The sequence below is a fragment of the Cygnus olor genome, chromosome 24 (assembly GCF_009769625.2).
Source record: "Cygnus olor isolate bCygOlo1 chromosome 24, bCygOlo1.pri.v2, whole genome shotgun sequence".
NCBI classification, from domain to species: Eukaryota; Metazoa; Chordata; class Aves; order Anseriformes; family Anatidae; genus Cygnus; species Cygnus olor.
The window spans coordinates 3,925,874-4,202,120 of NC_049192.1; the positions used below are offsets into that span (position 1 = coordinate 3,925,874).

General features: G+C 52.6%; 11 protein-coding genes across 26 annotated transcripts in view; 5 read left to right on the top strand and 6 right to left on the bottom strand.

Annotated features, from left to right (window-relative positions):
* ADORA1 (adenosine A1 receptor) overlaps positions 1–1,860 on the bottom strand; it is a 22,651-nt gene extending 20,791 nt beyond the window's left edge. Inside the window, exons 1-2 of one of the 2 annotated variants that reach the window (XM_040536132.1) lie at positions 1,578–1,860; positions 698–1,083 (exon numbers count right to left, since the gene is read on the bottom strand). In XM_040536132.1, coding sequence (XP_040392066.1) covers positions 698–1,038 — 341 coding nt within the window. In that variant the 5' untranslated portion in view covers positions 1,039–1,083; positions 1,578–1,860. Of the gene's footprint in view, positions 1–697; positions 1,169–1,577 lie in introns of those variants that run through there. The other variant, XM_040536131.1, reaches the window with a different exon arrangement.
* An 11,094-nt stretch (positions 1,861–12,954) lies between these two features.
* Positions 12,955–17,087, top strand: MYOG (myogenin). The gene is made up of 3 exons (XM_040536074.1): positions 12,955–13,610; positions 15,737–15,818; positions 16,555–17,087. The coding sequence occupies exons 1-3, from the start codon at positions 13,131–13,133 to the stop codon at positions 16,674–16,676; spliced, it is 684 nt and encodes a 227-aa protein (XP_040392008.1). The 5' UTR covers positions 12,955–13,130; the 3' UTR covers positions 16,677–17,087.
* A 404-nt stretch (positions 17,088–17,491) lies between these two features.
* Positions 17,492–72,508, bottom strand: PPFIA4 (PTPRF interacting protein alpha 4). 5 transcript variants are annotated; one of them, XM_040535706.1, is made up of 31 exons: positions 72,452–72,508; positions 49,328–50,156; positions 41,343–41,444; positions 41,054–41,218; positions 40,344–40,418; positions 39,117–39,212; positions 38,493–38,714; positions 37,917–38,063; positions 37,671–37,805; positions 36,978–37,061; positions 35,982–36,113; positions 34,505–34,567; positions 33,081–33,172; positions 30,619–30,760; positions 30,151–30,356; positions 29,448–29,688; positions 29,240–29,275; positions 28,528–28,661; positions 28,210–28,373; positions 27,564–27,657; positions 27,240–27,321; positions 26,408–26,608; positions 25,407–25,469; positions 24,231–24,257; positions 23,124–23,299; positions 22,430–22,527; positions 21,587–21,762; positions 21,299–21,367; positions 20,338–20,515; positions 19,111–19,202; positions 17,492–18,661 (listed from the first exon to the last, which is right to left on the bottom strand). In XM_040535706.1, exons 2-30 carry the CDS (start codon positions 49,562–49,564, stop codon positions 19,144–19,146), a joined length of 3,696 nt encoding a protein of 1,231 aa, XP_040391640.1. In that variant the 5' UTR covers positions 49,565–50,156; positions 72,452–72,508; the 3' UTR covers positions 17,492–18,661; positions 19,111–19,143. The 5 variants fall into 5 exon arrangements, with proteins under 5 accessions (XP_040391640.1, XP_040391643.1, XP_040391641.1 ...); XM_040535709.1 differs by lacking the exon at positions 29,240–29,275; XM_040535707.1 differs by lacking the exon at positions 24,231–24,257.
* Positions 72,509–73,269: 761 nt separating this feature from the next.
* Positions 73,270–87,701, top strand: TMEM183A (transmembrane protein 183A). Of its 3 annotated transcripts, XM_040535613.1 has the most exons (9): positions 74,739–74,808; positions 74,844–74,953; positions 75,327–75,416; positions 78,478–78,633; positions 80,749–80,908; positions 82,037–82,217; positions 85,532–85,612; positions 86,198–86,353; positions 87,402–87,701. In XM_040535613.1, exons 2-9 carry the CDS (start codon positions 74,857–74,859, stop codon positions 87,585–87,587), a joined length of 1,107 nt encoding a protein of 368 aa, XP_040391547.1. In that variant the 5' UTR covers positions 74,739–74,808; positions 74,844–74,856; the 3' UTR covers positions 87,588–87,701. The 3 variants fall into 3 exon arrangements, with proteins under 3 accessions (XP_040391550.1, XP_040391547.1, XP_040391548.1); XM_040535616.1 differs by lacking the exons at positions 74,739–74,808; positions 74,844–74,953 and adding an exon at positions 73,270–73,457; XM_040535614.1 differs by lacking the exon at positions 74,739–74,808 and having other exon boundaries at positions 74,821–74,953; positions 80,752–80,908.
* Positions 87,702–88,002: 301 nt separating this feature from the next.
* Positions 88,003–97,129, top strand: LOC121059159 (alpha-1,6-mannosyl-glycoprotein 4-beta-N-acetylglucosaminyltransferase-like). Of its 4 annotated transcripts, XM_040535612.1 has the most exons (5): positions 88,003–88,927; positions 89,077–89,338; positions 94,403–94,537; positions 94,840–94,987; positions 95,889–97,129. In XM_040535612.1, the coding sequence occupies exons 3-5, from the start codon at positions 94,427–94,429 to the stop codon at positions 97,031–97,033; spliced, it is 1,404 nt and encodes a 467-aa protein (XP_040391546.1). In that variant the 5' UTR covers positions 88,003–88,927; positions 89,077–89,338; positions 94,403–94,426; the 3' UTR covers positions 97,034–97,129. The 4 variants fall into 4 exon arrangements, with proteins under 4 accessions (XP_040391546.1, XP_040391545.1, XP_040391543.1 ...); XM_040535611.1 differs by lacking the exon at positions 89,077–89,338; XM_040535609.1 differs by lacking the exons at positions 88,003–88,927; positions 89,077–89,338 and adding an exon at positions 90,254–90,958.
* Positions 97,130–98,490: 1,361 nt separating this feature from the next.
* TMEM9 (transmembrane protein 9) lies at positions 98,491–105,632 on the bottom strand. The gene is made up of 6 exons (XM_040535617.1): positions 105,506–105,632; positions 102,388–102,489; positions 101,877–101,968; positions 101,346–101,454; positions 100,750–100,881; positions 98,491–99,723 (listed from the first exon to the last, which is right to left on the bottom strand). The coding sequence occupies exons 2-6, from the start codon at positions 102,478–102,480 to the stop codon at positions 99,574–99,576; spliced, it is 576 nt and encodes a 191-aa protein (XP_040391551.1). The 5' UTR covers positions 102,481–102,489; positions 105,506–105,632; the 3' UTR covers positions 98,491–99,573.
* A 53-nt stretch (positions 105,633–105,685) lies between these two features.
* On the top strand, positions 105,686–164,679 carry IGFN1 (immunoglobulin like and fibronectin type III domain containing 1). Its single transcript, XM_040535618.1, has 28 exons — positions 105,686–105,815; positions 106,586–106,748; positions 131,670–131,810; positions 136,096–136,164; positions 136,685–136,807; positions 139,140–139,279; positions 139,770–139,869; positions 140,762–140,809; positions 141,708–141,753; positions 142,523–142,697; positions 143,304–143,417; positions 144,403–144,574; positions 145,215–145,487; positions 147,174–148,241; positions 148,623–149,156; positions 149,220–150,938; positions 151,182–152,309; positions 154,234–154,358; positions 155,171–155,312; positions 155,844–156,140; positions 156,757–157,056; positions 158,041–158,214; positions 159,087–159,215; positions 159,734–160,036; positions 161,666–161,754; positions 162,715–162,910; positions 163,549–163,848; positions 164,339–164,679. Exons 4-28 carry the CDS (start codon positions 136,146–136,148, stop codon positions 164,677–164,679), a joined length of 8,055 nt encoding a protein of 2,684 aa, XP_040391552.1. The 5' UTR covers positions 105,686–105,815; positions 106,586–106,748; positions 131,670–131,810; positions 136,096–136,145.
* Positions 164,680–181,112: 16,433 nt separating this feature from the next.
* PKP1 (plakophilin 1) lies at positions 181,113–226,124 on the top strand. Of its 2 annotated transcripts, XM_040536028.1 has the most exons (14): positions 181,113–181,502; positions 188,052–188,152; positions 197,597–198,021; positions 206,548–206,692; positions 208,420–208,627; positions 209,386–209,563; positions 211,669–211,783; positions 212,958–213,113; positions 213,217–213,393; positions 215,480–215,633; positions 216,144–216,330; positions 220,841–220,925; positions 222,038–222,138; positions 222,874–226,124. In XM_040536028.1, the coding sequence occupies exons 1-13, from the start codon at positions 181,301–181,303 to the stop codon at positions 222,107–222,109; spliced, it is 2,205 nt and encodes a 734-aa protein (XP_040391962.1). In that variant the 5' UTR covers positions 181,113–181,300; the 3' UTR covers positions 222,110–222,138; positions 222,874–226,124. The 2 variants fall into 2 exon arrangements, with proteins under 2 accessions (XP_040391962.1, XP_040391963.1); XM_040536029.1 differs by lacking the exons at positions 181,113–181,502; positions 188,052–188,152 and adding an exon at positions 197,414–197,500.
* Positions 226,125–244,876: 18,752 nt separating this feature from the next.
* Positions 244,877–255,615, bottom strand: TNNT2 (troponin T2, cardiac type). 4 transcript variants are annotated; one of them, XM_040535673.1, is made up of 18 exons: positions 255,507–255,615; positions 253,501–253,548; positions 252,532–252,542; positions 252,390–252,407; positions 251,750–251,776; positions 250,961–251,017; positions 250,377–250,409; positions 249,942–249,977; positions 249,650–249,671; positions 248,780–248,840; positions 248,563–248,679; positions 248,223–248,300; positions 247,933–248,043; positions 247,429–247,538; positions 246,963–247,053; positions 246,442–246,482; positions 245,717–245,722; positions 244,877–245,134 (listed from the first exon to the last, which is right to left on the bottom strand). In XM_040535673.1, the coding sequence occupies exons 2-18, from the start codon at positions 253,536–253,538 to the stop codon at positions 245,086–245,088; spliced, it is 906 nt and encodes a 301-aa protein (XP_040391607.1). In that variant the 5' UTR covers positions 253,539–253,548; positions 255,507–255,615; the 3' UTR covers positions 244,877–245,085. The 4 variants fall into 4 exon arrangements, with proteins under 4 accessions (XP_040391607.1, XP_040391606.1, XP_040391609.1 ...); XM_040535672.1 differs by having other exon boundaries at positions 251,750–251,779; XM_040535675.1 differs by lacking the exon at positions 251,750–251,776.
* Positions 255,616–256,044: 429 nt separating this feature from the next.
* On the bottom strand, positions 256,045–266,893 carry LAD1 (ladinin 1). Of its 2 annotated transcripts, XM_040536076.1 has the most exons (10): positions 266,461–266,893; positions 263,398–263,538; positions 261,644–262,151; positions 260,961–261,104; positions 260,172–260,221; positions 259,295–259,367; positions 258,825–258,956; positions 258,382–258,471; positions 257,265–257,342; positions 256,045–257,147 (listed from the first exon to the last, which is right to left on the bottom strand). In XM_040536076.1, the coding sequence occupies exons 1-10, from the start codon at positions 266,496–266,498 to the stop codon at positions 257,139–257,141; spliced, it is 1,263 nt and encodes a 420-aa protein (XP_040392010.1). In that variant the 5' UTR covers positions 266,499–266,893; the 3' UTR covers positions 256,045–257,138. The 2 variants fall into 2 exon arrangements, with proteins under 2 accessions (XP_040392010.1, XP_040392009.1); XM_040536075.1 differs by having other exon boundaries at positions 256,045–257,342.
* Positions 266,894–272,106: 5,213 nt separating this feature from the next.
* TNNI1 (troponin I1, slow skeletal type) overlaps positions 272,107–276,247 on the bottom strand; it is a 7,420-nt gene continuing 3,279 nt past the window's right edge. The window contains exons 3-8 of the mRNA XM_040535436.1: positions 276,064–276,105; positions 275,324–275,455; positions 275,148–275,237; positions 274,527–274,703; positions 272,809–272,919; positions 272,107–272,480 (exon numbers count right to left, since the gene is read on the bottom strand). Of these exons, the coding sequence (XP_040391370.1) occupies positions 272,812–272,919; positions 274,527–274,703; positions 275,148–275,237; positions 275,324–275,455; positions 276,064–276,105 (549 nt within the window). The 3' untranslated portion in view covers positions 272,107–272,480; positions 272,809–272,811. The remainder of the gene's footprint in view (positions 272,481–272,808; positions 272,920–274,526; positions 274,704–275,147; positions 275,238–275,323; positions 275,456–276,063; positions 276,106–276,247) is intronic.

The window sequence follows — 276,247 nt, forward strand, 5'->3', positions numbered from 1 at the left end:
TCGGGGGGGTCTTTGTGTTTACACGGGGCTGTGCTCCACCGAGTGGCCCCGACGTGGCTGTCACATCCCGCCCAGCCCCCAGACACCACTGGGCCCACCACGGCTCCCCAGCCGTGCACCGGAGGGCAGGGAGCTGGCCACAAAGCAGTTAAATATTCACTCCTGGAGCAACGGAGTTAAAACAAAGTGCGTCCCCCAGGTATTTGCTGTGGGCTTGCCTTTCCCAGCAGATACAGGTGATGGGAAGGGGAAAGACACGCAGAGAGGAGTCATCTGTGGGGCAGCCCCACAGCCAGGGCTCACTGCTGAGAGGTGAGCCTGCCTGAAGTGACGTGCCGGGCTGTCACCACTGACCCTGCAAGCCCCAGAGCCGTGTCCCACAGGTCCCTGAGGCTGTCAGTGCCAGGGTCCTGGTCCCCACCTTGCCAGGAGAAACCTGGCCAGAGGACAGAGCTATTGTCCCCCTGCTGCTCTCCTGGGCACCCCACAGGATGGGACGTGGGGATCCCACGACCACCCCCAGAATCCCCCAAGCAGAACAACCGAAGGCTGTGGGACCCCCCTGGCTCAGCCCACCCCGATCACTGCTGCAGCCAAACTGGCACTTCTGCTGCTTCTCAGAGAGCCTGGGGCATCCTCCCTGCTTCTGAACCTCGACAGGAGCCACCCTGGACCCGTTCCCAACGTGCTGTCCTACCTGACAGGGATCTTCACCCGCAGGTACCGATCCACGGCGATGGCCAGGAGCGCCAGGATGGAGCTCTCAGTGAGGATGAGGACGGGACAGGCCACCATGAGGCAGCTGTAAAACTCCGTCTGCGGTCCGATGTTGATGATGATGGCCAGGGGGATGACCAGAGCCCCCACAGCCACGTCAGCCACCGCCAGCGAGACGATGAAGCAGAAAGTGGCGTCCCGCAGCGCCTGGTTCATCTTCACAGCCCAGATGACCAGGATATTCCCCGGCACGGACACCAAGGCGATGAGGACTTCGATGGAGATGTAGGCAGCCTGGAAAGCCGAGACGGGGTGTGCCATGATGCTCCCGTCCCCTCCCAGCTCCTTCTGGGGTCCCTCGGTCACCTGCAAACGCAGAGGGAGGCGATCAGCGACTGGCATCCTCGGCGGCGCTGCGAGCCGGGACGGAGCCTGTGCGGCTGGGGGGGGGGGGGGGTGGGGGGGGGGAGGTGGGAAATGAAAGGGAAAAAAAAAAAACAACCAGCAAACAAAAAAACAAACAAACAAACCACAACCTCCACTTGTGCCGGCCCCCAGGGCTCCGGCCCCCCCCTCCCCAACCCGGCCCCCGGGGCTCGTCCTTCCCCGGCCCTCCACCCCCCCCCACCCCGCCCGCAGCCCGGGGCCGAGCCGAGCCGAGCGGCCAGGGGGGAGCAGCGGGGGCTCGGCCGCCCCCTCGGGGCCGCCCCGGGGCCGTTTGCCAGAAGCGTGCGGCCGAAGCGACCCCCCCCGGAGCCTCCGCTCGGCCCCGGCCCCGCCGCCCCCCGCTGCTCCCCGCAGCCGCCCCCCCCCCCCCTCCCCCGGGAGCTCCGCAGCCAGCCCCGCGGGCGGCTCCTCACCGCGTCCGGCGGCCTGGGGGGCTTCTTTTGGGGCTTCTCCCCGACCCCAGAGAGAGCGCAGAGAGGTGCTCAGCCGCCGGGCAGGGCGGGGGCCATGCTGGGGGCGGCGGGAGGGATGCTCGGAGCCGCCCGCCCCGCTCCGCCTCGGCTCCGGTGCCCGGCCCCGCTCGGCTCCCGGCCGGGACCGAGCATCACAGGGGGGCTCCCGCGGAGCTTTAAGGAGGGACCGAGCCGGTCTGGGGCCGCGGGGGCCGGGGGGGAGCGGCGGGGGGGGGGGGGGGGAACGGGCTGGGAAGCGGAGCCCGGCTCCAAGCCGCCTCGGTCCCGCTCGCAGCTTCCAGAGCCGGGGGAGGCGCCGGAGCCGGAGCCGGAGGCGGGGAGGAGAAGCCGGAGCCGGCCCGGAGAGAGCCGGGAGCCGCCGGGCACCGGGCACGGAGCGGCCGCTGCCCCCCGAGCTCGGCCCCAGGACGGGACCGGGAGCCGCAGGGGGTGCCCGAGATGCCCCCGGGCTCGCCCCAAAGCAGCGCTGGGGGGGCTCGGGGCTGAGCCCCAGAGCACCCTCGGAGGGGCACCTATGGGTGCTGGGGGCTGCGCACCCTCCCGACAGGGGGAAGGGCAGCGGGCAAGCGAGCTGGGCTGGTTTATCAGAGTGCTGCAGGGACTGGGACCGGCTGTGACCTCAGGTTCGGGGCAATGGGACTCTCCGAAAACCTGTCCGAGGCTCTCCCCATCCTTTCTCCCTCCTCTGGTGGGATATGGGGCTGGATGTGTCCCCTTCTGCTCTGCTCTACCTTGGTGAGAGGTGTCCCAATGCCTGGAGCCGTCCCACGGGGCCGACCTCCATCCGAGCCTGCAGACCCCAGGTGGGGATGGGGACAGCTGTGGGGACATCACAAACCCAGTGCTGGACCCCTCCGTCGGCTGGTGGCCCAGGGGCTTCTCCCTCACCACCAACAGCGGGGCAGCTGGCCCAGGTTTGGGGTCAAGCATTCAGGGGCCATCCAGGGACCATAGTGATGTGCCACCTTGGACACTTTAGCTGTGCCAGCGCCAGGGCAAGGAGAGCTTTTATGGATTTAAAAGATCTGTTTGCTCTGCAGGGAGAAAAATAAACCGGGGATGGTGAGTTCACATAAACACTGTGCTATTTATGGGAGGCTGCGTCTCGCTGCGCATCTCTCCTCGCACATCCTCTGCCGCCGGGAGGAAGCCGTTATCCCACTGCGGGGCTCAGCCTGCAGCCAGAGGCGACGAGGGGCAGACCCGCCTGGTGCACGGCCCCATCCAGCCCCAAAGGGTCCCCCTGCACGTGGCATCATGGAGCAGGGCAGCACCCAGGGGATCCCCTGGTTGTCACAGCCAGCCCTGGGCTCTGTGAGGTGCTGGGAGCAGCCGGGGCATCCCCGGGGAGCCCCGAGCCCCCAAGCCCACCGGTGTCCCAGGGTGAACGTCCTTGCAATCAGTTTCTGGCTGGGAGCAGAGCAGGAAAACCGGCAGGTTCATCACGGGAGTGAAATGCGGAAGCAAATGCGGGCAAGTCCCGGCCTAATTGTATGCAAATCCCCCAAACACTGCGATTAAAAACCACTCCTTTTCCTAAGTGCATTGGCAGTTTGCTCTCCCTCCCCGGATTTGCGCCCCAGCATACCTAATCTTAGCAGCGCCCCTAAAAAAGCCCAGATTGTGCCAAAAATGAGCCGCATGGCTGGGAGCGTGCCAAAGGGAGGTGGGTAAGAGCTCTCCTGCCAGCCCGAGGAAAATTTCTCAGGGCTTTGGCAAAGGCTGAAAATATTGAATGAGCAAATGTGGTCGCTGGCTGTTGCAGGTGGTTGTGCAGAGCCCGCTCGCGGCGGACGTGGCGTCAGCTGCTCTCCCTTTCCAGGTCGCCCTCCGGAAACCGGGCTGGGGCTTGTATTGGAGGCTCCTTAAAAAAACCATGGAATGTAATTTTGTGGTGAACATCAGGTTCCCAGCAGGTTGTTCAAGGTCTTCCAGGTTCTTGCTGGGGTTTGGAAGGAGAAACCCGAGCAGTGCGATGGGTCATGATAAGCCTGAGGAAGCTTTGGATGGGGCCACTATGGGCAAATGCCCGCAGAGATAGCGAGGTGGGACAACGGAGGGCAAAGAGGTGACACAGGCACGGCACGGCTTGCGGGGACAGGTCCAAACCTGGGCTGCCATGGGAGGGGATGCACAGCGGGCTTGGCGTGCCGGAGCAGCACCCAGCCCCGCTGCACCCCCAGGGCTCGGCAGCAGCCAGGAATTGCTGCTCCCAGGAGGCGAGTCGGGGCGTGGGGAGCTCCTCTCCTCACACCGCTTCTCTGCAGAACCCCTCCTGCCTCGCTTTCCCTGCAGGAGGAGCAGCACCAAGCTGCCATCGTGGGTGCTCAGTGCAGGAGATGTTGAGGTTTTCTTTGCCTCTTCAGTTCTGGGAGCCAGCCCAGAGGCCTTCTGGTCATGGAAAGGGGCCTCTTAATTAGGGAAGTTAATTAGGAGCGTGGCCGGTGCCAGCAGCACAGGGCTGTGTGCTCGGTGGGCTGACGTCTCCGTGCGATATTAATTAGGATGACCCTAAATGCCACAGGCTGGTGGGTCTGGAAAGGCTGGCACAGGGAGAAAAAGATGGAGCAAACAAAGGGAACGACCGAAGCTTTTCCAAGGGTGCCTCCGTCGTGCCACAGTGCCGCAGATCAATGCTTGCCCATAGCGCCTGCCCCAGGGCCACCCGTCCCCGTGTGACACAGGGCCCCGGTGGGACTTTGCTGGGGACACGGGGCTGCTCCTGGGCTCGTCCCCTGCTTTAATGCTGTCTGATGGGGTGCACGGCCCTGGGAAGCCATTTGGGTGCCTTGCAGGGCGCTGATCCCCAGCAGCACTTGGGACTTGCAGCAGATGCTCAGCAGCTGTGACACAGCTTAGAGAGAATTCCTGGGAGACAATTCCAAATATGAAGTCCCTTCATTTTTGTTTGGGATCTGGAGTGGGAAGGTCATGCGCCGGCCACATTTTCAAGCTCTTTTTTACACTGCAAAGGCTCTTTTTTGCCTACAGAAGCTGAGCTTGCCACCGATTCATGGGACTCCCAGATTTTGCTGGGAAGCACCCTGCCCCACAGGACGGACGGAGGGACGGCTGCTTCCCTGGGGACTGACGCTTCCCACCAGGCACATCTCAGCCCTGCAGCCTGTTTTACAGCGGGTTGGCAGCAGGGCTGGGCAGCTGGGGCACACAGGTCCCTGTTGCTGGGTGCCGGGAGGATGCTCACGGGGTTTTTTGTGCTTTCCCGGCACAAGCCTGAACCTGGCAGGAGAAACTGCTGAGACATCACCCGATGGAAGGGAAAACAAGTCCCGAAGTGCCGAAACCCGTCAAGCTGTCCGCCAGTGGTGCCCTTGGCATGACAGCGGGGTAGAGCAAAGGTCTGCCGGCTCGCTGGCCCTGCCTGCACCCCATCCCAGGCCCTTTGCCTCCTTGCCGCCGTATCTCCCCCACCACGTGCGGGACCTATTTTAATCCCCAGGGAGCCCCTTGAGCGTTATCGAGCCGGGCCGCCGGCCAAGAGCTATTCCTGCGCACCCTTTCCAGCAGGCTCAGCATCACGAGCAGAGCAGAAGGGGGTTAAATATTTCCACTGCCGTAAGTCAGAGGACTGCAAAACCCCTTTGGCCTCCGTGGCCAGCCCCTGAGCGAGCCGGGCGCTGTAGGAAGAGCTCCTCTTTTCACTTGAAGCAGCCCGTGTCGAGGCAGGATGGTGCTTGCCAAGCCGTGCCCGGGGGAGGAGGAGCAGGGGCTGTGAGCGCTGTGGTGCAGGCGGCAGCGATGACAGCTCGCTCCGGGGCAAAGACTTGGCAGAACCACAACTTCCCAGAAGAGAAGAGAAAGAAAAAAATTAAATAAATAAAAAGGAGGAAAGCATAAAAAGAAAAATGTGGCCCCTGCAAGTCTTGCTTTGCTACAAAAGATGAATGAGGGGCTGAAATCTCATCTCTTAATGGGCCCCCAAGATGGTGTAATCACTTTCTGATCAGTCCTGGGGGAAGTACTAGGGAGGGGATAAAGATCCAAGCAGGGTGCTGTACGCGGAACACCCCAGGGTCAGCCCCAGGCTTGGGGCTGTGGTGGGCTGGGGATACCAGCCATTGTCCCCCTGCTCTCCATAGGGGTGGCGGAAGATGAGGATTTGGGTTGAAGGGAAAAGAGGAGGTGAAGGAATGGCAGCAATGAAGGAAAGCGGCTGGGGAGAGTGGGCTGGGCCAGCTCAGTGCCGCCTGGAGCTGTCCCCTCGCGTGGGCAGCCCCATTGGGAAGGTCCCATCCCCATGGCTGCTGTTCCTGAGTTTTGTGTTTCTCACTTTAGAAATCTGTCCTGTATTTCTATTTTGAAATCCTCCGGCTTTAGCTTCCAGCAGCCTCTCACATCTTCCTCAGGTGGCTGGGCAGCTCTTGATTTCGGTAGCAGGGCTTTTACCCCACTCAGACACTTCCAGACCCCAAGCCCATTGCCTCCCTCCAGCACAGGAGCTCCTCTTCCACCCAGCTCAAGCTCAGGAGGCGACGCCGGCCGTGAGCCCTGCTGCCGCCAGCGCTGTTTCCTTTGAACCTCCCCAAGCTGAAAGGTTTCTTGGAGTTGTGCTATTTCCAGAACTGAAATCAGGACAGAAATTCATTGGCTAGCTCCCCTATATTGCAGGAAAGGCTGCTCGGATCCTTCCCATGTGCCTAAACCTACAGATTCCTTTCAAAGATGTGGAAAATTCCTTATCAGCGCAGGGGATGCATCTTCAGCCCGGTTCCCCCTCCTCTTCCAGCTGGGACCTGTTCCCCATGGTCCCAGAGCAACGCAAACATTACCCAAAATGTCTGAACGCCAGAGAAAACAGCATCCAAGCCCCCGTCCCCGGGGGACAGCTCCTGAGGAGCGAGCAGCACTGCCGCTGCCGTGGGACATGTGATTTTTGCATTGCGCGGAACAACACCGGCAAGTTTGGGAGGGACGTTCCCACAGCTGGCTGCCTTCCTCGGGAACGCGCGGCCAGAAGTCCCCGGTGGCTTCTCCTGCCTTTCCTCCTCTGGGCTGGGAGGGTTTGGGGTGCAGGGCCCAGCCTGGGGCTCACCCCACTGCTTTGGTGCCCCAGGACATGGTAAATGCCCAGGACCCGCTGCCACCACCAGATGCTGCATGGCCCCGGTGCTCAGTGCCTGCCGTGAAGGAGGTGGTGCAGATTTGGGGTGCCAATGGTGGCCTTTCAGTGCCACAGGGGACAAAGGGTCTCAGCCATCTGGCTCCTATTGAAGCTCTTGGGGTGCTGAGAGACCCCAACTGCACTTGTAGGTCTTGGGGAGCAGAGAAGGGGTGAGGGGGGATGCAGGCGTTGCCTTTGGAAAGGTTGAGGAGGGATTGGATGGGATGGGACGGGACGGGATGGGACAGGACGGGACGGGACGGGACAGGACGGGACGGGATGGGATGAGATGGGATGGGATGGGGGAAGACCAGATTGCAGGGCAGAAACCTCAGACTTGTTCTGAAGGCGTCAGGCTGCACAATTCACTATTTCCTCTACATCTGAGGGTGCAAAAGCTGCGTGCACTCTGTGCAAGGGTGCCCTGAGCACCCACAGGACCATGCATGAAGCCACCCCAAGCAATTACCTCCCCCCCAAGATGGGCTTGCTGGAGAACACCTGGGAGCAGGGCTCAGCCCCAGCCCCAGGAGCAGCCATTTCCCACCAGGAGCTGAAGCCGCGTTCGCTGACCGTGTCTGTTTCTTCTGTCCAGGGTGGAGACACGGGGACAGAGCAGGGGAAGGAAGCTCCCCCTGTGTCCCCATCCCTTGTGCTTTCCTGTGGGGATGAAAGAAGTGAAACCTGGCCTCACGTCTGCTCTGCCTTCCCCAAATGTCACGGAGGGATGGGGAGGTGGAATGAGCGCACTCTGCATGTCCCCCGGCCTTAGAGAGGACCTGGCACGGGCACCAGAGAAGCACTGGGAAAGGAAAATGCAGATACTGGGGTGCGCCCCAGGGTCCCCTCCGAGGGCCAAGGGACAAAGCAGAGGTCCCAGTTTTGGCTCCCTAAATAAATGCTGCTGATGTAGCAGCAGAGACCAGCCCGAACACCGGTGGCTGAGCATTTCAGCACCCCCCCCCCCCCCCCCCAAGCCATTTCACCCCTTCAAAGCAACAAGGTCGATGGGGCCAAAGGGAGCAGATGTGACACAGACCCTGGCCATGAGCACTTGGTGGGGGGGCAGAGGACACAGCTCCTGCAGGAGGAATATAAAGGATAAGCCCCCTCAAGGCACATTCCTGTCCCTCCTGATGGGGCGGACGCTGAGATGACCCCAGGAGAGACCTGAGGGCAAGCGGAGCTGGTAGAGCCCAGGGCAAAAATTCCTCCCCCAGGACAGTTTCACGTCCAGCCAAGCACGAAAACCGTAAAGGAAAGGGTTTCCGGGAAGTCCCCCCGCTTCCCCCGAGCCTCCCCTCCCTGGATTGGGATGTTTTGACCCAAAAGAGGAGCGGGGGCCTGGGAGGGGTGCAGGAACTGGAGGAAGCCAAACCCCGGGCGCTATTTTCAGCTCTTGGGCAGGAAAAGCACCTGCTGGGGTCATTACGCCGCGGGAAAAAACAAACGTCGAGATTTTTCTCCCTGGGGGGTGGGAAATGAATAGCTGGGCTCATCCATGGCGGGTGCCGGTGCCGGACCCCAGGGCTTCGCCCCAGGGACTTCCAGGTCCCGGTTCCCCCTCTCAGCACGGGTACAAGGGGTTTGCACCCCGGGTCCTGGGGAGGGAGGTGGGGGGGGTCTTCCGTTTAAAAGAAGGGGATTCAGAGGGGTCCAACTGCTCTCGGTCTCTGCTGCGGTGCGCGGATAACCCGGCTTCTGGTGCCCTCTCCCGTCGGTCTACAGCAGTCCGGGCTCATCAAATCTGCACAAAATAAGGCATTTTTGCCCACAGGGAGCCGGGAGTTGGCTTTGCTTTGTGTTTTAGACGTACTGGAAGGAGCTCGCCCCCCCCCTGCAGGGATGCGGGGACCCCCCCGGTTAAATTTACCCCATTTCTAAAGCAAAACCCACAGCCCCCCCACCTCCCAGCAGCAGCTTGACCGGGCCTGACACCGACAGCTGAGCACGCAAGAGAGGGACCGGGGGTGTCAGAGGCACGGCCCCCCCCCGGGAAGGGGGAAAACCAGCCCCGTGGGGGCCAGCCTGGGATTACACAGGAGGGAGCCTCCCCAGGACGGGACTTTGCAGGGTGAGGGCATCGCTGCTGCCATGTCACAGTGGGGGCACGAACCCCTCTCCCTTTCCACCATATCCCAAAATGAGGAAATTCCCGCTGCCCTCCCTCCCCCCTGGCTCTCTGAGTTGTCCCCGTGGTGGGGGGGTCACCCCTTTTTGTGCTGAGATCTGGTGTCCCGTGGAGCTGGGGCAGGAAAATGCGGCAGTGAGACATGGCCCTAAATCCCTGCGGTGCCGATCCCTTTCTGCCCCGCTCACCAGACCCCAACCCCACAGCATGAGCCCCCAGGGCCATTGGGGCCACTCGTGCCACTCTGGGAACGTGCCCAGGATGGGGACAACTCGATGGTCACCCCGCCACGGGACCACCCCCCACGCTCCCCACCACGGGCTGTCCCCTGCCAAGGGACACTGCTGTCCCCAGTGCCCGTCCCCGGGCCGTGCGCCATCCCCTGTCCCAGACAGCTGTCCCTGCCGGGGGGTCGGGTAGCCACCATATGTCACTGCTGAATCCCTCGCATTCATGGGGCTTCCTCCAAACCCCCACCTGTCCTCCTGCTTGCCGAGCCAGAGCCCCCGCCCCACAAAACCAGCCCCATTGTTGACAACCCGAGCGCCCCGGACCCTGGAGGAGCTGCCTCTCACGTGCTGGAGATGCTCCTTGGATGGGGGGGGGTCCTGCAAGAACCTGCAGTGGGGTTCCCTGGTCGGGGATCTACTGGGGGGGCCCCATCCTGCTGCAGTTTGGGGCTGGGGGCTGGGAATGGAAAGGGCCATGTCCAGGCTGTGGGGCCACGGAGCAAGGGAGGGGCATGGGGGTGGCAGAAATGCAGGAGGTTTGGTGCTGGCAGTGGGGCAGAGCATCGCCCAGTGAGTGGACTGGTGGGTGAGGGCACCCAGCATGGTCCCTGGACTGGGATCCTACAGGCAGGGGGGTGGAGGGCTGGGCCTTATACTTCCAGAGATATCAATATCTGATTTCCTGATGGGGAAACTGAGGCACAGAGCCTGCAAGGCTGGCAGGGGAGGGGAGGCAAGGATGCTGAGCACCATGGGGGCACGAGCAGCCCCATCCCATCACCTCCCAGCACATCGGTGAGCCCAAGCTGGGTGAGCTGACACCTCGGGGTGAGGGAGGTCCTGCCACCGCTGCTCCCATCCCAGCTGGGGACAGGCAGCAGGACGCCGTCCCCATGGGCCGAATAGGACCAGTCCCAAATCCCCAGCAGGCCGAGACACGGCTCTGCAAAGCCACCAGCTCTCGGGGATGGGGCCAACGGGGCAGGCAGTGCCGCAGCCCCATCCCGGCCAAGCAGCTGTCGCCATCCCAAATCTCCGGCGAGCAGGCACGTCGGAAATCCCGGGTGTCGGAGGAGAGGTCTGCTCCGCATTCCTCGGCCGGGAGCGGGGAGCGAGCCAAGCATCTCCCCACCGACTGCAGCTGCTCCCAAATATGTTACGACTTGTCACGGCCGCAGGAAGGGATGTCGGCAAGCCTGGAAAGCAAGAGGGGATGCGGGGCAGCGGGGTGCCGGGGGGCGGTGGGGAGGTCGGTCCCGCTGGAGGTGGCCTTTCAGTGAGAGCCCTTTGCGGGGCAGGTCTCCTCCCAGCACAGCGGGGTGGTCTCTGCTGTGCTGTCCTCTGCCTCTTTTCCCCATCAGTGCCTTCACCCAGTGGGGTAGATTCTGCCTTCAACTTGGACATCCCCTAAAACAAGCGAACTTTCCTCCCTTTTCCTATGGAAGGAGCCCACCGGTGCCAACCCCACCACCAGTGTGGGGACCGTGCACCAAGCCGTGCCGTGCTTACGGGCTTCAACAAAAACACAGCACACCGGGACCTTTGGCCATGGTGGGAGAGCAAAACTGCCCCCGGGCACCTCTCCCCGGGTTGGGAAGCGGCGAAGACGAGCCCTGCTCACGGAGATTTTCTCAATGGGGCGGTATTTTTAGCCCGAGCCTCGTGGCTGCGGTGACGGGGTGAGCCGTCCCCGCGAGGCCGGGGGCCCCCTCCTCTGCCAGCCGGGGAAGGTCACCCCGTGACGGATCGCAGCACGTTCTGCCCGGCGCGCACACAGCCTCGCCTTTGTGTGCGTCCCAGCCGCCGCCATCCATCACGGGCTAACCTGACAGCCGGCAGCAGAGCCCTAAGCCCCCGACGGCTCCGAATTACCTGGGGCGCAGCCTGCAGCCGCCATTGGGCACCTATGGGGAAAAACTGCCCGGCTTCGGGGCCATACGCAGGGTGCTGGGGGCTGTGATGGGAGCCCCCGGGGCCCTTTGTGGGGCTGGGGAGAGGATGGTGGCCGTGTGCCCAGCCGTGGGGGTGCGTGAGCCTGCTTTGAGACCACGCTGTGTCCCCACACTGCACCCAGGACTAGGGGGACCCTGGGCAAAGAGCATCCAAAGAGCACCTGGGATGGAGGAGCAGCACCGTGGGCAGGTCCCCGTATTGGTGACAGCCTGGATGGGGGCCCTTAAAGAGCTGGAGTGAATGTGAGTGCTCAGGCTGGCACCCCAGCCCAATGCCTCTTTCCCCGTGCCCATCGCAGCTGACACCATCGTTTGTCCCCCTCTCCAGGGTTGGGTGCCCACAGGCTGCCTCCTGGCTCTCCTGCTGCGGGGTTTTGGTGACCCTGGCGGCCCGTGGGGGCTGCCTCGTCCCCCGTCTCTCCCTGCTTCCCTCCTGGCTGGGAAAGCCCCTGCGCCGGCTGCAGCGCTGCCGCCCCTGTTTTATGAAGTGCTAAATGCTTGGCCGGTCTGCTGCACGGCCCTGCCACGTGCCCAGCAGGGCTGGCTGTGTCACCGCTGCCGTCCTCATCCTCCAAACACACTTTGGCAATTAAAAAAACCCATCCACGTGGTAGAGTGGGGCTGGTTCCTGTCGTGTCCCTCACCCAGGAGCTCACCAGGGTTGTGTCCACCAGCAAGTGCCCCCAGCACAGGTCCCCATGAGCGAGCCACTCTGCTCCTCAGCCTGGCTTGGGTTCTCCCCTCCTAACAGCTTTGTGCCAGACACTCTCCAGGCTCTCAGGGATGAATCCTGCCCCTTTATAACCATTTAAATAATTTTGCCTAATACAGGGACCAACCCTGCGACCTGATTTCTTTCCTTCTCGAGTATTTAAGGGTTTTGGCTGAGCCCAGGATGCTCAGGGTCTGTGCTGGACCCATGGCTGCAGTCCCTGCTGTTATAACTGCAGATATTTTCTAGGTTGTAAAAGTGTGGCGACAGCCATTTCCCAGTGTTGAGAGCCCAAGAGAGCTGGCAGCAGGGCTAGGGGATGTTTCAGGGCTCCTGGCCATGAAGAAATCACTGCCCCTGCTGGTAAACGGATGTCCCTTGGGAGGAGAGCACCATGGTGGGCCCCAAAATGGCTAGAAATGAACCCAAAGTCAGCCAGGGCGCCAGTGGGTGGGCGCAGGGAATGCGCCTCCCCAGGGAGGGGGATTTGGGGAAGGAAAATCCCAGCAGGGTCGGCCCTGCTCTTGGCTGACATTCTTTCCACTGACCGATCCCTCGGCTGGAATCTGGCCCGGAGCAGGAATAGGAGGAGTGGGAGATGGTTTCTGACGTTCCCAGTGGAAAAAAAAAAAACCCTCTGGATTAAAGACAAAGCTGGGGAGATGCTGCTGGTGTCCTGGGAGGGCTGGGGAAGGGTTAAAATCCCAGCACCCCGCTGTTGCTCACAAAAAGCCCATCACTGTGCCTCAGTTTCCCCACTGGGAAGGTGAGAACCACCCCTCTCTGGGCTGGATTCCTCCGCTTCCCCACGGCTTCAGCAGAAGCGGGACCAGGCCTTTACACCCCGGCAGGATGCGGCCGTGGGAAGTGCGGGGGGCACGGGGCAGCGACGGGGAGAAGCTGAGTGGAGCTGGGCTCTGCCCGCGGCGATGGCGCAGACCCGGGGTGCCACAAAGGTGTGGGTGCCGGCCACGTGGCTGCCCCCACCCCGACCACCCCGTAACTGAAGGGACCAGATGACACCGGAATGCGGGACGGAGCTGGCAGCCACCCACCGGCCCCGGTGCCACCCGCGGGCGCAAACAAAGCCCCTGTTTGCCGAGCCGCCCTCCTGCCGTGCCAGCTCCCCCCCCGGGGAAGCGCAATCCCTGTGGGGAGGGCGAGCGCACGACCGCAGACGGACAAGTTTTGATGCGAGGAAGCAGCTTAGGGTGGGCTCAGGTTTCCTTTTTAGGTTCGCTATATTTATCTCCGTGATTTAATGCCAGCGCCGGGGTTTAAATGGCACCAAGCAGTTGGCGTGGAGAGACGGAGCAGCCGTCCCCGAGCCGCACGCACGTCCCCCCATGGAGCTCTTCGAGACCAACCCTTACTTTTTCCCGGACCAGAGGTTTTACGACGGGGAAAACTTCTTGGGCTCCCGCCTGCAGGGCTATGAGCCGGCGGCTTTCCCCGAGCGGCCCGAGGTGGCCCTGTGCCCCGAAAGCAGGGTGGCTTTGGAGGAGAAGGACTCGGCCCTGGCCGAGCACTGCCCCGGGCAATGCCTGCCCTGGGCTTGCAAGATCTGCAAGCGCAAGACGGTCTCCATCGACCGGCGGCGGGCGGCCACGCTGCGGGAGAAGCGCCGCCTGAAGAAGGTGAACGAAGCCTTCGAGGCGCTGAAGCGCAGCACCCTGCTCAACCCCAACCAGCGGCTGCCCAAGGTGGAGATCCTGCGCAGCGCCATCCAGTACATCGAGCGCCTGCAGAGCCTGCTCAGCACCCTCAACCAGCAGGAGCGGGAGCAGAGGGACCTGCGCTACCGCCCCGCCGGCCCCCAGCCCGCCGTGAGTGCCGCGACCCCCCCCTGGGATGGGGCTGGTGGTGGGGGGGTGCTCAGTGACAGAGGGGGGGCTGTGGGGTGCTGGGAGGGCAGGATCAGGACCCTGTGCGAGGCAGGTGCTGCTGCTGCGGGTTAGTGAGCGCAGGGTGGCTCAGGTCGCTGGGCGAAGGGGCTGAGAGCTCCCTTTGGGGGGGGGGGGGGGTTGTGGCTGTAGGAACGGGCGCAGCGTGGGCTGGAGCTGGGCATTGCACTGAGCGTGGTGTGGGTGCTTGGGAGGGAGCCTAAAGGCATAAATAACAAAGAAATGTAAAATAAAGTAACATAAAATTAAAATAAAACAAAATAAAGTAACATTAAATTAAATTAAAATGAAGTAACATAAAATAAAATATAAAATAAAATAAAATAAATAAAATAAAATAAAATAAATAAAATAAAATAATAAAATAAAATAAAGTAAAATAAAATAAAATAAAATAAAAATAAAAATAAAAATAAAAATAAAAATAAAAATAAAAATAAAATAAAACAAAACAAAATAAAATAAAATAAAATAAAATAAAATAAAATAATAAAAGTATGACCCCCCCCCCCCCCACACACACACACATACTTCCCCGCTGCTGAGGCTTTGTGCATGGAAGTGCCAAGCTACAGACATCGGTGTAGGTATGGCTGGTACAGAGAGAGGTGGTGTGGTTAGAAGTGATAGGCAGAGACATAGATGAGGCAGCTACAGCTGACGCATGTAGATATAGATTATATACATTATATAGATATCTAGATTACACAGGTATTACAATTACATAGCTATCTAAATCTACGGATGGATATAGGCAGACATAGATACAGACAGAGAGGGACTTTGCAAGAGGCACAGAGAAGTGGGCTTTGCAGATCCACCCGCTTCCAGACCAAGGGGTGCCGGGGCAGCCCCGCGTGGTACCCCAAGAGCTGCACAAAGGGCTAACGGCAGCCCGAGGCTCTGTGCCAAAACATCCTTGGGACTTCCCAGCACAAAGCCACCGTGCCCACTTGGGTTTAATTCAGCTGGATTTGTCGGCTGCCCCCGCGCCCCTACTGATGGAAGTGCCCAAAGCAGGACCCGTGCCTGCATCGGCGCTGCTCCCTGCGGGCTGCTCTCCCAGGCAGGGGCAGGGAGGAACATATCGAGCACAAAATGCAGGATTCTGGGCAAAAAGAAAAGTCATATCCTTAAGAATTTCCATTTTTTAGTGGGAAATGAATCAAACTGTTAACGAACTAGCTGTGTCGGCAGCCAAGACCAAGCTGGGACCCAAGGTTTGGGGGTTCACCAGCGAGGTTTGGAGGTTCAGCTCCGTGGTGCTGGGTGCCCATGGGCTGGCCCTGGCAAGGTGAAGCCCCCTGCTGTGTCCCCCACCCACAGCCCGAGCATGACCACCTCCCAGAGCCAAATTCAATTTCTGAGCTGCTACAAACAGCGGATGGGTCCTGCGGGTTGCTCCCACAAACCCCATTTCAAGTTTAACCCAGGCCAGCATCTGCTTCTAGACCGAAAGATGAAGACACACACGCACACACACACACACACACAAGATTAATTCTGAGCTTTGCTGAGTAACGCTCTCATTTTTCAGGCTGTCAGTTATTTTCTGTGAAATCTTTTCAGCCCCAAGTCCACAAATCAAACTGCAAAAAAAAGATTGTCTCCAGAAAGCCCCTTGGGACAGCCTGAGGGTGCCCAGCCCATGTGACATTTTTTATTTAACTTGATTAGATGATTTTCAGCAAAAAGCTGTTTTGCCCAAGGATGTTCATCTGCTTCCAGCACCTTTCTCATAGTTATTGGGTAAAGAGACACTTTTTTAACCTGTACTGAGAGGATGGCCACTGGTCCAGAGCCCCATTTTTTTTTTTTTTTTTTTCAGCCCTTACAGTGGTTAATGGTGCATCTGGCACTGACGGGTCCCCGGGGACCCCGAATGTCACTGGCTGCTTTGCAGGCAGGGTGAGGAGGGCCGTGCCCATCATCCTACATGGGCATTGTGCTGCTGTGATGGGGGCACCCTGGGGTGTTTCGGGGGGCAGCCGGTGGGGTTTGGCTGGGCTGGAGGCGAGACCCACGGCCGGCATCTTGGCTCCTTGCAGGCGGCCAGCGAGTGCGGGTCCGGCAGCTCGTCCTGCAGCCCCGAGTGGAGCACCCAGCTGGAGTTCGGCACCAACCCTGCGGGTAAGGTCCTCCCTGCCCCGTCCCTGCATCCCGCAGCCTTGCTGGGGGGGACACCACAGCCCTGGGACGTCACCGAGCCAAAGCTTCCCCTGGGGGATGCTCGGGGTGGAGGACAAAAGGAGCCTTGTCTTTTCCCCACCCCGCAGACTTCTGCTGTCCGGGAGGGATGAGCCCCGTCGAGGCTCATAAATCCTCCAGCGCCGCCTTGGCTCAGTGCTGAGCACACTCAGGCTTCTCCCATTGCCTGATTCCCCAGGGACGTTGGCTCCCCATGAGCCGAGGAACTGGACGGCAGCAGTTCGGCGCCCCAGACCCCATGAGGGATTTTTTTTCTGTTGCCGTCCCGTGGCTTGGCTGCCCATCGCCGCCCTGCACTACCTCGCCCTCCCCATGTCCCAGTGCAGCTGCTGGTTTATTTTCAGTTTTGCAGTTAACCCCTTCCAAATCCACGTTTTCTTTTTCTTTTTCTTTTCTTATATTATTTATTTATTTTTTTCCCCAGAAGATGAAAACTTAAATCTCATTTTCCAACTGGGAATAAAACCAAAAAATTTCCAAAAGTTTCACTCTCCGTTGCCATCTCCAGGAGAAGGTCTCAGCCCTCAGGGTGGGAGCTGGGTGCAGGTCCCTGAATCACTGCGGCCAGGTGGGGAGGCACGGGGTCCCCTGCACACGAAGCAGGAGCCGTCCCCGTCCCGCTGCCATCCCCAGCAGACATCACCCCTGCTTTTCACAGATCACCTCCTGCCTGACGACGCGGCGGAGGATCGCAACCTTCACTCGCTCTCCTCCATCGTGGAGAGCATCGCCGTAGAGGATGTGGCCGTGACGTTCCAGGAGGAGCGGGTTCAAAACTGAGCCAGCACAAACCCCGGCGGCTCTCCGAGCTGGTAACGGGGCGGGAATGAGATGCTGGAAGGGTCCAGCCACTGGAAATTGTATTTATCCCTCCGGCGCCGTGGACTACACCGCTGAAACCACTCGATTCCTTTCCCAGCTCTTCGCCAAAAGCTCCCGCCAGCTGGAAAAAGAAAAGGGGGAGAGGTGGGGTTGCGGCAGCGCCGCAGCTCCCTGCTGGCAGCAGCCCCCGGTCCCCATCACCAGCATCGGGCACGGCTTTGTCCCCCCGGCCGGGGGCATTCGTTCCTCGGGGGCCACTGCGTGTGCTGGGGTCGCTTGCTCATTTTTTTCCAAGATGCTCTTTGACCAACGTCTCTCTCCGGCTGGCACCTCGCGGGCTGCCCTCGCCGTCTTTTCTACTGAACGCTGTGTGGATTTGCCATTTGTTTGTTGTTTTTTTTTTTAATTATTATTTTTGCTAACTTATTTGGATTCTTTTTTTTTTTTTTTTTTTAATAAAGGCATTCTTGTTTGAACTGCTCAGGGCCTCCTTTACTGCTGTTTCATGTTGTGCAAAACTCTCCAAACCCCCCAGGTTAGGGGGTTCTCCATATGAGAAAATCCTAGGGCACCGTTTGGACCTCAGTGATGGGAATTGGGTGTCCCACACTTCAAATCAGCCCTGTAGAGACCAGTGAGTCCGCTGGCTTACATCTGGGACTCAGTCCTGTACCTCAAAAGCACTCAGGGGAGCAAGCGATGCTAACTCTGGGCTCCAAAGATTAATTATATTTTAATTTGGGCTCTAGAAAGAAGGCTCGAGCCAGCACTGCTTTAAAATCCTGTTTATTGGAACACACATACATCCTTTCCTGACCCACTTCAGGGTTTGGAGTCCATGCAGTACCAATAATATGACGAAAGAAAGAGGGCATCGATATAAAGGGCTCACCGACTCTTCAAATTAAAAAAATATTTAATACTGTATTAGGCAAATAATACACCGAAAAGACATCGTGACTGTATAGCCTCTCAGATATTGCACTTCCAGACAGCACATGATAAGTATAGGTCATTCCAGCCATCAATAAATATCACATCAGAAATAGGGGCCACACAAGGCAAACGTGGCATGAGGAGACGAAGAGATCCTACCCTACGGGGGAGAAATGGGAAGAGCTGAGAGCCTCCTGGATCGATCCCTGCCCGTAGCCTGGGGGCAGGAGGGGAGAGCATCTCCTCTGCACCTAGAAGGGAAGGGATGGGCACGTCCTGGGGTGCCGGGTGCCCCCGTCGCGTCTCCCCGGTCCCCAAGGACGGTCCTGGCAGCGAGCCGGATGGGGCGGTCCAGCCCTTCCCCACGCAGCCCTAGGCAGAGCTGCCGTGTGAGCACCCCAAAATGCCCCGACTGCCCGCTCCTCGCCCCCACGGCAGCCGGTCCCTGCCCCATCCTGCGCAGCGCCCACCCTGGCACTGGCCTCAGCCCCCGTGTCCTGTCCTGGGGGCAGCTCCTTGCCCATTCACCCCAGTGTCAGGATTTTCACACGAAGACGAGCCTGAATCCTCCCTGGCTTCGAGTCCTGCGGGCAGCGGTGTCCTTGATGCCTGGAGGAGCTCTGGTGTGCCGGTGCAGCAGCCTGTGGCATATTGGCAATGTGAACCAGGCAGGAGAAACGTTTCCAAATGTCGCAGCCCGCTTTCGGGGCGTCTCCGCATCTCTGATGGGTTGCACCACACTTCCACCAGCGACGGAGCTGGCACCCGGTGAGTGCACCTCTAGCCTGGCTGGTGCAGCGTGGGGTGGGCAGAAAAGCCATGGGTGGGAGGCACGGGGAGCCGGGGGAAGCAGTGGGGTGCACAAGCAGAAGGGAGAGCATCCTTTTCAGGCCGTGGCAGGAGCACTGCGGCATCTGTTGGTCTGGGCCGAGGAACAGGCACAGGCTGGGCTCTGGCCTTGTCCTGAAAGGCAGCCAGCACGTGGCTGAACGGATAGTGGGGATGTGCTGAGAAACAAAGTGGGAAAGGCGCCATGAGGACAGTGGTGCACCTCTGTCTGGGGACCCACAAGCAGACAAACCCAGCCAGTCAGTGGTGCAAGCTTCTGGCATGGAGCTCTGTGCCCTGGGGCACAGCAGGGTCCCTGGAGACTCTCCTTCCCTCACCCCACTGGGACCCCCCATCTAGGGTGGCGTCCTGGGGACCCCAGGGACTGGACAACTGGTATGTGCTGAGGATGCTGAGCGTCTCTTCTGCATCATCTCAGGGTCCTGTGAGCCTCAGGTAGCAGCAGGCTGTTCCCCCACCGCTGAGGTCTCCATACACCCCCACAGCGAGGCAGACCTTGGTGACAGCAGACACCCGGCCCGGGTGACACCAGTGGGGGACACCGGGTCCTCCTGCTCCCCTCTTGGCCCCCACCCAGGTCAGAGGCCTCAGTCCTCCTCGCACGTACCCAGGGCCGGGCTGGTTCCCGTCACGCTGACCCTCAGCAGGAGTACGTCCGGACCGTGGAGGTCTCCAGCCGTGGCGACCCAGAGGCACCAACTGGAAGCAAATCAAAGAGCGCAGCATGAAATTAGTGACTGCCCCAATTAGCCCTCGGCTTCCCAGCAACACGTTTATTAGGCAGCATCTGTGCACTAAAGCTACATGAGTCAAAGGAAGAGGTATGTTTGGCCTTCACCCAAGGCTCTAGGGTATTTGGAAAGTTACCACTTGCCATCCTTCCTTACTCTTGGGCAGCGAGCACCCTGCTGTCTGTATCTGGGGGCTGTCAGTCGTTGGGATTTCGCCCCAGGTTTTATTGTCCTTGGCCAGCTGAGAATTGCATCTTTTAGGGATGGCATGGAAAATATAGAAAAGACCTAAACCACTAGTAGAAAGCTGTGAAATTTGAGCAAATCTGGAAACAGGAGGAGAACTGAGCCTTGGACTTGGAGCTGGAATGTGAAGCACAATGTATAATTCTCATTCACACATTCATTGCTGAGCCTGCTGAAGCTGCCTCTGCATCTCAGGCGGTTTGGGACAGTGGCACAGGGGTACCTTGTCCAGGGGACAAACTGGGGTGACTTAGTCAGAGCTTGTGCCTCCCTACAGCTTCTGAAGGGACCGAGACAACTTGTAGAAGGGAGTTGTATGGTGCTGGGGCAGAGCCTGGGACATGTGCTCAGTTAAAACCCACATGACAGCCGGCAGCAGGGGCAGCAAGGGTGTCAAAGCAAGTCCCTGCCAGCCCGTCACTGCTCAGCAGCGCTTGGACTGAGTTGGTCTGGTTATTTCAGTCCCTTTGGGGATGGCTTCCAAAAGGCAGGATGGACAAGACTGGCTCAGGTCAGGCTGCTGCTTCCCTCCAGAGCCCCCCAACAGGCTCTGAGCCAGGTGCCACAGCCATGGTGGGTGACACATCCCCATTTCATGCCATAGCCACCACGGCCCCCATCCAGCCCTCGCCCTAGTTCTCGCAGTTCAAAACAAAGAAACCATACAGCAGAGAAGGGTCTGAAATAACTCTCCAGGAGTACCATTTACAGCAGACAACAGCTCTGCTGGCTGAATTCAGCATCGCAGGCAACCAGCAGACCTCTCTCCCTCTCCTCTCCCAACGGCACGCCATCCCCACACGTGCTGTGAGGTTCCCTGTGGTGGAAGAGGACCCGAGGGGAAGGGGGTGACCGACCTTCTGGGGGCATTTTCTTGGCAGGGGCGGATGGGGGTGGCAGGGGCACCAGGCTGGTGACACGGAAGCCGGCGGGCAACGTCTCGGCCGAGCCACTGAGCATGTTGATGCTGTGAACATCTCGTGGGCGGAAGCGCTTTCGCCAGGACGGGGTTCGCCGGAAGGTTTTGTCATCACCCTAGGAAGGAAGAGCGAGTTTGAGCCCAGCAGCCTGGACCTTCAGCCCTCGTGAGATCCTGGCACTGCTTTCACCTAACTGAGTGCGTGCCAGTATGCCAAGGCCATCCCAAACCGTGCAGAAGTGTGTGATCAAATTGGGCTAAGGACATAGGAGCCAGCTTGCCTCTCTCTTCTCTTCACCCTGCCTGCAAAGATGCCCTGGATACATCAACACGGGAGCCCCAGCAAGGACCCAAAGAGAAGCATCTAACCTTGTACAGATGATGGCATCTGGAAGTGCCTGCTTGTTTTCATGCTCTAAAGAGAGTCCTGACCAGGTCTGCTATCGTACTTCATGCAAGGAAGCTGGATGTAGGACAGATCTAGATGAATTCCCACCTTCAGAGACTCAATGCGAACAGCTTTCTGTCTGCATCATGGGGCATCTCCAACCCACCAGCTTTACGAGCCACAGATGTGTCATGCACAGGATATCTGTGCCTCTATAAGGCAATATTAAAGCAGCTGGCAAGGAAAGCCAGTTGGGTCCTCTTCAAATTCAGCCCACCGAGCACTAGAAAAGATGCACAAGACCCTACCTCATCTGCCTCCACAACCAGTTTTAAGTTTTAAATAATTTAGTTCTAAATTATTCCACTGCTCCTGCAATTGCTCTAGAGTCTATGATGCACTGCTTGACTCCCCAGGACAATGCAGGAGAGAGCAGAGGTCCTGTCAATCCTGTTTCTTGAACAAGAACAGGCACCCAGCATGATTCAGGCCTGGGCGGTTTGGTACTCACATCATCCAGCCTTCGATCTGTGCCCAATGCAAGCAGATTGTTGAACTCCCTCTCCAGCACTTGTCGAGCCTGAAAATAACATCAAATGAACACTCCCCATCGATGGGAGCAGTTCCCAGAACAACTCCCCAACCCAAGAAACCCTAGGAATGACAGAGAAGAAGCCCGTGCACCACCTGAGTGCTCTGCTCAGAGCACAGCAGGGTTGGTGGCACTGCTGGAGTCACACCACAGCCATGTCCCGTGCCCACCACCCACCTCCAAAACACCCCAGGGATGCTGCCCCACCTGTGTGTTCTGTGTGGGGATTTGCAAGACGAGCGCCAGGCTGTTGTGGTCGAAGTTTTCGTCGAGGGCCAGGAGCGCCCCGTGCACCCCGCTCTCAACGAGGTTGTTCGCGTACTCGCGAAGCCCGATGGACTGGATCCAGTGGATGACCTGGTCGTTGGTCCACACCAGCACGTCTGCAAAAGAGCAAGGACATGTCTCAGGGCAGCTCAGACCATGCTCATGGTTGTGTGGGGACCTGACAATGTCCTGGAACCCCGCCTCACAGCCCCAGGCTGATCCCGGGATGATTCTTCCTGGGCCAGCAGCAACACCACGTACCCAAGTGCCAGCAACAGCTCGCTTTGATTTATCAAACTGAACGTTGAAATAACAAGCAGAAAGCAACTGTGAAAATTAATCCTAAGAACCCAGGGTTGCTGGTTTAATTAGGGGCATTATCAATAATGAGTTGTAATCTAAGCAGCAGCCAGATGCACGGGAAATCTCAGGACAGCCAAAGGAGAAGGGGAGGTTGAGCAAGCTGGGGAGTGTCCTGAGCATCTGAAAGGGGCAGAAGTTGATCCGAAGCTCGGGCTAGATCTTTCCTGTCTTGACAACCTTCCTTTTTCCTCATGCCTGACCAGGGTGAGCTGCTCAAAGGTACTTGGAGCAATCTGTTGGGGAATACTGCAAGGAAGTTCCCCACAGAGAACAGCCCTACAGGCATGGGTGTTGCTCAGAAATACCGATTTTCCCTTGGCAAGTGCTGTGATAAGAATACAGGAGAGGGACCATTTCTGGGCATCTCTGGAGGTTTCCCATCAACCTTCCCAGAGCTGGGTGGTGTACGTGGCTGCTGACCTTTGATTTCATGCTGGGTCTCTTCTCGCCTCCTCTCGAGCTCTTTGCGGTCATAGTTGAGCCTCTTCAGGCACATGATGCCGTACTGCAGGCTGGTGCTGCAAGGACACGAGACACCACTCAACCTTCAGGAGGGCTCAGCATCACTGGGGCAGGCACCTTGGAGGGACCCTGCAGAGGGACCCCCCTCCCCACTTGTTTTCCATGTGCCCAAAGAATGCTTCAGTGCAGCACTGGGTCATCACAGACACAGCTCAAAGGGAAAATCTTAGCCAGAACCTGGGGAACGTCCCTCCCTTTCATCGTAATTCCTCATTCCATCAGTTTTACCCTGTTCTACCTGTCTGAGAGTACCTCAATACAAGCAATGATACCTGGGGCTTGGGGAGGGAAGGGACAACCTGCCCACGGGAGCTGCTCCAGCCTGAAGGGTTCTGGCAGCCTCCACGGACACAGGGTGGGGATCAGATGGGATGAGCCCTTTTTTTTTGTCTGTGGTTTGTTCCACAGCCAGAAGAAGGCTTGCTCCTCTCCAGTTTTGCTGAAGGAGCTATTTTGCCCACACCAGCTGTCCCAGGTGCCATCCTTCAGTACTGAGCCTGCCCAAGACAGGGGAAAATCCCTCCAATTCCCCCATCCTCTGCTCCACGTGCAGGCGCTGCACCCCAAGGACCTCCCAAAGGAGGGCACTCACCGGTGGAAGCTGTCCACCATCTTCAGGTGCACTCTGAGATCTTTCTTGGTGAGGTGGTCCAGCATCCGTGCATCGACGAGACACTCCATGAAGTAGCTGCGATACTGCGGGAGGCCCAGGCTGGGCAGCCACTCATTCCCAATCCACTCATGGTTCATGTCCCCATAGGCCAGTGTCTGTGAAAGCGAATGGACAAACTAGGGAGAAACCAGGGCTTGGCAGAGCTGCAGATAATCCCAGAAGACCGGTGACAGGTCAGTGCTGCAGCCTGGGGGTCACTGTCCTGAGGACTAAACATGGGCTAGAGGAGATGAACCCTAGTTTGGACTGAAGGAGCTAGGGGGAACAGTCCTGTTGGCCATGGTCCTTGTCCTGCTGATGTGCCCCAAAGAGCCAGGACAGCAGCCACGAGGCAAGCACAAGGGACTTTCTGACCGACTTCTTCTGGAAAAAGCACATTCATGAAAGCTGAAACAACTAGGTAGGAAATATATTTTATTGCTTTCCCAACCAATTTTTAGAAATCACCAAACTTTCTATTTTGTGATTTCAAAATGATAAAAGGTCTGTTTGGGGCAGCAAAACATCCAGTCACTTTCACTGCAAGCTGATTCTGGGTCCAAAAAGGAAATAAAATCCACCAGAAGAAAAGTAAGACAACTGAGAATCATCGAAACCAGAAGAGATGGAAGCAAGCAGGACTTTTTCCTCCCACCTTTTCAGTCCATGAAAATGTTCTGTATCCTGAACTCAGGGCCAACAAAGGTGAAACCTAAACATCTGTGCAGCTTGAAACCTGCCCCCCACCCAGGGTGGCTGGTCAGTCTTAGGTAGGGATTTTTAACACCAGAACTGTGTCTTACAGAGGATGGCCCAGGAAAAAAGTCACAGCTTGAAGCAGAGAAGGGCACTGCTTGGTGGGAGGTCCCAGGAGGACCATCCTATGCTCAAGAGATGGCTCAGAGGAGTAATCACCGGGTGCAGGCTCAGCTCCAAGCAGGACTTGCTGAATACTGATGCCCCAAGCTCATTCCCTGGGTGTCCCGTGTTGTCCATCTCTCCCTCCCATGCCCACCCCACCGAAAAAAAGTGCAATGGGGACCTCACCTGTGCCCAGCTGCCTTCCTCTGTGTCCTAAGCATGACACACGCAGCATGTCAACAGAAAGGACAGGTAAAGTCAGTACCCAGCGGCGCTGTGCTGTGACAGTACAGGGGACCCTCGGCACAGCGTGACCCAGATGGGCCTGGGGGGCTCAGCCTTGCCAGCAGGGTGCTGGGGACAACCCGGCCCCATGGGGCCCAAACTTCACCCCATCTCTCAAGCAAGCAAGGAGGATGTAGGATGGGGCTTTATTTACAGGTCTTGGGCTGGAGTTGGCACAGACCCGGGGCTCATATGTCTGTCCTGGGTAACATGGGTACCTCTTGGGTCACCCAAAGACAGATGCAGAGAAATCTAAGCTTCAGCTCATGGATCACAACCTCCCAGAGGAGCTGCCTAACCCAATCTGCCCATTTTGCAGCTGTTTTTCCTTGTCACCTTGAATTAGTTTCTCTCAAACTTGCAAAACCTGCGAGGGAAAGGGCTGTAACCCCTGCTGTAACCCTGAGCTCGCTGTCCCCAAAAGGCACCTGCAAGTTACAAGCTCTGTGTTTCCCAGGCAGCAGGCATGAGCTTCAATAAAATGCCTCATTCACACAACAGAGCCAAAATGCTGCCCCTGCTCCGAGACGTGAATATGGGGTCATTAAGTTGCAGATAGGGGAGCATGGATACCTCTCTCCAAAGGGCCCAGAGGTTTTGGGAGCATGGCCACATCCCCCTGAGGGACCCCAAGCTATCAGCCAGTGGTAGGGACAGACAAAGGGGACAATATTTGGGTGCACTAAAGTCGATGGAGGTTAGACGGTGACTTCTCTGGGTACAGGCTGACCAGTGTGGGACTCAGAGTCATGCATCTGTCTGAGATCACCCTCGTTTTTGTCTTTCCTTTCTGTCTAATTCACAACCGACAGACAAGCTATGCTAGAAACCCAGCACAACCCATGGGGGCTTGACAAAGGAAAATGCATCTGACGGTTTTTAAGCCAGCTTTAGAAATTGTTGGGATATTAAAGGCTGAAAGATGGTTTCTAGACAGGTGCAATGTGCTGGCCACGAGTTGACACATGAGACACAGCAAAGATCCCCTTCCCTCCTGGGGTTTGGCACGTTAATGCACGCCCAGAGCTCAGCGTGGTAACCGATACGCCGCGGCGGCAGCGGGGCGCCCAGCCTCACCGTCTTGGTGGACGTCGCCATGTTCTCCATCTCCTCGTGGGTGACCCAGACGTTTCCAGAGGACTGGAGGAGAAAAAGGGCAGAGCGGTCAGGGTGACCCACCATGGCCTCAGCTCACGATGGAAATGAGCCTGGCTCAAGATGAAGGAGGACCAGACCACCCTCACACCTGGGATGGCACTGGGAGGCACGTTGCAGCATCCCTGTATTCTCCTGGGCTGGTGGCACCCCACTGCCCCTGTGCACCCTGGGCTGTCCATGCAGCCACGGAGAGCCCAGCAAGGACCACTGGCCCTCTGGCTGCCTTTATACTTTGGTTTTATGTTCACGGAGCCTGCAGGCTTGTCTCTGACAGCTGTGACGCCAGACAGGGCCATCTGAGGGCATGCCTGGGGCTTTGCTTTCTGCTGTCCGTATTTCTACAGACATGTCTTGACTGACTGGAGCACCATTAACCCCTCGGGGGCTTTAGGGACCAGCACAAGACATGATCCTTCCATCCGCTCCTTGTTCTACCCAGAGCAAGGCTGGGATCTGCAGCTACTCTGACTTGCCCCAGGAATTTTCAGATGGTCTTGGGAAAAGTTTTGTATTGAAATGACTGAAAAAATGACTGTGCATAACCATGCTGGCCCTGCAGATCAAACTGGGTGGGATTTTATCCCCTCCAGAGCATACAGTCCCTGAACTTTGCTCTTCGCTGGCTGCTCTGCAGTCAGCCTCTTGCTGACAACCCCTGTGGGTGAGGGTGAGGGCCCTCAAGGCAGGAAAGTGCTTCACACTTGATGGCAGTAAACTATCTTTGTGCCTGAGGACACGTGTCTGGTGGGTTTACTGGTCCGTGAGGGGATGTCACCCCATCCACAGCCTGCACTGAATGCTAGAGAACCCCTTCTTGCTGCACTTGCCTGCAATACTGGGGCTCCCTGGGGAACAACGAGCCACAGTGGTTCCAAGGAGCCAGGGAAAGGGGAAAACCAGCCATGGGATGGGGCACTTACTGTCCGTGAGGTGGGTGGTGCCGAGGGGCTCGTGAGCGAAACCATCTCCTGGATGGCCAGGCGCAGCTTCAGGCGATGCAGCGCGTTGCTGATGCCGATCTCCCTCTGGATCTCAGTGTCGGACAAGGCTGACATGATGGCTCCACTCTTCACATTGGCTCGGCAAGCAGCGACATACCAGGCAGGCATTCCCACCCAGAGCTGCCGAAACAGGGCAAAGCTGGTGACTGCCCAGGGCACAGACCCTCATTTCCTCTGGCAGGGGTCTAGGACGCCCAGTTTAAACGCAGTATCAAAGCTGGATATCCACGGGGGGCTCCTTTTTTGTTTGGACCTTGCACAGATGGCTTGCAGGCAGAGCAGCATCCCTATATCTCATGGAGACAGCACAGCGAAAGAACACCCACGGAGCCTTTCAACTCAGAGCTTGAGGACACCCCAAAGTGCAAGCCTGCAGACCACGAGAGATCTGGGGATCTGCTCTGCTCCCCCAGCTCCACTCACTTGGACCCACAAATGGCTCCACAACCGCTCCTTTGCCACCTCCCTACTCAACCAGGGAGGAGAGAAAACATCTCTGTGCCTCGGGAAGTGGTCCCTACTGCCACTGGCACCGAACACCTATTCTACAGGGCACGTTGAGGGGCTCAAGGCTTTGCCAGGTGAAGAAGCTGCTGAGCATGAGCTGTTTTGCAATGGCCATGCTGTGCATGGACCAAGCACGGCGGGACTGTGGGGTGCTGTACCCCTGCCAGGGGAGCACACTGCAAACCAGCAGCAACTGCAAAGCCATCGGCTTGTGGGGACAATGCGCGGGTATGCTCTGCCTCACCTCCAGCCAGGAGACAACGGTGGGGCCATCCCAGTGGGCAAAAGGCAATCCTTTCCTCCGGGCCTCTTCCAGAAGTTCATGCCTAGAGGGAACAGAAGCAAAAGAGTGGTTTATTGGGAGCTTGAGGAGAAGGGAACAGCTCTAAAAAGCGAAGAGAGTGCAGGCAGCAAGAATCAGCTGGCAGCAAAGCAATAAAGGAGCTAATAGGGCTCATGAGAGTGTGAAGGCAAGAAGTCTTTTCAGCGATTCCCAGCCCTGTGTCATGGCTTAGCAGCCACCAGGCGGGACATTTTCTTGCTGGGGCACAGAAGGAGGTTCACTCACTTTTTCCGCAGGCGACGATCCTTCTCAGCCTGAGCACCCAGCTTGCCGAGTCCCAGAGGGTCCTGGATGCCCACCTCTGTGTCGGTCAGCAGCACTGTTGGGCAAAACACCTGTGGGTCAGCGTGATGTCCCCAGCGTCAGCGTGATGTCTCCAGGGTCAGTCTGACAACCCCCAGGGCACTGCACTAGGGTGTCGGGGATGCACCATCGCAGCACAGAGTTTCAACCCACCCTCATAGCCCCCCGCATCCTCAGGGAGCCCACAGGGATCCCCAGCTGCCAGCCCTCCTGTTTCAAGATGCTCGGCATTGACGCAGTAAAGGGTTTAGACGTGGAAAAGCAGCTCCCACCAAAGGGCTGTGCAAAATCAGGGAGGTGCCACGGGGAGGGAAAGAGATTTGGGCCATGCTCAGGCCTGAAAGGTCCATGGGGCTGAAAGCACCAGGATCTGACTGCCCTGAACCTGCAGGCAGCCCAAAGCCAGTGGCTCCAACGTCCCCAGGGGTGCCCCGCAGGGGTGTCCCTGCTCCTCTGGGGTTACAATCCCAACAGCACCCCAAAGCCAGACAGTGCCAGGAGGCATGCAGAGAGCCCGGCCCAAGAAAATGCCCGCCCGGCCCGCCTGGGAGCGGAGCTGCTCACAGACCCTGCCCTGTGGCCCCTTCTCTGCTCAGCTGAATCAAGCGGCCCTTCTCTTTTTTCCCAAACAAGCGCCCGATGGAAGATTTGATCCCCTTCCTCTTGGAGCCCTTGTGCAAGGAGTCCTGGCTGCTGTTGCTGCTGAGGTTGCTGGCCTGCTCTTCCAGGGAGCTGGGGATGGAGGGGGGAGAGGAACAGCAAAGCCTGAGGTTACTCCTGAGCAGCGCACAAGCCACAGCAAACCCCAGCCCATCCCACAGCCCCACACTTCCCCCCCACAAATCCTCAAACAAGTGGTTTGAGAGCCAACGGGTGTTCCACTTACCTCTTCCCGTCCTCCTGACTCAGCGCGGGGTGACCCAGCTTCTCCAGCCGCAACGTCCTGGGTGAGGACGGGGGGGAAGTCTCGCATTTGATGGTGGTTTTATCCTCTCGGCTTTCATCCCGAGCTGCGGGTGACTGAACAAGCACAGGTGCCATGAGGTTGGGTGGCTCCAGCTCCACCCTTGTCCTGCTGCCTGCCCCAGAACCTACCCCTCTTGCTCCATGGAGGCATGGCCAAAAGAGCCACCGGGGCCCCGAGGCCACACTCCAGGATTCACCTGAAGCAGAGCCCTGGTGGTGGCTCAAGGTGCCCAGGCAGATGGGAAGGATACAGCCGTAGGGCCAAGATCCTGGGAATGAGGGAACTGGGGAGGAGAGAGGAGGTAGCCCCATGGTCCAGGTCAGGGTGTGGGGACTGAAGCTGCTGTTTCAGCAGAGGGCTCTGAGGAGGACAGATGGGAATGTCCCAAATAAGCCCTGTCCCCAGAAGGGACACTCAATGTTTGAGGACCCTCCCCACGTCCTGCCAGAGCCCCAGGCTGCCAGCCGGCATGTCTCCAAGCACCTTATGGGATCCCCCTGATCCTCCTGCTGAATCCCTGGGGTCCCCAGCTCCATCCCACGCCTAGTGCACCCTGACCTGGTGTGGACAAAGCCAGGAGCAGGCTGGAAAAGGGGCTTGGACAAAACCCAGCAGGGTGGGAGCCACTCACTAGCAGTTTCCTCCGGTGCTTCCTCAAGTCACTGGGCTGATTGCAAGGGAGAATGCGAGAGAGACACAGAAAGGGAGGCAGTTAATGGAGAAACCCCTCAGCAAACACGGGCATCCCGTTCCACATCACGCAGCCGTACCGGACACTTGGGGGGCAGCCACATGCACCCCCCTCCCCAGGCTCCCACCTGCCCCAGGCGCCTCCTCACCAGCGTCATGATCCCCATGCGGTCGAGGTCCTGAGCGGCGCTGCGGGAGGTCAGCTTGGGGGTGGAGCGGCCACTGAGCGGCGGGGACGAGCTGGCCAGGGACAGGGCCGTCAGCGAGGTGGGGATGGAGGCCCTCTTGCACAGCTGGGTGAGGTTGAGGCCCTCCATGCTGCCGCTTGTCACGCGCGTCTCCAGCTCCTCCGCACGGAGCTCGGTGGACTCCTTCTCCTCTTGGATCATCCTGGTGGAGGAGTCGGGTCAGGGCTCCGGGCTCCCCACCTTTTGGGGGGGGGTCCCTGGCCATCTGGTACCTCCCAGCCATGGGATTGACCTGCTCTAGGGAACCGCAGCCCCGGTGCTGACTCTAGGAATGGCAGCAAGAGCCATCAGAATCCACACAAACCGTGGCTGAGAGGTGTCCCAATTCCTTTCAGAATTTATGGGGATTTTTATATATTTTTTGCTTTTTTAAACAAAGATCCTTTCTGTAAGCCCACAGTGGTGCGTCCAGAGGACAGAGATCCCCATGTAGGAAGGACCAAGCCCTGTGGCTAAATGTCCTCGAGCCATTTCCCTGGCTGAATCTGGACCAAGACATCAATTTTAGGGCATCAAAGCTTCCTCCCACTGCCCGGTGGTTTGTGCCACCCCCCCAGAGCCATTTCAGAGCTAGGCAGTGCTGGGTTTTGGCCATGGCCGCTACCTGATCTCCTCATTGATGGCGTCCAGCTGCTCCTGGAGCATCATGGCCAAGGTCTGAGCGTCCGAGTGCCCGCCAGGGGAGAGCACGTCCATGGAGCTGAAGAGCGTCTCGCGGTCATCCTCATCCACGTCGGAGATCTCAGGGTCGCTGTCAAAGGCGTGAGGCCCCGTGGCCAGGACGCTACCTGCCTGGGCCTGCTCCCAGTCCTGGAGGAACAAGGTCCACTGGTCCCACCTGGCACCCCCACATCTCCAAAAGCCAAACTGGAGGCCTCAAGTTTGGCCTTGCGTGCTTCAACGCAACCCCAACGGGAAACCCTTCTTGTCACGTTACCCCCATGCCGGGTGAATGAAACTGCCCCACGTCCCCAAATCTAGGACATGTGAGACCAGCATGTGGGGCAGGTGGAGACCCTAACCCTGACCCCGAGCCCGGCCCTGGCCCCGTGCTGGCAGGACGCTGGGTTACCTTGGCCGGCTCCTCTCGCCGGGCGGCGAATCGCCCTTTCTGTGCCCGAGGCAGGCCCGGGGCTGTCCCAAAGGGCTCAGCGGGGGCATGGACCACGGCGCTCAGCGGGAAGCGCAGGTCCGTGGCACTGCCCATGTGGGACCTGGGGAGAGAGAGCTCTGCTGTGGACATTGCCTCTGCAAGGACGCTCCCCTGCGGCTCCCCTCACGGCCCAGGCTCGCTCAGGACAGAGGGAGAGGACGGGGCCATGCTGGGATGTCCAACACAGTGACGCCTCCCTGCTCTGCGTGAAGTGATGCAAAAGCAGGGTCTGGAGGAGAAGGGTGCCTTGTTCCCCCTATCCTGGCCCTGGAGGTGCGTTCACAGGCAGCTGGAAGCCCAGCCCAGGGCCCTACCCAAGTGCTACCTCCCGCTTTGCCCCGGTACCCACTGAACACCCAGCCAGTTTTGGCCCAAACCAGCAGGTCTGGGGGCTGCAGTCCCCTCCTGGCCTCCCCTCTCCAGCACAGCTTCCACTCCTCTACACACATGGCACCAGAGTCCTCTTGTGCCTGTTCTCCCCATCCCCATGATGGGGGCTAGACACAGAGCTTTTCTTCTGTTTACGTTTTCTTTAGTATTTCCGTGAAAAAATCCCTGACGAATAAAATCCCATTTGAAACAGATCTTCCAGGTGCAGGGACATGAGCGTTGGGATCTCCCATCAGAAACCAGACAGGACTTCTTTCTCCTCCTCCTCCAGGCTTGTGCCGGTGCTCAGGAACACAGAAATGCGTCAGCTCCAGTTGGACACGAGGCCACTTTTTGTTATTTGTGATGCTCACTGCACGTCTCCATGTCACCCGGTCACACCTCCTCACCCCGAAGACCCATCCGTGTGGCAGAGTGAAGTGTCGTCCCAGAGAACGGGGTCGTTCCTCACTATACGCATTGCAATAGGAGGCATGAGGGCTTGATTTAGGATGACAAAAAGCATTTGTCCAGAGAAATCAGCAGATTTTCCACCACGGTGGGGTCTGGTTTCCAGCGGAGGCATAGATCTGGGCTCCCCACCCCCAGCATCCTGCCAAGCCCAGACAAAATCACTAACATGAGCAGCTCGGCTTGGTGTCAGCTCAGTGCTTGCAGACGAAGGCACAGCCCAAGTTTCAAGAGGATTTAAGCTGTGGAGCTGCTGACAAGCTGCTCCTGAGCTAAAAACAGATAAAGGTGCCTTAGACAAAAGCTGACATTTCAACTGGGGGATTATTCTGGCCTCTGTAACTCAAGCTTTCTGCTGAATTGTCCTTCAAGAAATTAAAGAGAAAATAAAGATTGCCTGTCTTGTTCTTGCAGACCCATACAGACAGGTCCCACATATGCTCCAGACCCTCCTCCAGCACGCAGCTGTCCTTCAGCCTCACTTTGTCGTCGCTCTCCCCGTTTCTGCCTTCCAATGTGGGCACGGGGCCTCCAGGCCCTTTCCTCTCTGCTGTCAACAGACTTGAAGCTTAGTCACTAGCTCCTTCCCTACTTTTCTGCCCTCCCAGAGAGGTGAGGTTTTGCAGCTGGTGGTCACTCCCAGCAATCCCTTGTCGCACCTAGCCCAGGTGGTGAGGGCTCAGGTGAGGACGTGGGCTCCCAGGTGGCCACAGCAGTGCGGAGGGGTGCACGCTGCCTCAGCACCCTCCTTTCCTTACCTCCTGGGACCACTCTTGGTTTCCCGCGGCTGTGCTGGCTCCCCTGGCTGGTGCCAGAGGCTGAGACCCGATGGACTCACCTCACCTCCTGGAGCACTGGGCTGGGAACCCCCCACCTCCCAGCCGACTTTAAATGGAAGGCTGTGGGAAGGCCAAGGGAGAAAGGAAGGAAAAAATGGAGGGGGGGCTTCTGCTTTGTCTGTCTGACCTCCAAAGCACCATAGCAGAGCAGAGTGCTACGTGGGAGTCTCTGCACTGATGGCCATCACGGCAAACAGCTTCCTCCTTCCTCATCAGCCCATCCCAGCACATTGGGGGAGGAAAGGTGGGTGGTGAACATCTAGATTTCACAGGGACTGAAAATGAGCCAAAATGAAGAAAATGCTGCATGGTCTGCAGCACCTTGAGCTGGGCAGCAAGGATGGAACTAGATAAAGCCACCCCTGGGTGAAAGAGCTGAGAGAGAGGTTGCGCAAGCCCTGAGCCCTTTGTGCAGAAAAAGAAACAACGCCCAGTGTTTTTTTTTTATGTCATTGGAGAGTAAATCTGGGGCTGTTTGGTTGGGCTGGGCTGTTCTCAACAGTCCGTGTCTCACCCCAGGACAGATCTGCTGCGGGGACAGTGCAGCCAGAGCCGACCCTGCTGTGACGAACTGAGTGAGACTGAAATGCCCAGCACCAACAGCATTTTGGGGCCCTAAAAAACAAAACGCCCTGAAGACATGGGTGTGGGATGAGAGTGGGGTGTGCACTGGCTGGCATGATTTTGGCAGGAGGCTCTTACCTCGTGTGCACGCTCTCCACGAATGTCCCACTCCTGGTCTTGAGCTGATCGACCTCCAGCCGCAGTTTGTCGATCTCGTCTGACAGCCGTCGCTGTTCAGGGCAAGAGAAGAGATGGGCAGGGGTTGGCTTTGTACCGAAGACTACAAAGAGCCAGGTTTGGGGCAAACCAAGCAATTTCCAGGTTTATATTCCCTTTAAAAGCCCCCATCCCAGCTTCAAAGCACCAGTGAAGAAACAGCTCATGCAGGTGATAGTGAATGACAACGCTGGGGTGATGCCAGGGTGATGCGAGAGGGGGGAGCAATCACAGGGCAGGCAGACACACACATACGTGCTCGAACCAAGGCTGCTTTGTGAGATGAAGGAGAGCCAGTCCCACCAGGATGCTCTGGCTTTGCTCCAGGCTGCACATGCACATTCACCGTGGCAAAGGGCTGGCAGCGTGGGACCCGCCAGCCAGATTTGATGCTGGGCCTGGCCCCCCCCAGGCCAGGACCCTGCACCTGCACTATGTGGCCGTGCTGCCCTGTGGCAGAGGCTGTGGGTGGGGAGGGAGGCAGAGGGATGGGATCCTCCAGGCACAGCAGGATCCGATCCCGTGGGCAACTGGGGGTTGAAGTGGGCTGAACTGGGGTGGGCAGCATGCAGGCGGCGTCACGCAGGTCTCCGGGCTCTGCCTCTGCCTGGAGCTGAGCAGCTGTGGCTGGGGAGCACAAGCAGTGCCTGCTAACCCTTGCAGCAGGCAGGGAGCATCTGGGAGAGCAGAGGCTGCAAGCAAGGAGGAAAACAGCCCCCCAGACCCTCCCGTCATGCACAAGACATGGGGCACGTCCCCAAAGCTCCCGTTGCCTCAAAAAGCTGCAACCCTCTAGCTTTCTGGCACAGGCTTGCGTGGGCTCATCTTGCAGATCCTACTCAGGTGCTTTATCTGAGAGCAGGGGAGGTGTGGAGACCTACGGGGATTTCTGCAAGCTGGGCATGGAGCAGACCTCCCCGCCGATCGAGCAAGGAGGTCAGGGAAGCCTTGAAGGTGAAGGGGATGTGGCTGCCTCAGCAGCACGGTCCCTTGCAGCTGGGCTGCACCAGGGAGCACTGGGGCAAACCCTCCTCTAGAAACGAGGACAAAGTCATTGCAGCCTCGCTGCTGTCCTCACTCGGCAGGGGGATGGATGAGTGTGATAGAAATACAGAGATGGGAGTGAACATGCCTGTTCAGGAACCGAACCGGGGGTCTCCAGTGAGGTGGGTGGCAGCTTCCATCCAGCCACTGCATGGGTTAGTTTGTGGCCTCCTGCTGCTGGGTGCTTTGGGGTCCCAGCTCCTCCAAAACTAGGGTATTTTAGGTGGCGTGACTGCCACTAGTCAGGGGTTAGGAGTGAGGAGGTGCAGTCCCTAGGGCAGGCTCCCTGTCGCGGCATTTACCTTGTCGTGCTGGTGTTCCTCTATCTGCTTTTGGGTATTTTCCAGCTCTTGTAACAATGTGTTCTTTGAAAAAAAATGAAACAAAAGAAAAGGGAACAAAAACAGGAAAGAAAGAGAGAGACCATTGAGAAGACGGCTGCGTGGCCTCGCGGGGACAGCCAGCGTGGACAGCGGGACTGACATGGGCAGGACAGATGGTGATGGCTCCCAGCCTGTCCCTCACCTACCTGCCCGCGAACCAGCCTTGTCTGCAACCCCCTGCTCCTCAAAAGCAGGGCTGCAGCCCACCTCCAGGCCTACACTGGGGCTGGGGCACGGCCACGGTGGGCAAGCAGCAATCAGAGCTCTGGCAGGGCTTGCAGGCTGGGAAGGTGGCTGAGATGAGATCAGCTCCTCCGGCAGCTGGACCAAGGGCAAAAATGTCCCCGTCTCTGTGCTACTGAAGAGGCGGGGAGAAAGAAGAGCTTGCAACTGCCTGACATTTTGCTCTGTGTCTGGAAGTCAAATTGCAGGGTTTTTGCCCAAGGATGACCTGGTTGTGGCGTGTGCCAGCGTCAGCAGCAGGCTGGGGAAGGCAGCGCTCCTCCACGAGGCGCCACCACTCTGCTCCCTGATTGTTGCTGTCTGGGATGGGAATTTGGAACCAGTCCCAAGCGTGAGTTCCTGTTCTGTACCCTGAGCCACTCAGACACCGGCTGAACACATGCTGGCACTGCCAGGTCTGCCTGGGGACAGGAGGTTCAGAGCAGCAGGGACACAGACCCGGTCCTGGAGGCATTAACCAGGGGTGCACCTCCCTCTGCGCCCTGATTTGTTGCGGGGAGCCCGGTCCCTGCAGGAACCCAGACAGAGGTGAACTATCACAGGCTGGTCTCCTGTTGCCACTGCGAGGTTTAGTCCTGCTCTGGGCCACCTGCTCTGCCAGCTAATTGCATTCACACGGCTCAAAGTAAAGCCTGGCTCCCTGGGAGGAGCAGGGAGGGAGCTGGCGGCTGCTCACGGGCTCTGCCCCGGCTCAGAGAAGGCAGATGGGGCTGGTGGCAGGGCCTGGGGGACGGGAGGGTTTCACGGCGTCACACGGAGGGTTTGGGGATGAACGCTGCATTTTCTCCGCAAAATGCAGTGGGGTTTTCGCTCCGACAGCTGGGTGCAGGCTGCAGGTGAGGCTGTGCTGGGGCAGACGCAGGGAAGGAAGGGAATGGAGCAGGACAAATCCTGCCGCTGTCGGAGGCGGCTCGGTGGGGAGCGGGTCCTGCTGGGTGGGGGCTGGCAGGAGGCGAGGGCGCGATGCTGAGCACGCTTCCCCGCTCCCACCAGCCCTGGCACCTGGCTGGCACCCTGTACGGGGTCATTTCTCCATCCCTGCATGGGCACTTTCAAACACCCGCGCTTCAGCTGGTGGAGGGTCCGTGGCAGGGCCGCTGCAGGCCCCTCACCCCCCGACACCTCCCTCCCGAAGCCTGCCCCTAGCTGATACCTTCTCCTCCAAGGCTGCCATCCTCTCCTTGAGGTGCAGCTGCAGCCGCTCGTTAGACTCGCTCAGCAGCCGGTCCACGGTGTCCGAGAGCCGCTTGTTGTGCTCCTCATTCATCTTCTCCCGCTGGCGGGCCTGCAATGGCAAACAGCAACCGGCCACGTCAGATCCAGTGGGTCTGCTCCTCCTGCCGTGAGGAGCTCCTTGTCCTCCTGCCACCCTTTTCTTGCTGTTCCTGTTCCAGCTGATTCACCAGGAACAGCTTCTGTTGACAAATCCACCCCTTACAGCACGGATCTGAGCCTCTGCTGGGTCCCTGCTGGTCTCTGCTGTTTCCCAGGCAGGGACGAAGGGGACAGTGACAGGACCCAAAGTCATAGACTTGCTCGGCCTGTGCACCCCCAGGGACAGTTACAATCTGGGGACACTTTCTAGACCCCAGCAGATCCTTTGCAAAGGTCTCTCCAAATCTCTCTTCTGGGAGAAAACAGCCAGGGGCTTCCCCAGCGTGACCCAGACCTGGAGGCACGTGCTGTAATGCCATCTGGGTGACCCAAGAAGTGGCCATGGCAGCCTCCCGTGGGGACAGCTCGGCTGCCAGCTGAGGAACGCAGCAAGACTTTGCACCCCACGACACGTTGGCTCCGTGTTTAGGCTTGCCCTGCATTTGGGGTCCTGGCTTGGTGCTTTGGGCAGTGCCTGGAGCTGCAGGCACCACGCAGGGAGGAAGGCGTGCTGGATGTGGCAGGCTAGCAGCAGGATATGGATGCCCAGGAGAGGGGGAAATCACAGAGGACCAGCATGTGGTCCTGGGTGACTCTAGATGGAGACATCCTGACCAGGAAAGGATTAACCAGGCCCTTCTCCCACCCTCTTTTGGAGACAGCAGCAAGCCCACCCTCTGTGCTGTGTCCAGGCACCCAGCTGTCACAGCAAGGCGGAGCTGAGGCCAGATTAGGACCCTTGAGGACTCCCCCATCCGGGCTGAGCACCACTTACCCTGGCCAGCTCCTGGTTCTTCTCTTCCAGCTGGCTCTCCAGCTGCCGGAGGTGCTCCTCGATGCTCCCATGCCTCTCTTCTGCCTGGGAAAAGCAGAGCAGCCCTCTCGGATGGCGCTCCCCAAAACCACACGGGCCCTCCTGCATCCCTCCCTCCATCCCTGCATCCGCATCCTTCCCAGGACGAGGCTCTCCCTCCTGCTGCCTGCATCCCTGTGCAAGCCTTGAAACGACTGCTAGCGAGGGGATCGGAGATGGAGGTGCTCCAGAAGCAACTGGGCACCCACCCCAACACCTGGAAAAGGCAGGGCTGGCCACATCCACACTTCCACCCACGCCTGCACCCTCCCAGATCCAGCCTGGGTCCTTCCTCCTCCTCCTCCTTGTTCCAAAACTATCCCAACACCAGGCGATGGCCACCCTGACCAGCAAGGCCACCTCTGCCTTGGAGAGAGCAGCTGAGGAAAGGAGCAAGCCCTGCACGTGCAGGACACGTGAGGAGTTTTAAAAGCTGTGAACTGTCCCTGCTACCACAGAGGAAGCAGAGGGCAGCACAGTTCAGAGGCTGGGACCGAGAGCAGGGTGCCCTGGGCCTGCCAGGCTCCATCTCTTCAGGTGAGTGCCCAGACCTGCCTCTGCCCCTGGTTCCTGCAGCCCCCTGGCCCGTCCACCCCACGCACCCCGCACACTTGCCTTGGTGAGCGCTGCGATGCGCTGGGCCAGCTCCGCTTCCACCTCGGGCAGCGTCTCTGCTTTCCGCATCGTCTGCTGCAGCTTCTGCTCCGCCAGCTCCAGCAGCTCCTGCAGGTGCCGGGCTTTCTCCTCACACTGCGGGACAGGGCAGGATGTGACGCCTGGCACCCGCCTCCTCTCCCCAGCACCCGCTTTTCCCTCCCAGGTCCCTGGGGTGGTGGGAGACTTTGGGTCCTGCTCCGGTACCTGGCGATGCAGGGACTCCTTGTTGGCTAATTCGCTTTCCAGCTTGTCATTGAGGTCGTGGATGGAGGTAGCTTCTCGCTGGGCTGCTAGGTAGCGTTTCTCCAGCGTGGTGATCCTCTCTTCCATGTCCTCCTTCTGAGCCAGAGCCTGAGGAAGCGATGGGGCTGTCACACCCTGAGCCGTGGCCAGAAATTTGGGAATAACTGGGCCAGGAAGATTCTCCGAGCCTGGAACATCCCTGAGCCTAAGCATGCAACAAAAGCCCTGCTTTGCACAAAAATATGTTGGAGACAATAAAGGGAGAGTCAGGTAATCCCAGAAAACATCCTGGCATGGACACAGCTCACTGCCTGGGGGTATCTCAGTGTCTGCTTACAACCTCGGGGTAGTCCTGGTGACGGATGTGGGGACAACCCCCAAAGGCAGGGCTTTTTGGAGGGAACACTGGCCTTCACCCTCCTTTTCTGTGCTTACAAAAGGGGTTACAAACTCTTCCCAACACAGAGCATGCGGAAGCAGCAGTGAACGTCTCTGCAACTGCAATGGGCGTTGCAGGGCTAGGGGGCAGTGCCTAACCTCTCGGAGGTCCCGCTGGTACTTGCTGCTCATCTCTTCTGATTTGATCAGATCCTTCCTGGCGGTGCCCAGGTCCTCCTCCAGCTCCGCGACGCTGGCAGCCAGTGCAGAGATGCGCTCCTTGGCTTGGACCACCTCGAAATTCTGCTTCTCCAGGAGCTCCTGCAGCTCCACCACCCGCCCTGCCTCATCGTCGGGGTGAACAGAGCCGTTGGAGAGCCGCTGCAAGGCACCAGAGAGGGAGGTGGGTGCCCGGCTGCCCCAGGGCTGGCACAAGGTGCGGCTATGGGGTGCGTGAATGGGGCAGGGGGCTCTGGGCCCCCAGGAACAGTCCCCACTACCAGGGATGTGGCTTCTCGCAGGCACAGTGGGACGGGGTTAGCTAAGGGCTGAGTCCCTGGATGTGCAGAACACCTTTGGGAAGCTGAGCCCCTAGAAAGCATCCAGGTGGGAGCATGAATTCCCTTGTGCAGGTAAACGGCTTGTATCCAAAGGGCATTTCCCAGGGGTATAGAGCCAGGGGAGGGCAAAAAGCATTCAGTACCCCAGAGCCTGCAACAAGGGGGTTAGAGAAACCATGGCCTTGGTGAGCATGGGCAGAGCAGGCGTTTCTGGGGCTCTCACCTTCCAGGGAAGCTTCTGCGCTGGCTCCTTGGGCTCCCTCTCATCCCGCTCGCCTGCTGGGGCCTCCCGTGTGGCGCCTTGCTGCAGAGCTGCCACCTGCACACCAACAGGGATTCATTAATAATAGAGAGGCAATGAAACCAGCTGGCCTGGCTATGAGTGAGGCCAGCCCCAGCACACCCAGGTTTGCAACTGGCTTCCCACTGGCTTCTTCCAGCATCGTATTCAGCCACTGCTTAGGGCTGAGGGGGTACAGGAGAGAGAGGGTGGAGGAAGAGGGGAAGGCAGAGATACTGTGCAGGGAACAGGGGGGTGAAACAAAGGCTTAGGACTGATGGAAGATGAAGCCACATCTTGTTTGGAGAGAGGAGTGCTTGCTGCAGGCACAGAATGAGCCCAAATCCCAGCAGTGAGCTTTTGCTTGTGAGCTTTCAGGGTCCTGAGCCCCGTGTCCCAGGAGTGCCCCCTTGCATTTCACTGCTTTCTGCAGCCAGCCGGACTCCGAGCCCAGCGCAGGTGTAGCCAGCAGGAGCAGGGGATAAACCCCACCACTGCACCGTGCTCCAGCGAGGGAGAATGGAGAAAGCTCCCTGCAACGTATCACAAGATACATCCCGGGATCTGGAAATAGGAGCAAAATTTGGCCAGGCACAGGCTATACGGATGGCTCTTCCTTTACAGCAGTTGTGGCAGGGAAAAGATTTCAGGAAGGAAAGCAGGATGAGCATCTCCTCCAAAATGAACAGGGATAAACACTAGGGACAGAGAAGTCCCCGCGCAGGGGCTGAGCAAAGAAGGGGATTGAGAGTGCCGGATGGGTGCTGGGTGCAGCAAGGTTTGGGTCTCTGCTGAGGCCGGGAAAACCCCAGCAAGCAAAGTCACTCTCAGCCACCAGAGATGATTCAAGTTTGGGTTGTTTTCATCAGTGAAATGAATACCAGTCAGCAAAACAACAGAGGAAACCTTGCCTGCAAGACAAAGCTTTCACAGTATTTACAAGGCTTCCTCTTAAACATTAAGTATAGGCACGCCTGCACGTAAATAGGAACTTTGGAATAGCCTTACATTAAAAATGCCCAAATGCCATTTTTCTGATCCGCGTGAACATTTGGGGGCCATAGTTCACCAAACTCAACCTGAATTCACAAACCTGGCCTAACTCCAAGCAGTCCCAGCACAGCAGTCGCCCCGGCAGGGGCCCAGGGTAGGCTGCCAAGCACCTCTTACCTGCCGATGGGCATCCACGAGCTGCTCCTCTAAGGTCGCCACTCGCTCTAAGGATGCTCGCAAGCGCTCCCTGACCTGCAGGTGCGTAAGATAATGGGACAGGTGGTTATTTATTTATTATGATGAGTGTCCTGGAGCCAGGGGAAGCCCTAGCCCCGTTTATCTGTCTGAGGCCAGGATCGGATGGATTTATCTCCAGGGCACAGACTCAGGGAGGCTCCAGCCCATCAGCTGGGAGAGCAAAAGCATGTTGGGGAGGAATAGCCGGGGTCTGTCTGACTCCTGGAGGATGCCAGGAGTAGCTTGGAGTAGCTTGACCAGGCCAGGGTAGCTTGGAGATGTTTTTTAGCACAGCAAGGAGATGCTCGAGGCAAATGACTCAGGAGAAACTATATGTGCTGTAATGCGAGGACTGAACCGGGCTGCCAAACACCAGCACTCACCACCATCAGGGGAACAACCTGGAGAAGCAAGGTCCCCATCCCCAACGGCCTTAAGCCCACAGAATCTGCTCCAGCCCCAGCGGTTCTTAAAATCTGAGTGCTGAGTTCCCCAAACCTTCGTGCTGAGGCATCCCACGTCACCACGTCATGTAACGAAATAAAATGCCATCCAGGCAGAGGGAGGAGGCCAGGCTGTCCCGGCGAGGAGCGCTGGGAGAAGGTCTGCTCTGAGCAGGTGACGGGAGAGGCCCCAGCCGCCCAGCTCACCTTTTCATCTAGCGCCTTGTGATGCTCAAAGAGTGACTTGAGTGCCTTGAGCACCTCGACCTCGCTGGAAACCCCAGACGGCGACTGGGCCTGACGCTTGACCACGGTCATCCTCAGGGACCGCTCATGCCTCGACACCAGGCACTCCAGGTGCTCCAGCAAGAGCTGCAAGAGGGCAGACGTGAGCTTCTTGTCACCCCAGGGGCTGGCGATGCCAGTGTCAGCCCAGCAGCATCTGGGTCTCCCACGTTTCCGGGGGCTGGAAGCTGGGGAGGTTTTTCCTGCTTACCCGGGTGTTGTTGCGCTCAGCTTTCAGCTCTGAGATCTCCTCTTCCCTCTCCAGGAGCTGCTCTCGGCACGCGCTGAGCTCCCGCGTCAGCGTGGCAAACTCCTGCGGAGAGCGGGGCACGGCCATTAGCTGGGAGCATGGGATGGGGACGGAGCCAGCGCCCTGAGCCCACTGCCAGCTCGGAGCACTTCCCACCCCAACCCCGCCGGGGGGTGACGGGGACAGCACGGGAACAGAGAGCAGCCAGCTGAGAGCGCGGGCAGGCTGGGAGGTGATTTATTCCTTTAAACAAGCGAGGAACGCGGCAGCATCCCGCTGTTTATCCACTTGGTTTCATGTCCGGTGACACAGGAAACTGCTCTCTGGCTCCAGAGGTGCTCGATGGCATTTAAAGCATTCCAGCCAAGGCCACCAGCACGTTCCCATCCCCTCCCGTCTCCTCGAAGAGCACCCACCTGGGAAATGTCCCATCGGGCTGAAAACTCAGCCAGCCACCCCCAAGCCCCACGTCCCAGCCAAGACAGATGGGGCACGGGGGGAGAAGTATCCCAGTTGCTACCAGTCTGGCAGGTGCCTCCTCTCCTTGCTCCGGTCCCTCCCGGGAGGTGACATCCAGCAAGGACGAGCCGTGCCCCGAGGGATGGCATGGCAGAGGGACATGAGGGACCCCTCCGAAACACAGCGACTGCATTTGTGACTGTGGTGGAGCAGAAAGGAAACCCGCTGTGAAGTTCCTAGGGTGCAGGAGGGTTCGTTTTTTCTTTAAAAAAAAAAAAAGAAAGGAAACACGAGCACCTGGGTTAGCCCAGGAGCACGCTCCCACTGCTCCCAGTTGCTGTTCCAGTCACTGGTTTGTGCCAGGGCTTGGTGACATGTTGCAGCTGGGACTTTGTAGGGTGAAAAATGCAAATGAGGAAACGCTTCATGAATTTACACCCGCTTCACAGGGCTGTTGAGAAGAACTTAAAAAGGAAAGGGGTTGCAGAAGAAACTGAGAAAGATTTGCTTGAGCATTAACAAAACAAATTTTGACTGGGAGCTGAGAGCGGTTTCACAGCGTGAAATCCTTCCACTCTAATTTCCCACTTAAACAAATAAAAAAGCCTTCAAAGTGAGGCAAGATGTTTGAGTTTGAATTAAATGCTCTGCTCAGCTCAAAGGGAGGCCTCTTGCACCAGCTGACGTCCCACCGCGAAACTCGGAGTGTTTGAATCTCTCTGTCCCAGCTACATTTTCCTCCTCCTTTCCCACCCCGTGCCCCGGGTTGCTCGCAGCGGCTTTTACCCCGGGGCGATGGGGACACCGGTGTCACCGGGGATGCTGAGACCCCACAGAGGGATGGGACCTATGTGTGGCGGTGGGGAAGGAGGGAAAGAGCAATTGCAGCAGCTGAAGTCAGGCTTGAACGGCCGCTCTCCTGCCCATCGCCACCCCTCAGGGCTGCTCCTGCCCAGCGCCCTCGCCCCGGCACCGCTGCAGCACCCCAGCCCCGTTCCTGCCCCGTCGCTTCCCCAGGGGCTGCTCCAGCCCTGGCCTCATCCCCGTCCCACAGAATGCACACATCGCACCGACACCTCCCTCGCCAGCCCCTGCCGTGCCCAGGCATCCTCTGATGCTTGCTCTTGGCCCACCCCAAGCCCCCCGGATCGCAGAGACCCCCAGGAGATAGCGGTGCCCAGCCGAGGCTTCCCCGGAGCCGTGCTCTCCCAGCCCCTGGGGATTACGGCTCGGCTCGGCGCAGCGGCACACACACACGTGTGTGCGTGGCCGGGTTATGCAAGCGCTTGCATGCAGGAGAGAGCAGCTTGTGAGCATCCCCGGGGATTATGTAGGGCTGGGAAAGCCGCCGAGTGGGAAGGGGAGCAGCGAGAGGCACCCAGACGAGGTACCTGTGCACCGACGGCTGCTTTGGGTTTGGGGACAGGCAACCGGGCTCGTGGCGAGCAGCAAAAGCCTTCTTGCAGATGTCAAGATCCCAGGGATGTTTTCCTGCAGCCTGAGCTTTGGCAGGCGATGCTGCAGACTCTCCCCTAGCACTGGGGTAGGGACCCAGCACATCCAAAGCCTCCAAATCCGGAGAGGTTGGAAACCTCTCGCTCTGCCCCGTGGCCAGAGGGGGAAGCAGGGCTGCGGAGGCAGACGCTCTCCCCACGGCAGCCCTTTGGAAACCCACAGGCACGTGGGGTAGGAAGCCCAGCAGCATTAGAGACGCTCAGCAAATTGCAAACGCAGGGCAGGAGGCAGCGAGCGGTGCTTCCTGCGGCGTGGGGCGGGCGGGACGAGGCAGCAGGGGCAGCCAGGGAAGACGGGTGCCAGGATGGGGACAGAGTCAGCAGCGCTCAGCCCTCCTCACCCCGCTCTGCCTCCCGGGATGGCGAAGCTGTGCAGATTGCGGCTGCAATCAGGCTTTCATCCCGGAAGGCAAGGAGATTAAAAGAGAGAGAAAATCTGCAGGAGGGAGCCGCGCAGCCCCTGCCCCGACCACCCTGGTGCCACCCACGGGGCCGGGGCTCAAAGCGCGGCGGTGGCTCCGTCCCGGGCTGGTCAGGGCTCAGCACAGAACTCCTGTCCCCCTCCGAGTCGTCCCCTTGTCAGGGAGGGGTGGCCAAATCCTGCACCCCACACACCAGCAAGGCTGCCAGGGCATCCCGAGAGACCGCAGTGACTGTCCTTCCTTGGGGAAAAGCTGCAAAAAAAGAGCATTTACCACCAGAAATAGCAGCACCCCTGCGGCGAGACAGGACAGCAGGACACAGTAGGGCTCAGCTGAGCTAGGGGGCACCTACAAGCCTGATTCGGATGCCTTGGGAATAAAAACTGGGATAATTCACTCCATCATCCACACAGAGCTACCTCCGTCAGCCCCGGCAGTGCCACTGTGGGTGCTTCTGGGCCACCAGCAGGCACCGGGCAAGGTTGGGGATGGTGAGAACAAAATTCCCCAAGCCCCAGCTGCAGACAGAGGCACAGCCCAGGACACAGCTTCTACCCCGACCCGCAGGGGCGAAGCAGCGGCGAGGAGGACGCGGTAATTCTCCCATCCCCTGGCCACGGGCAGGCAGAGCCGCGCGCTGCATGCCCCTGGCTCCAGCAAGCGCTCAGGCTAAGCAGGGACACCTATAAACGGATTAGAAAGCGAAGCAGAGGTGCCTGATCTTCAATCAAATGGAGGATAATTAGAGACGGCGCTGAGAGCCCCCAGGAGCCCTGCGGGAAGCCCAGCAGCCTGGGAAATGGCTAATTGGGATTAAAACCAAACCACCCAAAGGCGGGTGAGCGCGACCGGCTGGGCTTGGCACCAAGCCCCACGCAGGAGGGACGTGGGGGGACGGATGCTGGTTTCACAGGATGAGCCAGGAGGGAGACATGGAGCACTGCGAGGTGTATTGACACGGGGTGCTGGGGCTTGGGGCTGGGCTCTTTGGTCAGCAGGTGCCAGGTTCAGGGTCCCCAGGCTGGAAAAAAGCTGCAGGGAGACTGAAAGGAGAGTCTCGAGGAGAGGTTCACGAAGCTCAGTCCTATATCGGGGGAGATGGCTCAAAGCATGGCAAAGCTGAAATGTGAAAGCCCCGAGCCACCTTCTGCCTCTCGCCACACCGTCGAGATCTCACCAAAGTGAGCAAAAGCCCCTTTGTGGCAGGAGCACGGCCACCGCTCCGGCGCGCCCGAGCCTCAGGAAGGAGCTGGCTCCAGCTGTGAGATTAACGGCATTTCAGAGCCCCTAATTGGAGTGATTGCTCCTGACAGGCGAGGCTTGCAGCGGAGGGCGATGCGCGAAGGCTGCCCGCCTGCACCTGGAAATCTGCTGCTAGCTCAGCGTGCGAGCGACAGAGCCCGTCCGTCTGTCCGTCTGTCCGTGCCGGGAGGAGACGGACCCCCCCAGGAGCAGCGCAGATCTCCAGGAAAGCCCTAGGTCACCACCGAGGGGCTGAACGCAGCCCCCAGCAGCGTGCAGCACGGCGTTAGGAGGGTTAAATCCTGCCTGGCACACCCGGGGCTTCAGCCATCACCCCCTGACGGTGCTGGGCACCGCGGTGGCACGTCCCGGCCCTCGCAGCCCAGCACCGTGGCTCTGCGGGGACCACCCGCGGGTATCGGTGTCCTCCCCTCTCAACGTGCAGTCAGGACGTGTTTCCAGCCATGGAGAGCAGCGTTGTGCAGCTGAGCAAGGAGTAACCCACACCCCAGTGTCCTGAGCTCGTAGGAGGGTGGCAGGCTCCGAGGGTTCGAAGCTCAGCTCCCTCCATCCTTTCCCAAAATCTTAAGGTACTTTAAAGCCCTCACCCCGTGGGTGTTTTTCCCCTGCTTGGAGCCTCTGGGGTTTGTGTTTTCGTGCTTGTTCTTTGCAGAATGAATTCTAGATCCGCCTGTAAGTGAAAGGGGAGGAATTGGGGTGATGGCTGATGCCAGGATCCTGCCCACCTCCAGAGAGCTCAGGGGTCCTGGAGGCTCTGCCCGCCCAACAGGCCTGGCTCTCAGCTCCCTGGGCAGCCCCAAGAAGCAGCGAGAGTGCGGCAGAGCGGGGCCTGGAAGGAAGAATTGCAGGAGGTTTCCCAGGACATCAGCAGCCCTCTGCACAGCAGCCTCTGTGAAATCCGGGAGCCCGTTCTCCCCCTGACATAAACGGGGACAGGGATTTTTGCCAGCCCCCCAAGCCCTGGGCAGGACAGGGAGAATTGCAGTCTCACACAGGAGCCGGAATCAGTAGCACATCTGGACACATCTGGAGCCCTGCACACAGCATCCCTGGCTCGCACCTACACCCAGTGGCCAAGCAGCCGTGCCAAGGCCCCAGGGTGCTGCTGAGGGCACCCATGCCCTGACCAGGGCTTGGTCCCCGGTGCCAGGGCTCAGCCGCACGCCCCCCGCGCAGCCGGGAGGGGAGAGGGATTGGAGCCGGGAGCTTTCAGCCCGATTAAGTCGCGTTCAGCGCTCCCACATGAATAAATAAATCAAGTAAAGAAGCATTAAGGCAGCTTAGTCTCCCTGGGAAATCGCCCTGGAGTTCTGCCTTTTTGGGGGCTGAGGGATGCCCCCACAGATTAGGAGGGGGCGGCTCAGCTGTGTGGCAGCGGGGGGGGGGGACAGGAGCCACAGGCAGGAGCATCCCTGAAGCATCCCTGCCTGCCCCATCCGTGGGTCTGCCCCACTGGGGGTCCCAGCGGCATCCAGCTGCCCCAGTGCCCCTAAGGGGTGCGGAGTGCCACCTCCCCTGGTCCCCGGCCAGCCCAAGCCACGCACTTCCTCCGTTACAGCCAGGGCCTGGCTCCTTGGAGGTGCTGGGAAAGGGCTGTCGGCCTCGGGGGGGCACTGAGCTGCGCCAAAAAAAAAAGGGTTTCTTCAAGAAGGCTGCTTCCCAATAGTTTGTCAGACCCTTCCCAGTAGGGCCGGACAAACTGTAGAAAGCTCCTAGGCAAGGCAGGCCTCAGGAAGGACCACAGGAGAGGAGGGATAGGATAGGACAGGCACACGGGAAGCCCCCCTTCCCCGCTGCAGCACCCCGGGGAAGCGCCCCCGCCGCGTCCCGCTTACCTGGTACATGCACATGCTGGGGTTAGTCCCATTGGGCAGGCGGGCAGCGCCGGTGGCTTTGCTCCCCGTGTTCATGCCGAGCCCTCATCTCCCGCGAGGGCGGCCGTGCCCGGAGCCCCCCTGCCCATGCGGGGAAAGGCCTGGCAGCGGCGGGCAGCGGGCGCCCGGGGCCGTTCCCCATGTGCCGCCCGCGCTCATCGCATCCCTGGCCGCGGGGCAGGGCGCCGGAGCGGGGCACCCGGGGGGCTTGGGGGTGCAGCGCTGCCACCGGGAGCCTTCGCGCTGACCCAGTTTGCTCCGTCCGCACGCTGCCGTGCGCGGCGCCGAGGACCCTTTATTGGAGCAGGAGCGGAGAGTAAATCCGCACGGTCCCTTAATCCGGGGCGGCGGGGCGGGCGGCGCGCTCAGGGTGACCCGGCTTGCTCTCTGCAGCGAGCGCTGGAGGGAGCAGAGGGGACACGAGCCACCAGCACAGGGTGCCCGACACCTGGGGGTGTCTTAGGGAATCTCTGGGGATGTGGAGTAACCCATCCGTGGGGCCTCCCAGGGAAGAGCTGTCGGGTTTTTTTGCTTTGGGCAGCCTGTGGAGAGCGCGGAGAGCCCAGCTCCGTGCACAGGACGCTGGCTGCCTCCCCGCCGAGCTGCCTTCCCCTGTCTGGAGCGGAGGAGGGATGCTGAGAGCCGGCCGGCCACCGTCCCGAGCTCTGCCCTGGCTCGTGCCACCCGTTTCAGCCCATCCATCACCTCCTGCCTCCCTGGGGTGCCCCAAAGCCCAGCACCCTGGTGTTTGAAGCCTCCTGCTTCCCCCACATCACACTGACAACAGAGAGGTGGAACCCCCCCCCCCCAAATCCTGCTTCCCCCCAGGTGTGGGGTGCTGCGTGCTGTCCCGCAGGACCCCGCAGGGAAGGTGGGCAGCCGAGGCACCCCGTGCAGCCCTGCGATGCTGTTCCCCCCGCTCCTCTCCTGACCTGAGCATCTTTCCTCGCGGAGGCTGAGCTCGAGTCCAGGTCTCTGGAGCGCCTGGAGCGGGTCCTGCTGGTGGAGGAGCCGGGAGCACGGCAACAGCCGGCTCTGGGCAGAGCCAGGAACCCCAGCGGAGCCGCGGCCAGCCCCGATTCCCCCGTGCCCTTGGCTGCTCGCTCAGCACAGACCTCTGGCGGCCTCCCCGCGTGCTGCCCGTCTGCTCCAGCTCAGGGAACAGATGGGCCCGCCGTGATGCCTCGATCCCTGCTCTGCACCCAGCTCTGCCACCAGCCTTCCCACTCAGGACCAAGCTTGGAGCAAAGCAAGTCCTGACACCTGAGCCTGCACCCCCAGGGCGATGGGGCTGTGGAAAGGAGCCCCGCCGGGGAGGGAAGGGGCCTCCAGCCGTGGGGAAGAACTGTGGATAGCGGCCCCATTGGGGACTGTCCTGGTTTCAGGTAGGACAGAGTTAATTTTCCTCCTAGTAGCTGGCAGGGTGCTATGTTTTGGATTAGGATGAGAAGAGCGCTGATAACATGCTGATGTTTTAATTGTTGTAGAGCAGTGCTTACACCAAGCCAAGGACTTTTCAGCTTCTCGCTCTGTCCTGCTAGCGAGCAGGCTAGGGATGCAGCAGGAGCTGGGAGGGGACAGACCCAGGACAGCTGACCCAAACTGCCCAAAGGGGTATTCCATACCATCTGACGTCATGCTGAACAATATATAGGGGTGGCTAGCCGGGGCGGAGGGGGGGCCGGCTGCTCGGGGATAGGCTGGGCATCGGTCAACGGGTGGTGAGCAATTGCATTGTGCATCACTTATTTCGTACACATTATTAATACTATTATTATTATTATTATTATTATTGTTATTATTTTCCCTGTCTTAATAAACTGTCTTTATCTCAACTCACAGACTTCACTTTCCCGTTTCTCTCCCCCATCCCGGAGAGGGAGGGGGGAGGGTGAGCGAACGGCTGTGTGGTGTTTGGCTGCCAGCCGGGCTAAACCACAACAGGGACTCTGTAAATGTCAGTGGGGACCCCTGAAAGCGAGGACTGCCCTGAGTCCCACGGGGATGGCTGGAGGCAGCCAGCCAGACTTGCTGCCTGAAACGTGCTGCCCCTTCCCTGCACGCTGCTTGGTGCCAATGGGCGAGCGGGGGCTCTGCATCTGCCTCCATCACCTCAGGGTGTCCTCGGGGAGGTTTTGCCCCTTCTCTGTGCCCATTCCCCTGGGCGAGAGCAGAGATTACAGTTCCATGTTCCCTGTAAGGAGTCACAGAGCAACGGGGGTACAGGGGAGAAGGTGAAGCGAGAGAGCCCACGGGTTTTACTGCTGGCACGAGATGTAAGACACCCGGCACCATCACCGCTACCCACCAAGTCGGTCTTCCTAAAATCCCAGGCTAAACCCAAGATCTGAGCAGCCGATTGCCCTCACACACCTCGGTACAGGCTCCTGCTCATCCTGGGGCCGTGTCCTTACCTGCGGGAGGGCAGAGTTGAGCTGCCTCTGGAGCTGGTCACGCTCCCGGAGGGCCTCCTGCAAGCGGCTCTGGGTGACGGAGAGCGTCTCGCGGGTCTCCCGCAGGGTGTCCAGCAGCTTGTCCCTCTCGTCCAGCATGTTCACCATCAGCTGCTCGAAGTCGGCATCCGCCTCGGAGCCCTGCGGGGGGCCCAGGGGGTCCCCCTCGCTGATGGTGGGCATCACCTCGCACATCATGGCGGGACGGGGCGGGCAGGAGAGGGTGCTGGAGGCGCCCGGCGGGGCGGGTGCTGGGTGCTGTCGAGCTGCAGGGCCCCGCTCACATCGCTACGGGCTCCCCGTGCACCGGAGAAGCCAGGACCGGAGAGGGCAACGGGGTGGTGAAGGTAGAGGGGTGCCCCATCCCTTCCTGGGTGTCCACCGAGGGCTAAGTAGAAGCCGGCATTGCTGTCGCGGGGACAAGGCGATGTCCTTGGCACCCACAAGGTCCTCGCAGTCTTAAATCCCCCTCCTCAGCTGCTTGGCACCGCTGGTGCCGTCGTGGCCCCTCGTGCTGCTGCTCGGACGCCTTTCGGAGGGGCTGGAGCATCAACGAGCCACGGGGGCGCTCAGAGGGGGACGAAGCGACCCTTGGGGACACGTCGCAGCGGTGAGCTTGAGCTTGCAGCAGCGCAGGGAGGGTCCGGGGGATGTTTGGGCTGCCTGGGCATGCTGAGGAGGAGTCAGATGAAGAGCGGTTTTTCTCCCTGAGGCGAAGCGAGATGGTCCCAGCTGGTGCAGGAGAGCGTCTCCGTTCGGTGCCGTGGCTCTTTAAACACAAAGCTGTGACCTGAAGGAGAGGGGACAGCGATCAGCTCCCTCCTGCTGCCCCCCAGACCCACAGGGCACCCGCCCAGCACCCTGTGCTTTACGAGTTTTGTAACTTTACAACAGATGAAACGCTTGAGACTCGGTCTGGATATCCTTATCTCACCCCCTTTCAAACCAAAAGGCGCGCACGGACAAAAAGGAGGACCTGCACGCAGTCTGGGGCCAGAGCAGCCTGTTCTGGACTTGGGAAGTGGAATAAAAAGCACGAACCGAGCAGCCCAGCCGCACAGCGGGGCCGTTCGCCCCCGCTCCAAGGCAGCGTGCACAAAGAGATGCTCTCGTGCACGCCCAGACGTGCAGACACCCGCTGCCGAGGCCGGGGAGCCGTAGCTCCGTTCTTGGGATGACATTGGCTCATCAGCTGATGGGAAGTTCGACACAAAAACCCTCTAAAAATAGAGAAGCTCTGGCAAAAGCAGCAGCCCCTCAGCGTGCATCCAGCGCACTGCGGGTGACGCTGAAAGCCAGCTCCCGCGTGCTGGGACAGGGGCTGGGGCGTCCCGCGGGTGGCTGTCCCACCTCCTCGGCCTTTGCAGATGTAAGGCACGTTCCTCAGGTGGGATAAAACCTCTTACAGGGACGTGACGCTGCCCTGAATCCTCGAATGGGTGACCGGGATGACTGCGCACAGGACACCCCGTCCCCGCAGCATCCCAGCAAAAAGGAGGCCGGGGGGGGGGGAAAAAGGCAGGGAGCGAGGCCCCCCTGCAGCCCCTGCTCACCTTGGGTTGAGCTGGACGCGAGCCCCATTCCCGTAACTCCCAGAGTTAAGCATGTAAAATGTTTTTCAGTCCTCCTTCCCCCAGCTGGTGTCCCAGTGGCCCCCAGCAGGGCCATGCCACCAGGTCCTTCTGCAGATGCTCCTGGGCTTTGGGCCAAGAAGAGCAGAGATCAGCCTTACTCCCCAGCTAAACCCTATGACCTTGGGTGCAAAACCCGAACTAAGCGGCTTTCACACCCCGTCTCACCGCTGTGCTTCTGCTTGCGGGGAGAAAGTGTGTCCATGCTGCGGAAAGCCAGGTGGCCCCCGAGCACAACGTGACCCCGATGGCAAAACCGGCCCCAAGGCTCGTCCCCGCGCTGCCCTGGAGGAAGTGAATTAAGATTCGGGTGAATGAAGAGACGTCAATCAAGGCACGGAGGGGAGAGCCCCGTGGGCGAAGCTTTGCAGGTGCCTGGGGAGGGGAAATGCTGCAGGGAACGACCGAGACATAAATCTGATGGGAGGGATGCCGGGACGGAAATTTATCGCAGCCGCAAAGGAGAGACTCGCCGACCACGAGGAGACTGAGACGCCGCTCACGGGAGGCTGCGGGGTCCCCCTGCACCCCCAAGAGGAAATCCAAGGGGCTGGACCCGCACGATGCAGGAGGAGGCACAGATTTACCCCGTGCGTCACGCAAAGGCTCCTTTTCCTCTTGCTTCCCCCGAGGTCGAGCACGTGTCCGGGTGTTTTTGGGGTACGGGTGAGCCCATGCGCTATTTCGCTTCCCTGCAAGCTGCTCCTGTGTTCAGCTGCATCCCGTGACACCCACCACGCTAAGGAAGGGAGGCTGGGGGTGATGAGGACAGCCTGGACCCCTCCGCCTGGGGAGGGTGATAACGGGATGGGGGGACGTGGCACGGCCCCAGCACTGCTCCAAGACAGACCCATCCCAGCTCACCCATCCCCAAACACATCAGCACAGTCGGCAGAGGTGTGATGCACGTAAAACCGTTCTCCCAGGACAGGTAACGCTCGTCTCCTGCTGATCCAAAGCTCCTCCACACCCAGGGCTTGGTGGAAGCCTTCACCAGAGGGTGGCCACATTCTTCCCCTTGCACCCTGGGCCACCAGGCATGGGTGTTAAGGTGGACGCGCACCGTGCCGTGAGTTCTGCTACAAACCCCTGCAGCTGGAGAAGCCCTGCGAGCAGGGATGAGACATCCTACCGCCACAAAGCTCTGCCCAAGCCCCTTTAAAGCACCCAGGCAGGTGGCTGGCAACCAGCCCAGAGCTTTCAGGGCTCTCCACCTGCCCCAAGACAGCACCACACCGCCAGCACCCCTCTGCCAGGGGGTGCCCAGCAGGTAAACCCGTGCTGACGCTCCGCCGCCTCCAAGCAGGGCTCCGGAAACACTTCGGCCGCGTGCGCCCATCTCCTGGCTGAAACCAAGGCAGACCCCAAGGGTGGAAATCCCTCCCTGCACTGCGGAGGTACCAGCCACATCCATACCCGCTACGGATGCACGGGGACACTTAGCCCAGCACCATTTGGCATGGGATCCGTGGTTTCCCTCCCCACCGCAGGGCTGTCCGTCGGGCCACTCTCCCACCCACGGCCTCAGGAGCGATTATTTCTGGATGCAGCCCTCCTGGCTCTCCCTCAAAACCAGAGCGACGGCAAAACCACAGCCCCCAGAGCTGGACAGCGAAGGGGAGGGACCACCATCTGGGGTCGGGGCAGCTGCAAAGGTTTTGTTGGTGGTGCTGGGGAAGCCGGGGCCAGGCTGGGTTTGGTGCCTGCTATCTTCAGGCCCCGTGGAGCTGGAAGCGATGCGCCTGCACGCGGGGACAGGCACGTCTGCAGCAAGCTCACACCGAGCATCAGCTCACAGCCCTCTAGAGATGGCTTTGCTGAGGACAGACACGAGCACCCCCTCATTCCCACACCACCCCAAACCACTGGGTTTTCTCCATCCTCCAAAAGGGACGGGAAATCCTCCACTGCCACGCGCCCTCTCCTCTGGGAGCGCAGCTGGCGGAGGCACGCAGAGCACGGTCCCTTCGGGGTGAAGCTCAGCATTTCTTTGGCACCTGCGCGCCCAGCCGGGCACTTTCCAGCCCCTTGGGGCTGTCGGCGTGCACGACCACCCCAATGCACCGCACACCCTGCCCGTGATTTCAGCAGCAGCAGGGTAGGCCAAAAGCAGCCCTTGGATGCTGGGTGTCAGAGGGGTCCGAGCCTGCTCGGAAGTAGCAGCAAAACGCCGCCAGCGAAGCTCAACCTTTCGACTGTATCTGCTAAAACTACATAAATGCTGCTGCCTGGGTTTAGAGGGCCTTATCTGATGGGATAATCATTGGGTAGAGGAGCGAGGCTGCGAGGAGACAGCTGGTGAGCCGAGAAAACAGACACTGCGCAGCTCGAGCCTTTGGCTGGGTATTTTTAGTCCCAAGGGGCTGCCAGGCGCAGACTTGCTGGAAACAGGTTTGTTGCCAGTGCAAACGTACTTTCTTTACTATCCCTCCCCCCCAGAACGATGCTTTCCCCACTCTTTGGGATGGCAAAACAGCGCAGCCACGTCCCACCTACCACCCGCTCGGAGAGGCTGGTTTGCAGCGGCAGTGCCTGGGTGTGGAGCAGCTGATGGAGAGCACGGATTTTTTTCTTGCCCCTGGGTGGATTATTTGCTCAGCACGACCCCGTAGCGAGCCGTGCTGCCGGTGGGATGCTTGGCACCCACCCGGTGCCCCCCAGGGAACCCAGGGAGCGCCCCGGCTTTCCCTCTTACACCAGGATGAGAAGCACTCCCAGCACCTAGCCAGGCACAAATCCGCCTGCGCACCGAGGCAGGCGAGCTTGTGGTTTTTCTCTGAACAGCTTCACTCTCATCTCAAAGGAAAGGAAAAAAAAAAAAAAAAAACCTTCATGGCTCTGTCAGCAAGATCATCACCCCAGCAGGCAGCTGGCAAAGAGGGTTTAACGTGCACCTTGGAGGCAACAAGCTTGCGGAGACTGATCATCGCATAAAAACGTCAGTTTGATCTTTTCCGCTCCTAGAAAATCCTCGTCAGCCGCCCAGCCCGGCCTCGAAAGAGCAGCGCGGCGCAGCCCACACCAGCACCCGCAGCTCCCAGCACCCTGGGGCTTCCCCTCCACACCGCCCGGCCGAGGAGGGGGCTCCGCCGCCCCGACCCCTTCCCAGCCAGGCCTGGGAGGAGGAAGGAGGGTGAAGCCCTTTTGCTGCAGGCTTTTCCTTGCAGCAGGTTTTTATTTATTTATTTATTTATTTTTAACCTTTTCCTTGTGATGCTGCGTTAAACGTGGTTACGGGGACGGGCTGTGAAAGGGTCGTATCCTGAGATTTCCGGCAAGCCCGTCCCCCCATCGCTGCTCCTGCCGCTGGAGCCGTGTCCTGGCTCGAGTGCCGCCCACCCTCCTTGAAGCGCTTGGAGCAGCCAGGGCAGCTCGAGCCACCGATCCCCCCCACCCGGCCCTGACCCACGGGACAGGCTGCGGACAGCGAGTGGGGACATCTCCATCAACATATCTGCCACAGAGCGGCTTTCCGTTTCACCTTCGGTGGGAGATGTAGTTAGGGGCTGAGAAAACGGAGATTATTCCTGGGCCTGAGACAAAGGGGATGCTGAAATGCCCTGGCTCAACAGTGGAAACTGCCATGTTAAGCACGGCAGGTACAGCCTCATCCCAGCACGGCTCCTGGGTCCTAACATTTACTCCCTTGCCTCAGGGGAACCACTGGGGCACACTGTGGCCTCTGGGGACCTCCAGTCCCCAGAGAAGGACAAGGAAGATCCAATATACGACGGGGCCCATGTGGCGGTGGCCCCCCCACGTGCCCCAACGCAGCCCTGCTGATGGCAGGGTACTGCGCAGATGGTCCCCGGCTGATGCCGAGGACAGCCTGTGGCCAGGACAGCCAGGGGTGAGCAGGGAAATGGGGGATTCTGGCTAGAAACCAGGTGCCAGTTTTTTAGCGGTGATGGATTAGATTCGCATCCTGAAGGGTGAGATGGGAGAGTCACCGCTGCCGAGCTCTGCGCTACGGATGTGACTGAGCCCTGAGAGATGTAGCGGTGCCTCCTCTCCTGCCTGGCCCCAGTCCCACGTCTGGCAGGCACTGGGATCAGGGGTGAGTAAAGGCTTTTTGCTGCATACGTGTGAAGTCACCCGATGTCCCCATGCCTGCAGCAACGTGTCCTTCGTTCCCCTGGGGTCACAGCCCAACTCAGCCCTTGCTGGGGATGCAGCAGGACAGGGTACTTGGGCAGCGTCTTCAGGGTTTGGAGCCTGTCTCAGAGATGGCAGGGAAGCATCGGGTGCCCCCGAAGCATCAAAGGATCCCGCAGACAATCAGAGGACTGCTGCTCCCAGCATCTCACCTTAATGCTTGCACTTTTGCCCTGAAGGCTTGCTCCAAGCCCAAAAAGCGATTCCCATCCTCAGCCTTTGCTTGCTCCAAGCTGCTAAATCACAGGAGAAACAGGGAGGCAAAATGTCCAGATCTGGCTGTTTCTTTGCAGGGAGAAGTAAAGTGTTGGTATTCAACCGATATTTATAGTTCCCTGTGGGAGGGGAGGCATTACACACAACTTCCAGCGGGTATTTTCAGAAAGCCACCTGCTCCTCGCCATTGTGCAGAAACACAATTGTTCCGCAACAAAAAGCTCATCGGAGGATGAGCCGAAATCTCCGCAGCGTCCTGCGGGGCAGGCACGGGGCGCGCGGTGCAGAGGACGAGCACCCCAAGAGGGGCTGGCACCACACCGTGCCCAGCCACAGGCACCGATGCGCAGGGCACGGCACCTCTCGGAGAGCATCATATCGGTCACGTTACGGTTCCTGACTCGGCCTCTCTGTTTCTGGATGCAGAACGGTCTCTGTGTCCTCGCCTGACCCCAGAGAAAGGCGAAATCTCCCTTTGTTGGTAGGAGGAACGTGGCACGGGAAGGGACTGCTGGGGCAAAGACACCAACACCCAAACCTTTGTGCTTTGGGGTAAGATGACAGACGGGAAAGAGAACTGGAGGGGCTCCAAGCCGGATGATTCCTCCAACAAGTGGGATCCCGACGCCTGGCCAAGAGACTCAGCGAGCCCAGGCTCACTTCAAACTTCATCCTTGGCCCTGCACCAGCCAAAAACCCAAACAAGGGGAGAGAGAACAACACGTCTGACGTTACTGCTAAACCTGTGAGGATGCCAGCGTGGCCAGGAGCTCACAGGGGAACCCAGCAAGCGATGAAGCAAGGAATATTGTCATCGCAGTAAGGCCACGAGCTGGATTTCACCCTGCTGCAGACCTGCTGCTGAGGGGTTACCCAGAGCTATTACAAACGCCAGCCAAATCCCCCAGATCCTACTCCCACAAAAAAAAGCCACGACGCTGGTTACGATCAGTTCCTCTTTCTGTTCTTCTGGTATCTGGTCTCGCCATCCCCACCGCCCCGCGTGCACGTGGCTGGGTCACTGGTTTTGAGTTTGCAGCCAACACCTGCAGCCCCTGGGAGGACAAAGCTGGCTCCTCTCTGACTTCTGCTTCCCTTCTGTCTGACTTCTGCTTCCCTCGGGGTTAGTTTAAACAAGCAGTGGGGGGAAATGCAATCCTTCGTCTCCTCCAGCACCAGTATGCTGAGGTGAAGCAGCCCCTGGAAGCAGTGGGATCCCAGCAATCGCACTGCTTTCCAGCCCAAGGTGGGCTCAGACTTCTCTGAGAGGGAACGCGCCACGGGGAAGCACTCCGCAACCCCACGGGGAAAATCCTGTGCTTGTCACAGAGGCAGCACCGCTGCCAAGTCCCCTCGCCTTTGGGAGGGGGAGGCTTCGTGCCTCAGTTTCCCCATTAGCAGGGGGAAATCCTGAGCTGCTGTCGGCAGCAGGGACCGAAGGGCAGAGCCATGGGAGTAACACCGAGACTCAGAGGGGTGGCTGGAGACTTTCTGTGATTTCACGCGGGGTTTTGCCACGGGCACATCCCTCCCGCCGCCGTGACGTTTTCGATGAGGAGTCATTTCATCCGCCAGCCGGACGCCCTGGAGCTGGGGGCCGTCCTCCTCGCTGCCAAACCAGCACCCACGCATGCTAATTTATTCAGCGCCAGGGGAAGAGCCACCAGCACGAAGGGAGCTGCTGAAATCTGTGCCATGGGTGCGCTCGAGCCCTGAGAAAAGATAGAGGAGCCCCCCCACCCAGCCCGATGCCAGTACCCGTGTTAATGCTGGCAACTGGGGCTCGTGTCCTGGCCCTGGGGACGTGGGAGGCTGCAGGCTGGAAGAAAACCCCGCTGCAAATGCCACGTGCATCCCGGATCAGTGGCCTCTCACTGGCATCTCCTCCACACCCAGGTGCATCGTCCTCCTGCTGAGCACAGGCTGCAGATTTTCGGTTGAGGAAGAGCCCAGGGATGTAATTTGGACAGCAAAGTGGCAACCCGGGCTTTTAATGTGAAATTTGGGAAGGATCAGCACGTATTCAGAGCTAGCAGTGGACAGACTGGGGAAGTGCCCAGTGCTGCTGGCTCCGGTTCGGACTGCGGCAGATTTGGGAACACATCCTTGAATCTCACCCGGGGGGGTTCCGCAGCCAACGCGGCCTGAACGGGAAAAGCAACGGCCCGGGAGCACGACCACGGCGAGGCCTCCAGAGCTCAGCAGTTCACCACCAACCGCTTCAGCATCCAAGCAGAGATAATGGCAGGGAGACCCCAAGCCCTCCCCGAGCCCCCCATCCCACATGCAGGCAATCCAGGGGCTTCCCCAGATGCACCAAAACACCACTTCCCTCCACCCTCCCAAAGCACGGGAGGTTTGAATTCTTCCTGTCCAAGAAGAACACCAACGTCTTGGCTCGGGCATCGGACGACCCCAGCCAGAGGCACCTCGGACGGTTTCGGTAACCCAGGAGATGTGGGGACCCCCCCTGGCATTCACCCCCTCTGCTTTCCCTTCCTTAGGCTAAGCGCAGGCTGACGCCATTCCCCCCCTGGGTTTCGCTTCAGCAAGTTATTTAACCCGTTTGCCGGTGGCAGAGCTAACATGGAGCACTTTTTGCCCAGCTGCAGACACTCCTCGGTGGGGAGCGGGACCCCAGCGTGATGCTCAGCTCAGTGCAACCGGGCGCCAAGGCTGGTGGGGCCAGATCCAGTGCCAGGACAGCTCCACGGAAAGGAAGAAAACCCGTTCCATCTCCCCACACGGTTTGGAGGGAGCGGATGAAGCGGGCAGAGGAGCAGACAGGGCAGGCCCGGGCCCGGGAAGCAGCAGGCAGAGATGCAGCTGGACTGCACCATGGCCCCCGTCTGCCCCAGCCCAGGCCAAAAACCCCCCGATCCCGCTCCTGCACGCCCGAGGGCGCCCCGACAGGCACAGAGGGCGCAGGCAGCCGGGTGTCAGCTCCTGGTGTCGCATCCCTGAGGTTTATGGCGAGTGACACAGGCAGAAGCAGCCACACGGGGACATGCGAGGACGGTGACATTTAAAAGGCGGCCGGGGGCAAGGCGCAGACACTCGAGCTCCGTCTGCTTCTGTGTAACCCACATCAAGCAAGTCCACGTCTCCAGCCCGCACTCCTCATTATATAAAATTAACCCACAGACGAAGCTCCCAGGCACGCAGCCTCCAGCCCCAGGGGCCAGGAAAGCGCCGAGTGCCAGCCCCAGCCGGGCAGCGCCGCGTGAGGGTTTCATCTGCAGCCGCCTCGCTTTTCAAGCCCCATTTCTCGCGAGGAGGTTTTGGTGGTGGCTCTGCCCCTGCGTGTCCCCAAACATCCCGAGGCACTGGCTCACCGTGCCAGCAAAGTGGGCTTCCCAAAGGCTTTGGGAACCGAGCTGAGAAGGGAAATCCAGGTCGGTGCCCTCTGGGAGAACAGAGGAGGCAGCTCGATCCTTATTAGCCACCAGGGAAACCACAAAGAGCACCTCAAAAATACCCAAGCGTGGAAAAGCTCCAGCTGGAGCTCGCTCCTCCTGGACTGAGTCCAGGAGGAAGCGATAACAGATAAGTCCAGCTCCCTCCGGAGATCCCAAGTTCTAGAGAAGATGGGGAAGAATAAACCAGCCGTTGTGAATGTCACCAGCTGCTGTCAGAGCCAGCTTTCAGCAGAGCCCCAAGGAGCCCAGCTCCTCCGGCCCCCTTCTTCCCGTCTCTCTTCATAAACCTGCACCCCCAGCCCAGCTAACGGCCCCCAGATACCCCGTTAGGGGTAGGAAGGTTTTCCCGGTGATCCCAGCACCCACCTGCTCGGCACGGTCCCAAGGGTGCCTTGTCCTTGATCCTGCGCTCCGCACCCATCAAGGGGTGCCCAGCGTGGGGCTGTGTGAGCAGAGGGACCAGCCAGAGGAAAGGCTGCAACCCAGCACCGTTCTCCCAGTTTGGGGATTTGAAAAAGCAGCACAAGCTTCAAACTGAGGGAACTAACACAAAAATTGCTCCAGAAAGCACGGGGAGTGCCGTGGTTTGCGTGTCATGCTTTGCACCGGGGTAGCAGCTCTTCTCTGTGCCGGCAGAGCTCTCAACAGAGCTTTTATCGTCACAGAAAGCAGCAGCGGGCATTAGTTCAGCTCAATTTCCAACTCGCTCCCTCTTAAAATGTCAGCTCTGCAGAGCCGAGCGAGCACAGCCCCGCACCCCGGGGGCAGCCCGGGCGCGGACCCGCCGCAGCAGACCCCTGCACGTCCCACGGCGAGGTCCCACGGCCGTGCCCCGCTCACCCCGAAAGGCTGCAGTGGTGCCGGCCCCAACCGTGCCGTCGTCACGCCTCCATCCGCCACCCCAAAGGGCACCCAAGAAGCATCCGCCCCCGTTACGCAGAGCGCCTCCACTTTGCGATCTCCCCCGCGAGCACCCGGAGGGGCTCCTGCACACACGATGTCGTGTCCATCCCCGAGCACTCGTGGCAGAGGTGATCCCAGCGAGGAGGCGAGAGCAGGATTTGGCCAATCCATGCGAGACATCACCAGGAGAGGAGGGAACTGCGTTTGCAGCTCAGTGGGGCGTTTAAAGAAATTAAATGCGGGTTATTAAAGGCGGGCACGACTGTCTGGAAAAGGCACGTGTGCGGTGGTTCCCGTGCTGGTCCCACCACCTGGGCAGGGCTCCTGGGGGCACCTGGAAATGCGGGGGCCAGGAAACCTTAAAATCCCTAGAGGGGGGACGAGGGGAAGGGGCTGAACCCAACGCCACGCACCGTCTGTGCTCAAGCCAGGCAGAATGTTAAAGCTCACGAGCTGAAAGGATGCGCGGGGGGCTGGTGCACCAACAGGGTGGGTCTGGGGGACGCTGCAAACTCCCTAGTGTAAGACTGCTGTAACGCAGAGGGAGTCACGAGAACAAGGGGAAGAACGGTGTAAGGGGGATGAATGGACAAAATAAGGGGCCAGGCGACAAACACGGAGTTCCCAGCCCTGCCAGGACAGAGCAACGACCATCAAGCACAGCAGCTGAGACACATTTAGTAAGTTTGGTGACAATGTTTGCAGGCAGCTTTACGTTTCCGACTTCTCTACAGCACAGTTTTGGATTCTGGGCATCCTACAGTGCCCAGCTCCACCAGTGCTGGCCTAGGGACGGTTCACCCCAAAGCAGCCTGTCCCCAGGACCCACCGTGTCACCACCGCAATGCCAGGGCTGCGCCTCTGCAGTGCTGCGGTCCCTCCAGGCAACGCAGGGGGAAAAAATAACACATGCCAGGGGCTGGTGGGATGCTCAGCCGGGCAGAAGTAGCTGCAGCACCATGCCCTGCCCCGACCTTCCCAGGCTCGGATGTTCCCTGCAGCCTCCAGCCCACCTGAGAGGACCTCTGCCTGCTGTGAGACACGGGCACGTCGGCCGAGCGATGCTCAGGACGCGCACAGCTGGCAGACAGAGCTCCCCGACCGTGTCTGCACGAGGAAATGCCCCGATTCCTCTCAGCCAGCTTTGGAAGGGGCCCGTTCGGACAGCTGCAAGCTCTGCCCTGCTGTAATGCAGTGATTCAAGGCCAGCTCATCCGAAGCGAGGCTCGCTGCCCTCTTTCACCGTGTTAACACCCACATCAGGACCTGGCAGACACCAACACCTCCCCGACGCAGAAATCCACCCAGCGCAGGGGGCTCAGAGGGACGGAGCTCGTCCCGCACTCGGGACCCTGAAAATGTCCCGTGGGGTTTTTAAGGGCTGTCCTCCGCAAGGGGCTCGGCCCTGCTGCCGGACCTGGAGGATTTCAGGCTTGGCGAGCCTCAGGCGCAGCATTCAGGGCACCTCTGGGTCTGCACACCACGTCCCTGAGGCATCTTCATAGGTCCGAGGAGGAAATCCATCCACGCATGGAGCAGACATGGAGCTGAGCCTTTGCCAAGCCCGAGGGCTGGAAGAAGATCAGGACTAAATCTTCCAGAGGTGTGGGGGAGTCCAGTTCCTGAGGCCCAAGAGTGGAATACCTGCCCAAATCGGGCATCACCATCTCCTCTGCCCCCTGTGAAGCACATGGCCATCCTCCCGCTGTGTCTGGCCTGGGGAACATGAGGCAGGAGAGGGCTTCTGGGTCAATCTTGGTCTCATGGAGGGGAACAGATGGGTTTTCTGGTGGGACTGACATTCTGAAAAGCAATTACACATGAAGACGTCCCCAACAGACTACGCTGTGCTCTGGCCCAGGGCCCGAGTCATCTTGGGTTTGGATTTTAATTAGGCCCGTTTTGGGTATCTGTTCTCTACTTCCCTCCAGATAATGATTTAATTATTACAGACATGTCTTCAAATTAGCAGCTTCCTCAGTGGATTATTCAGCTGGGATCTCCTCAATTACAGAGCCCATCTCACTGCCATCAAAAAAAGAGGCTGAAGAGAGCACAAAGGAAAACCGAAACCCTTCCTGGAAAGAGAACCCACGCGAGCACCCACCTCCCGATCAGGGGCCACTGCCGAGCCCTTCTCCTCCCTTCATCCGTCTCACAGTTGGTGAAGAAGCCTGGCTTCAAAACGCACCCCGAGCACTTGCATGATGCAGGGGAAAGGGAGAAAGGGAGAAGGAGAAAGGGACGCCCCAGCAGGTGGGACGCAGAGCTGCTGCTGGGCGTCCCCTCTGATGGGACCGCGTGTTTGGGGAGCCCCCCAAGGAGAAGGGAGCCCAGGGGGACCTGGCGAGGACCTCGCTCGCTGCAAGGCTGCCGGTGCCGCGGTGGTGCCTGCCAGCACCACAGGGGCGAGGGGAAGGCAGGTGCCTGGTGGGACCAGGCAGAGGATAGGGCACGGCCCCGACAGCAAGCCAGGTCTCCTCCTCGGGCAGTGGAACCGGGCAGGGGCCATGCCGAGGCCCAGCAAGGCTCCAGCCTCGCAGACGAAGGCTGAGGGAATAGCAGAACCGCTCGCCCAAACGAAATGCCAGACACACGTGGCACAGCAAGGGCAAAACCTTCAGAGCGTGGCTCTGCAACACGACCTGGTGCCGACAAGCAGTAACTGACCCATGGAAAAGCCAAGTCTCCGACTATATTGCCGAGAGAAGAGCTGCTTCTGCACTCCAGGACCTGGGCAGGGCATCCCCACGCTGCGGGGCTGCCCAGCGTGATCCCTCTCCCCTTGGCAGGCCAGGAAAGGAGAGGACGCACCCACAAGGGTGCAAAGCTCCAACCCCACACCGAGACTCCCTTGGGTTCTTTTCCACCAACGCACTTGAATTTTCGACTGCAGGACCCCCAGGATTTCCCTTGCCGGTCGTGCTACAATCCCCACGCTACAGCCAGGGAAGCAGATTTTGCAGCAGCCGCTGGAACAGCGCTGCCGCCGCTCCCTGCTGCGATGGTAGCAGGGGCCGCAGCGGGAAACCTCCGCTGGCTCCTCTGTCACTGCAGCTCCCACTCCAACACACGAGCTCAAACCAGCCGCAGCTCCTGCCGCTGCAGGAAGAGCCCTCGAGCGCAGCCACGCAAGTCTGCGGCTGGAAAGGCAGCCCAGGGCTCTCGGAAAAAAAAACAACAGGCGAGTGCCCCACTTGCGAGGCTGGAGCAGCCCTCCTCCGCCGGCTCCCTGCCTGAACGCAAGGAAAGCAGGCGGGCAGCAAAAATAGCCCAGCGAAGCAGCCTGCGTCCCAGCTAACGGGGCTCCCCGCCAGCGGTCACAAGCCACGGGGCGTTTTGAGCTCTCCACCCCATCAAATTTGCTAGGAGAGACCGCCACATCTGAGGGCGAGCTGGGTGAGAGAAAAGGCCGTAACGACGCAAACCCGTCAGCTTCATTTCCTTAAGAAACTGGGCTAAAGAAGATGGGAGTGGAAGCGACACAAAAGAGAAAGAGAGAAGGATATTCATTAACCCGATCAAGCCTCCCGGAATATGATAAGAGCGGCAACAGCAGACACCTCCCCTCTGGCTGAGGACAAAGAAAGGCTTCCTAGTTATGAAGAACAGGAAGAAAATTGGAGTGGAAGAAAGGAAATGATGTCTGAAATGTCAGATGTTATTAAAAAGCCTTTATCTACAGCGAAACGATGGGTGATGAGAACAGGGATACGATGGGAAGCCCAGCAGCTGGAGAAGCAGCGAGACGGGGAGGGAGCATCCGAGAAGGGCTCTGCTGCCCCCCAAAAGCTGCCCTGGTGACTCCGGCAGGGGGCTGACTGCTGGAGGTGCACGTGGGGAGAAATGTGAGGACCACGGGGTGCCCAGGGGCCCCGCCAGCCAGGAGGGCAGCGGGCAGCAGCTCCGAGGAGCCCCACGGCGGCGTTGACCCACGGCGGATCAGGGACTCCCCACGGAGCCTCTGTGTGAAATGCCCCTGTGTTTTGAAGCGCCCTTTGCCGAGGCCCTAGCCCTTCTCCCTGCCGCCGCCCCCTCCCCGGCCACGCCGCCTCCGCAACACGTCGCGAGGTCCCTGCTCTGTGCACGGACGCAACCTCCCCTTCCCAGGGCACCTGCGGCACCGCCAGCGCAGCAAGAACCCGCCTCTGCCAGCAGCACGAGCTGAAAAGCAAATCGAGCTGAAAAGCAACTCGAGCGGCCCCTCCGGCTTCCCTGCGAGCAGCAGCCAGCGTGGGGACACCCACACCTGCGAGCCCCTGGGGGCTGTCCCCCCTCCCAAGGAGCCCCTGGGGCTGTCCCCCCTCTCCCAAGGAGCCCCTGGGGCTGTCCCCCCCCTCCCAAGGAGCCCCTGGGGCTGTCCCCCCTCTCCCAAGGAGCCCCTGGGGCTGTCCCCCCCCTCCCAAGGAGCCGAGCCGCAGCATCCACGGCCGAGCAGAGCCGCAGCCGGTGCCCAGGCCAGGCGGCCTCGCGTGGCCCCGGCTTTTTCAGGCCGGCGAGAGGAGCGTCTGGGCTGGATGGGTGGCACGCAGCATTGCGGGCTCTCCGGCTCCCACACCGGAGCAAAGGCAGCTCCGGCCCAGCCCAGGAGGCTCAGCCGGAGTCGCTCCGCTCTGGTTCTCCCAGCGCCGACACAAAGCCCCTCTCCTGCTCGCGGCCGCTGAGATGAGCTCGGCCCTCCCCAGCCTCCCTGGCGCAGCGACGCGAGGAGGTTTGCAGGCAGGAGCAGCTCAGCCCCCCCGCCGCAGCCTCCCCGCCTGGCACCGCTTCCCCCGGCAGCCGCGAGCTGCGTCTGCGGATAACGCCCCCCGAGCGGAGACCCCGAGGCGCAACACAGCAACCTCCCACCCGGCGAGCGCTGGAGGCAGGCGCGCACGCTCCGAGCCTTGCCTCGGCTCCGCTTTGATATATTCACACTATGGCCAGAGGTGCTCTGAATCCGACAATATTCGCTGCTCGGAAAACAGCAAGAAGCCGGGGCCAAACCGCGAGCGTCGCCCTGCCACAGCAAGGTCGAGGCGGGCAGGACGCCGGGAGCCGCGGCCGCACAGAGCACGGACTCCTTTGAACTCGGACTGTCACCTTCAGGGGCTGATAGGGAGATGACAAAGCCGTCACAGCGGCCACCACCACCTTCTCCTCCTCCCAGCACTGCCAGACTGTACGAGCTGTCCACGGGCAGCCTGCTCGGGTTACCGGTGAGAGAAGCACCCGTCCTGTGCCCACGAGTCCTCGCAGATGTGCTTTGGGTATCCCCAGGCGTGCTCGGCAGCTGCCCTTTGCAGAGGATCGGCCTCAACCCAAGGCGATGGGGACGGAGCAGGGCAGAGGGAGGCTCTGCATCCCCCGGGGATGATCTGCAACGTCTCACGCTTTTGGGAACGATGCCCGTGACAACACGGCATCAGCTCTCCGCGTGTCCACACCCGCCCTGAAGGACAGAGGGGGAAGAAAGCTCGGGTCGAACACAGCAGCTTGGGAAGATCCTTCTGCTTCCTTCTCCAGAACAGGTTTTTGGCATTTCAGGGCCCACCAGGACGGCCCACGGTGGAGTGGAGAAGGAAGCAGGCAGAAGTCCAGGCACTGAGCGACGGGGGACCCGAAGCAGGTCTGATGGACCAGGGCAGCGCTTCCGATGGGTCCCTGCATCTGACCCCACACAGGGCAGTGGCAGCACCTCCCCGGCACCTCCGGCAGCTGGATTTCCTCCTACTCACAGCAGAGAGAAAAGGAAAACACGTGGCCAATGCCCGCCAGCTCCAGGGGGATGGTGGTTCGGTTCCTCACCTTTTCAGCCTTCAAAAATATTTTTTTTTCTTTTTTTTTTTTTTGCAAAGACTTGGGGAATTATCACTGCTTGCGTCCGTGGCTTGACCACACTGCAGCAGGGTGTAGGAGTCGTGGCTACCAGCCAGCCTCGAGCCTATGCCCACCCACCGCTGCAAGCCGCAATTACAGGTCAGAGATGACCTCACCCAGCAGCGTGCTCGTTGATCACACGGACAGGAAAATCCTAATACCTACAACCCAAAGTCTCCAAAAAGAGCGCACCTACTCGGAGCATCGCTTGTGTTTTACAGCTTCAGCACCTCTCACCTATGCTGAAATTCAGTTTTCCCATCTACCACACCCTCTGCAGCTCCAAAATCCCCCGGTCTGTGTCACAAAGCTGCCCGCAGCTCTCCAGTTTGCTGCTTCACCCCCAGCTCACGGCACATGACACCAGCTCTCAGCTTCACTCGACGAGTTCTCCCTGCCCTGCCAGGAGGCCAGCGAGGTCAAGGGCCTAAAATCTGCGGGATAAAAGCCTGCCTGCTTCTGAATTACACAGGAATCTGCCCAGAGCCCCGCGCAAAATGAAAACCCCAGCACGGGCTCTGTGTTCACCCATCGAGGAGAGACCCAGCTGCTCGCACCGAAGCCATCAGCCCCCTTCCCTCTTCTCCCCACCTCAAGCCGGACATGCACATGCAAATCATATATTTACCGCAAAGAGGAAGGAACAGGCACGTGGGACACACAAGCGGAGGGTCAGCAGGGATGAATCACAAAGCACCGCGCTTTCTGACAGCTCCTGGAGCACGCGGCGATTAGAGAGCACCCGGACGGGCCCCTGCCTCTGCTCTCCTTGCCGCAAGGGGCTGGGAGGGCTCCCGCGATGCTCGCAAGATGGGCTGGAAGGGATTTTGGGAACGCCTTTCTCATGCCATTTCCTGCGATGGAAACAGCCCTGGCTGGCTGCTGCCAACACGCCTGGGCAGCCCTTCCCCGGGAAGGTCACCAGCAGCGACGGCATCTTCTGTGCCAACAGCTGAGGGCCCCTTGCTTTGGTGACGGGACGAGTTTTGGGGCGTATTTTGCTTAATGTGGAGGTGCCACATCAGGGATGGGTTTTTCCCCTCCCGGGCCCTGCTTCCCCAAACAGCTCTGAGTAAGAAACCTCGCAGCACAGAGCCCAAGTAATAAACGTTCATTTACTCTGAGGATTGACAGAGCTGCTGCATTATTTAAACGCCAGAGCTCAAGAGCAGAACTTCACCCTCTGTAGCGTAACAGATGTCCTGCACTGAGCCATGCAGCAATATTTAAACAAAAAAATGGTGGCTGTACAATAGCCAAGTCATTTGAAAATTAAAGCGCTGGTATTTTTAGGCAGCAGGAGTATGTGTGGGAGAGATCTCAAAGTGCAGGCTGATGCCATTTGCTGCAGGGCAGTTAGAATTAGATTTATTGACGACGTGTGATTTGAAAGCGACACCAGCGTTCACGAAGAGCCATGCAGTGATCAGCAATGCTGGGGCTTATTTCAGCTTCATTTTAAGAGACAAAATATCTTTATATGCATGTAAACAAAAAGGACATGCGAAACAAAACCCATTCCTGCTTGCAGAGATCCTCAGATTGCCACCTCCAAAAACGGTCACTACATAACTCTTGTAACTAAATTAACAACAAGCAGATGATCAAAAGAAAAAAAAAACGCTCTTTTTTTAAAATGGCAGTCCCAAAGTGACGGCAATAATCTAGTGATTATCACCCAAGTTGTGACGCTGAGGAATAGGAAAGAGAAACCTCACCTCTCCATCAAACGCCAGCCGCTTGCTGGGTGGCACACGTGGATCTCGGGCAACGCTGACGAAGCAAACCCCTTCTGGACCCAAAAGAGAAGCCTTCTGGCCAGGGGAGCTTGCCATGAAACATTTAAAGGGTTGGGACAAGTTCAGCCCTGCTGCTGTACCCGGTGATGGAGGACACCAGGTCCCCAGCAGGATTTGGGAGGCACGTCCCCGGGGATGCTGGCAGTGACCCGTGCTGGGGAGCTCCCGTGGATGGTGCCGGGATTTCAAGGCACGATGCTTCACCACGCCCCGGGGGGGTCGGGCTTGGATCTGTACCCCAGACACCTTGCCAGGAGGGCGCAGAGCCCGTGTGGCCTGGCTGCGGGGCTCTGGCTGCTTCGAACAACCGGGTGGGCTCGCAGGACACCGAGCCGCCCAGGTACTTTATGAGAGCTCGCTCCCCAGAACGAGGATGTCACCTCGCATCCACGCCCCGAGAAATCAACGCTCTCACAAGGTGCTCGTGTGTATGTGGGACAGTCGGGGACCAGAATAACTTCCTCTCCTGGCTGAGCAGCGTGTGAATAAATCAGCCAAGACAAAAATAACCTCTGGACCTTTTTCTGACTCCTCCCTGCAAAACAGTTGAGGGAGGTAGCCAGAAAGAGGTTGAGATGTGGTTCGTACAGCTGCCAGGCACCGGATTACAGGGAAGATTAACTGGATTTTTGAGGCTGTAAACTTTGTACGAGCCCATCTTTCTCCTCACTGTCTGCAACCCCTGGCACCGCGAGGTCTTGCATGGCGAATAGTACCAGACACCACCAAGAAGCCCATTAAGTTCGTGATTAAAAGCTTCAGATCAGGTTTACGACACGCATGTTAACGGCTTGGCAAGGCTACAAACGCCCTGCCCGGTTCTGGAAGCCAGAAAGGCCGGGCTTTGGCAGGCGAGGCTCCGTCCGAGGACGAACCGCACTCACGAGGCTCCCAGAGAGGCAAGTGCCGGGGCAGCAGGCGGCCGAACGTCCCCCCCTTCCCCACGCTCCCACCACCCAAGGCACAGCCCAGCTCCCGCCTCTTGGCTACCAAACCCTCCGGGCGCCGCAGCAGCACATCTTGAACGACGGGAGGTAAAAGCCATCTAATGACGGAGACGATTCATTTCTACCAGGAAAGCGGGGAAGGCAGAGCTTTAAACCAGCGGATGAGCAGCGATTCGGGTCCCTTCTCCCCCGAGCTGTCCCACCCCATCCTGACCGTGGCCCCGCTGCTCTCCAGGGAAGCTGGATGGGAAGAGCATCCCTCCCTGCCGCCCGGCCCCGCGGCGCAGCGCTCGCTATTTACAGAAACCGGCCGCACGCTGCCAGCATCTCACCTCCCTGCGGAGGAGCCGGGCCCATGCCCGGCGGTTCCTGACGTGGCACTGCCTCTGCGACCCGCCGGCACGCAGCACCGGGGGCTCAGCACCGCTGAGCGAGGCTGGGGAGGCTGCGGAGAAGGGAGGCATCGCAGCAGGCAGCAAAACGCCCCGGGAACTGCCCTCTCCTGGAAATCCATCGCAGCGGGCAGGAGGATGAGGGAAATAAGCTCTCATCCGTCACTTGTTTTCCTTTCCTCTTTTTTTTTTTTTGTGTGTGGGTTTTTTTTTTGTTTGTTTTTTGGTTTTTGTTTTTTTTTTGATGCAATTAAAGGCAGCCACCCAGCCGGTACCTCCTTGCGCCTGCTACGAGAAGCATGGAAGAAATTGAAAAATGGGAGCTGAAAAAAACCTGCATTTCAGACAAATTCCAGCCTTGCCAGTTCTGCAGGATCACAGCGTTGGAGACAGCGACCCGTGAGCTGATTTAAAACATCAGGAAGAAAATTCAGGAAAAGGAGAGGCGACTTTGAGCAGACAGGGTCAGGCCCTTCTGCCCACTGACTTCTGGCCTTGTCTTTCGGAGAAGTTTTGGCACCCAGCTCCTGGCTCCCCCCACCTGTGGGAAGGAAACCACAGCGCTCCGGTGCTGCACAGGGGCCGGCGGGGCTGCTCCCAGCACAGCTTTGCCCAAAAACGACGGAGAGAGATGAGAACCCACTTCATTCCTTAGGGTGCCCTCACCGTAAAACCTATTCCGATGGCTTTGCAATGTCCCCACAAGGATTTCAACCTGCTTGAGCACAGTGCAAACGGAATTCGAATCTGATTATATCAGAACTTCTTTTTTTTTTTTCCAGCAGAGCCCCGAACCATTTTTCCCTGCTTCTGCTCCAGATGGGCCCCGATGCGGACCTGGCCCTCCACGCTGCGGCTGTGGCACGTAATTTGTCCCTGCCTCCTTCCCAAATGCCGACTCGTGGGAGAGCGCCCACGCGCACGCCCACCTCCAAGCCTTCTGGCATCGTTCGCTCACGGAGAGTCCCCGCAAGTGCTGAAAGCTCCCTCAGGAGCCCGGCTGGGACCCACCTGCAGAGTCCACACCCGAGCTGTCGCCCTCGGCCCCAGCTGACCGTCACCCCCACGCCTGGCGCCCACATTTCACACAAAGCATCTGTAAAGTGGGGGTGGCTGTTGCACTCAGCACCGCTCTTGGAAGAAAAGATAGGCGAAGGATCCAAACCTCCTCCGTTTAACAGCCTGGAGACCTCCCAGCTCACTTTTGGGAGCCATCTGGGAAACCTCAGACTCAGCAAAGCACCCTTTAGGAGAAAATTAATTGTAAAATACGGGCTTCAAGGTTTGCTAAAGAATCCGGTGCCTTTCCGCATTGCTGGAAAGCGTTAAATGGCACCTCCCAGGCACTGACGCCAAAGTCATTCCCCGTCCCTAGGAGTGGAGACCTTTGCAGTTGGGTCCCTGGTTGTGTTAAGCACCCTGCGAGGCTCCAGGGCTCTGTCCCCTGAGGTTTGGTGCCAGCTCCCACCTCTAACACGGTGCCAGGCTCTTCCCAGTGCCACCCAACCCTGTCACCCGCCCCTCATCCTTGCACCACCTTGCACCTCCTCTCCAACCCCACCACCCAGAAAGGGCAAGGCTTGCACTACAGGCCCTCAAAAGACACACATGGACTTTTTCAGGGTGTTTTTAACTCCATGCACCTCCTGAGAAGACTGACAACAGGCAGGGACCCAAAGCTCCAGCAGGCTCAACCCCCAGCTTCTGCACTTCAGCTGCTGGCGAGCGCCGAGGCGCAGCCAGACCAAGCCCCCAGCGCGGAGCGAGACCCGCCTGTGCTCGCCGCGCAGCCAGAAAGTCGCACGGAGACGGACGAGCCGTTTAATCCCACATCTGGCGAGCTACAGCTGATCCAGCCAGCCAGAAAGCCAGACCCAACCACCAGTCCCACCACCCATGCCTTGGGAACCGGCCGGTTTGGGGGCTCCCTGCCATCCTCCGGCTGGTGGCTGGGGTCCTGGGCAAGCTCCAGGTCTGTCTCATGGAGAGAGGCAGGAGGAGCCTGCATCAAAGCTGGAAAGTCACCCGTGCACCTGAGCACCAGCAGGCGCCACCACCAGCCACCTCTGCTCGTGGCTCCCTGACAAATCCCCATGGAAGCCCACGGACATCAGTCCCATTTCCCAACCAGCACCCCCCTGCGATGCCCACAGGGACCAACACGTCGCGGCGTCCTCCAGAGAGACACCTGCATCTCCCAGAACAGCAGAGCTACGAAGACACCAAATTTCCATCTCCTCGAAAGCCCGGGCAGCGGCGCAACCGAGCTTCCGAAGCACACAGACCCGTTCAGCCAGGTACCAACCTCCAGCTCACGCCTTGCCGCCGTACCACCACGATGCGGTGGCACCGAACCCACCAGGAGAACCTCGTTCCAGCGCACGAGCAGATGGTGCCAAATAAGCTTAAGCGAATATTTTGCCAGCACCGACTTGGCCAAAACAGGGCCGTCCCCGTAAGGTTTTGCAGGGCTTTAACAAAACCCGGCTTCCTAAGCCAATTGCTGGTGTAATGATGCAATTTGCGGGATAAACAAGCCCCTGAAGGGCTGGTGGAGATTATTCAGGAGAAAATCCCGGTGTCTGGAGGCAGCTCGCCACGGCCGACGGGAGGACGGGAAGCAGAGCGAGCACAGCTGGAGGTAGCCAGGCTGGCTGCTGGCTGCTCGCTGGACCGATCCAGCCCCGGGCTCGGTGATAACCCCCCCGGTGCTGAGCTCTGGGCAGCACCAGCCCCGTGAGCATCCTCCCGGCGAGCATCCCCATGCGCTGCTCCAGCCCGGGGCTCGGTGCCGGGCGGATGCTCGCAGGGAGGGTGCTCGCGGGGCTGCTCCAGCCCTGAGCTCAGCCCTGGGTGGATGCTCGCAGGCTGGAGACGGCGCTGAGGGAGGCAGGAGGAAGCGGCGCTGGGAAATCAGAGGAGGAGAAGGCCACGGGTAAGGACCGGTGCCATCAGGATGCCACCCCATAAGGCGGGAGCATGGAGGGGGTAAAATGGGGCGGTTTGGGACCACAGCGGGGAGCTGCTTGGGGCAGAGGGCGGCTGGAAAGCAGGGAACTCCCCTCCCTGTAACCACTCCTGGGTTACAGCAATCGCAGCCCCCCTCACCCTGCAGCCGCAGGGGGAGACGCGGCCACCCCTCCATCCCTCCTGTCCAGCGGGGATGGGGCAGACCCCAGCGTGGGGTCCGTGACACGGGGTGGGGGGCAGAGCCACCTAACCCCGCGGCTCATGCATCTGGCACCGTGGTGACAGCCCAGCCCGGGGATGGGGATGCCAGCCCCCCGACTCACACCCTACCCAAGGGAAACGGGGCCGCTCAGCACATCCCTGACTCAGGAACCCCCCCCCCGCCCCCCAGGGAGCATCGGGGCGGGGAGCAAAGCACCCCCAGCTCGCAACACCCCCGTGGCCCTGGGGGGGGGGGGGGGGGGCAGCGCATCCCCGCACGGCACGGCGAGGCAGAGCATCCTCACCCCAACCCCACCGCGGAGGGGGAGCGGGGAGCGACAGCCCCAAGGGGGGGTGCGCGGAGCATCCCTCGGGGCTACCGAAACCCCCCCCCCGGGAAGGGAGCGGCACGGGAGGGGGGGGGGGGAGCGCAGCAGCATCCCCTGCCGAGCCCCCCAAGGAGGGGTGACGGGGGCTGAGCATCCCCTGGCCGGCCCCGGGGGGGGCTCAGCATCCCTGGGGGGGGGCTCAGCATCCCCCCCCCCCCCCCCACAAGGGCGGCGGGGGCCCGGCCCGGCCCCGCCCGCACTCACCGAGCACCGAAGCCGCTGGAAGCCGCCGCCGCCACCGCCCGCCCCTGCGTCGCCGTCCCCGCCTGGCCGCGCCCCCACCGGGCACGCCCCTGCCTTGGCCACGCCCCCAATCGGTACCGGGGGGGGGTCGGAAAAGATTTGGGGGGGGGGGGGCAAGGATTTGGGGCTGGGGTCCTCCTGGGGAGGGGCGAGGAGTTCAGTTGTGGGGTGGGATGAGGCATGGGGTCAGGAGCCTTCTTGGGGCTGCAGGAGCCTTCCTAGGGGGTAAAATCCTTCCTGGGGGGTAAAATTCCCTCCCCCCCCCCGCCGTGGGGCAGAAAATGCCCGGGGGGGGGGGGGGGGCAGTTTTCCCCCTAAGGGAGTTTGAACCCCTTTGAAGGCAGCAGCCCCACGGTGGGAAGGGCCCCCCGGGGTCCTCACCCAGCCCCGCAGCAGCAGAGCTGTGGGGTGCCCCCCCCCCAGGAGGGCAGCTGAGCCCTTGGGTGCCCCATAACCCTCCCAGGAGCAAAGGAGGGCTAACACAGCGCTGCGCCCAACAAGCCCGGTGCATGGAGGCTTCGTTAGCAGGTGAGCAATTAATTTGGGGCCTCTTAAAGCCCAGGTGGCAGCTCCCCACCTTGTGGGGCCACCACACCCGGAGCACCCCGGGGGTGCCCTGCTCAGGACGTGGCAGGGGCTGGGTGCGACCATGGGTGGCGGTGCCGGTTCCTTTATCACACAGGCACACGGAGCCCATTTTTGGGGGGTTTACCAGATAATTTTGGGGAGGTCTCAGAAGATAAACGCCACCAACCTGCGGGATCCACGGCCAGACGTGGAAGCAGCCACCTCGGTGCAGCTCTTGTCCCTGGTGGGTAAAACCTCCTCCGTTTTCCACGTGCCGGAGTTTTCCAAGCCAATAAGAAGTCTACTTCTTAAAAATAACGCCGTGATCCAGTCCCCACATAACGATGATGAATCGCGTCGTCCAAAGAAAACATTTTCAAGTGCCTAAGCAACCAAGGAGGTAGGTAAAGCCATTAGCCTCGGGATCTGGTTGTATCAGCTGCCCTCCCCCTTAATTTGTATCAGCTGCTCCAAAAATAGAGGGATACGATTAGAAATCGCATTTTTGTCAAGGAATGACCTTTTCTGTCAGGGAAAATCAAAACTCCTCTCAATTGTCAGATACGCTCTCTGCTGATAAAATGCTCTTAACGTGTTTTAGGAAACTGACAGAAAAATGCTGGGGGCTGTGTGGTGCCCACCTGGACAGCACCAAGGGCTTGTGCCCTCCGCCGGCCTCATGCTGAGCACGGCCCTGTCCCAGCCACCCTAAATTTGGGGGGCAGAGCACGGGTACCCCCCCTCACCCCACTTAGAGGGTGCCTGTAGGAATCCCGAACAGCACCCGCTCTTTGCAGCGCCTTCGCAGTTCCCTCACCAGGAGGTGGCATCGCCAAGCACCGAGGATTCAGGGCAGCCCTAAAAGAAATGGGGACGGCAGCAGCAGCGTCGTGCCCCGTTGTGGCGGTGGAGCCAGGTGCGGGCTGAGCCCCCCCGAAGTGGTGGGGGACCCCCGGGGTTGAGGTCGCAGCAGAATGGGGCTGGGGGGCACCCCGCAGTGCTGGGGGCACGAGGGACTGGTTACTGGGGGGTGGGTACCCCAGGGGTCCTCGTTATTGGGAGGACTGGACAGGACTGGAGATGGGAGGGGGGGGGGCTATCACCACAGAGGCCCTTGCTACTGGGAAGATCAGTTAGCCCAGAGATCCTTGATACTGGGAGGACTGGTGTGGGGGCTATCACCCCAGAGGCTCTCGTTACTGGGAGGACTGGAGGGTGGGTGTCACCTCAGAGGTCCTCGTACCTCATGACTGGAGGGCTGGGGGCAGCTCCCTCATTACTGGGAGCACTGGGGTGGGGGCAGCCATCCCAGAGCCCTTCGTTACTGGGAGGACTGGGGAGGCCAGTTAGCTCAGGGTACTGTTACTGGGAGCTCTGTTGTGAGGATAGCCATCCCAGAGCCACTCCTTACTGGGAGCACTGTTGTGGGGGCAGCCATCCCAGAGGCTGTCGTTACTGGGAGCACTGGGCGGGACTGGAACTGGGACTGCTCCCACTGGGAGGACCTCTCACCCCAGCGCCCCCCGTCACTGGGAGCACTGGGGGGGGTTCACCTCACAGGTCCCCGCACCTCACGGGGGGGGGAATTACGTCATTAACAGGGACCGCTGGGGGGGGGGGGCAGGCGGAGCGAACTCCCCCTCCCTCCGCCATGACGTCAGAGCGCCGCGCGGGCGGGTGACGTCACGCTCTCGCGAGGCGGGGGGGGGGGGGCGGCGCTGTCCCCGCGGCCCCGCGGCGGCCCGGGGCGGGACGGGCCGGGCCGGGCCGGGCTAGGCCGTGACAGGACGGGCCGGGACATGGCCCCGCGCGGCCGCCCCGAAGCCGCCGCCATGCCCAAGCGGGGCGCCCGCAAACGCCTCAAGTTCCGGGCCGACGACGTCTGCTCCGAGCGCGGTGAGGGCCTGGATGGGGCCTTGGGGGGGGGAGCGGGGCTGGGCCCTGAGGTGCGGCCCGGCCTCGCTGAGAGGCTTGGGGGGGGGGGGGAGCCGGGCCCTGAGGGGGGAGGCAGGGAAGGAGGCGAGCAGGGCCCCCTCTGCTGGAGGCGTGGGGTGAGGAGCCCGCCCGGCCTGTGAGGAGGGGGCCTGGGCCTGGAGGGCGAGGCAGGCAGGGTGTGAGCTGGGGCTCCTTTTCCTGCTGTGTGCCTCCTGCTCGGCCCGGTCCCCATGGGGAGAAGCTCCTCGAGGAGGGGTCGGGCCTCTCAGGGCCTCGTCTCCCCTCCCTGTAGGCCGTAACCCCCTGACACCCCGTCTCCCGGCTCTTCCCGCAGTGACCGTGGCGGATTATGCTAACTCAGACCCGGCTGTCGTGAAATCCGGACGCGTGAAAAAGGCTGTGGCCAACGCGGTTCAGCAGGAAGGTGAGTGTGCGCTGGGGGTCTGTCCTTCCCTGGGCAGGGCAGGAGGGAAGGCTGCCTCCCGTCCTGCTGGCCTCCGTGTGCTGTGGGAGAGCCCCCCCGCCCCCTGGGCCCGAGAACTGACGGTCTAGCTCGATGCCCGAAAATGAGTCTGCATTTCTCTATCAGATGCTTAGGAGCCTCGACAGGTTGTTTTTGCAGAAAGCCAGCCACAAACCCAGCAGAATTGCTGAATTTTCGTTAGTGCCTGAAATGGAAGCTCTTTTTTTGACTTAATATTGGGTGTTATCTGCAGTTTGAAACAAAACAAGAACAACAACAACAACAAAAAAAGTGTTTTTATTACTTTATTACCTTATGCAAAACCGTAGATAACTTTTTATGAAATACAAGTCTTTGAACTGGGAATAAGGTTATGGTAGTTCTGGCAAATGGTGCTCTGGCTGCAGTGAGGTCTTTTGAGAGCGTTGCTGTTGTTTTCTTGCAACCGTGTAAGCAGGCAGTTTCCTGAAAATGTGTTGCAGTATTTTGTTATCTACTTCCTTCTCGTTTTTTAGCTGCTGAGAGTAATGGGAACATTCTGGACTAACGCTCTGCTTGCTTTAGAACAGTTGATGGTTAGGGCTCGACTCTTAAATGTAGCTGGTCTGAGGGGTAGAATGGGTTGGGGGTGAGTGTTATTGTATCAGCAGTGACAGCTGAACTCTTTATATGGGAAAACTCTGGTTACGTTGTTGTAATCTTAAAATTGAAGGAGAAGGTGCTCATTGTATGGGTGCCTGTCGTGGGGGAACGGTACAGGGTAGTGATGCCAGTGATTATCCTTTCTACTCACTACTTGTCAAGCTTTTCATATCAGGGCACCTCCCACTCTCTGCAATAGACTGGGGGCTTCCCTCTCCCTGTTACATCTCCCGTTCATCCTTACATAGGCTCTCCCTTTGAGGCAGCGTGCTTCAGCTTCGCAGGCAGCAAACCGCGTAACCTTTAACGTCTTGCCACCTGCTCTGAGTCCTTGCATCACCTGCCCTGTGCAGCTTAATCCCGCTCCTAAACTCCTGCATCCTATTTCTGGTTTGCCTTCTCGCTGTCCGGATGACTCCAGGTCACAGCAGTCCCTGCCCACCCCTTTCTCAGGGCTTTGCAGAGTCATTGGGGCTTCCCCTTCCTGAGGAGCTGATCCTCAGGCCCCCTTCTCACCATCCCCGGGGCTGTCCTGAAGCCTTATCTGCTGCAGTCGTGACCGTGCTGCAGTTTGCCACCGCTCGGGGACAGCAGGCAGCAGACGCCCCGGGGAACTTCGACCTTTGGCCTCGCTCACCTCTCGTCTTTCTGGCTCCCAGCAAATGTCGCCCTGCCTTTGGCTGCCAGGAGGCGAGGAGGGGAGCAAAGGCCAGGTGGAATTTTCCTGAGCTTTTTTCCTTCCCTTCCTAACCCCCGGGGATGGGGTAGGATTACTGCTGTGAGATGAGGCGAGGGTGCCTCTCTGGCAAGGTTCCGATGCAGCGTGACTCAGTGTGTGAACAGACTTGTGTTGTCAGCCCAGGTATCGTGTCGATCTTTCCTTCCTGGAGTGTGGCAGTGTCTTTTTCTGAACCCTTCTCTGACTCCTGATCTGCTGTCAGCCTCTCTCGTTTGGCTGTTTGATGGCCCGACTTGCTGTCGCTTGTTTGCCATCTGTTTCTCTTTGGTTTTGCCTACAAAGGGTCACGAAGAGAGGGCAGTGCTGTTTGACAGCGTGAAGGATATCACTACCACCAATGCGTACGGTTTTACAAAGTTTCCAAAAAAAAAAAAAGGTGGGGGACAAAAAATGGTAGAATTGGTTTAGCAAAGCACTGCAGTCCTCTGCTGTGGCTGGAAGCCTAGGGATGCAGGCCCTTTTCCTAAAGTGCTCAAGCTCTGTCTTGAGACCGTCTTTCCATCTGCTGCGTTGCCATTGCAGAACCTCGCTCTGTGGTTAGAAATGAGAACGCTTCTAGCCTAGGCTTGTTCCTGGTCAGTTCCTTATCTTTTTTTTTTTTCCTGCCACTTTATCCCTCTAATCCAAGTAGGGCTTCTCGCTCTCAGGTGGCTCTGCTGACTGTAACTGCCGTGTGTAAAACCCTCTGCGGGTTCTAGGGGGTTTTCTAGGTTAGGAAACTTAGAGCAGCACAGGCCTGCTGGGGGTGGCCAGGTGCCTCTTGGTAGAAGTCCTTTTCTTCATCCAAGCACGTTAGGTAGAAAATCAGCGTTCCTAAATGTGTGTAAGCCTGTATCACGCAGGCTACTTGCAGAGCGTTCATCGTCCTGGTCTCTTTGTGACAGTGGCTCATGCAGCTGTAACGTAGGGGCTGCACCTTTATTTTTCCAGACTGTGCTGTTACTTCCACACATGTGGATTCTTCTGCCCTAATGAGCCCTCAGTTTACGGATCAACTTTGAAAAATAATATTTCCTGACAGTGATGCATCTAAACGTCTCCCCCAGAGGCGGGAAAAGAAATACTGTCTTCACTTGCTGTTTTCCTCATTAGGCCAGAGTCTTTTCCCCTTCACTAAGTTCTAGGACAAGTGGAATTCCTGCGCACTTGGCTCCGAGTAGTTTTTCTGATGGGTTGCCTATCTTCAGCCACAGGATCTCTTTGTCCCGCCGAGGAGGAAGCACACCTTCAGTGTGTTCAGGGGACAATTACAGCGTGGGTGGTGGCTTTATACAGACTGAATGGTGGTCACGCAAGCGTGCTCTGGTGTGCAGGGCAACATGTCGTTTTATTCGGAGTTGTAAACAGCCTCAGCTAAAGCAGTAGGATCATCTGCATAATGTGCTGGTGATTATCCTCGGTGGTAGTTCCTTAAAACAAGAGGCTGAATAATCATGTTTCCAGTTCATTCACCTGTGCTAATCTTGCTCTGACAAGGTAATCCTTAGGCCTAGGATTTACTTGCTTGTGTCACTAGAAGGCTTTAATGAATTTAGGTTGCTGTTTCTTAGCAGTGGCTTTGGTTCCACTGAAGTGTCTCCTGAACTCAGATTGCCTTTTTCTCTCTGCTGGCATACTTAGTGTCACTGTTTGTCATTCTAGTAAAATCCCTCTGTGGCTTGGAAGCTTCTTGCGTTCCTTCTGAGGAAGTTCTCTCTGTATCTGGAGAGTCTTGTGACAGCAGCGATGAAATGGACACGAAGGAAAGCATCAGCGGACGAACTGCATCTAGAAAAAAGAAGAGCAAAAGGCACAAAGGTATGGTATGGCTGCCAGCCTCCCCTGGGGTGCTCTTCGTGGGCTTCCTTAGGATCTTCTGCATGCGTGATGTTAGTGACTTCTATTTACAGGCTACTAATGTGGCTCTTCGGGGGATTCTGTAACTCATCATTGTTTAAAAAATAAAATAAAATGCCGGGGGTTAAATCTACCCCATTTCTCCTGAGAAACCTGCCGTGACTCAGTCAGATGTGTTGCCTTTTCACTAAGGCAGACCTTGGGGTGTGAAATTAAAGCCTAAGAGCTTGTTGCTTTCAGCAAAATTCTCTCAGCCTTGGAAAACTGCAGCTGCTCTTCAGGAGTTGTGAAAATTTGCCACCGGACACACGTTGCTGTTCTTCATTGAAAGCATGTAGGTGAAAGCAGTGTTGCTTGGGGGAGGAGAAAAAAAAAGCACCCACAAAAAGCATTGCTGCCCATGATGCGTTTATTGGCAGGATCCAGGCCCTGTTTTCAGGATGTTTCCAAGGCTGCAGTTTGTTGCAAATGGGTTTCGAGGTTTTTTGTTTTGTTTTGTTTTTGCCCAACAACTGAGTGAATTTGGCCCTAGTAGCATCACAATGGATTAATTCTGTTGCTGTACTTCAGCGGTTCCACTTCGTGCAGCTGTATGGAAAGCAGTATGCCACAAACAAGTCTAACGCTCGTTTGCTGCACTGTGGCACCCTGCAGAATTTTCGAACCACAGGTTGCTTCTGCTGAAGCACAAGAAAGCAAGTTAAGCTTTCCTTAAGAAAGGAATTTGAACTTATTAATACCGATACTAATTTGTGCAACACATCAGCGTCCGTTAAGGACTGTAGATGCGCGGTGTTCCCCTGGGTTAAGAGTTTAATCTGTTACAGCCTGCTGTGGGTGTGGCTGCCATAAATCCTTAGTGGTGTAGGCGAGTGCATCCAGAGCTTTCCTTGGCAATGGGGGTTGCAATTAATGAGCTTATTACCCTTTGTTATTAAGCTGATAGCTGAAGGTTAGACTTGGCACCCTTGAGTTCTTAAGCACCTCCTTTATGCCACTTGTTTACAAACCTTGTGGCATTTTTTTTTCTCCTGTCAGCGCTTTGTACAAGTTACGTTCTCTTTCTCATAGCATTGCTAATGCCTAGTATTGTTTAGCCATCCACGTTCCATTGAAAGTATTTTATCTCCTAAACCTGGAGCAACGTTTGTGGAAAAAATGGTGGTGCTGGCTTAAAAACACTGCAGGAGTTAAATGAGTTTGTGAACCTCCAGTTTTGGTGAAGCGGTTCTGACACCTCTGGGAAGAACGGGCCATTTCGTTCACCTCTGAACTGCGTTAAATGTTTGCCACCTCAGAAGATTTAATTAAAATGTGGATTTAAGGAGAGCAGCTGATAAGCCGTTAGAAGAGGTGCAGAAGGGAATTGCACGCCCTTCCTTGCAGAACTCCTACAAAAATCTTTTGACCGTTTGAACAAAGGAATTGACAACTGCGACATGTTGATGTTCAGGGACCTCTGGCGTGAGGTGTACTTTGACCTGTTAATTGAACCATTTTGATTAAAGAGGCACGAGCTTGTCCCTTCTTTACACTGTGCCTGTATTTGCCAAGTAGCATTTGTTTTTCCACTTCTGTGTTGTTTTTCGTTGGGAAAGGGTCAAGTGCTGCAGAGGGGTCCAGAAAGGCTGTGGGATCTCCGTGGATCTCCATCCTTGGAGACAATCACAGCTTGGCTGGACAAGATCCTGAACATTCTGTGACACGAAACTGGTGTCACTCAACCTGCTTTGAGCTGGGCTGTTCAGACTGGAGACCTCCAGATGTCCCTTCCAGCGGAAGTTATTCTTTGAAGCTGCCACTTTGCACTCTTGTGCAACCAGTGCAGCAGTGATAAGCGATGGCATATATCCAGCAAAGGCAGGGTGTTGTGGTTGCACAGGTGGACGAGCTCATACTAACCAAAACCAGGAGCGGTGACAATGAAGTTGTAGTCGCTCGGGCTTGTTTAGATGACTGTGTATTTATACCTGCTGCAGTTACTCACCCCATGCTAGCTGTATTAAAGTATGTGCCTCTAGATGTGATTTGGTGAAGAGGTTCTCTATTACACTAACGCGCCTTCGTTGTATTTAGAAGACCCCGACGGTGACGGTGGAGAAGAATACCCCATTGACATCTGGCTGCTGTTGGCTTCCTACATTCGCCCTGAAGACATTGTCCGGTTCTCTTTGATTTGCAAGAAAGCCTGGACTGTTACTTGCACTGCCGCCTTTTGGACCAGACTCTACAGAAGGTGAGACTCTAGAGAATGGTGTAACTATTTGTAGGAGCCTTCAGTGGTGACCGGTTCTCTGCAGAGCTGTAAATAAGAGAATATTTTCCTGTAGGCTTGGGAGCGTAGTATTTGCATATTGAAATGACGGTGTGGGCCTTGTTTGGGAAGCTGTTGTGCTGTACCGCATCCGCTTTGGAAGCGGATCTGCCTGTGATACATTCCTGTATGCTTCATGTAAGATCTCAAAGCCTTGTGTGCTTTTCTGCTTGCAATAGTCTACACATTCCTGTTCAAAACCGTGCACTTTGTACGTAAAGTGCTCAGAAGATGCTTGCAGTAAGGTCAGTGCCGTTACCTTAAAGGCAAGCAGTCGTCACTGACAGAAACCTTGCCCTGCCTCAAGCTTTGATCATGGTCGCCTTCCTGTACCTAGGATGGCATGAAAGAAACTAATGCATTTAGGAGTTGTCTCGGTGGCAGAAATAAGTTATAAATGAAACAAAAGAAGAGCAAAGGAGGTCACAATTGGAAACAAATCCTTCTGTCCAGGTGTGCGTCACTTGGACTTTCCTTAGGGACAGAACATTTTCTTTACATTTCTCTGTCTGTTGCACACGAAACACAAGCAACGGGAGTACAGAGCCCATCATAGCTATGGTCATCCTTGCCCCAGTTTTTCTTTTTTTTTTTTTTTGAGTGAAGTTCCCTGGCAAAGTCATCTTTGGCGTTTTCTCTGATCACAGTGTGGCTCTCGAGCTCAGTCATTCGCGCTGCTCAGGCAGTTGTCTGTAATCATGCAGGGAAGCTCAGCTAACGTGAGTCCCAGGGAACCTGCGTGAATCTGCAGGCCTTTGCCTATCCTACAGCTCAAATGCCAACTGCTCTGTCTGGGGAAGCTGTCTGCAAGGGAATTACTGGGGAATTGTAACATCGTGTACTGACGGGTGTGCTGGAGCCCTGACTGATACAGGTGAAGTCTCTGAGACTGTTCGGTAGTTCCACGGAGAGCGGTGCAGAACCCTTGCAGACTGAGTTGACAACGGGTCCTGTGATCAATTCGGTGTTCAGTTTTCTCAGAGCTCTCTTCTGCATGTCTTCGGCATTCTGAGCCCTCAGTTTGTGTTGGCTTTGTCGTTGGCTTTTCAGGCACTACAGCCTGGACGCATACCTGCCTCTCCGCTTGCGGCCGGAGTCCATGGAGAAGCTGCACTGTCTCCGTGCGTGCGTCATCCGGTCGCTGTACCACATGTACGAGCCTTTTGCATCTCGAGTCTCCAGGAATCCAGCTATTCCAGACAGTACTCCCAGCACTTTAAAAAATTCCAGAGTAAGTGGGATCGCTAAGGAAGTGGGTTGTGTCTGAGATGTTGCTTTTCTGTTTTTATTCTCTTTCTAGAAGGAAAATAGACATTTAGAACCGTAGAAAAACCCAGGCTTAAGGGATTTTGAAAGGTAATTGGGTCCAAACTTTTGTGTGAAGCTTGAGAGGTAGGATTAACTTGGACTACTGACTTGTATAAGTGCATTGGTTACCTGTGTCTGCACAGCTACTGCTGCAGAGGATTTTATTTACTCATCCGGGTGCCTAAGTCCTACTACAACAGCTCTGTAGTCCTCAAAAAGGCGCTTGCTTCCTTGAATGTCAGAATTGCTAGGGATATTTGCAGCTCTTCCCTCCTCTGTTACAAATTTGTTGCTGGAAGGAGGTGACAGGAGGGTCAGTGTTGATATCCACTGCTTTATTCGGACACTACCTGTCAGAATACGTCTCTTCTCCACAGCAGGCAGCTGGAGAGATAAGAAGTGACACAGATAGCCACTGAAAGGGAGTGGTTTCGTACCGCGTTCCTCTAGGTCATGCGTTGTCTTTGGTGGCTGAGTGGGGGAAGGTAGTGACGTTGTGAGCATGGCAAACGTGCAGATCAAATGTCTGCTTTGGGACTGGGATTGCGGTTGTGTTGGGCTGTAAGGGGTTTGTCACTGGTGTGGGCAGGCAACTCCACTTGCTGTCAGAGCTTGGAGCACTTCTATATCCATTCCTCTTAGATTTCTATCGATCTTTAACTCTGATACCCCTCCGTGTTTCTTGTTTGGTTTTAGCTTACAACTGTCTGATACTTTGTGGACAGCTTAAGCAACAGTGTGAATTCTCCACCTTCCAAACCAGTTCAATGAGGTTTTTGGAGCCAGACAGAAGTGCCTTTGGTTCAACAGTTGTACAGTTTTCCATGCAAAATAGAGCAACCCCATCTCTCTGTGTGTAACATCCCTTCTCTCTTCCTTCCTCTCCCTGGAAAAACCATCATACTGCTTAGGGAGCGTGGAGCGGTAACGCCAGGAGGTGGTGCTGCAGAGCAGGAGAAAAGCACGTAGCTCTGTGTGCAGTCATAGCTCTGCATCCAGGGCTCTTCATTCTCTCTGATTCCCCACTTAGGGTGTCATCTTTCTTTAAAAATAAAAAACAAAACATTTCTAGGAAATTCTAGCTTACCTTTAGCACTTCAGAGTCTTGTTTCACGGCATGCCTGCTGCTTGGGTCTGATAGCGTGGCTGTAAGAGCTCGAAGCCCTGAGATGGTGTTGTAGGATTGTTATCTTGGAAGTGTTCGTGTTGACATCATAACGGCTTTGGTGCCCCCTGCTAGTGCTTCTACTGTACTAACAGTTCGAGGAAGATTCTTGAAGTGCAGTCTTTTACAATTCAGCTTTTAAAAAAGGAAATTAAATGGCGATGAGGCTTTGTTTAGGGCAGTGGAGGTCTGACCTAACCCCTTGAAGCACAGAAGAGCTGTGCCAAGCCCAGTCTTGCTGTACTACTGCATTGCAAGACGCTGAGCTCCACATGTGTTGCTGTGCACTGACACACCTAAGCACAGGGTTATGGAGGAGGATCTGGCATTGCCTCCCCATGTTCTTGCTTTCATGGGCTTTTGTTACCTTTATGGGTCACTGAAACTAACGGCAGACGCCTATGTAAACTGCATGTGGCGAGAGGAGACCCCAGTCCCCCATGTTATCGAATCTAGCTTTTCCTCTTTAATTTCCTTTTTTCTTTCCCTAGCCTAGCTTGTGTGGGACACTGGAGCCGTTATGGTGTCAGCAGGAGTGTTTGCCCTTTAAAGACACCCCCATCAATTTTGGTGGAGCGGCAGGCCGTACGGCGCGTCTGAAGGGCAGGACGGCTGACCCGTGGACAACATCCTCTGCCCCTTAGGAGGTACTGACCGTTTTGTGCTTCACTACTTGCCTTGACCAAACAAGTTGCTAGACCAGGCCGTCTGTGCAGGTGAACGACAAATGCCGCCGATGGCGGAGTTAAACTCGGCAGCACCTGCACGCCTGAGGAAAGAAAAATCTGGAGAACGTTACCTGCAAAAAGTGAGGGTCACCTTCTCCCAGGTGGAGGTTACGTGATGCACGTTTCTGAGCTTGACTCCCCAAAGCTTTGCTGGTCACCTCTTGAAGACCGTTGAGATAAAGAACTTCTAATGACTCTTACGGATGTGACTCAGACTTGAAGTAAAGGGTCTTGTATCGCCTGTAGCTGCTAATTACAGAGACCGGGAGGTGGAGGATGGCTCTGGCTTTGTTTCATTTGGGGTCGCTCTATACTGGATTTAAATTAAACGTGTGCTTCCCCCCATCACCCAGCCAGGCCTTCTTGGTGCACAGGAGTTGGCACATGGGTCACGAGGAGTTGTTGTCTTTGTCACTATTACTCTTCCTTTTCCTGCTGACGCTGCTTGAAAGGACCAGATAAGACCAGCTGTGGAGGGCTGGCAGCTGTGGTGTAGAAACATGGCCAGTGATGTCTGCATTGACTCGCCAGGTTGTTGTGTTGGCTGCTGAAGGATAGTCGCTTCCACTCAGTGGTAGGCAGGGAATTTCCCTCCTCCTTGTTCTAATGCAGGAGTTCTGCTGCGACTCCTGCTAGGAGTAGTGCTGCATGCTGGGATGGAGCCTGTGGACCGTACGGTGGTAACTGCGTTAAATTAGAGGACTCTCGGTGTATGTCTGCGTGGGAGGGCAGTGCGGGTTACCTCAGGTGTTGGAGGAGGTACTTCTCTCATTTCCTTTTGAAACAGGAGCAGTAGGTTGATTGAAACTGCTAACTTGGCAGTGTTTTTGTGCTCTGAAGTATGATAGTGCCTAGTGACAGGACTGTCTTTTGACTCTTAAGTGGCTTTGGACCTTTATCATCTGTCACCTCGAAGGTCATACATCAGTCTTGGCATTTCCCCCTGGATTCTCTCCTTCTTGATCCTTGTTCTAAGTGGCTGCTTTGCTTAGTCTTGGTTGGAGTCTGGTTTATTGGGAGTTCTTGGTGGGTGCAGGAACCAGGTGAATCTGTACCACTCATCTCTGCCTTACCGACGGGACAAATTGCACAGAGAGATTTCTGTTTAGCAGGTCAGTGGCTACGAGTTGTATCATCCCGCCGCGCTGTGAATTGGCCAGCTTGAGACTGGGAGACTTAAACTGCTGGGTGTGATCTCTGAACATAATTAATTTGAGTAAATGGCTCCTAACTGTTCCTATGTAATTGTGTTTGTAATTGGAAGTCTTAATGCTCTGCTAAAACTTATTTAAAGCTATGCCTTCAAGGGTTTCATTGTTGTGTATTTCTTTTTTTCTACCTCAGTGTCTGCTTTTCTGGTGCAAAAAGCTTGAAGGGAACAGACAAGAAGCAATGTGGGAATTCAACTTCAAGTTCAAAAAGCAGGTATGAAAGCCGAACTGTCATGAAAGAAAAATCGGAACAGCTCTGACTTTTTTTTTTGAAGAAGTAATGATATTTCTGAGTGGTAGAAGGGAAGGTGGAAACATTTTTTATGAGTTCAGACAGTAAATGGAAACTCTGAATCCCTTGGTAAGCTAAAACTCATTCTGAAACTACGCTCGGTTTTCAGTCTGTATTACCAAGATGTGTCGAGTCCTGTGCTTTTATTTTTGCACTTGATATTTTATTTCCTCGTTGATCCGCTGTAAGATGTGGATTATTTGTCACCCCAAAGTAATCTTATCTTTGGATCGTCGCTACTGATTACCACTAGAAAACAGACTGTTGAAGTCGAGTGGTCAAAACGTAGATCCAAATCTGAAACTGCTTGTCTTACAACCCTGGAAATTCCGCAGCTTTCCTGTCTAAAGAAATGGTGCTTCAAATTCCTTGTCCTGAGTGGTGGCTTTTTGTTGTTTATGTAACGCTGCCCAAGTGTATGGGAATGTGGTGAGAACCTGCTAGTCAGAACTGGTGAGAAGAAACCAAAGGCTCCTGCTTAGCTAAATGTCTCTCTTTTCTTTGAAGTCTCCCAGATTTAAGAGCAAATGTTGCAAAGGTCTTCAGCCACCTATTCAGTATGAAGAAGTCCATACAAACCCCGACCAGGATTGCTGTTTACTGCAGATCACCACCTTTAACTTCATATTTGTGCCAATAGTCATGGGTATGACGTTTACCTTGGTAAGTGTTTGAGAAATCCACCACACGGTCTTTGCATGTGCGGTTTTTGAAAGGAGAGGGAAACCTCTTGGTGTTGTATAAATCCTACTGCTGCACCAACCAGACAGTTGTGGGAATCTCGAGGTTAATGATCAGAGGAATTGCTAAGGATCTCCTCAGTTTAGCTTCTGCAGATCCATCAGCTCTCCCCTGTTTAGGGGAAGAAGCTGAGTTTGTGTGCGCGCAGCAGCTGGGAGCAGATTAGTTGTCAGCACCACAGCAGGGAAGGAGTGGGGAGGCAGGAGAAGAGGTATTCCCTCATTAATGAAGTCTCTCGTTGCCTCAAGGCAACAAATTCTGAGAGCAGAACCTGTATGAGCAAACGCTCAGAATGTGTCTGTGGTCCCTGATTGCTGGGAGAATCGGTGGCTTTAAAACCAACGAGCTCTGCTCCAGATGGAGGTGTTGTGTCAGAACGGAGCACAGGCGTGGTTAGGTGTGGGACAGCACCTGTGTCTGTTCTTGTAAGTCCTGCGACTTTGTGCAGGTTTGGCCTGTGCCCAAGCGAGGCTCAGGCTAGCCTCACCTAAAAGCAGAGCAGTGAATCCAGACTTCCTCTGACAGCCACTTGCTTTCACACTCACTTCTGGCATTGTTATTTGGGGTTGCCAGTCAAAGAGGACTGGTTTGAATTCAGTGTTTTGGAGTCGGAGTGTAACTTTCCCAGCACCTGAAGTACACTGGATATATACAGCTTCGTTCTTAGCAATTTACGTTTACTTTCTTTAATTTTATTTTTTTTAATTCTTCTGTTTATTCATTGCTTTGATTTTCCAAAATGGTATTTTTTTCTCCTTTCAGGTAAATAATTAAATCTAAATTGCTTTGTGGAAAACCTACCTGAAGGGAGTCAATCGTTCTTTATCAGTTCTGTGTTTTAAATGCTGATGTAACCAAAAAGAAGTAATTTTGATACCTACTGTCAGCGATCAGTCTACAATTATCTGGAAACAAACGTTTCTAGAATCTGTCTGCCTCCTACAGCACCTCCTTGTCTCTCTCCTTGCAGTTCACCATCAACGTGAGCACAGACATGAGGCATCATCGCGTGCGTCTGGTCTTCCAGGACGCCCCTGTCCGCAACGGCAGGAAACCGCGCCTTGACCAAGGAGTGCAGGTTGTGCTGGACCCTGTGCATAGCGTGCGGCTCCTGGATTGGTGGCACCCGCAGTACCCCTTCTCTCCAAAAGCTTAGTGCTCTCCTGCGTCTGCAGCAGCCGGCAGGCGACTGCATCTGACAGGCTGAAGAAAATTTCTAGGAACCAGGAAATCCTATTTTTTTTCTTAAAATAAATTCCGCAGCCTCCTTGAAAGTGGTTGAAGCTACTGAGCTAGTCTGTATGTATATAACTTCTGGTCAGTGATGAGCAGAGCTGAGTGTAAAGCAGAAACTATTTGTAAACACTTTTATGTAAAATTCACGTTTTATGATTTGAAAGGAGCTCCCTGGAACTGTTCATTTAAAATCCTTTTGGTGCTAATGAAAGTGGTCCTGTTTTCTGTTGTTCAGGAAGAAGCAGGAAGTTTTGCTTTTGAGCTTTAATGTGACCAGAAACAGTTGACAAATGAGATGCATGGGGTTTTTTACTGCCACATGATTGCATTCAAATGCGGTGTGATATTTCAGAGTCTGAAAGCAGTAAGCAAAGCAGCAACGATCAACAATAATACTGATTCACAGTCCAACAGATGTTTAAAAACCAGCATACATGATCAAACAAAGGCGTTATTTCAAAGAGGATTTGTAAGGCAAAGGTCTTTCCTGAGTGTAAAGATATTCCAAGTTCTCACAGTGATGTTCCCCTTTGAAAAGAAGATCTAAACTTCTAAAACTTTTCAGAGGTACTTCTTCAGGTACTTTTCAGAGAAGATGGAGGGAGAGGAGATGCAGGGGATAAACTAACGTAACTTGAGCAGCTGTGGAGGACTTGAGTCTGTTTTTTGTCAGAGCAGTGGAGCAGTATTGGCCTGTTGACACTGGAAAGCCCAGAAGCAGTCAGCGATTTAGTTCTTGACTAAACAAATTAATTGCCGTGAGGAAGAAGAAGCCCTGAAACTTTCTGCAGCCGCTGTGGCTCTGGGGTGCTTGTTAGAATGGTAGAATATCCCGAATTGGAAGGGACCCACAAGGATCATCGAGTCCAACTCCTAGCTCCACACAGGACCAAAAATCAGACCCTGTGTCTGAGAGCGTTGTCCAAACACTTCTTGAACTCCGGCAGGCTCAGTGCCATGACTGTCACCCTAGGGAGCCTGTTCCAGTGCCCGACTGCCCTCTTGGTGAAGAACCTTTTCCTAACGTCCAGCCTGACCCTCCCCTGGTGCAGCTCTGTGCTGTTCCCTCGGCTCAATGGTCACCGGAGAGAAAAGATCTTGTTTGAGGAGGGTGTGGGGTGCTGAGGCTGGGCCTGTGAGGAGCAGCCGGTCGTGTCCGGAGTGAATTGGGCAGGAAATTCAGTGGGTGAGCATCTTGCTGCTGACAGACGTGGGTCTCCTGGAGGAGTGGCAACAGGCAGAGGAGGTGCTGGAGCGTGGGTGAGTAACGGCGGAGGTAGTAACCCTGTACTGAGTTCTGTTGTCCACCAGTGACTGAGCTTATCAGTCCTGTCTGACATCAGATCCTGTCTCAAGCAGGGGTAACAAAGCATTTCTTGTCTGTTGGCCATGTATTCTGTTTGGTGAAGCTCCTGGAAAATAGAGGGTGACTGGAAGGAGCGGGAGTTCTTCATTTAATATGCAAATAACCCACAGTCCCTGTGTAGCTGCCTGGCAGGAGTTTCTCGCATGTGCTTCTGCCACAATGTAAATCACCGCCAAGGACATCTGCCCCAGTCTTGGACCTACATTAGAGCTCTGTGATGTTGACTTCAAACAAATGCATTTGGGAAAACTCCTGCCTCAGTTTCCCTTTTCTCTGCTGCTGAACAAATATTTTGGAACTGACAGGTTAGTTACAGTGCAAGAAAAGTGTGTTACAGCTGGGATAACAAAGCGGGTTCCCATGACACTGGAGCTTGGTCTGCCCTGCAGTTGCCTTTGGCGTGCAAGAAAGGAAAGGGTGGCTTTTAAGTGCTGGGGCGGCTGCTGCTGGGGGGGGATTTTCCATTTAAGCATTGTGCAGTACGTGCATGTGAAGTGGCCGTGCGGAAGGAAGCTGATTCAGGACAGTGCGTGAGTATCAGAGTCGTCTTTGTGGTGGGGCTAGGGATCGCTGAACTCAGCGACAAGCCCCTGGTAGTCACGCGGTGTAGTTCCTCTGCTCGAGAAACTCCTCCAGCAGTACGTGGTCCGGACCACAAATGGCTCTCAGCCCCGTAGCTCTCCCCCGGGCAGCTGGGCTTGTGGCCAGAAGGGGCGGTTTGGGGCACGGCAGCGGGCAGCAGGAGGGCAGGGCGCTTCCTGCGCCCAGCAGGCTTGTGGTTTGAAATTTGGATATTGAAATGTGGACGGAGAACCCTCACGGGAAGAGCCGCCCTGCGGTCTGCGCGGGGCGGTGAGGCGGCAGGGGTGCTGCGAGGCCGTGCTCTGCCTGCCCGCGTGCGGAGCTGCAGGGCACGAAGCTCCCCTGCCCAGGAACCCCTCGTGCAGCTTCCACGGCGAGGCGAGGGGCTCCTGGCCAGACCTCAGCCCTGAGCATGGGGTTTTCCGCCCCTTGCCCCCCACACGCAGCCCTTGCAGGAACACTCTCCGTGCTCTCACCAGGGTGGGACACGAGTGGGGTGAGCTCCTTCCACTCGAGCTCGCCGAAAGCTTTGTGCTCATCCCTCTGCCTCTCGTCTGGGTCACCAGCTGCGAGTGATGCTGTGACAAAACTGCTCCCTGCTGGGGCTCCGGGGAGAAGCTTGGGGTGAGGATAACATCCGCTGGTGGTCAGCATGGGTCCGTACCGCGATGTCCGGTGCCCCGATGCTCTCCCTGGTGCATGGGGCCCTGTTTTACCTCCGCTTTGTTCCGCTTGGGCTCCTGAATAATGAAGGGCCGTAAGCTGATCCGGCACGGCGCTCGGGTTTCCACACGGAGGAAGTCGGGGAGGCTCGGCCACCACCACGGCCTCACCCTGCCCCTCGCCTTGCCGGGGTTGAGCGTCAAGCTGGGTGCTGCGGGGTCGGTGGCCATCCCCTTGTGCCTGGCCTGGGTTTTCCTTGCCACTGGTCCAGCTCTGTGCCCCCGGTAATTCAGTAGGTGAAAGGTGGGAGAGCCCAGCCCCGTGCTGGTTGTGCCTGGACGCCGTGGCCCCCTTCTGCAGCACCCCCAAACAGCCTTTGGGATTCCCTGCCAAGTGCAAGGACAAGAATGGGGCCAGGCTGCGAGCGAGGGGACCTGGCACTGGGGCTGTGCCAGTTGCAAGCCCGGGGCTGGGTCCGGGGCCCCGCTTCCTCCCGCTGGGGCAGGAAGCACCAAGCCCCGGTTCCTTCCTGCGCTGGGCTCGGGGCCGTGACAAGAACGGCCCCGACGCCTCCTTCAGTTTGCGGCTGAGCAGCAAATCGCTGCCGGCCCCGCTGCAGCTCCCCTGGGCCTTCCAGCACGGGAACGGCCCCGCTCTGAGAAGCCAGGGCCGGTCTGAAGGTAGGAGAGGTCCTGGCCAGCGAGGGGATGAGGGAAGTGGGATTGTGCTTCGGATAAATGCAGTGGGAGAGAAGCGGGGCCACCGGCACGTCGCCATGTCAGGGGGTCGGGACGCGGCTCTGGGCTGGGGGTGCTGCAGGTGATCGGCACTGGGCACCCTGGCCACGAGGGCTGCCGCGTGTCTTGCACGGCTCAGGTGAAGCAGTGGCGATGCGGGGACGGACGGAGGGTTGGCGGGCGGAGGAGCTGGGCTCCTGCTGTCACAGCACAAGGAAAATGAACGGGGAGCAGCGAGGCGCGATGGCTCTGTCAAGGCACGGTGCGATTTCCCCACGGCGGGACCCAAGCAGTGGATTCCCGAAGGAGTTTGGGGTGCGAGGGCCTGGCGAGAGCCCTGGGGGGGGCCGTTCCCACCTGTGGCTGTGGGGTCGATGATGGAGCGGGCGGCTGCATGGGCTACAAGCGGTGCTGCCGTAGGATGCCCAGTCCCGGGGGAGGCTGGGGCTGCCCTGACCCCACAGCAGGGCTGGGGGCCCTTCGCCCAGCCTGGCTGGTTCGCTGAGCTCTCGCTAGCACGGGGCTGAGGCCGCCCGCGGACGCTCCTCCTCTGCCGGAGGCAGGTGAGGGCTGGGGTGGGGCTTTGCAGAACGAGAAACCAGATCCCGGCCAGAGAAGCTGCGGACGGCGAGCCCGCACCCACACCCCAGGTCCCCACGTGCCCCGTAAGTCTGTGCCGTCCCTGTCGGATCATCCGGAGCGGTGCTGGGGTGCGAGCGGTCGTCCTCGGGGCCGTGGGATGGGGCTGCACGGGAAAAGGGTGCCCGGGCACGAGGGCAGGGCGCTGGGGCTTCCCCATGCTGTTGGCTGTAGGGGCCAGGTCGGACCTGGCTGTCCCGTTATCAAGCTGCCCTCGGAGATCCCTCTTGCTGCAGGGAAGTAGGAGACCTGTGTCGATCTAAAGCTTTGGCTCCAGGAGTTCTGGGGTGGAGAAATGCGTCTTTTCCCCTCCTTCCTCCCGCTGGGCTGACCTTTGAGCAGGGAGACCCGTGGGGCACAGGGCAGGGCCCTAGGCTGGTTCCCAGGACCGTCAGCGCCCCGTCCCACGCAGCCCCGAGCGGCTGGGATTTGCCCTCGCGGGGCTCGGTGCTGCCCCGGTTTGTCACTTCCTCCGCTCGTGTGAGCAGCGGTTCCTGGCGCTGGGTTAAGCCGTGCCCGTATCTGCCCTGGGCGCCCCGCCGGGCAGCGGTGAGGGGCGCTGAGCCCTGCCTCGGGCACCCGGCCCTCACCCCGCTGGGCGATGTAGCCCTTTGCCCTGCCTCAGTTTCCCCAGCGCCACGGGGCAGCTGCAAGCCCCGGCTGCTGCCATTCCCTGCGAGCAGCCCGACCTCTCCCAGTGCCACAGGCAGCAGCCGGGAGCATCCGGCCTCTGCTCGCAGCCTTTGTGGAGCGAGGCCGCGCGTTTCCTCCTCCTTCTTCCTCTCCGCTGCGGGACGGAGTCAAGGCCGCTGCTGTCGTGGAGCCCGCTTGGCCGCGAGTCTCCTGACAAAGCGGAGGAGCCGCGACGTGCCCGTGGCACCGCGGCGTTGTCCCTGCTTGTGCTGATCTCACCGGGCTGCCGGAGGAAAAAACGAGAAGTAAAATTAGGGAGCTAATCATCATTCATTCGTTACCTTCTGTCCTCGGCTAAGCCTGCAGAGCGATGCCGGAGGCTCCGGGAGTGTGTGACCAGGGGGGACCAACCGCAGGGACCCGTTCCCTGTGGGCTCCCCTCTCCCTGCTCCCCACCAAACCAAGCCTCGGGAGGCTCTGGGGCTGCCCGGCAGCGCCGTGTTTCCCACCCAGGACCCGACGCTGGCAGCCAGAAACCTCACAGAGCATCAACAGGAGCAGCCCCGTGCGGGGTCGGGTGCCGAGCCTCGGCCTTCCCAGCTCGTCCCCTGGCTTCGGTGCTGAGCTTCCAAGTCCCGCAGGGGAAGGAGAAGCCCAGAGGCATGGGGAAGAGCTGGCTGCAGGGCTGGCCCAGGGCAGGGAGCACCCCAAATCCCGCTGTGCTGCGCCCTGGGCCTTGGAAGAGGTTTCAAACAGCTCTGAGAGCTTTGAAGAACCGGCGATAATCAGAGCGCAGCCATCGCGGCGTCTCCTTTGTCCCCTTCCCCGACACCCGCTGGGTTCCAGCCAGGTGAAGCGGCTCCTCTGCTCCCCTTGGCCGGGATGGGGGCTCGTTAACGCTGCGGCCAGCCAGCCCTACAGGTGGGGAGCCGAAAGGGGTGAGAAAACAAGGCTGACCCCAATAACGTGACGCCTCGGCTGACCCCAGCTGTGTCAGCTCAAAGGCTGAGCTCCCAAGGGCCCGGCCGAGGAGCCTGGGGGGCGAGCACCCTTCGGAGGCTCCGCTTGGCAGGAAACCTTGAAGCAAGGAAGAGGCCGAGGGGGAAGAAAAAAGGGAAGAGGCTGAGCTTCCACAGCCCAGCGGGAGCAGCCACGGTCCCCCCCCCAGGAAGCAGGGCAGGCTCAGAGGGCAGCTCGGTGTGTTGTAATTGCTTATCTCTGAGTAACGAGCAGCGTTCCCGGGTGAGGTCAGCAAGGACGGCACTGGCTGCTGCGGCGGGGGGGCCGTGCTGTGCACTGACCCGTTGGGACGTTAACACCCCCCACCAAAGGATTTTGGGGGCCGAAACCATTTTTTTTCCCCTCCAAATAATCGGGGCCCAGCACCTGCTCCAGGGCAGGGCTGCGGGAACAGAAGCGCCAGCCGCTGCGGTCTGGGGAGCGTGGGCGTGCTGGGAGCATCCCCGGCAGGGCTGGGCGAAGCGCCCTGTCCCCTGCTTCAGAGGCGATTCGTTTCCCCGTCCGTGCTTTGAGCAAGGCTTCAACTTCCCCCGGGAGCTGATGCAGTTTTAAAGAAGTCCTGGGTGAAGCCTGGCAGCTCCTGGCTTTTTCCTGCGCTGCCTGGGAGGGCTTTTCCTCCGCGGGTCCGTGTTGAAAGGCGCTTTCACCCAGACAAGCGGGCGCACTGTGAGCGCTTTGGATGCGCACGCTGCATCTGCCCCGCAGGGCTGGGCGCTCGCCTGCTCTCCGGTTTCCCCTTTTCCAGGGCAGCCCCAGTCGCATTTATAATGGAAAAACCCCAGATAAACACAGGAGCCTTTTAGTCTCCTGCCACGCCTCTGCTGCGAGGGAAAATATCTTAAGGGCAATGTTGGCTCCTTGAAGGTGACTTCCCCCTCACCCAGGGACAGCTTTCTTGTCATTCCAAGCAAGGGACGTGGCTGGGCAGGGGTGAGCGTGGCTGCTGGCAGCTGCCTGGGATCAGCGGTGGTGGCACGGGTCGGAGGGGCAGGAGCAGGGGCTGGGGGCATTGCCTTGTCCCTGCGGTGCTGGACGGGCAGGAGGGTGCCTCCCCTCGGGTCGCGCTGTGCTCTGATCTGCCTCTTCCTCCCGCAGGCCTCAGCGGGCTGGCCCGGTGCTATGAGATGCTCCCCGAAGCGCTCCCTCACTGCTGCGCTCGCAGCCTTCGTCGTCCTCCTCCTCTTCCTCCTCCTGCGTAGGGACAGCTGGCAGGAGCAGGAGCCCCTCGAGGTGAGTCCCGCACCGGTGCCGCCCCCCTGGAGGGGGCACTGGGATGTCCTCCAGTGCACAGCCCCTGCCTCCCTGCCCCACGTGGATCCTCACGGCTGGTTCTGCTCCCTCCCTTGTCCCGTGTCATCCCCAGCCCTGCCTTCTGCCCTCCCTGGTGTTGCTCTGTGTGCTTGGGGCTCCCCCAGAGGAGGATTTGGGAGGGCGGATGGGGGCTCTCCCTTGCCCTTTGCTCCCCCCACCTCGCGTGCACGCGTCCGTCAGCAGCCCGGGCTCTGAGCTGGCCGCCTGCGGCTCCCATCCAGGTGGAGTTTACGGACCTACCCCCAGACACCGCCCTGCAGATGCTGAAGCCAGAAGGGGCCCTGCACATCCTCCAGGACCTAGACAACCTCTCTGCGCCCCACAACGTCTCCTACCACCTTCTCGCTGGCTCCCTGTCACCCCGCAAAAGTGAGTGGCTCTGGGACCCCGGGTTGGGCAGGGCTCTGTCTTTGCGGATCTCTCCCAGCAGGAGGTGGAGCTGGTGGGGCTGGGTGACTGGGGCAACCCCCGGGTGGGAGATGCGCATCGAGCTCTTGGACAGGTACGCGAAAAGCAAATCATGTGCCCTGGGAAGGAGCTTAGGGCAGCCCCGTGCACGTTCATGCCAAAACCAGTGACCTAACACGGAATCATAGAACGGTTTGGGTTGGAAGGGACCTTAAAGATCAGCTAATTCCAACCCCTGCCACGGGTGGGGACACCTCCCACTGGATCAGGTGGGCAGAGCCCCATCCAACCTGGCCTTGAACACCTCCAAGCATGAGGCATCCGCGGCTTCTCTGGGCAGACACATGCACTGTGCTGTACAGACCAGGAATGAGAGAAGTTGCAGCAAATCTGAACAAAAACCACAACTCGTCATTGGGAAAGGCACAAAATTGCCTCATCCCAGTGTGGTTGCATCTTCATGAGGTTCAGAATGGGTTAGAGACATTGCTCCCAGGACGCGTAGCTGTACCATGAAGCCATCCCAGCCCCGCAGACTGTATCTGCACTTCCTTCCCCATGTTTTGGGTTTTTAAGGTGTGTTTTTTTTTTCCTAAATCTTTCCTCTTTGGAGGAGTCCCTGACTTCTCATCCTGTCCTCTCCCTGCCCGTTGGTACAGTTTTTGGTACCTCCTGAGGTGCTGGTGGCTTCAACTCCAGGAAGGACCCTGAAGGCCTTGGACATGAGGCCATATATAGGACTAACTGCGTGGGTTGGCTATGTGGAGAGCTTTTTGGAGCCCCCTTCTTGTCGGAAAAATCTCCCCGTGGTGCATCCTGGGTCTCCCCCTCAGCCTGCTGATGCCTTTCCTTTGCCTTGCAGAGTTCTTGGCGGTGGGGCTGGCGTCAGTGCGGCGGCCACGCGGCTACTACCTCCCGGCCACGCTCATGTCCCTCTTCAAGCAGTCAACAAAGGAGGAGCTGCAGGAGATGGTGGTGGTGGTGCACCTGGCTGACAAGGACCCTGGCTGGAATGCCCGGGTGGCCGCCGACATCACCCGCAAGTTTGCTCACCACATCCTCCTGGGCCGGCTCCTGCTGATCCACGCTCCCCAGGAGTTTTACCCCACCCTGGAGGGCCTCAAGAGAAACTACAACGACCCGGAGGAGCGGGTGAAGTTCAGGTCGAAGCAGAATGTGGATTACGCGTTCCTTCTGGCCTTCGCCGCCAACCTGTCCTCCTACTACTTGATGATTGAGGATGACGTGTGGTCTGCCAAGTCCTTCTTCACGGCCATCCGCAAGGCGGTGGCCTCCCAGGAAGGCACGAACTGGGCCACCCTCGAGTTCTCCAAGCTGGGCTACATCGGTAAGCTCTACCGCTCCAGTGACCTTCCTCGCCTGGCTCGCTTCCTCCTCCTCTTCTACCAGGAGATGCCCTGTGACTGGCTGCTGGTCCATTTCCGCCTCCTGCTCACCCAGAAGGACGTCATCCGCTTCAGGCCCTCCCTCTTCCAGCACATGGGCCTCTACTCCTCCTTCCAGGGCACCGTCAACCGGCTGGAGGACGACGAGTTCGAGGCCGACGCCATGGACCTCCCAGACAACCCGCCCGCAGCCTTGTTCACCAGCATGACCGTCTTTGAGAACTACGAGCCCCTCAAGGCTTACAGCGCAGCAGGGGGTTACTTTTGGGGGAAAAGCCCGGGAGATGGCAGCATCTTCTGCATCGTCTTCCAACAGCCAGCCCGCATCACCCGTGTGCGGGTGCGGACGGGCTCCAGTGAGCGCCAGGGGGACTTCTTGCGCGCAGGGGTGCTGGAGCTGGGCCGGAGGCGACGGGCCGACGGCCGGGACTGCTCTGCCTACATCACCGTGGGCACCTTCGAGAAGGGGCTCTTTGAGCGGCGGGGGCTGGAGAAAGGAGTGCCCAGCCCCGTGGAGTGCGTGCGGATCCGGGTAACCAAGGGCCAGAGCGAGTGGCTCATCATCCAGAGCATCGACATCTGGACCGCGGCAGACACCTGACCGCGGGGCGCTGAGGCGATCGGATTTTTGCACTACGAGGAGCTTTATTTTTCTCAGCCCCTTTTCGGATGGGGAATTAAATTATTCAGTCCTGCCGGTCCTGCCTGCTGTCTCCAGAGGGATGGCAGGGCAGCGAGGAGGTGGATGGGGTCTGCCCGGGGACCACCGTGCTGGCCTGGGGGATGCTGCAGCAGGCAGTGCCCAGCCCCAGGTGGTTGGGTTCTGCTGTGGGGCTGCAGCCCCTGTTTGTAGGGGGAGAGTGATCCACGTCTAGATCTGCGTGGTCTGTGTGCCCAAACAGAGGTACCAGCTTCCCCGCTTAGAGCAGGGCCCTGCTTCCTTTGCCTCCTGGTGTCCTTCGTGGCACCTCCTTTTCCCTGGGGCCCCCCCGACCCAAACTTCCCCCTGGGATCCCAGAGCCCTCTAACGCTGTATGGGGCCTGGGTGCCCGCAGGGCAGGCAGAGCGGTGCTGTGTGAGGGACGTGGTGGCCGCATGGCTTCCCTGGGTGGGAAGTAGGAAGCATTTCCTCCTGAGCAGGATGGTGCAAGGGACAGGGCTAATCAGCTAATTAATCAACCAAGAGACTAATTAGCCAGGCAGCGGCATTTTTTGCAACCTCTCTGTATCACACCGTCCCCATCTTAGCTGTCTAACCCACCGCTTCCTGATTTCTAACCTGCGGCTGTTTTCCTCTTATCCCGTTTCCAAGCTGTTCCAAGGCCAGAGGGCAAGGGAGGGTGTGGGGGTGCTGCTGCTCCCCGAACCCCAGGAGCAGGGACTCGGGAGTCTGGGTGCTGGCAGCAGGACCCCTGCCACTGGGGATCGCTGATCTGTGCTGCTTCGGAGGGGCACCAGCCACCAGATGGACCCATCGGACCGGCGCAGTCCTTGCACGCCACCCAGGGCAGCTCCCACCTCTCAACTCGTGCTCGGGCCCTTCAGGCAGCTCTTCCCTCTCCCTGCAGCGCAGCTGCCAGGGACAACGCGCTGTGTCCGTGAGGGATTCACCCCCAGAGGGAAGGACAGGGGGAAAAAGGTAACAGAAAATATGACCTCAGTATAATTCAAAGCCCTGGGTACGTTTTAGGCGAGCACGGTGCTAAAGGGTAGCTGGGGTACACGTAGGCTGCTGGAGCAAAGCCCCCAGAAAGCTCCTGTTGGGATTTGTCTGGCTGGATCAAAAGCCGCTGGCCCTAGTGTGCAGGGCAATGACCAGCACCTCTCCCAGTTAGGTTTTTAGCAGCAATTGCTCAGTTTTCAGTGAACGTGGAGGAAATGTAAACTGCTCGAGAGCCCGGCTGCAAGCACAGCCCGGTGCGAATCAGTTCCAGGAGCCGCTCGAGCCCAGCCCAGCCCTCCCGCACCACCGAGCAGCCGAGTGCTGTAACCGCAGCCTCGAGGTCCTGCATCAGCGGGACTGCTGTAGCTTCTCCCTGAAAAAAGCCAGCAATGGAATAGGTCTTTTTCCGCGTTTAATGTAGAGATGCTACATGATAAACTTCAGCACCTTCCTGACGTTATACATGTTCTCACTGGGATACACGCTGCAGAATCACCTCATTTTCCTCCACCAGCAGCAGTAGTCAGAGGTCTCTGAGAATTCTGAGGAGCATAGGTGTGACCTGGCCAGGGGCACGAGACCCAGGCAGGCAGAGCTCCAGTAAAGCCTTTGCCCTGGTTCTCTTAGACACAAATGCCCCTGATGCACTGTGTGAGTACCAAGGATTACAAATGTGGGTCCAATCAAAAAACTTTCTCCCCAGTGTATCTTTATCCACTGCTAAAGGAGGAAAACAGAAAGATAAATCGGCATTTTTACCTGGTGGTCTTTTACTTGTTGATGTACTAATCAGTTTTTTTTCTGCACAGAAGCAAGCTGCAATGTCAGTTATGCTGGTGTAAGCCTGGAGAAACTCCACTGAGCAGAGTGGAAATCCCCTCAGGTTACACCAGAGTACGTGCAAGCAGCAGCTGAGGACTGGCAGGGACCCCCTCCTCGTCCTCCCAGTGCAACACACGTCTCAGCACCACAACACCCAATTATCATCAGTGCAAACTACAGAGGGAGGTGGCTTCTTCATCCTGGAGCAGCACCACGTAATTTCTTCCACATAAATGATCCCATTAGTATCCCAGGAACAGTAAGCCAGCTCCCAGCACTCCACAAGCCCCCTGGTCTCTAACGCGGGGTGTGGGCTGATGGAGACTGTGGCTGGAGCTGCAGCCCCCGCACAGGCCAGCACGTGAACCGGAGCGGCAGCACTGCGCACGGCCGTTTTCATGCAGCCACGGGCCAGCAGGCAGCGCAGGTCTCAGCTGAGCTAAGGTTAAGGAGCCTCTGGGGCTCCTTATGTAAAGGGTAAGGGGACAAAACCAGGGACAAGGACTTTGGCCTGCTCGTCTCTAAAATGAGGGTAAATCGGAGAGGGTTAGAGCTCGCAGTCCAGCACCACGGCTGTCCTGAAGGGTGGCTCGCTGTCCATCTCTACCAGCTGAGCTGCCCTGCCTCTCAGGAAGTGGTGCCGCACAGCTGCTCCTCTAGCTCAGCATCTTGTGGCGGTCGAAAACCGTCTTCCTCTGCTCCTGCACCTGGCGCTTCCAGCGCTGCTGGGCTCCCTCCACCCTCTCCAGCACCGTGTTGGCTCTGGCCCCGGATGGGGTGGGGGCTGCGGCCAAGGAGCGAGTGTCCTACAATGGGAAGAAATGGTGAAAAAGGTCAAAGCAAGGCAAGCCCCAGGCAAATGCAAGTGGCAGCTTGGCTCCGGGAGAAATTTCTATCAAAAAGCAATCTGGGGCTTGAGTTGTCCTGATGAAGAACTTAATTTTCAGAGTTCCTCAATGCCAGCCCCCCAGCTCCAGCTGGCTCCCACAGCAAGCCCCCAAGAAAAGTCCTCAGTGGAGGAACTGCCCCAAGCCTAAACCTCTGCTGGAAATCCACTGCCAGGGCCTGCAGGGAGCCACACTGCAAAAGCTGTCACCCCTCTGAAACGGGGCCAATACCTGCTGTTGTGCTTGGCGTGCTAGCTTGCACAGTAGCTGCTGATGTGTTTCTCAGTTAGTTCTGTGGGACTTGTCCAGCCCTGCTGTTCAGGCTGCTCCAAACATCCATGTTTAAGCTGCAGCAATGTCAGAAGGCCCCCTGGATACGCATCCATTGTGGCACAAAAACACCAAAGCAATCCTAAAACCTATCCCAAGGAGTTTACAGTCCAGAGTGCTGGAGTAAGATAAAGCTCCCCAGCTATCAGGCATCTACAGCATACACCTACATCTAAATACGAATTATTCCTTTGGAGCAGCGGAGCAAAAGCATACTTTTAGGATACAATTCATCTTCTCCTGCAGGACCTCCTTTTTTTCAGCAGGGGAAGGCAATGGATGACCTGTGCACTTCAGAGCAGCTACTCCTCGCTCACGTCAGAGTAGGAAACAACTTGACCAGACAGTTTATACTTATAACAAAGTATAAACACGACAGCCTGATCCAGTGTTTTTTTCACAGACTGGGAAAGCAGAGCATCTCCAAACACTGCAGCTTCCTTCAAACAGTGACTGAGCTCACTGCAGCTGCTAGGGCTGATCCCACACGGGACCAGGGGGAGCAAGCATGAGGTCAGGCTGTCTCCCTGTCTGCCGTTCTCTTCTTCCATCCCACCACCCCGTCTCCACCATGAGTGCAGCCACCCACTGCATGCGCCAGCAGCACAGCCTCACCTCATTCTCCTCCTCGTTGTGCAGGGGCTGGGTGTAAGCATCTGGCTTCCGGATCAGAGGGTCCACCAGCACAAGGAAAGCCATGTACAGCAGCAGCGCCCCAACCACGGACAAGTAAATGATGATGATCACCTGCAGTTAAGGACAGCGCAGTGAAAAGGGATCAGTAGTACAGATAAGAAGCACCACAGAGGCCAGGAAACTCCCTTCACAGCTACCTCTGATGTCTGATCTCTTCCCTCATTCTCACTTTGCTCACTAGAACGTCCCGCATGCTTCTTGCAGGAAGGGTCCAGAAACTTACAACCCATGCTGATCTCCCTGCACTGTGTCAATTACAGACACGCTGCACGTGAAAGGACACCAACAGGATGGGCACCCAGTCAGAGCTGCGCAGGCACATCCTCACAAGGAGACTGGGCTCCCACTTGCCTCCTCCTTACTGCCAGGAGCGTTCCCGACTCAGACACGGTGCCCCTGGCGCTACCACGTTGTGTCAGCTGTGACAGCTTTGTTGTCCCTTGCTGGGCTCCCCTCCAGCACTCACCCAGCTGTGCAGGGGATGGCGTGGTGTCACAGGGAGCAGATGCAGTTACCTTGATGGTGGTGGTGCTGCGCTCCTCGTACTTGCATTCACACAGCAGGCAGTACGCCTCCACGTCGTTCCCGGGCACCGGCATGGGCTCCACAACATGTAGGCAGTTGCTGCAACACAAGGAAGCCAAAACCAGCAACAGGACAAGGTGAAACCAGTGCTCTGGGGAAGGATACTGGGGTCACTTTGTCCCAGCTTTCCCATCTGGCTGATAACGCTGACTGGAGTTCCCTCACAGCTCAGCTAGTCCAAGGTTCCTGGGACGGATTGCCACAGCACCTTCTGCAGGGCTGAAGTCCAGGTGAAAGGGACTGGAGGGTATAACCTCCATCTGCTGAGAGGTATGGCCTGAGAAATCATGCCTCCCACATTCCTGAATCTGTTCAAAGCATGCCCCTCGCCTGGGCTGAGCGTCACCTACTGAAACAGCTTCCTCCACAAACGCACAGGCAGAAAATTTCTCCCTCAGCACTGGCTGGAAACTCCAGAGTGTTTCACGGAACGACCCCTCAGGCTTCAACATGCAACTCACCAGTCCTTCTGCGACACGTTCTTGTTGTAGATGTGCCCACTGATGTTCCGGTACGGGGGACAGATGCACTTGCAGCGGATGTCCTCCGAGCTCTGCAGAAGCACGAGGAGACAGCATTAGTGAGTGAACATATGGGAACAGTTCTGGGCTGCGGGAAAAGACAGAACATTCTCTAACAGAGATGACTTCATGCCACATCCCTTATTTCTGGTCTGTTTCTTTCGCATCAGTAACTTTGAAATCTTAAAAACGTCTTGAGCACCTCTGCTCCCGAGACTAGGTGGTCTTCAAACAAATTTTAAAATGCAAACTCCAAAACAGGACATAAGGCAGGGCAGAAGCCACTATATTATCTAAAGCTATGAATGGACATTACAAATATATACATGGGCACTGACCTGTTACAGCACTTCTTACCTTTGCAAATTTTCATAAAAAAACAGTTGTTTCTCTTCCATTTTTGTGCCTGTTGTACTACACTCAGTGCTTATGTCAGAAGCTGTTCACTCACCTTGCTGGCTTGTGCTGGAGGAGAAGGGACGCAGCTCAGCAGAGCGATCAGCAGCACGGAGCTTGCACATTTCCAGGTGCACTGGGCAAACATTGTGGAAACCTGAGGAAATAAAAATTCACATCCAGGATAAGGGATCTTGGCATTCAATGCAGCCAGAATGAGTTAGTTTGAGCCTTCTCTTTTCACCCACTTAACTCTGTTTTAACCAGGAAGTAGAAGTTTATCTCTGTATCTAAAGAGCTTCCACCACCTATTGCCATGCACCCAAACTACCTTCTGCAACAAAATATTGCTGAATTCCCGACAATTTCACACCCACAACTGCACATAACCTCCTGTATCACCCACAGACCAAGGGTAAGCTAAAGAACTACACTGGGGCCTCACTGCTGAACTGCCCAATACATGTAAATCATTCACCTTCCGATGCCAATGTTTTGCCTCTGCAAGGGTTAACGTATTTTCCTCTCTTGCAAGCCATGCCAGAAGTTCCTTTACCTCAGGGAAGTAAAGTCCTATTTTATTTTTGTTTGGAATTATTTCAAGTTGTTAAGTCACGCTACAAAGGCATAGATAACGCTTTTCTAGAGGTGTGTGTTTGCACAAATCCAAAGGAACATGAGTTCATTGCTGCAAAAAGCAAAGTTAGCCTCTGAGGGATGCCAAGGCTGGCATTCACATTTGCAACACAGGCGTGCCTGGAGGCGAGAGGCGCTGCAGGCCTCGTGGTATCGCCTTGGGGAGGGCTCTGAAAAGCCCCTTCAGCAGTTTTCATCAGGGAAGGTAACTTGCACCTCCATTAATCAGCTCCATTCGGCACACATTAATCCCACACCTAACTCCAAGTACTTGTATTTTGTGAGCTAACACGATGGACACAAGCCCATTATTAGTATTTTCATCTCTGTAGTATTGCATCACCGTTTGCTTTATCTTATTTCGATACTCTAAAAATTAAGGTACCTAGTTCCCATTAGATTTTATGGATTATGAACACCAAGTTCCTCTCGTCTTTATCTAAACAAAACACCAGCCACTAACAAGCTGATCTGCCAAAAGCCATCAAAACACATTCCAATCTTGTGAGTTTATCACAGGATTTGTTAACCCTTTGCAATCCACTTAGCATAAACCTCCTCACACCACGGCTCTTTGGAGATATCCCATTTTTAAGCTCTTCATCAAAAACACCGGCTGAGGTACGACTGCCTTGGGTTGCAGTTTACATTCCCCGTTGTACTCCCGTGTTTTTGAACTGCTACCCATTTGGATTTGTAACGCAACAATGGAGCCTGCTCATTTAAGTTCAGATCATCGGAACAACCCCAAACCGTTATTTTTAATACAAGCAGGGGAAAACATGTGATTTATTACATGATGTTTACCAGGAACAAAATAAAAGCTTGGAAGGAAGCCTAGACACCGAGTCTAGCCATCATGAACTGTAAAGCACTGGGGACAAGTCACACATGGTTATTCCCCAGACTGATGGAACACGTTCAAAGGGGCACAGGCACACCTGCCATAAAGGTGTATATGTCCCTTGCGTAAAAAAGCGGGCAAGGAGGGCAGGCAGCTGGGATAGCTGAGCAAGGACCTCCTGGTCAGACTGCGGTGCAAGAAGGAAACGCACAGGCAGTGGATAAGGAGTTGGCTTGAAGGTCGCACCCAGAGCGGTGGTCAATGGTTCTACAGCCAGGTGGAGACCAGTGATGAGTGGTGTCCTGAGGGGTCTGTCCTGGGATTGGTACTGTTTAGTATCTTTATCAGGGACATAGTGGGATCGAGCACACCCTCAACAAGTTTACCAAGCTGAGTGGTGCAGTCCATACACCAGAAGGAAGGGATGCCATCCAAAGGGACCTGGGCAGGCTGGAGAAGTGGTCCCACGTGAACCTAATGAGGTTCAACAAGTCCAGGTGCGAGGTGCTGCACCTGGGCCGGAGCAATCCCAGACATGAGGACAGGCTGGGAGAAGAACTCACTGAGAACAGCCCTGGGGAGAAGGACTTGGGGGTTCTGGTGGGCGAAAAGCTCAACATGAGCCAGCAGTGAGCTTGCAGCCCAGAAGGCCAACTGCATCCTGGGGTGCACCAACAGAGGGGTGTGCAGCAGGGGAGGGAGGGGATTGTCCCCCTCTGCTCTGCCCTGGTGAGGCCCCACTTGGAGCACTGCGTCCAGGTCTGGGGCCCCCAGCACAAGAAGGATGTGGGGGTTAGAACGGGTCCAGAGGAGGGCCGCAGAGATGATCAAGGGGCTGGAGCAGCTGTCCTACAAAGAAAGGCTGAGAGAGCTGGGGCTGTTCAGCCTACAGGAGAGAAGGCTCTGGGGTGACCTCATTGCAACATTTCCGTACTTGAAGGGGACTTAAAAAAAAAAAAAAAAGAGAGCAACTCAGTCTAATGACAGGATGAGAGGGAATGATTTTAAACTAAAAGAGGAGAGATTTCGATTAGAGGATAGGAGGAAACTCTTCACTCAGAGGGTGGTGAGGCACTGGCACAGGTTGCCCAGAGGGGCTGTGGATGCCCCATCCCTGGAGATGTTCAGCATCAGGTTGGACGAGGCCCTGGGCAGCCTGATCTAGTGGGTGGCGTCCCTGCCCATGGCAGGGGGCTGGAACTGGATGACCTGAGGTTCCTTCCAACCCAACCCATCCTATGACTCTACAAAACATCTTGTTTTCCACTCCCCTGTGTTCCTTCCCAATGCCAAAAGCACCCAAGCCCAGACCAACACCCCACAGCAACGCCAACAGCGGTGGGGAAGAGGGATGCGGCTGAAGGCTCTGATGGTGACTGAGCAGCGCAGCAGCTCCTCACCCTCACCACCACCACCACCACCACCACCACCACCTCCCCCCCTCACCAGAGCCCCTCAGACCCAACCCCGCCCTGTCTCGCCCAGCTCCCCGTGCCCGGGGCTCCCCTCAGCTCCCTGCCCCGGCTGCTCGGCCCCGGCTGCGGGTCCCCACCGCCGCTAAAGGGGGCGAGCGGCCGCGGGGCTCCCGGACGCGGCAGCCCCAGCGGGGCCCCTCACGGGGACGGGGCCGGAACGGACCCAGCCTCCCCCCCCTCAGCCGCCCCCCCCGCCCAGTGCAGCCGCCGGCCCCTACCTGGCGCACGACGCCGGCGTCCCCCGCCCTCGCAAGCCCCGCCCCCGCCCCGTCCGTGCGCGCCCATTGGTTGCAGCGTGACGGGCAGCCCGCGCGGCCAGTCACAAAGCAGGCCGGCCCGCCGGGGCCTGAGGGGGGATCACCCCCACTGCCGCCGGGCCCTCAGAGTCGGGGGGAGCGGGGCTGAGTGTGGGGGACGTTCTCCGCACGTTTTCTGCCTTTTCTCTGTTCACACCAAAATGTTGCTCAGAAATGTGAAAAGCTGGGCTGTAGCAGGGCCCTAGCATCTGGATTTGACCGCTGTAGCGGTGTAAGTTACGTTTAGGGTCCTCGAGGTCTGCAGTCCCACAGCTCAGTGAATTGGGTTTAATCCCGATTAAACCTCCCGCGCTTAAACCACAGACCTGTTTTTGCGCCTTCGTTATGCTAAGGAGGATGTTCCTCGTTCCCAAAGACCACGGGGCCTTGTGGTTGTTCAAAGGGGATGTTTCAGAGACCTGACTGCCAGGGGCGCTTTGTTGTGCCCCCTTTTCTGTGGCAAACCAAGCTTGAGGTTTGCAAATAACCTGGGCTTTGGTGCTGCGTGGGGCTTACGGGGGGCTTTGCCCAGCCCTGAAAATATCCCACTATTCACCCAGGTATGGGAATTACTGATCTAAAAGCATATTTTCACCCCATGGCTATAATGTGCAAGATGCTGCCCTTGGCAAGGCCGCGTTCCCTGCACACGTTATAGGATCATGGCCTATGTCAGCTGGACTGATCCAAGTAAATACCCCATGAGAATAAGCCTGGGTATTAGATGCACAAGGTACTTCTAATTCTTTCCCCTACTCCAGAGCTGCCAAACGGAAGAATCCCTGTGGTGCTAACTCACTGCTCTCGCTTCTGAGCAGAACCTTAGGCCTGGCTGCAGGATGCTGCCAGCGTTTTGAAATAGTTGAGTTTTTACAGGCTTAAAGGCCAGATGACCACAGGGCTTTCATGTTACTAACTTTCCCAGCAAAATTGATAGGGACGTATTTTTATCTTCTCTGACATTTCTGTTGTCACAGCAATCTACTCTTTGTTCTTCTGCAGCATAAAGATATGTATCAGTGCTTCTCGTGGGGCTGGAGTAAGCTGGATAGACACTTGAAGAAAGCAGCGTAACCTCGTGACAAGATGCTGAGCAGTCCTGCTGGAGAAAGTAAAGAAATGACCCAGGCAGCTGAGACACCGAATGCAGGGACCAGTTTTTCAGGTGAGTGCCTGTGTACCTCCTGCTAGGGAGTGCCTCAAAGATAGGCCCACCAAACACAAGATGAGTTTGAAAGTTACATTTGTTTCAGCTTCAAGTCCCTTGTTCAGGAGGCTGGTTTCCTCTGTGTGCCTGGGCTTGTATTCCGTGGTGCAAGGGAGATGTTTCCTTTGTAGTGACAGAAGGGTTCTCAAACACATGCATCCAGGAGACTCTTTCCTGTTCCTTTCCTTGCCGACTTTCCGCCTGCAGCCTTCTTGTCTGCCTCAGGGAGCTCAGACACAGCGGGCTCAGTTCTCTTCTGTATGCTATCCCTGTCGCTGTGTTTAAGGCCCAGCAGCAGAAGAAAAAGAGAGCATTTGGCTGTGGGCAGCAGGATTTGCTGCTTTATGTCTCCCAACCCGCTGTTCTTAGCCTTGTCCTCATTCGTAAGTACAGTGCTATACAGAGCCAACAGCTGCAGTCACGTTTCATTGATTTCTCAGTGTGTTGAATGCAGACAGAGGTGGGTCCTGAACTAGAGAGCTCACCGTGAATTCTGAGTAACTTGGGTTGACGTTAGCCACTGAAACTGCAGAGATCTGTGACTTGTACAGTGGTCTGGCAAGAGGCTTCACTGTAATTGGGAAAGTGTGGGATTAGCAATGACTGTAGGGCTGTACATTCCCAATTTCTGCCTGACACTTGAGCAGCAGACAGGTGAGAGGTGGCTCAGAGGAGCTTTCCATAGGTGGCGTCCTGGGAACAGAGGCCAAACACAGTTTATCTGGCACTGTGGGAGAGAGAATCAGAGATCAGCAGACGAAACAAAGCAACAGATATGTAAAAGAAGGGGAATGCATCAGACTTGGCCTCCGATACCCTGAGCTCTCCCCTTACTGATGTAATTAGTCCTTACTGGTATCCGTGGTGTCAGCTTTGAAAAGACAGGTGGCATTTTTGTTAACATGGCCTGCAGCTGAGGACACACTATAGCAGTTTGTCCTTGCTCTTTCTGGAAATGGGTGTTAGTGACTGCACTGTAAACCTTTTTCCGGAATGATGATGGAGTCACATCAGGTGCCAGATATCTAAAGGGCAATTTAATTTAGATTGTAAACCAACAGATTTACTTGTAAATATTCTGGAGATATATCCTACCATTACAAAAAACATCCTGTAATTCAGGGGGAAGACACTTGATCTGCAATAAAACGATTGTGTCTTTGTGTTAAGCACAAAATGAAATTTGTTCTAAAAATGCTTTCGTAGTGGTAAACTGACAAAAGAGATGCAAGGGTGCTTGGGCACTGGGCCGGCTTCCTTGAGCTCTCTTTCTTGCTCTGAGTGGTTGGTTAGACCGAGGAACGGCAATTCTTTTTTCTCTTTTTGCTGTGAACTCCCTTGCAACTCCAAGAACGTTCATTTTGGTGACATGCCTCAGTTTTCCCAATCAAACAGTACACAGTAGTGCTATAGGGTTTCTGTGAGGATGACTGGAGAACCTCTTGTGTGAGTCAGCAGAACTTCTTGTGACGGTGTGTTAAGAACTCATCATGAAAGACCTGATGATCCACGTGTAGAAACTTCTTAGAGACTTCTGAGCATCTGTTAATGAACAAATATTGTCAATCACAGGCGGGAGCAGCTGGTCTGTGCGTAGGGGTTGACAGAAGATGTGGCTTTCCCAGCATGCAGGGCTCTGATAACCCAGGAGATCCAGTGTCAGGACGTCTCTTTCAGTCATGCAGAGAGAGGCTGGTGTTGTGAAGGTCCCTCTGTCAGGCATGATCTCCCATGAGATGAGCACGGGGCAGAGAACAACCATTAATGTAACAGCCATGAAAGGATAAACCCGGACCATGGAATTTGGTGTTGGGTCTCATGGCCACCAGCTGTGGAGCAATTGCTCACTCACACCTTGAAGTGTGATGGTGAGGAGACTCGTAGCATGGTGGCTGTGTGTCTCTGGGCTAGCAAGGGGGGAACAACCCTGGTATGGCTTTTGTCTTGAATTTTGGCTCCTTAGTTGTGTTTAACTGTTTTGTAGGCTGCTTCTGCCCCTAGATTGGAAAGCATTTCCAGCCTAAATATCCACAGTCTACAAACAGGACAGCAGAGAAGAGAACACTTGTCCAAGTTCAACCAAGCCTCTTGCAGTGCTGAGGCTAAAAGAGAGCTGCTACAGCCCAGGGCAATGCTCTAGACGCTGGTGCACACCGCTTCCCTCTGCTTGAGTTCAGCATGCTTTCCCAAGTAGAGAACAGAGGTTAGAGGGAAGAGAATTGGCCAGATCTACTTGTCATGAGCTGCTGCACTGCCTGCAGACTGGGGGAGCCTCTGTGGTGATATAGCTGTATTGTGAGCCACGGAGAAACCTGAGAGGTAGCCTCATCAGATGGGTGGGGGAATGCGCTCCTACGGAGCTGGGCAGGTGGAGACCTTGCACAGCCAGACATAGAATCATAGAATATCCCGAGCTGGAAGGGACCCACAAGGATACAGCTACTTCTCATCTTCTAAGCCACCACTGTAGAGCACAGCCTGCAGAGGTGGCACTTACAGCACGTTTGGGTGTAAAGGTGTCTGTGAACTGTCAGTGGCAGCCTTCTTGCTCTCCTCACACTAACGTATGCGTGATCTGGAGAAGGACAGGAATGAATAAAATTAGGCTGAATATGAGAGATCACACTTAACGGGACGGAGCAGCTGCAGCCTCCAGGGACAGTCCTTTGGTGTTTGCTTTGCACCCATCGCTGCACCATGGAGGCTTCTCCGTAAGTCCCCTCCTGACTTGGCAGAGAATAGAAGTGGAGCATTGGAAGAACATTGCAGTTGGCACTCTGTTCTCCACCAAGATTTTTGGTGGAATGGCACAAAACACTGGAATATTTCAGCATAAATCATCAGTCATAGCTAACATGGGTTCGTGACGTGAAAGTCCTGTTTAACTAACTTAAAAACTATCTTTTGTGGCAAGGTTACCCATCTAGTTCACCAAGGAGGAAGCCGGCTGATGTAATCTTTTTGGATTTCAGCAAAGCTTTCAATACTGTTTCTCACAGTATCCTGGACGAAATGTCCAGCATGCAGCTAGACAAAAACGTAATGTGATGGGTGAACAGTTGGCTGATGGATTGGGCTCAAGGGGTTACAGTAAGTGGGGTTACATCAGGCTGGTGACCTGTGGGGTTCCCCAGGGCTTCATTCCGGTGCTAGTTCTCTCCAATGTTTTCAAAAATGGTCTGCATGCAGGACTTGATTGCATACTAAGGAAGTTTGCAGATGATACTAAACTGGGGGGAGCTGCTGACTCCCTCGAGGCTGGAGAGTAGACCTAATCCACTGCTGTTTCTGCAGCTTTGGTACCAGCTGTAGAGAAGCACATATAGTTATGATCAATTGTAGTGACATAGTCGCATTATGTCATTGCCAGTCAGCCCGGCTGTGCTGAAATTAACCCAAAGTGCTGTATTTCCAGCTGTTCTTCTGGGTGACTCCTATCCGTGAGGGATTGCCTGTAGTGTGGGATTTCCCTGTACGTGATTTTTTCTGGTCAGGCTGCTCCCCAGAAGGCAGTGACACTTTTGTTAGAAAATATTCCATCCTGTCTAAATTAATCTTTTTGTTGCTAATTTTGGAGGTAATCAGATAGCGTGGCAGGCAGTGCTCTCATCACATATATTGGTTGTATTAAAAATAGGATTTAAAAAATAATTTCTTGGGCCCTTTTAAGCTGGTCCTGGATCTTTGTCAAGAGGGCTCCATACTGCTCCTCCCCCAGCATTCCTCCCTCTCTGGAATCCTGCTTCGTTACGCCTTTTGGGTTAGCCTTGCTTGCTGCCATAGATATTATTTCTCATATTATATTTCACCTTCCCCCTCTCCACCTCCCATTGCAGCTACAGAACAGGACAATCCCTTATCCCAGTCTCAGCAGGACGGGAGGGGATAATGTTGCTGACAGAAGACTATACGAGGCAATTAACAGCTTTTACCAGCCACTGGACACTAATGGGAAGGCAGGTTATTCCATACTTGTCAAGGAGCCACAGAGTGCCTCTCCTGCTTGGAGGGGAGCACAAAAGGGCCTGGGCAAAGAGCAGCTCTGCACTACTGCTGCTGTGGTTGCTTTCTGCTTGGTCAAGGATTTTTCCAAGTAGGTTCCAAGGCAGTGCTTTCTGATAGGAGTGGCCTGTGCAAATGTGACACACCACCACTGACCGCTCCACGTCACTGGCGTGTGCTCTGGACTGTTCTGGGCTTCTGTCTCTGTGAAACAAATGGTCCCATGGACAGTAGGAGTAGGCCAAAAATCGTTTTTCCCTCCATGGCTCTTCTGGGATCAGTGAAAAAGCGTAATGCAGAGCAAGATTCGGCCTCTGGACTTACTTAGGAGGGATGGAGGAACATCAGACTGCATCTGGACTGATGAGTGACCTGCCAGACTGCCCCGGCCTTGCAGGGCCTGGCCTCGACTTTCTGGTGCTGCGTTGTTTATCTACAGCTAGCTCCCTCCAAAGGCCTGCCCTGGCCTGGCAGACTTGTTGTGGGTGGCAGCGTACATCCTCCGTTTCTCTCCCAGTTGGTCCTATTTATAGGTTTCAAATGATGGCAGGTGGAGAAAGTGAGACATCTGAAGTATGAGGGACTGTCACTGAGAAGGCAGGGATATTTATTTGAGTTGATGAAACTTGTCATTGCACAGTACTAGGAACTCTGCGTATGTGTTGGGGGTCATCATTTCCAGAGCATCGGTGGGCCTGTCATGCAGGACAGAGCAAACAAAACATTGTTAGAATGGAAAGAGGGATTTCTGCCTAAATAAATTGCACCCAGTTATCACCACCTGGACAGCAGTCAAAACACCAGGAAGTTTCTCCTGAGGGCTAAGATAACATCTCTCCCTTGATGTTTTGTTAGCAGTCTGATCTCCCAGAGCAGTATCATTTGGCTTTCCTGCGCGCTGAGGGTGAGCTGAGGACAACCCACTCGGCCGTAAGTCAGATGGGCTGAAGTCTCCCTGGTGATTTAAGGCCCATGGAGGGTGTTCCCATTGTTGTCTCCACTACTTCTTTTGTCATTATCTTATCTCCACGGGCTTTCTTCCTCAACTGCAACAGAAACAGGAAAAACCCTTCTGGAAACTGATCTTGCTGTGATGGGCAGGTTTCACAGTCCCTTCCCAGTCTCAGTGGCTGTTTCAGCACTGGGGAACACTCGTTATTCCCCAGTAGTAAGGGGAATGGCCAAGGTTGTAAGGGGATGGCCAGGTTGTCCACAGGAGCGGTGGCCAGGTCTGCAGGGTGTCCCAGTGACTGGGATTACCACAATAAGCAGCTGGTAATAGTGCAGGGAGCTGTGATCCTGTAAAATTTCTGCCATTGTTTTTCTGCCTGTTGTCAGAGCTCTAGCGTGCCAGAATTACCTTAATCTCTAAAAAAACTAGGGCTTGGAGTAGAGACCTCTAGGAGTCCCTTCCCTTCTGTGATTCTGTTTTATGACACAGACAGGATTCGAGGCATTGTACAGGGACCGGTGACAGCGCCACTCTGTAGATGTCTTTTCCAGAAGGGATTCATTTCAAACCCAAGGCAGCAAATACTTCAGTGTCTCTGCAGACTCATCTTCTGTTTGCCCAAGAACAATGTCATTCCCCTCAAGACAGGCAGATAGTTGCAAGGTAAATCAGTCTCCACGCAGGCACTCATACCTTGAACATTAATATCCAGGCAACCTGAAGCCCAAGTAGCCTCAGTCAGTGCTACCACTGCTTCCTGGACCACCTCCACCACAGCTGCTGACAACAACACAGCTAATTCTGCTGGCTGAAGGTGTTCTCTTGCTCCCCAGTACCCAGACAGCTTCTACCGTACTTTAGAGAATGAGGGCTGGAGCAACAAAGCAAACAGAAAGGGACTTCATTTCTTTGTGGGTTTTGTTTGTTTTGCTTTTCTTCCCTCCTTTCACAGATATTTCAGTGAAGGTGCTGAGTAAGAGTACCTTTTAATGCACACTTATCTGTCTATGTGTGCCATTTCTTCCTCAGCCCCTTTCTGGGGGGATTTGTTTACCTTCCTCAAAGGACTGATGAAGTACCTTGGTGCTGGTCATGCAGCTGAGCGTGATGAGGAGCTGGAAGAAGCCAGCTGGCAGGACATTAATGGAGCACTGGTTTGTGCTCTGAAGACAGCTCTGAAGAGGCCAGACGAACATGGCACCAGATCAAACCAGGGATCTGTCCACTCGAGGATCCCTCCTCTCGCAGTACCCAGGGTGATGGCCATCCTTGTGCATCATCCTGGAGGTTGGTTTGACCTCCAAGCTCTTCTCTCCTCTTGGGCAAGTCCTTCAGGGCAGCAGTCCCAACCCACCCCTCATTCCCAGCCCCTTGGAGATTCCTTTCAGGCCACTGTTTTTGTGCCACCCAAACAAAGGCTGTCAAAAGCTGCAGTCACGTATGAGGATCGAGGGCAGTGACAGACAGCGCTACAGCAGGAAAATCAGGTGCATCCTTTCCTGGTGCTTCTCCTCCCCTAAGACCTTTATTTGCTGAGTGTGATAAAGCTGGAAGTTCAAATGGGCTGTCAGAGCTGCGTGGATGGTGGATGGATGCTGCAGCTTTGCAGAAGTTAAATGAACCTATGGGATGCAATGTGTAGGAGGGATGGTGTACACCCAGTATTCTATCCTGAATCGCTGTCTTGGGGTGGAACAATTCACTGATCAGCAAATCAGACCTTCTCCTTCGTTTCCTATCCTAGGTGCTGGCAGCTGAGCTTGCATAGACAGCAGATGCAGAGACAGTGGTTAGTGCTGCAGCCAGGCTCGGCTTTCCTTGTCTAAATACGTTGCTGTAGCAGTGGTGTTGGGCAGAGGGAGAGAAAGAGCCCTGAGGAAGCAGAGGAGAGAGCAGGTATGTGCCCCTTCTCCACAGCCTCCTCCCACTGTGAAGGTGTTTATCCTATTGACAAGCGCTGTGGTCCTTTCATAACTGCTGCATTAGCGGAGGATCAAGTAGCACTTAATGGGAGCAGTCTCCCTCCTAAAGTGTGATTGAAAAGGTCACCGAGGTGGATGGGGGAAAATATTTGCAGCAGGCTGACATAAGCCTTGGCTTCTGATTGACAACAGGTGTATGTTTTAAGCGCTGCCCTCCCCGTCCAGCATTTTTGCTGCCCTCCCCTCCCTCCTTCCACAACGTTGGCTGAATGTTTTGCAGCGGCGCCACGGAGCATCTGCCGAGCTCAGTGGGAGGCACATGGGGCAACACAGCCCAGCCACAGAATTCAGGGAAGAGGTGATTTGAGGCCAAGTGTTGCTTTCTGAATGAGCAAAATCAAGGAAATCAGGCAAACTGTAAACGAAGCTTTCTCATGAAACTGTCCCAAGCTGAATTGTTAGGTCGAACATGACTAGGCTCTTCTTTCTTATGGCACAAAATATATAGTTGATTTTTTTTTTTAATATAGCTTTATTACTCGAGGCTGCTGGTTTTGCTGGGTTTTGCCTCTCCCTGCTGCTGGCCCTACAGTGGGTTTGATGAAGTGAAATTGCCAGGTCTCAGATTACCAACATTTTTAACACCCTCAGTTTGTCCAAGCCAGCAGAAATCTTACTACTGCCCCTGGCAAGCCTGTCCCTGAGGTCACGGACACATATTGATTGCTTTACATGTCTTCTCACCCTACTCTCTTGCTGCTTTTGGTGTCCCATCTGTCTTATATGGTTTCATCTGGGAGAATGCAGAGCACTGAATCCAGGCCAAGTTGCTGATGACAAGCCAATTAAAGACCTAGCAAGAGAGGAGTACCTTAATGAAGGAGAAGTGGGAGGAAGGGCAGTTTGCCAGGGCTGTGCTGTGACAATCTCGCTTAGGAGAGCTAATTGTGTGTTGTAATTGATGGTTCAAGGGACCTATTCACTACACAGACTGTAAGGCAGAGGAACAGAGAGCTCTTTTGATGGCATATTCTGAAAGGCTTTGGTGGGATCACAACTTCCAAGGGCAAGTTCATCTTCCATGGTGCCAAGCAAATAGTTTTAACACGGAGCTGCACAGTCTTACACTGCTCTAATAGGTGATCTGGAAAGTATGCTAAAGCCACGTCAATGGAGACAAAAAGCCTAGAGCAGGAATCTTCATGGGACTACCAGTGGTCATGCTGAAGGTCAGGTGCTACCCAGCAGCCCTGACCACGAGCCAGTTCGCCTCCCTGCAGCATACAGTGCGCTGGGAACAGCCAGCGTGAACGGGAGGTGGATTCTGGCACTGGCTGCCGGAGGTGCTTTGCTGGATTATTTCATTAGGAACGTGTGCGCTGGAAACTTGCGGGGTAACGTGACATTGGCCCAGCCCATACTCGCAGGGAGTTGGTGTCAAATGGCCCAGTTACAGCAGCGTGCTGGTGATGAGGTTGCTGACAGATCCGCATAGCAGGACGCTGGTCTCAGGGCACCATCCTGTGTCTGCTTCTCTTCTTCATCCAAGTTAGTCAAAGCAAGGCACTCCTTCACCTCTGGGAGATGCTGGAGTGTAAGGAATGCTTGCAGATACTAAGAGAATTTTATTGCCCTTTGGTTTTGCTTCCTGGCTTCTGCTTCCATGATGCGTTCCCTTTCTGAATGGTGGCACTGAGATTCCTTTTACTGGCAACCAAATTAACTGGTAACTAATTAACTAACTCACTAAGCAGGAGGGATGAATTGGAGAGCCTCTGGATGCAGTCTCTAGCTCTGAAAGGGAGTGTGGACTGGCAAACAGTTGTATCAGGTCTTGTGCGTTTTGTCCTCAAGTTCGGAGGAGGATTTTTCTAGTAGTTGCCCCAGGAATGAACATGTCTCAAGTTAAGCAAGTCACGCAGCGGCTCTGTGTTTCCCACCTCCTCGGAAACAGTCTGGGGTGTAACTCATGGACAGTGTCATGGCCCAGCAAAATGCTATTAACCATAAAGCACCGTAAAGTACCGTTGTTATTGTATCAGCTGTGTTTGCCACAGGCCTCTGCCAGGAAGGACTGTTTGCAGCAGAGAGCCCCTGCCCTTGAAGCCAAGTGCCCAGCAGTGTAGTTACAAATACCTGCATTCACACCGTCCTCCCTGCCCTGCGACCTCTCCTCACAGCTTCTAAAATTCCTCTCACCAGGGTGGTTATTTCCTTATTATTGACACCTGTTTGGACAGACAGGCGCACTGACCATTTACAGAGCCACCAGCACTGCAAGCTTTTATGCATACCTATATAAAGAGGTGTTAAAACTGGCCATGTGTAATTTATAGTCTGCAGCAGGAGACTCAGCCCACTGGACGCAGCACGCTGGAGCATTAGCTCTGCTGTCAGCTCAATTGTCAGCCGGATGCCGAAGGAGTGGATACCCTTTGGGTCACAGCTTTCCGCATTCTTGATCACAAGTCAGCAGAGTCATGAGCCTTAAGACAACTGTTGTGATTCTTAGGCTCTGAAGCACTCAGCAGGTCCTGATAAAATGCTCTTACACAGGCATGTACACAAACACATGCACACACACACGTGCATTCCGAATGACGGAAGAATCATCGCTATGACTGGCAGTGAAGACAGACACAGAAGTGGTATTTCTGTCTAGATCAGATACCAATCTGTGATTTCTACCTTAAAGATATGGAAGTCTTTCCAGCAGGGAAGAATTAGGACCCTCAATTCTAAGGGCTTTGATGGCAGGGGTGTTGGTAGCTCTCAAAATTTGTGTATAATGCTGCCTTGTTAATTCAAATGTATGCTTTGTCTTACTTAAAGGTTTCTTCATTGCTTCATTGCTGGCCAGATATATAGGTGCCCTGTCATACGGAGCACAAAGTTCACTGTAGTCTGGCTACTGAAGGAGAACGCCCAAGGATAGGGACAACAAATTGCCAAAATAACTGAACAGCAAGTCACTCCCAACTGGCATTTACTGCGGCCAAGAGTTTCCGAGTCCAGTGTCTCATGGCCATTTGTCCTCCCAGATTTGATTCCTGACCTTAGAAAAGACCTCTGAATTTGAGTGGCAGAAAGCTGTGTCACAGTCCCTATTATAAAATTTTAAAAAATCCATGTTAATTTTGTCAGATGCTTCTGCTGCTTTATGCTAACTATGAAGCTGTTTCAGACCCGGCCAGATCTAGTGGTTAAAAATCTGGTTTTCCTCTTTGTGGTCAGTTATTTTTATTTTTCCTTCTGTCACCTTGTCCTCCCTTTTGGCATTTATCTTCATCAGGTTTTTATTATCTTTTCCCCATCTCTCTTTTATTGGACTGAACAAGTCAAGCTTCTTCACTGTTCTTTAAAACAGCTAGCTCTCTACTACCTTGAGCAGCCTGTGATCCCGTCTCCATATGTCTTCCTACTTAAGCAAATAATTCTTGAATGTGCATGAACATCCGTGTTGCCTATATTCTGGTGGAGCCTTCAGAAGGTGAGATGGCTTATGGCTCCTTGCCCTTTAGGGAGCAGCAGACCCTCGCTGCTTCCTGCCATTTTGGTCCAGGAAAGCATCAGCTCACTGTTCCGTGGTCGGAGTGAAAACAGAAAACAAGAAGAAAGAAATAAATTCATTTTTGTTAGGAATGTAGAAAGCAAAACGGAAACTGTCACGGTGCTGCTATAGATATCTCTGGCGCTGCTGGTCTAGTAGTGTGCCTGCATCTCGAGTGCAGTCTGTGCTTCTGTCTGCCATCCCTGTCTCAGACAGGATATGAAGGTGAACTGCAGTTCAGAGAGGAGTGATAAGGGTAATGAAATGGACACCTACCCATGAAGCAGATAAATGGAGGTTTCTTTTTAAAATGCAAAAAGCATGGTGGGAATTGCATCAAATAACTGTACAGACTGGAGTGGGAAGATGAACAGAAACTGACTGTTAATTGGCTTTCGTTCTCCTAGTGGAAAAAAAAAAAAAAAAAAGTGGGAACTAACAAAGTATGGGGTCAAATAAAACAAATGAAAAAGGGGAAGCACTGGGGTGTAACCAGGGTGTGGAGCTCCCTTGTCATACAAATATGTCCATAGACCTTTCCTCCAAGAGAGGCATGTTTGTACCACCTATGCAAGGTCAAAGAAACTGATCGCTCAAGGTCTCTTCCTCACTGAAGGCAGATGAGAGCAGCTTGTATCCTCTCCGAGCATGCAGAAATTTATTCTTAATAATAAGCTAGGGCTTCCCAGTTATTAATAATAACTGATATCAGACTGCAGCATGTCAGCAATTCTTCACAGAACCTTAATGACAGACCTCATGGTAAGCAAAACCATTAGAAGAGAACTGTTGCCAGGAATCCTAAATCACTGGCTGTGGCATGCTAAGGTCTGGATGCTTCCCCCTTAGCCTGCTTTATAGGGATAGTTTGTCAAGATTATTTTTGACTCTCAAAATTTCCCTCTTCTGCAGTGATTGCCCTTCTCTCTTCATGGTTGTCACGCCTTTGCAGATGTGCCTTGTTACTCCACCTTCACCTGGATCTCTGTTGTATTCATGGTTGCTACCCCCTTTTATCCCTTAATCCATTTCCACATTTTTTTAACAAATCAAGTTCTCTCGGTTTTGCCCTAGTACTTGTACACAGAAACTTCATTTGACCACCTCATGTTCACTTTCTAAAATAGTACAGTCCTTCTACTTGCTATAATTATTATTTCTACACATTTTGTTAACATGAATTTTATTCTTCTCCATCTTCAGCCCCTTAATGAGCCCCCGATTTGTTGACTCTCCACTGTAATTGCTCCAATATGTCCATGCCTTTATCACCTCCCACAACCTGCTGGTTTTGCTCTTGCTAATGCAGCCCGGGGTTGCTGTTGGCCTTTGCTGCAAGGGCTCACTGCTGACTGCTCTTTGGTGTATTGCTGTCAGGTCCTTTTCATCAAAGCTGCCTCCCAGCCAGTCCACCCTCAGCCTGCCCTGCTGCATGGGGTTGTGCTCCAGGTGCAGGGCTTTGTGTTTGCCTTCCGTGAACTCCAGGAGGTTCCAGTCAGCCTGTTTCTTCAGCCTGTCCAGGTACCTTTGAATAGGAGGCCCTGCTCTTCAGCTGAGTGACTGCTCCCTGCTTGGATTTTAGGTTTAGGATATGAGAAGCTTCCCACAGCTGCTGTCAAGGTCTGAGCTCAGAGTCCCAAGTTTCCAGCGGGGTTTGGCTAGCCAGCCTGATCCTGTGCTTGTGCCTTTCACTGCCTTTGTATCCCGAAGACTTTGTCGCCAGGAGAACTGTCAGACTTTGTGAGGCCTTTCCTGAGACCTCTAACAGTGTTCCCACCCTCTGCAATGTTGTGTTCCTTTCTCTTAGCTGCCATGGGTTGCACCATCACAACTCCCTTCCCATGGGGATTCTTGATTGCAGCCCCTAACACCTGAATGCATCCCAAATACAGTGGATCCTGATTCACATGGGGCTGTTCTGCACAGCAAAATCCTCTTGTCTACAAGGTGAAAGGGCTGAGGTCGTGTCCCTTCATATGGGTGGCGTTTCTGTCTGGTCTCCACCTTGCCATTCCTCCAATCTGTTTTGAATCATGAAGTTGAGCGTCCACAGAGACAACACGCTGCTACAATGAGCAGTCTGGAAAAGGACCTGGGGTCTCATAGGAAGGGACACAGAGGTTATGGTGAGTGACACGATGAATATGAACCAGCCGTGTGTGCTTATCATAAAGCTAACTGCATCCTGGGCTAAATCAGAAGGAGTGTGGCCAGCAGGTGAGGGGTGGTCACAAAGATGACAGGGCCAAACACTTCTTGGTGGTGCCAACCCATATAACAGGCAGTGGCCACAAGCTGCAGCTCAGGAGGTTCAAGATGGACGCCAGGAACAGCCTGCCCTAGGCAGCTGATGCAGATCTGGGGCTCGTCATCAGACAGCATGAACGTCTGTCCTTGGTGGAGAGTGGTTGGGTGGGTGTTAACAATCTGGGGAGAAAGCCACAGCTACCCCAGTGGGGTGTTTAATGCCCTGCCCCGAGGAGGGGGTTGGACTGGGGACCTCATGAGGCCCCTCTCGCTGACACCCCGTGAGTGACCACCAGTGACCCAGCTGCAGCTCACTCTCAGCTGCCCAGTTAGGCTTTTGGGTTCACTAGGGGTTTGCTTGTATCTAAGTCTTGCTCTGACCTTGCATCTGTGGAACAAAGGTTAGAACCATGTGATATAGAAAATAATAAAGCCTTTTTTTATAAGTACAGCAGAGAGCACTGCAGGCCTCAGCTGCTCTGTGAACTCTCACAGCTTTCCTGCCACCTTCTGACCAGGTCAGCGTGACTGGGTGCCTGGGAGCTATTCAGGTGGCTTTGCCCTGATATGCCGTATAGCTTAGTGTGAAAGAATATTCATTCCTTAGGTGAAACGTTTAAGGAACTGCTAGAACTACTAGTGTCTGAAAGAGGCTTCAATTCTTGGAGACTTATAAAGGCAAACTGGGGCTGTCCCTCTCCTTTTACCCTCTGGTTGAGCTCAGAAATCAGCTGACATAGTTAAGCTGACAGTCATTAAATTTATATGTCCTTTGCTCCTGTCATTCTGTCCTCCTGTCTGATCCGGCAGTTTGGGTCTGTTGACCTTTGTGGCATGTAGCAAAGCCAGTGTATCTTGGCTTCTGTCTCAGACGGCTGTGGCTTGTTGCTTAAGGAAGTTTATTTCTCAAGGATATAGTCATAAGTCAGCAATGTGCATGTTCTATTTTTGTAGACATACCTAGAGAGTCAGGAAGAAGGCCAAAACTCTTCCAGAGGAGACAGACAGCAGATCTCAATGTTCTTATCAATGAGATGTAAGTTCATAAGCTACAAAGAAGTTACAAATTGTACAACAGGATAAATAAAGAGAGAGGACACGGAAAACAAATGTGCCTGCCTGGTGACATGACACCAGAGGAAGACAATGATAAATATGTAAATACTTTAGGAAGAAAAAGCTGTAATTCTAGGGTGGATGTACAGGACAAAGAACTAAAGCAAATTTTGAAAACTGGGTATATAGTCCTAATACACACAACACATAGAAATACTGTCTTCATATCGTTGCAGAAGGTGGGCAGCAGCAGTTAATGGTTCATTTGACTGCTCCCTGCTTTTTGGAATCCTGGGCTGCTAGACATCTTGTTCTCTGTGCTAGGTTGCCCCTCCTGCATCAGCAGCCTCCCACCTCTGCTGCTGATGGTTTGGGGTGGAACCCAAGTTCTTTATTATTGTCAGGAAAGGAATGGTAAGGGTGGCCAAGAGAAGCATCTCGCTTGTGTATTCCTCTTCCCAGTGGGGAGTGGGAAACTGTCAACGTGACCCAGCTAGCCATGAGGATCCAGGTGGAGTCCAAAATTGTAGTGACACTGAGGAATACAGGCCAGCCCTCACAGATGATAAACCTGAATTTTTTCTCCTTCTCTCCTTCACCACATGCTGCATAAGCAGCTCTGCTCCTTTATGGTCACTGCGAGGAACAATACTTTTGTTCTTTTTTAAACCCCTTCGAAGTAGACACACTCGGGAGAAAAGAGGAGAGTAAGTGGTGAGTGCAAAATGGGATATGCCTGAAAAATAAGCTGAATTAAACTGGAAAGCAGGTGAATGGCTGCAGGATGACCCATTTGCTGTCATGAACATAGATAGCTCCGAACCATCTGATACTCTCACATCTGTCAATCAAAAAGAGATTGATAAGGACATGCTGGGCTTTGTATAGGCCCAAACTGCAAGCAATTTGCTTGCCATTCAGTTTGCCTCAGAGCAACAGACCAGCTCCCTCTAAATTCGGGGTTAACCAGGGCCTTTGCGTGGGTCTTGTTTCCTCCTGCTCAGCTTCTGGCACTGGTATTGTCTGCCCGGCCACCCATCCCAGAAGACAGCCCTCCCTCATCTGTCACCCGTTTTGACACAGGATCTGTCTCTGACACCCACTCCTCCTTTCCTCCCTTCTCCTAATATTGCCATGATGTATCGGCACCCCTGACATTATCCTGCCCATTTCAATGATGCATCTATCCATCCATCTGCCATGAAAAGTGACCTGCTCACTATGTCCCTCCGCCCTTCAATCAGACAGGAGCCTGCCTGTCTGTCTGACCAGAGGCAGGCAGAGTGTGCTTCATGGTTGAAAATACAGAGAGCGTGAGACCTGATGTCACCAAAAGCAATACTTAAAAAGTAGCTCATGGAGACTGTCAGAGGACCAAGCTGTAAACTGGGCTACAAGGTACAGTATCATCACACAGTTCCTATTCAGAGGCTCTGCCTTTCCCAGGCAGTTGCAAAAATATCTGTGTTGTAGGAAATAATATTGCAATGAGACAACCGAGCTCAATGTGAGACCTTAAAGGAGGGGAAGGTGATTTGATTTTAAAACAAAATATTTTAATTCACTCATATACACATGTACCCTCAAGGACCCAGGTGCTTATATCCCAGTGGTCGTCCCAGCACACAGGCACCAAGACGCAAGCATCCAAGTGACTCCTGTGACTGCAGGGAAGGCTCCAGGTACTCAGTACCCATTAGTCAGGTCTGAACATTTCAAACTGAGGTGACTTGCAGAATGAAGTTTGGGGTCTTCAGGAGCCCTGAAGTATTGGCAGGATTTATCATCTAGCACTATCAGGACTAGGCCATGTAGCAATCTGATCATCATTTTTTGGTGGCATCTTTTGTTAGGCATCTAACATGGTCTGTGGTGGTCTCAGGCTGAGTAACTGGGGACATGGACGTGCAGACTTGTTACATTGGCTTTGATGATCACCGGAGACTGTTGCCATCGCTGTTCCTGCTCTGTTCACCTACAAGTGCCGTTGAGTGCACCTGGTCAGTAAGGTCTCTGCCCTGCTTCTCCAGCCCCTTCCATCATGGAGCAGCTCTGTTTTTCCTGCTCTCTGAATTCCAATTCTTACGAGCATTCCTGTGTTAAGGTTCCTGGCATGGCCTTGTGACTGGTAGTGAGCAGTAAAGGCCTGTGGCAGAGCCTGTCACGTTATTAGGTCACCATCACATGGGAGAACGAGTGAGGGAACTGGCTGCCATAGGGTGTTTGGGGGGAAAAAAGCTCAGCTGCATTCACGATGCAGTAAAGTCCCTCACAAGGCCAGCACGAACCCCACAACTGTCAGCCAAGACAGTTATAGGGTGACATCAGACCTGCTTTGGGCCCGAACCCAAGAAAACATTTGTAGGCTGGGCACTTACCGTCTTGCTTAGTGTCATCTGTCCTTTTCTGTGCATACAGGCAGGAGGTCAGGTTACCCTGATAGCAATCAGAGCTTACAAGGGCAGGCTTCTCTCTGTTAGTGGTACTGGGCCAGGTGAGCTCCACTGATTCTCCTTAGCCACAGGCAGATACTAATTCCACTTGAAGGAGACTGGAAGAGGTGAATCAGAAACCCAGTTTGGTCATTCCTGCTGTTTAGGTTTTGGCCAATTTCTTTTATGTGACTCTGAATGCTTGGAGCATGCTCATGTTCTGCTGCTTTCCTGAAGAGACAATAATTGATCCAGTGGGTGCCGGTGGGGGAAAGGGACATGCAGTGGTTGAAAAAGCAGCTCTGGTGGCAATGGCCCTTGGTTTGTCTTGTGGCTGAACTCCCTGGAAGTCTCCAAGTGCTCTTGGATGCTTGTATAACTCTTATTCTCTGCCTCACAGGTGTTCATTGCCTCTTCAGAAGGCCTTAGGTCAACTAGGAGGGGAGTTTGACTTTACTCCCTGGGCTTGGGTAATGGAGAGGTGTCCCAGCCCTTCACCTGGTAGAGTTTCTGTCTTTGAACCATGTCCAATCCATGTCTGGGTGCATATGCTGAGCTCCTGACTGTTGGCTAGGTCATTCAGCTAATTGGTTTTCCAGAGAATCTAGATACTGGACATCAGCCTCACCACAGGCAAAAATTCCAGAGATTACTGGAATAATAGACCAGTTCAAAATAACCTTTGGTGCCTCTGAGCCATGAGAGATGCTCTACTGCCAGGCTGCATCCTAGTTTTGCACAGAGCCTGTGCTCTGGATCCAAAAGAGTGTTGTAGTTACTGTAGGACATCCATCAGGACTAAACGCTGGGAGTCTGAAAACTGTCTGAGATGTGACATCTGCATTCCTCTTAGATGGGGGAATCCCATCCCAGTAGAAACACTGGATTTGTGCTGGACATCCCCACTCTACCAGCAGGATCGTGGCCTCGTTGCACATTCCTCAAAAACCTTGGAAGAGTAGCTGCACTACAAGAAAGCAATGCCTGTAGCATTTTAAAGCATTTTAGCAACTTGCCTTAGCTGTCCGAGGTATTATACATTAGGCAACTTGTACAACTGTCTCTTAGTGTCCATGTCCACTTCCTTGAGACTCTGTGTCTCTTGAGCATAAAGCTTGAGAAGAGCACAGAGTGAATTGTATTCTTGCTCTTTCACAACAAAGGCTCAGGGTTCTCAGGATTAATGCACTGGTTGCCCATTTCTCTGTTTTATCCTCATTTGATTGAGAAGTGAGATTTTTGTGCTTTCAATATAACTGCTAACAGACAATTTAATGACTGGGTTGCAAACATAGAAGTGTAGAGGGACAGGGCTGGTTGAGCTGGCTGTGCTTTAGGATAATACTCTGTGGGAGAGTAACAAAATCTGTCTATGTCGTAAATAAACCTGAATAGCTTATTTTGGCAAAGAATTTTCATTCCTGACAGATGCAATTTTGAGACAACCAATAACCACTTGCTAATCTAGGATGAAATACTGTTGGAGTCTGACATCTTCAGGTCAGCTCATAGAATTTGGTGGGTTTCCAGTGGAGTCTTCTCTCACATGTCTAAAAGGAAATAATCTTTATGAGGGCTGTCAAAGGGAAGGGAATGCCCAGGCTTACAAATCATTGAAGCAAGTTATTGGAAAGGGATGTGCCAGAGGATTGCTAAGTAAAGCACATTACATAAGGCTGCCCTTTGGGTTTCTGAGGTCTGGTAACTGGGACATTTTCAAGTTTATCAGACTGAGTTTAGTATCTCCTGCGTTGTTAGTACTTCCCTACTTTTTGAGGCAGACCTTTTGCATTTTGCTGGCTGTAAATGCGCATGAAGATGTGTAAATGTGATTCTTTGGGATGTGCCACCTGCACCTTAATGACTTAAATCTGTTACTGTATTATCTCAGCAAATTGTGGGACAATCCAAGCTATCTCACCAACAAGAAGAACTCTCAGCGATTGAATGGGGAGGTAGGAAATCCTCATATCAGCTGGCCATTATGATGGCCAAGGAACTGAGGAGCTCACCTCAGAAAACTGGTTAATTTGTACTAAAGGAGTTAAGGAGCGATAACGCCATTTGGGTTAGTTGATTTCTTGGGAAGTACATAAAATGCAAACATTCTGTTCTCCTGCTACTTCATCTTGGTACCTCTTGCTGTGCTTTCTTTATGATCCGTTGCTTAGCCAGTCTTGGTGCATTGGAGGTATAGTTTTACACAGCAGGGCAAGGGGCCCATTGCTTGGTGTGAGGGGGCTTACATTCATAGAATCCTAGAAAATCCTGAGTTGGAAGGAAGCCTCCAGGATCATCAGGTCCACCTCCAGGCTCCACAAAGGACCAAAAATCAGAGCCTACGTCTGGGAGCGTTGTCCAAATGCTTCTTGAACTCAGCTCAGTGCTGTGACCACGTCCCTGGGGAGCCTGTCCCAGTGCCTGACCACCTCTGGGTACAGAACCTCTCCCTAACACCCAGCCTGACCCTCCCCTGTCCCAGCTCCATGCCGTCCCCTCGGGTCCTGTCACTGTGCTCAGAGAGCAGAGCTCAGCGCCTGCCCCTCCGCTCCCCTCGTGAGGGGGCTGCAGGCAGCCATGAGGCCTCCCCTCGGCCTGCTCTGCTCTGGGCCGAACAAACCAAGGCACCTCAGCTGCTCCTCACACGTCTTCCCCTCAGGCCCTTCACCATATTTGTAGCCCTTCTTTGGACGTTCTCTAATAGTTTTATGTCGTTTTCGTACCGTGGTGCCCCAAACTGAACACAGTACTGATGGTGAGGCTGCCTGTCACTGTAAAGGGGTGTACAAAGCTTTGTGGATAAGAGAGACTTCTCTCTGCCATCCAGCTAGGGCACAGGCTCATGCTTTTCACCTGCAAGCTAATAAGTTCATATTACTAGGGTGAGCTGGTGCTGTGAAGTGCTCTCATTCCTTCACTTATATTCATAATACTAACTCTTCAAAGAGTTCTTTAAGAAAGGAGCATTTTTTTAGAAGACCTGTTCTTAAATGAGCTTGGCCACTCACTTTAACTAGAGTTCAATTTATCTGATCAATTAGTAACCCTAATCATTCTTGAGATTTGTTTCAAGGCAATTAAGCTACAGTTTCCTTTAGAACATACAGGGCCATTCAGTTGTATGAAAGTTTTTAATGAATCACTGCGAAGAGGAAACACAATCTGCAGAAAAAGCACCACTCCCAAACTACTTGTCAAATATTGAAGAATTATGTTAATATCAGATTTGTCCAGCACCCTTACTGGTATGGACTGAAATAATAACAAATAGGAGACAGGTGCATCAAGTTCCCGTAAAAAAAAAAAAAAAATCATCTGGATGTCTCACAGGCTAACAGCTCTGTGACAGGCTTCTTCTACTAGAGGGAGAGGGCGAGAGAGAGAGAGATTAAGTGTGAGAGAAGGAGAGGCAGAAGTCGAGACAGGGAGCAGCTGAGGAGGATCCCAGGGACCCAGCACTGATCCCACAGCTGATCACTGACTGCAGAAAGGACACAGGAGCTGCAGCTTTGACAGCACTCCGAGTAGAAGAGGACCTCTTGGGGGACGTGTGTAGGTCAGTGCTTTTTACCTGTTTCAGATGAGTAGCTGTGGTTGCTGATAGCTAAAGGCATGTTTGAGCTCCTTGTGATCACCTTCGCAAGGCAGAAAAGCTGACCGCTGGGGAATAGTGGACACCACTAGTTCTATATCCACATAAAGGAAAACTCTGTGACCTCTTTGTGAAATTGTCGGATTCCTGGGGCAAGCAGGGGTTGAAGGGGAGAGACATCCTCTCCTTCCATCATGGTTATTTCTTTCTATTTCAATTATTTCTCTGTTGGATGCTGGCATAATTTTCTAGCTCTGGGTAAGACTTATTTTATTCTGACAATTGAGTGCTGGATACAGTTTGACAGAGGACAGCCTTCAGAAGGAATGGGACAGCATTCCCAGCAACGGGAGTCCTCTGTCACCTCTGTGGGTGCCAGGCATTAACTTGTGCAGGCAAAGGACAGGCAGGGCAGTACTAGAACAATGTTGAAAATAATATTCAGGCATCCCGCAAAGAAAGCGGGAAGGCAGTGTGTGCTGTGGCTTCTTGGAATTTCAGAGAGATTTTCTGTAATATTTGTTTCAGTGACAAACTTCCTTGCATGTGAGGGTATGAAATATTAAAATAGTTTGTAATGTGAGGACTAGGCATTTCTCATCTGTTGCTACTGGCAGCTTGGGGAAACAAATCAGAAGTGGGGTATTTATTAAGCGCTCTTTTTGCATGTAAATTTAAAGTGGGGGGAATGAGAAGAAGTCTCATAACTTGAATCCCTTGTGGCATCTGAATAGTGCAGCTTGCCTTACTGTGCAGCGAATGCTTGCTCGAGCGTTGGTGCACGCGGAATGGTTCAAACATACCTAGATAACTTTAACTGATGCAGAAGATGTTTGGCAAATCCCGGTAACCAAATGGGGTCACATGAAAGCAGCTAAAGCATACCTTATTCTCTATAGTCATTAAAGAGGACAACGTGTTTAAAATATAATTTTCGTTAGTGTCTCAGGGAGGGGTGAAAAGTACTGAAGTCTGATAAGGCTGGTAGTATGTTGATGTTTAATCACATACTTGCTGAGTCCATGTTAAAAACCCCTATTGCCATCTATTTTGTTCTCCCAAACGCAAAACAGTAAGCAAATTCCAAATACTGGCCAGCTCAGGCATTGGAGCATGCAGCAACGTGAATCAGGAGGGCAGCTACCACAAGAGAAAAGTAGGAATATCAGGTTTATAGGCAGCCAGGCTCCGTTTAAATTGTGGATTGTGCTAGCAACCCCCTTCAGTCAGTCATGGATGCAAACAGATTAAATCAGTCCTGAAGGAAATAGTAGGCATTCTGTACGCCGTGGGAAGGAGGGAGCTAATCTGCAGTGTGAAAGCGGAGTACTGGTGCTTCTTGAATTTGTTCCTCTGCTTTTAATCTTTTCCGTATATTGAGTTGCATTTCAGTGTGTGAAAATCCAGCTAACTGCAGTGGGTTTAATCACGGCTTTGTATGAACAGTGATGATGGACCACAGCTTGCTGGTAAACTGGGAAACTGGCATCTTGGATGTGGGATGTAAAAATAACCAAGGCTTTGGGCCCTAAAATAGTCCCTTAAATTTCTTCTGCAGTGTTCAACATGGATGATCTGGTGTTGAGGGGCTGGGCTGGGCATGGACATCTGCAAAGATGGAACTGTGAGTTTTTTTGGGGCACCACATTTATATAAAATCAAATACGAGTCCAGAAGACTCATCTGGGGCAGCCATGTGCATGGTGTGACTATTGCTCATCCTGATGCAGGGTGTTTTCCTGGTAAAAACAAAATGCTGTTCTGTGATCCATTTGATTCCTAGCGTGATCTGATGGAAAAAATGTCTCTTTACACGTACATGACCAGCGAGACCAGTACTGTCAGATTCACCTGACTGAATATGGTACATAGGGCTGCAGGTAAATGATAGCCTTTGCTGAATTTAGACTTTTATTCCATTTTCTATGCCCTTGCCCATCCTTAAATGAATGCAACTTTTCTTTTTCATATTGTATTTTTGAATATTATGTTTGTGAGAATCTCACTAATATTATGCCAAAGTGGATGTTGTACCTGACTTTTGAGCTTTGTACATCATGACCCACTGCTTATCTCTGAATATTTCTGCCCAAAGGCCCCACTGACATCACCCTGACCTTCAGTGCTGTGACTGACCAGATACCCATGCTGCCAAGGATGGTGTGGCTTGGCCAAGTGGCTCTAATGGGAGATGAGCTTTTGACCTTGGTTGTCTGTTGGCAGACTGGAAAATCTATTCAACTTTTTGGACTCTTCAGGTCTTAATTTCTTTACTTCTTGCTCTGTCTGGGCCATGTAGTAGGCACCAATAGTCTCTAGGAAGAGTTGTGCCACTCATCTACCAATTCTGACTGGTGATTTTATATATACCAAAGAGGATGGGAATTATAGAGAAAACACGATTCTTCCAATCTTCTCTTTCTAATTAAAATGTACTTTTAAATTCAGTCCTGAAATATCTGTCCTGCAGCTGTTGCCTCTTGACACTTCTTCACTGCCCTGCATTAGGGGAATGAACTTGCTTCCAGGGAAAAAAGCACCCTCTTTGCATTGAAAGCGGTGACCGCTGCTGAATGTACAGGGCTTCGTTCTGACATTTTGCGGGTTTTCAATGGTATGTGTTAGCTTATCCACTGGCATGCAGGGGTTAACAGGACTTTTGGGTGGGCGGGTGGAAAACAAGCTGTGAAATGGAAGAAGGTCAGCCTCTTGGAGGGGTTTACTCAGTCACAGATGGTTTTAAGTTATCAGTCCCTTATAGGAGAGGTCTCCATCCCTTCCCCCCCCTCACCCAGTAAAACCTATATGAACCAGGGCTGGAAATAAGACAAAGTCCTATCAAGTCCAGGTCCAGCGCACCAGGCAGAATTGTGGCTCTCCTGGTGCTTGCTGGAACCTGCTATCTATATAGCTAGGAGTTCCTCAGCCATTCAGGCTGACTCCAAGAGCTAAATGCGATTTGAGACTAAATACCATTGGCAATGCAATTCTCAGTGGGGAGCGTATGTAGGTAGGGGAGCCGCAGTAAGCCTCGCGGCTCTGGATAGCTTACGTCTTGCAACAGCTGATGAGAACTGAATTCAGGTTTCAGTAGAAACCAATCAATGGGGCGCATCCCATGGCTTACACGAAGTGTTACCGTCTTTAGAGACTTGTGAAGCAGCTGTTTTTATTCAAGGTGCTCACTGTTAAGACTACAGTGCCCGAAGAACTGCGTGATACAACTGCTGCCCAGGCCCATGAGACTAACATCCAAGGAATTATTCTTGGGATGATCGTTAGTCAATGAACAGGTCATGGGAAACCCACTAGGACACTGCTAGAAGGTGGTGTCTGCTGCTGTGTGAAAGTGTTTTTTCAGCAGCAGATGAAAGGCATTGTCTTAACTTCTTGGCTTGCTTCTACTTTTTTACTACTGTAAATATAACAACAGATGTAAAATTGAATTGTCTTGGCCCTAAGATCACCTTGAGCAATCAAATTTCCCTATACTGATGTTGTTTTCTTATGATTTGGAAAGGTGTAAATATTGTCACCAGCCGTAACTGTCAGGAAGAAAGAAGGAACGAAGAAACTTACTCCAGAATTTCATTTTCCCATTTCCCTTTTAAATTGTCAATTAAAATGATGTTCCCTAGCCCTGCAAAGAAGCTCTTGACCAGGTTTGAGCAACCCCGTCTAGTGGAAGGTGTCTTGCCCGTGGCAGGGGGAGTTGGAATTAGATGCTCTTTAAGGTCCCTTCCAACCCAAAGCATTCTATGGGTCTAGGATTCCATCCCTGGATTGGAACAGTTGACAGATCGTGCTGCCACCACCAGCGTCTCTGCCACTAGTCTCAGAGAAGCGATCTTTCAGTGGAAATGGTGCCCTTCATGATCCTTCTGTCCTTGACCTATCTAACGCGAGCCTTAGTTACAGGACCAAATTTGTACTGTATGTTCCCTTCCCATTAATTACAGATTTTAGAACTTGTAATCTGGTAGGACACCAAAAGAAACCTTGTTCTGGTTCTGCTAGCCATGACAGCATGTGAACCGTGGACATCATGATAAGAATACTTCCTTTGCCAACTACTGGAGCCAGCCCTTCTTCTCAGAGTTGAACGTGGGGATCTAATGTTGTATGGTATGGATTGAATGCAATATATGGTTGACAGTGCAAAGGAAAAAAGATTGTTTGCTCTCAACCAAAAATGAATGAAAGGGGAGTTTCAGACAGAGCAGACCTGGCTGCCTGTGTGTTGTGCATGCAGAAGATAGCTTTCAGTCTCAGACTGGCCATCTCTGTGGATGCAACCAACTAGAGAGAGGTGCCTTTGGTCCCAAGTGGGCTTTCTGGGTATAGGAAGGAAGGTTAACAAGTTGCAAAGGTAAATTGGAAGCAAAAGATTTTGGGGCACAATATGGTGCATTTCCAGGGAAAACCTGCCAATGGAAATAAGTAGCCTTGTTGCTGCTCGTGGGATCAGGGATCGATCTGTGACTGTGCTGGAAGCAAAGACTGCAGTGGGAGGTGTCTCTTTGGGCTATGGCAGTGAAGCTGTTCTAGGAGGAACTATTTCCTTCAGACCTCTCAAGAATCTCCCAGTCTGTATTCTACTATGAAGACCAAGCCCAGGCTTGGTTTCCCAATGCACAAATGCCAGAATCCACTGTTCTTACTTCTCTGCTAAGGAATTTTGAGCTCTCCTATGGACTTTTGACCTCTGAGAACCCATCTACTGGTGTGTCCTACAAAACTTGGACGTACAGCTTGTCCTTTCCTTGAACAAACCATTGATCCGCACAAATGTTTGTCCCTTGTGGCACAAAGTCTTGACCCAGCTGGCACTTGGAAATGCACCATTGCCGTGACTGATGGTCACATATGACCAAGCTGGCCAACTGCCTTGCTTGAGGCTTGCTGGGTTCAAGTGTGCCTCCCATGCTGCAGTGGGAGTGAAGTGGGTGTATAACCAACACAACTGCTCGCAGTGCAGTGTAGACATCCCGGCCAGGCAGCTACTGAGCACAGGCTTGCCTTCCAGGAGAGCAGAGAGGTGCAAAGGGGACAAGAATGCATTGTTTCTTCTACCACTTAGTGATATTTAGGGCAGACTAATAAGGGATGTGGCTTCTTCCATACAGATCGCGGATATCTGTGACCAAGAGACCTCTTGAACAGCTTTGAAGAGCTCTGTCATCTGAGGCAACGGACAAAGCGACCGTGGTCCTAGGAGGCGCAGTGTTGAATTAAAGCACTATCAGCTCAGAAGCTCAACCCGTAAGGTAGTGCGTTTGGTCATGCTGTCACTGAGATTTGTGTGGGGGTGATACAGAGCTGGGGGGATGAGGTGCAACCTTCACTGTCATGGTAGACTGTGTGTTGCTGTGGTCTGTGAATTGCTCTTAAGTTTTCTGGGAATGGTGGTGTCCTACAGCGAGCACTGATTTCCCTGGTTAGAAGGCAGGCTCTAGGAGACCTGCTGCAAGTTTTCCCATGGAGCTAACGTGTGACATGTAGCACAGGTATGCTCTCTTTTCTACCATTTGTTATCTTGGAGGCATTGCTTCTTGTGACAGCAAGTATGGATAAGTTGTTTTTTCTTCTGAACATTTAGTAAAACTTGTATTTGCTCTGCAATACTTGCTGTAAATTCATCGACTGTATGAAAATGTGTGTCTGTTATGAAAGAAATTATGGTATCTGGTGTGTGCATACATAAATTGTAGACAGCATGAGCAATTGCTTACATTCATAATCCCTGAGGCAGAAGAGAAGATCAAGCCAAATATAGATTTTTCCGAAGGAATAAGTCACATAAAATCTGATCCTTGGGCATTCCTCCTCGCTCTATACAAGGCCTCCATTCATCACAGGAGTACTTGTGGCATTCCCCCTCTGTGACCTACTCAAAAGTTTTCATGAAGTTGCACTTCTTACAGTTGCTGGCCTTCAGTTTTGCGGCTCTAACAGGAGTATGAGACTTTTCTTTAAAAAATCATCTGAAATGGGAAGACTCAAACTCAAAATATCGTTTAATGTTAACAAACAATCAAACAAAGCCTACCCAAAGCTAAAAGAGAAATTTTAGGTGGGAGATTCTTCTGGATCTGCTAGTGTAAAACACAGTTTGGATTTGGGATTGAACACACAATCTGAACATTCACGGTGTTGGAACTGTCCTGATTTTTATGAATTACAAAGAGAAATAGAATGCTGCATCTGTTGCTGATTAATTTATTATAATGATTTAAATCTTCTACTGTGGTCTGTGCTAATGGCTTTGTACCCCACCTGTGCTGTGCTTGCACCAATAGTAAGTCCCGTGCCCCTGGATCCATCACCTGCATATGAATCGCTTGCTTGCTGCCTGTCACTTCTCTACAGGTTTGCCTAATTTTGCTCACCAGTCTTTGCCAGCAGTTATGTCATAACTCGTCTGTGTTCTACTGGCTGAACCCCATAAATAACTACTTGTAACACCACTAGTACCACCAAATCCTGTGACTTCCAAATGTTTTCCTTATTCACTTAGCTGATTTATGGCCTATCACTAGTGCCCAGTCATAGTACAAAAGGGAATGGGCTCTTGCACTGTCTCGTCCAGATAGATTGATGGATACACAGGATGAAAGGCAGACCTCCCATCCCTTCAGGCTGTCTGGTTTATTTTGCTAGTTTAAAAATGATGTCAGTATCAAGTGTTTGCTTCTATTCTGCATTCACAGCAGTGGAAGCTTTGCCACTGTCTCCAAAGGGGACATCTCCGCCCCTGAAAACCAGATGGATTTCTACATGGGATAAGAAACAGCCAAGTCTTATCTTGGTTATCTGAATGAGGCTAGCGGATGAAGTCCTCTGTTTTTCAGAGGACTGAGAGTGTTGAGCTAATTCCAGCATTAGCCCTGTTATGCTAGGACTGTTGGTGAAGAGCCTTTCATAGAGGAGGGGTTTGCTGCCCTTTGGAAGCATTTGTCTGCCTCTTTTGACTAAACGGCAACATCAGCGATCATCTTAGTGTAGAGAACTTTGGTTCAGGCAACTGTGAGTGGAGATATAAATTCTACCATGACAATTTTTGGAAGGTTTTTGCTGTCTTTAATTTCTTTAAAAAACAAACAAACAACAACAACAACAAACAACTGTGATTTATTTTTTTCTGGGATTAAACTGAAGTCAAAGTAAAACAAGGTTATTCATGTAATAAGGGAGTAGAAATTTTAGAAGTAAGCAGGACATATTCTGAAAGTTTTTGTGCCAGCTGATACGGTATTTCCAAATCCACATTTAACATGGAAGACACTAGAAAATATGACGTGGTTGGATTAATTCCGCTGAAGGAATGTTCTCTTGCATATCCTGGCAATGTTATTTTAACTTTGCAGTCAGTGTGTGGCATTAGGATGCTTCTGTCTCACCCTCCAGAAGGCAAGAATTCACAGGAGTTTAAGGACTCACAGCAGCTTATCTTTAATCCATGACAATTTCTGAAATATTTAAGGCCATGTTAACTCAGCAGTTTACACACAGTGCATATTGAGAGGATGCATGTATGATGTCTATTACTATATGTATGAATATCGTCAGTATTTTTATTTTTTCAGCTAGGTTTGAATGTAGCCATCTCTTTATAGTTTGGAATTATGTTAGCATATGTCCACAGTCACACCTGAAAACTCCTGATTGACTTGACACGTGATAACATAAGAAAAAAATAAATTTCTTAACGGCTTTGGACCTGAGGAGCACGTTCGTGTTTCGGTATAGATGCTTGTCAGAATTGCCTAATGTAGGAGGGAAGAAATCTTGAGAAGCGAAGGGCGAATGTAAGCCTAACGTAAAGAGAGCTTAGGGGAATACTGTTGCAAGCTAATGACAAGTAGTCACGTTTGTGTAGAGTTAGACATTTCAGCTCCTGGAGTGGTGACATGTTTAGGAAGATGCAAGACTGTGAAAGGCAGTAGGGGATTATAGTGTTTGCTATTAATACAGTTCAGTACCTTGGAGGACAAATGAATACCATCAGGAGACGGTGATTAAGAGTCTCTGAAGAGCTCTGCCACTTGCTGTGCAGTGCCTTGCCTGGTGCAACCTGGAATCATCTTTTGATCATTTCAGTTTTTTATTTTTCCTTCCCACGAGCTGTTCATTCCCTTCATTTGCAATTTTTAAAACACCACAAATAGATTTTTACAGTAGAAGGTATAAGATAATGCCAAAATATCAGTGTTCCAGCTAGTGTGTGTGGATATGTAAAACTAGTGGATAGTAACACCCACACCAGACTGGGGTGGTGTTAGAGGGGACTTGACCCTCCTTCACACAGTCCCACGTATCATTTCCTGTTTCTATCATTTTACAGGCATTTCCACTAAATTTAGTGAGGCTAACAGGATGATTTTCCAAGTAATCAGTAGTGATCCTGTAGTTGTTTGAGATTTGTATAGTGTGTAGAGCCCTAAAATGAGATATATGTTAAAAACAGCAGTAGAGCCAGTGCTTTGTTGTGGAGAGATGTCTATGTTCTTATTTGCAACTTTTTTTACCCTCAGCTGAAACCAGGTTTCACACGGATAACACAGCTCTGAGCCAAATGTATAATAGGGAAATGCCGGGGTCCTACCCAGCGTTTTCATCAGGTGTAGTGTGGCAATACATGGTTGCATGAACGTCAGTTGATACAGGAAACAGAAAGAAGATCAAAGGTGTGCTGTCAAAGTCCCTCTTCCTTTTAAAACTGGTAAGGGTTGCAGTCACAGCACAGTCTGACTGTGTTGAGCAAAGGAGTGCAGACGGGTAAGCAGAGACATAGCATTAATCCCGCATGGGAATCTAATCTAATTGCTCTTTCAGAGCTGCAGTAACTCTATAGTTTCTGATCATCTCTCATATGACAAGAAATCTGCCTTCACAATTTGCTTGCAAGATAGCGATGTGTTACATTATATGCTGTCTGCTTTATAAATACAGGGAAAGAGACGCCTTTGACAGAGGGTCACATGAGTGATCTATAACAATAACTAGTTAATGCCAAGTTCACACTTCACCATTTCCTTCTAGAGTAAGTACTAGTTTATAGTCTGCTCTCAGGTCTGTTGCTAATTTAGACGAGCTTACTTAGATCAGGATGTGCTTCTGCTTCATGCCCCAGTTTAGACATCCATCTCTGTGGCTTTCTTCTCAGCAACTGCTCTTGCCATCCATCAGAACTCACCACGTGAGTGCCATGTGGTGTAATATTTGCTTGAAACATGAGAGGAGGTCTTTGGAGGAAAGCCAGATGACATGTAAATGGACGATGTGTCAGAGGGATGCTGTTAGATGTGTTTGTTTTCACTTTAGCCCCACTAGCCATTTTCCTACCTGGTTTGCATCGTGCTTATGGTTCAAAACTGTCATGATGTGATTTGGAAAGAGGTGGCAGAGCTATGCTGGCTGTCAGGCATTTCTCAACTGGGATGCTGGGATGTAGCAAGCAAGGAAGGGCAAACTGCATCATAAAGGTGAGCAGAGTTGAGGTCTTTCATCGCCTTTGTGAATTGTAAATAATGAAATGTTTTGTCTTCACAGGAGAGCCTGTAGCCTGTTTGTGCTGACCACAAGCAGCTGAGCACAGCATCATGACAAGCCATCGGGCAGGTGAGAGAACAGCCACAGCTGTGGAACCTATCTGGACTAACCCTGAGAATAAGCCCAACTTGCTTTTGGTGTCGTTTGGCAACTAGGTGTCTGTCTCTCACCACCACCAGGAGAGACACCAGAAACTGGCCCATCAGGTTCCGCCGACCTTTGCAGTAGGGTTTTCCTCATGCCAGACTTTGAATTTTTATTTGGAATTATGACTGACGTAAAAGCATTCTCTGTCCAAAACACTGCTAGGCGTGTAAGCTATTGTGGCCCTGGACTGATATCTTGATTGCAGATTTTCCCACTTCAGCCATAGCTGTGCAATAAGTCAACACAAAATCACAGACCTTAATGCTCCAGCCTGTGGATACATTCCCAGCCTGAAGTACAAGAATGGATGGTTCCTTTCTTGTCCAAGTGGAGCAGAGCAGAAACACTCCCTGTTCTACAGGGAGGCGATGCAGATTGCGTGACCATTTCTAAAACATAAACGCATTATCTTAATTGAATGTATTTTTCCTTGCCTTTCTAGTGAAATCCTACAAGAAATCTTCTGTCCCAGGAGTAAATATTGCCCAATTTGTGGATAAGATTCCAGAAGGATGCAGTACACCTGACTTTGAGCGGAAACCTGTCACTCTAACATTGCAGGAAGGTGAGATTCTTAAAAAAAAAAAAAAAGTCAAAGTCACAGACCCCCAGGCTTGATTCCGTGTCTCCCCTATGTCAATTTTCCGGATTAAATCAAGCTAGTTTCTAAAGAGATTTGACTAGACCACAAAAAGTATTGTGTGGCCAAAGTCTACGTACTACTTAGGAAAGTTCCATTAGTACTGCTGCAGCTCTCCTGAGTTTTAACTATTGTATGTGCAATCAAAATATGGCTCCTAATGTACACAACAAATCCTGTGAATTATTGCAGGAAGATCTCAAGGTAAGTATTTTGTAGCAAAAGGTTAAACACCTTAAAAAATGTTCATTGGAACGGGTTGCCCAGGGAAGTGGTGGAGTCACTGTCCCTGGAGGTCTTTAAGGAGAGGGTAGATGTGGTACTTAGGGATGTGGTTTAGTGGGCAATATTGGTGGTAGGTGGTGGATGGTTGGACTAGATGATCTTAGAGGTCTTTTTCAACCTTAATGATTCTATGGTTTTTATTTTCCTGTTTAACTAACTGGATTCATGAATGTTCAGCACAAGATTAGCTGCCTTTTAAAGTAAGAGGAACCGCTGGTGCTATTTAGGCTGTAGTTCTTCACCAAGAAGCAGTGCAAATTGTGCATAGAGGAGGCAAATAATGAGCTAAGGTGCAAAATCAATGGGAAGCTTTCCGGTAATCTTTCTACCCTTACAGCGAGTATCTTTTTGGAGTGGATAGCCTGCGTAGTTCGTGTAGCACCTCCTTCCTCACGAGCCTGAACAATTTCTAGCACCCTGGATTTCAGTGTTGTCACACCCATGTGTCGATTTCTATGGGCCACTGAAATTTTAAGAAGGAGCACAGTGGCCTCTAGTGGTGTATCCCACCTCCACCACCTGCCTTTTGCCTGCGAGTTTCAGGCATTAACTGAATCAGTGGCCGGTCATACTTTCTATGTTATTTCATTCAATGTAGGTTCTGCATGGTCCATATACAAAATATTAGGGCGTTAAGGTCATCCATTGCATAAAGAGAATTCAGTGTCTATGCAGATGCACTCTGAGTTTCTTTAATTTTATTGTAGCATCATTTCATTCAGTGCATGGATTAGCTGGTACTCCAAGCTGTTACAATTTGACAGAAGTATAATCAATTGGATTCAGACTTTAATAATAGTTCTGGTACTGCAATCTTGGAAAAACTGTGAAGAAAGATTCTTTTCGTAAGAATCTGTTGGCTGCATGGCCAACAGAGCTTGATGCATCATTTTTTTTTTTTTTTTTGCTGGTGACTGCAGAAGGGTGTGGGAAATACTGCAAGACTTTCTGGGGAGACATTTTAACATTGTTGGTCATCTGAAGACCAAAACTATTACAAAGGAAAGATAATAATCATTTCCTCCCTGAGCAACATCCACTCATCTCCTTTTCTGTTCCAGTGTGACACTCCCACTTACCTACACATGAGTCACTTCTCTGATTAGTTGTTTTATGTCTCCTAAGACTTTGAAGCTGTTGGAGATTTCAGTGGTCAGCTGCAGTATACTCAGGTTATTAGAGGAGGAGAGACGGAGAGACCTCACAGGTGAACCCCATTCTCTTCTCCCTTCCTTGTCTCTTCAAATAGCAGAGTCTGTGTGTTTGGAGTGCAAGGGAATTAGTCCCTTAGTTCAAGTCTAGGCTGTGGCACTTTTTCCTATGTCAATAATGACAGGGTTTGTCTATATTCAATCATAAAAGGTCTTTAAATGGGGTGTTAGCCTGCCAGCCATGACTGCTAACACCCTCTAATCATTTCTGTAATCAACAGAGCTATAGCAAGTTCAGCTTAGATGTGCTACTGGCACAATTTTGGTCCATACCAACTTGTACACACTACCTATATGATAGCCATTCTCCTCAAGCATGTAAGCATGTATTCCCTACTACTTCTTACTATTAAGAGAGTTGAAAATCAGACCAAGATAGCAAAAAAAAAAAAAAAAGAGGAAAAAAAAGCTTTCTCTATCCACATGGATGTGCAATAAAAACGCAGGGAGAGTCCATATTTGTCACTGGTGAATTTTAAAGTTAGTTTTTAAACCTCTTTGAAAGCTGGTGAGTTAGACAAGGTTATTAGGTTATTGCAGGTATCTTGCATTAAATGCTCAAATTCCTCCAAATTAAATTGGTAATTTAGGCATTCTCCACAGAGAGAACCAAAAGAATTATTTTTAAAGAATGTTTCTGTCCAAAACAGCAGAGGTGACTCACTCTGAGGATCACTTTATTGATAACACAAGGAGCCTGGCATGAGAATCCTTATGCTCAAGCTTGTCTTCAACAACTAATTTCTTGCCTCTTTCAAAAGGTAAAAATGCCATTTTCAGAGCAGTGGTCAAAGGTGTTCCAACCCCTGAGGTGAAATGGAGGCGTGCAAAAGGAGAAATGGACGATCCTGACAAATATGAAATATTCTTCAATAAAGTTATAAATGAATACGTTCTGAAGGTAAAGATCAAATACTGTGGACAGGACACACAGAGCACAATGAAAAGGGGAAGCCTGCAGTGGGCTGTCGGGGTGGAAACATCAGCATCTAGCAAAAGTGGTTAGGTAATCAACTACTAGAAAAGCCTAAAACACAGCTCAGGACTGAATTGCATCACTCCACCCATATAATGATGATCAAGATGAAACAGGAAGAGAAGCTGAATGTCAAAATAGATGCAGATTGCAAATACTAGAGATGATGACATTGTGAGAGTTTATTCTCTTAAAATGTGCCAAAAGAGCAAAATGGTCTAAATATTTCACAAATAAAAGAAGATATAGATATCATCAGATCTGAAATAGCACAAAAGTCAAATGAGCCATTTTTGGAGTCATTCTGAGAACAGAAGAAAGATCTGAAATTTCACCAAGTAGCTGTTTTATTAGAAGTTGAATAAGTGAACCACAGTACATGGCTGCAAGCTCTTACTATGTTCTTCTTTTTAAGATAAATAAGCTCACTGTAGACGACACTGATGTGTACCGTTGCTTTGCTGTAAATGAATATGGGGAAGCTACATGCTCTGCCGGCCTCAGGATCATACAGGGTAAGACTGACTAGTTCTGTAGTCCAAATATCCTGTTGTCCCATGTAATTGGCTTCACTGTCCCTCGGGGGTTGGGTGCCCAGAGCATTGTCTAAGTATCCTTGGCGTGAAGGGCTATTTTCTACCTCATTGAGGACTGGAGGTCTTCCGCAACTTCCCCCACTTAGGTGACTCCATGACAATACAAGCTTTAAGGCAACACAGAAGAAGATGGATATTGTCATCAATGCACCAGACCATGCCAAGAAGCTCTGGATTTAGTGTTAAATTGGCTTGATCCTTTTTTTTTATCATGTTGGACAAGTTGGTCAATCTTCTTTTGTTAGGGATCCATCTCATGTCACTTCAGATGTCTATGGTGCAGATGTCTTCACCTGACCAGGTTCTCTGGTTCTCTTCATAGTCAGTGGAGAGAAATAAGCAATTCATGAGTAAAATATAACTAACCTGCTCTGGGAATCTACTTGAGCAGGACATGGATTATATTGGATGTGTACATTTCATCTGTCTGCCTATAACGTAATTTTAAAAGGCAATTACCTGCTTTTGGTCAGATAATCCTTGCACCTTGGCTCCCCATCTCTAAAGCAGGAAATTAGTATTTCTTACCATTACTTAAACTGTAAGCTTCAACTGTAAGGGCAGAAACAATCTCGTCCACTGCACAGAGTATCCAATAAGCACAGAAGCAATTGTAATAGAAATGTTGCATTATAGGTGGGGATGACTAGGAATCAGTGTCAAGCTAACAACGAAATCCAGACTAGAATTTCCTCTTGTACTGATGACAGATGCATGGATTTTATGGTTCATAGGCTTACTGATGTTAGTCTATGTTATCTTGTTCATCTTATGAATTGCTTTTCATTTGTTTTCTCTTCTAAACTCTCAGTTGGCTTTAAGAGGAAAGCACAATATGTTCCTGCTCAGTCTGCTGATGGTGAGTTATATATATATATATACTTTTTTTTTTTTTGCATTCCAAATACTTATCTATCTAGTACATTTTTTACTTATTCTTCATTGCTCTGTGAAAGAAAAACAGGAGGTGGGGAGTAGCAAACACGAAATGAAACAGTTACATTATTAGCATGCTATCAGAGAAAGTGCCAAAGGCCTTTGAGGAAGGAATAGAAAAACATTACCAGGACCTACCTTCCTCCCTAGCTTTATCAGGGGAAAGAATTGTTTAATCTTGTATAGACATTACAGCAGAAACAAAGGAAATATTACATAATTTAATCTCCATTCTGAGGAAATAAACAGTAATATAATTCTTTAGGAGGTTCTCTGTCTTTTATGGCCTTGAAACTTACCCAAACTTGTTAAATAAATAAAATAAAATAAAGTAAGAGAAGGTTAATGTATCTCTAGTGTTCTGTCCGCACTTTCTGCTTGCTGTTTACTTTTGGGTAAAGTGACATTTTTAAACATGGCTTTGAGCTATTACAAATAATGATTCCAGGTATGTGCTAGAAAAGGATTTTTGGCTGTCAAATTCATCAAACATGTTAACGTGGCTGGAAAATTGTGGGTCTCTAGAGTGTCCTCTCTAGAAAGAGAGGAAAGCTCCGTAGAAAGCAGTGACCTTTCATGACACTAAAAGAACATGAGTTTGGCAGATGAACCTGTAAGCTTTCCAGCAGTTTTTTCGTAAAGTATAAAAACATCACCAGAGGTAAACACAGAATAGTGGAATGGTCTCCCGTTGGGGGCTGTTTTGCATTATCTTCTTTTGGGGACCGTATCTTAGAGTGTTGGGCGTCTGATTTTTTGTTGTTGTTGTTTTAATCCCTCCCTCTCTGTTGTGTGTCGTCATCCCCCCCCCCTTGTAACAGAATTGAAGAAGAAGCTTCAGGACCTCAGGAAGCTGCTGAGGAAGCGGTAAGCCTCCGTATAATGAAGGCCATTTTTACACTTCCCAGAGGTTTCTTGATATGGTAACTTCATAGACCTTCATGCCAATATGTTGTTTCCAAAGTTGCTGTGAGACAGCATATGGACAGACATATCAGAACAGTTTGCTACTATCTGTGAAACAGATAAACACGAGGTACCAACCTTGCCTTGAAGTGTATGTTCCCTTGCACTAGAAGATTTTGACTTTAAAAGGTCTGTTTCTCCACTTCCCCATTTTTAGCGCACAAGTAACTTCATGGCTGAGTGGCAAATCTTCATGTAATGATCTCTCTGGGCAATCAGGGACTGAGCCCTGGTTCCCATGCCATCTGCAGTCTGCCATGTGCCCATTGCTGAGCTCCCTTTACTTCCCAAGCAGGAAACCTCAAAGACTGCCTAATGGGAATGATCTCTGGCCTATGTAAAATCCTGAACTGTGCCGAGAAATAATTTGGGAAAGTACAGGTTGGCCTGGGCCAAACTGTGCCAGCGGCTCTGATAAGTAATTGTCCAGACTGCTAAATTTACAGTGCTCTATATGTCCCAGGGCAAGACTATTCCCTGACACCGTTTCATTTGGTAGTCTAGATACAGAAAGCCTGTGCCAGAAGAGTCTTATCCTTTCTTGTCTATATGTACAGGAGCAAGTGAACTGCAGAAATGATGGAGAGTAAACTGAAAGAGGATTAAGTGTAGAAAAAAGACATCTTACTGTCTTTCAAAAATTCTTGATTTTTTTCCCCCTGTTTCTAAGGGCCCCAGTACCAAAACAAAAAACACTGGATAAAGAAGCAATCTTTCAACTGTTACTACACGCAGATAGAAGAGATTATGAGAAAATCTGTATTAAATATGGAATTTCTGACTTCCGTGGCATGCTGAGAAAGCTTCAGGAGATGAGAAGGGATGCAGAGAGTGAACAAGGAGAGGTAGGATAAACTGAAAACAATGAATGCACTGATTTTTAACAAGGTGCCAAGTCCTACAGTTCCTCAGTAGCTTCTGAAAATGGGCTAAACCTTCCTAAATTGCATTGCAGATGAAAATGTTATTGTATGACAGGCAACGATTTGTGACAATGTTTTAAAGTCCTACTTCTATATTGATGCAGATGAAAAAGCTACCTACTTTTTTGGAGTTGACTTCATAAATTTTAGGGGATAGTGAACTTAGGATAATCCTTTTATTGAACCACATAGCTAAATTCTGTATTCAGTTGTCTGTGATAAGAATTCCAACACTGAATTGGAGAGTTATATGCCTGACAGTCAAAATTGCCCGTCGCATACAGAGTATGTAGAAACCTGGACAGGTAGAGATTGTTTAGCGTATGAATGACCCAGGCACAGCATGTACAACACAATTTGCCCACCAGAAGAACCTCTGGACATTTACAGGTGCTTCTTCTATACACAAAGTTAGAAGTAGCTCTTTTCTGTGCAGATAGAAGGTAGATTTCACATTTGTTCAACAACTTAAGAACTTCTGTCTTGGCAGCTGTATCATTTACCAAGTTCTTGTATCTTTCTTTGCAGTTAATTCACAGTATCAAAAATATGCAACATATCAAGGTCAACAAGGATGGAACTGCTACATTTGTCCTAGAGATGGACCTGAAAAATAGTAACAGCAAAATTTATCTGCTTAAGGTAAGGCTTAAGATGAGTCGCCCAGGTCGTAAATCACTGTAGTTGTCTGCATTAAATGCTTGATCCACTGGGCAGCATCTGAGAGCAAATAAGAATCTTAAAGTAGTCTGTCTATCACAGAATCATTGACTGATTAGGGAAAAGCATTGGTGTGGGGGTCCAGGTAATCTTTGGTGGTGAATATCACTTGGGATTTATAGGTCCAAGTACAGCGGAAACATTTCTGTCAGTTACGGACATCCTTTTTACTTCAAGGGCTCTTCAGATAAGAGTAAATTCTAACAATGTCTTTCAGGCTGCAGAAATTCTGCAGTCTCATACCAGAAAGACAGACTGATTTAATTCATTTGAGTGTTATATTCCATTCTAATTCACTTCTTTGATAAAAGATATCAAGGAAGTAAAACATCCCATCCATTTATGTAGTTGTGTTGCTGTGATCCTCATGTGATCAGAGTTGTGGATGTTCCACTGGAAGATACATTTCAGTAAAACTGCAGTTAGTAGCTTTAATGTAGGTAAAACTTGAATTCATTAAAGAGGTCAGGCTAACTAAGAACTTGTGAATTGAATGCATAACATGAGACCTATACAACCACAACATGGAGAAGGTAACCTAAATGTATCAGAGACTGGAGAGTTGTGAACTTGCCTGCTTATCTATCTTTGAAGTTGCTGAAATCTTTGAAGTTACAGTGACTGTGTTAGTTAAGCATCAACAACTTACTTGCGCTTATTACCACTTTGCCTAGTTTGAGAGTCAGATGCTGTATTCTGTGCAGGACTTACTGCACATGGTATTGCTTGTGTGTTATATAAACAATGAGCACTGTCCACTTACAGCTGTTTACTTTAAACAGTAATAGAGTGTAGACTTCTCTCTTGCCACTCATTGATATCAATAGCAAAAATTTGGCCTGATTTATTTGAAATGCCTTGTGCTAGTTGTGTGTTGTCTTTAAGAGTATGTTGTTTCTCTTCCTAGGATGGTGAGAGGCTCAGATATGGAACAGGGGATGAATACAGAAAGCACTACCTGAGGCGGATTGGAAAAAGGTATAATTTCATTGTCAACGATGTGCAGCCAGAAGATGCAGGCTTATATCAAGTCAGAGTGGAAGAAGTACCTGTTTTCTCAACTGAACTGGATGCTGAATGTAAGGATTTCAGTTAGATATATGTGATCTGTAGCTGTAACAAGAAATTATTTTTGCTGGAAAGTTTCATGTAGGAGCATATGCATAGCTCAGCAGTCAAAGCTGATGACAACAGAAGACTTTTTTGTGTTGCTTAATAATGGTTTGCTCCTTATGACAGGTGAAAAACATCTGGAAGGTGATTATGTGGTATGGATGTTGCATTTGTTGTCCAAAGGACTAAGTTCAAGTACCCTTTGGACTTCTGGATGGTAGTTGACAAATTCCTTAACTTACCCTATGCTGTAGTTTATTTTTGTAAGCTCAGCATAACAACTGTCAACCTCAATACTAGTATCAGGATGCTGAAATACATTAATGACTACAAATTACCAGCACATCACAGTGATGGATAGTATAAATGCTTATACTAAGATAATAAAGACAAAAATCTACCTCTCTATACTGTAGAAGTGGGCACAGGAGCATGTCTCAGTCTTTTTTTTTTTTTTTCTGCCTAAAGTAGTGTTCACAGGCATGGCAAGTTCCTGTCTTTCTTCCTTCAGCTGCAGCAAGTTTTCTTCTGAGAAGACAGAAATAACTCTATTTCTTTTCTGTAGCCTTTGATTTGTGTTTTTTCTTTTTTTTTTTTCCATTCCAGCCATCCCTGTGAGATTTCAGCAGCCACTCAGTGATGTGCGTTGTCCCGAGAAGGGAAATGCTGTCTTTGAGTGTACCCTACGCAGTCCTTGCTATGATGCTGTGTGGCTACATAAAACCCACCCCCTTGAGGCAAGTGAGAAGCACCAGATCTCCATGACCCCTGACGGTTTGACCCATCAGCTTGTTATCAATGATGTTGTGGCCTCTGACAATGGCATGTACACACTCGACACTGGACTCTGTTCCTCAAATGCCTATCTTCTTGTAGAGTGTAAGTGACACTATATTTTTCCCACAGTGTTGGCCTGAAGCATGTAAACAAAATAATAATCCTCTCACTGTCTTATTGCTCACTGAGAAACAAATTGTGGAGCCTCTAGTTCCTAAATTGTATCTGTAGAAATGAAGGTCTGTTTAGACCTTCTTTTCTCTTCAGATGAGACAATTTATTTATTTTTTAGTTATGACAAACTCTGTTGGTTTATTTCCTCTCCAGTTACTATGAAGTAGTATGTTCTCCATCAGTTACCTAAAAATGCTCCATACCCTAGCATGTGTTTTTAATGAGGATGCAGCATACATACAATCAAGGAAATTTAGAGGGCATCTTGCTAGATGGTATTTTCTTTCCAAAGTAGGGGTTAAACAGGTTAGAAGAAGCTCAAAAGAAGATGGGAAATATGCCTTCCAGTGAAAGCAGATTCAGGCTGGGTATGAGGAAAAGGTTCGTCACCTGAGGGTGGTCAGGCACTGGAACAGGCTCCCCAGGGACGTGGTCAGCAAGCCTGACAGAGTTTAAAAAGACACGTGATTTTCTATTCTATTCTATTCTATTCTATTCTATTCTATTCTATTCTATTCTATTCTATTCTATTCTATTCTATTCTATTCTATTCTATTCTATTCTATTCTATTCTATTCTATTCTATTCTATTCTATTCTATTCTATTCTATTCTATTCTATTCTATTCTTCTCAATGTGGTCTTCTGGGGACCCAGAAGTTGGGCTTGATGATCCTTATGGGTCCCTTCCAACTTGGATATTCTATGATTCAATCTTCACTATGATTCAGATTAATAGTTAGCTGGCTTATATGTTTTGATTCTCAAGTGTAGTTGTTTCAGTTTCTTTTGAGTTCCTGCTGCAGCAAAAGCTGGCGTACTTCATAAAGACCTTTTCTGGTAACCCTTCAGAAACAGGGCAGGTTGCTGAGTATGACATAAAAAGCAACTGCCTGTGGACTTCATTGAGCTGTCAGTGCTCTACAGAAATTATATCTAGGGTGAAAATAAACACAGTCCATGACCCACTTTTTGTCTCAGAAAAGTCTGAATTATGGGTTTAATACAAAGCTGTTCACAGAACCGGAATCTTTAGTCTTCAGGTTGGAGATCTCTCAAGTGCCAGGATACCAAATGTGCAAGCTGCCACAATAGCCATGAGATTCTAATTGAAGGGTGGGAACTGATGACCAGTCTGGGTGGGGGATATTCTGCAATTCCTTCAGGGCTGGAGGTAGAAGGCAAAAGGAACCAAAGAGTCCCAGATACCACTTAAGTCCCTCTAAATTGGATCTATCATACTGGGTTTGCCCTGATCTCCCATTTCTTCTTTTTTCTTTTTCTTAATTTTTCTTAATTTTTTTGTTGTTTGTTAACTAAAAAATATGTAATATATATTATGTATATATATATATGTAATATAATGTTTGTTAGCTAAAAATAATTGTTGTCTTAACTAAGAAATGTAAAGTTATGTCTTAGTATAGCAATGGAAAAAAAAGGTTTTTAATTGAATTTAAGTTCATTTAAATGTGTTATGTTTCTGTCTTAGAAAGAAATGATAACTTGCTAATGAATTTTCTTTGTTGATGCAGTACATGATGTTGATTGTTGTTTTTTCTCTCTTTTGCTGTAATTTTTTTTCCTTCAATCAAACAATGCATCTTCAATACAGATCCCAAAGGAAAAAAGAGACAGGATGAAGGAGGTGAAAAAGAGAAATCTGACTGGCGGAAAGAAACATTGACAGATAAAGACGGGGCTAAGAAACCTAAACGCAGAGAACATCTTAGTGATAAAGATCATCTTACGGATGCTGGCATGGAAAAAGATGACTGGTACAGAAATGGCCAAGAAGGCAGTCAAGGCTACTCTACTGATGTTGATGAAGGATATATATTTCTGGGAAAAGAGGGGCTACGCAAAACGTACAGAGATGGAACAATGGGGCCTGGGCAGTTTTCTGGAGCAGAGAGAGATGGAGAATCAATGACAGATGATGACAGTAACAGACTAAAAATTTTAGGAGGGAAAAAAGGTTTAAGGGCTGTACACAGCCAGGATTCTATGACAGGTAGAGCAAATACTGATGATAGAGCAGGAGGAGCAGATGAATGGTGTTCTGTGGATGGCAGAGATGAGGGTATGTTGGATGCAGTTGATATTGACATGGATGATGCAGAAGGTATGGATTCTTGGCATGACAAAAATTATAAAGTAGGTGATAATAGTTCTAGAGCTGGCTTTGGTGGTATCAAGAGATTAGGTGCTACTGATGGAAGTTCTGTGTTAGATGGACTTGATCCTGATTCAACCAGAGTGGGAGACAAGCATTCCCTGTATGGTAAGGATGATATGCTAGGTGGGACTAGATCTGGTAAGAATGCTGCAGGTACTGAGACTGCAGGAGGAATGAGATCCCCCTATAGCAAGGATGGTCTGCCTACTGTGGCTGGTGTGAATGGAGTCGGTATAAAAAGAGAAGGAGAAACAGGGGCTCTGTATGGCAAGGATGGCTTAACAGTTGATGCTGGTGGTCATGTAGGCCAGGCAGGAAGATCTGGCTTGCTGTATGGCCCAGGTGGTCTCTCAGCTGGAGATGGGGCTAGAACTGGTGCAGGTGGCAGTTCAGCAGGAGAAATGGGGGTACTCTATGGTCCAGATGGTCTACCAGTTGGGGCAGATGTTAATGACGCTACTGCAGGTAAAATGGGAGGGTTCTACGGTAAACATGGACAATCAGGTGAACCTGGGGCTGGAGCTGGAAATTGGGATAGAGCTGATGGAGCCGGAAGACAAATGGGATCACCCTATCAAAAGGACAGTCTCCCAGATGGAGCTGGGGCTGGTGGGGCTGGTGTAGGTGGTTTTGGAGGTGTTGGCTCTCCCTATGGAAAAGATGGCCTTCCAATGGGAATGGGAACGGGGGCTGGTATGGGTGGTACAGGTGTAGATGGCTTTGGTGGTGTAGGATCTCCCTATGGAAAGGATGGTCTCCCAGCTGGAGCTGGTGTTGGTGCAGCTGGTGCAGGAGGAATTGGCTCTCCTTATGGAAAAGATGGCCTTCTAGTGGGAATGGGACCTGGTGCCAGTGGTACAGGTGTGGATGGCTTTGGTGGTGTAGGGTCTCCCTATGGAAAGGATGGTCTCCCAGCTGGGGTTGGTATAGGTGGTGCAGGAGGTATTGGCTCTCCCTATGGAAAAGATGGCCTTCCAGTGGGAATGGGAACTGGGGCTGGTATTGGTGGGGCTGGTGTAGGTGGTCTTGGTGGTGCTGGATCTCCCTATGGAAAGGATGGTCTTCCGGCTGGGGCTGGTGTTGGTGGTGCTGGTGCAGGTGGTTTTGGAGGTGCTGGATCTCCCTATGGAAAGGATGGTTTCCCAGGTAGAGCTGGGACTGGCATAGGTGGTGCTGGTGTAGGTGGTTTTGGAGGTGCTGGATCTCCCTATGGAAAGGATGGTCTCCCAGCTGGAGCTGGCGCTGGTATTGGTGGTGCTGGTGCAGGTGGTTTTGGAGGTGGTGGATCTCCCTATGGAAAGGATGGTCTCCCAGCTGGAGCTGGGACTGTTGCTGGTGGTGCTGGTGCAGGTGGTCTGGGAGGTGTTGGATCTCCCTATGGAAAGGATGGCCTTCCAGTGGGAATGGGACCTGGGGCTGGTGGTGCTGGTGCAGGTGGTGCAGAAGGTGATGGTTCTCCCTATGGAAAGGATCGTCTCCCAGCTGGGGCTGGTATTGTTGGGGCTGGTGCTAGTGGTCTGGGAGGTGTTGGTTCTCCCTATGGAAAGGATGGTCTCCCAGCTGGAGTGGGTGGTGCAGGTGCAGGTGGTGCAGGGGGAGTTGGTTCTCCCTATGGAAAGGATGGTCTCCCTGCTGGGGCTGGTGTTGGTGGTGCTGGTGTAGGTGGTTTGGGAGGTGTTGGGTCTCCCTATGGAAAGGATGGTCTCCCAGCTGGGGCTGGTATTGGTGGTGCTGGTGCAGGTGGTTTTGGAGGTGTTGGGTCTCCCTATGGAAAGGATGGTCTTCCGGCTGGGGCTGGTGTTGGTGGTGCTGGTGTAGGAGGTTTGGCAGGTGTTGGTTCTCCTTATGGCATGGATGGTCTCCCAGCCGGAGTGGGTGGTGCTGGTGCAGGTGGTTTTGGAGGTATTGGTTCTCCCTATGGAAAGGATGGTCTTCCTGCTGGGGCTGGTGTTGGTGGTGCTGGTGCTAGTGGTCTGGGAGGTGTTGGGTCTCCCTATGGAAAGAATGGTCTCCCAGCTGGAGCTGGGACTGTCGCTGGTGGTGCTGGTGTAGGTGGTTTTGGAGGTGTTGGGTCTCCCTATGGAAAGGATGGTCTCCCAGCTGGAGCTGGGGCTGGTATTGGTGGTGCTGGTGTAGGTGGTTTGGGAGGTGTTGGGTCTCCCTATGGAAAGGATGGTCTCCCTGCTGGGGCTGGGACTGGTGTTGGTGGTGCTGGTGCAGGTGGTCTGGGAGGTGTTGAGTCTCCCTATGGAAAGGATGGTCTCCCAGCTGGGGCTGGTGTTGGTGGTGCTGGTGCAGGTGGTTTTGGAGGTGTTGGATCTCCCTATGGAAAGGATGGTCTCCCAGCTGGAGCTGGGACTGTTGCTGGTGGTGCTGGTGCAGGTGGTCTGGGAGGTGTTGGGTCTCCCTATGGAAAGGATGGTCTCCCAGCTGGAGCTGGCGCTGGTATTGGTGGTGCTGGTGCTAGTGGTCTGGGAGGTGTTGGGTCTCCCTATGGAAAGGATGGTCTCCCAGCTGGAGCTGGTGCTGGTATTGGTGGTACTGGTGCTAGTGGTCTGGGAGGTATTGGGTCTCCCTATGGAAAGGATGGTCTCCCAGCTGGAGCTGGCGCTGGTGTTGGTGGTGCTGGTGCAGGTGGTCTGGGAGGTGTTGGGTCTCCCTATGGAAAGGATGGTCTCCCTGCTGGAGCTGGGGCTGGTGTTGGTGGTGCTGGTGCAGGTGGTCTGGGAGGTGTTGGGTCTCCCTATGGAAAGGATGGTCTCCCAGCTGGAGCTGGCGCTGGTATTGGTGGTGCTGGTGCAGGTGGTCTGGGAGGTGTTGGGTCTCCCTATGGAAAGGATGGTCTCCCTGCTGGAGCTGGGGCTGGTGTTGGTGGTGCTGGTGCAGGTGGTTTTGGAGGTGTTGGGTCTCCCTATGGAAAGGATGGTCTCCCTGCTGGAGCTGGGGCTGGTGTTGGTGGTGCTGGTGCAGGTGGTTTTGGAGGTGTTGGGTCTCCCTATGGAAAGGATGGTCTCCCTGCTGGAGCTGGGGCTGGTATTGGTGGTGCTGGTGCAGGTGGTTTTGGAGGTGTTGGGTCTCCCTATGGAAAGGATGGTCTCCCTGCTGGAGCTGGGGCTGGTGTTGGTGGTGCTGGTGCAGGTGGTTTTGGAGGTGTTGGGTCTCCCTATGGAAAGGATGGTCTCCCTGCTGGAGCTGGGGCTGGTGTTGGTGGTGCTGGTGCAGGTGGTTTTGGAGGTGTTGGGTCTCCCTATGGAAAGGATGGTCTCCCAGCTGGATCTGGGGCTGGTATTGGTGGTGCTGGTGTAGGTGGTTTGGGAGATGTTGGGTCTCCCTATGGAAAGGATGGTCTCCCTGCTGGGGCTGGGACTGGTGTTGGTGGTGCTGGTGCAGGTGGTTTTGGAGGTGTTGGGTCTCCCTATGGAAAGGATGGTCTCCCAGCTAGAGCTGGGGCTGGTGTTGGTGGTGCTGGTGCAGGTGGTTTTGGAGGTGCTGGATCTCCCTATGGAAAGGATGGTCTCCCAGCTGGAGCTGGGGCTGGTGTTAGTGGTTCAGGTTTAGCTGGTGCAGGGGGAGTTGGTTCTCCTTATGGTAAGGATGGTTTCCCGGCTGGGGCTGGTATTGGCGGTGCTGGTGTAGCTGGCTTGGGAGGTGTTGGGTCTCCATATGGAAAAGGTGGCCTTCCAGTGGGAATGGGAACTGGGGCAGGTGTTGGTGGTGCTGGTGCAGGTGGTTTTGGTGGTGTAGGGTCTCCCTATGGAAAGGATGGTCTCCCAGCTCAGGCTGGTGGTAGTATAACTAGTGCAAGGGGGGCTGGATCTTCCTATGGAAGAGATGGTCTGTCAAGTGGTGCTGCGGCAGGAGTAGCTCATTTTCCTTTTGGAGGTGAAGAAGTAACGGGTTCACACCATGGTCGGGATGCTGGGCTGAGCAGTGTTCAAGGATATGGAGGTGGAGCAGGAGGAGCTGGCTTATCTTCAGAGGGCAGGGGTGTTGGTGGCTCTGCCATACAAGGTGCTGGGTCTGCATATGGAAAGGATGGGGGTTCAGCTGGAGGCAGGGCTGGAGGGGGTGGTGTTGGCAGGTTGGGAGGTGATGGAAAGGAGTTACATTCAGCCTGGGGTACAGAAGGTATGGCAGGAGCTGTTGGAATAGGTGGCAAATATGGGCTTGATTTATGTCCCGGCAAATCTGCACGAGGTGAAGCTGGAAAGGGAACTGCTGGTGATTTCAGAGGGCCAGGCCACAAAGGCTCATCCCATGACGAAGAATCAGATCAAAGGGATGGTAGGGGTGAGGACAGGGATTTAGGACGGTTAGGCTCCTGCTATGGCAAAGATTCTGCCGCTGGAGGGGCAGGGAGCAAATCTCATAACAGATTGGGTGACAGGGGGAAGCCAGGTGTTTTCGGTCAAGGTTCACCAGGTTATGATCAGACATCAAACCTTTATGGTGGACCCTCCTCAATAAACCAGAGAAAACAGCTACCCAGCCTTGATATTAAAACAAATGATTTCTTGAAGAATACGGAAAGTACAGAAAAAAGAGGACATTATCGCCTAGATGATCTGAGAGGTATGTGTTTAACCGATTACTTCTGTATTGTTGATCCTTGCGTTTTGATACTAACAAGAGCAAGTGCTGGATTCTGCACATGGGTTGGAGCAACCTGGGTTTTACATACAGACTGGGGGCGACAGGCTGGAGAGCAGCCCCACAGAGAGGGATCTGGGGGTTCTGGTCGGCAGTAAGTTGAACGTGACCCAGCAGTGTGTCCTGGCAGCCAGAAGGGCCAACCGTGTCCTGGGGTGCATCAGGCACAGCACGGCCAGCCGGTCGAGGGAAGGGACTGTCCTGCTCTGCTCTGTGCTGGCACAGCCTCACCTCGAGTATTGCATGCAGTTTTGGCTGCCACAATATCAGAAGAACTTAAAACTACTACAGAGTGCCCAAAGGAGGGCTACAAGATGGTGAAGGGCCTGAGGGGAAGACGTGTGAGGAGCGGCTGAGGTGCCTTGGTTTGTTCGGCCCAGAGCAGAGCAGGCCGAGGGGAGGCCTCATGGCGGCCTGCAGCTCCATCACAAGGGGAGCGGAGGGGCAGGCGCTGAGCTCTGCTCTCTGGGGACAGTGACAGGACCCGAGGGAACGGCATGGAGCTGGGACAGGAGAGGGTCAGGCTGGGTGTTAGGGAGAGGTTCTGCACCCAGAGGGTGGTCAGGCACTGGCACAGGCTCCCCAGGGACATGGACACGTCACCGAGCCTGCTGGAGTTCAAGAAGCGTTTGGTAAATGCTCTTGGACAGAGGGTTTGATTTTGCTAATTGTGAACCGACTACAGAATAATGTCTATAGAGCTGACTTGTTTGGATACTGGTCTAACTGTAGTTTTCAATGCAGCATATATGGATAGATACTATAACTGTGGTATGATATCTAAATCATCTAAAACAGGTATCATTCATTCATTCAAATAAATTATTCAAATCCAAATGGAAGAGACTTGAGTTCACAAACATTATTTCCCATATTGTTTTAAAGAATATGGTTTTGTTTCTTTGACATTGTTCCAATTTAAAACATACTATTTCTCTTTTTCATTCATTTTGCAAAGATTTGGTTTCTGTGAGTTCTGGGAACTACTCTACCCAATTAGGCTGCGTGTGCACATAATCTAGTACAATCTAAAGAATTCATTTTCTCTTGTAACAGGAGAGATAACGAGTTACATATAGTGAAAGAATAATGTGTATGCAGCCATTTAAATCTTATCAGTGGCTGCACTAGCAAGATAGCAATGTCAAAAACTGTAAAAATGAGAAATTTTATATATGTGATGAAAAGGGAGTACTTGCCTTGTGGACCTGCTGACCGAGATAGAATTTATCAAGGCCACCATAACATAAATACAAATCAGTAAGTAAAACCTGCAAAACTGGGAGTCGATTAGGAAAGAGTGAATAGAACTGGGATTTTTGTTAGAGAGGAGATGAGGATGTTAACACGGATGAACTGGGGAAGGGAAAGATGAATGCAGGGGGTGTCTGGAGCTGTTCTGGAGGACCGTTTCAGCAGCCCTGTAGCTGGTCAATGCAGAGGAAAAGAACAGTTAAGAAGGACATTGTACATATTCTGGAGGAGCCTTTTTTTTCCCCACTGGCTGTAGAGGGAGACAAGACAATTAGCATAGACTTAAAATAGCAAATATGTAGATGGATAATGTGATTTGTGATTAATGCATTTTTGATTAGGTTGATGTAGGGACTATATTGCATGCAGGCCAGCTGGCATGTCCCTTCAATGCCATGAGTTTATGCTAGCTGGCCCACGGTGTCATGGTTTAAAAAAAAAAAAAAAAAAAAAAAAAAAGCCCATCATGATACAGTATGTGTATTTTTAAAAGCTCTCTTCTCACATGCATGTGTATTTTTGTGTACATTACTCTCTGTCAGTGTAAGACAGAATTAGCATCCTTTCAACATTTTCTTTTCTGGACATTTAGCACCACGCTGCCATGTCAACAAGCAGTTAATTGATGTCCGAGTCCGGAAAGGGGAACCAGCTGAGCTGTCTTGCGCTGTCAATAAAGAAGATGTGACAGCAACCTGGTTTAAAGATGGATTAAAGGTCGGTGTCCTGTAGCTACTTTTTTCTTTGGCTAACAGTGCTCTGCTCTCTGGCTCTACCTCTTATTGAGTATCATGTTGAGGTGTCTTTCCCTCTGCCAGTCTTACTATGGTCTCAGCATGGCCCTAGAAAACTTCTGCAGGAGCTTGTTTAAGCTAAAATTCCTGTTAGAAACTGACTGAGATTTCTTTGCCTTCCTGCTGCAAGATATGTCCATTCTTGCTGACAACAGGAGGCTTTGTGTTTTCCATGCTTTTGCATGGGTGAAGATGACATGGGTCTTTTACTTGAAATGAAATCCTTTTTCTTTTCTTTGGTGCATGAGAAAAATATGCAAAAAATATATAAATAAATAAAAAGGATCTTCAAATGATCTTCAGGCAGGTGTAACACCAAAAGTACTCTTTCAAATTAGTGCTTAAAATCAAGCATAGATATCACATTCCATATCCCGAAAGATCATAAAAGACTAGTTCAAACTGTGGGATCCATAAGATACTGTAGGATTCCCAAGATGTCATCCTTGAGCCTGGGCTAAAGTGTCAGCATTAAGAATAGAAAGTGAAGGTTTGGAGATAATGTTTAAGATCAGAGGTCAAATTAGAATTACCATTTATTTTAATGGTCTTTGATTCAAGCCTTTGTGGGGAATATGGTGGTGAGGTAGTTACCAGATAAGTAATCCCAGAATGTTATTGTAATTAAACACACATGACATTCATAAATCGTTTCAATTACATTTCAAATTTTTGCCTGTTTGGATTGTCTTTTTATTTTTTATTAAGCATGGGTCCCTGTGTTTTATCTTGTAGTTAACAAGCATGGATGGAGTCTTATTTGAAAAGCAAGGTCTAGTCCACAAACTAATTTTTAGCAAAGTGGAAGATATTCATGCTGGGAAATACAGGTTTGAAGCTGGAGATATAAAAACTGAAGCTTCAATTTTTGTTGAAGGTGAGTGATGCAATACATTCCCTCGGGACCTATAGTTGGTTATTGAGACTTTATTATAATAACCATCAATATGGGAAATGTTTTTGTTACTGGTTGGTGCATAAAAATTTAACTAGGGAGCCTTTATGACTACCTTCTACTACTAACTCAAAGATTGTGGGTGCACACATATGACTTTATCAAAACAGATTCTTCATTCTTGTGTGTGTAATATGTTGCCTATGCAAAACTTGCTACAGTGAAAAGGACAGTATGATATCATGAATACTTTGTGAAAATTATCCTGTAGCAAAGTTGTGTGCATGTGTGTGAAGTGCTGGGTGTAACAATAAATGTGAAGGTCAATTAGTTTGCAGCATCATGAACTTCACTTTTTCAGGTTGGATAAGTCCCCAAAGAACCAAATAAATATATTTTGTAATATATGTTTGAAATATACAACAACAATGAACGCAGAGAAGCCCTCCCCTCCGAGGTTGGCCTTATCCTCTTTGAACTGCAGTTTTTAATGACCTTGTATTATCTGCTTAGATCCTCCACAGGTTGACAAAGTTCTCCTGAAAAACTTAACAAGTGTTCCTACTGTGGCCAAGGCAGGGGAGAAAATAAAGATCAAGGTCCCTTTTGAAGGCCGGCTGCCAGTTAGAGCAACATGGCTAAAGGACAAAATGGAGCTAGCAGATGACTCAAGGATTCGTGTTGATAAAACAGACACCTATACTATGCTGTCCATCTCCAACACTGAGAGAAAAGACCGTGGGGATTACAAAGTCAGGCTGAAGAATGACAGTGGCATCTTAGATATCGACCTAAAGGTTGAGGTAACAGGTAAGACCCCGTAACATCTACAGTGGCTTTTATTGTAAGGCTTAGGAAGCAGAACCAGTAACACTGGTCACAATCTTATTTAGAACTACTGGCTATTCCAAGATGAACAAGGCTGTGTAATTTTCCAGTAACTTAAGATACAAGCAAACGTTGTTGACGCGTTTCTTACCCTTTAATACAATATGACTCTCATCTTGTTTGGTTTTGGACAGCCAAATCTGACTTTTGAATGTTGGGAAATTGTGGAAGATAGGACTACACACAACAGGCAGATCTACAATCAGATTATCAAGGCCAAATTCCATCTTACCATAAATGTCTGTGCTCTTTTGGAAGATCAGAACTGATGGTGTACTTTATAAGTGAGCTGTCTTGGTACAATTTGTATGAGAACAATCAGCCCATGGAGCAAGTGCATAGCTTCCTACACCCTTATGAAAAGTTAGAGGAGTGGATGTTTGAAGAGGCAGTTCAGGTGCTTGACCCTCATTCTGCAACTAGTCATATGTACCATCAGAAATTGAGTGTCCCAGCTGGTGAGCAAGAAACAATGTCTGCTCCAAACCCAGGAATGCATTTGGATCTGGAGCTAACTTGCTTGTGTTCATCTTTTCAGACAAGCCACAGCCACCTGCAGGACCCATGAAAATTGTAGAAAGCTCTGCAAATGACATCACGATTCAGTGGAAACCCCCAAAGGATGATGGGGGCAAACCAGTGCAAAGCTATATTGTTGAAAGGCAGCAGGTAGGCGAGGGCGACTGGGTGGCTCTTGGGGAAATCCCCAGGAGCTGTACTACCTTCACTACCAACAAAGTGGAACGAGACATGAGCTACTACTTCAGGGTGAGGGCTGTGAATGCAGAGGGAACCAGCGATGCCCTGGAATCAGAAGAAGTAAAGGCTGTCAGTAAAGGTAAGGAATAACCTTTTGTAACTGTGTTCTACAACCCTATGGGAAATTGATTATCAAAGCTGACATGAAAGGAAACTCGCTGCATTTTGGATGTTGCTACAGATCTAAACCTCAATCATGGCTGTGAACTCTTCACAAAAATCTGTGCTTGCCAGTTGTAGCTTGGGATACATTTAAAAAAAAAAAAAAAAAAAAAAGAAAGCACGGCCAGCAGTTTGAGGGAGATGGAGTACTGCATCCAGCTCTGAGGTCCCCAGCACAAGAGAGATGTGGACCTGTTAGAGCAGGTCCAGAGGAGGTCCATGAAAATGATCAGAGGGCAGGAAGCACCTCAACTATGAAGAAAGGCTGGGAGAGGTGGGGTTGTTTGGTGTGGAGGAGAGGACTCTGGGGAGACCTTGTTGCAGCCTCTCAATGGTTGAAGGGGGCTTGTGGGAAGGATGGAGAGAGACTTTTTGCAAGGGCATGTAGTTATAGGGAGAAGGTAGTGGTTTTGAATTGAAAGAGGGTGGATTTTATATGAGACGTAAGGAAAAAATTCTTTGCTTACGAGGGTGGTGAGGCACTGGAACAGGTTGCCCAAAGAAGTTACGGATGCCCTATCGCTGCAAGTATTTAACACCAGGTTGGATGGAGCTTTGGGCAACCTGATCCAGTGGGAGGTGCCCCTGCCCATGGCGGGGGGAATGGAAGTAGATGACCCATTGTGTAACAATGTACATGCTTCTCTCTGTAGGCTGAGGGCGGAATACTGAGTGGTGATGACCACAGGTCATTCATGAAGAGAAAATTCAGAAAATAAGGCCCATGTGGGATCCTGTTTCTGTAGGGAACAGCATACACAACTTCAGGTCTCAGTCATGTTTTTAAAGCACATCCATACAAATAAATTGGGGAAATTTGGAAGAAGAAATGACTCAGAACACTTCCTTATTTTGCAAGAAAAGTGTATCTGCTAATAATGAAATACTGTTCTCTTTCTAGCTACACCTGGTGCCCCAGACCCCCCTGAGATCATTAGTGTCAGCAAAGACACCATCACAATATCCTGGAAAACACCTCGTAGAACTGGCAGCTCCCGAATCGTGGGATACATCATTCAAAAACGCAAGAAGGGTACCATGACCTGGGTGCCAGTCAACAGTGTACCCATAGCAGGTAGGTAGCTTACTTAAATCCTGGAACAGGATGGAAGACCTGAAAAAAGCCAAAAGTTCTGCTGGGTTCAGAAGGTAACATGCTTTGCAGCGTTGCTGCCTTCCAGCTCCTTGCTTTATGAGTAGTATCTTTATACTTTTCCACATCAGTGTTTTTCCTCTTGAGTTCTTGAGCTGCTGATTGTCCCTATTGCAACCATATTAACCCTGTCTGAAATTTTACCTTTTTATCTTGTATAGCTCTTGGATTATAAACCTTCTCCAGGCATTCAGCTGTATATAATCTTTTCTAGATAGTGTAAGCCTATGGCTGGAGAAGAACGTAGAGAAGCTTGCTGCTGCATCCTGGGATGTAGCTCCTTTGTAGATAAACTGATGTCTTCAATCTCTGGAACTGAAGTCTTAATTTCATGTGCAGAACTACTGTCCTTAATCCTCATGGTAAGAACTAGGCAGGCAGGAACTCAGAAATGCAGGGAAGGTAAGGAAACACAAGTGGTGTAAATAAGCTCCTAAATGTGTTTGGACTATAGCTATCAATTATCCATCAGGTGCAGGCTAGGACCCCTTACCTGGTAGTACAGAAGAGTTTAGGTTTATATCATGAGGAAAAACAACGGATATCCTTTCTGTAACTTAATAGCTCTCAGAGTCTGTTTGTTTTGAAAGAGAATACAATGAACACATCTCAGTAGTATGTATGCACTAGGATAGGGAAGGGCAAGGGAACGGGAGACAGCATTTATACTTGGCTCCTCAGAATTACTCAGTCTGTAGTTCTGCATGGATGCAGTAAAGTAGAACATTGTTGTCCTTCCACTTCTTGTTGGGGTACTGCTCACCCAAGCCAACATGCTTGTTTTTATTCTGCAGATAAGAAGCTGAAAATGACCAATCTCAAGAAGGGTCTGCAGTATGAATTTTGTGTGGCAGCGGTCAATGCTTCTGGTGTAGGAGATATCAGTGCGCCATCACAGCCTGTCTTTGCTCGAGATTCCACAAGTAAGTGAACAGCTGCTATCATTCTGGCTTGGGAATATGTAAAGCTGAATGTAGACTGGGGATGTTATTGCACAGGCAATATTTGTAAGTGCTTTGTAAAAGTATATGAAGACAAAGATCAAATATTTCATGGGGAAATATTCAGGGGAATATTTCATGGCTGAGAATCCTCTGTCTTCATGAGGAAGGAATGGAAGGGTTTCCTGTGTGATGCTTCAGTTAAGATAAGGCAGATGCTCTGTGCAGGAGCTATGTGGTGTGGAGAGAGATTCAGGGTGGGTTGCGAACCATTTCAGGATTGTTGCAGACTGTACTGCATGGCTCACTGCAGCAGGCACCTATACACCTATATCCAGCTTTGAAGAACTGGGACAAAATGGAGGCAAGATAGCAGGGTGAATATCTAGTGCACTGCAAGAATGTTGGGGATCTCAGGAAGTGACTGAAAAGTTGGGGGTGGGAGGGTGAGTGTAGCAGGAATACTAGAAAAATAGTTTAAATAAAATTTATCTTTTCAGAACCTCCAGGTCAAGTGAGGGACCTCGCAGTGACCAGCAGTGACAGCACTAGTGTCACCCTAACATGGAAGAGACCTGAAGTAAAAGATGGGAATGATGTGAAAGGCTATGACGTGGAGGTACGGTCTTCTAACAACCTCGACTGGACCAGATGCAACGTTCTTCCTATAGAGATGACCAGTTACACAGTTAAAGGCCTGAAAAACAAGGAGCTGTACTTCTTACGTGTGAGAGCCCTCAATGACTGTGGCCCAGGAGAAGCTGCAGAGCTTGAAGCTTTCACTGAAGCTGATTCCAGTGTTGGTAAGTCTAGTGGGCTGCTTTCAGCATGAGCAAGATTGTTCTATAGGTAACAAGATGAAGGCAAGGTCTGTAGGTGGCTGTGACGACTTTCTTGAAGTCCCAGGCTGTAGCACAGGGACAAGTACTACATTGCTCTTCTAGAGTATGTTACTTGGTTACCTCATCAAGAAATTCTGAAGGTAAAACTGTATAACAGACTGTTAGCTCCTATTATTACTGTTTAGCTCCTATTATTACTATACAAGAACCCTCAAAACTGTATTTCTATATGGATTTACATTTTGCGCACCCCACCCCACCATGGAGCTATGCCACAGTCATGATCACCAGACAGAAGCCACATATATGTTACATTGACGTTTTGTTTGTTTTTTTTTTTTAAATTGAGAAGTAGAGTTTTCAGTTTATTTTTTAGAGATAGATTTGGAATTAAACATTTTGATTCATTCTCATTTAAGTTGCAATTATTATATATAGTTTTTGTAAACTTTATTTTCCTTTTTCTGTTTTCTAATTTGAACACAGCCTTTTCATTTTTCTTTACAATCTGTATTTTTTTCCTATTGTTTGGGAACATTGCAGAGCTACAGAAGATAATTCTGTGTGGGATTCGTCTTCCTTCACTTGGGTCCTAAGTGAAAATGTCTACTTTTGGCCTATTCACTGAGACTTACTTTATAATCAGTTAGTAAATAGAAAAATATAAATCCATCTGAGAAGCATTTTTTTCAGTTTTAAATGTTTTTTCTATAAGGTATAAGCTGCATTCTGGAGTTGTCTCTCTACTTATGGAAAGTCAGCCTCTCTGACTACGCTTGACTTATATGAATGCGGCCAGAGTTAGCTAAAATGAATTCCAGTCTGCCATTTTATCACTTCAAAACTTTTTATAAATTAAGAAAATCTGAAAACATACAAAAAACAGTCACTTAGAAGAATTTTTTCTTTGTTCTCTAGCTTTTCCAAAAGATCAGGTTCAAAAGGTTACTGAACTGAAACATGGAAATCAAAGGAATTGTGTAGGAAAAATGCTAAATACATTAGTATGTTATGTTGACAAAAAGAGAAAAGGTGAAAAAAAATAAATGTTAAAAAAATATTATTTCTAATAAATTCAGGCCTATTTCATGAGTATGTTCTCATAGCTTGCTGTTTTATTAGGTATTCATAACTTGCTGTTTTATTAGGTCACGTGGGAAAATAAAATACAAAGAATTTTTAGGAATGTCAAAAATGCTCCGTCAAACTGCTCTTGTCATAAGTGTCCACTGCAGTTTTCTTTTCCGTGAATGTCATTTTAGACAAGAGATCCATCATGTGACGGGGTGAAGAGCAAATTTATCCATGATTGAGATGTCACGTATACAAACACTGTTGTGAATGTAGTTTAACATCCTTCCCTCTCATTTAGTCATAGTGCTAAATAAACAATAATAACATTTGAAAGGTGTAATGGCTAGCAAGGAACTTTGGTAGTGAATCAAGGAGCTTTTTTTCCAAAGTACCCCACTGAGTTTATCAACAGCCTGCAGACTAGCTGTTGGAAAGGCTAGCACATGCATATGAGTTTGTCAGCCAGCGACTGTGTCATAACAAACAACTTTTTATTGCAATCACCGTCTTTTCCAGTTTCTCCTAGGTTCTTAATAGATGACACAGTGAAAAATCTCCTGATTATAAAAGCAGGAAATGCTATCCGAATGGATATTCCTTTCGAGGTAAGTTTTCAAATGTAATTCAGAAATCCCCATCTCCTCTTTTTTTTGTATGTCAGTAGTAGACATGAAAATTGAGCTATTGTTTTCTTGGCATGGAATTTTGCTTACAAGACACTCAGCGAATCCTTTAACCTGCCTGTGCTGTGTATACTTTCTGTATGAGGAAAACAACAACAAGAATTCAGCTGTCACGCTTGGTTTTAGTGGTTTATGAGACTATGGTTACTCAGTAACCTCAGCAAATAAAGCACTTGTAATGCTGTCCTTCCAACATCCTCAGTATCATCTCAGTCCAGTACTGATCCATCATACTTAGTTTAAAAATCAGTTGATTTCCCCCCATCTCCCTCAGAAGGCATTGGGGTAGCTTTTGTGGCAACATCCTCATGACTGTCTTACTAAGCAGCAGGACTTAAGCCCTATTCCTCAAAAAATAGGCTTTCACTTGCAGAAGCCCTCTCTGCTTTGACGTAAGCTTGGAACAACACAGGTAAAGTCTAGGTTATCAGGAAAAAGTTGATGAAGGCAAAGTGTGCTTATTTCCTGGTCTTGCTCCAACTCATCTGCTCCTTTGGAGTATGGAGACCAAAGATGGAACAATAGAAATTTACACTTTGAGGATTTTTTTTTCTTTCCTTTAAAGACCAGCAGATATTTTTTAAAGTAGAAAATGTTAACTACCGATGTCATCTGTTTTTGCCCTAGCACACCTTGTTCGATATAGGTATTCGTGAGCACCTTAGTACAATAATGTTCTTACAGGAGATAGGAAGAAAAACTTGCAAAGGAACTCTTGAGCAGCTCTGTATCCAGGGCTCTTAGATCCATCTCTGATATTTGTGTATGTTGCACATCTATGCAACACAGTTGAGTATTTGGGACAAAATAATGAAGCTGTAGATGTGAAGATATAATTTAGAGGCAAAGCAGGTAGGCTGTAACTGGTACTATTCTTCACAGGCGTCTCCAGATCCGCAGGTGACCTGGTTAAAGGATGGGCTTCCTCTTTCAAACCGGGCTACAATAAGCACCAAAGATGGTACCTCCCAGCTGCTGATTAAAGCAGCTGAGTTGACTGACAGCGGCACTTACACCATTGAGCTCAAGAACGGGTCAGGGAAAAGAGAAACATTCAGCTTCCAAGTTCAAGTTACAGGTAAGTCATTAGCATGTGTATTTAAGTATAAGTACATATGCGTGTACAAACAGATTTACAGTCGGTAGTGAACTGAGTTCAGCACAGTGAGCTCTGATGTGGTTAAGCAATGCAGGCACCAGGAGAATGAATACAATTCTCCATAAGATTCAGTCTGTCCACTATGTGGTATCACTTGGCCCGGTCTGCAGGACAGATTAGGACTAGACCTGTCTACCAGAGTGACTGCTTAAAGAGATCAGGTCACGCAGATGAGTAGAGTAAACCACAGGAGAGAGGCTCATGCACTTTTTAATGGTCTAAGCTTGGTCAGCAGCAGGCTGTATAACCTTTATTCATAGCTAGAACAACTCTTTAAGCTGTCTCATTAAGAGATGAAAAGGTTTAGCTATACCAACCCTCATCTCTTCCCTCTATCCCTAAAGAGGCTGTGGGTCTAATGCAGCAGAAGTTCAGTTAATGGCAAATGCATATAAAATGGCTTATGCATCTGGAGGAGGAATTGAATTTTGTTCCTTCTAATGACCAGGATGTTTACTCAACCCCCAGACGTAGAATATCTGGTGGCTCAAACCTTTATTGTCCTGTACTGTGTCACTTTCCCTACATCTTTAATATTACTTGTCTTCATCTGACAGATATCCCACAAAACCCTGGACCTATTCTACTGCAAGAGAATGTGCCAAATGCAGTGACAGTAACCTGGGAGCCATCAGCATCTGAGAAATGGGAAAGCAATCTCTACTATACGGTTCTGAAACGTGAATCACAGAAGGGCTTGTGGCACGTGGTGGGTGACCTGATCTACACCAACAAATTCACATACACCAAAGTGATCCCAGGCCGTGACTACTACTTTAGGGTTGTGGCAAAAAATGAGTTGGGAACCAGTGGTCCATCTGAAACTGTGCAGCCTTGGAGAATTAAAAAAACAAAGGGTAAAACAGCTTTTACATGTAGCTATCTGTGTAACAATGTTGTTGTGCTTTGTTCCTGTTATTGTTTCTAACACACTATATTGAAATAGGTCTCTCCTCCTGTGAACATTTATTTGCCCAAAATGAGAGTGCATAAAAATAACTTAAGAAATTCCGGTTTGGCAGGGAAGGATTGCCCTTTCTGCACAGACATTGCTGCAAACCAGATAGAACCTTTATTTTCAGCCCTTATTAACAGATAATTTGTCACAGAATTAGCATCCAGCAAAATCTAAGGCGTAAGTTTTGCAGAAACTAAAGTTTCTGACTTCGAGGGTAAGTTCTGACCAATTTGAGAAGAAACACAGATTACAATCCACAGATGTGTGGGGTCTCTGGCTATTTGCAGTGCAGAATGCCATGTGTTAAGTCCTTTGATATGACTTCTATCTGAACATGAAGCAGTATCCGAGTTTGTATGGTTTTTTTTTTTTTTTTTTTTTTTTACCAGCTGAAGTTCATGTCAGACCACAGAAATACAGAGGAGTTAATCAAAACCAGCCCCCGAGATTCCTCGTCCCGTTGAAGCCTCATGTGGTGACTACTGGGAGCGAGTGCCGTATGAGCTGTGCTGTTGCAGGCCACCCACCTCCAAAGATCACTTGGTATAAGGACAGTAGAGACCTCTCCAGTGATCCTGCCTATTTTGGCACAAATGACTTTGGTGTCTGCTCCCTGGTGATCCAAGGGGTCTCAAAAGCTGATGAAGGAGAATACATGGTTGAAGCCGCCAATGAATTGGGCCGTGTGTTCACCCGAGCCTTCCTCGCTATTAAAGGTAACAATCTTTAATACTTCCTTTCTTTCCTCCTGTATTCTGAAGGTACACACCATTGCTGTCAAGATGCCTTAAAAATGGTAGTCATACAGCTTTATTTACTGACAGGAGCAATCTCCTATGAGACTGTGTGCGTTTGGCCTGCTTTATAGAATTTTTAGTTAACCTACTAAGCGATCACTTGAAACAGATATGAGAAGGCAGATATGAAAAACATTTGATTTCTACGTGAGCCCAGAGACCTTGCTTGATCTTGAGAAAAAACTTAGAAAGAAATATCCCATCTTTAATAAGATGTGGTTAAACCCAGCAGGCAGCTAAGCATCACACAGCTTTTTGTTCACTCTTCCCTAGTGGGATGGGGAGGAGAATCAGAAAAAAGGTAAAACTCACAGGTTGAGATAAAGACAGTTTAAATGGATAGAAAAATAAGGTAAAAAAATAATAGTGATAATAAAAGAATATACAAAACAAGTGATGCACAATGCAATTGCTCACTATCTGCCAACCAATGCCCAGCCAGTCCCTGAGCAGCAGCAGCAGCAGCTCCCCCAGTCAACTCCCCCAGTTTTATTGCTGAGCATGACAACATATAGTATGGAATATCCCTTTGGCCAGTTTGTCAGCTATTCTGGCTTTGTGTCACCCCAGCTCCTTGTGCACCCCCAACCTCCTCACTTGCAGGGCGATATGAGAAGCTGGACAGTCCTTGACTTAGTGTAAGCACTGCTCACAACAACTAAAACATCAGTGTGTTATCAGCATTGTTTTTCTCCTAAATCCCAAACACGTCACCATACCAGCCACTGTGAAGAAACTTAACTTTATCCCGTCCCAAACCAGGCCATAAGATAACATCTAGGTTAGATTTCTCTACAGTGCAGGATAAAAGATTTGTGCAATAGCAATGCTAGGTGAAGCAGTAAGGAAGAAGGCCAAAGGCAATGAGAAGGAAAGAAAGAGAGCAATGAGATGTAAGTTGAACAGGGTCATTGAGGATCCTGGCATGAAAGCAGAATGAGTGTAGTTGGCTGAGGATGGACATCCGGTGAATATACTTATGGGTAAATATCATTAGCATTTTCCTCGGTTCATTATGGAACATCCTTTACTTTGAGTCAAATATTTTCATTTTAATGCAATTCAAGACATCTCAGTAGAACTGTATGAATGGAGAAACAGGTCAATTAGATCCCTGTAATGCTTTTTCAGATATTGATCCTTTTGACCCTGTAACTTTTCAGGTTTCCCTTCCAGTATACGTTTCAGGTTGTCTTCCGTTACAAAATTTAGCTCTACTTCTCTCTTTCTCTTATTTTCAGACTCCTCCCTGTAGCACGAACTTCCTGAAAACTCTGCACTCCTCTGTGAATGAGAAGGTTTTCATTGAGAACTGGCTTTGTACAAAGGCCACATATTTATTTTCAGATGTCCATTATAGTCTGAGTGTTTTCCAGATCCAGTAGTTGCATTTGGAACATGATGCTGCGTTGTAGTCAAAATGGGGGAAAAAAAAAAGCTTTAAGAGAATTGTATCTTTTGATAATGGTCGTGGCTTTCCACTATGACCCTTAAAACACAGATGAGAAGCTTCGGGAACACAGAAGATGAGAGGAAACATAATTGGCCAAAATGAAATTTTGGATGGAAAACACAGATGTGAGTGACCATTCTGCCACAGCACTCACTTGCTGTCAGGCTGCTGCAAGAACATTTCATGACACCAGATCTCTGTGAAGCTGGCCTTTTGGCCTGTGGCTTTCAACTCCAGAGCACTCATTTTGGATTTCACCTAACTCTCAGCAGGTTTCCTAATTCTGGTAGAAGCAGTTCTGCATGTATTCTACTACCAGTCGCAGCTATGTATATTATTTCCCTTAACCTCTGAGTTGAAGAGTATCTGTCTACTAGCTTTATCTAGGCAAGAGAAATTCTCAGATGAGGCTAACGCAAGGTAGTGCTACTGGCAGTGAAAATGCACTGATGAGAATGAATGGAAATCTAGAACCAGTTATATTTGTTTGAGCAGATCAATGCTGCACTTAAAGCTATTGTGGCAAGTGCTATAAAAAAGGATGCAGCAGTGCTGAACTACCATGTTAGTGTCACCTTTGAAATGTAGCTGCTGCATAAATGTTCTTTTTGTTTATATTTTGTACAATGTTGTACAGACATAACAACCATGAAATTAAACTATAGTTCAGTAAAATCTACCATGTGTAAGTGGTTATTTCTGTAGAAAGAAGCCCAGGCAGTTCCCTGCATGCTCAGGTAAGAGCAATGCAACAAACACGGGCAGTCAGCAAGAGAAGCTGGTGAGTGAGCTGGTTTGAGTCAGTGGACGACAGCAACGTGGTGCCTCCTTCCCCTGGAATTAACTTCCAAAGTGGAAGAGCAGGCACTGCTGGGGGGGTATGGCCTCGAGTATGTGATGAAAGATCCTGTTAGGGCAGAAAGCGAGCCCTCATGCAGGAGCCTTCCTCAGTGTAGGTGTGTTTGGTGCATCTGGCTGAATTGCAGCAAGAACTCTGACTTCTGTGGTCTTCGGTGACTTAGAGAACACAATCTGGTCAGTTGATAAATCAGCAGTGCCTTTCAGTGCTATTTTCTGAGCACTAATGTCAGTCCTGGTGATTCTCAGGACGTTCTTTTTAAACTAGTTGATTTTCACCTTAATCCCTCTTTAGGTAAAGCGTTTGTCTATGCTTGCAGATCACTGTTGGTGGCCGAGGCCAGCTGACCCTGTTTCCTCTTCTGCAGGTTCCCATTGTCTGCTGCAGATGTCCGTGCCCATACACCCACCCCATACAGCTGTATATCCTAGCTCCCTTCTCTACAGGAGAGTGCTGGTCAGGGCTATGGGCCTCAGCTTTCTGCTGAAAGTCCTCTAAAAGGAAATGCTGCTGCACTCCCACCTCCATGTGCACCCTAGAGGCTAAGGGGTGTTTGGATGATGGTCCTGTTTGGCTGGGAGGCAAGAGATGGAGTGGGGACTTGCGCTGGTGTCCTGGGGAAGCCTTTCCACACGAAGCCTTTGAACATCCCCTTTTGGAAGGATGACTGCCTTTCTAGCTGCAGGGCTTTCACAGCCCATCCTCCTGGCTGGGCAAGATGGGGATGGATTGACCCTTGGCAGCACTTGGAGCAACAGCTGCCCACTTCTGCACCCCTCGCCTGGAGCTGGCTGTTGCAAGAGGGGACCTGGATTGCCTCAGGGGATGGCAGTGCTGGGCAGGGAGAGGCAGCCTTTGGAACTGCCTCCATCCATGCTCCTCCTTGACTGCACAGCCGGTCCCATCCCTCCCTCTCCAGGGAGAGGTGCTATAGGACTGCATAGCCCTCCAGGGACTGTGCAGAGAGGGTTTTCCAGAGTCTGCAGGCCAGAAATTCCAGCTTCTTCAGAAGCTTGAGACATTCCAGAGCCCTGCCATCCTCCACAAGGCTGTCAAAAGAGCTGCCATTGGCATGTCTTACCACTTCTTAAATTGCTGGACTTCCTGGATGATGAGATCAGAGCAGGAGTATGTTCAAGGGTGCCCTGGCAGCCTCACCCCCAAATCCTTGAGGATGGTGCCCTTCTGTAGTTTCCTGTAGCTTAGATCAACATCACCACATCTACTTCCCAAGCCTGTCTTCCCCTTTGCTCCTACATGGAGTCCAGGGGTGCTGTTCTGGAGACGCGCTTCAGGAGGCAGCTGCTGTGTTGTGTTGCAGCTCCTGGGGGGAGCCTGCTGGGGAGAGAACAGCCATGGCTACCCTCTCGCATGCCCTGCTGTGTTCCCTTCACGCCATGCTCTCAGCTCTGGCAGTGTGGCTGCAGAATGGAGAGCTCCGGCTGCAGTCTGGTTTGCATGGACCAAGCCCTGTGCTCAGTACCCCGGGGGCAGCATTATGCACTGCAGCAGGATAGGGGCTGTGGTTTCACCTAGGTCCAGCTCGATGTCCTGTTCCAGGTAGGAGAAGTCAAGGTCTAACTCCTCCAGGCTGCTTTCAGTCTACCATGCCTCCCTTCTTTTTCTCAACCTCAGGTAAGAGCTATTTTTTTTTCTCTTTTCTACTGGTTCCCATTCCCTGTCATCAGCCAGGCAGCGAGTACGCTACGAATTGGCAAGCAGGGTGTGAAAGAGCTGCTGTTCGCCATCCCCAGCCCAACCTCACAGTGCATTGCAGCCACGGAGCATCCTATCTGTGCAATTGCACTTGAAGTCTCGGGGGAACAGCTGGCCCGTGTGAGAGGGATGAATTTGGCAGTGATCATATATCATTGCCCATTTCAGAAGGAGGTCATCCCTAGAACAGAGGATCCTGTAACACCTGCACCAGTCTGGGCAGGGAAGGATGCTTTGTGCCGGAGGATGCTGGTTTGGGTGGTGTCCCTCCTGGGGAGGGTGAGCGGGGACCCGGAGGGGTGGCTCTGTGGTGGGGTGCAGTGGGTCAGGGCCATGGGTGGGATTGCCTCAGTGATGCTGGGAGTAGGGGGAGGCTGAGGGATGGCTGTGCACGGCTTGCTGGATGCGGAGGTACAGAGGACCTGCTCTGCAGATCACCTCTGCTGCTTTTGCTGAAGAGAAAAGGAAGCAGATCTCTTCCTCCACCAGGTCCATTTGGGGAAGGGCAGACGTGGGGTGGGATGGAGGACGAGCTGGACACGTTGCTTTCTAACTGTCTTGGATCTGCTCTGGCTGCAGCTTCCTCCCCTGGAGTACTGGGACAGCCCGTGGGCATGGACGATGCTCCCAACAGGGGATGCTCTACTTCTGCTGTGTTCCCAGTCCTAATCCATCACCATTGCAGGTCTGAGATACTGTGGGTTGTGCAGGTGTCTTCACCATGTCTCTCTGGCCCTGGAGGTCCCTTATGTAGTCTATGTAGTCTGTCAGTACCTTTTGAGCTGTAACCTTCTTTCTGTGTTAGCACAGGCAGTCTGTTGATGGGTTGGAGGGGTGCAGGCACTGACAGCTAATGTTGTCTGGGTTTGTCACCCTTAAATACTGTGACGCCTGGCTGAAGCTCTGCTGCAATTGCAAATGTGAAGAAGTAAAACTGGACACGGCTGGAGTATTTCTAAAACCTCTGCAATCAGGACATGTATCAGCAGTGATTCAGCATCTGATGGGAGTCCAGCAGCTGCCCTGTCTCAGCTGAGCATTTGCTGTGATTTAGGCAGTGGGTGCAAAGCTCACCTCGCAGGGCACTTCCCAGACACGCTCTTTGTGATGCCACGTTCACAACAGAGTTGTCCGAGCGGCTTCTGTTTGTAGGCGCTTTTCCTGTGGGCAGCACATCGAGATGCGCAAGATGCTCAAGCTGTGTCTCAGCCCGAGGGGGCCTGTTGGTAACGCTGGCAGTGCAAAGCTGGATGGAGGTGTTGACCAGACCATGTTTTCCTGCCTAATCTTACTTCTGGGCCTGATAAGATGAAAGAAAAAACACCACCACAGCAGGGAGGATGTTGTTAGCTGTTTGCTGCTGAAGTCAGATGAGGTGAATGCAGCGAGGACTCCATCTCTTACCACTCAACGTGGTCTGTGGGCCATGCCATCAAACCAAGCGCTGCTCTATCTGATGGAGCTCACCATTATTCGAGGAGTTTTATTTTAAGCCAAGACACACAGGCAGCACCAGCTGGTAAAGGAGGATGCTGTGTGTGTTTGGTTTCTCTGACAGCAGCCTCGGGAGGTGCCTTGATTCACGGAAGAGATCCTGTTAAGCCATGAGGAGCTGAGGCTTTTGCACAAAGATAAATAAGTCATCTGAACAGCTGTGCAGCTCATCTGCTATTCTTGCTGTACAAAGGGATGTCATAGACCTTCAGCTTCACCCCTTTCTCTCTGCCCAGCCCTGGTGCCTCCAGAAGGAGTCAGACCTACCTGACGAGCTCAACCAAAAAGAATCACGGTGAAATGAAACCCAGCTAAACTTGACCACGTTAGCAATCTGTAATGCACTTGCACTGGCTGACGCCTGCTTTCCTTAGCCTCACCAGTGACACTGGCTCCTCCTCACCCTCGGCAGGCACAGCCTTCTCCAGCAGATGCACATTTACATGACAGACCCACAGGCACTGACCTATGAAGTCCTGTTACCCTGCAAATGACATTTCCTCTCATTTGCTCACTCCCGTGCAAGCAAAGCTGCTCTCTGACCCAGCCCAAACCCCTGGTCTGAGCAATGTTGCTTCCTCCAGGGTGGCCCCAGTAGCTGAGGTTTTGAGAGTTGTCGGCTTGTGCAGATCTTTGTTTTCAGTGCCTACAGCTCTGCCTTTCTCTCCCACTTGCCTGCACACAGGTGCCTGCAGCCCCTTTGCCAGGACAGTGGCTGCCTCCCCCATTGCTGCTGCTTTTGCTTAACCCTTCACAGCCGTGCAGGCAATACTAGATTTCACCGCCCTCTTTCCCTTCCTCACCCTCCATACCACGGCTCCTTCGCTGGCAGCAGCAGCCACCCCGGCTGCCCACATCTCTGATGTAAGGCTGGCAGCAGGCTGTGGTTGTTTTGCTTCCTCCCGCCGCCTGCCTTGCCTGTGCCTACACCTGGCTCTTGGCTCTTCTGCCTTGGTGTGGCACGTAGTGGCCTTTGTTCCCGCCCGTTGCATGGCGAGCAGATGAAAGCCGACCGTGAAGCATAATTTATAGGTAGCTTGAAACACAGTTTTGGCAGGGCAAAGCACGCCAAAAGATGAAGCAATGCCTGAGGAGCTGCGCTCATACTGCTTATCAAATGATGCTTGAAAGGCTCGGTAATGCAAGAGGAGGGTTGAGTTGCTCAATTCCAGCAGAGGATAAACTGTCTCCATTAGAGGGACACGTGTTTGGGAGCAGGGAGCTGATAGCTTGCTTTTGAAAACTCGTCTGGCAAGGCAAATCACACCTTAAGGAGTCTTGGTCCAAAGGGCGGCGGGGCTGCAGAAGGGCGCCTGTGCACATGCCTCAACAGGGCTGCTCCAGCTCCCCTCCGCCCTCCCGGAGCACTGGCATCACCACCTCTAAAACAATCAAACGTGAGCAAGCTTTAGGCTGGTGATCCTGAAATCTCTGTGCAGCAGGACCTCGGTGCTGTCACGCCCCACGGGGCTGTGCGCTGGCTGCACAGCACCAAGCAGCCACTGCAAAAACCTCACGGCTGAGCCAGCCCTGTCCATGCAGCGTGCAAGGACCACGCACCCTGCAAGCTTCATTTGCCTCTTTTCACACTGGTTGTATCGTGGATGCCCGGAGCATCCCTGTCAGTACTTTTCCCTGTTGTCTCTGCCATGACGTGCCAACTCTCCTGGCTGCTGGCCCTCTGCAGTGGAGGGGAAGGGCCGGGTTGTGATGTTGTAGGGCAGGAAAGAAGCTCAGAAAGTCCCATGGTCCTTCCCCTGCTCCAGTGCAGGACAGTGTGACCAAGCCCTGCTCAAATTGTCCGTCTTGTCTTAAAGACTTCCAGTGCTGCAGCATCCCTGTGTTACGGGAACACGAGGTTCTTGCCTCATATCAACAGCAGTTAATTTTTTTTTTCCCTTTAAGACTCCTTTTTCAGCCTGCTGATAGGAAATGTGCAGGACCCGTCCTCCCCATCAACCATCCCCAGCAGCCAGGATAGGTCGGAGTCTGGCTGCAGCCTCCTGCCCCCCTGAATGGCACCAGCTGTGAAACCCTGGGACGGTGCTGAGCCTGTTGGACACTCGTGTTTCCCATGTGGGAAAGGCCAGGTACTGTGGGAAGATGCTGTGGTGCTGCAGAGGGTGGGGATGTTGGGGTTTGGGTTGCTGGGCTAGCTGTTGGGTGTTGACACGCAAATGCCATGTGCTGTGCCAAGGGTAAGCAGTGTCCCCTCCTGAGGAGGTTCCCCTCCTCCGAGGGGGTTCCCCTCCTCCAAAAGCTCCCAGTTCGTCGCAGCAAGGTGCCCTCTCTGCGCCTGTTCAGTTGCCCGTAAAGTGCAGGGAATTCCCAGGAGGTGAGGTCTTGAGTAGAGGTGTCTGGAAAAATTGTGTTAAAACCCATTTCTGTACAGAAGCTTCTGATTTTATTTTACCAGTTGACTTAAATCGGAGGTTAAAACTTATTCAGGGCAGCTGCTAGTTAATATCTACAGAAACATCCTGTTTGGTTTTCTAGATCATGCATTTGTTTAAAATGTCAGACTTTTTTATTAAAAGAGGAAGACAGGACACTTTGATCTACAGAAGGAAGGTAACCAAACCTCAGCTGGGCAAGGACTGGGAAAGCCTGAGCTGCCTTTGGAGTGAGCCCTGTTTTGAACATGACATTGGACTCAGGACCTTTTAACATCTCAACCAACCTAAAACTTTCTGTGATTTTCCCCAACGGAGGACAGTGACACATACATGCATGCGGTAGCTTATTGCATCCCCCTGAAGATATGGGATGGCCCTTGGCAATGGCGTATCTTGCTTGGGCAACCTAGAAAATGGTAGGAGCGGTCGCGAAAACCACAGCCTGCTTTCACCAGGGCCTGTGGTGCACAGGACGTTCCTGCACAGATGGCTTGGTTAGTTGTTTCCATAACAAAACCAGGAGGGGTGTGTGCCGTTCTCCAGCAGCGTGGCAGGGGGCATGGGATGCGCTCCCGTTGCCCTCCTTTGTTTTGAGTCATGGCCAAGACTTCAGACACAGCTGAGGGCTGAGCACCATCTCACGGGATGCTGCAGCTTCTGTCCTTGTTTCCACTTTGGATTTGCCAGCTGGTGTCGCAAAGTCCCTCCGCAGTGCCCGGGGCTGCTGGGATGCGGAGCAGGAGCTCAGCCAACTTGCCGGGAGGCTGCATAAATCACGTCCTTAAACCAAGGCTGTGCGGAGTGCGCACCTCCTCTGCCCCGAGCCGGGTGTCGGAGATGGGTCAGGCAGCCCCACTTGTCCCTGGTTTTTCCAGGACCAGAGTGGCTGCACATACAGTAAGGACCACAAAAATTTAGCCCAGTGCTTCAGCCCATTTCCAATAAGGAGGTGATTTTGCATGAGGAGAGAGGCAAAAGGGACTAAGAGATCACGGAAGGATCATTATCAAGTGCACGGGTATGACTTTTGTGGGTGAACATCACCTCGGACATCTCCTTGCCCTGTCTCTATCACTACTACCCAAAGCCTATTTGCGTGCCCAGCTATAAATTGGCTTTGGAAATCATTTTTCCCCATTTAGTCTGCAGGTGGACATGTAAATACCTGTCCACATTGAAACCCAACTCACCACAGACTCTTCCTGGAAAGCAGACACGAGTGAAACATAACCCATCCACGATACACAGATTAGCCTCACATATTATCTCGAGATAAATTCGCTACTAACCACCAGTGTTAGAGGTTTTGCTGTTAAAATAAATGGTACCCTTAAGAAATAACGTTAATAGCACAACTCACATAAATCTATTGATTGGTGGTTTTATTCATAGCAATTTTTGTTAAACAAGGCTTCATAATTTAATTAGGAAAAGGACTGAGCTTCTAGGTTGTCTGGTTCATCCTTCAGGACTGGGCTTATTATCATCACCCTCTTCTTGGGAAGGGCATTGGCACAGTGGGATATCCAGCTGCGTCCCAGGTCCTACCAGGAGAGCAGTTGCCAAAGATTTGGGAAGGGCAAGGCTTCAGTGGAACTGGTGAGCTGGGAAGGAGGTTGTGAACCATTGTGGCAGCTGCCCTTGCTGTTCTGGCTGCAGCTTCTGCCAGCTCTTTCACTTCTTGGCCTTCTCCTTCCCCAGGAGAGGAAGAGGTTCAGCTTGCACATGCCCTCGAATCCAGGCTTTTGCTAACCAAGTTCTGCTGGCTGCACAGTGCCCGTACAAGCAACGCTTTCCTTTCCCAGTTTATGTGAGAAAGCCTGAGCATTTTATCTGTGCTGCTTGTGGGCTCAAGAGTCTTCTTTCATGTGGAGAGATGTGGATGGGACCAAAGCTTCGTGCTCCGTCACTTTGGCCTTAGCAAAGGCTTTCCATGGGGCACCGGGGGGTGCCGCATCCAGCAGGAAGCTGTGAGCTCCTGCAGCACCCGAGGCTAGGACCTGGTGTGCTTGTGTCACGCGGTCTGCAGAAATGGACAGCGTGGTAAAGATAAAACCACAACCTAAATGTAAAGCTGCAAAGCCTTTAACATTAAGCTGAATGCATCCATCTCAAATCCATCTTTTTGCATTTCTTTTGAGTTCCCATCAGCCTGGGTCCATGCCAGGTGGTGAATTGTGTTCTGCCAAACTTTGATTTCAGTCTCAAAACTGTGGGAGTGCCCATCGTTAGCTGTGGACACCTAAATTGCAAAGCGCTACTGCTGAGTATGGAAAGCATAAGGCAGTGTCTGGGAGCAAGGCTCCACTCCTTGGGGATGTCCTGATCCCACCCAGGCTCTGATGACCCCAGGGACTGCAGGGACATTGCCGCAGCCCCTGCATGTAGGTGGAGGAGCATCTCCAGCAGCATGCTGCTGTGCAACACCCAGCATGGGGCAATTAGGGGTTGTGCAGGCATTGGAGCCTTCCCAAAAGTAGAGAAGAGGATGGGAAAGCAAAGTCCTCCAGCAGCTGCTTTTCCAAAGGTGGGGATGAGCACAGCTTTGATGTGACCAACAAAGTTCATTGTCACCCACTGTGTGTCCTGGTGGGCAATACCATTAGGATTAATGCTGCAGGACACTGTGTGCGCAGCACCAGCCCAATGTTTTCATCCAGACAGGACTTGTGTACATTGACAGTTGCAGACAAACCCTCCTGGAGTTCAGGTAGGAAGAGCCTGGGCCTGAAGAACCAACAGTGAGATCCCTGATAACTGGTGATCCCAAAGCTCGGGCTGCTCTGTTCCACCCTGAGAGAGGACAACCGTACCTGTAGCACCCAACGTTGAGCATCACCTTTGTGCTTAAGCCAGGATGAAATAGACGGGACTCCCTGATGCAGGATGTGGGGAGAAACCAGACCCAAAGCCCTGCACCGAGACGTTGCTGTGGAGGGATGGGAAAAGGCCCCACCAGCACAGCAGCACCTGCAGCTCCCCGCAGAGGGATGGCGCTGCCCGATGCGCATAACCCCAAACCCTGACGGGGAACGCGGTGTTCGCCGCCCTCCTCCGCACCCACCCGCAGCCCGTGTTCCCCATCTGCTCCCAGGGGACTGGCGTGCGATCACCTTCCCTGCCCGCCCCCTGCCGCAGGTTGCTTTAACGAGTCGGATGACGCTGGGAAAGGTTGCTAAATCATTACATAAGCTGGTCTGCGAGGTGTCCTCCCCCAGCAGAAATGCAGGGGATTTCACAACGCCGTGGAATCAAGGGCACCCTCGCGCCATCTACGTGCTTGCTCCCTGTCTAAATTTGGCCCTGTCATCTCTGTTCCTTCCATGGAGGGAACACGCTCTCCCTTCCCCGCAGCGTTTCTGAGCTGGGTCAGGTTGGTATGAGCACAGGGAGGCGAGGAGTCCAGGTACCTTCTTGGATGCGATGTCTATCTACCTTCTCCACTCACACCTATGTGGCTGTCGTCACCTCCCTGAACTGTCTTATGGTGGGCACAGGCTCAAGCCCTCAATTTTCTGCACAGTGCATTCATACCTGCCTGGCAGCATCGCCTGTGGAGCAGATGCCCCCCACCCCATCCCTCCCTCTGAGCACTCCTGGAAGCAGCACATGCCTCTGGCAGGACCTGACGTGACCACATTCAGGGGGCACCTCCCCGGTAACGCTCATGCACCCCACAGAGCCTCCAAAACACACCCTTAGGTTATCTCCACGGTTGGTCCATGGCAGTGTGGGCTCTTCTCTGCCACCTGAGTGTGGCTGCCCCAAGCCCAGCCGCCCGCAAGCAGTGACCCCACTGACAACCGGCTCCCTCTGGACTTGCCAGCCATGCCGTTTGCCATCTAGAGGCAAGGGAGTCACTGGTCAGGTCCTTGGGTGGGCCTCAGGACCCTCAGAAACAGAGCAGACAGCTGAAGCTAGGGAGAGGCTACCACAGAGTGCCGCCAGGTCTTCCGGCCATGGGCAAGCAGGGTTCGCTGTCTTTTGGTCACCATCAGCCTGCAGCAGGAGCCCAGCCCATCCTTGCTGGGGGCTGGATGTCCTCACAGGCAGCCAGCAGACCTCTGCCCTGAGCCTGTGTGGCCGGACATGGTGGGGCAGCAGCACGGCACAGATGTGGAGACCAACCTCACGCTCATCTCGACAGCGTCACATGCTTTCAAGGGAAGCCGTGCAGCAGCCACGGGTCGTGAGCTTTGCCTTTCGGCTGCAGGTGACTGTAGCAAGGGCGGGCTTGGCCAGCAGTGCCCCAGCCATGAAGTCGTGGTGTGAAGCACCCCCCGCAGTGCGTCCCCTTCACAGAGACGGGTGAGGAGGAGCCGGGGGCTGAGTGCACCCTGAGCTGGACCTTGCCTGGCAGAGAGCACCGGGTGGAGGTGGCAGGACATCGGCAGCTCCTCGACCGGTTTGGTAGAGGCTCCTCAGGTGAGATGGGGACACGAGGAGGTGAAAAAGCAAGAAACCAGGAGCCTGAGCCCCTGGAAGTCCAACTGACAGCAATGGCCGGGTCTGGGTCTGCTCTCCAGCCTTGAGATGGTCAGGAGTGGAGCACAGGACACAGGAGGAAGGGCTGCAAGGTTCGGGCAGGGAAGGGAAAGCTGAGAGGGGTCTTACAGCTCTCTGCAGCTACCTGGTGGGAGGGTGCAGAGGAGATGGAGCCAGATCTTCTGAGGTGCATAAGGAGAGGAAGAGGCACCAGGAGTGAGCTGGGAGATGGGACATTCCTCTTAGATACTTGGAAAACAAATTCACTGTGAGAGTCACCAAATATTGGAACAGAGGCTGGAGAAGCTGCTGGATTTCCATTAGACCTCAGCTGGACAAGGGCTGGAGCAACCACAGCTAGGCTGGCCCTGCTTTGGGCAGAGGGTTGGTCCCCCAGCCAGAATTATTCCCCGTGCCTGTTACAACACACCCGAATGATGCGGGGATTTCTTTCCCAGCTGCTTTATCTCTGTTACGGAAGGCTTTCAGCTTGGTGCATGCAGCCTTGCAGCTGCTCTGTGTGAGCTGTCCTTCCTTTTTGTGGAGAGAGTGAGGTTCTCCTTCCTTTTATCATGTAAGCTCCAATCCACAGCAGGAAACCTGCGGGGCTCGGGGAGGTTACCAGCTCTGCCGAGGGCCCGGCTGCCCTCTGCCTGCTGCTGTCACCGTCCCATCCTCCCACAGCACCACCCCAAAACGACTCAGTGCCGTGTGTGCGAGGAGCCCAGGGAAGGTTTTTCTCAGAAACACGGTGTCCGCATGTCTCAGCAGGCTTCTGCACGGCTCCCCTTGGCTGGGCTGCTCCGCGCACGCTTTCGGCTGGATCCTGGTTCCCCCGGTGGAGCTGAGCTCTCCACCTGCCCCAGCCCCGTGGCGCTTTGTGGTCCCGCAGAAGGAGAGCCTTTCATGAGAGGCTGAGCGAAACTAAGGCTTTGTGCATTTGAAGAGCAGGTTTTCTCCTGGAGAAACCTTGCCAGGCTCTGGGAAGTCTCAGCTGTGCTGGGTGAGGCTGAGTCACCCCTCAGAAAATGGCATTATCCTGGGAAATGTGAGAAATTCCCAGCACCATTACATCTGTCTCTCTTGGTGACCACCCACTCCCAAGGAAGAAGCAACCCCAGGTGATAAAAAGTCACAGCAGGGCTGTCCATCAGCAATTTGGGGGCTAGCTATTTTTTTTTTTCAAGCTAGATTTAGATTTTGCGGTGATCTGTAGACACCTTCAGTTCAGGAGTGCCTGACAAGTTTGAACAGAAAACCCTGCACCACTCTGGGAGCAGCATTGGGCCAGCGAGCCCTTTGATTGCAATCAGCGAGTTGGCAGGAATCCCAGGAACTCGCACAAAAATGCTTTGAAGAGGCCAGATGCACAAGGTGTGTCCCTGTGAGCGTGTGGGGTGCGGAGCAGTGATTCACGGCATCGCCATGCGATGCTTGGTGCGCGCACATGCAGCCGCTGGACTGCAGCGAAGGCCCCCGTCTCCCTCCGATCACCAGCTGCCTTTTTTATTTTTTCTTTTTGTTAATCTCTTCAGTCTTTCGCCTATCCTGCTCCAGATTTGGCACAGTTTTTTTTTCCCTTTCAGCCTTCCCCTGCTGCTGCCCCGGTGCCTGCGAGCTCCAGACAGAAAGGCAGACAGGGAATTTGCTTCAGGCGCTTGCAGATGCAAGCTCTGCTGCACTGGGCTTGCTGGGGATGACACTCACCGTGCCCTGCTAAGTAAGCATCCCCAGCCCGTGATTCAGAGCAGAAGCAGCAGTTTGCATAGAGGTGCAATAAACTCCTTTATTTAAGTACCTTTTGCTCTTTTAGAGATGGGATTGGAGTCAGTTGCAGAAACCTGGGAGATTCCCTCCCTTGGGCTAGACTGTGCAAACTCACCCCGAAGAAACCATTGTTTCTTGAAAGCCTCTGTAAGCTCCCTGTCCCCAGCTCCCCAGCCCAGCTCAGCATTTTGGGTGAGTTATGAAACAGGGCAGATGCTGGAGCACAGCATTTGTATTATCCGCCAGCAAATGACTGGATGTGATAAACACTTGGCTCTCCCGTGCAGGGACAGGGTGAGGGCTGTTCCTTGCCGTGGGGAAAATGACATTACAGGTTTGCAAGAGCTGGGCACTTTGTTGTGCAGAAGCCATCTGATGCTGACAGCCTGTCATTGATTTGCGAAAACATCGTTTGGCATCGATAACAAGTGTTCAGGAGAAACAAGTAGGACACAGGAAAGCAACACCCAGGTATTGCTTCGCTGTTCCCTATCCAGACTGGAAGCGCACAGACATATCTCCACTCTGAAAATGAGCACAGGAGCAGCAGAAAATCCTCCTCCATGTACCTGCACATTGGCAGTGGTCTTGGGCAGTGCTCACCCAGGCTGGCCTCCCCTGGGCATGGCCTAAACGTCCAAGCTGGTTGGGTGATGGAGCAGAGTGAAGCTGCTGCATCACTTGGGTGAGACGTTGGGAACCTTGGGGAGGGGAAGCCAATGATAATTAGGCTCTAGTTGCTCTAGGTCTGAGTCTCATTAACAGAGTTTGGGTTTCTGCTGCTGGGGTTCACTGGAGAAGCACCCTGGAGCAGCAGCAGGTGTACAAAGCTCATCCTACCTAGGAACATGCCCTGTGCTTTCTGATAGTGCTCTTGTTCCCATGAAAACCAAAGTGCGGCATTGCTGTGGCCACCTGCGTGTTCACAAACCACCAGGGAAACACAAAACCTGATGAATGGGAATGAAATAAAGTGTGTTCAGTGTCCTCCTGCTGCTTTCGAGGAGGGACCCAGCATCTGTGAGCTGCCAGCACCAGGTCTAAGGTCAGCTAGACCCCAGGCACTGGTCCTTCAAGGGATGGAGGAACCCCCCCCCCCCCCCCCCAAGTCCTCCCCACTGTGGAGAGTTTTGGGACTCTGTCTAGCAGTGCAGAGGAAGCTGCTTCTCCAGCCGTGTGTCCTTGTCCCATGCCCAGGACCTGGTGCCAAGGGATCCCAGGAAGCCTCTGTCCAGGACACCCTCCCCTTGGCTTCCCTGCTGATGGGGTTTGTGCCTCTCCTCCTCTATCAGCCTCTAGTGACTTGGCAGGAGCTTTGTCAGCACTGGCTGTGACCTGAAACTGAGCCCCCCAGCACCGAGGGGTCTGGTTCTCTGCAAAGGACTCGCTGCAGCCTGGCTTGGCAGAGAGAAACCTTGCCTTCAGAGTCAAAACCCAGCGTGTGACTTCTCACTTAGCCAGGTTCTCTTGTAGTCTTCTTGCTAAAAGTCCTCGCTTCTTCCATGCTACCCCAAGCCACTTGCAGAGGTTGCCCCAAAGCTTTGCCTGGTGCCTGTCCTGATTTATACACGGATTTTATACTGCTGCTGCCAAAGGGTCCACGACCCCCACGTTAGGTGCTACACAGACACCCCTGCAGCCCTGGGCTTAGCAGACTTGCAACCTGTGCAGGCAGATGAAGTTTTTGGACAGGGAGAGCTGGACTGAGGGAGATGGGAGCATCTCTGTGTGGCCATGGTGGTGGCTGGACCCCTGTGGGACCGGGCATGGCGGGCAGTGTTGTACCTCTGACCCATGGCGTGTGCAATGCTGCCTCTTGCTATCAGGGCTGTCCCCAGGCTCTTGGCACTGGGACACCATTTCGATCCATCTTAAACCAAGAGAAATAATGCAAAACAAGTTAAGCGGGCTGCACGGGAGCTCCTCCAGCCTATGAGCACCGTTTCCTAGTGAGACGCACAGCCCCATATCCATGGCCCCATTGCGAGGGGGCGCAGCAGTGTCCAACGCCCACCCACCCCCCTCCCACCCTTCCCCTCTCCCTGCTGGGACCCCCCCAGTTTGGGGCAGAGCTGGGACGAGGGCAGCAGAGCCGCGTGCCCTGCAGCGGCAGCGCGGGGGCCGCGAGCGAGCGGCGGCAGCGGGGAGCGCGTGGGTGTGTGCAGGCAGGGCTGTATATCCAGTCTGGCAGAGGGTGTGCCTGCTCACACGGCGGGGAGCCGAGCCGGGAGCAGGAGCCCTGAGACACCCTCGGCTGGGGGACGTATGGCAAGGAGGGGCTCGGGAGATTAACGCCAGAACGAGACGCGTTCGCTGTCGCCTCGTGTCGTGTGCGGTCAGGTGCAGTGCAGCCCCCTCTCCCCCCAGCCCCGCGGTGTGCAGCCATGATTCACTCTCCACTGAAGACAGCGTTGGCATATGAGTGCTTCCAAGACCAGGCCAGCTCCACGCTGGCCCTGCCCTCGGATCACAAGCTGAAAACTAAGGGCACGGGGAAACAGCGCGTCCAAGAGCAAGTGATGATGACGGTGAAGCGGCAGAAGCAGAAGTCGTCGGTGTCGTCGAGCGTGGGACACTCCAACCGAGGTAATGTCCCACCGTGCGGTGGACAGCAAGGGGTCCCCTTTGAGACTGGTGCAGGTGCTGTGGGGTGCCCCTGCTGTGAGCTTTTGTGGGGTTTTGTTCATGGGGTCAGAGCGGCTTGCATCTCTAACGGGGTACCTGGGACAGGGGATGCCGGGGTCTCTTACACAGGATGGAGGCGTTATGACAAGGCACGGCACTGGTGCAGCGAGTCCATCCCTGGGGCTCTGAGCTGTGTCTGTGCCGTGCTGCTAGCCATTTGCTCCCTGGCCTTGAAGCTGCCTAAAAGCTTTGTGAACCTCTCCTCCGCAAGTGTCCCCTAGGAGGGCTTCTCCTCCAAACTCATCCCCTCCTGCAGGCAGCCAACGCCACCATCATCACGGCTCCACCGTGCCGTGGGGCTGGCAGCTCTGCGGCAGGCAGGGAGAAGGCAGCTCTGCTACGCACAGGGCATGGACCTGAGCTCTGGCAGCTCAGGCTTTGCCTCCAGAGCTCCTAACGTGTCCCCCATTTGAAGGCTGAGCCTCAGGGATGTCCCGGTGTGAGTGGCAGGAAGGGGGTGAGAGGATGAGAAATGCCCCTTCCTTACCTCAGCGGTGCAGTGGGGACGCTTCACAGCCCCCTCCGTTTTGCAGAGGGGTAGAGCAGGGTGCAGGCATCCAGCTGCTCCACCTCCACGTGGTTTGTGCAAGTCCTCAGCTGAGTCCTGGATCCAGGTTTCCTATAGGAACACCTTCCTCTTTGGCTTGAGGCTCGGCAAATTGTTTTCTTCTCTGTCCTTGCGTCTGGAGGAAGCAGACTTGGAGGGCAACCCAGCTTTCCCCAGACAGGAGCTGCAAAACCAGATGGGCACAGCAACCACAACACAAAACCTCCCGGCTCTCGGTGGTGCTTTCACCAGCAGCTGCAGCAAGCTCGCTGCTCTGGCCGGGCTTAATGGGAAGAGCAAAGCCTGAGGCTCTGGGAGATGGGGGCTACTGGGGCTGGGACTGAGTCCTTCAGTGTGCCTGGGGAGTGCAGTGTGCATGGAGGTGTTTGCAGGGAAGCCGGGTGAGCTGGGCTGGTCTCTGATGGCTCGTTCGGGGACTACAACTCGGTGGCAGCTTTTCTGAGCTGGATCTGGAGGCAGACTCCAGCGCCGGTGGGGTGGCACGGTCCAGACATGTTTGGGGCTGGTTTGCCAAGAGGCGCTGGGAAGGAGTGGAGGTGGCATTCCCATAGGAGCCCTCCTGGATGCGTGCATCGTAATTGCTGCGATAGAGGGAATAGAGAAGCTTCATGGGAAAGGCGTGTGTGCAGTGATCCAAAGTCTCTGCTTTCTCTCTCTTTTTTGCACGTTTGGGGACATGGACTCCTGTGGGTGGGTGGGGGACGGGGAGAGGAGAGCTTTCTTCTGCCACCAAAATGGCAGGCGATGGGAGATACAAATCCCCGCCTCCCTCAGGAGGGTTTATTGCTTACAGTGTTATGGTGCCAGACCTGACCAAACAAAATACAGCCCAGGACGAGATGAGAGGCTCTGGAGGGGAATGGGGCACCACCAGCCTCCCTTTGCAGCAGAGGGTTATTCCAAGGGGAAGCAGGCAGGGGGACGTCTCCCACTGCTGCCCATGGGCAGGAAGGAAGGGAGGCAGAGGGGGATTATTCTGCTTGGAGAGGAGCCCAGGTGAAACCTCTGGGAAAGAAATAAAGAAAAGCAAATTCCCAAGCTGCCCGTCTCTGCTCGACAAGCTCAAGCTAAACCCCTCCTCCAGACACTTTTGGGAATGTCTGGGAATGGGAATTGCGTGGAAATGTGCAGCTCTGGTTTCTGCGTCCCAGGGAAGCTGAGTCACATCCAGCTCCCAGCAGCTGCCTCCAAACACGGGGCTGAGGCTGCCCCGTTCCCACTGCGGGGAGGCTGGGCAGCACCGAGGTCCTGGTCCCCCTTTTTGATGGGCACGGGTGGTTTGCCCTGGGAACTGCTTCTTTCATGCACTGCTGGAGGGACTCTCAGAAGGGCAAGGAGTTCCCATTTATTCTCCATCTTTTCTCCTGGGTGGGAGCCTGAGAGGGTCAGGCTGAACTTTCAAGGGGCAGCATTGTATCATATTGGTTTTTACTGCTGTCGGTCCTGAGGGCAGCTGAGCAGACCTAGTGAGATGCATGAATGTCTCCTGCAAGCAGGCTGAGGGTCTGTTGGGGTGGACATCTGCCACGTGCATCCTGGTATGATTTCTCTGAGATGCTCCTCAAAGGCAGCACAAGCTGGGTAATTTTTAAAGCCCCTTGATAAGTGTTCAAGTGCTGTTCCTTCTGTATCGACCCAGGTCCAGCTGTCAGTCCCTGCATGTTGATACGTGGCTTGAGCAGGAGCTGAAGAGCAGAGTAGGGCTTCCCCCAGCATCCCAAATGCCTGCACCCGTGTACGTAGGATGCGGACATGGGCATGTACCCCACCTGCACACAGCAGGGATGGGATTGTGAACCATAACTGGTGTCTCTTTAGAGGGAGCAGATGCTCCCTCAATGTCCTGCTATTGACATCTCCCAAAAAACAGTTGGTTAATTGGAGTGCAGCGGATCAAGGCAGTGAGGCCGCTGTCTGAAGATCCTGGTGTCATGCACAAGACATGGAGCGGTGGCAGGAGAAAAGGCCAAGCTGAACCAGTTCCTCCTGGCCATCAGCGCTGATCTCCCAAGTCCTCTGGCTAAAGAAAAGCTTTGCCAGCGCCTCGTCACGGACTGGCGAGGTGCAGCAGCGAGCAGAGATCTGAGGAAACCCAGACTGAGTGTTGTATCCACCGGTGTCGTGGCTGAGCCACAAGGCAGAGGCTGGCTATGGTTGAGGGAAGTCCCACCGACATCTAATGGGGGAATTACTCCGATGTGCATGGAGGGCATTGCGGACAGTCAATGTTTTGACTTCTGTAACCTTCCCCTAGGAGGAGATGGGTCAGTGAAAGCTCCTCCACAAACCTTTCAGGTTATTGAGTATAGAAAGGGACGTCCCTTCTGCTCAAAGGCCAGGAGGCAGAAATGCAGCCTGGTCATCCCTGCACGGCTCTCAGCTGCTGGGATTTCACCAACACTTCTCCTAGCAGGCATCCTGCTTTGGGCTTCCCACAGGCCCTCTTCTCTTACTACTTTTTTCCTATGTTTAATCATCCTCATTGTTTTAAGGCTGTGCATGGTTTATTATTTGACTTGTCTAGCCTGCGCTACCGGTGACGGGTTCTTGTCTTGCCTTTCCCTGCCACAGATTAATATTTATTAATATGCCTCCATTGCCACAAAATTCCCTGTTAGCTTTATGTGTCCGGCTGAAGTCTTCTACTGTCATGCTTGAAAAATGGCACTTGTGACATAACTCTTCTAGCCATCAGCCTCCTAGCTTTAAGGGCTGCAGAGTTGCCTTTGAAGAATGTAAATAACTGATTAAGAGGGACATAAAGCTCAGGCATATTGTGTTATATCAGCTCTTACTTTGCTCTGCAATGATTGATAACAGAGGAGGATTGATAACAGTGAGAGGAGGAGGAGGGCAAGGCTGGCATGTAGTGGTGCTCACAGCAATTAAGCAAAAGCTTTTGCAATCCTTATCTGTGGTACTTAGCTTTTACAGTCGTGAGCTTTCCCACCGAAGTTAATGGGATTTATTGACCAAGTTTTGAAGGAAATGCTGTGGGGCAATGGCAATTTGGGGGTGGGAGAGAGGTCCCTGTGACAGCCCAGCCAGAGCCTGAGCGGCCCTCAGATATTTTCTGCCCCACTGTTGGGAGGCTGTGCTTCAGTGAGCGAGTCTCCTCCATGTTTTTTCTGCCTCTGTCCCACCTGTTATTTACCACTAATGCAGTGGTTTTAATCGACTCTGTGTCTGTGCAAGTGCAAGTGGGTGCTTCAGAGAGCTAAGCAGCAGCTTGGATGCCAACAAATGGGACACAGGCATAGCTAGGAAACAGTGTCAGGAACTTCATCATTGCCCCAGTGAGCAAGTCCACCCCCTGCCAAAGTGATTTTTTATGTTTTGTTTTGTTTTGTTTTGGTATAGTTTAGTTTAGTTTAATTTATGGAGACAGTCTGTTTTACCCCAGGGTCTCAGACGGACCTGTGGCCATCCTGTATGGTCTTTACCCGTGCGGTGGCTGAACAGCAGAATATCCTCCTCTCCCCCAAGGGTGGTTATACACAGCCAAGCTGCCTCTCAGGATGAGTCAGGCAGAGAACTGTGTAAACTTACAGGACAAAACAAAGCTGATGTTTTCTTCAGCCGCCTCCAACGTAAAATCCCTAGGTTCTTCCTGGCCTTCATACTGAGCTCTCCAAGCAGCAGAGCGCGGTGCTGGGGTGGCAGGAGCACCTTCTCCAACCAGCAAGGCAGCTTCGAAATGCCTTGAACGTTTGAGGCTTTGTATAATTATATATTTACAACCTCTTATGTGCAAGTTCTTGGAGGTGAAGGCTACTCTTCAACAACTGAAGAACATAGACCTGCATGAAACTCCTGGCCTCTTGAATTTGTCCACTGAATGGTGACTTTACAATGAAAATTACGTGTGCCTGAACTGGTTTATTTTTTGGCATTTTCTTGCTCAACCCCCAAGCCTTTAGTGCTGTGCTTGACAGGAATGGATGCTGAGAAAAAAAGCATGGTCCCGGGGGGACTGGTCAGGTTAACCCATGAGTCACACCCAAAATCACTTTCTTCCATTTAAGGGTGCTGTTGACTCACAAACAGCATCAGGAAATTCCAGCCTGCAGACACATTCTGTTTGCACAGAACAAGAGAATGATTGTGAGAAGTAATTCCCAGGAAACTGTTATGGGATTGCACTCAGAACTCGTATCACCTGGCACAAACTTATCATCTCAAGCCCTGCCTTGCTTCTGCTGAAGCCCAGTAGTAATCTCCTCCTCTGGAGGTTCATGGGAAACTACAGGGTAGGTAAGCAGTAGGTGAATTCTGCCCCTGAATTGTACCTCCCTTCTCAGGTCGATGGCTATTTCCTTCACACTTAAACACAAGTCCTGTGAAGCTTAATGTATATGAAGCAATCAGTGCTGGAGAAATAGGCATCTTGGAACAATGCTCACCGAGTCTATACATTTTATGGAAAACGAGATCCTGTAGTTTTTCTGCACAAGCATATGCTTGTGAACCCTCTCTGCTGTTGCTTATTCTGCATTCAGTGGCGTTCTGCAGATGCTGCCATCCGTGCAGTGCTGCTCCTCTCTTGTTGACAATAGAAAGAAAATCTCATTACTTATACTGCATCTATGGGGACAATCTTCCTGAGAAAATGCAAGAATTTTTAGCCACGTACCAAATCAACATAACAGGTTCTGGATGCCTCAGGCAAGGCAATAAATGAGATATATTCCAAGGATTGGTGGCTGTAGAAGACCTGAGTGGCTTCGGGGCCTTTGTGGTAGAGTTTATCCAGTTTATCTAAGAGATGAGTCTTATCAAACCATCAGAGATTAGGATATTTCTGACATTACCCACCAGTTTAGGTGCATAACTTGAGACAGGTAAGTCCTGATTTTGCAGTTTGTTAGACATTCAGAGCTTTCCCTGGAAGTTAATTGGGGTGTAGGGTTTGCACTTCCTCATAACGGGACTTGGGATGCCACAATTATTGAGCACTTTTGAAAATGAAATTTAAATGACCTTAAACTCTTTTGGACCATCTGAAGGGTGTTAAGGGAATTGCAGCTTGGAAAGAGAATGAGTCGTTCTTTTTTTTTTTTCTCGTAGTGATGAAAGCAGCCCTGAGTTCATAATGATGGAACTTCATATATTTTCAGGAAAACAAAGTATAAACAGAGTAAACTTTCAGAGACTGGTGATGGAAATTAAAGGCAATGCTATTTGTTTTTTTTTAGTGCTTGACTATTTTAGATCCTCGGGTGTTAAATAGATGTGATCATCATTTACCAAGCCCGTTTGTTATTTACAACTTACTGAATTTAGCAAGCCTTGCTCACACTATTCATGTTGATCTCGTTATTAGTCTTCAGACCAGGAAAGCATTTTGTCCCCAGCCAGACTGGCAAAAGGGTTGGGGTGGGCTTTATCTTCAGAGAAGAGACGAATTTTTGTTACCTTCAAGTCAGAGTAAGGGAGGTGAGTTTCAGGTTCAGAGCTTCCAGGATGAGCGGCACAAAATATCACCCCATTCCTCACATATAGCAAAGACCCAAGATATCGGCCAAGTCTTTGGCCCAATCTGCTCTTGTCCACTTGTGGATTTTATGACACTATTTTTATTTTTTTATTATGGTCTTTTGTGCTGAAGACCTTAGGGTGTTGCTCGCAGTCTGAGGGTTGGAGTTTCTAGGGGCTCTTCTGAATAAACATCTTTGAGTTGCCTGCAATAGCAAGAGCGTGACTTACTGACTTTCTTTCCTACATCCCTGTTAAGTTTTCTAACTCTGTTATTCTTTGCTGACAATTTGAAAGGATGTAAACTCACTGGAAAAAAAAAGAAAAAGAAAAAAAGAGTGCTATGCTTTAAAGGTGCACCCACTGGGACCACTTTCTCCTACTGACGGTGCTTTTTCCATTTACAGGTTCCATGTACGACTGTTTAGCTGATGGTTATGGCTATGGGACATCCCGAGGCAGCTATTACGCCAAAACCCAAACAGGAAACAGCAACTGGGGGTATCCGGTAAGCTACTCTTTTATCTGGGAACTGTGGCATGCTCTTGAGGTAACTTGCACGGAAAGCAGCCTCTAGCAGGAGAAGTCATGTGGCAAGGTCACAGCACTTCGGAAACTTGCCGGAGAGAGCTTGTGCATGGCTATTTTAGCAAGTAGCTCCATGCAGTGGGAGAGGATCAGTAGATGGAATCAAGGGGCAACAAGGACCTTATGTCGATGTCATATGTGGCTGGCGATTTTACTGTGAACAAGATTTAATTTGGTCTCATAGATTAGTATCCCAGCAACACAAAATGTCTGATGGTGTCTGAAGGTCATAGCTTCAGATTGTCCCACCTCAGTCAAAGCTTGGAGCACATCCATTGCTCACTTCGAACAATTGCCATTTTTATTTCCATGCACCAAACATTCCGTGAACAAAATCAAAGCAGTTGGTTGGGGATCATCAGGGAATTTGCATCATTTGCTGTTCCCACCTAAACGCTGCTTCAGTCTCTTTTTAGATACTCTCTGAACTTAGAAAAGAGGTGCTTCACTTCTCCCATTCTGTTTTCTACTGAAAATATTATATTAGAGATTGCCAGAAAAAGCACTTGTAAGATTGTACTTGTCTTTGTGCAATCTGAGTGAACACATCCCGCAGAACGACCTGGGTGACAGACTCCTGGTGCACTGGGAAGCACTCCAAACCACTCCAAAGTCTACCAGGACTGCATGTGCTTGTGTTCCCCCTCCACCTAGGATTCTGTTCTTCCACCTGTATTCTGTTCTTCCTTGGTTTTCATCAGCTATAAAGTAAAAAGCGCAATTCACAGATCTGGGATTTGAATACAGGAAAAAGAAAGGGCTCCTTTCAACAGCTGCGGGACTGTAAAGCAGCTCCCTGTCAACCTTCAAAGGTTTGAACCAGGAAAGGTGCTTATGTTGGCTTCAAGCACAGAGACAGAGGAGTGAAGCTTTTCCTGTTAGCTGCCAGATCCTCTGCCTGTTCACAGCATCTGCATTCCTCAGCTTCAGAAAGATTCGTCTGTCGTCTCTTTTAATGGCCATGGTGTAGCATGCTTTCCTCAAGGCAGCGATAAAGTCTCTTGCTAGGTTTGATGCTTGCTGCATGTTCAGTAGGTGGGCTGGGAGCAAGGGCATGTCTTTGAATTTCTTATTTACACTGTCTGTCAACTCAATGTCAACTGTCTGTCTGTTTCAAAGTCTTTTGCTGAGCTGTTTAAATGCCAGACAGTGATATTTCTGCCTGGTGTAAGGCCAAACGAGTGGCAGTAATGGGTCAGAGCGGGGGGTCCACCTAGCTGAGCATCCTGTTTCCATCATGAAGGTGGGGATGGACCCCTGCAGAAGGGTCTAAGCAGGGCAAGCAGGCAGTGGTGCTTCCCAAAGCGTTTTCTTGGCCCCCAGCAGTTTGCAGCTGAGGGGCATCCTGAGCCAGAGGTGGAACCCCTGAGCTTCATGGTTGTGCTGATTTGTTTCCATGATTTATTGCTGTTCGTCTGTTGTGGCTCCGGAAAGAAGCATGTTGTGCTTTGCCTAAGCAAAACTGTTCTGTTCCAACCATCTGGTGGTTTCTGGCTGGTCTTTTGTTAAGGAGAGAGGAACGAAGCCGTGGCTCCGCAGTTGCCCCTCCAGCTCATGCTACAGCGCTGGCAGCACGGCACTGCGGTCAGTGCTGCTGGTGTCAGTGCTATTGTTTAATTTTGTTAATTCCTGGTCTCCTTCCCGATCATTAGAGCAGCAGGACAAATGCAAGCTAGTTAGAAATGCCAACTGGCTGCTGGGGATTTCAGTCCAGCACTGATGTTGCTGTGTTGGCTTGCATGAGGATTATGAAGGTCTAATAGATGCCTCTGTTAGACACCACAGAGGACACTGCACGGAGCAGTTCAGTCACTTCTGGTTCACCACGGACTTGTACGGCTCATGGCTTTTCTCTGAAGGGCTCTCCTGCATTTATGGTCGGGGAAGGTCTTTCTCCAAGCCTAATTGTCTTACCAGCCTTGCATTCTGGAAATTTTTGGTAAAGGTCTTCAGGACCTGGGCTACTTTAGAAAAAGGGACTGGGATTCATGAAGGATTCACAGTGAAATGAGTCTTACAAAACCTTGTCTATCTGAAAATCAGCCATTTTGTCCTAACAAGTTGTCTAGACTCCTCCCATAGCCAACAAAGAGAGAGGTACGAGGAGGTGATTCATCTCCTCTATCGGGGAGATCTGTCAGGTCAGGATGAATCAGCCCCTCTGGATGCCGAGCTCCTGCCACCGGGAGCTGGGTCGGAGCAGCCACCTACCAGGCAGACGGCTGCACTCAGGGGCGATGAGTCCCAAGTGCCATTGGCACGCTGGAACTTATAACCTCAAACCTAAATCTGCCTAACAAGCCTAACAGACATCAGGCTCCCCAGCCGCACCGAGGAACCTCCTCCATTTTGTTTCTTCCAGAAGTGTGTTAAGGGTTTACACACATCCAATATGAGCCTCCAGCTTGGGTTAACTTTATTTGAACTTACTTGAAATCCACGCAGGTTCTAGGCATTCTGAAAATATTTCCTTTCTGTAATTCCCGGATTGTAAGACAGGGAAAAGAAGATAAAGCAAATCTATTTTTGAAGTAAAGATTGCTGAACTTCTCTCCTGGTGCTGTGAATGTTTCTGTGAAGTCCCAAAGGCCTTTGAGATGCAGAGGCAAATTCAGACATTTCAGGGCAATGACCTGGTAGAGGGCCAGGAAAGTTGCTTACTCTTAATGCTTCTGAAATTTAAAGGATGTCATAGGCAATCCATGTCCATGTCACTGCTTCACAGCACCTGCAGCTCAAACTGCCTTTATCAGTGGCTGTAAATGACATAGCAAGGAGGTATGTCATCTACCCGGTCCCACCTGCAGCTCTTAAAAATTATTATTCCTGACTTACTGCTTTTGTCTGGTTTTGTATCTTATTGGAAATCTCAAGGTTTTGCTTCTGAGTTTTCTTCCCAACCTTATGAGATACTGGTGTTCAAATATTAGAGCAAAAGAAATTATACAAAGGGCTTCCTAAAATTGCTGTTGTCAGCTCTCTCTGGATTGGTCAACAGTTCTGGGTAAAACCTTTGACTTACCCATTATTAAAGATTATTTTCTGATTATTCCCACTGCGGCATGCCTTGTTCATAGCATTGCTGTAAGTAGCTTTGTAATGAGTAATTACTAGCGGTGTAGGTAACAGAGAAGTCAGTGGGACTGCTCCAGAGGGATGCACTCCTCCCTGCCCCTGGGGGCAGCACAGCAGGACCCCAGCCCATAGCTGCACTGTTCCCTTGTCTGACGTGCAGCCTGCAGGGCTGAAGTCCCTGGTCCCATCCACACAGAGACCGCAGTGGGATGCAGCAAATGGTGGGATGCAAACCTCTCTGCCTTAGGCCACCGGTCACGGTTAGTTTGAGCCAGGTGCTGTTGAGCTCGGAAGACCTGTAGGGACGTTTGTCACCGTGCTGACGATGCAAGTCGTGCATGGCCAGCAGCTCCCAAAGCCATGGGAGCACAGGAGCTCTGCCCGAGGACAGGTCCCTCTGAAGGTGCAGAGGTGGCCCCAATTTATACGGACAGGCCCGGGGGTGCTTTGAGTGGGCTCAGCTGGGCGCCCACAGCAGCATAGTCATGGCAGGAGAGGTCTCAGCACAGGCTGACACCCCCATGGCACCCAGAAATGGGATCTGTTCAGCACCAGGCTTGAAGCCACTGCCACAGTCTGGTGTGCTGCCCACCCCACCTGCAGACAGCTTTGGAGATGGTACCCAGAGCCTAAGGAAGGCAAGGCTAAGAAAAGGCAGTAAGAGGAGCCAGGATCACACCATCAGCAGAGGAGACCCTGAGGGGCTTCATTCCCATCTGCTTTGTGCCTGGGTCTGCTGTTGGCAGACAGTCAGGGGGGTCCAGATGCTGGACAAGATGCAGAAGCACACCAGGACACTGTGCCACTGCCTCCACGGGGAGGAAATCTGCCGGCAGGATCCGGCCAGGCCGGGGGTGCCCCTTGGGTGGGTGGGTGCAGGACGAGCAGCTCCTCATCCTCACTGTGGGCTGGGGCTTGTGAGCTACATCTCTGGGAGCAGCTCAGCTCCCAGCCCGAGGAATATTTGGCATCTCTGCTGCTGTTGAAGCAGTTAACAGCGGTTCCTGATGCGGAACAGCTGGGGACCAGTGGCTACTGGGCCACCAGGGCTCTGCTGCCCTCAGCCACCACCAGGCTCAGCGCTGCACTGGCGCACCCAGCTTGGTTTCTGCAGCAATCACGTCTGTTGAGATACCAATGCCAGGCATGCATTTTGGTGATCCCGTGGCACAAGAGACAGTATGCAGATTCCTAAGCAAATTTCTCTGGAAGAAAGTTGCAGAGGTTTCTCTCCCAAATGTGTTGTCTGCATGAGCGGTATTGGCCATGAGATGTGCCCTCCCGCAGCCCAGTGCCCTTCTAACAGGCAGGGGCGCTGTCTGCTGCCCCTGGACAAAAATCCCCCAGCTCTAGCGGGAGCTTTGTCCCATAAGAATTTCAGGACAAAATTTGTCATTTGCTATGATGACACATTCAAGGTGTGTTTTCTTTTTTTTTAAAGAAAAAAAAAAAAAAAAAGAAAAAAGGAGGGGGTAGAGTTAGGCAAGCTTATCAAAGGATTTATCAAGGATTTATAGTTGCTGCACGTCACTGCTTGGTCAGATCCTGGTCTCCCTGTGAGGTTTCCCAAGAAGCTTTATGCTTTGGAATAGCTGGATTGTTGCCTTCCCTGGCCAGAACAAACTGAACCATCTTCTGCATAAAGAAGCAGATGAGAAGGCAGATGGAACTACAGCATCCAGGAGAGGTGGGGAAAAATGTTTCAAAAATGGAATAACAATGTATTTGCTGGTTTTGCAATTTTTCTCCCTGCACTGGAGTGTGTAGCAGGCAGCAGTGAAAGCATTTCGCAAGTAGCATCAAGAGTTTTCCCCACCCATCATTCAGGGTGGGACGCTGTCATGCTGCATTGCCTGTGCTTTGCCCTGCAGCCTGGGAGAAACCTGCTCTTGACGTGTTTATTCGGAGTCCTTTACTTCTCTCTGTCTGCTAGTCTAGAAACAAACAAATTGCAAGGGAAAAAATTAGAGCTAGGTAATGAACTGATCGCGTCCTTAGATGCAGAAGTCAGAAACACCCAGTTATCTGGGAGGGCCACCGACCGGAATGCACAGCTGGGATCTGAGCACGATTCTGCACCGGGCAAGTCAGAGACTTCCTCCATGCTCCAGAGGAGAAGGCCTTTGCCTCTTAAACAGAGGATTTTCTGGAAGAAAAGGCAGAAAAGGACCCATAGTGAACGACTGAAATAAAGCCATTTTGACTTTCTCTCCAGCACCATTCTTTTTCCTGGTTGGAACAAGAGGCTAGAGACATTTATTCACCTGTCTGGTGTGAGCGCTGGGTGTCACAGTTAGTGCTCCTTAAGTGGGCATTCATCTCAGACTGAGAGCTGGTGCTCCAAAGCACTTATTAATTTAAAGGCAGGTCTTTGCTGCTGCTGGTTGAGGGAAACATTTAGTCCTTGGGCCTGATAAGAGCACCTGCGTGCTATCAGCGCTCATCTTCACTTCCTTTCCTCCCCGTGCCTCCCCTCCTTTTTTTAATATGAATGAACGGCTCCCAAGGCTTGGCCTCAAATGTACAGGCTCGTTTCAGAGTAGGGAGGAAAAGTTCAGGCTAACATTTGGGATGCTGCACGTGAGCAGCATCCTGCATTCCAGGAGAGACCTGGAGAGCTGCCCTGACCTCTCAAGTCCCATAGGAGAAGGCTCGGTGACAGCCACCGCTCTTCTGAAATGATTTCTAGATCTTGTAGGGCAGAGGGAATCACTGCTTTCTGCCTCCACCCTGCTTTGAGGGAATTCCTTGTCTTTTCCAGCATTTCTAAAGGGTGGAGGTGTGGACCTGGCCCGCCTCCCCCGTGCAAACACCCACAAGCAGTGGGCAGATGCAAGTCAAGGTGTTAGGAAATCTGGGCGGTTTATGAGGTTTGAAGGTGAGAGATTGATTATTTCCTTTCACTAATGCCATTCTGCAGAGGGAGAGCTCACCCTACACACATAATTGCATCAGCAAAAATTAGGAGATGGTTGTCAAGTGGCTCTTCGGACCACAGACTGTGTAATGGCATCGCCTTCACTGTTAGCAGTGAAGGTCTCTGGCTTAGCTTGGGGAACATCTGCAGTGGGGATGTGGGTCTTAGTCTGAGAAAGCCGCTCTTAAGGCACGGATGTGGCACTTTGCCGAGATCAAGAAGCGATCGGGTCAGCTACATCGGTGTGAGGATTTGTGGGGACCATTTGGCACACAGATCTGAAATCCGCTGAAGCTGGCAGGAGGCTCCTCATCGATTTGGAGGTTTTGGTGCAGGCTCCTGTTGCAAAGAGGAATTCTAAGATACCTATTAGGTCCGTGCCACTTGAAAGAGATTTAAATGGGCTCAGCCAAGCATCTGGTAGCATCAGCAATAAAAGTCATGCACTGACTTTGGTAATGAGCTTCACATCACACGGGAACTATTTTCCCATGAGTTTGCAAAAGGCCTCCCCGCCCTGCCAGGGCCTGCACCGACTTGCCACTCAGGGCTCCCTGTGTTGCAGAAAGGAGACTTTCCAAACAGGCGGTCGCTTTGCTTCACCCTTCCCAGGGCTGGCAAGAAGGAGAACAATGTTGTGTGCCACTATAAAACGCAGCAGGAAATACAGAATTGATAATTCCCACCTATAAACACGGACGCACTCACACCTTCCCTTGCCCGCTCTGCTGGCAGATATCCCATGCGAGTGCACTGGAAAGCAAACGATAGCTTTAGCTAAATAACAAGCTAGCTCTTCCACGGTTAGCTGAATTGGCTTCAGCAAATGCCCAGGGGCTCCATGGCTCTGCCAAGCTTCTGACAGCCCTGCGAAATAATCCCAGCTTATACTGACTCATAAGGCACTGTGACAGGGCTCCCATCTAACAGGCTGCTGCTCTGTCCTACGAGCCCTGAGCCCTGAGAGTGGGTTCCCCGCTCCATGAGCCACCAAAGGCCACCCTGCACCTCCCCGTCCCTCGCTATCCCTGTTTCTGAGCGAGTAGCCAGGAAAATGAAGAAAAAAATGAGGATATTATCACCCTTAGAAGGATGTACTCATCCCCAGCGGTACCCCATGGCTTCCTGAAAGGTCATTTTGGCATTGTTGTGTGCTCTGGTCAAAGCAAAACCAGGATGGAGAGCACCTCTGCAGTGTGGCCACCATGAAATTTTCAGTGGGCCTGCCCCACTGCTGCAGGAGCCCCCGAGACTCATTATGTTTGCCCATGTGCCTCGTCCTTGCTCTTCTTATCGCATGCAAATTCTTTTTCCAAATCCCTGGGAGCTCTGCAGAATGCACCAAACCTGTTATCTGCCGTGCTGCAGTACTAACAGGTTTTTTCTGTATCCTCTGGAGTAAATGCAAAGAGAATTTTGTCCCCTTGCAGCAATTCACCTGTTTAGATGCAAACCTGCAGAATGAAAGTATCAAAACGACTTCTGACTTGTGCTCAAGTGGCAGAGCAATCTGGGTCCAGTGTAACCGGACTGAAGTGTTCCTTCTTATCCTGACGGCATGCCTGCTGCGCAACCCATTCTGAGTTTTCAGCCGTTACTTGTGCAAGTCTCTGGGACGCAGCAGAGAGGATTCACTGCATTCCTGAAGATCAGTTTGTTAATGGAATTATTTGGCTTAATTAATTAGCATAATGACAATTCTGTAGAGTGTTGGAGGCAGAAATGATGCTGAGTGTGCTCAGGGCTGGGATGAAATGGGGCAGAGCAGCGGGATTAGGGTGATCCTGCATAGGACACCAAGTTCTTTTTGCATGGTGTTTCTAGGTTAGAAAAAGAAAAAAAAAATGTGTATATATATATATATTTAGATAGGTACAGGACCACTGCATCAGGCACAGGCTTTTCACACCTTGTGCCATGAATTTACATGGAAATACCAAGGTGCCAGTGCTTGACTTTTCTCTCCCAGCCCAAGGGACCCTTGGGCAGCTGTTGCAAAAAGAGGCATCCAAAGTGCATCTGCTTAAAGCTCAGTGAGGAAAAAAGCCCTCGGCCCGAGAAGAGACCACAGATTAGCTTTTCCCAGATAAAGCAAAGGGAGATGAGGCAAGCCTTCAGGAGGAGAAGGTCTCTGTCACCATCTTTATCCTTTAGTTCTTTTCATGCCTCTTTGCTCTGTTTCTCTGAGAAGTGCTTGCCTGGGTGCAGAGGGATACAGTGGAAAAACTTGGCATCATGGGGCAAACAGCACTAAAATAGCTTTAATTTTTTAACCTTTCTGGAACACACACCTTTGTGACTTGTTTCCCAGGACTGACATCCAGAAGCTGTAGCATTGCAAGAGAATGTTGGATCCAGTCCTGGTGTACTTGGGGAAAATCTGGAGTACTTTTGGTGAAGTGGTGGAGACATTTCAAACTGACAGCAGGACAACTAGAGCTATCATTTGTTTTGACTAATTGCAGTGGGATTTTTACTGTCTTATCCCCTTTCTTTCCTTCTTTCTTTCTTTGCTTAATTTCCTGGCTTACTCATGTCATTTCTTACATCACATCCCACATTGTTCTCAAAGTATCCCATTGTACAAGCTGACACAACACACCTTGTAATTCATAAGCAGATATTCATTGTCCCCACTGCTTTCTTGGCACAATGAGATTCAAGAATCCCTTCTTACCGCTTTCTCACTCCCTTTAGTCCCTTTCTAAGGATTTCACAGGTGGAAGGGGAACAAAATACCATAAGGAAATTAAAAATAAATGCAGGCAGTGCTCGAAGGTCAGAATGGCTCAGCATTCTCTGTGATGGCAAGAGATGGGATGTGACCTTTCACGATGTGTAAGGTCTTCAGCTCCTGTGCTTACAAGTTGGGTTAGACCCCATGTGTTAGAAACAAGGCATTTGCTCTGGTGGCAGGTTCATGTTTGAGCTTTCACCTCTGATACCAATTTCTTGGATGCCACATCCCAGTGACTGAGACCCCAGATTTCAAGGGAGGGTTTGGCACCCTTGTAAGGGCTGCAGGTAGGCTGAACTCCCAAACATTCTGATGTTTGTGCTGAGCTTGGCACATAAACACCTGGTGAACTGTGATGAGAATGAAGTATGCAGAATTCGATTCAGCTGCTCAAGGGGTTGACACTTAAAATTAGTCAGCTCAGGTGCAATGTATTTGTGGGTCTGTGCAAGGAGGCTGGTTCTGGTCTTCCTTCCAGGCTCACACAGCAAAGACCAGGAGATGGGGCCAGAAAAACCCCAGAGTGACAAACGAATTTGGTAGCTGTGATATCCATGCATGAGTGGGCTTGGCAATGCTGATTTCCATCTCAACCTTTCCTAATTTTTGTTGTCTCCCCTCTTGTTGTTGATCAGCTGTACAATGGGACCCTGAAGCGGGATGTGGAGAACCGGCGCTACAGCTCGTACAGCCAGATGGAGGGCTGGGGCAGCAAGCACTACAGCAAGGCTGTCTGCAGCCCCACCAGGGCCGGCAGCGATTACTGCTTTGTGCAGAACATCAAGAGCAGCCGGAGTGAGCCCGACCTCTACTGCGAACCACCCCGGGGCACGCTGAGGAAGAGTCAGGTGGGGGGCCGGGCAGAACACAAGGCAACCTTGAACCGCCAGAGCATCTACAGCAGCTGTAGCACTCAGCAAGGAACTACCAGGACAAGTAAAAAAATGCCAGCGCGGGCCCTCTCCTGCCCCTCCAGCAACAAGCCCGATGTGGTCTATGCCCAGCCCGTGATGAGCGGCAAGCAGGAGGTGGTTTATGGACAGACTCATTCCAGCTCCAGGTAAGTCTGCTGCCATGGGATGAACCTGAGTAAATGCTGACATCTGCTTTGGAGGTTTGTCCGTCTGAGCTAGTAACCTGAGCTGCTTTACAGCCACTGGGGAGCTGGTCACCATGCTTAATCGCATCCTGCAGTGGCACCTAAAGTGGGTCAGATGAGTCATGCTCAAAGGGCTTATTTCTCTTTATGGACTATGGAGGGAAAGCAATGTGGTTGGCTCAGTGCGAATGTCTCTGCTGCAGCTGTGGGATGCTGGTCAAGATGACGGCTGGTGTCTCGGTGGTGGTATTGGCCGACAGCTCCTTTGCAAGATGAGGGTGGGGACGTGAAGAGTGAAAATGCTGATGTGCACTTTGGGTGTCACACTGCTCTGATTTGGCAGAAAACCAACCTGAAAAAAAAACTAAAGCTAAGGAGGTGGTTCCTGAGGGTCTGACTCAGAGCAGAGCTGAGAACCTGGTGAGCAGTCGTATTTACCCTTCTGGCTTTCCACCCAGTCCTTGCTTCATTCCCCCAGAAGATCTGATTTAGGTTCCAGAAAGAAATGAGTCAGAAACTGGAAAAAAAAAAAATCCTCATTGGAATTATTTACCTGGCCAGGAGAGAGGAAAGAATGGAAGCTGTTCACTTCCTTCCTGTCCAGAGCATTTAGTTCCGTTGGGCCAGGAATTATGGAGGATTGTCCTTTATATCTCAGTTAGCACCAGGTCACTTCTTGCAAATGTTTCCTACAACAGTAGGGAATGTAAAACAAACCAGTGAGTTTAGACTCCACCAAGCTGATATTTCTGTGCAATGCAGCGGAGGTTTCATCCCAAAATAAACCCAGCAAAACAACCAACCAACCAACAACAACAACAAGCACCAAAACAAAAACAAAAAAAACACCCAACCTACCAAATAAAAAAAAATCAGTGGGATTTTGATGGCATTGCAGTGATGTTTATTGAAAACTGCCCTGATGCTGATAGCCACACTGCCTCTAACTTTGGAGCATAAAACATATTCTGGTGCTTAAGTAGTCTTGGAAAATATCTTGCTCAAGGTTGTGATGCTTTATTGGTCTAGGGAAAGAGGGTCTGCATCTTCCATAGGCGTTCCCAGGGGCAGCTGCACCACCATTGCTGCATCACTGGCAAACGGGGCTTGCTCTGCGCCACCCCAGGAGATGTCCCATCTCCCACGCAGGCACTGCAGTTTGTCGCGCAAACCCTGGAAGCTCCTGAGCTCATTTCTCATGGTCCCTGGTGCAGAAGGGAATTTGCATGCTGCAGAATAAGTAAGAGGCTATTTAACAGGGAGTATAGTCTTTGTTACAACTCACACCAAAGGCTGGATTTTGCTGAGCTTCTGACCCAAGGTGTGTTGCAGATACTGAGAAAACTCCCCCTCATGGTCAGCAGTGTGAGCCAGATTGTGCCCTTGTTCACATCTGAATGTTGATGTCCAGATTTCTCTGGCTAATTCTCTGCTCAACCTCCTTCATTTCACATTGAGTAGGGGAAATAGGTCCCAGAGTGTGTATGCCAAGGAAGGTCACTTGCCCGTTAGCATGTTGACATGAAGCCTTGGCTTCCCATGTGCCCAGTTCCCTTCAATTTAACACATGCAAAATTAGTCCTAGCTAACCTGGAGCACCAGTGGTATTGGCTTGCTCATTTCAGAAGCTTTGTAATTCCTCTGGAATGGGAAATGGAGACATTACATAAACTGGAAGTAACTTGTTCCAGGGAATTTCTGAGTAAAGAGCATAAAGGTGTAGTGGGAGTGATGGCAGAATGACTGAACATGGGACTGCAACTGGCTTCTGCATGGGGAAACCAAGGCTTCTGAGAAACCAGTCCCAGGCAGGCTTTTCCACTGTGCTGTGTAGCATTATAGCTGTAGACTTGGTCATTGCTTTGGAAAGATCACTAGAAGAATAATGGCACTTTCCAAAGAGGGGGAGAACTCCTGTTGCGGGAGGAATACTCCCCAGTGCCGGATGCCCTTTGGTCAGGGAGTGGCTGCATTTAGACAGTTCTCCTGGCTTGGGGCATTGCTCATCTGGCAGAACTGGTTTTGGTGTGGAAACGAGGGCTTCAAGTCCTGGGCTCAACGGGGGCTGTGTCCCCTGCGTGAATCTGATCTGGCTGGGGCACACCCCCGTGCTTCGCATGAGACTCACTGCAGAGCCGGATGGGTTTGGAGAGCAGTTTGGGCAAGCACTTCTGCTCCTGGCTCAAAGGAGTTGAGGTTGGCAGTTGTTGTCGTCATAATTTTGGTAACATACCAAGGAGTTGTCGTCTTTGGAAAAATGATGTATTTGGGAGGCCAGCTGCCCTTACAGAGATGTGGCAGGTTGCTGTTAGCCTCGGTCTGGGGTGTGCTTTTGTTGGGAAGGGGCCCTCTGGAGATGGGTTAGGACCATGCCTGGGCTCTCTTTGCTGTGTAGGACCATTTCTGGTCGGAGGAGTCTGCACTTGGAGCTGATCTGCATTTGAGTAGCCTAATCTTTGGGTAGGGAGAGGTTTGCTTGTAGGCAACCCATTATTAGCGGCTGCATGCCGGAAGAGGGCTTAGCTGGGGAATAGCTGCTAGAGTTCCCTGTCCAAGGCTCTGTTCTTCCCTTGTGTTTGGTTTTCACCCTATGAACTTCCTGTGTATGTGGATAAGTTGTCTGCAGGCTGGAAAACAGTCTCAGTGGGCAAGGGAAGGGCCTGGCAGTGTCCAGGCTCCGAGAGGCGATCTGATGGGGAGATTTCCACTGCGGTGAGAGGGGCTGGAGGCAGCGGCGAGCCACTGGGTCTCTTTATTAAGGAACTGCTCTGTAATGTGGTGGCTTTGAACAGTGTCAGTGCCGGTGCAAGAGCTCTGCTCTCGAGGTTTCTCCTGCTCCGTGTCTGATCTTCTGTTTGGGTAGTGTGAGATGAAAATGGGGACATTTGGCGTTCCCAGGTAGTGAGAGTGGTGCGTGGATATCTAAATACTGGGCAGTGAGAGCTCTCTAGCTCTGGGTACCGAGCAGTCCCTCCAGCAGAAACAGCATTTGGTCACAAAGTTATGTAATTTCTGGAATTGTTTGTGTGATTGTTTCCATTTATTGAACCAGCTTTGGCTGTATAAGACGTGGAAGAGCTGTGTCTTCAATAACTGTCTTTCAGAAGAGTCTCTCCTCTTACAGCAATGACTCTAGGTGAGGAAAGTGCCTTTCCTCCAGCTAGCTGTTGGGTAGTTTAACACCTAAATATTTTGGGGAAAAAGCTTGTGCCATAAAGTAAAATATGCTGTGGGGTTTTACTTGCCCCGTGACACTGGCTCTGGTGATGAAATCTGAGTTTGGCACCGTTTGTTCAGGTCGGGGGGTTAAACAGTACAGACCTGCTGTCAGAAACCTCCTCCTGAAGTCCCTTCTCTTCCACCACCCCTGTGGTTATGGCCCTGCCTCGGTGAGCAGAGTCGGGATGTCCCTTCCAGACATACTTCTCTACAGCCACTCAGGAGCTTAAGCCTTTGTAAGCATTATGTGATATCTGCAACAGCATTTCCAAGTTCAGCATCTCCGTCCTGGGCTCAGAAGTTCACAGGTTAATTTGGTGGCTCCTGCCCAAAGGCAATTACCAAAGTGCACCACACATATTTTGCCGGAATACAGCTCTCTGGAGCGAGCCCTTCTACCTGGTGGAGATGGAGGGAGACCTGCTGGTGCCCAGAGCACCCCCTTCTCCCCAGCAACCTTCTCCTTCCTGGGCTGCTGTTACACCCTGCAGATCTGCACCCTCTTGTCCTGGGAGGTGGCAGCAGCTGTGGTTTCAGCACCTAGTGAAGACACACACATGGTAGCCCCTCTTAACCACTTCCTCTGGCAGACAGCACTTTTCTGCTGTGGCAACAAACTCCAAGTGGCAGTGTGCCATCTGGAACTAGTCAGCAGCTTTTAGCTAAATACCATGAGACTGGGGAGTGAAGCTTCTACGCCCTCCTGGCTCACCAAGTAGCGATAACGAGAAGCAGTAATAAAGGGTGTGATATTTAATGCATCCTATAAATCTTTGAGTCTTTTTCCTCCTCCAGCTAGAACTCAAAGCACAGGAAGAGTAGTGCTGCCACTGGCTGATGTTGCTTTAGCTCTGCTTGCAGATGTGGTGCACTTAGTGCTTTGTACGTTGTGTTCAGATGGGACCGACAGCTCTGGCTGGGTTGGTGACACATGGTGCAAGTGACTTGGCAAAAGTCTGTGCCATGTCCAACTGGTTGCATGCGCCTTGCTCCAACAGGAGGTGCCTGCATCTGAGCCAGTGCCCCCGTTGCCCCTGCGGAGATGCAGTCAGTGGCCAAGGGAGCTGAAGTCTGGGTAGGTCAGTGAGTTACCTGCTGGCAAAGTCAGTGCCTCTCCGTGCACTCCAGGGACCCAGGTGACTGCCTCAGCTGGAGGTGCTACTGAGAGGCCAGACCAAACCCAGCCCTTGTGAAGGATTTGGGGTATTCTCCTTTGTAAAGATGAAGAGGAGAGTTGGGGTGTCTGCTTGCATTCCCCAGCACAGGGGGTTGTTGATGCAGATCAGGAGCCATCAATGGGCACCCAAAATATGAGTTGTCTTCCATTATACTACATGCACCTATGGCCTCATTTTAAGACATTGATACATTTCTCTTTGGTGTTCTCTATGCATGGGAGGAAGAACATAAAAAATGTAATTATTGCTCAGGTGAAAGCAAGTGCCTCTCAAGGGACCTGGCAATATGTAGTATTTTGGTGCAACACTGTTAAGGACCTGGCTGGTGGCTATGGAGGAGGCTGGGGCAACCTTTTGGATCTTCAGTATTGCAAAAGCACTGTTCACGTATGGTCACATCTGCCTATGGTAACTCTGGCTTGGCCCAAGCTGAGCTGCAGCAGCCTCTGTGAGCTGTGGTTAACTTTAGGGACAGTAACTGTGTGTCCTGAAACCATACATTCCTAGGCAGAAGCTCAGTCCCTCTGGAAATGTTCTAAACAAGGAAAACACAGAAAAGTTATTGAAAGAGTCAGAAAGGTATTTATGGGGTTTTCTGATAGATCTCTTTTGGGGGATTAACCGAAGGAAATCAGTATCAAAGCAGAAATTCTCCAGGACTGTGCCACACATGAACACAGAACCGTGTACAAAAGCAGACATCTTGATATTGTTTTGTGTTTATATGGGATAAGCTGCCTCTAAAAATGGCTGTTTCACTATGCTGGCTCTGTGTGACGTGAACTTGTCTGCACGGTGCATTTGCATCCAAAGCAACTGCAGGGGAGCTGTGCATGATGCTGTCCTGGTGCAGTTCATACCACAGCTTGCACGTGGTGAGGATCTCCTTGTCCCTGACTCAGTGTCCATCTCCCTGGTATCTACCCACCAAGCAAAGCCCGAGGGGAAGCTTCATCTGAGCTCTCAGTGCCATCAAAACCTGGGTGGAGTCCCGTGGACAAATGTGGCTGCTTGGCATGGAACAGCACTATTGGTTTGCTTCTGCATGGCCTGGCTCTGGGAGGCTTGGATGTGCTGGGTTCACTCAAGGTTTTGAGTGTCTTCACTCTCATTTTGTTAATGAACAATGCAATTTGTTACAGTTTTCTAGCTTCCTCTTCTCCTGGGGCTTAACAACCTTAACAACCAGGATGGAGGCTTAGATCTGCTCAACACAAACTAATCTGTTAATACAAAGTGAACAAAAGAATTTAGTATCAAACTAGAGAATTTCCCTTTCTGTGATACTGACACTCTTAAGTATTTGTTTCCCTTCCACACCTGAATCTGATCATCTAATTTGTCTCCTGATGAATCATTTCTAATTGAGGTCTCTCCTTACTCTGATTGCTTCTTTCTTGTGGAAGAAGAACAACCTTTGGAGCTCTTCCTACCAGGCACATTGGCCCAGGTTGGAGATGGCTATGCTCCAAGAATTTGTCCTGGAGCAGACTGTTGTTCTCATGGTGTTGATCTGGGTAGGAACATCCCTGACTGGCTGACGAACAATCTCCTGTTAGCATGGGCCTTGCCAGGGTGATTCTGTTCTCAGCTGGGAGAAATCACTGCTGCTTCTCCAGGGGAACAGAGCCCAGCTGCTCACCCTCAGTGAACTGCTCCTGGCAGTGAGCCAGCAGAGGAAATGGATCTTTTCCCATCTTTCCCCATGCAGAACTGGATCTGTCTGCCTAGTTTTTCCCTGCCTAAAGAGGGCTTGGACCTCTTATTAGGTGGATGTGCAGGAAATTGCTTTCCTTCAATTGTTAGACAGATCAGGTATCCTTCTTTCTCATGAAAAGTGCTCCTGGTTCAGGGTTCTGTTTAACCTGGAAAATATATTTAAAAAAATAAATAAAACCACCACCAACAGACAAAACAGCATATTTACATATGCTGCATGACCACTGACCTGTTAGTTCTATTAATGTGCCTCCCTCCCTGTCCCACTGGCCCAGGTCTGAATTCTCAAGGAAGTCCCTCTGGTGCCATCTGTGCTGAGCCTGTCAGTGTTTCAGCTCTGTCGTGTGTCTCAGAGCAGATAAAAAAGATGAAGGGAAAATCACAGCATCCTGAACCTTACTGTGACTGAACCCAAACCAAAGATTTCTGAGGTTCCAAAGCTTCTAGTTTAACCTTCTTCTTTCCAATTCTGTGTTTCCTTGTTTCAAGTGGAATGGAAGCTTCTTGGAGCCATGTTTTAGTAGAGGTTCAAATGAAGAAAAATCATATGATGAAGTGCTGTGTTATTCTTAGAGTAGAAATAGAAGTGAAATAGTAGAAATAGAAGTTCATCTAACTTTAGTTATTGAACACTTAATGCAAGATTTCATCTAATTTCTCTATATCAACAGAGGCAGAGCTATCTCCAGCAGGCAGGTCTTCCTGTCTTAAGATAAATGCTGAAGACAGAGAGGCAAGTTGTTCTTTGGAAGCACCTATTTCTGTCTATTGACTACACAGGGGCTTAAATGAGTAATTTAAACTAGGTGCAACTTCATATATAGTCTCTCATCATGTCTTTCAGTGCACAGCATAGTTGTTGGCTTTTGTGTGGAATTTGCTATAGAGTTAGGATATTGTTCATAGACTCGTGCTGTGGGGAGGTGAGAGTCTTTAGATATTTGAGGACAAAATATTTTATCTAATTGTGAGCTGCTGGAGGTGGTGACCGTATCTGGGTGTCCTTTATAGAGCTTCATTCTTACATTTCTTTGGAACAATGAAAATGATTCTGCACACCGTGAGACTCAAAAAAAGTCACTCCCTCCTAGTAATAGTTAATATTTCAAATGTAATAGGTTCATTTAAAGATCTTTTTTAAAAAAAATCTCTGTTTTGTTAGAGTCTATTGGATTGTCTGACGATGCCAATCCATCCTAGCAAAGCCCGCAGTTTCTGGTTTCATCCACTGTTATCAAAATATTTCCCATTTGCATCCTGTCACTGCTGGAACTGTAATAACCGAACAGGAGCTTGGGGTTCAACTCCTCTCAGTCCTGAACTTCATGTGATTATTTACTCTGGTGCAAATTAACGCTGTGAGCTGAGATCCTGCTGCAGCCAGCTGCAAGCCCAAGGGGCAAGAATGCTAAGACAACAACTTTTATTAGACTAACTGATATAATTGGAAACACAGACAAGCTTTGCAGTTCAGAGCCCCTTCATCAGTATGAAAATATACATTTTTTCTAATTTGATGTGGTTAGGAGTCAATATCAGTAATATCATCAGGAATCAATATCAGTACTGCTAAATAAGTACAAGCCAAAGACAGCAAGACCTCGAGATTTTTAAACAAGGGGGTAGATCTCCAGCTGTTTGTATTTTACCCAAGGTTTTGCTCCTGCTCCAAGCCAGAGGTATTTGTAGCTTTCCTCCAGACTCTGCAGGTAGATTCTTTACCTATAACAGGGGATGACGACGATGACCAGCTTTTACAAAGAGCTTGGAGACTACTGACGTAAACGTGCCCTGGGAGCAGGATGTCTCAGTGCTATTATTAGTATTTCATAAACTCTTTTGTTTGTCCATTCCATCACTCCAGACATGCCTGTCACCTTTTCCTGTTCTAGCCTTCCAAGACCATCAGCTGCTCTCACAGTTTTGCTTCCACCACATCTCACATCAAAGGACCACACATTGTGGGAAAAGCATCTGCCTACTTTAGATTGTCCTAATAAACTGGCGGATGGTTTCATTCTTGTCCACTAATTCTTTCATGTGAGCACCAGTGAATACTGCTTCTCTCTTCCTTAATCCTTCTGCCTTAGACATAATTAGACTTCTAGCACCTCAACCAGAGGCTTTTATTTTCTGTCTCCCTTGTTTCTGCTGTTGGAGTGGGTCCATATTTCATTAGCCCTAGTGTTCCCTACCGTATCTTTTCCACTTTTATCATCTCTTTTTTGAGACTGAGAAATGCAATAGGGATTCACAATATGGTTTATGTGATAATATTTTGCATTTTGTATTTGATTCCTTCCTAACAACAACCAGTACTGAAGTAGCCTTTTCAGCTGAGAACTCAATGCTGCATTTCTCTTTAACATAGAATATGTGGTGATGAGATAGACGGCGGTACAATGACCATCCAGAAAGCCATACAACTTCTGTGCTCCTCCGATGACAAATACCAGGCCATGGGTGCTTATTACCTCCAGCACACCTGCTTCCAGGATGAGTCTGCCAAGCAAGAGGTGAGCAAATTCCTTCAGAGCTCTGCTGTCATACTGGATGTGGTGCCACATGAGGTGGATGAAATTGGTTGTCCTCAGTAGCAAGGTCCTTTTGATTTTCATGATGGAGCCTCATAACTCGTTAGTCTCACACAGGAGTTAATTAAGTAGGTTTTTTAACTATTAGTGGCCACTTTCTCTTAATAGCAGTCGGGTCAGTATTTTAACATAGGGGAATAGTTAGCAGGCAGCAGAGAAGGCTGTGACTGTGTTATCACCCTAACCCCCCGTGGTACAGATTGAAGGGTTAGGGTGATAGGGGAGCAGCTACCCAAACACAGAGTTGTCTTCTGGAGGCAACTGCACCTCCTTCCACATGAATTTTCTGCTATCTCTGAGCTGCAGTGTCAGAGCCACACAAAGTTGCCCTAAATCCCACTGTGATCTTCACTGTGCGTTGCTCAATGACATTTTGGTCATCTATTCAAGCCAACGGGTTCATCAGTGGTCACATACAAAGATGGTTGGCCAAACAGAAGGCCTCCTTACGGCAAAGTTCATTTTTCTTATGCTTTTGCTCTCTGCTACTAAATTCATGGCAACTTGCAGCAAGGGAGGCAGTTTCAACGCTGGATCTGCTGTAGCAAGACTGTCACAAAAGTTTATCTCCGTCCTGGCATGTTTGCAGTCATGTAAATGTGGGTTTCTCAAGACAGCATCTGCATGAAGGTGGCTTTCAGTTTTCTGGCAGCGTGGTGGAGCTGCACATGCTGGCACAGGGTGCAGATGTGCCTCTGTGTCCCGGTGCAGCTGAACCAAGTGCAGGGACCCCAGCCCACGTAGCAGTTGCTAATTGCAGTTTGACCACACCCTTCGTTACCGTTGAAAACAATGTGAGCACCCGCCTGTCCCATCGCTTCCCAGAAAGATGTGTTAGAGCAGGTATGTGAGTCATCTGAGCGCACACTTGGTTGCTTTTTTTTTTCTTTTTTAAAATGCGCTCATTCATTTCTATTGTCAGCAATTCTCCAGCCAATAAGTTTGTTTGTGCGAGCAGGCGCTCCATGTAGGCTCATGTCCCCAGCAGACTTGACACAGGAGAAATCCTTCAGCTGGAGCACCCAGTGCTTTGGAGAGCTCACCTGTTTTTTGTTTGTTTGTTTGTTTTTTGAGCAGGGAATTTGCTCTGCCTTCAAACACCCATGGTGTGCACGCGGTGTCCTGCAGCTTGGGGCTCTAGCCCCTTCCCAGTGCTACCCCTGCCCATACCCTTCCCTCTTCTCTGCTGGAGCATGGCCCATTGCTGCTGGCTGCCCCTGAGGGTGTTTACGCTCTGCCGTGACCACAGCTCAGCCTGTGATTTCAGGATGCAGATAAATTACCATGTCATGTCATTGCATTGCTATGGATGGCCCCTGTTGTAGGCAGGGCAACATTTTTGCTTGATGGAAACGGATGGAGGTAGGTGAAAGTTTGTGGGAGCAAACACATTTACATCAGCCAAAAATTCGGCCCATGGTCATTACTCATAGGCATCCACTTCTAGAGTCTGAGCTCTAACCTCAAGGACAGCACCCTGGTGCCATGACTGATGGCAAGAACCAGCCATGCTGTCTGAGGGCTCCAGCCATCCTCCTCTGCCAGGTCCTGTGAGTAGGTTCCACGCTGACTCCTTGCAATTATAGCTGTCCTTCTCCTGGCGATGCTCTGCACACCACTCCAATGTCAGCATGTCTCTCCTGGTGCAGGTCTATCGGCTCGGGGGAATCGCCAAGCTCGTCGAACTGCTCCGCAGCACAAACCAGAACGTACAGAGAGCAGCGGCTGGAGCCCTCCGAAATTTGGTCTTCAGGAATCCGACCAACAAGATAGAAACCCGGCGGCAGAATGGGATAAGGGAGTGTGTGAGCCTCCTACGGAGGACAGGGAACACCGAAATTCAGAAGCAGCTGACAGGTACATGACAGACCGCCAAGAGCCCCTCAGCTGGTGTCAGCCCAGACACCTTGAGCCTCCGAGGAGCTCATCCCTCTGCAAGCACCATGTTCCCATCTGCCTGTGGGCCGCGCTGCCCGACACACAGAGCCATGGTGCTGCCATACCAGCAAGAGGATATTTTATTGTCCTGTTGCATGAAATGGCAACCTAAGACACAAAGCAGAGGAGGTCCTGGCCCTTTGGTGTCCTGCAGGGGTTCCCCAAATTATAGTTGCTCATCGGGGCTGTGCCTCTCCCAGGTTTTCCTGATGTTGCCCTGCCATTCCCATGCTTTCCTGGCCCCCTGTCCCCTGTGCAGGGGATGACAAGGGTATTGGCAATCCCGGTACGGCTGGGCAGGTCATCTGGTTGGGGTCTCTCCTCTTCTTGAAGGATTGACTTGAATTCATTGGTGCTGGTCACCCCCAGCTGTGCCTGAGGTCCTGTGTGCAATCCTCCATAAGATCCCTGGAGAGATGCCTTCCTCTCGTAACCTGATTACAATAAACACTAATTCTGGGAGGAGGGATGATGCTTAGATGTACACCTCCTCATGATACCATGCTCCCATTGCCCATCTCCCTTGGGGATGGGCAGAGACTGGGGTTTAGGGCAGCCTCTGCACCCTGAGTTCAGATGGTGGGAGCAAGAACTTTTTTTGCTGGAATTCACTCTGATCTCAAACTTTCTAATTCATGGTGACCTTCTGCTTGGGCTTGTGTCCCTCTCCTTCCTAGGACTGCTCTGGAACCTCTCCTCCACCGATGAATTAAAGGAAGAGTTGATACAGGAGGCCCTCCCCGTCCTGACAGACTGTGTTATCATCCCTTTCTCTGGCTGGTCTGATGGCGGCTGCAACAGGACAAGAGAAATTATTGACCCAGAAGTTTTCTTCAATGCCACAGGGTGTTTGAGGTGAGTCATCAAGCAGGGACTTAGTGTAGCTTGCCGTGTGTTGACAAGAGCTGAATCTCTCTAAATCCTCTTACAATAAGCTAAAAACCACACTTGCTGCAATGCTATTAATAAAAAAAAAAAAAAATCTCTCTGAGAAAATTTTCCCGACTAACAGAGGGTGAAGAAAAAAATGTATGCAAAATATTTTCGTAGTAGGTGTTGCTTATTTTTAAATAGGGTTGCTCTTGTGAAGTCTCTGCTCAAAAAATATAAGTTGCTTTGTAATTGGAGAGCTGTAATACTGAAACCTGACAGTGTTCAGCTTAGACCAGGAATCTTGGCACTTTTTGCCCATACATTTTGAGGTTTCCAGAGAAAATTCTGGTTGCTAGAAAACAAACCGCTTTGAGTTCTGGGTGATAAAAAGACTGAATTCTCTATACGGGGAAAACAAGCATTTTCCCACTAATTTAAATAACTGTTTTAGTACAGAATAGTCCCGCTGCCTTGGACTTTACCTGCCACCCCTGGCCTATGCAGCTTGCTGCATATTGGCCTATTTTGCCAGATGGGTCACCCCCAAAAGAGGAGGAGCAGACTGAGCCCGGAGTAGTTTACTTTTTCGGAGAAAAGCCAGAGCCCTTTTGTAGAGGATCTTCGTCCTGGCTTGCTGTTTCTCCTACCACCCTCCTCCACTTGGATGCGAGCACCTTGTCTCACTGGGAACAAGTGGAGGAAAAAAAAAAAAAAAAAAACTACCCAGTATAATTAGGTACTTTCATCAACTGAAGCTCTCCCCGAGGGAGCGCAGCACCGGCCGCACCCTTACCAGACACGCAGCTAGCAGGAGCTGTATCTGCTTGTGAAACGAAATGGGTGAACACGGCAGGGGCCTTTTGAGACGTGATACTATCATCTTCTGTGGCTGGGAACCGTGTCTGAAAGATAGCGAGCGCTGCTCCCTTCCCTGTCTTGGAAGGCAACCTTCCCCGCGCAACAGCACGTTGTGATGTGCACTGTGGAAGGATGCAGCTCTCCATTTTGAGACCATCTGAACCCACTGATACTGCAAAACAGCTTCTTAAAATGAAGGAAAGAGTGCAGGGACAGTGTAAAACCAGCTTTCCATGGAGCATAGCTCCAGAAAGGTTCTGCCCCTGTCCTGCAGCCTGCAGCAGCAGGATCCTGCTGAGGATGGTCCTGCAGGATGGCGAGGGAGCTGGGAAGGTGTGGGGGCATGGGGAGCATGGAAAGTGGGGCGAGATGGTCGGGAGCCCCTGCTCCATGGGGGGAGCCGGGCCAGCTCTGACTCACTGCACTGCAACAGCATCACACAGGGATGAGAACAGCCTTGGGTTTGCCCTGGGCTCGAGCCATTGCTGCTCAAGCATTTCTGGATTGCAGATGAATTCATGGTAATGAAGAGGCTGCAAATCACAGTGAACATCAAATCCAGTTCTGGAACGCCTGGAGTGAATATCTCACAGCGACTGCCAACCTCTCTTTGTTTTTCATTTGCAAGCTACAAGGCAATAAAACAGGGAAGAAAAAAAAAAGGCAAAAAATATTTCCTGTTACTGGAAAAACTCCCCAGTCCTGGCAGCAACCTGCTGGGTGCTCAGGAATGCATTAGGAACTGGGCAATCCCACTGGTCAGAGCCATTGCTGCTCCTCAGCAGGTCCTTCCCATTCCCCACACAGGCATTGCTGTAGACCCTGTGTAGTTGTAGTTCCATGTTTACAACCATTTGCACGTTCCTGTTTTGTTTTTTTATTATTATTTATTTATTTATTTTTGGACACAAGGAGGCAATGAGTCTATGTAACATCACGTGTGGCCTCTGATCGTTCTCACTAGGAGGATGTCTTCTATACAGCGTTCCTTAAGAGGACATTTCCCCCTATGGAATCAATCCAGAAGAGCAACATGAGAGCTCTGCAGCACTGCAATCATACAGAAGGCCTCCAAAATGAAAGCAGAACTCTGGCCTTGCTGAATATAGGGAAAAAAAAAAATCAATCAGGGCCATAATGAGAAAAGAGCTGATAGAGACTAGTGAGTGAAGCCAACTCATTCTCTCTCCTTCTTCCCTCCTGACATGCTCTGCCATGGCTTCCTTCAGAAACCTGAGTTCTGCAGACATGGGGCGCCAGACCATGAGGAATTACCCTGGCTTGATCGATTCGGTCATGACTTATGCCCAGAACTGCGTGGCTTCTAACCGACCTGATGACAAGGTACCAGCTGCTCCTCCCTGGCTCTTTGCCTGAGTTCAGCCACGTAGTTACTCATTGCAGCTTTCGGAACATCTCCAAATCCCTTTCAAACAAGCATGAGAGGGGACTGGGCTCTTTGTGGCTGCTTTTGACCTACCAAATCCCAGTGCAATCTGTTATAGCATTGCAAATGTGCTGTGCTCTTGGCCTAACATAGATGTCTGTTTTACAATTTCCCTTTACCAAACACAGAGCCACAGCAAAATAATTTGGCTCCTGAGCCCCCAGAATGCTCCCCTCCCTCACCTTCCCACCCGGGACCCTTCCAGCATCTAAACTTCCATCTCTCGCCCTTCCCACCACCACATCTCTTCTTCTGGCAGGTCACAAGTACATAAGCCCCACGTTGGCGTCACATTCAGCAAGAAGCCAGGAGCCGGTGTCTTTCTACCAGTCCGCTGACTGTGACACTGATCGCTGTGTGTAAATGGCACTTTTTTGGACAAAACAGAGTTTATAGCACATTTTCAGGAGCTCACACCTGCTATATTAGCCAGACATCCAAGAGTCCCCAGTACAATACCCATTAAAATCAAAAATATTTCAAATGAGCTCAGGATTGAGCAAATCCTCTTTAGGGGACAGCTTTTTTTAAAACAAACAAACAAAAAAAAAACATGGTTCCAGCAGAAGATACTGAAGCCAGATGTTTGGAAATGTAACTATGTGTTTTGGTGTTGGCTGCAGGTATCTAGTGAAATTCTCCCTTGCTTTTTACATTGGTGTTTGCAGTCATTGATATCCAGGTAAAGCAGGCTTAAAAGCCTGTTCTTGGTTAAAAAATAAAAATAAAAAAATAAAAAATCCCCTAATCTGTAGCCATGACTTGGATAAAATCATTGGAAGTTGGCTATGGAACCGAACAGTGACAGAGGGACCTAATGAGGTCCCTCAAGTCAGTCAGCTCACTGAGATCCATCAGATCTCAGTTTGGGCCATGAGGCCTTCGTTCATGTCTACTCTTCCTCCTGTCTCCCCTCCACTGCCCTCTGGGCAGTGTTAAGACCTTATACAGTGTAGCTGCTAGAAAAGATAACTATGGCATGGTATATGTCCTCTCTGTAGCTATATGCAGTACTGTTCCATATTTCTGCCTAATGTGACACTTGCATTTTTGTTCTGGGGGTGATTTCAGTCTGTGGAGAATTGCATCTGCATCCTGCACAACCTCTCCTACCGCCTGGATGCCGAAGTTCCCAACAAATACACCCAGCTCAACCACATGGCCCGGAGCGTTTACATGGACAAAACTCTCACAGGCTGCTTCAACAGCAGGAGTGGCAAAATGGAGGTAAGATGTGCTCCAAAGGGCTTGGAAATGTGATGTTCAGCCCCATGCAGGGGCTGCAAGCGAGGAGCAGGATCTGAGTTTCCCATTTCTTGTCTCTTTGTAGAATGATGAGTATGGTGTCCCCCTTCCTGAGGAGGATTTTAAACCCAAAGGGCCCAGCTGGCTCTACCACTCCGATGCCATCCGCACCTACCTATCCCTTATGGATCAGAGCAAGAAGGATGCCACCCTGGAGGCTTGTGCTGGAGCCCTGCAGAACCTCACTGCGAGCCGGGGACTGGTAAGCGCTCCTCTCCTCTGCAGACACTCAACCAAATGTGTCAGCACCTTATGGTAGTCAGGAAGAGAAACGTCCTCCTTAAACTATTGCACTATTGCAGATCTTTCCACAGTGGAAAGATCCATTAAGATCTATCTCAAGTTCTTATAAATGCCAGAAATTTGTTCACATGGGGGCTAGAATCAGTGCCCCAAGGGTCTGTGTGCCTTTCCAGGGGCTCCTCTGGGTTTCCTCACTCTGTAGGTCATATCACCAGCACCTATAGTACTGGCACCCTCCCCCAGGACACCAGTGAGGATGTGCACAGATGTGGGCAATTGTCCTTAAAGCAGGGAGAATGCTTTAAGGGATGTGCGTGTGCCGCCCGTGTGTGTGTTTCTTAAGCAGGAGGTGGCTCTAATAACAGGGTGGGTTGTGCTGTGGATTGTGGATTGTGCTCGCATCAAAGCTGCTTGTAAAATTACCCTTGCAGATGTCCTGTACACGCCAGTGTGGCAGCACAGAGGTGGCACGGGCTGTGTGACGCTGTGTACGTTGCATGGGCTTGGGGCTGGCAAGGGACACGTCACGACAGCAGCTCCGTTCGCAGCGCCCAATATCGCTGCCCTGGGCATGTCCTCACAGGCTGCATTCATGAGGACAAACCCCGACTTGTCTGTGTCGAACTTCATCAATTCCAATTTAAATAAGATGGCTAGGGAGATAAAGGGGTAATTATTTAGTACGTAGGAGAGGTGTGTCACGTGTGCGAAGCGTTCCACCCAGAAACACGGCGTGACTCACGGAAGGAGCCTGCGCTGCTGGGACGGCATTAACCTGCCAGCTCCGATCTCCTGGGAGCTTTTCTTCTGAGTCTTTCTTTTTTGTTACAAGGCTTTCAGTGTGAAATACTTAGGGATTTTTTTTTTCTTTTCCCATTTAACAAAACCGTGCCACTAATAACAAGGGGGAGGAAGGCTGGCACAGTAAGGGTAGAGCTGATCAGAGACACAGGGCTGGAGCTACGTGCTCCACGGAAACAAAAAGGCTTTCGGCAATCAAGATCATTACACAAGAATGTTTTCTTTGGGAGGAAGAAAAACAAACAAACAAACAAACAAAAACAGTTCTGAAAGTGGTGCAACAACTTACTTCAGCATTCTAGCAGGGATGTTTGGAATGGACCTGGATGTGCAGAAGTGACTTTTGTTTTCAGAGGTCTTGCTCCAGCTCAGAGCTGGAGGTGGGGTGAGCTGCTGGGTATGTTCTCACTAAAACGAAAAAGAAAATAGGGAAGAAGCTTGCAAAGCTTACTATAACCCTTTAGCTTTCAGAGGAAGCGTCTGAATCTCTTCCCACTCTCACCTATATACATCTCAGTCCCACTGGTGTGAGTCTGTAACACAGCATCTGTGCATCCTTGGAGCATGGGAAGGAAATTGAGTCTCAGCCCTATGGAAGGGGGTCGCCTTCCAGCCCGTTCCCATGTCACTGTTGATGGATGTGTGTCACTCTAGGGGCATGATGAACTCCAGCAGCCTGCCTGGTGGTGCAGTAGCCAAGAAGGTCAGATTAAACTCTATTAATAAGTGGGCAATTTATTAATGGTATGTGCTTCAAAGTCCATGAGCACTCAGCTGCATTGGCTACACCCTAAGATCTTTTAGATTTACGTAAACAAACATGAAATCAGCATCCAAGATGTGTACTTTGGGCCTTTGGCTTGTTTCTTAAAGGTATCATTAGCTGTTTCTGCTCCAAAGCAGCCTATTACTTGTAGCACAACAGGGAGCTGAGCAAGGGCAATGCGGACATGAAAGGTAAAATTTCTCCAGCTACTGGGAATATCAGTTAGGCAACCAAGTGTCCCCCCCCAGGCCTCCAGAAAGAGGACAGGAGTCCCAGTCGTATGACAGCGGATGGGAGGCTGACTTTGCAAACTCCTGTGGAGAAGGGCAAATGACAAAGTAAGCGGGATTACGCTAGGAGAAGGTGTTATGCAGATGCTTATTTTATAGCATGGTTGTGTTTGTCTGAACCTGCACATCATTGCAGTTGTGTCCTTCCAGCATGGGAAGTCACGAGACATCACTGTTCTGTCTCCTAGATGTCCAACGCAATGAGCCAACTGATTGGTGTGAAGGAAAAAGGTTTGCCTCGCATAGCACGGCTCCTGCAGTCCAACAGCTCTGAAGTTGTCCGATCTGGGGCTTCTTTGCTGAGCAATATGTCCCGACATCCTATTCTCCACAAAACCATGGGTAAGTAATTTCCACCACAGTGGATTCCAGAACAAAGTCTAGTTTCTACCTCTCTAATATATGCCCACCTCACTTTATAAACCCCATAACAGGACTCAGCCAGACTGGGCAAAACAGTGTCATTTGTTCTGGTCAAAAGGACCATTACAAGTGATATATGAAGGCTTAGCAACATGCCTGCTATCTCAGTCTCTACAAGCCTGTGGTATGCTTTATAGATAATAACAACTCTGCAGGGTTATGAGGATGTAGTGCAGATGATAGTTTTTGGGGAACTGAGTTGGACTTGACTACCCATAACCAACATCATTACCTTTCCATAAGCCTGCAGCGCTCCTCTTAGCTCTGAAAACCAAGGAAAGGCTATTATGCTATTACCATCCAGCATTATTAGTGCCTCCTTCAGGGGATAACACTGCATTCTTGCATTGAATAGTGCTAACACAAATAATGTCATTCACCTCTGCTAGGTTTTATTTAAATGTTGATTGGAACATTCCACCTCTTTAGCTCACCAGGTGCTCCCAGATGTATCACGTCTCCTGTCATTCCAGTCTGGAAATACCAACAGCTATGGCGAGATCATGACATCAGCTTGTTACACTCTGAGGAACCTCATCATGTCCAACCCACACCTGGGAAAGTGTTACCTGACAAGCAACATGCTAAATAATGTAGTAAGCCTGTGCCGAAATGGGTGAGTTTGGGGCAGAAGGCATGGAGAGGGTCATACACAGACATTTTTGAGCCCCTGTACTCTGTGCAAAGCCAGATTAATATCAGAGCCTTCAGAAAACACTTCAGAGCCACAGTGAAGCATTATTCTTTCCCTGTATCTGTAAATTGAGGGTGCAGATACATTTCAAGCATGCTGGTAGAGACAAATCCTCAGCAGTGGTTTCTTGGAAACAGATATGAGCCATCCAGGGTGGGATTTGTAAAAGGGCCTAAGGAAATTTGCTCATTGAATTTTAAGAAAGTATAAAAGGAACTGAGGGACCAACATCTTAAACCTGTTAAAAATTCCAGCCCTCAGAGCAGGGGAGTTCAGAAGGCAACGTGAATCCCTAGTACCTGGGCTTCTCACTGACAGCTTCCTGCAGCTCTTACCATGAAGGTCAGGTCTGAGATTCAGGCACAGCTTTTATATTGGTATTATGCTTGATTTAATGTTCAAATGTATTCATGTTTTGGCTGGAGCACCCACCTCAAGTGGCAAAATACAGCTGTGACAAACCATATATATTTTTATATATCTACTTTTTATAAGTAGATCCTCTGGTCTACTCACCTACATGCCATGAACTTCAACAGCTAAACAATCCCAACATATTTTACTACTTTTTCTTCTGAGATTTGGTTTGAGTTTTGCAGGTAATAATTCCATCCTGTTTGTTATCCACACCCCTTATAGCCCTGTGTAAAAGCTTGTCAACCCTTGCCAAACCTTGTGCTCTTTTCTGGCCAAATTGGTGTTTGACTTACAATGGAGCTTACAGTATTATCATGTATTCTCCATTCCAAGACTCTCATCTCTCCTCCCATCTGTCTTTGTTTTAAAATACCTTGTGCAAGTAACCTGTTGTTTTCTGTTATGAAAAGACATTCACATGCCTTCTCCATCATCCTTTGATAAACCACGTACAACTTACCACTTGTTTCAAGGCAGCAGAGACTCTCAGTCATTAGAAGTGGCCTCTTTGTTTAGTTTGGACCTCAGCCAACATATCAGTCACTTTGCTGCTTTTATATGCTTCCACTCTGCAACAAGCCCAATTAACACAAAACCCTGCCCTCTTCTAAGTCTTCATTGTTATGAATGGCATTAACTTCTGCCTAAAGTCCCGCTTTGGCTCTCTCAGACAAGTCATCGGCTAATTTACTACTTCAGCAGAATATTGCACAACTGGGGTTGTGCGTACCTTAATTGTCTTGCCTGTTTTGTGTGTTGAGCTTTGTTTCTAATGAGTCATGGAACTGTGAGAGTTACTAAACTCTGGAGATGTCTTCAGTGTGTTCCTCCTGTCTTCATCACAAATTCCTCCTGAGAAGCTCCCTGATCCTTTCCAAAAAAGGAACTTGAATTCGTCCTTTTACTCCTTTATTCATTTCTGTCCCCGTGGATTTTTATGCTGTTTGATTCTTATGAAAAAACACCAACAATTGACATCCAAGACTAATCTATTTTATTCCAACCATATTATTTCAGACTGTTCCCATAGGGCAGATGTTAAAAAGATCTCCCCTCTAGTGACTTGACCCTGCTAATTCATAAATTGGCTAACTTTGGCCATCCCATGTCGCACCTTGTTAGCATTTTGCAGGGCTTTCTCTCTTTGTTTGCCTTAGTTTCCCTATGGACACACTTCCTTCTCCCCAAGCATTGGTGTTGGTTGCTTGACGTGTCTGCGTAACGCTCCCCAGCACATGTTTATTCTGCCACCTACCAAATATTTCTTAGATTTTTGAACTGGTCTCTCTTTGCATTTGAAGCTGTAAGCATTTGAAGCTGTAAGCTTCAAATGTGTGTTTAACATGCTTGAACAATTTTGTATTCATATTTTAGGAAGAACTTTCAGGCTAAAGACAAGTAAGTTGTGTATACTTTCCCTTCTCATGTACTTCTCAAATGACACCCAGCTCTCCTCAAAGTCAGGGTTTCTTTTTCTTAATGCTACGTGTAGCTGTGTTCTGAGTGAAAGGCATGAACTGTTCAGGAGTTTATCTGATAGCTGTGGTTTCTTCTCCTTCCTGGAGCATCCCAATTAGATAATTGTCTCAGTCTCCTGCATATATCCTCCCCTATGACATAGGCTTCAGAGTGATGATGGTGTTTGCTCACTCTCTGTTATTTTTAATTCAGGTTGCCAAAATATTGAATATTATCTTTTTGTGTGTGTGTTGGTGTTTCTGAAAATCAAGCTCCCATTACTGATTTTTTTTGTGATGTCCTTTTCTTCTTTTTTCTGCAACTGTCTGAAAAATAGTCCTCTTCTCATTTTCAAGCAACGTTATTTTACTGTTAAAATCATCATTTTTCTCAATAATTCTCTGGCCTGCACCAAAAGTTTATCTCCAAAATGTCTTTCTGTAACTTTAGAGCATCAGATTTGCAATCTGTCTCACAACCCCTTTATCACTGATTTGTTCCAATTTCTCTTTCTTAGTTCTTTTCTTGATTCCTTTTCTTTTCCACAGAAGAGATTCTGTGGAAGAAAGTTCTTCTCACCCACAAATTTCCAGCTTCCTAGTTCTACTAAAGATTGCATCTTGGTATCAATTTTGTAATCTTTTCCTTGGAAGCCCCTCTTGCAGGAATTTCTTGGCATCTCCTATGGTTCTTGACATTTTTGTCCTTTGAGGAAACATAAGTTCCCCCATTTTTTCCCATTATTTGATATGCATTGTTCCCATAATTTGGTATGCATGCTGAAAGGCACTGTCTTTTGTGCTGCAGTCATGCTTTCCATCCTCAGTCCTTCTGATTGGGTTCTTGCTATATTTTGTTGGATTAATTGGATTAATAGCTTTCAGGATGACTGCTACCACTGCCCCAGTGGACATATTCACTGTTGTCTTTCCATATCTTCTGACGTCTGTTCTTAAAATGAACTTTGATGGTCAGGCAGCTTGTTTTCAAAAAAAACTTTTCCCCACATGAGCTGTCCTTGATATTCTGCCCCATGGTATACACTTTATAGTTATACACTATTCCCAGCTCTTTTTTTAGGACATGTTACTTTACATATTGAGGTTGTCATCACAGCTGCATCAGTTCATGCTTAATCTTTTTATACCTAAATAGTAGCGCTGGATATTCTGTGCGTAACAGAGCCAGTACCAATCCTTCGAAATAAGAATGAACAGCTCTGCTATGTATGCTGCAGCTATATATGCTCTAAAGACACAATGGCAAAAAGAACACAGTTGGCATCATTAGAAGCAAATTATTTAAAAAAAATTAAAATCAGTCTATCTTAGAAACAGAAAAACAACATGAAACAATATATCCCTGAAAAAAGGTATCTGGGATATGACTATTGAATCCTAAATAACTCAAAAGTTTATTGCTTTTCAATGGCTTTTCAGCCAGATACTATTTTCAACCACAACATTTTTTTAAGCATAGTCATTCTGATGACAGGGTATAGGTTGGTTATAACCAGAGAAACAATTTTGCAATAAAAACTAGTTCTCCTGTCCCAAAACATTGCTCAAGAATTTCTGGTTATGCACGGCTCCCCCAGTCCTCAACGCAGTACCAACATATGTGATTGGCACAACCCCTGTGGTGATTCTAACCAGATTAAATTTGGGAATTTCTTGTATGCTAGGAGGTCTTTGGTAATGACTGCTGCTTATGTGAGAGGAAAGCCCCAAAATATACTCAGTGGGGTTAGATTCCTGTCCTTCCACACTCACAGGAACGGTGTTTGCAGGTCCCAAGTGGTTCCTGATGACCGCTCTGCCACTCCTGTCCTCTAATGCGTCATTTTGAGGACACTTTTCCTAAAACTGGGAGCCAGGGAGGGTCCTGAGCCTGGTCTCCCCTTCATCACCCTGTTTGAGACAGGCTGGGGCTGTCACACTAGGCCCACACCAGGAGTCTCCCACGGGCAGGACGTGGTCCAGCAGATCAGGAGCAGTGATAACAACCAGCAGTGAGGTTTAGATCTAGGTTGTCGTATGAAATGTTCCAAAATTATAGAAGATACTGTTATGACTCATGGTTTCGGAGCTGTTACATGAGCAAGTATCTATTAACTTGTGCTGAGTAAGGACTTCTGGTTACAGATGTTGTTATTGTGAATGCTCCCATCTCCTCCGTCCCCACAGGCAGCGTGGAACCCTTCCCTGCACTGCCCTCCGGAGGGTTCACCCACGATGTCCCTACAGAGCCCAGAGACGGGCTGCCACCTTTGCACGCCTCTTTCACTCTCCTGGATTTCACACTCCAGAAGCACTCCTTCAGCTCAGTTTCTCTGCTCTGATCTTCCCATTTTCATTTGTCCCGTTCTGGCCCCAGTGGTTGCTGTCGCGTAACCTCGCTGAGAGAACAGCAGAGGTTTCCCGGGCAGGCCTCTGTCAGGCCGAGCCAGCCCCAGATGGGGATGGCTCAGGTAGGCCATGGGTAACACGTCCTGATGTCTGTGGGCCGCTGCTCTGCAGCCATCCAGAATTCACCCGTGCTGCTTTCATCTTCCCAGCTCCTGTCCGAAAGCGGCTGAAGCTGCTCGCCTCCTCCTGACAGATCTTTGGTCGAACAGGGAGCTGCAGAGTGTGCTGAAGCAGGTAAGGAAAGCCCTTCTGCCTCCTGGCTGACAGAGCAGCCCCGGTCCTGACTCACAGTGAGATTGCAGAGGTCGTGATTCAGCAGCGGGTATGGGCAGGGGCTGGGAGCAGCCTGAGGCACGGGACCGGTGACACTCAGCACTCAGGCACCACATACGGCCCGAGGAAGAGGCAGTGGGGTCGCAACCACAGCTCCCGGGGCTGTCTTTAGGGATTTCCCCATCGCAGCCCGTTGTGTAGGATCAGTGTATCCTGCCAAATCCTCACGAAAGTTCCTCCTCTCTTTTCCCCCATTTTCTTCTGCAATCCATAACCCTTCCCTGCGGTCACATCACCCCTACAGTCAGGATAATCTTTAAAAGCAATAAGAAGAGATTTTAGGATTTGTTTTGCTCCCTGCAACAGAAACTGTGGAAGTGCCAAGCCAGACGGGGCGCTGAGCCAGCTCCTAGCTCCCAGTGGCTTGCTTTGAACGAGCTGGGTTTTTCCAACTCAAGAACAGCAGCACCTGCAGAGAGTAAAGGGCCAAATTAAAGAGGAGGAGTAACATCCACAAAGGGGAATACCCTGGGGGCAGGAAGGTAGAGAGAACCTAAATATCATTCTTCTATTAACGGTTAGGGACTTTTCTCCATAGGAGTTCGTGTAGCTTTGCACCAGGCTCTGCTCAGGAGCTTGTGCCAACTCATTTTGATGTGACTGAGTCACTCCTGTGCTCATCACATAGGTATATACATCAGAGAAGCAGGCTGGGAGTCTGCAAGGATATATGCATCATACATGTATCTTTGCCATGTTTCCAGGATGGGGAATAAGATGAATTAACGTTGAGTAAAGGATTACGTGAAGGTTTCCTTCAGTAAAGCTGGAGGAGTCCAGCTCCTAGCAGGCAGAGAACAAAGCAAGAAGGTGAAGTCCATCCACAAGGGTGCCTGTTTACGTGTTGAGGGCATGCAGAGGGAGGACAGAGAAGGCTGTTTGAGAACGAATCACACTTTTTAGGTGGAGGACAGTTTTTGAATTGGGCAGGAGGCTGTCTCACAGCAATAGATAAGTATCGGTTTTGAGGGTAATGCACATTCACTGCACTTTGTATACATCTGCTTTTTCAGCAAGGATTTGATAAGAACATGATGGGATCTTTAGCTGGAACAACCTTCAGGACTCTCTCCTCCAGATTTTAGGAGCCTCTCCATGCACTTCTGGGCTGCAGGTGAGAACGGGGCCCACATCCATGGGGAAAGGGTGATTGGGGGCAGAGGAGCAGTGCATGAGCCTCATCAGAATTTTGCTCTTTTTAGTCATCCCCAAAGTGTTTTGTGTGATGCCTCACACCATTATCCTTAAACATTTTATGAGCACTTAAGAATCTGCCGGTAGCCTCGTGTCAAAATTTGGAACTCTATGGTACTATCCAAACAATCCCAACAGAGAAACCAGGTTGGAGAGATCAAGGGCAGACTTTTCAGAGCATCACTAGGATATTTTTTCAGTGTGGGATGAGGTCTGAATCTGCAAAGTACTTCTGATTCATAATTCCCACTGAAGGGAAAGGTGTTGACCAGGTCTGCATTTTTTCAGGTATCAGATCTCTCTATAAGGTGGTATCGAGTTCATGGAGAATTAATTATTTTCTCTCTTCCCCAACATGCTCTTTGCAGTCAAACTAAGCACAGTCCCGATGTAAGAGGAAATGGCAAATCCCACTTCTCTCCTTCTCCCCAGGCATGAATTTCGCTTCTTGCTTTGTTGGGTGGTTTCCACTGGGACTCAGTGTGATACTTCAGAGGAGTGTGGGAGTACAGGGGGAAGAGCTATGGGTAACACAGAAACTGGGGACAGGCCAAGGGAAAAGATTAAAAGTTAGCTTTGAATGTAAAGAAAAAGATTTCTTGAATGCTTTAATTATCTGGGTATTTCTTTTTTTGTTTATTTTTCTCCATTTCAGAATTTGGAACCAGTTCGTGTCCAGGAAGACAACCCTTTCACAATTACTTAGGATGTTAAAGGTGTAGATTGTTTCTGAGTTAAACTCAATTGTAAAGCAAACTAAACATATGGATTTCATGTGGATGATACTGATATTTTTAAGCATTTTCTTCTTTTTAGGGGGGAGAAGGGACTTTTAACGAGGTTATACTTTCTTGATGTCAATAATTATTTTTTTTTTGCAAAGCGTGTGTCTGTGTAACTATGTACATGTTGCTGTGTATGTGTGCATGCAGACAACATACATGTGCACACTTGGCGAGTAGGATCTTCCTACGGGCATAGCCCCCTGTCTTCCACCAGAAGTCAGTTTGATTTGTGCAGTTTAACCCCGTTGTAGAGTTTTGATAAATTCCACTCAATCCACGCACCAAATGCTGCCACACTAAATACTTGTCACAGCCTATTTTTACTCACAAGTACAAAAATTACCAGTTTTATAGGTTCCCCCATTGCATATGGCTATTTTAAACAGATACACACAACAGTACTCTTCTTTAAAAAGGCTGGTTATTCCTAACATTTATGAACATGGGCTTCTTTTCTGCTTTTGATTTTTTTCTCCGATGAACTCTTATAGTTATTAGTATTTTCTTTCCTGTCATGTGAACTCTTTATCTCAAGAAGCAAATTGACATCTGCTGATTTTCTCCTGGGTCTCAGTAACCGTTCTCTGAAGCTGTATGTGAGGGGACAATTATAACACATCTGCAGAGCATGAATATACCGGGTCCCAAATCATTTTGAGCACCGGAACAACGCCATCTCATGACTGTACCTGGACAAATGTGGCTTTTGAGAAGCTGAGCTGGAGACAGGAGGAGTTTGTTTTCCCCAGGGTCACTCACTGACTCCCACCCAGGGCTCAAGAGTGAGGGATGTGGCCTTTTTAATCACTGTTTGTTTGTACTGATCAAGGTAAAGAAATAGCATTAATATGCAAAGGAGTATAAGCATGTGTGTGAAGTCAGAAGCTCAGACACCCAGGGAAAGGACCAGCTAAGGATGCATTTGTGCAGGGGCAGCAGATCCTGTTTTGCAGATGCCAAGGGTTCAGGAGGTGCTTGGGAAGGACGAGTTCTGGAGCTGAGTCTGGAAAGGGAAAAACAGTCTCGCTTTTTTCAAACGTCATCCTCCTCACTTGGTGGCAAGTGGTATATCCCATTCACTTGACAGATATTCTGTGATTCGTGACTGCCGAGGGTCTATCCATAGCATTCAGGTTGGCTTTAACACAGCTCCAGACCTAAGTAATGGAGGGGCACTTGTCCCCTGTTTTGACAGGACGGAGCACGTGTCCGCAGAGAGGGAGATCGTTTGCCTGCTGGTTTTTCTCTTGGACTACAAAGGGTGGCTTAATCTTGTGCACTTTAATGAGCAACAACTATTTGCTTCCATTCACCCACGTTCAGTCGAGAGCTTTCTGTGCAGAGCTCCCAGCCAAATGAAAGAGAAAAAAGCACCTTTGAAGTGGAGAGCTAGAACCAGGTGAATCCGGTAGGACAGTTTCAGGAGCATTTAAACAGCAGCAAAGGAGCCCAGGCCTGTGGGCATGCCCTTTCCATACCTGCCAGATGTTACGTAGCTGGATATACATTCTCATTTCATGGTTCAAAATGTTTTCGGCAGGACCCAAGACTATGGACGTCCATAATGGCTGCAGTATCCACAGGAAGGATTGTTACAGTTTTGGTGTAAAAGTATGTTGCGTGCAATTTTGCATTCAGATTTGTTCCTGTAATTACATGTTAGACTGAAGTCCTGGGAGCTAATGTTTTTCCCTGTAAAATTAATTGGGGAAAGCTAACTACAAAATGTAATGATGGAATATTGAGGAAATTCATTCTAATTGGCTGTTATTTAAGCTTTATTTTAAAACAGTGCTGCTGCTTTCACCGGTAATACAGTTTACTATAGTGCTATATTAGGCACAAAGAGCTGTAGCTATATGATAATCATCTCACAATTAAATTTACAAGTACTGGAGATTTCATTACTAAATATTAAACTCAAAGGACCAGATACATCGTTCCCATAAACGTTATTAGTACAGTAAAGTTTTTTGTTTTTTTCTTCCAAAGCTAATAAAATGATAAAAATAGAATCTGTCTCCATCCTCGAGATCTTCCAAACTTGACTGTACACAGCCCTGAGCAGCCCAATCTGGCTCTGACGCTACCCCTGCGTTGAGCTGGGCAGACCAGAGAGGTCCCTTCCAATCTTAATTTCCTTATTATGCTGCTGCATGTTGCTGCTCTCATACCTCAAAATATAGCTAACTTGAGAGAGCAGGGTGCTGTGTGAAGTGCTCTGCCACCCCAGGGCCGTTTTGCATCTATTTTTTTTCCCCAGGAAATTCTCTGATACTCAACTCTATTTTCCTCTCAGTTTCTCCTTGTAAAATCTGGACTACAGATTCTACCCAAGTAGGAGAAGTGATCCTGATGCCCAGCTGTGAAAGGAAAGGAAAATCAGACTTACTGGAGTAACTGGTGTTGCTCATAACCAGCAGTTTGGGACATTCTTTTCCAAGTAATGCTTCTCCCAGGGACAGGGCTCAGCACTGAAGTACTTGGATGCTGTTCTCACCTCCAAAGTTAACATTTTTCATTCTAGGGAGACGTTTTTTAAAGGCACGTCTTTAACTCTGACACCTGCTTCAATGAGCTGTTTTCCTGGTTTTCACTTATGCAAGAGCCAAGCAGGGTGCATGCCCACTGATACGGGTGAGGCAGGGGCACAGTACATAGCTCACGCTCTGGATCGTACCGATGGAGAATTACTGAGGGAAGGACCATAGCTAGCAGCACTGTGAGCTCTGCCAGCAGCAGAAATAAGAGCAGTTGGGGCTTGATTTGCGCGCAGGACACACAACCGTGTAAATAAATACCATACTTGTTTGTCCTGGGCTTAGCAGAGCTTTTTGGTCTATTTTCTCATAAAATGCTTTGTTTGTTTGTGTATGTACAATCTAACCCACCCCAGCATTTCAGAAGCCTCATGGACGAGTAGAAGGCAGTAGGCAGTTTTATTCCTCTCTGACCATACACCAGTTTGTGACCACCCTAGCCTACCAGTCCATAGCTATACAGTGTATTCTGTAAGATATAGGTATGTGAGAATAATGTATCAGTTTTGTTTTGGCTGTACTGTATGTATTTGCTTCATTGGAAAAGCTGAAATCAATAAAAATTGCTGGAATTTCTTCAAGCTTCCTGTTTCAGACAGTTTTATTTTTGTTGTCTTGCCATGATGTTGGGAATGAACAAAGCATCCGTTTGAGAGGTTTGCAAGAGCCTGTTACCCTGCAGCATTCAGCCACTGGTCTCACCACTGGTCTGTTCTGCTTTGCTGATACAAGGAATGAAGCTGTAAAGCCTGTTTCCTCCACCATTTCATCTTTGGCAAGCCTCAGAAGGTTTCTCACCCATGAGCTTTTACAGTCACCACTTCAACCTACGAAAAATTTAAGTATTGATAGCATCATTTGTGTCACCTCTATGGATCCGCACTTTGTTGTGGGAAAAAAAAAAAAAAAAAACTTAATTTCTTCTGAACCTGACTCACATGAGTGGTGTTTGAAGCTACCTAGGTCTTATATTTAAAAAGCGAGATGAATTGATGATCCCCAGTGTCTCAGACAGCCATGGGCTGTCTTTGGTCCAGTCTGGAAAGTCCCAGACCAGTTCCTCAGACACAGCCATCGTTCATTGTGCACGGTGACCTACTCTGAACCTGTCCCGATTAAATTATTTCCTGCAGAGATGGGGAGGCCAGAACTGCATTCAGTATGCAAAGAGTGACTAAGTTGTGGGTTTATTTAGAGATCTAATAGCCACATTTTTTGTTCTCTTCTGCTTCCCTAGTAATACATAAAACTCAGCTTGTTTTCTGCACCACTGTTGTGCATTGAGCTGTCACTGGGATGGGACCATCTATCATAAAGTTTCCTCCAAGTCAACTCCAAGCCCATCATTTGGGAAGATAAGTTTATTTCACCCCAAGCATATCACCTAACATTTTCTAAGCTGATGTTTCTCTGTCATTTATCACCCATTCCTTATTGATCTATAGTTCACCCAAGTTTTGTATATAGGCATCACATTTAATTCTCAGGTACGTGGCCATGTGGGTTTTCCCCTGTCAGGTATTGGATGTTGTAGGAATCTTCCCCATTTCTCAGAGGCATCACATGTAAAAGAAAGAGAAAGAGAGAGAGAGAGAGAGAGAGAAAGAAGAAAGATCTTTCTCTGCTCTTCCCCTTTCCAAGTATTCTTTTCACCCTGATATTTACTGGCCCTCCAGTCTCTGTTGCAGGCCTTCGTATAATTGAAGACACTCTTATTTTTATCTTACTCTTATGACATTGCTCCTTCAACTCCTTTTTGGCATATTTAGTTCAGTTTACATTTAACTTGGCAGAGGTTATGAAGTTTTTCCTACTTTTGTCTTCAGCTATTCAAACAACACCTTCTGATAATTTCCCTCTCCTGCTGCTTAACCCAGCCAGCTCCCTTCTGCTCTTACTCGAGGATTTCTTAATTGGTGGGATTTACTGGGTTTGTCTTTCAATATGATAAGCATAACCTGCACTGCCTGTAATGTTCAATTCACCCTTTTTGCGTCTCCTTAACAAACATCATCCTTTAAGTTCCCCTTTCAGAAGAAGTACACAGTGGTGGAAGTTTAGGCTGTTCTTGATCCAGATGTTGACGGTACAGAGCAGGTCTACAAATGTAAGATTTGGGACCAGACCCTTCATGCTAATCAGGACCAATTTTAAGGCTGCATCTGCTTTGGGGACTTCCCAGCCTGCTCCAAGGAATTGCTGTCAACAGCATCTAAGGATTTGGTCTCTGCATCACAACCTGCAGCAGCTGTAACCTGACCTACATGGGGACAATTGAAGTGCAGGACGCACAGAAGATGCAGTGATTCCTGCACTGGGGAACACTGCAGCATACAAATACTGATGGCAGTGCTGCAAAAGCAATAAGGAAGCAGCATCCTCTTGATCTCCTTCAGAAGATGGCTCTTCAGAGAAGAAATCTGGCAAAGGGGAACATGATCTCAGCTACAAGGAGTGTTTAGCTTGTTTACTTGAGGCAAGGTTTAGGGATAATCCTTACCACTGACAAGTGTCTTACAAAAAGAGGATTCATAGCCTATCAGACAGGCTAGGCACATCCTGTAAATCCTTGCATAGAAAAAGGGGCAGGCATCACCCCGTGCTATTTTGCGCAGAGCTCCTTTCCAGGAACACCCTGTGCTGCTCTGCTGAGATTTTTGAAGGCTGGGAAAGCACCAGAGGATTAAGCACAGAGGCAAAGCATCAAACCCCAAACTCCTTAATCAGCTTTGGATGGACCTTATACAGCAACACTTTGTAAAAGAAATTGCATTGACAACCATGATCGTTCCTTACCCAAGCTGTTTCTAGGACAGTGCATATTTCCAATTGGCTTTGAATGTAGTACCTAAGCAATTGTCTTACAAAAGCCCTTGTGGAACAGTGTATCCAGAACTGCTTGGGAAGATTAACTATCAATATTGCATGTGCTGATGATGTCAATTCCACAGCTTCTTCAGGTACAATCCGCACCTGAAGGCACAGCCAAGAACGGTCATATAAATTATAGGCTAGGAAAGCAAGTAGTCTTCCATTGAGTCTAGCAGAGAGGCAGAGTGTCTAAAATTAATGCAGATGAGTCCTACCTCTGTATTCTTGAGCAGGCTCTCTGGACACTGAAGAAGGACAGGTCATGTGTCATTGTAGATTGCAGCACATGGCTGAAATTTAGAAATTAAAGGTTGCTCAGCAATGAACATGACACTACTACGTGTTTGGATCTCTCTCTGTCCATTTGCAGTATGTAAAATGAATACCAAGAATCTGGAACATGCTTTCATTTGGGGACCATTACCCACATAAGAAAATTTCCTTTTTGGACAGGGCAGCCTGTAGACACACGCAGAGACCATAGGGATGTTGGCAAGAAAAAGACAAGCAAGATGCTCCTTGTTCAAATGCAGTGAAAGGTGCATCCCCTCCAGAGGCTGGGTCAGGGAGTCATGTACACAATGATTTAGCTCAAAGGCACTGGTATTGCAGAAGGATTCAAGGGAAACAAAATGGGGTCTGCAGCATGCAGGGCATTTATACAGCATTCCTTCTCCAAAATACAGCAAGCACTAAGTTCATGGAAACCTTACAGATCCTAGAGCTCATAGGACCTCAAATAATGCATGAGACTCAACCTGAAACACCTTATCGCAGCAATAAAGTAACCCCAGTGTAGCCCCACCGTGCCACTTTTGAATCTTTATTGCTGTCTATGATGTGTTTGGAGCAGACTCTGCTCCCCATTTCCAGGCCTGTGGGACACCTTTCCTGCAGGTCCCAGGCATCCCCAGAAATACCCCACTGCCTCAAGCCACCACCCGGAAGATCATCACCTCCCAGCCCAAAGCGGTTCCCAATTTGGGCTAATTAAACTGTGCAGAGACCACATGGCACTGTGCAGAGCATCCTTAGGACACACCGAGCCCTGGCCGCACACCGCAATAGCACAAACGACCCCACAGTGCCACCGCCTCGTGCTGGGACACACTTGTACAGCCAAGCTCCTCTATCTCGGTTTTCCACACCCTGGGTGCGATCACCCCGAGCAGAGGCATCACCGTGGCATCCCAGTCCCACACGGCATGCTCCCGGAGGACACGTGGCAGCCCATACCAAAAGCCCTGCCCCATAAAAGCCTGGTAGGTGTAAATGAGCTTCAGCATACACAGGGCACCCACAGCCCACAGCCCCCATAGCGCTCGTGCACCCACACTCCAGGGCGTCTCCACCACGGGAGCTGGGGACACAGATCAGAGGAAGGCACAAGTCCTGTGCAATGACTCATTACCTATTTACCTTCCCTGTAACATTCGTTACTTTATGCTCCTCCATCGTATAACCCTCATTTTTATCTTTCCTGCAGCTATATGTCCTCGCAGATTTAATCTCACTGAGCACGGAAGTTGTTATCTATCCAAGACCGTACTTGGCCCCTTTCTTGGTGTTTTCTAAGCTTGCCTTTGTCCCTTGGGACATGTTGTAGGAAACCCTTTTGAGGGACTCCTATGAAGCTACCAAACCCAGAACCACGTCTCTCTCTCTCCCCTCTAACAGCAGGTCTCTCCTTTGCATGGCCGAGATGCAGGAAGAGCCTTTACAGCCCCTTCTCCTCCATCCACGTGGGTGGAGTAGTGACATCCAGAGCAATATTTCCTTGTTTCAGGAAATACCAAGCGCAGTTTGTCAGGATGTGGCATCGACCCCCGGATGCTCACACTGAATGACCGCCGTCTGACCAAGCCCCAGTTATGCTCTTCCAGCTCCCCTTCCAGCTTTCTGCAGTCTCATGTCAGAAGGGATCTGGTGAGTGGGCAACCACATCCCAGCTCCCACCCATCTGTGCACTGCTCCTGCAAGCTGGTGTCACCAACGAGACCCTTGGTGCTCTCAGCATCCCCAGCCCGCAGCAGGGATGAGCAAGGGAGCGTCTCACATGGGGAAGAGCACAAGAGTCTTTGCAGGGTACAAAGGGTGACACTGGGGAGGAATTGCTGGCAGTAAACCTGAGGTAGCAGATCTGCTCCTGATCAATGCTTCAGCCAATACTGCAGGTCTCAGGTGCAATCTCAGATGTCCCAAAGCTGTGAGATGGCCACATCTGAGCGCTGCTCCTGCAGCAGCTCCAGAGCTCGATACTGTCATACCCAGACCTGCCCGAGCCTGGTTTCTCCCCTTCCTGTGGAGCTGTCTGCTTTTCTGCAAATGGGGAGCAAAGCCAGAGGAAATGCCCCCACCCTGCACAGGCGTGCCCGGCTTCCCAAGGCAATGCAATGGAAAGAAAAAAAAAAAAAAAAAAGCAGGTAGAAATTTCCAGAAATTATAGCGCTATTGGAAGTTCCTGGCACTACAAAAGCCAAATACTTTCCCAGAAAAAACGAGTTCCTCCCTCCTTTCGCTTTACAAAGAGCCTCACAAGTGTGCTGCAAGTTCTTAGCTAACAGATTTGAGCTCGGGCAATAACTGTAACTGCTTTTGGGTCCCGGGGCCAAGTTTCAGTCTGAGAGATGACCCAGACTGGGTGCTGTGCAATTAAGCATGGCAGGGATTTGCTTTGTGCATCTTATTGCTTTCTTCCTTACTTTTTCTATTCTTTCCCCGGGAAGCCTCTTTATCTCACGGTACAGGTAACTCCTGCCTCAATCAGCAAGGTTCTCTCCTGGCAGAACAGGAAAATCAGTCTCTTGTCAGCAGGGTTGAAAGAAACACTCAAAAAATATAAAAAAATAAATGTGAGATTATCTGAGCGTCTTTGAGTTCCACCCTGAATTTTTTAGCGCTTTTCAGCCATTAGGAAACCGATTCTTGTTTCCTTTCAGGGGAGGAGAACCAGCACAGGGGTGCTGAAGGTGATGCTTTGTGTCACAGAGGGGCCACTGGCAGGATCCCAGCAAGACTCCGTATTCCCCAGGCTGCAGCACAGCTCCTAAATGGCTCCCATCATTTTTGTCTGGGCGATGAGAATCTGGCTGTGCCTATCTCAAATCTATTTTTCTTTTTCTTTTTTTCTCTTTTCCCAGGGCTAATCCAGAAGCAGCCTAGAAATGATTTCCTGAGGGAAGCAGAGAAGCAGAGGGTTAAAGAGCCGGGGGGAAAGGGAGAAGGAGGAGATGGCACAGGCAAGTGTTTATGTTATCCAAAGTGATGACTCCTTGGTACACGGAGCTAAACCCACACCCATTGCCTTTCTGCCCCTGGAACCTGGGCGAAGCAGCAACAACACTGCAGGGCTCAGCCACCGTGGGAAAGGCAGCGGAGCCCCAGTGAGGCCGTCCGCGCGGCGCGACCCGCTGCGGGTGACTCAGAGCCCCACCTTGCTCTGAGCAGGCGGAAGCAGAGCTCGTGGAGAGGCACCCGAGAAAAGGCAGAGCATGAGAAAAAGACAAGCAAGCCCCCCATGTTCATGCACACACACTCCCCACGATGCTGAGGGTAAAGGAGTGGTGGAGCCACACGTGGCATCAGGCATCGCGGCAGCCGGTGGGGGCACGAGAAGCAGTGGAGGGGTTTTTCTTCCACACATTGATGCCCAGCAGGGAAAGGCTGGCGGTGACTGGTGGGGGGAGATGAGCAGCATCTTACTCATGGGCAGGTAGCGGGCTGATCAGCTTTGTCCTAGGAAGGGCCAAACAGGGGCCCAGGCTGAAGGAGGCAAGAGCAGCATACGTGGGGATGCCTCCTCCGCGGCTCTGCCATTGCCAACGTCCTCCTGTCATGCACCCCCTTCCAGGGGAAGCCCCAGCACGAAGAGGCTGTGGCACCCCCAGGAGTCCCAGCTGGGAATTTGGTCCATGCATCTCCTGGTGTTTGGCAGGGGATGGACGGTTCTGCCCTTCATCCTGAGCAGGAGGGCAGAGGGAGCCATGGTAGGGGACAGGGGGCAATGCCACGCAGCCCTGTGGCAGTGGGGGCTTGTGAGTGTGATCCAGCAGGAGAGCTACAGACACTTTCCATAAAGTTCCCAAAGGGGACCACAGCTCGCCTGGTGCAGGGGCAGCACTTCCATGTGGCCCGGTCCGCTCACCACAGGAGCACCAGCGTGGCACAGCCTGCCAAAAGCTTCTGCCTTCAGCTTTCATTTGGCAAGATGCTGCAGGGGCAATCCCCCTGCGAGAGCACCATGTCTCCTTCCATGCACACCTATGGATGTGCCACAGGGCTGCACCTTCCCTGAGTGCCCAGGACCTCGAGCACCCTCTGCCCAGACCATCACCACCACCCTGTCACCCTCCTTTGGGTCCATGGAGAGCTGAGAGGAGCACAAAACAAGGTGAGGCACCAACATTAGTGCTGAGTCTCCCTCACTTTCAGGCACCTATTGTGGCTCTGGGTGTCTGTTCTGTTGCTCTGGTTTTTGAGGGGGTCCCATGCCATTAAAACGTGGTGCTGAGCTGCCTGCACAACACCCTGCAGGCACAGCAGGAGCTTGCTGCTCCTATTCACTCCAGAAATCCCGGCACAAACCCCCTCACATAACCTCAGGTGCTCTGAGGTCCCCCCAGATACCTGCTGGCTGCTGGGGCTCAGCACCAGCATGCGCATCAGGAATCTGCCTCCAGCACAGAGCTCGTGCTGTGCCCTGGGAGAGAGCCCAAACCCTGAGCCTCCGTGTCTGAAGCCAGACTCCTGCTTTCAGCATACCGCAGAGCAACACAGCTACTGGTTTCAGACAGACCTTGGCACCTACCAAAACCAGACCGCAGATTCAGGGCCTTAAATATCACTGGCCAGGGAAGGGCTGTCCAAGGTCAGAGGTGATTTTGCATCATCGTCTGTTCCGAAGCACAAACTTGAAATGCTTTCTCTGAACCCTGGGATTTTCAAAGGGGATGAGTGATTTCAGAGGTCTCAGGTGATTACACATTTTTAAAGCCCTGTTTTCTTAAAGTCATCTTGGGGCATCTCAACACATAATTTGTTCAGCACAAATTTGCCAGTGCTGGTGGTGCTGTGAGGGTGCCCCATGCTTGGCTGCCAGCAGTGCAGAAGGAGATCTACCGTCATCTCTCCTCCCCTCTGGCTACGGGCAGCAATCATTTGCCCACAACTACCTGCACAGCTTTGCAGGGCTTGTAGGACAGCTTGCTTGCATTTTATTTTTTAAGCTGCCAAACACCAGCTTTCCATAAGCTGAGCTAAACAACCACATCTGAAAAACTTTCCCTACAACCCTGGCCTCTATTGCTCATTCCCTGTTAGGAGAAATCTCTTGGGATCAATCCACCCTCACCTGGGCAGCTTAAAATTAGACACTGAAGTCTGAGGTTGTCACTCTGGGTTCCCTACAGAGCCAGTGGAGAGAAATAGTCTGCCCAGCATGTGGTTCACCCCATTATACGAAAGAGGTGGAAGGAGGGGCAAATTAATAATTTTCTATTTCCACTGCTGATTAAGGAGGTCCAGATGAAGATAAGAAATGCTCAGATGTACTTAGGTTGCCTAAACCTCACCCTTTATCTTTTGTGAGTGCACATACACAAAAACACCCATGCTAATACTATATTGCAAAGGGACAATCTTCATTTCTAGGATGTTGGACTAGCTCTACCCTGGCAGGATGGGATGCAGAACAACACATTTCCTGTGCCTTTCTGACATGAGAGTGAAACGAGTAGCAGACCACCAAACAGGGTGAAACCAGGTGGAGAAGCTTTGCAATGCTCCTGCAACCTGGCGCTGGCACCCATAGGGCACCTGCATGGGTGTGCTCCTGATTCTTGTCTTGCCGTCACCACTCACACTGTTCCTGTTTCTCTGAAAAACCCAGCTCCTGGAATCATCGAGCTGTTTAGGAGGTTCACTTTCCTTTTTTTTTTCTGAGCAAAAGTCTTCAGAGAAAAGCTTGACATGCTCAGCAACGCCCATGTGCTGGAGGGTAACACATCGTTTTGGTTGGGATTAAGAGGACTTCATTGTAAATAGCTGGGTGCTATGACTCATGCTCATAGCTTTGTTCATTTTGCTCGTCCTTAGATGGAAAGCCTTCTAACTGGATTTCCTCAGCAATTTGTGGCTGCTTTCACTGTATTTGGTTGGACATAAAGCAATGCAAAGAGGCCGGGTGGCTAGCAAAGCCTCACCTGACTGTCCAGCCTTGCTTTTAAGATGGTGCTCTGACCCAACAGGGAAATGGGAGCTGGAAGTTGCATAACTGGTGCCAGTTACCCACAAGGGCAATGGAAATGAGGAATCTTATCCCCAAAACAGGGATATCATGTATTTGTTTTTTGTGTCCAGCAAGACTCGTACCACAGACTTTTGCAAAGGTGACTGCTGGGAGTCTGGGAGCTTAGCAAGGGGAGATGCTGTCAGAAACCTGAAGATAGGAAGTGAGTGCCCAGTGAAAGCAGTTAGGTATTTAATTTAATGTGTCATGGAAGATCTCCCCTCGCATGCATGTATGTGTGTACAGACATGTATGCCCAAGGGAAGAGGCTCATTCTCTGCCTGGCCTTCTCCCACAGAAAATTGCAGCTGGCAGCACGGCTGGAGCACGATCAGGTCAAGCTGGAGGTCTGCAGGGTGACTAAGGCAGTTCGGGTGCAACCTTTCCCCAAGAAACACATGGGTATTTATGCTCAGGGATGGTCTCAAATTCAATAAGCCACTGAATTTGCATGTGGGGCCATTGCAATGGGAACACAGGGCCAAAAGAGTTCAGGCATCCAAATATGAAGGCACAAATCCTCGCAGCAGGCCACATCACTGCACACGCCAGTGTTTGAAATGCCTCTGGCATGAACCCCAAATTGCCAGATGCACAATTACTGACCAGCTATGTAGACAGGGCTGTTGTATCCACTATACTCCACAGGGCATGGCAGCTGTCTGGCCAGCATGCCCTTTGCAGACATAAAAATAATACTTTCAATATCACTTCTTCTCTTTGAATGTAACCAGACGCACATGAGCTGCTCTGTGCTAATTCATCTCACACACAGCATTCTGGGCTATTTAATTTCACACTGCTCTGTAGGATTTCAAGTTCTCAGGTGCTGAACTTGACCACTCACACACCCACATCGGGACATAAACAAAAATAGGAAAACAGCACCGGCCTCATTCTCCCCTTTCACATCCAGGTGGTACCTAGTAGGAAACAGACTGAAATTCATGGTCCAAATCCCAAGATTTCAGGTCTTCTGTTAGGGTAGGTGTAAAGCTTAGGGTGCCTGTCAGTTCTGTATGTACTGATGCTAAGCCACCCTCTCCTGCCTGGCTGACGTTAAGGAGCTTTAGTATAAGGAGGTACTGAGCACAATAAAATGGCATTAGCAAAGAGCTGCACTGAAATAAGGACAGAACTGGGTGTGTGGACAATTCATTTTTTTAGTGCTGTTAAACATCTTAGGCTGAGCCTGGACGTTATTACTCTGTCACAAAAAAAAAGATTGCAGATAATGAGCTAATAACACTTCACTTTCCCAGCCTGCTTTGCATCTTCAAAGCGCTCCACAAGAACAAACTAATTAACTGTCCAGAGAAGAAGCTCATGACTAAGAGCTGAGAAGCCATGTGAGTCAATCCGCTTGCAACAGGTCTTTGCAGATTTCAGTAAAAATTCATTTCGGAGGAAGGTCTGCTTACTGGCCCGACTGGTCACACTGATCCCTGGCCACATTCCACGGGTGTGAGCGGCGCGGACGGACCCAGCCCAGGAGAAGCCCCACCGACTTCAAAAGAGCAACACCTCGACAGGAATGCCCCAAAACCGACCGTGTGGCTTCCTCCTTCTAATTTGTGTGTGCGCGCACCCGGCGCGCGCTAAAACTGCTGAGCTAACAGTCCCAGTCCCTGCAAACCTCCGCCAAACAAGGGCACATCCCGATCAGCATGGGAAGGCATTACTGGCAGACAGCCCCATTCCAGTGTCCCGAGACCATTAATTCAGGAACACCACGCCATACCGGGGGATTTTAATGGAGAATTAGCTTTTCTAGTGTAACTTTGGGGGGTACAGACCTGGCATAGCCTTGGAGCTGTGTCTCCAGCTTGAGGAGCAGCGCTGAAGTCCCAGCTCTCTTATTCCTTGCTTTGGGCAAATTATTAAGCTTCCACAAGAATGTGACTTCTCCTGCAGGTCCTTGGCTTTTGGGGAATGTGGGTCACATTTGCTTGAGCAAAACAGAGATGAGAACATCATTTTTTTTTGCTGTGGGTAAGTGAACTCAGAGGCCCAGCCCTACAGAAAGAATTTAGACATTTCAGGCCAAGAATTTTCTCTTGTAAGCTCCTGCCTAGCTGCATAAATCTCCACCAGGAAGCATCCTTGGTCTACCTCTGGGGCAGAACCTCTAAACAAAGACCCTTTCTAAGGGAAACACCCAACCCAGAGGCGCTTCAGAGACACAAGGCCCCATCTCACAACCCCTCTGTCTGGGGGCTGGTGGGTTTCCAATGTGCAGTCCCCCAGCCTGCAGGCTGCTGAGGGTCCTGAGAAAGCACTTTGCTGTCCTTCTGATTTGTCCATGGCACTGGAAAGCCTGATATGGCCAAATCCACTGATGGATCCAGGTGCCTTTAAGTGACCTCATGTCTTTAGGGCAGATGTTATGGGCCATATGCTTTCCCGCAGAGCACTGGGCCGGATTTCCAAAATCTCTCAGCACACTGCGACAAAATCCAAGGAGGAGTTTTGTGCCCAGGAGAGCTCACGTCTTCGTGAAACTTCCAGGGTTGGGTATGATGCTGCATCCATGCCTGGGACTCATCGCAGACAGCGATTGCTCCCCTTGGTTCCTCACCTGGTTTGTGGGCAGAGGCTTTAGGGAGTTTCACATCATTTTTCCTTCTTCCCAAAAGAGAAGTGCTTCTTTCTGGGTTGTTTATTGGTTTGCGTGCAAGGAGCTGCTGGTAGGTCGGCCTGTCCCTAGCCCAAGGGCCTGTGAGCTGCAACTGGGACTTTTCCGCAGCAGCCAAGAAATGCCAACAATTTCCAGAATCCTTTAGTTACTCTTCCTTTGCAATGAAGATGTTTGGAAGGCAGCAGTTAATCACAGGGCTCAGCAATTTACAGGGCTAATTGCCCCAGAGGCAGATAACCAGGGGATGAGGAAAAGTTCCCATCCTGCATAAGTGTGCTCCCTCCAGCCAGGACCCCAGCCCCTGGCTTTGCCACGCCAGACCACACAGCCCCGAGTCACCCTCCAGAGACTTTTGTCTCTGCCCACTGCTGGCAGGGATGGCTTCAGGGTCTGCTGGCACCTGATTTACTGGGGGCAGCTGGAGGGGCAGCAGGAGGAGCCCTTGATGGAGCTGGAAGACCCCAAGGGATCCCATAGAGGGACCTGGAGCTGAAGGGCCCCAGGGATCCCATGGAGGGATCTGGTGCCCAGCATCAGGTGATGCTGACATCTCTGCACTGTGGTGCTCCACCACCCGTGGGGGACAGGAGCCCTTGGTGCAACCAGCCAGCCCCAGGGAGCTCCCCATCCTCCTGGCAGGGCCCTTGGGCACCTCTCCCAGCACCCAAAAATGCTTCTTAGTCTCTGGCAGCATGATTCTGCTTGTATGTATTTTGAAGTGTTTGAAACACTGTCCTGGACAAAAACTCTGGGGTGGAAAATATCTCAAAGCCAAAGGTTTGCTTTCCAAAAAAAAAAAAAAAAAAAAAAAAAAGGCAGAATTTGAGAACTGCAAAATTAAATTGAATTTCATCTTGTCTGTTTTATTTTGTTTGAGGTGTGGCATGGCACACAGCCAACAGACTGACAGCCAACAGACTGACAGCCCAGCGCTGCAACACTGCCTGAAAAGTTACAGTCGCTGCTCTATTTCAACAGGTAATCAACAACATCTGGTTCATCGTGAGAGATCAAAGTGCTTCCCTGGATCAAAGCGTCCTGTCTTTGTCATGATATCAAAGTTAGATTTATTGCTCTGCGAAGGTACAACTGTATTTATTTACGTGTGCAGATAAAAGGTTTGGGCAGCTCACAACGCTTCCGAAACCAGATGAGCGCCCCAAATAGAGTAATTTCAATGTTGTGCTGTGCCACAATCTCGTACATCAGCTGTAGTGTGTAGCACAGGCAGCATAAACCAACGTCATACGAAGAGAGCACCGAGTGCTGCAGCTCTGCTGGGCTTAGGAACCAGAGCTCAAAGCCATGCTCATATCAGGCGGAGGAGAGATAGGAACTTGGATCTTCCATCTCACCAGCTGGTGCTGTAACCACTGAGCTGTTAGATAAGGGATGCATTGCCTTCCTCTGCTGCTTTCTCCTCCTCCTCTGTGTCTTTTTTTTTTAAGTTCTGGAGGCAAGGTGGGCAGAAAAACCTCTGCTTTGTCTGAGCTGCTTCGCAGCATCAGGCTGCAGCGTGAACCCCAGCAGCCACAGGGTGGTGGTTGGCACAAAGAGCAGGCAGGGATGGGGCAGGCGTGGTGGCACCTCGGGCAGGGGTTAGGGCCCCCGGGCATACCTGGGTCTGGCGCTGCACTGGAATAATCCACAGCAGGCCAGCTTCTTGCATATTTATATCATGCAGGAAGGCAGACAAAGAGAATTGCTTCGTAATGAGGATTTTCCCAGGCACAGGTCATGCCGGGTCTGAAGGCAAAGCCTGCAAGTCCACACTTCAGCACAAATTTCCATCTCTTTGAGTTTCCAACGGGCCCAAACTGGAGCTTGTGTGCAGCAGGGCACATACCGTGTGCTGGGGTCATGCTGTGAGAGCATGGGGTGCAGGACCTTGCTCTTTGCAAAGGTGATGGCACTTTGTGAAGGAAATCCTGTCCTCATTAAACATGGCCATCAATGGACTTAGGAGCTGAACATGGCTGTCTGAAATAAAATACCAAAACTCAGCCTGGCATCCACATCCCCTTTGGAGCACTCCAGCTGCAACTGCAACCAGTGCAGAACTAAGGGTATCCTGAAACGCATCCCCTGCCCTTGAGTGTCCAAATCCACTGGGGATGCCCCAGGGGTGCCGCGGGCATGGTTCCCCTGTGCCCCCTGCTGCTGTTTCACCTTACTGCGGAGGCACGTTGCAGGATCCAGCACGGTGAGCTCTGCACGTATGTGTGCACACAGGTAGCCGCGGGTGTGTGCACAGAAGTAGCTGTGGCTGAGTGCACATGCCTGGGACTCTGTGTGTGCAAGAGTGTGTGCACTTGCATGCAGCTCCCTTCCCCTCTGGGGAGCAGGGTGCTGCAGCACATGCTTCTGAAGATATCTGGCCTCAAAGCTAGAGTGGGGTTCTGGGAACCGCCCCCCCCCAGCCTATGGTTTATGGGTTGGAGATGACACAAAACTGGGAGGAGAGGCTGACACACCAGAGAGTTGTGCTGCCATCCAGAGGGACCTGGACAGGCTGGAGAAATGGGCTGCAGGGACCTCATGGGGTTTCCTGAGAAGTGCTAAGCCCTGCCCCTGGGGAGGACCAGGACCAGCCCCAGCCCCAGGATGTGCCGGGGGCACCCACAGGGAAGCAGCCAGTCAGGAAGGGCCCTGGGGGCCCCTCAGGACACCAAGGTGACCAGGAGCCAGTGATGTGGCTCACAAATAAGCTGATGGTGTCCTGGGCTGCATCAGGCAAAGCGCTGCCAGCAGGGCGAGGGAGCTGATCCTGCCCCTCTGCTCAGCACCTGCAGCGCTGGGACCAGTGCTGGGCTCCCCAGCGCGAGAGAGACCTGGGCAGCCTGGTGGTGAAGGTGCTGAGGGGCTGGAGCATCGCTGCTGTGAGCGGAGGCTGGGAGCTGGGGCTGCTCAGCCAGGAGAAGAGGAGGCTCAGGGGCAGCTCCCCAAGGCCTGCACGTTCCTGCAGGGAGGGGACGAGGGGACGGAGCCAGGCTCCTGTCAGCGGTGCCCAGGCCCAGGCCCAGAGGCGCTGGGCACAACCTGGAGCCCAGGAGGCTCCCGCTGACCCCCAGCAGCACGGCTGTGCTGGGGGGGGGGGGGGCGGGCACAACCCTGGCACAGGCTGCCCCGAGGCTGTGGGGTCTCCTCCCTGGGGAGCTCCAAACCCACCTGGCCGTGGCCCTGGGCACCCTGCTCGGGGTGGCCCTGCTGGGGCAGGGGGGACTGGAGGGACCCAGGGGGCCCTTCCCACCTTCACCGCTCTGTGATTTTGTGATTCAGACTTGGGTACTGCCCAGGACTGCCAGAGTTGCCTCTGCAGCTTGGCCGCTCCTGCCAACCATCACAGCAATGCTGGTGCTCAGCACCACACCAGGTCAGGAGATACAGTGCAGCATTGCCTTTACCAGTCACAAACCTTATGGATCCTATGCTGGGCTCCCTTTTGGTTTCAGCATCTCAGTGCTCATGCCAGTTGTTGCTGCCTGCACCAGAGAAGAGCATGGTTTACAGCCATGGATTCAGCTGAAACCTGGGCATGAAAGCACAAGCAAAAGCAGTGATTCAGCCATCACTAGGAAGCTTATTTTCCTTCCACTAAATGCCAATAAAATGCTGCTTCCAGACAACTGCTAAACCCTTTTCCTTTCCATCCCAGAGCATTGTTGCCTGCTTTGTCAGCAGGACTTGTCTCATGGACATGGGTCATTGCGTAGATGCTAAACTGTGCTTACGGTGCATTAAAGTCCTCATTGACGATTTTACACTTCTGTGGAATCAGCATAAAGCGTGGGCGACTTCTACCAGGTAAATGTGATTAACTGTTACCTATGAGCTGGCTACTACAGGCAGTGATTTACAGGGCTAAGATATTAATTGAAACTCGTAGTTTTATGGGGCGTTTATAAATAACCATAAGAAACTTGCAAGTGTCAGGTATTCTCTGCATGCCACCCAGGATGTGGGAGTTGGTGCACCTCAAACTTCGCGCTGTGCCTGTTGGGGGGACAAAACACCCCAGCACCTCCAAGGTGCAGATACCCCAACTGATGGGGCCAACGAGGGGCTCAGCATCACCACTGTTGAGCCACACGGGGCCCTGGCAGCATTTCAGCTTCAAGAGCTGCCACTCCATCATCCTGTGGACCCTCGTGTACCACTGCAGCTAAACTGTGTGCTGTAACGCTGGTAGTCTGGGCACATGTGTCTCTGGCTCCTTGGGATGTGTGTTGGCCAGGTGGTCCCAGGACAGCAATTTCCTGTGCTGCCTAGAGCATCCCAGGCTAATATGACCTGGACAAAGACATGAGCAGACTGTTTCTGTCTGTAGTGGTGGTGGCAGAACTGGGCTCTTCAAAATCTGTGCTTCAGCCTCTGGGAACCATCCTGGGTCTTGAGTAGGCTGAGAAGAGCATGAAGCTGCCTTGCACACAGCTCTGGTTTCTGCCGCAGCCCAAAACATCAGAGCAATATTTCACCAGCACCTTCTAGGTAACAAATGCATCTTCTTTTGCATCTGCTCCAGCACATGGGGATAGCGGTGCCCTGCCGTGGAGCTGCATCAACACACCACAAGGCGCACACACTTGTGAGACCTGGGCAGAGGTTCCTAGCCCTGTGGTCCAGGCTCATGCAGTTGTGCTGGGACCCCTGTGCTGGGACTCCTGTGCTGAGAACCAGAGGAGGAGGTTTTGTACCCTGGGCTGGAGCTTTGAGGCGCCCTGCAGCCCTTTGGTCAGGGCAGTGGCACCACTGGGGAGCACAGAGGTGTGCCACACCACGCTGTGGGACGTGAGCCTGCACTGCAGCCAGAGCCACGCACCCCTCTGTGGCACCTGCCAGCGCCTCTTAGAGCTGCCAAAAACCTCCTGTACTGCACAGTCCATGGGGGCCACCACCTGGTCCCTGTCCAGGGCTTTGGCTGAGACACCAGAACTGCCCTTGAGAGGACACCGGTTTCACATGCTGTGCGCCAGAGTGATGCTGCACAAGGAATTGCTCCGCAAAGGAAGATGTTTGCATGCTGTGGCCAAAGATGCTGTTGCTCTGCAATGTGCTAGAGGATGCTACACCTCGTGGCTCCTGGGATTAGAGGGTGAACCCCCTGCTCGGGAAGGGCAGGGTCTCTGCCCCTTGTACTGTGCTCCAGAGGATGCTGGTGCTTTGGGTTAGCATCCAGAGGTCCTGCTGCCCACATGGACACTGGGGCCCCACAGCAGCTAGCAGACACTAGCACGCTGCCAATGTTCCCAGTGGCACAGCAGAGAGGCTGTTAGGACCCTCCGTGAGCCCCCAGAGGCTGCTGTCAGGGGCCCCTCACTCCACAGCACACAGTGGTGTGTCCAGCCCTGTCCTACTGCTGCACTAACCCAAGACTCATCCTCTTGCAAAACACATGGCATGCGTGGCAGGATGGGGACAGCACGCCCGGACATCACTCACCAGCACACAGCACGCTGCACCGCACCCCAGCAAACCTTGGCACAACGTGCTGCACCCATACAACCACCCCGCAGCCCGTGCAGCACTCGGGATGCATGCAAAACCCCAAAGAAGACCCCATACGGCTGTGCCATGTCCTAGGGGATACCAGCATCCCGCACCGCACTCTACCAAGCCCACTCGTGGGGGGGACATCCACGGACACGGGTGGGAGATGCAGCAGGGCTGGGTGCTGACTCAGGGTGCGGGGAGCAGGGAGGGAGGTGCCAGGCGGGGAGGAGGGCGCCGGTTTCGGCCCCGGCGCACAGGGAGCTGGGCTGGCGGGGGGCCAGTGCGCTGCCGGGACAGGCCGTGCTGTGGGAAGCAGGGAGTGCCGCCGTGCCCCCACCCTGGGCGCTGCCGCCCGCGGGGACGGGCAGAGCGGAGGCAGCGCCTCTGAGCGGCACCGGGCGCCCGCATGGGCACGGCCCCTTGCTTCTGCAGAAAGGTTTGGGGGATCGGTTTTTGGAGGTATGGGGAACAGGGTAGCTCCAGGTTGTATTCTTCTGCCCTGAGTGATGTTCTCTGCCAGGGGTCATGCGTCAAGGCAGGGCGGGAATGTCACTGGCTGAACCTTTGCTGTCCTCTGGGGATTTAGGGCTATGGAAACGCTGAGGGACTGGAGCATCTCTGCTGTGAGCGGAGGCTGGGAGCTGGGGCTGCTCATACTGGAGAAGAGGAGGCTCAGGGGCAGCTCCCCAAGGTCTGCACATTCCTGCAGGGAGGGGACGAGGGGACGGAGCCAGGCTCTTGTCAGCAGTGCCCAGGCCCAGGCCCAGAGGCTCTGGGCACAACCTGGAGCCCAGGAGGCTCCCGCTGACCCCCAGCAGCACGGCTGTGCTGGGTGGGCCACAGCCCTGGCACAGGCTGCCCCGAGGCTGTGGGGTCTCCTCCTTGGGGAGCTCCAAACCCACCTGGACGTGGCCCTGGGCACCCTGCTTGGGGTGGTCCTGTACCAAGGGAGGACCAGAGGGTCCCAAGGGGCCCTTCCCACCTCCACCACTCCATGACTCTCTGTCTCCATGATTTCATGCCACAGCACTTCCAGCCTCCCCACCTCTCCCCTTTTGTCCCAGGAAGGGTCCAGGCTCATCCCTCCACACCTGTGTTTTGAGGGGGTGGGTGGTAGGAGGTTGGTTGCCCTCCACTTGCTGCCTCTCTGAAGCTGAGGCTTCCCCCAGCCTCGCTCCCCAAAACCTGGTGGCATGTGTTGAAGTAGGCCTCTCTTGACAGGCAGCACCAGGAAACCTGCAGGATGTTCCTGCATGGCTGGGCCTGGGACGGGGGTAACAGGCAGCCCCAGCATGAAGGGAGAGGAAATTTCTTGCCAAGTGACAAGCAGCCCATGAAGCTCCACCATCCTGTGCATTCAGCTCTTCCCCATTACTTCCCCCATTAAGGGAGAAGCCTCACAGCAAGGGAGCAACAGCAAGGGACAAGCCTGCTGCAAGCCTGGTGTCTTCTGCTGGCCCACAGGCCAGATGCATGCCCCAAGAACTCTTGGGAGTATGCAGCAGATGTGCTCCTGTGGGCACTGCATGTGGGAGCGTGTTAGAGAGACGCCTACAGCTAAACGAAAGGGATCTGCACCCCTGTGAGGACAGAAAAAACAGTCTCTCCACACTGACTCACCTCCAGTCTTCATTGGAAGCTGCCAGAAACACACAGACAAGGGTCTGCTCCCTTTTGGTGGGAACAGGGAGGAAGGTAGCCTGGTGGGTGGCAGGGCTTGTGACCAACCCATGGACCAAGGGGGTTGGGAACAGGGCCCCTGCCCACGTCACCCCCCAGGGCCACCCCTGGCACAGAGAGGGGCGCGGGGGCTCTGGTAGAGCAAAGTGAAGCGACCGTAGGGAGAACTGCAGCAGGAAAAGCAGGTCAGACCACTGAGGTCCGTTACAAAGCCTCCCAAGGACCACAAGGCAAGGGGCCGTGTTATGCGGGAGGCCCCAGATGGCCGCTGCGTCCTTTGTACTCCAGGGGTGGGCAAGCGGCGCAGCCCGCTTCGCTTCCTCCTGGTTCAGAGCTTCGAGGTGGAGACAACACCCGCGCCCCCTCACCACTCTCTTTATTTACAGACACAACATCATTCGGGGGCGTGGAGATGAGAAGCAGCACCTCGTGAAGCCTCTGCCCACCCAGACCGCGCCGTGCCTGCAGCAAGGCCCCTGCGAGCGCCGCGCAGTGGGGCGGCGGGCGCGGGGCAGGCCCCATGGCGCGGGGCAGGCAGCTCGCCAAGGCCGAGCCTCACCTCTGCCTTCTGAGCCATCTATTTCCACCGGCCGCCCACCATGGTCTTCCCACGGGCAGCCTTCGACCTGGAACGGAAGGAGGAAAAGATGTGCAAAAGGGCACGAGTGAAAATGGAAAGAGGGGAGAGGTGGGCACCATCGGAGGTCCTGCAAAGAAGAGCAAGCCATCCCTGGTTGATGCTTGTTGCCCTGCAGGAAAGGTCTTCCTCCCCGGCATGGGGCTCAAGTCAGTCTGTGTGGTTTGGGACGTTTTGGGAACAAGCTCATGCATTTAGCCAGGTGTTTCCAACCAGCCCAGAACCCTTTCCCGTGCTCCTCCCTCCCAGTGATCCTTCAGAGAAAAAACAAAGAATCTCCAACCCTGGAGGCTGGACGATCCCTCCCCTGAGGTCCAGAAGCTGTGAGGGTGTTAGCCAGGACCCACTGCACCACTCTCCTTAACCAGAACTGGGGGAACTGGCCATAGATCAGAAGGAGGAGGAGGCTCAGGTGGTTATTGACGGGCATTTCTGGCATCCTGAGAGTCACTGACCGCCCTTGGATGCCAGTCCCCAGGCCAGCCCCTTCCTCAGCCCCACTCCTGGACTGATGTCAGCACCAGGGGTCCATGCAGCACTCATGCAGTGGGGGCACGCAGCCTGTACTCACCCTTTGCTGCAGTTACAGGCCATGGTAGGGCAGAAGAGAAGAGAGATTTGGTGTGAGCAAGGGGGGGATGCTGCTAACTGCAGGGGAGGATGCAGGGGGAATGCCGCTAACTGCAAGGGGGGCATGCTGCTAACTCAGGGACAGGCTAAGCACATCTCATGCAAGGAGGCAGAGTGGGATGGGGATGTGAGAGCGGCCTGGTGCCCCCGAGAGTGCAGGTTAAACACCCACCTCCACCCTGGGAGTGTTATGAAGGGTTCCCCAGCCCTGCACAAGGGGCATGGGGACCGGCTCCCCTGTCTTTGTGGGGCTGCACAGCTCCCACAGCCCATGGGATTTCCCCTCCTATGCAAGCTGTGGTCTCCAGCACCTTCCCTGAGATGCTGGGCAGAGGCCCTGCAGGGATGGGGACAGCTGGAGGCGGGCAGGACCCTGGAGGACACAAGGCTCCAGGTACGGAGACCTCTCCCTGGGGTCTGTCCCCAGCCAGGGTCTTTGGGACAGGGGGAAGCTGGTGGAGCTGGGAGACCATGGGGACCTCTGGATGGCAGCAGAATGGCACAGACTGAGGTCCCTGGGCCAGACCTGCAGGTCCATGAACACGGGGTGCCAGCAGGTACGAGGCAGCCAGAAGAAACATGGGGTGGGAGCTGGAGCCCGGGGAGCAGGGAGCTGGAAGGGCAGGGAGTGGTGAAGGAGGATGCTTGGCCAGCCGAGGTACTTACACCTTCTGGTGGTCACTAACGCGGTTTCGGAGGACGTTGATCTGAAAGAGAAATGCGGGTGGGTGGTGAGGCTTGGCGGGATGCCCCATGCCTGGCTGGGGACAGGGTGAAAGTGCAGCACTGCTCTCTTCCCCAGCCATCCCTGCCTGGGCTTTAGGGAGCAGAGTACAAGTCCCCGGGAGCTGCGAGGCCACAGGGCCAATGCCATCACCAGCAGCCACATCCTGCAGCACTTCACAGCTGCGTGCTCGGCACTGCCAGGATGGCAGCTGCTGGGAGGGTTGGTTTGAGCCCTGCTCATATTCACACGGGAGGCAGAAGTGGCTTTGCTTTCCACTGTGTAGAGCCTCTTAGGTGTTTGTCACCCCATGCCAAGGTGGGCACGGGTCTTTTCTGACACAGCCAGCTCCCCAAGACATCTCTGGCTGGTGCCCAACCCACCCGGAGTTCGAAATGGGGAGCCGATGGCGCAGCCAGGCACACAGAGGGAGAGTCAGCCCAGGGAGGACCTGGTGGCTCACCTCGTATTTCTGCCGCTTGAACTTTTCCTGCAGGTCAAATTTCTCAGCCTCCAGGTCGCGGATGGTTTGCCACAGCTCCTTGGCTTTGTCCCTGTGGGAAGGGATGGGTGATGTCAGTGCAGAAAAGGGATGTGGCAGCAGGGTCGCTGCAGGGGACGGGGCAGCAATGCCACCCCCTGCACGGCAGGGACCATCTTGCCTCCTCCCACATGGGTCCCTGCAGGCTCCGAGCCCAGCTGGGGATGTGCTGACAATGATGCCAGCCCCACGCGTGTGTCAGGGCTGTGGGGACACGCATGTCCCAGGCATGTGAGCGTGGCTCCCTCTGATGGCCGACACTGTCACCAGCAGCCTGGCATGGTGGCCTGGCACAGCCACCCTGGGGTGGCACAGCCCGTGTCCCAGCCGTGCTGTCACCCAGCGGGTGGGACCCCGTCCTGGACATCCCTCCTGCAGCACCCCTTACCTCAGCTTGTCTTCACTGAGGTGGTCGATGTTCAGGGGCTTCCGCCGCTCGCTGAGGATCTTCTTCTTCTTCTCCCGCTCCGTTTGCTTCTTCCCCCCCTTTTTCTCTGACTGCAGAAGCCATCAGTCCACCGGAGGGAAGGAAACCCGCCCAGCCTCTGCTCTGCCCCCATCCCCAGCTCTGCCTCCCAGCACCCCCTGTGTTTGGCACTCCAGGAGTACACGAGGTCCTCAAGGACATGCTGGCAGCGCTGGACCAGACACAGCCCCCAGCCCCTGTCCCAGTCCCTGGGGTGAGGCCGGACCCCCAGCTCCTGCAGCGCAGGGCTCCCAGCCCACTTTGGTCACCACTGTCACCCAACCTTGGTGGCCTGTCTTCTTCTGCCCGTAGGACCCCCGAGCTACCAGCACCGAGCATCTTCGTGGCGCTGTAGGGCCAGCCCATGGTCGAGCTCCCCCTGGGAGCACCAATGGCTTTGCTGCAACCCCTGGGGCAGGATCGCACCTTTTGCATGTAACCTCCAAAATGCAGCATGTTGGAGAAAGCTTTTTTCTTTCGGGCTTCCTCCTCGGCCTTCTTCCGGGCCTCCTCTTCCTCTTTGCGAGCTCTCTCCTCCTACCAGGGTTAGCAGTGGGTCAGGAGGGGATGGATGGAGACCTTGTGGGCCAGCTTGCATGCAAAACACAGCTCCCACGTGCTCCACGGCCAGGCTCGCGTGGGGTGAACGGCTGGGGTGGGCCCCATGCCCTGCAGGAGGCCGCTGGCCAAGCCCCCATCCCCATAGGAAGACTCACGGCCATGCGGGCTTGGCGCTCCTTCTCCCTCTCGCTGCGGATCCGCTGCTGCTCTGCCCTCTCCGCCCGCCGCTGCTCCTGCGGGAGGCAAGAACGATGGCCTGGATGTCCCAGGCCATCCCCTTTGTCCCTAGGGACACAACACTGGCCCCTGAAGCCCTGAAAGCCCCAAGGGCAGCTCTGCTGTGCCCACATCTCCCAGGGGAGCACAGGGACCGGAGCCCATGGGGAAGGGCGGATGTCTCAGGTCCTGCTGTGGGGACTGCGAGGAGAGGATTGTGGCTGTTTGCCCGGGGTAGAGGGTGGCAACAGCGAGGAAAGGAGAAGGCTGCAGACATACAATCCTGTCCTTGAGGGAGATGAGCTCCTCTTCTTCCTTCTTCCTGCTCTCAAAGTGGGCTTCGATGAGGGCCTGCAGTTCATTCAGGTCCTTCTCCATGCGCTTGCGGTGGATGTCCTGCATTGGACAGAAAGGGGGGCAACAGCTGTGCTCACACAACGCAACCCCCCAGGAGCCAGGGGAGCCTCCACGGGGCTGGGCTGGGCGTGCTACTCACATCAAAATCCAGGCGCTCGCCATCGGGGATTTTGGGAGGCACCAGGTTTGGCATGAAGGGCCTGGAAGGTGAGCGGGAGGGCTGTGAGCCTCCAGCAGGTACCTGGGACGGGACAAGGCTTTCCACCCATGCTCTGATCTACCCAGCCCTCCTCTCTGAGCCTCATGGCCCCCAGGGCTGCAGAGTGAGCACATTTTGAGGACAGGGAAGAGTAATGCTGCTTGCTGGAGGTTGCCAGCTGGACAGCCTCAGAGGAAGACCTCTGGCATTCCTGGGAAGGTCTCCAAGGCACCCACATGGCTGGAATAACTCTGCAAGCAGCAGGCAGCGTGGCCACGTCCCTTTGCCAGGCACCCTGGGGCTGGCAGCTACCCCACCGCTCACCCAAAAGAGAGTGGAGAAACTGTATGCTCCAGCATGAGCTGGAAACCATCGCCTCAACCCCCGTGGGCTCAGTCCCGGGGTTGTAGGGGCTCACACAGATGCCAGCCCTCCTCCTGCCATGGCCAGGAGCACCGTGGGGAGGTGATACCCTGGCTGTGCCAAGGACCACGTACCCCAGGCTGGGGTGCATGCAGATGTCCTCCAGCTGAAGGGCCACAGGGCAGCTGGACCTCCTCCAAGGAGCACATAAAATGCTTCAAAAATGCCCATACGCCCCATTCTTAGGATTCTCTTCATATTCCTTGTTTATCTGCCTGTTTCCTCTCCCCTTGTCTCTCCAAGTCCCAGTCTCCACACTATTTTCATGCTTTTAAGGCCTCACTGCCTGTGTCCCTTGTGGATCTCAACCAGTGGCACCAAGCCCATCACTTGGAGGCACAACTCCTAGTTCAGACCTTGCACCAGAGAAAATGCACCACCACTTACTTGGGTTTGGGCTTTGATTCACCTGTGGGTCCCCAGGAACAGGAGAGAAAGACAGTGTTAGTGGCACGGAGGCATTTGCTTTCACACCTCGACCCAAAACCCCACAAAACTGAGCCAAGCCCCCCCTCTCTCCCAGGTAGATCTTCCTCCACCAGAGGCAAACAGTGAGGTGTCCACCTGTGTGCCAAAATCCCACACACACCGATGCTCCCCACCAAGCGTTTGGAGCCTCCCTGCACCACCCAGGGATGGTGCCCCCCACCCCAGAGAAGACCACGGGGGGATACCTCACCTTCCCCAGGCTCCTGATCTCGGTCTCCCTCTCCACCTGCGGAACACATGGTGCTTGGTCCCAGCACCAGCCCTGCCGTGCACCCTGCCCAAGCACAAGTGCTGTCCCCACCGCAAAATCCCCCCTCCAGCTCTCCAGGATGAACAGGGGAGCACTTTCTCCGCTGGGGAAGCAGTAGCTCTGCCCTCTCCTTCCATTTTGGGGGGTGAATTTCTTACCGAGGCAGCAAGAAGCCATCCCTCCTGCAGCTCTCCTACTGCCCTAGCCCTGGCAGAGGACAGGTCCGGGGCAGTTCTGCCCCATTTGCCGCAGAATCTCCCTTCAGCAGCAGCTGAATTTAACACTGAAAACCCCGCGGCGAGGGGACAGCACCTTTGGAGATTGGGTTCAGGACTGAAATGGCCCAAAAATGTCCTTCCTCCACTCCTGCTTTACCTTCTCCTGGTGCTTTTGTTTCATCTTCTTGTTCTGTTTCAAAAGTAAGGGGGAGAACGTGACCAGAGCATCTGCAGGTGAGGGCTACCACCTCCCCCGTGTACCCTGCTTTGTGGAGCGGGGCTGGGACCTGAGCCTGGCCACCAGGCAGGACTGTGTGGGGACACAGAGCAGGCAATCCAGGCCGCTCCAAAGGGGTTTTCAGATGGCAAGACACATCAGAGCATGGTCCCAGCTCTGGAAATCCCCACTCCGAGACAACAGCTACCTCTCGGTGGAACAGGCTCAACACATTTTTGGCATTATTTTGGAAGGCTGGACATGACCAACTTGGCAGCAGGTCAGCAGCCAGCAAAAACCAGCATTAACCTCAGGCTTGTAGGGCCAAGGCACTCAGCACTTGGTAAGGTCAGGGAAGGGCAGCCCAGTTTTGGCACATCTTTACTGGAAACCAGCGATACGGGGGCTGCAGGCCCTGCCGCAGGTGACACCAGGACATCCCAGCCCTGCTCCAGGGCACAGCATGAAAGCCAGTGCCCCACCAACACAGAGCATGACCATGGGATCTCCCACCATGTGCATACCTTCTGCCTTGGTTTCGTCAGTCTCCTCTTCTGCCTCCTCTACCTGTTCTTCCTGACCTGGGGAACAAGGGCAGCGTCAGTGCGAGAGCCGCAGCTGCCGCTGGCTCCCCGCAGCCCCCTCATGGGACATCTGCGGCTCGGAGCCGGCCACCAGCAAGGCCAAAGAGACCCGGGGGAGAGGAAGCTACAGAAGAAAGAAGCAGCAGCTCAGAAAGCAAAGGGCTTCGTTCTAACCTGCACCCGAAGGCTGGTCTCTGCGCTTGGGTGGGGAGAGGGATAAATTTAAAGGATTTAGAGCCTAGTTTGTCCCTCGTTCCCTCCCCGCCAAGCTGGGCCCCCAAACCCCAGGGTGCAGGGGAGGGATTTCTGCTGCTCTCCTCTACCCAGCAAAGAACAAGGCTGGGTGGCATAGGTCTCATTTATGCCACTGTTGGAGCCTTTTTCCACTGGAGGGAGCAGTATCTCCACGATAGTCCTCCATGGGAGTGAGAGCAGCGCTGGGGCTCACAGGTCCAGGGAAGACTTGTGGTCCCGCAGCAAGAGAGGAAGAAAGAAAAAGAAGACAGCAAGCCACGGGCATGTTTGGGGGTAGATGTAAGACAGAGACCACAGAAATGAGAGCAGGTATGCACAGCACGGCTGGATGGGGGGAGTGCAAGAAGCAACAGAGAGAAGTGAAAGAATGAAAGAAAACCTTTCCCCAAGCGGGGAAAGGCACAAGACAGATCGACCCACAGTGTGTTCACAGCAGCAGTGGAGAGATGAAATAAAGAAAGGTGCAATAGCTACCGTCTTCTTCCTCAATCCATTCTTCCTCTTCTGAGCCAGGGAGGAGGGGAAGGAATAAGCGCAGAGGTTAGTCAGGCGCCGTAAAGCTGCAGGGTGTAGCTACGGCACGCGTGAGACAAGGACTCCAGCCCTTTGCTTTTAACTTTCAGGATGCTTCGCCCTGCAGCAGCCCGGGCTGCCTGGCAGTGCCCTGAAGCAGCAAGAGCCCCAGCAAAACCCAGGCCCCAAGCCCAGCCTCACGTGCTCAGCCCAGCCGTGTCCCAGAGCAGCTGCATGCATCGTGGGGGGGTCGGTTCTTCACCATACGGGGGCAGCTGGAGGTTTCTCCTTGAGCACCATTAACATACATTCAGCTGAAGCTCCAGCTCCCCTTGAGCTATTGTGCTCACACCTCTGAAAATACCCAAATCCAGCATTTCCACCCCTCTTTTTGAGACAGGGGATCTCCCTGTTAAAAGAGATCCTAAGAATATTCAGGCCGGCTTTGATCCTACTGATGTTTCAGGTGGAGAAATTCACAACATGGCCTCATACAGCCTTCTCTGGCCCATTGCAGCCCAGGAACTTGCCGCCACCACCCACTCGAGCGTAACACCGAACCAACAGCACTTATCCTTCTAACCACAAACGAAACACCTACCTTCTTCCACGTACTCCTCTTCACAGAGCACATGTGTGCACAGGAGAAAGGAAAGGGAAAGAAGACGCAGGTTATTGAAGCTGCTCTGATCATTTCTTAGCATCAGTCTCGGGGCTGCTGTGGATGCTCCACGTCCCCTTACCTTCCTGCTCCCTGCAAAGTACGACACAAAGTGCCCCAGTTACAGCAATCCTCTGCAAAGGAGCTGAAGTTTCCTCAAGCTGGGTCCCACTTTCCATAGTGGTGGGCAGTGGCTGCTCAGCAGGCTGCGTGTGCCGTGCTGTAAGGTGGCAGTGGGGACAGGCCAAGACCCCCATCCTCCAGCAGGCTGCAGATATCGGGCAGCCTGCAGTGCTCAGCTGGCACTCCGATGGTGGTCAGAGCCCAGGACCATTTCACCACTCGAGAAGGTGGTCTGAAACTCTAGGAATGGGCAGCCTACATCTCACCTCTGTACCAGAGTCCTTTCCTGATTTAAGGAAAACACGTCGTCTGTCCTCAGATGTGCCAAGGGAAGCTGAGCACAGGGTTCAGACCCATTGCCGGGCATGCAAGATTTTCTTTGTGCAAGATCGTTATATTTAAGTGGCACTTAAATATCAGAGAAGGACTCAGATCTAATTTTTCTGGTGGTGAATGAGAAAATAGCAGCCATGTTTGGACCAGTCCCTGTAGCCACATGGCTCCAACTTCAATGCCCTTCTCTTCAGGCGTTCCAGCAGCCCTCACCAGCAAAACCTGCCCTCAGATTTGGGCCTTGTTGAGATGCTCAGGATGCTGCGGTAGGACCCCATCAGCAACACACTGATGGAGCCAGCCTTTTCTCAGCTCCATCCCATTGATTTAGAGCACATAATTTTTATGGCAGGGTCTATTCCTTTGCAGAGCATTTGCTTATTGGCTACTGATGCCAAACTCCCCACTGCGGGGATATTAGAATCATCACAGCAGTGATGACAATGGGCAGGGGGGATCCCAAAGTGCTTTCATGCTGGGTGCTGGGGCAACAACCACAGCTGAGCCCCCCCCATCAGCACCTCTAAGCAATGCTTGACCCTGCAGGAAGACAGGAATTGGGAGAGAGAAAGGTGTTTAAAAACACACCACTTACTGCTCATACTCTTCGATGACCTCTTCAGAGTCCGACATGCTTGGTTATCTAGCAGAATTCAAGACAAGGTGGAAAAAGCGAGGGTTAGGAGCTGAGATAAGGACAAGCACAGCCTATCCTCCAGCACCCACAACATGGGCACAGTGATGCTGCATCTCTCCAAAGTACTTGGAGCTGGGAGCTGTCCCCAGCCGGGCTGTGGTGGCAATATCTCGGTGGAGATAAGGTCCCCCCGCTCCCCTCCCATCCCAGGATCACAGCTCGCCCAAATAAGAGGCAGGAGATTAGACACGGCCTCGTGCCATGCTGATAGCTGCCATCAGGAGCCACGTCTGGGACACACAGCTCCCCTTGCTGGAGCCATCCCAGGGTGCTGTGTTTGCTCAGGGCACGGTAAAATTACCCAATTATAACGTTCAGCTTGTTTTGCTTCCTGACTATTCTTAGCTCAGCTGGGATACGGAAACTTGCAGGGACATCCCATTATCTCCAATTTACAGCCGCAGCACAAGATCTCAGCGAGATCACCCGTCCCTCCAAGTGCAGAGGGGCAACCTGGGCTCAGCAGGGGCATTTCCCTCAGCGTCCTGTTCCCAAGGCTGAGCTTAGCTAAAGGGGACAATAATTCAGATCCCAGTTTAGCAGCAGGGCTAAGCGTAGCTAAAACCATGGAAATATCCATGCTCATCTTCCTCGCACACCTATCTCCCTCCCAGCCCACGGCTGGGTGAATGCCACCCATCGGCACTCCTTGCCCTGCTCCCACCCAATGCTGCAGCACAAGGTCGCGCAGCCCAGCCCCTGCACAGCCTGGCCACCCTGCTCCTGTGGGACCTCGGCGAGGCTGCGATGCGGCAGGACAGTGCGAGGCAGCTCTAGAAATAACCTCCATGTGCTGAACCACCTGTTCCCAGAGCAGCGCCGCTGCCCCGCTCCCATCGAGCGACTGGGAACAACTGGCCCTAGCTGCATCTGTTGGGCATTTATTACCCTGGATGGGTCGAACAGGCTTCAGGATTGCTTATTAAAGATGCTGAATCCGGGACTGGGACCCACAGGCATGGGGAAGATGCACTGCAGGAGGGATGCCTCAGCATACCACACGGCTGTCAAACCTCCCTCCTGAGCAATGACTCAGGAGTGCTTTTTGGAGACAAATGAAGTCAGAAGCCAGCCCTGTCTGTGCCAGGTTCACTGCCCCAGCTGCTGCTGTTGTCCCCTTCCCTCCGACGAACCCGGGGCTCAGCCCCATGCATTCCCCAGAACTCCCCATGCCTGGCCCTGCGAGGCACCGTCCTGCCACCCCAGAGTTTGGCCAAACCCTTTTATGTAGCCACTAGCAGCCAGGGCTTCATGGGGCCCTCACACAACACAGGAGCAGAGATCCCCTCCTGGCCACGAGGCTGTAAATGTGCATTTCTGGAAGTGTAGTTCTGCATTCCCATTCACCTCCTCTCTGCTACATCACCAGATCCCACCAAACATTTACTGAGGAACAGCAGCAAAATCAGGGCTGTTAACAGGGCACACAAGAAAAGCTAACGTTACACTGGAAAATGCCTCTAAGAAATATTTTTCCATCCTCTGTGCAGAAAATGGCACAGAAGCAGGATAAATCTTCCAGTTAAAGCTCTGAACACTTGTTCTGAAAGAAACGGGAGCATCCTGGCTCTGACGGTCCCTGTGGGCCAGTACGATGCTCCCAAAGCACCGCATCCCTCCTGTCCGCCCGGAGACACGGGGAGCAGGGATCTACGAGATCCCCCAAGGGCACCCAAAATCCTTTCCAGCCATCTTGTGTCACTCAAACAGCATTGGATGTGCTGCAGAGAAACCCACTGGAGAGGGCCCTGATGCTTTCCCCGGGGGAATGCCTTCACAGCAGAAACACATCCCAGTGAAAGCAGCTGGGCAGGGCCATCAGCCCCAAGCCAAATCCACGCCGAGCCTTTATCTCTTGGACTTTCACAGCAGCGCCCGAGCATCCCACACTGCCCCAGCCTTACCTCTGCTGTGGGGCGCAGGTGAGGTCCCACGGAGCTGCGGGGGAGCCGGCGGGTGTCTGGGGTGTGCTCCTTGGGGGGCAGAGGCTTTAAGGGGCCCCCAGCGCCCACCCCGGGGCGGGCAGCGCCGGCAGGAATGCGCCCGGCGCCCAGCAAGGAATGCAACACTTGTGAGCTGCTATTTTGGCAGCCGCAGCCCCGGCCCCCTCCGCGCTCCCCCTGCCCCCCCAGGAGCCCATATAAGCCCAAGCTATTGTGTGGCCTCAGAGATTTGCTATTTTAAACCCGCCGGACGGAGATACGTGAGTGCCCGAGGGGCTGACACAAGCCAGCCAGCTGTCACCTTCTAGGGCTGGGGACGCTGATAAGGCAGCGCCAGGGACCAGACCCTCCGCACCAAGATGCTGTCCTGTGAAGGTTCGGATTGTTTTTACACCCCCCCCCTTGAGACATCTGTCTCACGTTTTTGCCTTTTTTCCTCTTGCGAGAAGATGGGAAGCAAACCCTTCAGGTCCCAGTCCAGGAGCAGCCAACCAGGAGCTTCTTAGAAAGAACTTTTATTAGACAAAAAAAAAAAAGTCATAGAGGAAAACCAAATCCCTTCTAAAGCCCGACAAGCAAGATGAGACCAAGGGGCAGCAGGAGGGTCCCACACCGAATTTGGACACCGCAGTGGTTGCTGAAGGCACAGCCCCAGCCCGTGGCACAGCCCCAGCAGGATTTGAGCATCATGTTATGGGCTGCCCAAAGTACCTTGTGCCCCCCCCAGGGTGGGCACAGCAGCCGGGGAGCATGGGGACCAGGTGGCTTTGGGGTCTGCATCACAAAGGGCTCCAGGGGAAGTGTGAGAGGGGAACAGGGCTAGCAGAAGGGACCCAGGACAGGGCTCCCAGCTCCACGCAGCCCCACAAGTAGGTCTGTGGCCAGCCTGCCCTCCGCATAGCACTCAGCAAAAGGGGTGACTGCTTGCAGGGGACGGGAGTGGTGGAGAAGGACACATTTGAGCTGTGTGCTGGAGGGAAGCACCAGTGCTATCAGGTCCACCTGCCCTCCACGGGGTCTTCAAGCTAGGCTGGTGCATGAGCAACTTTGCAAACAGTGTTTTAGGGGGTTAGGTCCCCTCCAGCAGTCACAGCTTGGGGAGAGGATGACACCTGCCTGCACCCCCACCTCACCCCACACTCAGGGATGGGCACGGTCCATGGGTGGGCAGCCAAAACTCCCCTGGCCCGGCAGCCTCTCACCCCGCAGCAGGATCTGGCTGCAAGGTACACGCACAGGCTGTTCCCCTTAGCAAGCACAGTTTGGGGCACAGCCAGGGATTAGGAGCAGAATGCCAAAATGTTGCAGGGAAGAGAGGCAAGAGCCTGCCTTCAGCACCCGCGGGGAACCTCCAGGCCAGGATATTCCTGGAGAGGCAGGGAGTGAGGGTTGGGGACGCGGGGATGGGATTCCAGCCTTCTTCCTTCCCAGCCCACAAGCAGAGGACCCTGGCCACCCCGTTCCACCCACACGTGGCAGTGGGGACTCTCATGGCAGTGGGCAGGGCCGGCATGGATGATTGGGCAGGGCCAGGCTTTGATCTTCAGAGCAAACCAGTTTTTCCCAGATCATCTGATATTATTGCATATGATATTATTGCAGCTGGAAGAGAAAGTGAGAAACAGTGAGGCCGGGGCTGAGGCTGGGGGTGATGCACGGGCGAGCAGGTCCCAGTTCTGCCCCAGCTCAGAGCAGTTTTCAGCGCAGCTCCACGTCTACCTTGGTGCCTGCAGGGGCGTCTCTGGGCTGCTTTACCCAGACATCACGCTTTGGCAGGCTGTTTATTTTCCCGATGTCCTGCAAATAAGAGAGCCGTGAGTGGCACAAGAAGGTTTTCTCCATGCATCATATGCATCATTGCCTTGCTGCCTGTAACCAGCCCTCAAAGTATGATTGCCCCAGCTAAAACCAGCCAGCCTTGAGATCCTACACCTGTAGACCCCAAAAACCAAGTGCAGCTCCAGCCCGCAGAGGTGAATGGCAGCTTTATTACAGGAAAATACAAGGGAAAAAAAGCCTTACCCAGGAGTGACCCCAGGAGCAAACCCTTTCCCAGCAGCCAGAGCCAGCTCAGCCTCCCGGCACAGACACGTTTGGGCAGTGCTAATCCCGGAGCTCAGCACCGGGGTGCCCAGGCTTGCCCACCCCAGCTGCGGGGCTGGGCTGGAGCTGCCCCTCCTCTACCCACACAGCTGCCACGAGCAGCGGCAAAATCTTATTGCTTTTCGGGGTGACACCTGCCCAGCATTTGTCCTGGCTGATTCTCTCCTTTCCAAGTACAGTGAGCTGTCTTGAGGACAAAGGGTCTCCTGCCCATCTCCCTTTAATCCACATCCCTGGAGCAGCACCTGAGTCTGAGTCCCCACAGCCAGGCACTTTGTCCCCCTGGCTGTGGGACCCCCTGTACTGGGGGGCTGGGATCTGCACCAGGACGCAGATCAGGCCCAGTACTCAGCAGGACCTCTTGGTGCACACCAGGTCTCAGGGCCAGGCTGGATGGGGCTTTGAGCAGCCTGGTCTGGTGTGAGGTGGTGTGCCCACGGCAGGGGGGTTCGAATTAGGTGGTACTTGAGGTCCCTTCCCACCCAACTCATTCTCATTCTGTTTCCAGGCCCCACAGAGCTCGGTGGGTAAGCAGTGAGCATACAGCTCATCTCCCAGCGGCCTGCAGGTGGCAGCTGAACCTATGACCCGAAGCTTCTCTCAGACCCTTTAGTGGGTTCAACCGGGGGTTTTTCAAACCCTCCAAGGCCCACCTTCCCCAGATGCAGGGGGGTGTCCCACCAGGCTGCCAGCTGCCAGGACTTGAGCCCGAGCTCTTGGCACAAGCTGGTACCTTGCTCTTTTCCTCCTTGGCAGGCTCCTGAGTTCGGCTGATCCACAGATTAATGCGGGATGTCACCGACCCCGGGATCTTCAGGTTGTCCTGTGGCACAGATAGGGACACCACGGTTGCAGCACCAGCTCTCCCATTGCACGAAGGCAACCCAGGACAAACCCCAGGGCACAGGGAGACGGGACAAGCCTGCAGCAGGCAGAGACCAGCCCACACCTTGGCTCCCTCCCAGCTCCCCAAATACCAGCACATCGGCACAAACCCACACACTGCCGGAGCACAGTTTCGGTGGCTCAAGCCCAGCCCTGCTCACACAACAACCACGAAACTCCCACCAGCAGCCTGCCACAGTGTGCATTGGTACCCAAACCAGGGAGGATTTGCCCAAAAAGCTGGTGCCTGCCCTGGCACAGGACCCCCCCCCCAGCGACTCCTGCCCTCACCTTCCTGGCTGCGAGCGGCTCAGCCTTGCTGGGAGCGCTGGCCTCAAAGAAGTTGCGCTTGCTGGCCACCCCCTCCGAGGTCACCACGAGGCTCTTCTGAACAGTCACGGAAGATCTCACCGACCCCGAGCGCTGCGAGGAGAGAGGGCTGTGAGCAGGGGCCGTGCTGCACCCCAAGGGGTGAAGAGCAAAGCCCTGGGTCAGCTCCTTCCCTGCCCATCACCAGCTCATGGGATTGCCCACCAGGACCATGCAGCATCCCCATGACCCTCTCCAAGGGATATCCCCTCTGCTCCTATACCCTGAGGCTGATCCATTTTTCTGCATGGGACTGTCTTCATCCCCATCAGGGCTGTGTTTTTTGGTGAAGCCCAGTCCCCCTCTGCCTTCCCAGCTCAGCTCCAGGCCCCCTTTCCCTCTTCCCCCCCCCCATCCCTGCACCAGCCTGGCTGTGCCGAGGGTTTCGGTACCTGCACAGCCGAGGTGTACTTTTCCAGCTTCTCCTCGATGGTGGTGTTGCTACCTGGGATCCTCAGGCTCGCGCTGGTGAAGAAGAGGAGAGGGAATTGAAGGCAGCCCCCACCATGCCCTGGACTCGGCCCATGGGGGGCTCCACTTGTTGGGAGGAGACCCCATCTGACACCTGATCCCATCTGCCAGTGCTGATGACTGAGATCTCAGGGTCTCACCACCTTCCTAGGGTCCATACATTGAAAAGAGCTCTTAGCTGCCCAATTTACCCTGTCCTCAGCTGCCAGGTCTGAGCTGCATCTTCACACAGGTCAGGTGGGTTTTGTCTATGGTACCCAGAGGAGCAAGCCCAGGTGCCCATAAAGCCCTGCTCCCCTGTCCCAGGTAGGACGGGAAGTCTTATCCACGCCCTGCTTCCAGACCTGAGCCCTCAGTTCCCTGAGAAGTTTTAGGCCCCTAGCCCAAACCTTGCCACAGAGACGTGGAGGGTAACTTGAACCGCCCTCCAAAGCGAGATCAAGTTGCTCAGGGACCTGTACGGTTGGGTTCTGGATAGCTCCAAGGGTGGGGGGACACTTTTGTGGCACTGTAACCAACTCCTAGCAGTGCAGATGCAAACACCGGTCAGAGACTGCATCACCCAAGAGACCACAGGCACAAGCTGGGGGTGACCTGTACAGATGCCAGCTCTGTGGTGGACTTTGGTCTGTCTGCTCTCACTCCAGGCATCGCTGCCTGGTCAGCCAGGCACCCTGGGGACAGCAGACCTGTGCCAGGGCACTCACTAGCTGGTCCCAGGCCCCATCCCCTCCTCTCCCTTGGAAAACAAGCATCCCTGCCCAGGAAGGCCGAAGCAGCATGAAGAGGGTTGCTGACCTCCTTGTGAGAGGGCTTTCATCTTCTTCTTTCTGTTTCCTTGAGATCACCTGGAAGACACAAGGCAAGGAGACACTGGAGCCATCCTTGGTCATCACAGATAAACACAGGGAAAACTGGGTCAGAGTCAGCTCCCCGGTTTTCAATCTAGCACTGCTTTCACCCACGCCAGAGCCCACCTCACATCTAAGCTGTCTGGATTGAAGACACTTGGTAGTGCTATTTCATTCCCAGTGAAGCACTGTGAATTCAGGTAAGCCTACCCAGGCAGCCCTAATTCACAGCATGGAGGAACTCAATGGCTTCGGTGCTTTTCCCAGCCTTTTATTACAGAGCCTTTTTTTTTTTTTTTTTTTTTTAAGTGGGCACAGGCTATAAATGGAGATATTCTCAGGGATGTAACAAGGAATGAGATGGAGGATGGATTATTTTTCCTCCTGCATTCTCAGAGAAGAATAGAAATGCCAGAGGGTGGATGGTCATTCCTGTGACTCTTTGGGAAATCCGAGGACAATGCGCTCCCTATTTTCTCACTACTTCCCACAAGTTTCCATGCCAGCACAAAGCATATGAACATGGACTTGTCCACAGTCACACGCCTTTGGTCTGACAAGGAGAAGGGAAAGGGAGGGAAGACTGAAGCAGAGCTGCAATGCCTAGACCAAGGATGGATTTCCAACACACATTTCGGAACAGGCTCTGCCAACACAGCATGGATACCAAAGCATCCCTTCCTTCATCTTCCACTGCCTTAACAGGAGTCTTCCTCCCACTTGCTTTTGCTCTTACCCGAAAGGAGACAGTCCTTGGGCTGCTTCTTCTGATGGAGCTACTGTAAGTGGCATAATTTCGAGAAGCATCTGACTTTTCTGGAGGTTCATCTTGGGTGGGAGGGGGCTGTATTACCTCCTTTAAGGGGCTCCTGGGTGGATGCTGAGGAAAAAGCAGACATCTGATGCACCTGTGCAGATTTTGTGGGGAAGGTTCAGGTGCAGGGATCAGAGCAGCCAGGGTGGAAATGGTTTGGAGACAGGGGTTTGAGATCCAAACCCTCCAAACCTTGGCTGTCTTCTTTGGATTCACAAAGCCCTAACACCCCTTCAGTGAAAGCCTGATGGAAATCAGTAGGGGCTTCCAGGAGAAGGTGATCAGAATAGCACGTGCAAGGCAGGGAAAGGAGGTGGTGGGACCCCGGTACCACCTCGTCCATCTTCTAGAGCAAGTGTGGTGGGGGCATGGACAGCATGGGCACCCGGCACCCTCCCAGCCATGCATGGCGAGGAGATGCTGCTCCTCCAGCGGCACCACGAAGCCCTCCCACACCCAAACGAGAAGCACCTTGCCCAAACACACCTCCCCCAAAAGCCCAGAGGCTGCATCTCCCTCCTGCTACTTTTGGTCTCTCGCCCTTCCTCCTGTCCTTCCAGGGCTGCACACCCCAAGGCTCAGCACCTTTCCCACATCCTGCTCACCTGCTGGTCTGGAGACGGGGTCCCCTCCGAGGCTGTCTTCTCCTCTGTGCTGCGGGTCCTCGTTCGGGTCAGGATCTTCACCTCGCGGACCCGGCAGGCCCCCAGCTCCGGAGCCGCTTGCTGCTGCGGCTCCCCCTCATCCCTCCGCTGCTCCCCTTGGGGTGTCCCCGTGCCTTGTCCCTCTTTGTCCTGCAGCCGTCCCCTCACCACCATCTTCCTCTCGTGGGCTGGCTCTGGGTGCTGGTCTCCTGCTGAGGCTTCTCTGCCCGTGGCCGCATCCTGACCCCGCTCTGCGGCCCGGCCGCTCTCCTGCCCTGTGTGGGGCTGAGCTGCAGCCTGCTCGCAGCTCGCTCCCACCGCTGCCTCCCGCTGCTCCTTCTCCTGTTTCGGCTTCTCGGACACAGCCAACGGGGACCTTGTCCGTCTCCCTTCTTGCATCTTCAGCACCTCCGAGAGCTTGCGCTCCTCCTCTTCCTCCGGAGACGCCGGCTTCACCAGGGACTGGGGCCTAGAGAGAGACCAAGCAGGGGTCAGGCCTCAGCACCCTGGGCCGGAGGGATGGCTTCCAGCAGGTGAGGTTCACTCAGAGAGAGGCTCTGGGGCACATACAAATCCCACAGGTGTCTCTGGAGTCACAAAATCACAGAGTGGTGGAGGTGGGAAGGGTCCCCTGGGTCCCTCAAGTCCCCCCTGCAGGGTGCCCAGGGCCACATTCAGGTGGGTTTGGAGCTCCCCAGGGAGGAGACCCCACAGCCTTTGGGCAGCCTGTGCCAGGGCTGCGGCAAAAAGTTTCCAAAAGTTTGGATTACGTCTCTTTTTCCTTGTTTTTGGCAGAAAAATGAAGCATTTCTGCAGCCTCAACCCACGGCAGCAGCACATAGCCTGGGAAAGCAAGCACCTCCCAGGCTGGACCAGGAGTGCCTGCAGGACTGGCCAACAAATGTTTTAAGTGGGGTGAAGGCAGCCCAGCTCCTTCCCATTCCCTTCCCAAGGAAAGAGCAATGCTAGCAAAAACAGAGAGCTGGTAACAGCAAGCAGCTGCAGAGCCCTGCTCTGTGCAGGAGGCCTCTCAGCAGTTTCAGCAGCAGGATAATAGTGGATGCCTAGGAAAAGTGCAGGACAGGTATGAAGTCTCCAGCCAGGGGAAGCTGGAGGACTTCAGGGCATGTCTTGATATTCAGAAGCTCACCGTGGCTCCATAAATGTGTCCAGTAGCCTTTGGAAACCCCATAAAACATTGGCACCCGCCAAGTCTTGTGCCAAGGAGCTGTGCTGTGGGCTCAGAGCAGCATCCCTGTTTGAGACTTGTGACTGTCCCTTCAGTGGATTAGGAAAAAATGTCACTGTCTTTAGGTTTAAAACATAGGTTGTAAGACCATCTGCTATGGCAGCTGTCAGCCACAGTCCAGATACAGTCTGCCAAACAAGCTTTTTCCCCTCCTTTCCCAGGCAAACACAGGCACCAGTCTGGGAAGGGGCAGGTAGGACACTTGTGCAGGACCACATGGGCTGTATCTACATGGCCTCCAGGGCTTGGAAAGTAGGTGGGATAATATTTATCCTCGTCCTGAATCCCCGCATTGCATTCACCACATAGCTGGCCTGTGCTAGCACCAGGGAAGGGGGACATGTCCTGTTTACCTTGTCCATGCAGCCACATCCTACCCCTCTCCAACCCAGGCAAGAGAACAAGGCAGCAAGCTGCAAGCACTCAGTACCACGAGTGAGGCCGATGCCAGCAGGACCTCACGCACCTGCTGGGCGTTGGGCTGGGGTCTTTCACTGGGCTTGGAGGTTCTTCATCCGCCGATGAAGAGGACAGCAGGCTCCGGTGCCTTCGCCGGCGCTCCCTTTGCTGCTCTTCTTCATCCTCAAGCGTCCTCTGCTTGGCCAGGCTGTTTGGGGTGGAACATAAGGTCATGGTGAGGCTGTGTGCCTCGTGGGGATCCCACAGAGAAAAGGGACCGCAGTGTCCTCGGAAGGGCCCAGGGGGTGGCGGAGGGACCCTCCCCAGCAGGGTTGCACGGGGCAGGGGCAGAGGGACACCAACGCGAGCCGGGTGTCGCAAAGTGCTCTCGCTCCACCCAGCTGATCCGGGCATTTCCCAACACAAGCATTTGACTTCCCAACTCCTAATTTCTCCTGTTTAAGGCAGCATTCATTTAAAAGGAATCCCTACATTAAGCAAGCCTTTCCAGGCACAGATATTTAACCTGTAACTCAGCAAGACCCTAGAGCCACCGCAGGGATCTCAACCACATGACCTGGAAGGGTAACCACGAGTGGCAGACGGTTTTAGCCCCAGCATGAATTGTGGGGGTGGCATTTTAATTTTTATTGTGCAAAAAGCCTCAGATGCAAAAGCATCTGAGGCTGAAGAGCAAGTACCGCTGAAGAGCTCTGCACAGGAACAGGGACACGGGAGCCCCCTTGCTCCCCACATGTGGCCTCCCAAAGCCAGAAGGACCAGGAATGTATTACAGCCACACCTTATACCAAAATGACAAGGTTCATAAGCACCTTTAAAGTGTTACCTTTAAAGATTTTATTTTAAACAATTAATATTTTTTAGACTAAAATGCCAACACGAATAAGAAGTTGTTTGGAAAACACCAGCTTTCCCTTCCTTCCGCTGTGCAAACCATGCCCAGCCTTTCCGCCAGCACATGAGCTGTGTTGGGCAATATTTCGTGCCTGCATTGCATTTTTCACAACAGCGTTCATGTACCTGTAGCACTAGTCCTGAACCAGCTGCAAAAACACACGGGGTCACCAGCACCACCAGGGGCAGATTCCTCCTGGGAAGCCCTGGCTTTTGCCCTCCCATGCAGGATCTGGCTCTGTGCAAGCACCAGGGGCTGGCACTCCAGCTGCATCCAGGCCCAGGGTTTGCTTTGAATTTGACTTTATGAACGTGAAAGTCAGAGCACGCTTGGGTCTGTGGTATTGCCAGCACTGCTGCGGACACAGTGACTCGCCGCGTGGTTTGCAAGTTACTGTGTAATGAAGCCTGGGTCATAAATTAAACCACATTACCCCCCGCAACCACTCGCGGCTTCTGTTCTTCCTGGTGGATGGAGGCAGGGGAGCGCTGGAGGGTCAGTAAAGCAGAACGGAGAGCACGGGTCCCAGCGGGCAGCTCAGCCCCTGTCTGGAGACAGAGCGATGCCACAGGGTGTGCTGCCCTACCACTCCCCCATCCCCATCACCCCCAGCATGCCACCCCAGGGTGGTCCCCAATGTGTGGCATGGGGTGGGACAGGGATGGAGAAGGCTGGGACCTGCCACAGGGAGCCTCTGTGAGCATCCCCAGCTGGGTCTTGCTCTGCCTGGGGACATGTCCCCAGCCAGCCCCCCACAGCAGCATTCGTCCCATGAGCCTGCAAACATTGATGTACAGCTGGGCTGCGCTTGCAAGGCTGCAGGGCTGTGCCTCTGCCAAGCTCTCTTTGCGTGTCCCTCCTGCGGTGACAGCATGGAGCCCCAAAGCCAGTCCAAACACGTGTGAGAGCTGGTTACTTCTTTGATTTGCATGCACAGGCTTCTTCAAAATGAAACAAATTTTCCTGCCTCAAATTTGCTTGGCTCCTGCAGAGGCAGCGCATATCCTGGCGTTACCAACGTGCAATTTCTCATTATCGGTAATTAAATAATCCACACATTAGGCTATGGATTTGCTTTGCCAGTCTTTCCCTCCTCTTTTCAAAGAGGGATTTCTTTCTCACTGTCTTGCCTTTTTTAACCTCAAAGAGATGAGTAAAAGAAGACTGGCAAGTCTCCCCTGCCTTGTCCTCTCCTGCCCTGTTAATCATTAGTGCTGAGATATTTGACATCTGTGCTGTTTCAGGGAATTCTGCCTCTTCTAGGGAGAGAGGAGAAGCTGCCTCACTGCATTGTGAAACTTCCTGGGTGCAGGACCCCACTGGGCTTGTGTTTGGGCAGCTGCACAGCTCAGAGGTGGATCTGGACGGGGTTTGGATGCGCCCTGAATCCATACTTGTGCACCCATGGTGGAGGCAGCGGTGTGAGCTGGCAGCCTCTGAGCAACAGGACCTCAATTCCCAACTCTGGGCTGACCGGGCTGGGTGTCTTACCCAAAATTACAGCTGATCTGGGGACCCTTTGACCACTGTCTCACAGCTGGGTGAGGGGACTTGGTCTCTGATCCACCACCACGATGGGGATTTCTGCTCCGTTTTGTGGGCTGTGTCTGAACCACCATCACCGCCCGCGCAGCCAGCAGCAGAGGTCGGCGGTACCAGCCTTGGGTCCGTGTGGGGTCAGGGCTGACCCCACATCCCCATGAGCCACCAGCCCCCGCCTCACCCGGCCGTGCCCAGGAGCTTCCATCGGAGCCCAAATTGCTTTTTGGGAAGGGCGCAGCAGCAGGGCCGGGATGGTTCAGAGGCTGGGGATGAATCAGGGCTTGCTCAGCACCGGATGGGCAGAGCCGGGACACGCGCCCAGGGGCTGCACGGGTGAGCACGAAGCCCCGCAGCCACCCTTGCAGCAAGCCCAGTGCCACAGCCCACCGGAGAAAGTCAAACAGACCCAGAGACCAGGAACACACCCAGCGCGGGGCGAGGATGCCTTTCCAGAGCTGTTTTCCTACGCAGAGCTCAGCTTCCCCAGGCAGAAGAAACAAAACTGCCTCCGATCTCACCCACCCACGAGAAACCCCAGCAGCACCGAGCCACCTCCGCAAGCAGCCCCCCGACGGCAGCCCCCGTCCGTGTCCCCGTCCTCCCCGACGCCCCGCAGTGCCGGCAGCCCACCCTCGCCTCCTGGCCGCATTCAGCCACCCCCCAGGCACCCACCTGGAGAGATCGGACCAGTTCCTCCTGCTGAAAGACATCCCGGCTTCACGAGTCTCAGAGAGCCCCCAAAACCTGCGCAGGCATCCAGGCCAAGGCGCCGGCGGATCCACGGGGATTTGCGCTGCTCGGGGAGGGAGGGACTCCCTGCAAGGTTATTTCCCTGTGCACCTTTACCCTGCCTGCAACCCGTTTACCACCACGCAGCATCACATGGTCTCTTATCTACCTTGACAGAGGCAAGGCTGTAATTTGTCTACTAGCGGCGCCGCGCAAAAGACGCCCTGCCCAGGAGTGCCACGCAGAGCGAATGCCTGCGCGCTGCCTGCTGTGCCAGGGCTCGGAGAAGGACCCGTGCTCGGGGCTGGATCCATCCAGGTCTCCCAGGGTTTCGGAGACAACTCCCAGCCCAGAACCTGTTCTACCAGCCGCTCTGCGCCCGTCAACACCTCCTCCAACGCTGGCCTGGAGGAGGTGAATTACCTTGGGCTGCGTGGGAGGAGGCAGCCGCTGGCTCTCAGGGATCCAAAACAGTCATTAAAACACCTCCGTCAGGGCGCAGACCGGCCCTTTCCAAAGAACAGGGGAGGGTGCCCCCCCTCTTTGCAGCCTGGTCTGGATGCCTTGGGTCGAGCAGACAGAGCTCCCCCATTTTTAGGAGATTTGCTGCAATAAAAAGCACTCAGAAAGTCTTGGGGGAGGTGGGGGAGGCCTGAGCATGGGGTGATTTTTCGGTGCTGAAGCCCTGTGCGCGCACATCCCGCTCCTGGCCTGGCCCATCCAAGCCACCAACCCCTCCAGGCTGGTCCCCAGCCCCCGTGCCCCCAGCGCTCACACCGTGCCCTCTTCAAAGGGCAGGGGGAAGGCAATGGGGAGCTCACTGGGGCCATGGGGGCACCCCAAGCACCGCGGGCTGGGCAGGTTGGTGGACGCCTGCAGAAGTCCTCTGGGACCCCTGGGTCTGCGGTCCCCACGGGGTCCCCAGGAGCGGTGATGTGGCCGGGCTCCTGCCCCTGCCTCTGCCCCACAGGGTGTGCCCAGCGCCCGAGCAGCTCTCTGAATCAAAGGTGCCTGATTAAAATCCTGTCTCTAAAATATAGCCCTGTCAAATGAGCCATCCACCACGAGCCAGGCTCGTTCTGCTTTTCTTCCTCTTTGCTGTCACAGCCGTCTTTCAAGTGTTGTCATACGTACGGAAAGTTCAGTGAGCTGTGGTACAAGGGAAAAAAATTACTTAAATAACCTTGTAAGCGTCCCGCTAATTGCTGGCAAACTATATATAGCAGTCCAGCATCAGCAAACTACTATAAAGCAATAAAACTTTCTGATTAATGCACAGTGAGCACTTTACTTGCAAAACTCGTTGCCAAAGGATATCACTGAAGCATAGGACTTAACAGGATTTATAAAAAGGATTACACTAGCGTAGTGAAAGAACATCCCCAGCTAGGATCTATACGGCAAAGGAACATAAAACCTCATGGTTTGTGATTCCTCTTGTTACGAAGATGAAGAAATTCTAGACAGGCATTTAGCGGACAGGGATTAGGCAGGGGACAGGCGCTGATGACGCTCACCCCTCACACTCCCCCGGTCTTTATTTTCAGCTCAGACAATTTTTGAGCTGAACCAAAGACCCCCCCAGGGGGCTGCTCCTCTGGGGATCTGCCCTGGTTCTCTCAAGCCCAGGAGAACTGCTGGCATGAACCTCCAGCGAGGAGTTCCCCGGGTCTGTTCTGCGTTGCAGGAAGAGCTCCCACCTCTCCAGTTGGGGCTGACTCATGCTGAGCTGTTTGGCTGCACAAAGCGTTGATCTCCAGCCTCCAGGACACTCCTGGTCTGAGATTTCTGCTGTCACAGAGCGGTTAGCTCATGTTTTCCCCTATGCTGCTTTTTTTTTTTTTTTTCATGTTTGCTCTCATCCCAGGCTCTCACTCCCAGGTAGACAATGGCCAGCCTCGAGCCCATTGTCTTAAACATGAAGTCATGTTGAATTTTTCTCTCTGTGTGTCACTTTGTACTCTCCTGAACCTCATCAGCCCTTTTATCTTTTATCCCCAAATCCCAATCCTGCAAGATTCCTCTGAATGCCTTCATCATGACCCTTCATCTCTGCCATGCTGAATACACCCAAATTATCTGCAGGCTTATCTCACCATTGCTGTTTCCTATCTGTTAACTGATTATTTACCACTGGTTGGACTTTCCTTCTTAACCGTGGCTGACCTTTTCCAGCCTTTGCTCCTGGAAATCCAGGAAAACTCTTACCTACTGAGTCACCCTTAGCCACTAGCTTGCCGACGCCTTCAGCGAGCACCAGCAGCTTTGTGACACCAGACTTCCCTATACAAAAGCTATTTCAGCTGCCCCACACTCATCGCCAAAGCAACATTCACCAGCTCAGCCCAAGCTGCAGGTCCACAAAGCTGAATGTGATGAAACTGGGTGCGGGCACAAGTCCCTGCAGGGAAGGGGTGCCAGTGGGGAACCAGGCTGACGTTTATCCAGACCTGCTCCACGCACCAGGCTGCCGTGTCTGCCGCCCCAGATCTCCACCCAGGAGAGGAGGAGGACAAGGTTACAGTGTAGAGCTGCACTTCTCCCTGGACACCCGTTTTGCCCAGGGTGGAGAGCTTGCAGCCAGCCCTGCAGCTCCTGAGGAGCTCCGGGAGGCCAGACCTTCGTCTGATGCAGATCAGCAGAAGACACCCATTTATACCTGCTAAGGAGCCAGACCAGTATCAGCTGGTTTTGTTTTTTTTTTTTTTTTTCCCTTGGGAACAGTGTCCTGTGTCTCATCCCTATGCAGAGCCTGTTTCTTTGGCTACAGGGCAGTGGAGAGCTTCCAGTTTCCATAACCGTGCTGTAATTAGGGCATTCCTCTGCCTCGCCCCAGGGCCCAGCGGTGGATCCTGCACCTCCACCCTGCCCTGCTTGGTCCCCAGCATCAGCCCCAGCTCGGCTCCTTTAGCATGCTTGCTCCCTGCCTAAAATTCCTTCAGCTTTTGGAAAGATTGGGGTAATGCACTAGAAAATCTTAGTACAGAGGTACCTCCACTGTACGAAGTGATTTACAGTTCAGTTAAGGAAGGGAGGAAGGGAGGAAAGGAGGGAGGGAGGGAGGGAGGGAGGGAGGGAGGAAGGAAGGAAGGAAGGAAGGAAGGAAGGAAGGAAGGAAGGAAGGAAGGAAGGAAGGAAGGAAGGAAGGATGTTGCCAGCTGGAAAGCAGCTGTATGGCAGATCCCATCCCTCACAGCACAGGAAATTAGCTGTAATCAATGAGGAATTCCTTCTGATACGAGCAACGAGGCAGAGGTTGTCTTTCCTCTCTGGGCTGGCAGCCTGGTGCAGACCCAGCGGGGCAGGGAGCTGCAGGGGTGCAGCTGGGCTGCAAACGCACCCAGGGCAGCACCCGGTGGAGCTGACACGTCCACAGGGACGGCCGGTCAGCAAGAAGGGCACAGAGCATCCTGGAGAAGGATTTAGTTGGCTTTACAGCCAGCTAGGAGGGAGATTTTTGAATGGCCACATCAGGCCAATCCCTTTGCATCTCCCTCACTGCAGTTTTGACAGCAAAACCTTTCCATTTGAAAATCATTGCATAGATTTTTTTTTTTTTTTTGACTGACCAATTCAAGCAATTTTTGCAATTTTGAGCTTCCCTTGTTTTGCTCTGGGGGTTCTTGGCTGCCAAAAGTTGCGGCTTGAGGGATGGTAGGCACAAGGCCCTGTTCAGTTCAAGGAGACAGGACTGACTCATGCCCTTCTAGAAATAAATTCAGTTTCATTAGTGACTGCTCCAAGCATCATCTTCTCTTCCAAAGGAGAGCACCTTGCAGTTTCCCCCTGGAATTGCAAGGGGCAGGAGAAGAGCTGGCTCCCAGGGCACGGAGCCAGGAGAGCTCAAAGGAGACAGCTGCATCTTCCCCTCGAGACTCAAGGCGGGGGGTTTCCATGTTTCTAAGAAAGCTGAAATCCACAAAACTTTGTCAGCCATGGCAATTGATGGTCATGGGAATGGTTTTGTGCCAGATAAGGATGAAAGCAGCGACTGGAGAACATCGTATCAAAAAAGCAGGTGAACTTGCAGAGGAAGGAGTATGGGGTTGGGTTGTTCTTTTTCCTTTTTTCCCCCAAATCTAAAACCCAGGCTGGCCACACGAAGTCAGCTGCAGCCTGCGATGAGCACACGTAAGTCTGGGAGCTTGCTGAGGACACCCTGGGTGCAGAGATGTGCTGGCGAGCCCGAGGCTTGGCTCAGCTGCGGTTTGGGGCGTTTTGGTGCTGAGGATCTGGCGACGAGCTGGGCACCTGAGGAGCACCCACAGGAGCCTGGTCCCACAGCACCCATCACTTGCATTGCCTTTCATCTCACTGCCATCCCTCCCTGCCCCGCAAACACGACCCCTTTTATTAAAGTCCCAAATTATTGTAATTAACGCTAAGCTCAAAGCAACTGCTCTCGACCCCGACTCGGCTGGGGTTTTCTGCTTCTGTTTCAGGTCTAAAGAAGGCTTTGTTTCCATGAAACCTCCCTGCATTTTCCAGCTATTCCAGTCGGTCAGGTACAGCCATTGCCTCTGCCTCCACACCTTTCTTCCCCTGCCAGAATCATCGCAGCCGAGTGTGTGAGTTCCCCCGGGGATAGCGTGCCGCCCAGATCCCAGGACGCAGCCTTGGCGCGGCGCCCGCTCGGGCAGTGAGCTCGGAGGGGCGAGATCGGAGACGAACCCCAGCACTGTGCTGGGCCGAGACTGCTCTGCCACGTTGAGCTTTGGAAGGAAAACATGGGTGGGAAAGGCTCTGGGCGCTGGGCAGCAGCCCTAGGAGTGGGACAGGTGGTGCTGCCCCTGCTAGGGGGACGCGGAGGGGGACGCAGGGTGACAGCTGCAGGATGGTGGAAATGGGAAGGGACCTCGGGAAGTCATCTGCCTGATGCAGCCCAGGACACCATCGGCTTCTTTGTGAGCCACACTGCTAGCTCCTGGTCACCTTAGTGTCCTGCAGGGTCCCTGGGGCCTTTCCTGCCTGGCTGCTTCCCTGTGAGTGCCCCTGGCACGTCCTGGGGCTGGGGCTGGTCCTACCCAGGGACAGGGCTTGGCACTTCTTGGGGAACCCCTCGAGGTCCCTGCAGCCCATTTCTCCAGTCTATCCACGTCCCTCTGGATGGCTCAGGTTTGAAAGTGGGGATGCTGCAATTGCTCTGGATACCCTGGGGACAGGGACAATGACCAGGAGCCCCCCCCAGGGGCTGAGCCTCAGCATCCCCTGCAGTGCAACCAGGCAGAGGCCCCATTTTGGTGCAAATTCTCACCAATCCTCCCACCTCCTCCCTCCAGCCCTGCTGGCGTGTTCCGCCCTGCTTGCACCCACCCAGCTGCAGTTTTGGGGGGCTGTGATATAGGGAAGGGTGGTGCGGCGTGGCTGGGGGTGGGCTGGGGGTCTCAGCAGAGCTGGGGAACACCAGGGAGCAGCCAACGGGGGCTGGAAGAGATGACCCCATGCAAGGCTGGTCCCAGGGCATGCTGGCCTGAGCGCTATCACGAGGGCATCGCAGGGTGGCAGGAAAGGGCTGGGATATCTCCCCCAGGGGACTGCGGACCAGCACCTGCTCATGGCCCACGCAGTGAGGAGCCCACGCGGCGCAGCCCCGGAGACCGTCCTTTAATGCGCGCGCAGCCGCGCGGGCACATCTCAGGCTGCACCCAAGGGTGGGGGAGCAGGGGACCGGCAGCCATCCCCGGGGCATCTTGGCAGTGGCAGGAGGGGCTGGCTGGCTGGTGGCCCCTCCAGGAGCGCATCCCGTGGGGGTGATGCCCGCAGGAGCCGCTGTGCTGGGGCTGTGTGGGAGCAGGGCAAGAGGCAGAGCTGGAAGGAAGAAGCTCAGATCTCCTTCCCGCACGGTTGTCCACACTTTTCGTCTCGGTGCTGAGCTCAGGGTGAGGGTGCAAAGAGTGCGGAGGGGCAGCAAGGGAAAAGGGGGCAGGCAGCGGGGTTGGGGACCTTCTTCTGTCCTGGCACACCTGCAGGAGAGAAACAGAGCAAAGCAGTGGGGCAGAAGAGGAATTTCACCAAAAGCTGCCCGAAGCTGGTACCAGCCATGCCCGCACTGTGCAGGATGAGTGCAGCGTGGGCAAACCCCAGGGAGACGGGGAGGACAAGCTGGGGGAGCTGCTGGTGGGGGCTCCGTGGTTGGGATGTGTGGGGCAGGGACGTGTCCCCTGTGTGGAGTGGGTGATGGGGCAGGTGGTGCCTGTTTGGGGCAGTTCTGCATCGCCCCAGCCACAAGCACAGGCGGGGGGTGCTGCAGGCAGCAAGGGCACCGCAGGGAAGGGCGGACTGATCCCCTACCTCTCACTGCCCCGTCGGGGACTTGGCAGCGTCGAACATCTTCTTCCTCCCCTCCATCCCCGACATGGCCTCCACGTTCTTGCGCCAGTCGCCCACTTCCACGGGGCGCTCCTGCCAGGGGGAACGGGGACAGGACTTGGCGGGGGGCAGCCGGCAGCCCCACACCATCCCACCCCATGGCACAGAGCCCTGCTCGGGGTCAGCAGCTGCCCTGCTGCAAACGCTCTGCCCCGTGGGCCTGGGGCTGGCCGGGAGGATGGCAAGCAGCAACCTGGGCTCTGCACGGTCTGGATGCACGTGGATACCTGCCCAAACCCTGGCTAAGCTGCACTGGGAGGCACGAAAATCCCAGAAAATCTCTTTAGGAGGAAAAAGCCAGCACGTGGGACTAACTCCAGAGCTACACCAAATGTGAGCAGAACCATTTTCTGCACAGGATGCTCCCATCTGTGCTTCCTCCCGGCTCTCGGGTGGGACTGGGGTTGCTGGTGGTACTGGGAGAGCCCGGCAGCCACAGCTGGGGCAGAACGGGGAGGTGGCGGCGGCCTGGGAGCGTGCCAGGCACCGGCTCTGCCAGCCCACAGGCATTCATAGATTACGAGCCGGGCCCCAAAATCATCTCATGGCATCTGCAACAGACTCAGATCTGTTCACCGCCTGGCGTTGAGATCTGTAAGTGCAGTTTTCTGTCCGAAGGGCTGAAAACATGCCCTACTAGCAACAGTGGGGAAAAAAAAAAAAAAAGAGAGAGAGAGAGAGAGAGAGAGAGAGGAAAAAGAATAGAAAATGAAGTTTCCTGTGCAATCTGCTGAGCTGGGCCCAAGAAGTAAAACATGGTGATTTTGGGGATAGGCACTGGGAAAGCAGCACAACTCTTCTTGGCTGCTGCAGAAAGGACCAAAACATTGCAATTCCTGAACATGGCACAAAGAAAAAATCCCCCCGGTCTTTTTGGGGTTGTTGAAGTGCTGTGCTGCAGCACTGCTGGGATGTCCAACCCGACAACCAGCACCATGACAGGATTTGTGCCTCCTCGTGGATATTTCGCCCGTGACGGGCTCAGGGCCGTGAGCCAGGACAAGGTCGAGGTGCAGAGCTGGGACCCTGACCCCTCAGGGTGCCATTTCCCACCTGGAAGCAGGGGCAGCTGTTGGTGCTGTGTCCCCATGCCCACATCCTGCCCCTCAGAGGGGCTCAGCACCCCTGGGTGGGTCTGGGTACCGTGTGCTGCCCCTGGTTTGGGGGAAGACTTTCCCCTCTTGTATCTTTGCAAAGCCACTAGGACTGGGCTGCCTGTCTCAAGCGTGCTTGCTGGGCTTGCTTCCTGTTATCTAATCTGGGTCTGGCAGTCTCCTGGGTGTTTTCTGGGCGTGATTGCAGTAAACAGGAGCTCTGCTTGTTCCCAAGAAGACCAAAGACCAAACTCCCTGAAAGTGCAGCTCAGCAGGTACGCAGAGGGAGCTGCAGTACCCCGGCTGGAAGGGCCCCACTCATTCTGGGAGGGAAGAGCATCACCGAGGCAGCCTCAGCTCTCGCTTGCCATCATCCAGCAGCTGCCTGGCCAAGCCAAACTGCTCCCGTGGCGTCATGCAATGGGCATGGCACGCTCACAGCATGCTCACAAGGAACAAGGACAACCCCCGAGGCTTTACAAAGGACCTTGGAGAAGGGAAAGGGCAGTCCTAGGAGGCCTCTCCATCTCTGGGAGAGCGACCCACCTTCTCCGTGTCCTCCTTCTTGACGGACTTCAGGTTGGCTCTGAGGTCCATGGAGACCTTGTGCTTGGAGCCCAGCAGAGCCCTCAGCATGGCATCGGCAGAGACGCGGACCCGCCGCAGGGGCGGTCGCTTGAACTTCCCCCGCAGGTCAAGCACTTTGATTTTCAGGTCTTTAATCTGCAGGAGGAAGGCAGGGAGGTCACTGCCTTGCACAAGGTGCTCCTGTGTGTCGCGGGCCTCTGCTGACCCTGAGCCACAGCTGGGACAGGCCTGGCCTTGGGACACCTCCAGCGAGGGACTGTCCACCCGAGCACAGAGCTGCCCTCACCTTGTCCCAGCCGCCTGCGTGGCAGCCAGACCACCAGGAGATCTTGACCCTACAGGTGGTGGTCAGGGGGGCGAGGAGGTTGCCCAGGGACCCAGGGGACAGTCTGAGCTCCCTGAAGCAGGGACAGATCTTGTGCTGAGCGATGTCTGGACCCGACACCACTTGTGCAGAGCAAATAGCAGCCCTGAGGTAAGGCTGGGGCACGTCCCATGTCCCAGCTCAGCCCAGTCCCTGACAGACCCCCACCAACTGGGCAGGAGGTCACGTAACAGCAAGCCCATTCTGCTTCCTACCTCCCTGGTGTTATGGTTGCACTTCGCTTCGATGTCATATCGCTCTTCGTCCACAATTTCAACCTTCTCGTGCAGCTCCCTGCACAGGTCCTGGGGGCCAAGCACAACAGGGGAGCGGTGAATGCTGGCCCCTGTGCCCCAGAGGAGCTCGCTCAGTGCTCAGGACACAGAAATACCTGGAGCTGGCTCAGGGAGAGCCCGCTGGTGTGCAGCGGTGTGATCCGCTCCGACAGGTACCTTTCCTTCTCTGACTGCTTGTCCACGATCTCCTGATCCCACTCCTCCTTTGCTTTTGCCAGCATCAAGCTCTGTGGACACAAGCAGACGGCGGAGGTGTGAATGGCCAGGCACCTGCATCTGTCCCGCAGCCTCCCCACGCAAGGTCTGCGGGTGGGACGGGGACGTCCCCACCTGCCCCCAAACCTCCTCCCCACTGCAGCTGCCCTCCCCAGGTCACTGCACTGCTGCAGCACACATCAAACCCCCCCCGCAGCCTTCGTGTGGTGACCCCAGAGGCAGGGGAGCGGCGGGGCTGAGATATCAGCGGGCTGAGGTGGTCCAGGTGGGTGCTGACCTCAGCACTTTCCTGCGTGGCTTTGCTCTGCTGTGGCAGCCCGAGACCTTCCCAAGCCACACGGTGGGGAGCTGCAGGGCTCTCGGTGCCCAAACACCAGCTCTGTGGCTTCAGAGCAGAAGGCCTCGGAGACTCTTCCACCTCCCTAAAGCGGAGGGGAGGGGAGATTTGCTCGGTGTGTCAGCCACAGGGCCCACATGAGTGAGGGTTTCTGAGCAGACGAGGTGGGGATGGGAGCTGCTCCCAAAGCCCACGTTGCAGCCGTGCCCCATCGCTGTCCCACCAACCCCAGCTCCTTTTCCCCAGCCAAACCCCAGGGAGTTTCCAACCCTTAGGACTCACCTTCAACAGGAGCTTGCGTGAGGCTGTGATCTTGGATTTTCTCTAGGGGAAAGGGGAGGAAAAAAGCTTTGAAAACAAACTCAGAGCAAATGCAGGGGAGCATCAAATCACTCCGAAAGGCAGGGCACTTACCTCCCTGCAGGCAGGCACGCGTTCAGGCAGGAGCAATAAGGAAGGAGAAGAA

Excerpts from the sequence above, each read along its gene's own strand:
- IGFN1 (XM_040535618.1), top strand. Across the intron at positions 142,698-143,303 it reads CAGAGAGTGAACAAGGAGAG|TTAATTCACAGTATCAAAAA; the intron begins GTAGGATAAACT and ends CTTTCTTTGCAG. Across the intron at positions 150,939-151,181 it reads CCCTGCTGGAGCTGGGGCTG|CTGGGGCTGGTGTTGGTGGT; the intron begins GTGTTGGTGGTG and ends TCCCAGCTAGAG.
- MYOG (XM_040536074.1), top strand. The coding sequence starts at position 13,131 with ATGGAGCTCTTCGAGACCAACCCTTACTTTTTCCCGGACCAGAGGTTT. Across the intron at positions 13,611-15,736 it reads CCGCCGGCCCCCAGCCCGCC|GCGGCCAGCGAGTGCGGGTC; the intron begins GTGAGTGCCGCG and ends GGCTCCTTGCAG. Across the intron at positions 15,819-16,554 it reads GTTCGGCACCAACCCTGCGG|ATCACCTCCTGCCTGACGAC; the intron begins GTAAGGTCCTCC and ends TGCTTTTCACAG.
- TMEM9 (XM_040535617.1), bottom strand. The coding sequence starts at position 102,480 with ATGTTTGCCCAGTGCACCTGGAAATGTGCAAGCTCCGTGCTGCTGATC. Across the intron at positions 101,969-102,387 it reads CTCCAGCACAAGCCAGCAAG|AGCTCGGAGGACATCCGCTG; the intron begins GTGAGTGAACAG and ends GTGCTTCTGCAG. Across the intron at positions 101,455-101,876 it reads AACGTGTCGCAGAAGGACTG|CAACTGCCTACATGTTGTGG; the intron begins GTGAGTTGCATG and ends CTTGTGTTGCAG.
- PKP1 (XM_040536028.1), top strand. The coding sequence starts at position 181,301 with ATGATTCACTCTCCACTGAAGACAGCGTTGGCATATGAGTGCTTCCAA. Across the intron at positions 211,784-212,957 it reads CTAACCGACCTGATGACAAG|TCTGTGGAGAATTGCATCTG; the intron begins GTACCAGCTGCT and ends GGGTGATTTCAG. Across the intron at positions 213,114-213,216 it reads GCAGGAGTGGCAAAATGGAG|AATGATGAGTATGGTGTCCC; the intron begins GTAAGATGTGCT and ends GTCTCTTTGTAG.
- TNNT2 (XM_040535672.1), bottom strand. The coding sequence starts at position 253,538 with ATGTCGGACTCTGAAGAGGTCATCGAAGAGTATGAGCA. Across the intron at positions 249,978-250,376 it reads AACAAAAGCACCAGGAGAAG|GTGGAGAGGGAGACCGAGAT; the intron begins GTAAAGCAGGAG and ends TGTGTTCCGCAG. Across the intron at positions 248,841-249,649 it reads GAATCAAAGCCCAAACCCAA|GCCCTTCATGCCAAACCTGG; the intron begins GTAAGTGGTGGT and ends CTCACCTTCCAG.
- PPFIA4 (XM_040535706.1), bottom strand. The coding sequence starts at position 49,564 with ATGATGTGCGAGGTGATGCCCACCATCAGCGAGGGGGACCCCCTGGGC. Across the intron at positions 25,470-26,407 it reads CACCACCCACCTCACGGACA|TCCTCTGGAAACGTCTGGGT; the intron begins GTAAGTGCCCCA and ends TTTCTCCTCCAG. Across the intron at positions 21,368-21,586 it reads TCCCCACACAGAACACACAG|GCTCGACAAGTGCTGGAGAG; the intron begins GTGGGGCAGCAT and ends TGTTATTTTCAG.
- TMEM183A (XM_040535613.1), top strand. The coding sequence starts at position 74,857 with ATGGCCCCGCGCGGCCGCCCCGAAGCCGCCGCCATGCCCAAGCGGGGC. Across the intron at positions 78,634-80,748 it reads GAAGAGCAAAAGGCACAAAG|AAGACCCCGACGGTGACGGT; the intron begins GTATGGTATGGC and ends CGTTGTATTTAG. Across the intron at positions 85,613-86,197 it reads ACTTCAAGTTCAAAAAGCAG|TCTCCCAGATTTAAGAGCAA; the intron begins GTATGAAAGCCG and ends TTTTCTTTGAAG.
- LAD1 (XM_040536075.1), bottom strand. The coding sequence starts at position 266,498 with ATGTCTTTCAGCAGGAGGAACTGGTCCGATCTCTCCAG. Across the intron at positions 259,368-260,171 it reads GAAAGCCCTCTCACAAGGAG|CGCGAGCCTGAGGATCCCAG; the intron begins GTCAGCAACCCT and ends CTTCTTCACCAG. Across the intron at positions 258,472-258,824 it reads AGCCGCTCGCAGCCAGGAAG|GACAACCTGAAGATCCCGGG; the intron begins GTGAGGGCAGGA and ends TCTGTGCCACAG.
- LOC121059159 (XM_040535612.1), top strand. The coding sequence starts at position 94,427 with ATGAGATGCTCCCCGAAGCGCTCCCTCACTGCTGCGCTCGCAGCCTTC. Across the intron at positions 94,538-94,839 it reads AGGAGCAGGAGCCCCTCGAG|GTGGAGTTTACGGACCTACC; the intron begins GTGAGTCCCGCA and ends GCTCCCATCCAG. Across the intron at positions 94,988-95,888 it reads CTCCCTGTCACCCCGCAAAA|AGTTCTTGGCGGTGGGGCTG; the intron begins GTGAGTGGCTCT and ends TTTGCCTTGCAG.